A 253,031-nucleotide genomic window follows, 5' to 3' on the forward strand; every position below is an offset into this window, starting at 1 on the left:
TGTCTGCAACAAAACACAACAGATGTGTGGACACTGCTTTATGGTCTGCAACAAAACACAACAGATGTGTGGACACTGCTTTATGGTCTGCAACAAATCACAACAGATGTGTGGACACTGCTTTACGGGCTGCAACAAAACACAACAGATGTGTGGACACTGCTTGCTTTACGGTCTGCAACAAAACACAACAGATGTATGGACACTGCTTTATGGTCTGCAACAAATCACAACAGATGTGTGGACACTGCTTTACGGGCTGCAACAAAACACAACAGATGTGTGGACACTGCTTGCTTTACGGTCTGCAACAAAACACAACAGATGTGTGGACACTGCTTTATGGTCTGCAACAAAACACAACAGATGTGTGGACACTGCTTTATGGTCTGCAACAAAACACAACAGATGTGTGGACACTGCTTGCTTTACGGTCTGCAACAAAACACAACAGATGTGTGGACACTGCTTTATGGTCTGCAACAAAACACAACAGATGTGTGGACACTGCTTTATGGTCTGCAACAAAACAACAGATGTGTGGACACTGCTTTATGGTCTGCAACAAAACAACAGATGTGTGGACACTGCTTTACGGTCTGCAACAAAACACAACAGATGTGTGGACACTGCTTTATGGTCTGCAACAAAACAACAGATGTGTGGACACTGCTTGCTTTACGGTCTGCAACAAAACACAACAGATGTGTGGACACTGCTTTACGGTCTGCAACAAAACACAACAGATGTATGGACACTGCTTTACGGTCTGCAACAAAACACAACAGATGTGTGGACACTGCTTTATTGTCTGCAACAAAACACAACAGATGTGTGGACACTGCTTTACGGTCTGCAACAAAACACAACAGATGTGTGGACACTGCTTTATGGTCTGCAACAAATCACAACAGATGTGTGGACACTGCTTTACGGTCTGCAACTAAACACAACAGATGTGTGGACACTGCTTTACGGTCTGCAACTAAACACAACAGATGTGTGGACACTGCTTTATGGTCTGCAACTAAACACAACAGATGTGTGGACACTGCTTTATGGTCTGCAACAAAACACAACAGATGTGTGGACACTGCTTTATGGGCTGCAACAAATCACAACAGATGTGTGGACACTGCTTGCTTTATGGTCTGCAACAAAACACAACAGATGTATGGACACTGCTTTATGGTCTGCAACAAAACACAACAGATGTGTGGACACTGCTTTACGGGCTGCAACAAAACACAACAGATGTGTGGACACTGCTTTATGGTCTGCAACAAAACACAACAGATGTGTGGACACTGCTTTATGGTCTGCAACAAAACACAACAGATGTGTGGACACTGCTTTACGGTCTGCAACAAAACACAACAGATGTGTAGACACTGCTTTATGGTCTGCAACAAAACACAACAGATGTGTGGACACTGCTTTATGGTCTGCAACAAAACACAACAGATGTGTGGACACTGCTTTACGGTCTGCAACAAAACACAACAGATGTGTGGACACTGCTTTATTGTCTGCAACAAATCACAACAGATGTGTGGACACTGCTTGCTTTATGGTCTGCAACAAATCACAACAGATGTATGGACACTGCTTTATTGTCTGCAACAAAACACAACAGATGTGTGGACACTGCTTTACGGGCTGCAACAAAACACAACAGATGTGTGGACACTGCTTTACGGTCTGCAACAAAACACAACAGATGTATGGACACTGCTTTATGGTCTGCAACAAATCACAACAGATGTGTGGACACTGCTTGCTTTACGGGCTGCAACAAAACACAACAGATGTGTGGACACTGCTTTACGGTCTGCAACAAAACACAACAGATGTGTGGACACTGCTTTATGGTCTGCAACAAAACACAACAGATGTATGGACACTGCTTTATGGTCTGCAACAAAACACAACAGATGTGTGGACACTGCTTTACGGTCTGCAACTAAACACAACAGATGTGTGGACACTGCTTTATGGTCTGCAACAAATCACAACAGATGTGTGGACACTGCTTGCTTTACGGGCTGCAACAAAACACAACAGATGTGTGGACACTGCTTTACGGTCTGCAACAAAACACAACAGATGTGTGGACACTGCTTGCTTTACGGGCTGCAACAAAACACAACAGATGTGTGGACACTGCTTTACGGTCTGCAACAAAACACAACAGATGTGTGGACACTGCTTGCTTTACGGGCTGCAACTAAACACAACAGATGTGTGGACACTGCTTTACGGTCTGCAACTAAACACAACAGATGTGTGGACACTGCTTTATGGTCTGCAACAAAACACAACAGATGTATGGACACTGCTTGCTTTACGGGCTGCAACTAAACACAACAGATGTGTGGACACTGCTTTACGGTCTGCAACTAAACACAACAGATGTGTGGACACTGCTTTATGGTCTGCAACAAAACACAACAGATGTATTTTTTCATTCAAGTGCGTTCACTACATCACAATTAAGTCACTAAAGATGCAACATAAACATCCTGATACCGTACACACATTTCAACATCAAGATAAATTCAACTCAAATATGAATGACCTTCCCTGGTCCTTGCACACATGTATATTGTCCTTGACACGTCCCCTGTTTCCCACATCAGCCTGGCTGCAGGGACCTCTGTGACAAATTATGGATCACACGGCCACTTTATGACTGACTAGCCACTTTATGACTGACTAGCCACTTTATGACTGACTAGCCACTTTATCACTGACTAGCCACTTTATCACTGACTAGCCACTTCAACCCAGGTTGAAATAGGACAAAAGGTATAGTGCTGACTTATAAAAAAAACAAGAGAGAGCCATGGAATTCAATTTCAACTAGATAGGTCTGTGAAATAGAGATGAGCGGTATGTGAGAGGCAGATCCCTGACAACACTAACTAGCCTAGGTCTGTGAGACAGAGATGAGCGGTGTGTGAGAGGCAGATCCTTGACAACACTAACTAGCCTAGGTCTGTGAGATAGAGATGAGCGGTGTGTGAGAGGCAGATCATTGACAACACTAACTAGCCTAGGTCTGTGAGATACAGATGAGCGGTATGTGAGAGGCAGATCCCTGACAACACTAACTAGCCTAGGTTTGTGAGACAGAGATGAGCGGTGTGTGAGAGGCAGATCCCTGACAACACTAACTAGCCTAGGTCTGTGAGATAGAGATGAGCGGTGTGTGAGAGGCAGATCCCTGACAACACTAACTAGCCTAGGTCTGTGAGATACAGATGAGCGGTGTGTGAGAGGCAGATCCCTGACAACTCTAACTAGCCTAGGTCTGTGAGATACAGATGAGCGGTGTGTGAGAGGCAGATCCCTGACAACACTAACTAGTCTAGGTCTGTGAGACAGAGATGAGCGGTGTGTCCTGACAACACTAACTAGTCTAGGTCTGTGAGACAGAGATGAGCGGTGTGTGAGAGGCAGATCCCTGACAACACTAACTAGTCTAGGTCTGTGAGATAGAGATGAGCGGTGTGTGAGAGGCAGATCCCTGACAACACTAACTAGCCTAGGTCTGTGAGATACAGATGAGTGGTGTGTGAGAGGCAGATCCTTGACAATACTAACTAGTCTAGGTCTGTGAGATAGAGATGAGTGGTGTGTGAGAGGCAGATCCTTGACAACACTAACTAGTCTAGGTCTGTGAGATACAGATGAGTGGTGTGTGAGAGGCAGATCCCTGACAACACTAACTAGCCTAGGTCTGTGAGATACAGATGAGCGGTGTGTGAGAGGCAGATCCCTGACAACACTAACTAGCCTAGGTCTGTGAGATAGAGATGAGCGGTGTGTGAGAGGCAGATCCCTGACAACACTAACTAGCCTAGGTCTGTGAGATACAGATGAGTGGTGTGTGAGAGGCAGATCCCTGACAACACTAACTAGCCTAGGTCTGTGAGATAGAGATGAGCGATGTGTGAGAGGCAGATCCCTGACAACACTAACTAGCCTAGGTCTGTGAGATAGAGATGAGCGGTGTGTGAGAGGCATACTGACCCTGGAAGAAAAGTCCGGAGGGCAGATCCTTGACACAGGGAGCCACCGCCAGCCACACCATGGTGTCCGCCCCTTGTTCTGTCGTCCGCAGTCGGTCCTTCATCTTTGCGTGGAAGTCTGGGATTGATGACTGTACACCTGTCACACACAATGCAACAATATTCTCTGTGACGCAGAGAGAAAGGGAGAATGTACGTTCTGGCTCACCGATTCCGACAGACCCTAAATATTAACGCAAAATAGGCTTCTGGACTAAACTTTTACTAAAATGAAACATGCGACAAAATCAGAAAAATACTGCATAAATCCATACAAAAAAAATACAGTAAAGTAAGGTTGTTTTGAACCAATGCCGGGTCTGTCGGAATCAGTAACCCAGAACGTACATTCTCCCTTTCTCTTATACAACATTCTTAAGCTCAATACGCTCTCTCATTTACAAACTTTACTTCATATGTTCTTTCACTGTTAGAATTATATCTGATACATGCAATGTGACTGTCTAAACGAATAGTTAACTCTTTACAAGTGATTCTATTTTTACTTTTTCTTCCCGTCAGTGCTTCGTCTCGTATCGAAAACAAAAGCAGACGACAAATTTAGTCAGTTGGAGTTGTCTCCCGTACTCCTGTAGCATGCACTATTCAGTTTAGATCAGTGCGCTGCAGATCTCTGTGGCTGCACCAGACGGTTCGGGAATTCCCAACAAAAGAAAAGATCATACGGCACTGGCAACTTCAGTGTCAGCTGAACACGAGAGCGTTCGGTCTTTTAGAAGATTTGTATCTTGAAATGAAAATTAACGAATATCGCGCTGTCCGAAGGAATGGAGTACATATCGGACAATGACCACGCTCAGGCTAAAACGGATAGGACATCTGACCGACATGCGGCAATGTGAATCGGACATTTGGGGATTTTCATCGTTATATGTCCGATGTCCGACGCCTAACGACATCCCTGCCTACATTATTCTGATTGATCACAACCAAACCTACTATCATTGGACACATCCAAATGCAAGCGTCTGTTCTTGAAAATTTCCCACTGATCTAAAAATAAAACCAGTGCAATTTCCTCTGTCGCGCTTTGCCACAGAAACTCACGGTTTGGCCTGTATTTCTGATTTGTGCGCAAAAGCTTTCTTTCTTTTTTCTTTTTTTTAACATAACAATGTTTAATGTCACTGTATGTTTAAAAGACCATGGTCATATTTGTAAAAACAATGTTAAATTAGAAAATAAATAACATTTTGATTTATGATTTTTCCTACACCTGTGCTGAAAATAAGAACTAAAAATGTCGGTATATAAGTCGCTCAAATACAAGAAGGTATGAATGGCTCGGTTTGAGTTTGTTGCAGTTGACCCTGCACAATACGATCTATGATGTTTTTGGTAACAATTTTGCCGTGACGTATTTCACAACTTCCTGTGTTACACAAACTCAGTGATTACCAATTTTGCTTGTACCAGAAACAAGCCAGCTCCGAAATTCTCAAGAATTCTAGGATTCTAAAAATAGTACCGTTCACGCGTGAACGGTAGGTCTTGCTGGTAAACAGGCGGCTTGGGTCACTCTGTTCCAACGCTTCGCTTCACTACGCTTCAATATTTAGGCTGCCTTTTCAGGCGGCCACCGAGTGCACTTTATGCAAATGACTTGTGTAATATTGTTCCACCACGATTGGTTCTGGTGTATCACGTGGTTCATGAATATTAAAACTTGTTTATTTGATTCAAGCTTTTGACAAGTGTACTTGGTGACTGCTTTGAAACTCAACAAAGCCTACTCCCCTTTCACAAACACTTCCCCAACGCAAGCAACGCTGCAGTCAAAACAAAGCTGTCATAGCGGGTTTTCCCGATTGACAAAAATTCTTATTACACACTCAGACTATTTGGAGCCGCGTTTGTCCTCCAGTGCCCAATTGCATAAGAATATTCTGGTGATGAATAAACGCGCTTTGTGTCATTAGCATCTAAAGATTTCTTGTTTACAATAGTTGTGTTGATCTGATGAAGCGCGGAACTGATCTTAGGGTTGTCATGGTGAAACACTCGCTTCTGAAACAGTGCTTCCTTGTAGTTATCATGCGATATGCTCGACTTTACAACCTGTTTGCTTACACCCTTTGCTTTTTTAACCACCCCTTTCTCACTTGCAACACTGTACATCTTTGCACGCAATCCAACATACTCCTTAATTATCTTCCCATTCATTTCATCTTTCATCTTTCCAATAACCTTCTTGTTAACATTTGAGTGCAATGGTGATTCTTTAGGGTAGTCGCAAGTGTCATAAAAAGAATCTTTTCCTTTTACTGCAGGACTTTCAGCTTCTAGATCTTTGTAAATGTCATCCGCTGGAATGTCAAGTAAGAATGAATCTGTGTCTGTGTAAAGTACTCTCGATTTGGGATATCTTGGTTTCAAATAATCATACAAAAACTCAAGCATCAACAGTTTTGACAACTCTAGCACAGTAAAGCCTATGAATACTGGTTTGTCAAGCTTGACTTCAAGTTTTTTCATTAAGATACCATACAGCTGTTCATGAAAGTATTTAAAGTCTTGATACTGTGGTTTGGATGTCAGCTTGATGGCCTCATTTTCTCTTGTAACAAGTCTAACATCCTTTCTCTTGTGTGGGTTTTCCATTGTCTTACCAAAGCAACTGTTGTTCATCAGTTTAAAAAAGTCTTTCTCTGATGCATCAGCGGCTTTGGTTCTCAGTTCTGTGTTTTTCATGATGTAAGGTTTCATAAACTGTTCTTGATCAAATAAAATTATACGATGAACAGCCTTCAAAATTAATCCATGTCTAATGTAAAACTGTAACAGTCTGTAGTGACACACATACTTCTTTTTGTGAAACAGATTGGGCACCAGCTTTGGAGGTTCTCTTGGGTTTACTTTTAACCTCTCAGCCGCTAAAGGATAATCATTATGTAGATCATGAAGTGATAGTGGATAGTCTAAGTCAACTTCTAGTATCCATCCCTTTCGACTGTCTGGGCCTGCTTTTAATATTGCCAGCACAACACATTGTGAAAATGGTCCTGAATAGATCTTAAAGTTCCGAAGTGGAAGCGTCTGACACATTGCCCAACCATACAAATTGTTTGCATCTAGATACATGATGTAATTAGAAGGTTTCATAGGATCAAAGTCGTCCAAGTATTTGTTGTTGGCTTTGCAGTAATTGTGTGAAGCCATACTGATTCCTCCACGTAGTCCATTTTCAATCATCTGAAGTGTAGGTAGATCTGATAGCAAGTCAATCTTTACTCCTGTAAATCTAAGAAATGCATCCCAGCTCATGCCTGGTGCAGATATGTAATGTGAAGGATCTAGATTGTAGTGCTTCATACATGTTCTTCTGTAATTCTCAAATATATCTGCAAGTAAACAAACATCAGCCAACAAATATTGATCATGATAATCACCCATTGTATTACATCCTAATTTATTCCATGCAGTCTTAGCGTGTTCATAGTCTTCGTCACTTATACCTTTACCCTTCAGCCGTGAGAAGTAAGCATCCTTTGGTGGTAACTCATCTTCATCAAACCTCTCCCACGAATCCATGTATTCATATGGATAGACTCCCTTTCTAACTAAGTCACTGTCAAAGTACTTACATGTGATTGGGAAAGCAGTTAGTGATGAAGATAAAGACTCAAGTGTTCCCATCAGATGTTGAGCAGAATCGTAGAAGTATAAACTATTCAGAGTAAAGGCCATGTACTTTTCTGAAGACTGCGCAATGCATCTTGCTTTGTATTCATCAGTTACTGCCTGCATGATCAGATGTGAATCATAACCGCGCAAGTTATGGAAGAAGATTGGAAGCTTCCAAGTCTTAGGATCAAACTTTAATTGTAGATTACATTTGCTGTGTGCTGCTCCTCGGAACTGCCCACTTACATGATCATGATCTCTTACTATTGGATTGTCTGGGTTTGGTGTTAGACTTTGTTCGCATATCCAACACTGTGTGGTAGAGTTAAACTGTTCTTGGTCTTCAGGTTTCATAACAATGTCTGAAAGATTCAGTTGTTTGGAGCAGTCATTTCGCACTTGGTTCATTTGCTGTAAGAAGTTCTTTGCTGCATTAGGTCCTCTGTACAATTGCGGTTTAGAATGTTTACCATCTGAACTAACAACAATAAATGCATATGAACAGACTTGATGATTACTTAGAGTTACTGTTTTAGGTAGGTCTTTTGGTAAAGGTCCTTCATATGGCACAATGATAGATTCAAAGTCAGCATAAACAACATAAGGACTTTTCTGTAGTTTGCATACATTCTTAAAATACACTTTGCTGTCTGGCGGTGGTGTTGTTAACTTCACAACCGCATCATCAACGCTCTTACAATGTTGCTTGTGTATAAGTGCTGCATGAATTGATGGAATACGCAAGAGACATCGCCTACAAAAGTCTTGTTTACTATGGTGATTGCTTGTGCTCGCCATCAGTCTACTCATTGTACGAATCAAAGTGTAATGATATTTTACACCATCAGTCATTAGTAACATGTCAACATGGTTAGTATCACAATCACCAATCGTTGGTGAGTTCTTTGATATTCTGACTGGTTTCAGTTCATCTTCCTCATCCCACGTGTAAACATTTACGGTGATGGGTTTGTTTTGCTGTTCAAATTTGTCAATGCTTGTAATGCTGACAGGAAATTCAATACCAGTAAAGTTTAGTTTATTTCTGTATGCATGATAGTTAGACACTCTTTCTGCATTTTTCTTTACACTGTACAGTCTTGCCAGAACACACCACATAAAACATTTGTCATCATCATTCTTTATGTTCAGCACAGCACGTTTTTTGACAAGAGCAGGAGGTAAAGGTATGTAACTTCTACCTCTGATGGGGGCAAATTTACTTAGCTTCAATTCTATTTTTAGAATTTCACCTTCTGACCATCCGGATCCTTTCATCTTTGCATCCTCTGCAGCTTGCTCAAACCGTTTCATCATTTCATCTGCCCAGTTTCCATTCAATTCTGCCATAGAATTAAGTGCTAGTTGTCTGGTTGAAACATGAACTTCTAGCACCTCATCACTGACTGTTTTGTATTTTATTAAACTGACTATCTGCACTTTTACTGGAGGTTCAATCAACAAATTGTTTGGAATTTGTTCAATGGCGTCTTGCACACTGGACTGCACATTTTGAGGATCCGTTACTTGTAATTCAACGGTGTCAAATACTGTCGATAAAGATTCTAATACAGAGTCTTCCATCGCTGTGAGTTTGATTTTATAACTCAAAATAAAAATATAAATTAAAAAAAATGAAGTTGCTTAGAATTCTTTCTCAGAGCTTCCATTTTTGTTAACACTATAAAATCTGAAATAAAAAATCATTTAACATTTGTACCACGTGGAACTAATTGTAATTCCTCTTTTACAAAGGCTCTTTGCGGTGCTGGTTCTCTCAAGTAATATATAGGTGGATTTGTCTCTACTACTCTCTTGATTTCATGAATGTCAATACTCCAGATTGGATCCGTTGCACGCTTCCTGCTGTCACCCTCAGCTTCACCGGGTGCATATAAATATCTGACTTTCTGATTGAAAGGTAGTAATGCCACTGGTGTTGTTGACTTTGGAGCAACAGGTATTGTTTTCTGTTTGATTGCATCAACTGGTCTTAACCCTGTAGCTTTAAATACCTCCAGATTCATTGCTCTAAGTACTGATGGTAATCTTTTGACCCATTCAGTGTTACGCAATTTACTTTCTGTGTCCAAAAATTCCTGATGGTACTGATATGAAAACAGTTTTTCTGCCAACTGTTTGTTAAAGCTCTCAACAATAGCCTGTGACCTGTGGTTTCCTGGAATACCTCTCTTCACTGTAACATGATGTTTTAACAGAAGCTGGTTGACAGCTCCTTTAAACTCCTTACCATCATCGCACTGAATCATTCTGGGATACTTTAGTGGTCCACGTCTGTAAATTTCTTGCAGGGCAACAGCTGTAGCTATAGCACTTTTCTCTGTCAACGGTTCAGCATCTTTGTATCTTGTTGCAACATCAACTACAGTCAGTGCATACTTATATTTCTTCCTTCTGACTGTGTCATGCGGTAAATACAGCAGGTCTATTTGATGAGTGTCATTCGGTTTAATGTTAACAAAGTGTGGTCGTGTAATTTTTCTTGGTGCAGGTAAATAGATCTGCCAAACTGCCTGCTTTGACAACCATTTCTTTGCTATATCTTGAGAAACACCTGCTGCGTCACTGAGCTTGTCAATAGCAGTTCTTCCTTTCCAGTATCCTTTTGGGGAATAATATATTTTAGATAACAAAGCATCACTCATGGTTTTTTAAATGACAGAATATTAAGATTTGACAGCACGCGCAATAAAGTAAACAACAGCCATACCAATAACAATGAAAACAATCTCGCCCACCTTCTGCTCTTCTGAAGGCTGATAAAAGTCACCCAGTTTTGGAGGAGCACTTGTCTTCATTTTCTTTCCAGTTACAAGATAGTATTCTTGAATGGCTGCATCAACATTGGCAAAGGTTTTGTTTGCATGTCCTTGCTGCCTGAGTTTATCATTCATAAAGTCTAACTGCGCAATTCGTTTCTTCTCGTATTCATCCTGTGCTTTCGCCAGTTGTTCCATGGCTTTGTTGTGCCTTTCCCTCTCTTCACCATTTTGCAGTTTAGAAAACAAATAGTTGCTGCCAGAAAATGCAAGCGCATTTACAATCGCACCTCCCACCATCATAACCAAGCTAGCCATTTTATTGTCTTACATGTTTATATTTTCTGGAATAATTCCTTGCTTCACCAGGAAGTCTTTTGTTGCAAAGGAAGCTGTCACAACACCAATTAGTTTAGCACCGTCTTCGAAGTCTAACTTTCCCAAGTCGGCTGGTTTCATTCTGAGGAGACTTTTACCCAGCATTGTGTAACCTACACTCAAGCCTCCAATCACTGCAGCGTGATAAACTAGATTAACTATTGTCTTTTCAGAACTCATTTTTATGTTATCAAAATTAAAATATTAAAATTATTCCATATGAAATGAATCCACTGCAGGTACTACTGTGGGCTTTTTTATTGTTTGTACTGCTTTGTTTGTTGGTTTTGGTGTTTCTGATTTTGGTGTTTCTGATTTTGGTTTTTCTGACACTTTATATTTGCCTTGCCAAAGTTTGTAAAGCAAGTATCCACCTCCTCCAACAACAGCTGCTACAGCTACTTTTCTGTATGATAGAAATGAAGATTTTAATTCTTGATCAGTTTGTGTGACCTTAGTCACTTCAGGAATGTTTGGTGTCTGCTCAACTTCAGACATAATGTTCTGCTTTGCCTTTTGATTTAACTTTTTTTGTCTGTTCCATTCGGCTAGTTTTTTTCCTGCTTCTACTCTACCAGGTTTCTTTGTCACTGTGTTCACTTCTGGTATTTTCGTCTGCTCCACTGTCTGCTTCAACTGATCTGTCATCTTTTTTATTCTGAAAATTAATGTGTTTGAAAGTAATTAATCCAGCAACAAATGGTACTAATAAAGCACCAAATCGATAATACAGGCCACAGGCAAGAGATTCGAGGGACTTGGAAACAACAGGGTCATGAGTTAGATCATGTGTTAAGTCTTCCTCCGAGTCGAGAGGTGTAAAATGTCCAAAAATCTTTGTGTACAAACCTATAACAGTCTGTCCAATACTTCTAACCATCTTAGAACCAAGCACTGATTCATACCGTCCATGATACTTTTCTATATCTTCTGAGGAAAGATGTTGTACTTCTTCCACAGTTAACTGCTGCCCAAGGTAGTGTTTTGTTTTTCCACAAACAGCAAGTGAATACAATCTTTCTTTTTTATCAGGTATAGTCCTACTGTCACAGATTTCAATATCTGTAGCAGTCTGCATCAGCAATTCATCACAGTTCATTTTATTTTGATGCAGAATAAAATTAAAATCTAGTAATTAAACTTGAGTAAGAACTTAGGTAGGAACTTAACAAGAACTTAGGTAGGAACTTGAGTAAGAACTTAGGTAGGAACTTAACAAGAACTTGAGTAAGAACTTGACAAGAACTTAGTAAGAACTTGACAAGAACTTGACAAGAACTTGAGTAAGAACTTGACAAGAACTTGAGTAAGAACTTGACAAGAACTTAGCAAGGATTTCTACAAACATACATACTGAACTGGTTGATCAGTTTTTAAAACCAGTTTCGAGTGCTTAGAAGATTTCAGATTATTCTTTATTCTTTCTCTCTCCTGTTTGTTTTCAATGACATCATTTTCTCGAAGACACTCTTCAAAACTGTCACGGTCCTTTGAATAGAACAATGTTATTGTTTTGAGTTGCTCTCTAAAGTCTTTCAGAACTGCATTGTATTTTTGTGTTAATATCCAAACTGATATTAATGCATGTCGTCCACTGAATGCAAGCTTTGCTAGTGCACTTTTCTTTCTAACAATGTCACGTTCTGCTGCACAGTCATCAATAATAAACAGTGTTGGTGTGTTCTGAAAAAGATCGAAATAATGCTCCAAGCAAACATTTAGACGATCAGAAGGATTTACAATAAATATATTTTGATCAGACCATATGAATTTTCTCTCCTTGTATGTTCTGTTATGCTTTATGGTTGGACAGAATATGACTATGTGTTCAAAGTGATTTATGTAAACAGTTTGTAATAAATCCAAAACATATCTTGTTTTGCCGCAACCTGTTGCCCCACAAATCAAAGAACAGTGTGGATCTTTTGGAAGAAAATCTAGATACTTCATTTTAACACGTTCAATAAACAATATCCTGTAATCTGCTTTCAGAGATGTTTAACTGCGCATCTGACACAACAAACACGTAGATCTTAACTGATTTACTACTACTCCCTACTTCCTTTTCAATTTGTATTGTGATTCCTTCTGATCCGTTTTCAATTCGCCTTCCACTTCCATGCAGTTTGTTGTCGTCAGTTGTTCTGAGATCCAGCCATAACGCATATTTATTTGTCAAGAAATCTTCTACGCCAACACCGTGTAAATGTAGATCTTTAGCCACAAGATCAGATGTTGGGTCTTTCAATCTTCCTCCAGTAAAGTACTTTCTTGCTTCATCATAGTGTTGGTATGGCAGCATGCCAGATGCAAATATTTGGTTTGGCTGCCCTTCAATTGTGCAATATACTCTATTGATTAGTGGATTGTAAAACTTTTCTATTTGCCTTTCATATGAATCTTTTGGTTCCTCAAACAACATAAGTATTCCCTTCATTGACCTAGCTGGTGTATTCAAGTTAATGTTCCAGATTGGATCAGCCTGGCTTTTTGAAAGTGTACTGTGATTCAACACTCTTTCATAATAGATAGGCAGCTTAGAACTGTACTGATTTTCTATAAGTCTAGCCAGTTCAGGATGGTTTACAACATCAAACTCTAAAGAAATTCCAGACACCTTATACTTTGCTTCCGGGTCTTGTGAAAGCATAACACGATCATAACTATTGAAAGTCAGGTCGTATGACAGCCTGTCACGCAATGCTCCTTGATAGAAGGGAGGATGTGAATTTATGAGTTCAAAGTCAAGTGGAATACAAAATTTGTTTCCAAAAGCAACATTGACAGCGTTATCTTTTTTGTTATTGTCAGCTTTATCTCCTGCTCCTATTCTAACTTTTATCCCATTGTCTGACTGAATCCCTTGAAACACTCTGTTTTTCTTTTCATTGTCAGTTAACCAATTATCTGCATAAACTAAAAATACATCTGCATTATTCAATGACATCACTTCCCGCCCTTCCAGTTTGACAGTAATCTTCCTCACAATTGCTCTTCCTACATTATAAGCCAAAGTCCTATTTTCATCTGAGCCAGATTCTAATTCTAATTTGAATGATAGTCTTACAGTGCCTGGTACAATAACATCGTTCTTACCTAGATTAGGAAACCTAACAGTAAGTATTTCATTCTGATCAATAGTAGAAGGATTATTTGTAACTATAACTGTTTGCCTTATTCCTTTTACCCCGAGAGGTTCTTTCAGCCTTCTGTAAGGATCAAGAACAGAACCGAACGATTGTGCCATCTTTTTTTATTTTCAAAATAAAAAATAAGTTACAAATGGCAGAAGGTGGATTTGAAGATTTATTTGAGCCAGCGGACGACATGAGCGAAGCAATCCCTTTGGTTCCCTACCATCATTCACTGCATTATGAGGTGGCACGACATGAACTTCTGGAAGGTAAAGTTAGAGATTTCTACAAAAGTTTAGGAGAAGAACCTGATGTTTTAGATCCAAACCAGTTCAAAATGGAAGCAAATCATTTATATACAACTAGCGATAAAGGAGAAAAAGTCCAACTTACATATAAATCTAATCCTGCTAAGTTTCTATCAAAAGTTTCACTAAAACAAAAACTTACTGCTAATCGACTTAGGCAATTAGATATTGCGCCTAGCACACGGTCATCACCTTCCCATGTTGTTTCCTTACTTCAACAAGCAGAACTAGGACTACCAACTGCTACTCAAATAGAATCTGTTCCATTGCAAGATCTTAATAAACTTGCAGATGAGGCTGATCAACTTATACAAGAGATAGAGACTTCTTTTTCTGAGGAAACTTCACTGAAGACTCCACATGAACTATTACCTATGAGAGAAATAGAAGCCCTTAATCAATCACTACAAACCATCAGAGGTGAAATAGCAAATAATCTGTCAAAACTAGGTCAGCTGGATGAAGATATAAACAAAGAGAAACAAAAACTTGCTGATGCTGATGATTTGAACCTAGAACAAGAAGTAAAAAACAGAATTTCTAAGCGTTTAAAAGATTTGCAGGAGGAGAAAGCCATAAGGTTAGAAGTTCTAAGTAACAATAGAGAACAACTGAGAACACAGGTCAGCAGAATAAAAAATACAATTCAAAGAATCCTTTACGAAGACACAACTCTTGCTGAAAGAATTAGAACGCTTTTCAGAGAGCAGGGAATCACAATAGCTAGTATACTAACTGCGTTAGGATTTGCAATAAGCACATTAGTGTTAACACTCACAGGTGGCACTGTCACACCTCCACCTCCACCTCCACCTCCACCTTCACCTCCATCTGATCCGGGATGGGTAAAGAAACAACTCAAACACATTGCAGAACTATTAAAGAAACTAGCAGCAAAAGCTTTGGGTGCACTTCCAGGAATCATTGGTTCAATTGTTAGCTGGCTGTTATCTTTTGCAGGTAAAGTTGTTGGTTTCATGGCTGAACATCTCTGGACTCTAATAGTTTTAATTGCAGGTGTTCTGCTAACGAGAATAAAGCAAAAGTAAGCCTACACCCACTCCACCAATTACTAGAGCAGTCTTCTGCGATTCATGATCATCACTAATACTAACAGCTTGATCATCACTAGTGACAGAATGATCTTCACCTGCAGCGTGATCTTCACTTGTCACGCGTTGTTTCTGTTCATTGTGATATGGCTGTAACATCGTTCTGATTTCTGAATTCAGTTCTTCACCCTTTCCAAGCGGCTGGGTGTCACTAGCAATAATGATTTCATTGTTATAATTTGTTATTGTTCCAATCTGCAGCTGGAGATCAGAAGGTAACATGTAAAGGCCGTTACCAACAGCAAAGTCAACTTTTGATCTTGCATAACGGAGAGAGTCTTGATACCTTTTGATGCTGGAAGGCAGATCAACTGCAGAGTTTATGACATCTTCTAAATTTGATAACAACTGTTTCTGTGCACCAAACCCTGTGCTTGTTCTCATTATGTTTGATCGTGTCTGTGCCTGCGAGCCTAGCAAGCACCACGCATATGTTCGGATAGATTCATTGATCCTTTCAACACCTGATCCAGTGAAACCTTTGCCGGTGTCTAATATAAAAGTAGTCCATGCATTGTGGTGCTGTTGTTCTATTGATCCTAACTGTACCTGCACATTTGAAGAAAAAGATGTATGACCTGGCCAGTAATCAAAATTATACCTCCTGTGGACACCCCATAAATATAGTGTTCCCATGCCATGGTTTTTGTCTTGCTTTTGCCTAAAGTCGGTCTTAAAATCTATATTGAATTCATTGCAGAGACGCTCATACACTTTCATGTTTATCCTATTGTTGAATGGGTTCCAGCTCTTTTCATGCGGCATTGGTGCCTGAAGTTCAGACAAGATTCTCCTGCACTGATAGTAAACGTGAAATGTGTACACACACTTTGTCAGTAAGTTTGAATTATTCATGTGGTCTGCATAGGACACTCCACATCCTGTGGTTGCACAGAATATTGCAAAGTTTAACTGATTCTGATAGAACTGAATTGGGTGAGAGTTCCACATCTTTGGAACACTATCATTTTTGATTGGGGGATTTAGGTAAGAATGGAATGGGTCAGGCACTTTAACGCGAATGGATTCTGTTTCTGTTACAGCAAAGTCCAACTCATGGAAAGAAATAGTCTTTGGATTGTAATATGGTCCAGTTTTGTATTTAACGTCTTTGTTGAATTTATACTGAATCATTTTTGTTGTTGAATAAAAAATGTTTATCACACTAACAAATGTGAAGACTAGTGTGCCAGTTAAACTTGCAAACCCTATCAACAATCAAAATGGAAGAATGAAAGTTGCACTGCATGAAATTATGTACAAGGTTACTTGGTATAATATCAGTAAAAAAAAGGCTAACAACTGGGTTAGAATTAATGGTAAAACACATTCTGTAGAAGATGGTTACTATGACTTCTGCACTTTAGAGAAAGAATTGTTTGCTCCAGTAGGTATTACAGCGAGTTTAAATCATGCAAGTCTCATTGCTACTCTTACTATGCCCAAAACTAGAGAAGTAAACATTGAGTTTCCAACCAAACTCCTTGATATGCTTGGAATTACAAAAATATACAAGGGAACACGTCCCATTGACATGGATGTTAACAGTGTACTGTTTGTTCACATGAGAGAGCTTAACACATCCTATAATCTGTTTAATGATCAGCGTTCTGATCTGCTTAGGATTCTTCCACCGAGTGATGCCTCTTTTTGTAAAATGCACGTGCCAACATTTAAGACACTTCAGTTCAAGGACTTGGAGGAAGGGTGTCATGAATTCCTACACATTGATCTGAAAAATCAAAGTGGACAACCAGTTGATTGTTTGTTTAACATTACATTGGAAATAGTTCCATAAAATATTGAGTATTAAAATGTCGAGTGGACCTACAATAGCTTATCCTGTTGCATGTTCAACTATAGAGTTGAAAGATTTAGCAGACGCTATCGACTTTGAGAGCAATGCTGAAGTTGGTGCAGTGTATGCATTCGAGTTTACAGACACTGGTCATTACAAGAGAAAGGAAATCGACGATGAAAAGAAACCAAGATTCCTCAAACTAGGTCAAATCCGTGATGTTAATGTACCTGATCCAATTGTCGATGACACATTCTACATGTGGAAACATCAGAATAAAAAATGGGTACTTAGTCCTGTTATGAAAAAGATTGACTGGGAAATGAAGTTTGAACTTGTGAGTCCATACACTCTTGTTGGAAAAGACGACACATTCCGTAAGTCAATCAATGCTGGACCACTAATTGTTAGCCTTGTTCCTGCGATTAACAGCAGGGGAGAAGTTGCAGTTAAACCTTTCCATAAGAACAACTATCTCATTCACAGAAAACAAAGTGTTGAAAAGGACGCTGACACCATTGTCGATTTTATACCCAAGCTTCCAATAGGGCAGAATGCAACTATGATATTTGATATAGTTGTCAGGAAAAGGGAAGAAACCACAAACACTGTTCTAATGAGAGGAATAAATCTCAACTGGAGACCATTAAATGTTGAAGAAGTCAGAGTATTTATTGCTGTTCAAAAGGATTCTAACACAATAAAAAAACAGACGTCAAACCAAAATGTTGTTGTTAACGCAGATATAAATAATTTAACAGAAATAAGAAGTATTAATCTTACTTATCTTGATTTGATTGCTTTCTACTATACAGATAAGGTGTTAAGCAATGAACAGCTTCAAAGCTTAGCAGAAACACTGGCCAGTGAGAATTAAGATAAATATTTTATATTTTGCATTAAAAGATGACTAGCAGTGTGAAGCTTTATCCTAATATTGATGAAAGTGCAGCAGAAAGTCAACAATTCAGACTGGCACACATTAGTAATATACAAAAACAACTAGAAGATGAATTAGAAAAATATTCTCGCGCTAGACGTAAGTACTCAACAACTTACAACAGCCTTTCTAATGCCAGCACTGGTTCTACTATCCTTGCATCAGCTGCAGGTGTAACGGGAACAATTCTGTTAGCTACCGGAGTAGGGACTCCAGTTTCTCTAATCCTAGGTGGTGTCGCAGCAGCAGTTGGTGGTTTATCATTTATAGCATCAGCTATAATGAAAAAAATTGTGAAAAAGCTTGAAAAACACGAATCCATTTCCACTCTTGCATCATCAAAATTGTCTAGCCTAAAACTGTCTATCAGTAAAGCACTTGAAGATTCAAAAGTTTCTGACGAAGAATTCAAACAGATACAAACAGACTTTGATGACTACAAAAGTAAGAAAGCAAGTATTCAAACAAAAACACGAGCTGAATATAACAAGCCACTCGATATAGAAGATCTGAAAAAGCAGTTTTTAAAAAAGGGGATTCAAATAGGACGGGAAGAAAAAGTAAAAATAGAATCACTTGTAAAGAGTTAACTATTCGTTTAGACAGTCACATTGCATGTATCAGATATAATTCTAACAGTGAAAGAACATATGAAGTAAAGTTTGTAAATGAGAGAGCGTATTGAGCTTAAGAATGTTGTATAAGAGAAAGGGAGAATGTACGTTCTGGGTTACTGATTCCGACAGACCCGGCATTGGTTCAAAACAACCTTACTTTACTGTATTTTTTTTTGTATGGATTTATGCAGTATTTTTCTGATTTTGTCGCATGTTTCATTTTAGTAAAAGTTTAGTCCAGAAGCCTATTTTGCGTTAATATTTAGGGTCTGTCGGAATCGGTGAGCCAGAACGTACATTCTCCCTTTCTCTCTGACGCAGATCAGGCCAACTGAAAAACACACTCACAGACAATGACCAAGACCTACACACAACGCAACACACTCACAGACAATGACCAAGACCTACACACAACGCAACACACTCACAGACAATGACCAAGACCTACACACAATGCAACACACTCACAGACAATGACCAAGACCTACACACAATGCAACACACTCACAGACAATGACCAAGACCTACACACAACGCAACACACTCACAGACAATGACCAAGACCTACACACAATGCAACACACTCACAGACAATGACCAAGACCTACACACAACGCAACACACTCACAGACAATGACCAAGACCTACACACAACGCAACACACTCACAGACAATGACCAAGACCTACACACAACGCAACACACTCGCAGACAATGACCAAGACCTACACACAACGCAACACACTCACAGACAATGACCAAGACCTACACACAAAATCATGCACAATTACATGCACTATGAAGAAACTCGAAAATTTTTATCTAAATTTTGATTTGATTAATATACTTACCCGAATCACATGATTTGCATTGACCCACTTCGATGCTTAGGTTATGATAAAAGCTACCCCGTCTAGGTATAAGGGGAGCAACCCCAACTAAAAAAGTGACTGCACCAGCATGACTGGCACCCTGGGTTACGTCCCATGTAGCACACTACGTCATCAATGGTGCTGGTCACGTGATACCCCTTCAATCGACTAATAGAACATGAAAAAAAAAAATCGAGCGGGGCAGGAGGGAGGGAATTACTCATGTGATTCGGGTAAGTATATTAATCAAATCAAAATTTAGATAAAAATTTTCGATTATAATTACATATTCTTACGCCGAATCACATGATTTGCAGATAACTCCAACCAGGCGGTGGGTAAGATCAAAAAAGTTCAAACTCACCATCAATTTCTGGAAGAGCACTGGCCCGCTGCCACCAAGGCAGGCAGGGACCTTGATCCATCGTTACAGAGCGAAGCAATGTCTCTCAGACAAAAGCTGATGAATACATCGTCTGATCGCCAAAAAGCTGTATTCAAAACTTCGCTCATTCTGTGGGACCGCAAGACGGCCAAGGAAGAGGCCCAAGGCAGCAATGTCTCCCTATTAAACTGATAAAGACAAAAGCCGAGCACCAGAAAGCTGTGTGCAGGACATCATCCAACCTCCCAGACCGTAAAACGGCCGAGGAGGAGGCCCAGGCCCTGGAAAAAGAGCTCGGGCTGAACCTAGGGGAAAGATAGCCGATAGCTACGCCAAGGCGGAGGGGAAGAGAATCCCTCGCCAAAAAACTGGCCCACTGCCAAACATCAGGGAAAGAGCCGGTGAGAAAGAAAACATCTAGCTCACTCTAAAACCCTTGCCAGGAACTGGCCCACTGCCAAAAGACAGAACGAGGACCGAGAACCAACCTAAATGACAGTCGCAATGCCGCCCAGGCAAAAAATGCGAAAGACAGCATCAGAGAGCCCGTAAGCTGTGCTCAGCACTTCTTCCCATCTCCTGAACCATAAAAAACAGCCCAGAAAGGGGCTCAAGTCTTGAATAACCCGAGCCGAGTAGAGGGACAGACAAGCTGCCCCCCCCCCCCCCCTTACTATTGGAAGGAAATGCCAAAAACCCTGGAAACGACTAAGCGTAAGGTTGACCGATCATAAATGAAAAGCACCAACCTTCCCCAGGACCGTAAGACAATCATGCCAAAGAAAAAACCTTGGCATGGAGAGAGGCCCGAAAGGCCGGAGAGATAACGGTCAGCTCCAGAGAGGAGTGACCTGTTTCCTAGAAAGAGAGAGAGACGTCTGAGTACAAAAAACCAGAGTCAAACTCAAAGAAACAACTCAGAAGAGACGGTCACCAGAAGTCCACTACCAGTCCATGCAGAAGCACAGAGGGAGGTAAACAGAGGAAGAAGCGGCCTACGAAAAGTGTAAGCCGCCAGCAGAGCGGAGAACGCGGTGGCCAAAGCCTGATGTGACCGGTGACTCTAACCGAAAAGACTAAAGTCAGAGTGATCACAAAGCAGTCTGCTTGTAGGTAAATGAAAGAAAATCAAAAACCCAAAACAGAAACGAGACTGGAAAGGAAAAACAGAAAACTGTGAAGCTAACCAGCCTTAAGACTCCCTGAACGAGAGTTCTCAAGAAGAAGGGCCCGAAGTAAATTCCGCGGCCGACCGAGCCCAGAAAATTCCTGAGTCTGGCTGAAAAACCAAACACGTCTGATACCTCAGAACCGAGAATCAGACACGGAACACAACAGGCAAGAGTCCGTAAAGTGCAAGTGGTAGAAGGGTGACCGTAACAGGCAACCCACCCCACCGGAAGTCGACCCGACTCGCCTCATGGCAGGATGAGGGAGAAGAGGAAGACACAAATTCTAGAGACACGGAGACCGTAGTCGCCCATGCCAGGCAGGAGACTATTACACGAGCTAAGGCTGAGAGCCGGAACGCCCGTAGACCTGCCATCAAAGATGCTGGGCTGAAAGCCCGCACCAAGAAACCAGGAAATTAACTAGACCTCCACCGAAAGGGGAGGGTTAGCCAATAAAGCTGAGAAAAGTGATAGGCCACAAGAATGACCCCTCACCATGCATTGCTAAAACCAATGCAAACTCAGTAAAATCTGAATGTAACTTCCGAGGCCAACTCAAGAAACCTTAAGTTTGGACGAAACACCAGAACAAGTCCGATCGCTAGAGAAAGACAGAGTCTAAATCGGCGAAAGACCCACAAGGACCGAGTCCAAAAGAGCAAACAACAACCACCACCACCAACGGAAGAAATGGCTGTTGTACCAGCCGAGGCTAAAAAACCCGGATGCCCTAATGCCGGCTGTTGTTCCCAAAAAACACAGACTAAGACGTCTGTGAAAGGAAGAACCTCTCCGGATAAACCTGAGCGGAGGACTTAGCCTGAAAAAGCTGAGTCTGCTTAGGTAGAGCCCGTTTTGCTGCTTCAAAGCTTGAAGAGCAAAAGAAGAGACCTGAAGGTCCCTACAAATCTTTATCTCCTTGGAGGCCAGGAGGCCAGGGAGGCCTTGGAAGCCAGGAGACCTTAGAGGCCAGGAGGCCTTAGAGGCCCGGAGGCCAGGAGGCCTAAGAGGCCAGGAGGCCTTGGAAGCCAGGAGACCTTAGAGGCCAGGAGGCCTAAGAGGCCAGGAGGCCTTGGAGGCCAGGAGGCCTTGGAGGCCATGGAGGCCTTGGAGACCAGGAGGCCTTAGAGGCCAGGAGGCCTTGGAAGCCAGGAGACCTTAGAGGCCAGGAGGCCTAGGAGGCCAGGAGGCCTTGGAGGCCTTAGAGGCCAGGAGGCCTTGGGGGCCAGGAGGCCTAAGAGACCAGGAGGCTTCAGAGACCAGGAGGACTTGAAGGCCAGGAGGCCTTAGAGGCCAGGAGGCCGAAGAGAGACCCATCCACCAAGGGTGAAGAACTAAGGGTGTCTCATTGATTCCTCACAAACTAGGAATGGGCGAGGAACAAGTCCCGTCTGTACATGACCGAATGGGCATTGTGCAGAGAGGAAGGCCTTCTCCGTTCTAAATTCGCCCTAGCAAAGGTGGAGAAAGCATCCCCTGCGTCCTGCTCTTAACTGAGTGTAAAGGGCGCAAAGAACTCCGTAAAGGAGTGTCTCCGAGATGGAAGCAAGTTCCAAAAGCTGTCTGCCCACTTCCTCAGAGGGGAAGAGAGTCTGCTCAGAGAGCAGGGGACTCGAAACGTTCCCCAAAGAAGAAGTTCCGGCGTGACCGGCAAAGGTGCACGCAGAGGGGCAAAAGACGACAGCAAATTCCGGGACATCTTGGGCAAAGGCAACCTCCTCTGAGCCGCTAATGTCCCGAAGCTGGGAAGGCCGGAGCCTGAAGCCCCTTTCCTGCAGGTCAACGGCCAAACTTCACCCCTGACTAAGAGGAGGATGAGAGGCGTCGAAGACCAAAGGCACAGGAAGTGAGGAGAACGGCAGAACCCACTACCGAAGTGTGTGGTAGCTGCTAATCCGCCTGAGGCAGGGAGCCTGCAAGCCCAAAGGGCACTGCTGACGAAAAAACCAGACTCAAACCAGATGGGACCATAGCAGGTCCACTATCCAGTGAGCCCCCACTTCCGGCCGGAGCCAGAAGCGCAGAGGTCGCGCACGATCGCCGACATAAGGCAAGGTTCAAACCGAACGTGACCATAGTCTGTGCACTAACCAGTGAACCTACGCTTCCAGCCGGAACCAGACGCAAAGCTGTCGCGGACGACTGCTGAAGTAGGGCAAGCTCGAACCAGAAGTGACAGCAGCCTGTGCACTAACCGGTGAGCTCACACTTCCGTCCGCAGCCAGAAGCGCAGAGGTCGCGTACGACCACCGCCGTAAGGCAAGGTTCGAACTGAACGTGCCAGTAGCCTGTGCACTAACCAGTGAACCGATACTTCCAGCCGGAACTGGAAGCACAGCCGTCGCGTACGACTGCTGCCGTAGGGCAAGGCTCAAAACCGGACGTGACAGCAGTCTGTACACTAACCAGTGAACCTACGCTTCCGGCCGTAACCGGAAGCGGCGCTGTCGCGGACGACTGCTGAAGTAGGTAAAGGCTCGAACCAGAAGTGACAGCAACCTGAGCACTAACCAGTGAACCTACACTTCCGGCCGGAACCGGAAGCCCAGCTGACGCTGACGACTGCTGACGTAGGGTAAGGCCCGAACCGGACGTGACAGCAGCCTGTGCACTACCGGTGAACCTACACTTCCGGCCGGAACCGGAAGCGCAGCTGCCGCGGACGACTGCTGACGTAAGGCAAGGCTCAAACCGGACGTGAACGTAGTCCGAACACTAGCCAGTGAGCCTTTTACTTCCGGCCTGAGCCGGAAGCAGCTGTCGCGGACGACTGCTGACGTAAGATGTGGGACGCACCGGACGTGACAGCAGGCTGCGCACGAGCGGAAGAACCACTGCTTCCGGCCGGAGCCGGAAGCCCAGCTGTCGCGTACAACTGCTGGTGTAAGGCGGGGTTCGGTCCGGACGTGAACGCAAGTCGCTCACTAGACGGTGAACCCCTACTTCCTGCCAAAGCAGGAAGCCCAGCTGTCGGAACCGACTGCTGGAGTACGGAGAGGTTCTGACCCGACGTGAACGCAAGTCGCTCACTAGCAGGAGAACATCCGATTCCGGAAACCGGAAGTGCAGCTGCCGTAAACGGCTGCTGCAGACACCAACCTTGAAGTGGCCGGATCCCCGGAGGGACATGCACTGTTGCGCTACCGCAAGCGGAAGGCAACAAATGCCGGCCAGGAAGAGGAGAAGAAGATCCCCAAGGGACCGTCCAGAAACATCGCGGTGGACAGCAGCCAGGTCCGGAGAAGACCCAGAGTCTGAAGGAGAGAACGTCGCCTAACCCCCAGGCGGGGGGCAGAGCTAGCGACGAAGTCCGCCGCGGCAAACCTCGCGAACGAGGGAATCTATTTCTGGAAATAAGCAAAAGATAAGTGCAGACCCCAGAGCCCTAGACTCTGGAGCCGAAACAGACGTAAAACGACAGCCTTAGAGGCCAAAACGGACGGCTGAGAGCCAGACGGCCAATCGTCCGTAACATAAAAAACAGCACAGAACAAAGTAAAAAATTGCCTAAAAATGTGCCAACATGAACAACAACGGAGTTCTTCAAAATAAGAGGCTGCTGAGGGATAGAGCTTAGCAGGGCCCAAGCCCTAACCCTCGGCCTTAGCTCCCTCTAATTCTCATTAACGGCCATGTAAGCACCAAGAGAAAAATAATCAAACAACTGAAACTAGCAAAGTCCGAAAGGACGCCAACCTTTCAGAAGCCAGCAAAGAGGGCAGCTAAAACCAGTTTAGGAGCTACCAAAGGCAGCTAAACAACTAGCTATACGAAGAGTTAAGCGTCCGAGTACGGACGAAAAATCAACATAACAACAACATGCTAGCTAAAAATGGCGACCAAGGAGGAAGCCACAAGTCTGAAAATAATAAAGTCCGTACAGACACAAACATTTCAGAAGCAAGCAAGCAAATAGATAAGCACGTACGTAAAAGCTACCGACGGCAGCTACAAAGCAAGCTACGACAGCGTTAATAGACCGAACCCGGCTAAAACAACAGAAGCCAGACAACGTGCTAATGCAAATGGCGACCGTGAGGAAGCCAAACAACTGCTGAAAACTTCAGAGTCCAACGGACATGCGAAATTCACAGCAGAAACAATAAAACATTCAAGAAAAAATGAACGATCTCACCAGCTGCAAGCCAGCAAGAAGTAGACGGGGGCCGAGGCCGGTGGGTGCCGTAGACACAAAACCAGCCAGAGCAAAAGCAAACACAACCGTCACCCTTGAGTGATAGTAGTCGATTGAAGGGGTATCACGTGACCAGCACCATTGATGACGTAGTGTGCTACATGGGACGTAACCCAGGGTGCCAGTCATGCTGGTGCAGTCACTTTTTTAGTTGGGGTTGCTCCCCTTATACCTAGACGGGGTAGCTTTTATCATAACCTAAGCATCGAAGTGGGTCAATGCAAATCATGTGATTCGGCGTAAGAATATGTAATTATAAACAATCTTTCACATGTGCAAAGCATATAGGCAGACACACAAACATACATACATTTTTACATACTCATGTAGAGATAAACATACATATATTAACACACACATACACACACACACACACACACAGAGCGTACCCGGTGTATCGGCCCACCCAGGGTGCATGCAGGAGAAGTGAATGGTGGGAAACTTGTTGGCGTACTGCTCGGTCAGCACCACCTGCTGTCGCTTGGTCTGAGCGTACGCCATGGTGCCGTCAAACGTGCGTTGCTTCTCACTCTGCAGGTCCCTTAGGTCAAGTTTCTGTACCAGCATTCCCCCCGATGTCACGATGACCTGCACACCATGTCACGATGACCTACACACCATGTCACGATGACCTACACATCATGTCACACTCCTAGTCAGGTCCAGTTTCTGTACCAGCATTCTCCCCGATGTCACGATGACCTACACACCATGTCACGATGACCTACACACCATGTCATGATGACCTACACATCATGTCACACTCCTGGTCAGGTCCAGTTTCTGTACCAGCACTCTCCCTGATGTCACGATGACCTGCACACCATGTCACGATGACCTACACACCATGTCATGATGACCTACACACCATGTCACACTCCTGGTCAGGTCCAGTTTCTGTACCAGCATTCCACCTCAATGTCACAATGACCTACACACTATGTCACACTTAATATAAACAGGTGCTTTGGAGAAAAAAAAAGAAATAGAAAAAAAAGAAGGGACTGACTGATAAAAAGAAACTACCAAATGACAAGATAACTGTAATACACAATATCACTCACCACTCGGGGTTCTTCTTGCTGAGACAAGACAGGTATGAGAGCTGTCGTCAGGATGTGTGTACCTGCAAACACCACCACATACCTGTCAACACTGCTACTGTACACAGTGACAAGACAAGACAAGACAGGTACACACCACCACATACCTGTCAACACTGCTACTGTACACAGTGACAAGACAAGACAGGTACACACCGGCCATCACATACCTGCCAGCACTGCTACTGTACACAGTGACAAGACAAGACAAGACAAGACAGATACACACCATCACATACCTGCCAGCACTGCTACTGTACACAGTGACAAGACAAGACAAGACAGGTACACACCACCACATACCTGTCAGCACTGCTACTGTACACAGTGACAAGACAAGACAAGACAGGTACACACCACCACATACCTGTCAGCACTGCTACTGTACACAGTGACAAGACAAGACAAGACCAGTACAAGGGTTGGAGCGAGGCAGGAAAGGAGGGGTGGGGGGGGGGGGGGGTGGGGGGAGACACTGATGGATCCTATACAACAGTTACTCCTAACTATCAAATACCCTGTCAAGATTTAGGGGTGGGGGATTGATGTGGACAGTTCTTGACTCTATAATTATCTCCCTTGTATCAGTGGGCTACCCCCCCCCCCCCCCTTTCAGAATCTGACATTGCATTTCTTGTATCTGTCAGTAGAGGCCTCTGTTGATTCGACAGAGACAAATTAAATCTACTCAAGGCAATGTGCAACTGCCTTATTGGGGAAAATCTTCACAGAAATAATGAGATGATTGCTAGAAAGAACGAAAGTGAAGATACCCAGCCATGTTAGTTACCTCCAAAAGTCCTACCTTCAGAGTCAATCAGTATTCAGACATGTTAGTTACTTCCAAAAGTCCTACTCTCAAAGTCAGTCAGTATTCAGCCATGTTAGTTACTTCCAAAATTCCTACTCTCAGAGTCAATCAGATTATATAGTGACTTCCAAAATTCCTACTCTCAGAGTCAATCAGATTAGTGACTTCCTAACTTCCTACTCTCAGAGTCAATCAGTATTCAGACGTGAGAAAAGAAAATGGTCAAGAAGGAGGCAATACGGTTTGTCAAATCCAAAATGACACAGCGTTTGGAAGATGCTGTTTGAGAAACCCTTGAAGACACTAGATCTACACATTAGGGGTGTAACTTGCAGCGCCATGGTTAACTTAATGTGTCCATTTTCCATGTCCAGCATCAACACTTAGGAAGATTCACATGCCTGAACTGTATAACATGTACATGTATCTTGTCAAATAAAATAAAACATTTTGCAGAACAGAAAAGCCTTACGTATGCTGTCGCAAGAAAACGATTTTTGGAAAAGCTAAATCTAAACGATTTGTAGCGGAGATAACTCACCAAGAGATTTACTCATAGATTGTGAGGCAGGGAGACAACTCACCCAGACTGTTGGTGGCGAAGGTTACCTCCAGACCCTCAGGGGTCAACTGTCGCTCTTTCTCTGCCACCAGCACCCCCGCGTTGTTGATCTGTTGACACGGCAACACTTGTACTGTTCTCACACACCCTTAGCAACACTTGTACTGTTCTTCACACCCTTAGCAACACTTGTACTGTTCTTCACACGCTTAGCAACACTTGTACTGTTCTTCACACGCTTAGCAACACTTTTACTGGTTTTGTCCATTAGTGCTTACACACCTAGCAACATCTCTACTGCACAGTTTAAGTCAACGATAGGTGTTTAGTCCATTAGGGCTTACACACCTAGCAACATCTCTACTGCACAGCTTAAGTCAACGATAGGTGTTTAGTCCATTCCCAAGTAACACGCATTTTGAATTCCCACTGGTTTCCCAGTGGTGAATAAGTGGGAAGAGGATGGGAGAGTGGGCCCACTCCCATCCCACAGAACTCCCACAGTCAAAGCTATGGGAAAAAAGTGGTGTAGACCTGGGCCGTCCCTTTAGTCTCTGGGAAACAAGCTTGCACTTCGACAGAAATGGGATAAAAGTGGGAATTCCCTCTTCGTTCCCACACAGCGTGCGAGGAAAATGTTCCGACGCTGCGAGCGCGAGTCACGTCGCGAGTCTGCAAGTTGCCCCATCGAGATCGGTGACGTCACAGCACACGCTGTTTACACTAGACTCGTTTGAATCGTAGCAAACGTTGAAGAATACTATCATTCAAAATACACCGAAGTATTTTATGTGTGTGTAATTATTGCAGTTCTCTTAATAACAACTGTTGTCTCTAGAATGGTTTATTTACTCACGTGATGACTAAATATTTTCAAGGAGTTTTGTTTTCACTGCGGGACTATTATTCTGCCCTGTTCAGTTCCGCGTTGGGCCTGCCGATTGAGAGTGTTTGAAATTTGCTACAATTGCCGGCGAATATACTGTGCGCGAGTATTGCATGTGCATGGATCAAAGATTACATCTGAAGAACACCGAGTAATATAATGGCGGCTTCATATTCAACAAAGCGAAGACGATTAGTGGGATTACTGTCAAACTCGAAGGTTGATGAACGCATCAACACGGCTTTCCCACGTGGCTGCGCGCGCGCTCGTAATCCAGCGTCAAGTTGATTTGAGTGATTAAAAACTAGTGTGTGTGTGCTTGAATATGTATCTGTGTGTATCAGTTGTTCTTGGTTTTTCTTTTTTTTTTTATACATTGATGATTTTTAAATTCGCAGGACTCGGAGACGTTCGCAAGAACCCAGTCCTCTTCGGAAGTCAGAAGAAGAAAAATTAAGAAGTCCCACACGTTTCCGATATAAACCCCACTTGCTTCCCACCTGAATCCCACTCGCTTCCCACCTGAATCCCACTCGCTTCCCACCTGAATCCCACTCGCTTCCCACCTGAATCCCACTCGCTTCCCACCTGAATCCCACTCGCTTCCCACCTGAATCCCACTCGCTTCCCACCTGAATCCCACTCGTTTTCCACCCGTGAATCCCGCTCGTGCCCCACCCTGATCCCACTCGTGCCCCACCCGTTTCCCAGTCGTGTCCAACCTGTTTCCCACTGGTGTCCCATTTTCTTCCCACTGGGCTCCCACTGGAAGTCGTAATCAAATCCCACATGGCGCCCATGTGGGACTTCCCACAACGTCACCATGTGGGATCCCACTTGGGGCCATGGGATCCATGTGGGAAGGTTACTTGGGTTAGTGCTTACACACCTAGCAACATCTCTACTGCACAGCATAAGTCAACGATAGGTGTTTAGTCCATTAGTGCTTACACACCTAGCAACATCTCTACTGCACAGCATAAGTCAACGATAGGTGTTTAGTCCATTAGTGCTTACACACCTAGCAACATCTCTACTGCACAGCATAAGTCAACGATAGGTGTTTTGTCCATTAGTGCTTACACACCTAGCAACATCTCTACTGCACAGCTTAAGTCAACGATAGGTGTTTAGTGGAACTCCCTTGTTAAGACCCACCAATTTAACACTCCCTCCTTTTTAAGACACACCCATTTAACACTCCCTCCTTTTTAAGACCCACCAATTTAACACTCCCTCCTTTTTAAGACACACCAATTTAACACTCCCTCCAGAACATGGAGAGGTTTGCCCCTGTGCCATATAGAATTAAGAATGAAGAACACACCACAGCTTCTCATAATCCATGTGAAAGCCACCCACCAGAACATGGAGAGGTTTGCCCCTGTGCCATATAGAATTAAGAATGAAGAACATCGCTTCTCATAATCCATGTGAAAGCCACCCACCAGAACATGGAGAGCTTTGCCCCTGTGCCATATAGAATTAAGAATGAAGAACATCGCTTCTCATAATCCATGTGAAAGCCACCCACCAGAACATGGAGAGCTTTGCCCCTGTGCCATATAGAATTAAGAATGAAGAACATCGCTTCTCATAATCCATGTGAAAGCCACCCACCAGAACATGGAGAGGTTTGCCCCTGTGCCATATAGAATTAAGAATGAAGAACCCACCACAGTTTCTCATAATCCATATGAAAGCCATGGCACCCACCAGAACATGGAGAGGTTTGCCGCTGTCAGCAAAGGACCTAGCAAAGGCAAAGATGTCCCGCGGTCTCGACATGTCCAGTTCATGCAGATGAACATTCTGCAACAGAACACAGAAAATCTACTGATAAGAACCGTGAATTGACATTTTAACAAGAAGAGCAAACGCTCGATCGAGTCACTTTCGCAGTTCTGAATATTATATGAGGCATCAGATGGACAGGAAGAAATTGCTATTCACAACACAATGAGTCACGTTCACATAAAATTTGAGCCCGGTCACTTTTATAGTTTCCGAGAAAAGCCCAACGTTAAGTTGTGTGTTGCCGAACAGAAAAGGCTAGTTATCTCCCTTGTTTTTCTGATAACGTTCGTAAAAGGCTACAGATGTAAATACTTTGATGTAAAGAATAATCCTACAAAGTTTCAATCACATCCGATGAACTTTGTCAAAGATATAACGCCGGCCGGACGGCCGGCCGGCCGGCCGGCCGGACAGACTAACACTGACCGATTACATAGAGTCACTTTTTCTCAAGTGACTCAAAAACAATACGCTAGCTGCACCTCAGCGGGGCCCCCTATTCAGGCCCCCTATTCAGGCCCCCTAGCTCATTTAAGACTTCCTCCATTAATTAACACCCTGCATTCTCAGATTGTTTTGTCAAGTCTATTTTAAACCCACTTCCCTCTTATTCAAAAGACTTAATTTTGTCCGATTTTTTCATGTTACTGTACTACATATCCACCTACCTCTTCAAAATTGAAGATATAATTTTCTCAGCGGTTTTTTTCATAACGTCTCTTTGTTATTGCCCTTGCTCTTAAACTGTTAAAGACTTGATTTTCCACAAGGCCACCCTCCCTCAGAAGACTTATTTTGTTAAGATATTTGTTTGTCGTAGGTTCCACTGTACCTGGTTTCCTGACGCCTCAATGATTTCGGCCATGACGGCTTCCCCCCTCTGCCTGCTCCTACACACCACTGTACCTGGTTTCCTGACGCTTCAATGATTTCGGCCATGACGGCTTCCCCCCTCTGCCTGCTACACACCACTGTACCTGGTTTCCTGACGCCTCAATGATTTCGGCCATGACGGCTTCCCCCCTCTGCCTGCTACACACCACTGTACCTGGTTTCCTGACGCCTCAATGATTTCGGCCATGACGGCTTCCCCCCTCTGCCTGCTCCTACACACCACTGTACCTGGTTTCCTGACGCCTCAATGATTTCGGCCATGACGGCTTCCCCCCTCTGCCTGCTCCTACACACCACTGTACCTGGTTTCCTGACGCTTCAATGATTTCGGCCATGGCGGCTTCCCCCCTCTGCCTGCTACACACCACTGTACCTGGTTTCCTGACGCTTCAATGATTTCGGCCATGACGGCTTCCCCCCTCTGCCTGCTACACACCACTGTACCTGGTTTCCTGACGCTTCAATGATTTCGGCCATGACGGCTTCCCCCCTCTGCCTGCTCCTACACACCACTGTACCTGGTTTCCTGACGCTTCAATGATTTCGGCCATGACGGCTTCCCCCCTCTGCCTGCTCCTACACACCACTGTACCTGGTTTCCTGACGCTTCAATGATTTCGGCCATGGCGGCTTCCCCCCTCTGCCTGCTCCTACACACCACTGTACCTGGTTTCCTGACGCTTCAATGATTTCGGCCATGACGGCTTCCCCCCTCTGCCTGCTACACACCACTGTACCTGGTTTCCTGACGCTTCAATGATTTCGGCCATGACGGCTTCCCCCCTCTGCCTGCTACACACCACTGTACCTGGTTTCCTGACGCTTCAATGATTTCGGCCATGGCGGCTTCCCCCCTCTGCCTGCTACACACCACTGTACCTGGTTTCCTGACGCTTCAATGATTTCGGCCATGGCGGCTTCCCCCCTCTGCCTGCTACACACCACTGTACCTGGTTTCCTGACGCTTCAATGATTTCAGCCATGGCGGCTTCCCCCCTCTGCCTGGTCCTACACACCACTGTACCTGGTTTCCTGACGCTTCAATGATTTCGGCCATGACGGCTTCCCCCCTCTGCCTGCTACACACCACTGTACCTGGTTTCCTGACGCTTCAATGATTTCGGCCATGGCAGCTTCCCCCCTCTGCCTGCTCCTACACACCACTGTACCTGGTTTCCTGACGCTTCAATGATTTCGGCCATGGCAGCTTCCCCCCTCTGCCTGCTCCTACACACCATGTGCACCGTGCCGCCTTGCCTTGCAATGGCCAGGGCCGCTGACTTGCCGATGCCGCTGTTGGCCCCGGTGATCATAAAGCTGCGATGGCTGATGTCAGCCTGCAGGTCTTCCGCTCGGAACTGTCGACTGGCAGCCTCAAAGCCGCTCCTAGAACATAGCCATAGGTAACAATTCCACACATCACAACCCACTCGTTTGTTGTAACAGCAATAGCAGTATATAGACGTTTTCTATACAGGTAACAGTTCCAAACATCACAGGTGAGTGGTGGTGGTGGTGCTGGAGGTGGGGGGTGAGTGGCGGTGGTGGAGCTGGAGGTGGGGGATGAGTGGTGGTGGTGGAGGTGGGGGTGAGTGGTGGTGGTGGTGCTGGAGGTCGGGGGTGAGTGGTGGTGGTGGTGGGGGTGAGTGTTGGTGGTGGTGGGGGTGGGGGTAAGTGGTGGTGCTGGAGGTGGGTGTGATTGGTGGTGGTGCAGCTGGAGGTGGGGGTGAGTGGTGGTGGTGGTGCTGGAGGTGGGGTGAGTGGTGGAGGTGGTGCAGGAGGTGGGGGTGAGTGCTGGTGTGGGTGAGTGGAGGCGGTGGTGCTGGTGGTGGGGGTGAGTGGTGGTGCTGGAGGTGGGAGTGAGTGGTGGTGGTGGTGCTGGAGGTGATTGGTGGTGGTGGATCTGGAGGTGGGGGGTGAGTGGTGGTGCTGGAGGTGGGGGTGAGTGGTGGTGGTGGTGCTGGAGGTGTTGGTGGTGGTGGATCTGGAGGTGGGGGGTGAGTGGTGGTGGTGGAGCTGGAGGTGGGGGTGAGTGGTGGTGGTGGTGGTGGAGGTGGGGGGTGAGTGGTGGTGGTGGAGGTGAGTGGGTGGTGGTGGAGCTGGAGGTTGGGGGTGAGTGGTGGTGGTGGGGGTGAGTGGTGGTGGTGCTGGTGCTGGAGGTGGGGGGTGAGTGGTGGTGGGGGTGCTGGAGGTGGGGGGGTGGTGATGGTGGTGGAGCTGGAGGTGGGGTGTGAGTGGTGGTGGTGGAGCTGACGGTGGGGGTGAGTGGTGGTGGGGGTGGTGCTGGAGGTAAGGGTGGCGGGTGGTGGTGGAGCAGGAGGGTGAGTGGTGGTGGTGGTGCAGGAGATGGGGGGTGAGTGGTGGTGGTGGTTCTCGAGGTGGGGGTGAGTGGTGGTGGTGGAGCTGGAAGTGGGGGTGGTGATGCTGGAGGTGGGGCGTGAGTGGTGGTGGTGGTGCAGGAGATAGGGGTGAGTGGTGGTTGTGGAGCTTGAGGTGGGGGTGAGTGGTGGTGGTGGTGCTGGAGGTGGGGGGATGAGTGGTGGTGGTGGTGCTGGAGGTAGGGGTAAGTGGTGGTGGTGGAGCTGGAGGTGGGAGTGAGTGGTGGTGGTGGTGCTGGAGGTGGGGGTGAGGGGGTGGTGGCGGAGCTGGAGGTGGGGGTGAGTGGTGGTGGGGCTGCTGGAGGTGGGGGTGAGTGGTGGTGGTGGAGCTGGATGTGGGGGTGAGTGGTGGTGGTGGTGCTGGATGTGGGGGTGAGTGGTGGTGCTGGAGGTGGGGGTGAGTGGTGGTGCTGGAGGTGGGGGTGAGTGGTGGTGCTGGAGGTGGGGGGTGAGTGGTGGTGGTGGAGCCGGAGGTGAATGGTGGTGGTGTAGCTGGAGGTAGGGGGTGAGTGGTGGTGGTGGTGCTGGAGGTGTGGGTGAGTGATGGAGGTGGAGCTGGAGGTGGGGGTGAGTGGTGGTGGTGCTGCTGGAGGTGGGGGTGAGTGGTGGTGGTGGAGCTGGAGGTGGGGGTGAGTGGTGGTGGTGGTGCTGGATGTGGGGGTGAAGGGGTGGTGGTGGAGCTGGAGGTGGGGGTTGAGTGGTGGTGGTGGTGGTGGTGGAGCTGGAGGTGGGGGTGAGTGGTGGTGCTGGAGGTGGGGGGTGAGTGGTGGTGGTGGAGCTGGAGGTGAATGGTGGTGGTGTAGCTGGAGGTAGGGGGTGAGTGGTGGTGGTGGTGCTGGAGGTGTGGGTGAGTGATGGAGGTGGAGCTGGAGGTGGGGGTGAGTGGTGGTGGTGGTGCTGGAGGTGGGGGGTGAGTTGTGGTGGTGGAGCTGGAGGTGGCGGGTGAGGGATGGTGGTGGAGCTGGAGGTGGGGGGGTGAGTGGTGGTGGTGGTGTTGAAGGTGGGGGTGAGTGGTGGTGGTGGAGCTGAGTGGTGGTGGTGGAGCTGAGTGGAGGTGGTGGTGCTGGTGGTGAGTGGTGGTGCTGGAGGTGGGGGTGAGTGGTGGTGCTGGAGCTGGAGTTGGGGGTGAGGGGGTGGTGGTGGAGGTGGGGGTGAGTGGTGGTGGTGGAGCTGGAGGTGGGGGGGTGAGTGGTGGTGGTGGAGCTGGAAGTGGGGGGTGAGTGAGTGGTGGTGTAGCTGGAGGTGGGGGTGAGGGGGTGGTGGTGGAGGTGGGGGGTGAGTGGTGGTGGTGGAGCTGGATGTGGGGGGTGAGTGGTGGTGATGGCACCTACTTGGTGTACTCCTTGAGACCCTTGGCAAACCAAACCAGGTTCCTGAAGAGAGACATGGCTGTCACTAGCTTCACTGTCGGTCTCAACTCTCTGTCTTCACCTGAAATAAACATATCACTACAGTACAGTTACCTGTTATTTCACTGGTTGTCAAACCCACTCCGCCCACACACACACACATGCACACACACACACACACACACACACACACAACACACACACAGTCACACACTCACACGGCACACACACACACACACTTCACACTCACACACACTGTCACACACTCACACGGCACACACACACACACACACACACACACACACACACACACACTGTCACACACACACACACTGTCTCACACACACACACACTTCACACTCACACACACACACACACACACACACTACTTGTCACGTCACACGTCGTTCACAAGCACTGTTGCCTGAAAACCTGCTTACTGTGCGCAGAGTGCCCCTCCCCTCCCCTCCCCTCCCCCGGGTCCCCGATACTGTAACACACCTCTACTGAGTACTCCCCAGCACAACTATACACAACTCACCACTAATCACTTCTGTACACACCTTGACACAACAAACCCCTGCTGCTACCTGTATCTACACGGGTCAGTCCTCAGTGCCTGGGCTTTGTCGGTCACTCGCACACTGCTGCTACCTGTATCTACACGGGTCAGTCCTCAGTGCCTGGGCTTTGTCGGTCACTCGCACACTGCTGCTACCTGTATCTACACGGGTCAGTCCTCAGTGCCTGGGCTTTGTCGGTCACTCGCACACTGCTGCTACCTGTATCTACACGGGTCAGTCCTCAGTGCCTGGGCTTTGTCGGTCACTCGCACACTGCTGCTACCTGTATCTACACGGGTCAGTCCTCAGTGCCTGGGCTTTGTCGGTCACTCGCACACTGCTGCTACCTGTATCTACACGGGTCAGTCCTCAGTGCCTGGGCTTTGTCGGTCACTCGCACACTGCTGCTACCTGTATCTACACGGGTCAGTCCTCAGTGCCTGGGCTTTGTCGGTCACTCGCACACTGCTGCTACCTGTATCTACACGGGTCAGTCCTCAGTGCCTGGGCTTTGTCGGTCACTCGCACACTGCTGCTACCTGTATCTACACGGGTCAGTCCTCAGTGCCTGGGCTTTGTCGGTCACTCGCACACTGCTGCTACCTGTATCTACACGGGTCAGTCCTCAGTGCCTGGGCTTTGTCGGTCACTCGCACACTGCTGCTACCTGTATCTACACGGGTCAGTCCTCAGTGCCTGGGCTTTGTCGGTCACTCGCACACTGCTGCTACCTGTATCTACACGGGTCAGTCCTCAGTGCCTGGGCTTTGTCGGTCACTCGCACACTGCTGCTACCTGTATCTACACGGGTCAGTCCTCAGTGCCTGGGCTTTGTCGGTCACTCGCACACTGCTGCTACCTGTATCTACACGGGTCAGTCCTCAGTGCCTGGGCTTTGTCGGTCACTCGCACACTGCTGCTACCTGTATCTACACGGGTCAGTCCTCAGTGCCTGGGCTTTGTCGGTCACTCGCACACTGCTGCTACCTGTATCTACACGGGTCAGTCCTCAGTGCCTGGGCTTTGTCGGTCACTCGCACACTGCTGCTACCTGTATCTATACCGGTCAGTCCTCAGTGCCTGGGCTTTGTCGGTCACTCGCACACTGCTGCTACCTGTATCTACACGGGTCAGTCCTCAGTGCCTGGGCTTTGTCGGTCACTCGCACACTGCTGTGTCCACACCACGATGACCACTTCCCGAGCTGTCCGCGTCATGCACGCTTCTGTTCACTGGACACACCTCACGCTCTGCCCTTACATGAACATTATCCCTAAACGGCTGAGCCATTTGAAGTTAGCGATCCGAATGGGAATAAGAGAGGACGGTGAATGGCGGCTGCGACCGCGTCGGACATAAAGTGAAGTGCAGTGGAACCTCCCGTTTAAGACCTCTATCATTCTGAGAACATCAGGTCTTGACAAGGAGGGGTCTGGCTATTTGCAGTGGTTTTGCGAAACAGAAAGTCTGTAACTGAAATGAAACGTGACAAGGTCTTCACTGAAACGGCTACATGTCAATACTCGTCCCAATAGGGCCTACCATTACGGTCCCAGTACCATTACGTCCCAGTACCATTACGTCCCAGTACCATTGCGTCCCAATACCATTGGGTCCCAGTACCATTGCGTCCCAGTACCATTAGGTCCCAATACAATTACGTGCCAATGCGTCCCTGTACCATTAGGTCCCAATACTAGTAGTAAATTTAATTTCTGAGATGTTACTGTAGCAGTGTAGCGACACGTTTTGTAATAAAAGTGACAGTTTTAGCGTCCACATCCTGCGCGCCGGTGTCACAAGATTAACACATATATAACTCGAGGGGTGTCGGGCAGCCCCACTTTCTTCAGTTAGTGTCTAACGTCACTTTCAATTATTCAAATTTACATCGCGGCGGAGGGAAAAAGGGAGATGGAATAAAGCCACCCGTCAATTGTCTCTGGTTCACAAAAACATTAATCACAAAATTTACTCCAGAGGCTTGTACCAAAAAAGCGATCGTTTTACCTATGCAAATTTTAGAATCGGCTCTTCCGCGAGACCAATTCAATAGAAACGATGTGTACCGTAACTGTCGTTCCCAAGCTCACACTTGTGAAAGCCGAACACGATTTGTAATAAATTTAGTACAAAACTGACGCACTTTTATTACAAAACGTGTCGCTACATAGCAGTATTTCACAAATAAAAAGAAAATAAAAAGATGTGTACCGGTGATGTCGGACAAACTTGTGGACGGACATTGACCAAAAAAATGTATATGTCGTATCCATTCTGTACAATTTGCGCATTATGTACAATGAGCAGCATATCGTGCTCATTGTATACAATGAGCAACAAGTTTTGCTCATTGTATACAATGAGCAAAACTGTTGCCCATTGTATACAATGAGCAAGACCATAAAGTTGCACATTGTATACAATGTGCACCGAGTGAGCAAGATTGTTGAATGACGTTCAAGCTACACTGATATATGAATCATAATGAATGGTAAAGTGTTCAAATAACGATGTTTGTTATGTTTAAGCATTGTTTTAATTCTCATTTCGCTAAAACTAAACAGTGTATTAAGAATTTAATTATTGTAAATTAAAGGGGCAAAAAACAGCTAAAAACAACTTTGTTTAAAAAAATTCTTTGATGCATAGGAACCACTTTAGTGAAACCGCACATCGATAGCGCTGTTAGTTTGGCTGGAAATAACATTTAACTTTGTAGTGGAAGTAGAATGACGTCATATTTTTTATTTTAAAACGGCCGTAACTCGCTTCAAATTTGACCAATATGCTTTCGGCGTTTTGAACTGGCGTGCATGTGATAAGAAAAAGAATGGAACAAAAAATCCAAAACAATTTTTTTTTTCAAAAAAAAATTCAAAATCTTTTCTTTTTTTAAAATATATTTTTTGTTACATTTACCTAGAGTAAAGAGTAAAGAGTAAGCAATCTCTTTTTGGCCCAAAAACATGAAACGACAGCAACCTGTTGACTGCCCCTTTAATTAAACAATAAAAACAAATACAACAATTAATGTTGTTTCAACACACGCACACACACATAACATTCGTTCATAATAACGCTCACATTGTCATGTCATGCTAAAAGTAAGAGATAGAAACAACAACGTCAGCTAATGAGAGCGTCGTTTTCACCGCCTTTCACACTTTTTCTATTTGTGAGTAAAGGGTTCAAATAACGATCTTGCAAACTACGTGCGATTTTGACCAAATAGGACTGAACCGAACTCGTGTTTGAAATTATTTGGATTGTCTGACCACTTTCTTTCTTTCAGTATTTTAGTTTCGGTGTCAGTGTCAGTCTGCCCGGCGATAGAACGCGACCACCATGGATCAAAATCGAACTAAGTTTGATGCAGAAGTGCAACGTCAAAGTGTTGGCCACGTGAAGTGGTTCACACAGGAAGACCTTACCACCATGACGGAAAGAGTTCGACAACTGAAACTCGGAAGCCAAAAGAAGACGCCCAACGACTACAAACTCGTAAAGCGATAGTTACGACGTAATCGAAGTTGCACATTTCCAAAGACTGATTGTGGCGGGATCGAATCCTGCATGATATTTATTATTTACAATAATTAAATTCCTAATGCACTGTATAGTTTTAGCGAAATGAGAATTAAAACAATGCTTAAACATAACAAACATCGTTATTTGAACACTTTACTCACATATTCCATTCAACCATTCACTATGATTCATATATCAGTGTAGCTTGAACGCCATTCAACAATCTTGCTCACTCGGTGCACATTGTATACAATGTGCAACTTTATGGTCTTGCTCATTGTATACAATGGGCAACAGTTTTGCTCATTGTATATAATGAGCAAAACTTGTTGCTCATTGTATACAATGTGCAAGATATGCTGCTCATTGTACATAATGCGCAAATTGTACAGAATGGATACGACATATAGATAGGTTCCAGTTGACACAAGAAGCAAAAGCGATACTATGTTTTCTATTTGCGGCATGAAAATAAATTTATTTCACCACTTTAAAGCACTCAAAACGTATCCAATATCAAACTTACAATCAGACATCTTATAGGAATTGGCCAGTTATAATGACAAGTTTTTAGCTAAACATCTCAACTCAATAGATCAGTCTCGTCACATCAGATTTGACACAATTCGTTCTTAGTCTTCCTGGGTGCATAAGAATATAGACCTCCCGCGGGTTAGGGGGAGTCCCATCATTGGTTGGGACGAGAAAGAATTTGCCCGATGCTCCCCAGCATGTCGTGGGAGGCGACTAACGGATTCTGTTTCTCCGTTTGCCCTTGTTGCGGGTGTTTCTTGTGAAGAATATGGTCAATGTTTTTAAGGATTTTGGTCAAACAATGTGTAGGAAGTGTTGGGAGCTTTGGGCCCGTATGCATGAACTAGAAGTAAGAAACACTGGAAGTAGAGGCCTCTTTTCGAAGTGGGAACTCCCGAAGTCAACTTTCTAACTGTTCACAATGCATGAACTGACTTGCGAACGCCAAAGTAGTGACAGCGAGAGTATTAAGGTCAGATATTGTGTCTGAGATCATTTCCCAATGAGCTGCCTTTAAAAACGGAATGTCCTGCAATTGTAGTATGCGCTGGAGGTTTCTTTTGGGTGGGTAAGGACCCTTGAGATGCGATATCGTCGTATAATTATGTCAAGCGAGAGGCCCTTGACATTGGAAGTGGGAACTTCGAAAGCAAAGTTGCCAGCTACTCGGTATGCACGAGCTAAATTGAACGCCGAAGTAGTGGCTTCGAGAGTTCTGAGGTCAAGGTCGAGAAAATTGGGGGAATCCCAATTAGTGCGCATGCGTTTGTAAACGGTAGGCTTGGTGACCAGAAGAAACGAATCTCATCGCGAGTTCGTAAATGGGCAAACGTTGATCGCGCTGTAGCTTTTACTATAATTGTTGTTTTTAACTAGTTGAACGAAAGCTGTGATAATTGTCCTTAAATAGAATGACTGTCTATAATAATGATTTCGTTGACCAGAATGTTGGGGACAATAAAAAAAGGTTGTTTATGTGGTAGCGAAGTCGGTTAACTTAACACTCTTTTTGTAGTGTTTTTTTAATGATTGTGTATCAGTAAAACTGCTGGACAAAAATAGTTTGGTCAGAGCGAATGTTTGTGTTACTGGTAAATTTAAAAAGGCAGAACTCCTTTTTTTGGGAATCAAGATATAAGGTGTAGTGAAAAGAAGATAAGTTCAGCGAATTTCATATTATTTGAGAAAATGTGTGTCCGAATTTTTAAAACAGAAAAATTGTTGTACTTAGGTGTTTGTAAATTACGTTTGTCCTCGTTAATTTTGAAGAGGATGTATGTTTATATAAAGTTCAAAGTCAAGATTGGATTTTTGTAGCCTACGTGCGTGTGTGCATGTGCATTAGACATAATACATAGACATAGAACACTTTATTATCTCAATTACGATAAACTCGGGTGTGGTGAATCACAATAAACAGCATAAAACGTAAGAAAATGAATAAAATATCAAGGCGCAAATATAGTCAGCTCATCATAGTGTGGGGAGTGGGTACACACACACACACACACACACACACACACACACACACACACATACACACACACACACACACACACACTCGAACACACACATAACGTCGAACACACACACACACACACACACACACACACACACACACGGCACGCGCGAACACGCAAACAAACGTATGAAGGAACAGACGCACAATTATACCCGCACGCACGCACACACAGGCAGACAGGCACTCGCACAAATACATACACACACACACACACACACACACACACACACACACACACACACACACACACACACACAGATAAAGCAATGACAAAAAAAATAGCAGAAACTTACACTTCAACACTCGAACACACACACACGCACACAAACACAAACACACGCACGCACGCACACAAACACACACACACACACACACTCACACATGCACACAACGACGCCCATTTTCATAGAAACACAGTAACCACCTCGTATAAGCGGGAATGAAAGAGTGGTGGCCAATGACCCAGACCAAACAAAAGTCAAAGCTGGCAACTCAGGTTTGTATTCAGGGAAATTTGCACGAAATGCATGCAGAAGATACGACTTTTCCCTCTATTTTCTCTCTTTGGGAGCGTCAGCTCGGTTTGACATGAAAAACTGAAGAAAAGCCCTGCCTTTTTGCACTGAGAAACTGTGGAAGTAGCGTGTTTACTACTGGGTCTGGCTGTAGTACATTTACCCTCATTTACTTCCTCGTTAGCTTCCAAAGTAAACTCTTTTTTCGTCCCATGCATGCGAAAGTGAGGATGTACTTCCGATGTCACTCAAAACTTTAGAAGTAGTCGCAAAATACCCTGAGTTACTTCCTCGCTTTGCTTCGAGGTAAACCCTTTTTCCGGCCCATGCATACGAAAGTGAGGCAAGTACTTCCGATGTCACTCAAAACTTCGGGAGTTGTCGCGAACTTCGCCCATAAGCATATGAGCCCAGAAGGGTAATGTATTGTACTACGTTGCAGGCCCCTGGAGCAAATTTTTGATTGGTGCTTTTGTGAACAAGAAACAATTGACAAGTGGCTCTACCCCATCTCCCCCCTTTCCCCGTCGCGATATAGCCTTCGTGGTTGAAAACGACGTTAAACACCAAATAAAGAAAGATAAGAATATAGAACAATATACTTAACATTCATTATTATCACAAAATTTGTGATTGACATTAATCTTTTTCAACTTATTAAGGTCATTAAAACATTCATTATTGTTGCAACATTGTGATGGGCATTAATCCTTTTCAATTATTTAACGTAAAGAAAGCAATCGTTATCGTGACATGCTTGAAATTTTCTTCGCTTACATATGGTTTAAACAGTTTTATTCAGTTGCATAAATACAAAGCCGTAATTGAAAGTTGTAATTAAGGGAGCACAACAAGATAAACTTATAAATGTGCTCTTAGAAACAAACGAGTAATGTGGCGGACAATATTGTAAATGCAAGATATTTAAACAAATGAAAACAAGAACAACAACAACGATAACTATAGCAACAGTGGTACGGAAATCTCACACACACGACGCACGCACACACACACACACACACACACACACACACACACACACACACACACACACGCACGCACGCACGCACACACACACACACACACACACACACACACACACACACACACATAGAGACACAGAGGACAATCAGAGAGAGAGAGAGAGAGAGAGAGAGAGAGAGAGAGAGAGAGAGAGAGAGAGAGAAAGATTGCATCCACTATAAATCAATTCAATGCTCTAATAACAAAAATAATGACTAAACAAATGGTATTAATAAAAACGTTTGCTGTCTAATATAAATTTCTGAATCTGATTAAACAGCGCTGTGTTTTCAGCGAAGGACTTTTCACTATTACCGTACATAGCACACAAAACAGTAATATTATTATTATCTGGTAGAGTATCAATAGTGGTTGCTCTAACATTCGTGTACAATGGACAGTCAAATAAAAAGTGTTCACAATTTTCAACATGAAAAGCACACCTGCAGAAAACATCATTTGTCAAATGTCTTTTAAACATATCTGCATTTAAATCCCTTATCTCTAATCTTAATTTACAGTGAATGATTTCTGCTTTTCGAACTTTAGAGTAGACATACGGGGGAATTAGAGGGTCATCTCTGGACAAAAATCTTTTAAAACAACCAATTGAATTCGTTTATTTTATATGATCAGGTAATTCATTCCATAAAGATGTTGCAGAAGGAAAAAAGGAATGCTTATATAATTCAGTTCTACATCGAAACATTTGCCTATCATATGGTTTGCGTCGGTGGTACGGATTTACTGCTGAAATGAGAGATGGTAAGTAATCAAGTAAATACACTGGCGCGAGACCATTAACTAATTTAAAATAAACGATCAATTTATGTTTCCTGCGCCGTTCTTGCAGTGTTGTAAAACCTGACTCATTGTAAAGTTTTTGATGGCTTGTTCCACGAACAGCTCCAATAATAGTTCTAATAGCATCTAGGTGCATTTTTTCAAGTTCAACTGCCAACATTGCATTGCAATTATCCCATATTACATCTGCATAGTCAAAATGAGGAAGCATAAAAGCCTTATACATCATTTCTAGTGCCTTGCGACTGAGTCGATATTTATAGGAACGCAGACATGCAACTAAAATACGAGCTTTAACAACTATAGAGTGTACATGATGATTCCATTTACAGTCATTTTGCAGATACACGCCCAAATGTTTATGAACAGTGGTTTCAATTAATATCTCTTCGCCAAATTGTAGCGGCAATGTTTCCGGTTGTCTTCTAGTAGAGACAGTCAATAATTCAGTTTTGGACTGATTAAAATTAACTTTCCAATTTTTTGCCCATTGCATTATCTGTTGTGCATCCGAATTCAAAATTTCAGTGCTTACATATCTTATTGATCTTCACACTTTCTTCCCGTGATTTCAGTTGAAAGAAGAAACAATCCTTCTTCCTTTATATTGAAGACTGCTGTATTTAGCTTCAGAACGAAACACAACTTTTAGTAAGCATGTCATGCTCAATAGCAAGCAAGTGCAACATCTTTCAATATCCTTCAATTCCCTGAAAAAAATTCATTCAAAAGGGTGATCTGTTAACTTTAGGTATTGCGGAAAGAATGAAAATTGTCTGACCACCGAAATATCTCATAAATCAATGTATTTAACAGATTGTGTGTATGTCTATTTATTTATTTATTTATCTCTTCTCCATCCTTTATCACTGTTCACACCCACCCATCACTTGTCTCCCCTAGTCTGACCACGATGATCACGTACCCCATCCCCCCTTCCGCGGCCCCCCCCTTCCGCGGCCCACACCTCACTGTGCCCACCTCACCTCCCCATTCACACACCCCCACACACACATACACACACACACCCACACACACTGCCCACCGCAGCGTTCAAGCATTGCTCAAGTAACAATTGTGTTGGGACGTAATGGTACGGGGACGTATTGGGATTCATGTATGGGACGTATCGAGATGCAATTTTCTTGGGACCTATCGACACGCAATTTTGTTGGGACGCAATGGTACGGGACGCAATGGCACTGGGACCCAATGGGATTGGGACCCAATGGGATTGCTAAATGGGACGCAATGAGACGGCATTTTTTGGGGACGCAATGGAACTGGGACACAATGGTACTGGGACACAATGGTACTGGGACGTATTGGCATGATCCCGCACGACTGTCCACTGATAAGACGGCTGAAACGACCATTTCAATCAATCAATCAATCAATATGAGGCTTATATCGCGCGTATTCTGTGGGTACAGTTCTAAGCGCAGGGATTTTTTTATGCAATTTATATCGCGCACAAATTCAAGGCGCAGGGATTTATTTATGCCGTGTGAGATGGAATTTTTTCACACAATACATCACGCATTCACATCGGCCAGCAGATCGCAGCCATTTCGGCGCCCATCCTACTTTTCACGGCCTATTATTCCAAGTCACACGGGTATTTTGGTGGACATTTTTATCTATGCCTATACAATTTTGCCAGGAAAGACCCTTTTGTCAATCGTGGGATCTTTAACGTGCACATCCCAATGTAGTGTACACGAAGGGACCTCGGTTTTTCGTCTCATCCGAAAGACTAGCACTTGAACCCACCACCTAGGTTAGGAAAGGGGGGAGAAAATTGCTAACGCCCTGACCCAGGGTCGAACTCGCAACCTCTCGCTTCCGAGCGCAAGAGCGTTACCACTCGGCCACCCAGGAGTCGTTACCACTCGGCCACCCAGTCGTTACCACTCGGCCACCCAGTCGTTACCACTCGGCCACCCAGTTCAGTTTTCGTTGCCCGTTCCGGGGGTCCTGCAGCTATACAAAAAGATGTAAAAGTTTCAACTTTTCTTACCTCTGTTATGCTCGGCCGTGAGCTAACTGCGGCATTATAATACATGTTGAATGGCTTGTATCGGCTGGTCACCTGCAAGCAACAAATGGGCCAACCGACTGAAACAGCTCTTGCTGTAAAAAATGCAGTGAGTTCAGTTTCGTTCTGTTAGTTCGACAGCTTGACTAAATGTAGTAATTTCGCCTTACGCGACTTGTTTTTTAATCAAATTGATTGAAATTTTGGCCAAGCAATCTTCGACGAAGGCCGGACTTCGGTATTGCATTTCAGCTTGGTGGCTTAAAAATTAATTAATGACTTTGGTCATTAAAAATCTGAAAATTGTAAAATACAAATTTATTTATTAAAACGATCCAATTTTACGTTCATCTTATTCTGCATCATTTTCTGATTCCAAAAACATATAAATATGTTATATTTGGATTAAAAACAAGCTCTGAAAATTAAAAATATAAAAATTATGATCAAAATTAAATTTTCGAAATCAATTTAAAAACACTTTCATTTTATTCCTTGTCGGTTCCTGATTCCAAAAAAATATAAATGTGATATGTTTGGATTAAAAACACGCTCAGAGAGTTAAAACGAAGAGAGGTACAGAAACGCGTGCTATCCTTCTCAGCGCAACTACTACCCCGCTCTTCTTGTCAATTTCACTGCCTTTGCCACGAGCGGTGGACTGACGATGCTACGAGTATACGGTCTTGCTGAAAAATTGCAGTGCGTTCAGTTTCATTCTGTGAGTTCGACAGCTTGACTAAATGTTGTATTTTCGCCTTACGCGACTTGTTTACATTTAGTCGAGTTTTGACAAAATGTTTTAACATAGAGGGGGAATCGAGACGAGGGTCGTGGTGTATGTGTGTGTGTGTGTGTGTGTCTGTCTGTCTGTGCGTGTGTGTGTGTAGAGCGATTCAGACCAAACTACTGGACCGATCTTTATGAAATTTGATATGAAAGTTCCTGGGAATGATATCCCCAGATATTTTTTTTATTTTTTTCGATAAATACTTTTGATGACGTCATATCCGGCTTTTTGTAAAAGTTTAGGCGGCACTGTCACACCTTCATTTTGCAATCAAATTGATTGAAATTTTTGCAAAGCAATCTTCGACAAAGGCCGGACTTCGGTATTGCATTTCAGCTTGGTGGCTTAAAAATTAATTAATGACTTTGGTCATTAAAAATCTGAAAATTGTAATTAAAATTATGTTTTTATAAAACGATCCAAAATTACTTTTATTTTATTTTTCATCATGTTCTGATTCCAAAAACATGAAAATATGTTATATTCGGATTAAAAACAAGCTCTGAAAATTAAAAATATAAAAATTATGATTAAAATTAGATTTCCGAAATCGTTTTAAAAACTATTTCATCTTATTTCTTGTCGGTTCCTGATTCCAAAAACATATAGATATGATATGTTTGGATTAAAAACACGCTCAGAAAGTTAAAACGAAGAGAGGAACAGTTAAGCGTGCTATGAAGCACAGCGCAACCGCTACCGCGCCAAACAGGCTCGTCACTTTCACTGCCTTTTGCACTAGCGGCGGACTACATTCAGTTTCATTCTGTGAGTTCCACAGCTTGACTAAATGTAGTAATTTCGCCTTACGCGACTTGTTAACCTTTGGTTTTATAAAGTGGCTCTGAAATTTGTATCTCTTTAAAAAGTATTCTTTTTCAAAATAAACGCTTTCTTTTAAACAAAAAACAAACCCTACCCCAAAAACGCTTTTGAAGACAATATACACAGAAACGAAGAAACGAACCGGAATCTTTTAATAAACTTTTATCACCACTCTTACCCGCTCCGACATCCTCCCTCCCTCGCTCCTTCCCTCCCTCCCCCCCCCCCCCCCCCCCCGAACACATCACCTATTTTCATGTCCCTAATAGATACAAGAAACTAAGTCCATCTCACGATGAACACGAGCCGAAATCATATGCACTCGACTTATGAAATAGAAAGAAATCAAATACGACGAAGAGAAGAAAAAGTTTGAAAGTACCATTGAACTTCCATGTCGGCGTGTGGCTGAGCTTAAAATAGGAATGTTGTTGCAATCTGTTAGGCACTTTCCCTTTTGACAGGTAGTTTTTGCATGTACAGCAAAACACGACCTTTTTTACAAATCCTAACTGTCGGAAACTTCGCATGCTCTCTCAAGTTGTGAACGCCATGTGAAACATTGATTCTGAAACAAAAATCTATGGCATGAATGACAATGGAAAGACGGTCTCTCTCTGATTCCAAGTTCATAATGACAGTTATGAAGTGCTGAATTTAGAAAATCTGTAGATGAAGTAAAATCATTTGAATGTTGGCTTGTTGAAACTTCCTAACAAACAGCCACCTCGTCTATATCATTATCTGAAAGAATGCAAACTTCCTTTGAAACACCAACATTTGTATGGAAAACTTCTGTTTCTGTCATCTTTGATTTCATTTGACAACTTGGACTGATGGCATCTTCCAGAGATATATCCATTACTTTCAACTTGCGCCTCTTTGTATTCCTGTAAGCCTGCCACTTATTTATAAAAAGAAACGTTTGATACTTTTACCAAACAGTTAGTATAATGCCCGCTCTACCTGTATTCGTCTTTAAATTCTGCAAGACTGAAGCGAAAGAGGTCTGTCTCAGTTTTGTCGTCAGTTTGTTGTGTACATTTACACACGCACAACGAACAACACATGCACAGGCCCGGGGGAAGCTCTCCTTTCTTATGTCCGACCATAGACGTATACATGTAGTTTACATGTTTATTAGTCATCTATTTGATTGATTACGTGTATGATATGACGGAGAGTCGCATCGGTTTGATGCCGTGAACCCAACCGTGGCTGTGGCTGTCGTTTGAAGTAGCCTACTTCTTTATAAAGATTCATTTACATTCTACTTCTGACCAAGGCATGTTTGGTACCTACTGAATCCTTGTTGCGTGTAGTTTTACGTGGCACGTTGCCCAAAGTTGTATTCTTGAGGAGCATAAAATAAAACGTGTTACAAAGTTATCTCAAAACTCTGCAGTGACTGCTCGCGCAGCAGGTCAGCTAATTATAGCACGCAGCCTCCACAGACAGCTTTCGAGCCGAGACCATATGTCATATGACTCGCCGCTCCTGCGGCTCGTCAATTAGTATCTGTGAGGACCTAAAGGACCCCCATAGTATAGGTCTATGCAACTACTAAGAGAAAAAAAAGACTTGGAGGTTCCGTAACCTTGACCAGAGACATACATACATCTATGTCTCTGCCTTGACCTTGACCTACGTTACCGGCTTTTTCGAGTCTAGCAAAAGAAAAACAATGTTCTAACCACAGGACATATAGGCCTACTACGGAGTATTGGCAGGGCCGTCCGGTGACCACAGGACATATAGGCCTACTACGGAGTATTGGCAGGGCCGTCCGGTGACTCCTTGGCCTTGCTCTGTCGTCAGGTCAGTCAAATGCCGGCAGGCGTCTGTCACTGATATACGTTACCGTCATCTACGTTACCGTCATCTACGTAACCGTCATCTACGTTACTGTCATGAAGCTTTCTTCTTCTTCTTCTTCTTCTTCTTCTTCTTCTTCTTCTTCTTCTTCTTCTTCTTCTTCTTCTTCTTCTTCTTCTTCTTCTTCTTCGGCGTTCATGGGCAGAAACTCCCACGTTCACTCATGTTTTTGCACGAGTGAGGATTTACGCGTAAGGCCGTTATTACCACGCCATTCAAGCAGCTATAATTATAGGCCGCTTTCGGAGGAAGCATGCTGGGTATTTTTGTGTTCCTATTGCCCACCAACATGGATTACAGGATCTTTTCTGTGCGCACTTGGTCTTGTGCCTGCGCGTACACACGAACCCGCTACCTTCCGCATAATATATAGGAGGTCGATGTCTTAGCCACTAGGCCATTGCGCCCTACACACGAACCCGCTACCTTCCGCATCATATATAGGAGGTCGATGTCTTAGCCACTAGGCCATTGCGCCCTACACACGAACCCGCTACCTTCCGCATAATATATAGGAGGTCGATGTCTTAGCCACTTGGCCATTGCGCCCTACACACGAACCCGCTACCTTCCGCATCATATATAGGCCTATAGGAGGTCGACGTCTTAGCCACTTGGCCATTGCGCCCTACACACGAACCCGCTACCTTCCGCATCATATATAGGAGGTCGATGTCTTAGCCACTAGGCCATTGCGCCCTACGTCATGCCGCGTGAATATAATATATACTGACACAGTGTATAGTACGACTATACGTCATGCCGCGTGAATATAATATATACTGACACAGTGTATAGTACGACTATACGTCATGCCGCTTGAATATAATATATACTGACACAGTGTATAGTACGACTATACGTCATGCCGCTTGAATATATATACTGACACAGTGTATAGTACGACTATACGTCATGCTGCTTGAATATATATACTGACACAGTGTATAGTACGACTATACGTCATGCCGCTTGAATATAATATATACTGACACAGTGTATAGTACGACTATACGTCATGCCGCTTGAATATAATATATACTGACACAGTGTATAGTACGACTATACGTCATGCCGCTTGAATATAATATATACTGACACAGTGTATAGTACGACTATACGTCATGCCGCTTGAATATAATATATACTGACACAGTGTATAGTACGACTATACGTCATGCCGCTTGAATATATATACTGACACAGTGTATAGTACGACTATACGTCATGCCGCTTGAATATATATATACTGACACAGTGTATAGTACGACTATACGTCATGCCGCTTGAATATATATATACTGACACAGTGTATAGTACGACTATACGTCATGCCGCTTGAATATAATATATACTGACACAGTGTATAGTACGACTATACGTCATGCCGCTTGAATATATATACTGACACAGTGTATAGTACGACTATACGTCATGCCGCTTGAATATATATACTGACACAGTGTATAGTACGACTATACGTCATGCCGCTTGAATATAATATATACTGACACAGTGTATAGTACGACTATACGTCATGCCGCTTGAATATAATATATACTGACACAGTGTATAGTACGACTATACGTCATGCCGCTTGAATATATATACTGACACAGTGTATAGTACGACTATACGTCATGCCGCTTGAATATATATACTGACACGGTGTATAGTACGACTATACGTCATGCCGCTTGAATATATATACTGACACAGTGTATAGTACGACTATACGTCATGCTGCTTGAATATATATACTGACACAGTGTATAGTACGACTATACGTCATGCCGCTTGAATATATATACTGACACAGTGTATAGTACGACTATACGTCATGCCGCTTGAATATATATATACTGACACAGTGTATAGTACGACTATACGTCATGCCGCTTGAATATATATATACTGACACGGTGTATAGTACGACTATACGTCATGCCGCTTGAATATATATACTGACACAGTGTATAGTACGACTATACGTCATGCCGCTTGAATATAATATATACTGACACAGTGTATAGTACGACTATACGTCATGCCGCTTGAATATATATACTGACACAGTGTATAGTACGACTATACGTCATGCCGCTTGAATATAATATATACTGACACAGTGTATAGTACGACTATACGTCATGCCGCTTGAATATAATATATACTGACACAGTGTATAGTACGACTATACGTCATGCCGCTTGAATATATATACTGACACAGTGTATAGTACGACTATACGTCATGCCGCTTGAATATATATACTGACACAGTGTATAGTACGACTATACGTCATGCCGCTTGAATATATATACTGACACAGTGTATAGTACGACTATACGTCATGCCGCTTGAATATATATACTGACACAGTGTATAGTACGACTATACGTCATGCCGCTTGAATATATATACTGACACAGTGTATAGTACGACTATACGTCATGCCGCTTGAATATATATATACTGACACGATGTATAGTACGACTATACGTCATGCCGCTTGAATATATATACTGACACAGTGTATAGTACGACTATACGTCATGCCGCTTGAATATATATACTGACACAGTGTATAGTACGACTATACGTCATGCCGCTTGAATATAATATATACTGACACAGTGTATAGTACGACTATACGTCATGCCGCTTGAATATATATACTGACACAGTGTATAGTACGACTATACGTCATGCCGCTTGAATATAATATATACTGACACAGTGTATAGTACGACTATACGTCATGCCGCTTGAATATAATATATACTGACACAGTGTATAGTACGACTATACGTCATGCCGCTTGAATATATATACTGACACAGTGTATAGTACGACTATACGTCATGCCGCTTGAATATATATACTGACACGGTGTATAGTACGACTATACGTCATGCCGCTTGAATATATATATACTGACACAGTGTATAGTACGACTATACGTCATGCCGCTTGAATATATATACTGACACAGTGTATAGTACGACTATACGTCATGCCGCTTGAATATATATACTGACACAGTGTATAGTACGACTATACGTCATGCCGCTTGAATATATATACTGACACAGTGTATAGTACGACTATACGTCATGCCGCTTGAATATATATATACTGACACGATGTATAGTACGACTATACGTCATGCGGCTTGAATATGTATATTGACACAGTGTATAGTACGACTATACGTCATGCCGCTTGAATATATATATACTGACACAGTGTATGGTACGACTATACGTCATGCCGCTTGAATATATATATACTGACACGGTGTATAGTACGACTATACGTCATGCCGCTTGAATATATATATACTGACACAGTGTATAGTACGACTATACGTCATGCCGCTTGAATATATATACTGACACAGTGTATAGTACGACTATACGTCATGCCGCTTGAATATAATATATACTGACACAGTGTATAGTACGACTATACGTCATGCCGCTTGAATATAATATATACTGACACAGTGTATAGTACGACTATACGTCATGCCGCTTGAATATATATACTGACACAGTGTATAGTACGACTATACGTCATGCCGCTTGAATATATATACTGACACAGTGTATAGTACGACTATACGTCATGCCGCTTGAATATAATATATACTGACACAGTGTATAGTACGACTATACGTCATGCCGCTTGAATATAATATATACTGACACAGTGTATAGTACGACTATACGTCATGCCGCTTGAATATATATACTGACACAGTGTATAGTACGACTATACGTCATGCCGCTTGAATATATATACTGACACGGTGTATAGTACGACTATACGTCATGCCGCTTGAATATATATACTGACACAGTGTATAGTACGACTATACGTCATGCCGCTTGAATATATATACTGACACAGTGTATAGTACGACTATACGTCATGCCGCTTGAATATATATACTGACACAGTGTATAGTACGACTATACGTCATGCCGCTTGAATATATATACTGACACAGTGTATAGTACGACTATACGTCATGCCGCTTGAATATATATATACTGACACGGTGTATAGTACGACTATACGTCATGCCGCTTGAATATATATACTGACACAGTGTATAGTACGACTATACGTCATGCCGCTTGAATATATATATATATACTGACACGGTGTATAGTACGACTATACGTCATGCCGCTTGAATATATATACTGACACAGTGTATAGTACGACTATACGTCATGCCGCTTGAATATATATATACTGACACAGTGTATCATTAGTACGACTATACGTCATGCCGCTTGAATATATACTGACACAGTGTATAGTACGACTATACGACATTCTCTAAATCAGGACGGGAACCCATTATCCCGTGTTGGTGAATGATAAAGCTAGCCAAAATATGGAACCAAAAAGTTACAAAACAAATTGGGGGGGGGGGGGGGGGGCATGGAGTAGGCACTGGTCAAGCGGGCAGCCAGGTATTATTAAGGTGTCAAGTAGAATTTCCCTGCTACTGACCACACTCTGACCACAACAACGGGCAGCCACACAGAAAGGTCAACCCCCTGGCTGGCACCCTAGTCAAGGACCGTTGGCTCACGGACCCTCCCCCCCCCCCCCCCCCCCCCCCCCCCCGTATTTGTCACAGGGTGCAATGTTGCACGATAATACATATAGAGAAGTGTTAGATCAACTCGCGGTGTTGTTTTCCTCCTTCGCCATTCCAGGCCAGGGGACTCATTGGCACAGCTTTTCACTCGATAACTGTCAGCCGCTGGTCGACTTTCTCTCCACTGTTTATTGGGGTCAGTTCATTCCACGTTTGGTCAGCGTGTGAAAATCTTCGTGAAAAACTTGGCCTTTGCATGGGATAACAACATACCACAAGACACATAGCAGACAGACACAGAAACAAAGTGTAACAGACAGACACAGACACAAACTGTAACAGACAGACACAGAAACAAACTGTAACAGACAGACACAGAAACAAACTGTAACAGACAGACACAGAAACAAAGTGTAACAGACAGACACAGACACAAACTGTAACAGACAGACACAGAAACAAACTGTAACAGACAGACACAGACACAAACTGTAACAGACAGACACAGAAACAAACTGTAACAGACAGACACAGAAACAAGCTGTAACAGACAGACACAGACACAAACTGTAACAGCTAGACAGACACAGAAACAAACTGTAACAGACAGACACAGAAACAAACTGTAACAGACAGACACAGAAACAAACTGTAACAGACAGACACAGAAACTGTAACAGCTAGACAGACACAGACACAAACTGTAACAGACTGACACAGAAACAAGCTGTAACAGACAGACACAGAAACAAACTGTAACAGACAGACACAGAAACTGTAACAGCTAGACACAGAAACTGTAACAGCTAGACAGACACAGAAACAAACTGTAACAGACAGACACAGAAACTGTAACAGCTAGACAGACACAGAAACAAACTGTAACAGACTGACACAGAAACAAGCTGTAACAGACAGACACAGAAACAAACTGTAACAGACAGACACAGAAACAAGCTGTAACAGACAGACACAGACACAAACTGTAACAGACTGACACAAAAACTAACTGTAACAGACAGACACAGAAACAAACTGTAACAGACAGACACAGAAACTGTAACAGCTAGACAGACACAGAAACAAGCTGTAACAAACAGACACAGAAACAAACTGTAACAGACAGACACAGAAACAAGCTGTAACAGACAAACACAGAAACAAGCTGTAACAGACAGACACAGAAACAAACTGTAACAGACAGACACAGAAACAAGCTGTAACAGACAGACACAGAAACAAGCTGTAACAGACAGACACAGAAACAATCTGTAACAGACAGACACAGACACAAACTGTAACAGACAGACACAGAAACAAACTGTAACAGACAGACACAGAAACAAGCTGTAACAGACAGACACAGAAACAAGCTGTAACAGACAGACACAGAAACAAGCTGTAACAGACAGACACAGAAACAAACTGTAACAGACAGACACAGAAACAAGCTGTAACAGACAGACACAGAAACAAGCTGTAACAGACAGACACAGAAACAAGCTGTAACAGACAGACACAGAAACAAACTATAACAGACAGACACAGAAACAAGCTGTAACAGACAGACACAGAAACAAGCTGTAACAGACAGACACAGACACAAACTGTAACAGACAGACGCAGAAACAAGCTGTAACAGACAGACACAGACACAAACTGTAACAGACAGACACAGAAACAAGCTGTAACAGACAAACACAGACACAAACTGTAACAGACAAACACAGAAACAAGCTGTAACAGACAGACACAGAAACAAACTGTAACAGACAAACACAGACACAAACTGTAACAGACAGACACAGAAACAAACTGTAACAGACAGACACAGAAACAAGCTGTAACAGACAGACACAGAAACAAGCTGTAACAGACAGACACAGAAACAAGCTGTAACAGACAGACACAGAAACAAGCTGTAACAAACAGACACAGAAACAAACTGTAACAGACAGACACAGAAACAAACTGTAACAGCTAGACAGACACAGAAACAAACTGTAACAGACAGACACAGAAACAAGCTGTAACAGACAGACACAGAAGCAAGCTGTAACAGACAAACACAGAAACAAGCTGTAACAGACAAACACAGACACAAACTGTAACAGACAGACACAGACACAAACTGTAACAGACACACACAGACACAAACTGTTACAGACACACACAGAAACAAGCTGTAACAGACAGACACAGAAACAAGCTGTAACAGACAGACACAGAAACAAGCTGTAACAGACAGACACAGAAACAAACTGTAACAGACTGGCATAATCAGATCGGAGCGACCTTGTCCCCATTGCGGCTTGTCTAATTCGCAAGACCTCTTCGACATTTCTTTGATCGAAATTCGCCAGAGTAAAAACCGTTATTTTTAAAATGAGAAATATTAGTGCATCATGTAACCAGTCTGACTAACCAGGAATTTTCTTCTTCTCCTGCGTTCATGGGCTAAAACCCCCACTGTTTTACATGCATGACTGTTTTTACTCCGCGATTTAGGCAGCCATACGCCGACTTCGAGGCATACATACTTGGTATTTTCGTGTTTCTATAACCTACCAAACTCTGACATGGATCACAGGATCTTTTCCGTGCGTGCTTGGTCTTGTGCTCGCGTGTAGACACGAGGGGGGATAAGGCATAAGCAGGTCTGCACATAAGTTGACATGGGAGATCGGAAAGTCTTCACCCTTAACCGACCTGGCGCGACCGGTGTGAAAGGATGAAGTGTCCGCTTGTTTGAAAGTCCGACGGACTTCTATTCCTAGGAAAATGTGTCCCTTGACTTTGTGTCCTAGGAACATAAGTCCCTGGACTCTATTTCCTAGGAAAAAGTGTCCTATTTCCCAGGCTGGAAAGTCCGCACAGGAGCGTTGAGGTAGGACACATTTTCCGGACAGAGTCCGCTTTTAGGACTTATTTTCCGGACAGAGAGTTCGCTTTGTTAGTCTCCGGAATTGTTGCAAGTTTTCGTATTGTGTATAATTATGCTTATTACACACACATACACACACACATACACACACACACACACACACACACCCACACCCACACCCACACACACACACACACAGGCGCGCGCGCACACACATATGTATATCAAAGCGATATACATAGTATTCTGGTATTGCTTTCAGCACATTTATTCGTGAAACATTTTCAATAGTCTCCTGTCCGCCCAGCGACCTTCCCCTTGACCCTGCTTGTGACCTCCATGTTTTATGCCCCCCGCAAGGGGCACGGTACTCTCTAAGCACCCAAAACCTCAGAGAGATAACTGGCGGAAACTTTCCTATTGAGACGATGTAACCGCCCGTACGAGTTTTATTCCACCTGATGTTTGCAGGTGCCTTTCTGCCCCTTGGCGAAGATCGTGTAGGGACCAAGCCAGGTGTCCAACTCCTTGCCACCCTTGGCGAAGATCGTGTAGGGACCAAGCCAGGTGTCCAACTCCTTGCCACCCTTGGCGAAGATCGTGTAGGGACCAAGCCAGGTGTCCAACTCCTTGCCACCCTTGGCGAAGATCGTGTAGGGACCAAGCAGGTGTCCAACTCCTTGCCACCCTTGCGGTCACCTCTGACGGTTTTTTTCATCACCTTTTGGCCTATCTGGAGCATTTCCTGAAATCGTGTTCACGGTAGAATTAGACACACACACACACACACACACACACACACACACACACACACACACAGACACACACACAAACATCACTTTAAGTGTAACTGACAAAGCTACAAAACGACCGAAACAAATCAGGCGCAACACGTCACGAGAAAAATAGAATAGGCCTACATACCGTGTAGTTCCTTTGTGCTGCTCTCCTAATTGACCGTTTGATGTTCAGGGTGGCAAGGGTTGGGTATTTCTGATTTAGAAGGTAGTTTTCCACGTCTGAGAATCGCACGTTCTGTCCCCGCACCATCTTTCTTGTGTGTGACAGCAATTTTGTGACTCCCCACAATGTATACCATTGCTAACAATGCCAGGTGGTGACAATTGCATGAGTATTAGGCTGTACTCGTTTGGAAAGTGATAGAACGCTCTTATTGCTGACATGCCTCCTTCTCTCTTAGATACCCCTGTATTTCGTGTCGGAAAATGCTTAGGACAGCACCTGGAAACCGCACGACTTTAGACAATTCTGCAACATTTCAACAAAAGCAACAAGGGGAAGGGGGAGGGGGGGGGACGAGGGATATAAAGATTGACTGATTGTTCGACTGATTCCAGTATTGTGCTTACGAATAAATAGAATACACATTTGCACACACAACTATGTCTGCAACCACAACAACTTCAAAAAAATAATAAAAAGCGTTTCGATCGCAAGATTTGTACCTGGAAAGATAATGAACCTAACACAAGGAAATCGAGAAGCAAATTACACAGTTAAACGACCAGCCAAGACGGGAATCGAAACAAGACCTCCAAACTACGAAACCAACAACATAGCAACTGCGCCAACGAGGAAGCGATGTGAGCCCAAGATTTTTAAGTCTACTTATAGCTAACGCGGCCGAGTGCGGACAACCAGGACACCTACACCTAGGTATGTGTAACAGGAAAAGATGTCCCCCAGGACTCAAAGTTCGACCCCTAAATATAGGCTAGGACTTTCTGTCCTGGGAAAATTTGTCCGCTGAAAGTCTAGGAAAATGTGTCCGGGTGGGGACTATCGTTCCTCGGAACAGGAGCCCGTAGGGTTAGCGGACAACTTTTCCTTTTACACCGGGATTCGAACACGCAGCCTTCTGCATGCAAGGCCTGCGTCTTAATTATCTTCATAACCACATTGGGCCCGTCACGCTGATCTGAGCTGATTTTCTAAATGGTATATGGACCCTTTTCTATTTATCACGGTCAAAATAGAAATTTGAGCAAAAAATATCAGCGTGAATAATTCTAAGTAATGACATCTAAAAAAAAGATTAATAATACACTTTACCTTCAAAAAAGTAATGAAGAGCCAATTGTTGTCGCTTGGTGCTGCACAGAATGAGAGTGAGGGAGAGAGAGAGAGAGAGAGAGAGAGAGGGGAGAGAGAGAGAGAGAGAGAGAGAGATAGGGGGGAGAGAGAGGGGGGGGGGGGAGAGAGGGAGGGGCAGGTGCCCGTGGCGTTCAAGTCAATGACCGTGACGACATTCTCAAAGTTGGCAGGCTTTGTTTTCAAGGAAGTGCCAGCCCATGCGGCGATTGGTCAGAAAGTCTGACTATTTGATCTGAGGATTGACAGGACCGTGACAAACCAGAGAGCGTGCATGTGAATATGACTAAATCTGCTTGCTATTATTAAGACAAGAGAGCGTGCATGTGAATATGACTAAATCTGCTTGCTATTTTTAAGACAAGAGAGCGTGTGAATATGATGGAACCTGCTTGCCATTTTCAAGACAAGATCGAGACCGTGTGAATGTGACTGAAACTGCTTGCCGTTTTCAAGACAAGATCGAGAACGTGTGAATATGACTGAACCTGCTTGCCGTTTTCAAAACAAGACCGAGAGCGTGTGAATATGACTGAACCTGCTTGCCGTTTTCAAAACAAGACCGAGAGCGTGTGAATATGACTGAACCTGCTTGCCGTTTTCAAAACAAGACCGAGAGCGTGTGAATATGACTGAACCTGCTTGCCGTTTTCAAAACAAGATCGAGAGCGTGTGAATATGACTGAACCTGCTTGCCGTTTTCAAAACAAGATCGAGAACGTGTGAATATGACTGAACCTGCTTGCCGTTTTCAAAACAAGATCGAGAACGTGTGAATATGACTGAACCTGCTTGCCGTTTTCAAAACAAGATCGAGAGCGTGTGAATATGATTGAGACTACTTGCCGTTTTCAAAACAAAGCTTCTGTCGAATTTCGTAAGAACTGTGTAACACTGAGGCAGAAAGATGTATTGCTATGAACACCGATGTCTTGTCGCCCTCTTTGATAACTGTTGGAACACTGAGACAGAAAGATGTATTGCTGTGAATATTGTTGTCTTGTCGCCCTCTTTGTGCTGGCTTTGGAGAGAAAGGGTAAGTCGTTGTGCGAAAAAAAAGTCTGATTGTGTTATGATGAGAGAAAAAAAAAAAGAACAAAAGAAAGACAGAAGGAGAAGGTATTTCTCACTGTATAACGTTATTAACCGCGATGACAATGATGTAGGTTTGAGTGTGATACTGCTGTGACTCACACTTTGACGTACTCTCATTGTATGACGTCATTAATTGTGATGACAATCATGTAGATGTGCTGTGTGATACTGCTGAGACGTACATTGTAACGTACGTACCCCTCACTGTATGACGTAACTAACCGTGATGACAATAATGTAGGTGTGCTGGGTGATTCTGCTGTGACGTACGCTGTGACGTATCCCTCACTGGATGACGGGTCCGGCGGACAGGTTGACATCTTTGTGACGTCAGCGTATGACGCCGTTGTGGAGGTAAGTGTCACGAAGTGGTTTGCATGTGAATTTATTATGCGTGTTCTGCCCTTTTGCACTGTCTCTACCCTTCCACACCAAACACTTCAAAAACAGAACTTGGGAGGATGCAGGCTCATTATTTCCTCAACCAAAACAACATACTTCTTCACTTTAAATACATCAATACGAACAACTTTTCAACACACAGTTCGCACAATCTTCCAGCTTTCACTCAAGGCATGTAAATACATATTATAACAATACTTTCTCAAATATAGATTAACGCACACAAGAAGGTACCAACAGACACTCACGAGTTCGTATCACGGCTCACTGCATGTCGCCAGTTCACTTACTTGTCTCGCTGAATCGTAGGATAATGAATTCAGATGCCATCACACAGAGATGCTAACCCACACCTTTCGCTGAAGATGCCGACACACACCTTTCACTGAAGATGCCAACACACAGAGATGCTTACACACACCTTTCGCTGAAGATGCCGACACACACCTTTCACTGAAGATGCCAACACACCCCTTCCAGGTTTCTCCGAGAAACCCTTCCGCCCGTAGCGGAAACAACCGTCGTCAGCTACGACCGGTCTCGATGAAGACTCCACTCGTCTAGTCATCTGCGCAGAGGTGGTCCCTTGCTTCCACCGTCGTCTAGCGCTTCTCTCGTGTAAGGTCCCTCCCTTATACGCCATGGAAATCCCTCATGGAAACTCCTAAAGAATTTAACCAAGTCTTAATACAACATTCTCTAAAACCATCTCTTCTTCCAAACGTTCATGTACCACTCATACATTCTCGTTCATTCCACGTTCACATTCCGTACAGATTCAATATCCAAACTAACACTTAATCAATGAATAACACCCCCCATACAAAGCATGACCGTCTTAAACATAACATAAATGCGTGGCAATTATGTTCAAGAAATTCCCCATGAAAAACCGTGAAACAATTACATCCAGAATTCTCTCAACGCTTCACACTAAGATTGGGTGCACTTTATACACACTAACCTTTACGCTCCAGCTATGTATTCCAACGTCAATAATATACAACATAGTAAATCATTTACCTTAAGAGACCCGTCTCTTGAAAGAGTACTTGTTCCCAGAACAAGTCTGACACACGCTGAACAACCTTCCCGGTTGGAAATCTCACACGCTGTGACGTTATTTACCCCAGACCAGCTACATGTCTCAAACACAACTCACATTAAGCTAAGCCAGTTTTACGTGCAACACCCGAAACACGTGAATAACGCCAGTCCGGTCAGCTACCCTCGCCTGTACAACATTTAGGGAGGTTAAAAACACGACGTGGCTTCACCTCACAAATATGCTACTCACATCTTTGTGACAGTAAGCTTGAGTGCTTGTGGCCAGCCTCACTCCTCTCAACATAATTGAATCAGCGAATGTGTTAATGATGAATGTGAGCAGACTCTCTTTTGACTTTTCCTCATCAAACTTCAAGAAACGACGGGGAGTCCTCCGAATGGCACCTTGTACCTCACGGTGACAAGCTCTCACTAACATGCTGTGTACCTCACGGTGACAAGCTCTCACTAACATGCTGTGTACCTCACGGTGACAAGCTCTCACTAACATGCTGTGTACCTGACGGTGACAAGCTCTCACTAACATGCTGTGTACCTGACGGTGACAAGCTCTCACTAACATGCTGTGTACCTGACGGTGACAAGCTCTCACTAACATGCTGTGTACCTGACGGTGACAAGCTCTCACTAACATGCTGTGTACCTGACGGTGACAAGCTCTCACTAACATGCTGTGTACCTGACGGTGACAAGCTCTCACTAACATGCTGTGTACCTCACGGTGACAAGCTCTCACTAACATGCTGTGTACCTGACGGTGACAAGCTCTCACTAACATGCTGTGTACCTCACGGTGACAAGCTCTCACTAACATGCTGTGTACCTGACGGTGACAAGCTCTCACTAACATGCTGTGTACCTGACGGTGACAAGCTCTCACTAACATGCTGTGTACCTGACGGTGACAAGCTCTCACTAACATGCTGTGTACCTGACGGTGACAAGCTCTCACTAACATGCTGTGTACCTGACGGTGACAAGCTCTCACTAACATGCTGTGTACCTGACGGTGACAAGCTCTCACTAACATGCTGTGTACCTCACGGTGACAAGCTCTCACTAACATGCTGTGTACCTCACGGTGACAAGCTCTCACTAACATGCTGTGTACCTGACGGTGACAAGCTCTCACTAACATGCTGTGTACCTCACGGTGACAAGCTCTCACTAACATGCTGTGTACCTGACGGTGACAAGCTCTCACTAACATGCTGTGTACCTGACGGTGACAAGCTCTCACTAACATGCTGTGTACCTGACGGTGACAAGCTCTCACTAACATGCTGTGTACCTGACGGTGACAAGCTCTCACTAACATGCTGTGTACCTGACGGTGACAAGCTCTCACTAACATGCTGTGTACCTGACGGTGACAAGCTCTCACTAACATGCTGTGTACCTGACGGTGACAAGCTCTCACTAACATGCTGTGTACCTGACGGTGACAAGCTCTCACTAACATGCTGTGTACCTGACGGTGACAAGCTCTCACTAACATGCTGTGTACCTGACGGTGACAAGCTCTCACTAACATGCTGTGTACCTCACGGTGACAAGCTCTCACTAACATGCTGTGTACCTCACGGTGACAAGCTCTCACTAACATGCTGTGTACCTGACGGTGACAAGCTCTCACTAACATGCTGTGTTCTTGTGTTGTTGTTGGTTTTATTTGTCTTTGTTTTGTGTTACTGAAACTGCTGCTGCAAGGGTTTAGATGAACGAGAAAGATGTTAAGGTCTGGACTTTGTCACAGTGGGGTGTTGTTGTTGAAACTGCTGCTGCAAGGGTTTAGATGAACGAGAAAGATGTTAAGGTCTGGACTTTGTCACAGTGGGGTGTTGTTGTTGAAACTGCTGCTGCAAGGGTTTAGATGAACGAGAAAGATGTTAAGGTCTGGACTTTGTCACAGTGGGGTGTTGTTGTTGAAACTGCTGCTGCAAGGGTTTAGATAAACGAGAAATATGTTGAGGTCTGGACTTTGTCACAGTGGGGACAACGACACGTATTTTATTTCGCGATGAAAACTTCTGATACAGCGGGCAACAATTTTAATTGTTAATTGCCTTATAACCTTGCAACATTTTTTTTATTGTTTAAAGTTAAGTCAGCTCAGAATGTTGATAAGTCCATGGCGAGAAGTGTTGTTTGTTTCTTGATGTCACTTTGTAATGACATGGTGTCAAGCAGTTAACCACCAGGTAAACAGGTAACCAACCACCAGGTAAACACACACGGGTACCACCATTGACTTCTTTAGGTTGACGGTAACAGTGGGGCCGTGACGTCATATGGCCTGCATACGGTTACGGCGTTAGTACAAAGCTGCAGTGACGTCATCAATGTCACTGCTGATGATGTGTTCGTGAGCGTGACCACAAAGGGACACAACTCCGGTTTGAACATGGACGGATTCCGTCCCTTGCCGCTCAGCAGCCTGGGAAATGAGTACACGGTGTCTGCATGGAGCCCTTCGTCGGGCGGAGTCTCTTTCCTGGGTAACAACTGTTCATATTGCTCATTTCTTGGGTAACAACTGTTCATATTGCTCATTTCCTGGGTAACAACTGTTCATATTGCTCATTTCCTGGGTAACAACTGTTCATATTGCTCATATGCTGGGTAATAACTGTTCATATTGCTCATTTCCTGGGTAACAACTGTTCATATTGCTCATTTCCTGGGTAACAACTGTTCATATTGCTCATTTCCTGGGTAACAACTGTTCATATTGCTCATTTCTTGGGTAACAACTGTTCATATTGCTCATTTCCTGGGTAAGAACTGTTTATATATTGCTCATTTCCTGGGTAACAACTGTTCATATTGCTCATTTCCTGTGAGATTGTTCATATTGCTCATTTCCTGGGTAACAACTGTTCATATTGCTCATTTCTTGGGTAACAACTGTTCATATTGCTCATTTCTTGGGTAACAACTGTTCATATTGCTCATATGCTGGGTAATAACTGTTCATATTGCTCATTTCCTGTGTAACAACTGTTCATATTGCTCATTTCTTGGGTAACAACAGTTCATATTGCTCATTTCCTGGGTAACAACTGTTCATATTGCTCATTTCCTGGGTAACAACTGTTTATATATTGCTCATTTCTTGGGTAACAACTGTTCATATTGCTCATTTCTTGGGTAACAACTGTTCATATTGCTCATTTCCTGGGTAACAACTGTTTATATATTGCTCATTTCTTGGGTAACAACTGTACATATTGCTCATTTCCTGGGTAACAACTATTCATATTGCTCATTTCTTGGGTAATAACTGTTCATATTGCTCATTTCCTGGGTAATAACTGTTCATATTGCTCATTTCCTGGGTAACAACTGTTTATATATTGCTCATTTCTTGGGTAACAACTGTACATATTGCTCATTTCCTGGGTAACAACTGTTCATATTGCTCATTTCTTGGGTAATAACTGTTCATATTGCTCATTTCCTGGGTAACAACTGTTCATATTGCTCATTTCCTGGGTAACAACTGTTCATATTGCTCATTTCCTGGGTAACAACTGTTCATATTGCTCATTTGCTGGGTAACTTGAACTGTTCATATTGCTCATTTGCTGGGTAACAACTGTTCATATTGCTCATTTCCTTGGTTGGAGCTTTTTATACTACAGCTTGGCAAGGTAACACATTCGTAGTATTAGTCCTTTGCAAGGTAACACATTCGTAGTATTAGTCCTTTGCAAGCTAGGTAACACATTCGTAGTATTAGTCCTTTGCAAGCTAGGTAACACATTCGTAGTATTAGTCCTTTGCAAGCTAGGTAACACATTCGTAGTATTAGTCCTTTGCAAGCTAGGTAACACATTCGTAGTATTAGTCCTTTGCAAGCTAGGTAACACATTCGTAGTATTAGTCCTTTGCAAGGTAACACATTCGTAGTATTAGTCCTTTGCAAGCTAGGTAACACATTCGTAGTATTAGTCCTTTGCAAGGTAACACATTCGTAGTATTAGTCCTTTGCAAGCTAGGTACGTAACACATTCGTAGTATTAGTCCTTTGCAAGGTAACACATTCGTAGTATTAGTCCTTTGCAAGGTAACACATTCGTAGTATTAGTCCTTTGCAAGGTAACACATTCGTAGTATTAGTCCTTTGCAAGCTAGGTAACACATTCGTAGTATTAGTCCTTTGCAAGCTAGGTAACACATTCGTAGTATTAGTCCTTTGCAAGCTAGGTAACACATTCGTAGTATTAGTCCTTTGCAAGCTAGGTAACACATTCGTAGTATTAGTCCTTTGCAAGCTAGGTAACACATTCGTAGTATTAGTCCTTTGCAAGGTAACACATTCGTAGTGATTAGTCCTTTGCAAGCTAGGTAACACATTCGTAGTATTAGTCCTTTGCAAGCTAGGTAACACATTCGTAGTATTAGTCCTTTCCTTGTTTTCTGTCTGCTTTAAAGGAGGGCGGACATCCCGGTTTGGTCTTCCATGAAAGATTGATTTCATTCTTGTTCAAACAAAAAAGATAGAATAGCAAGCAGGGCGGACATCCCGGTTTGGTCTTCCATGAAAGATTGATTTCATTCTTGTTCAAACAAAAAAGATAAAATAGCAAGCAGGGCGGTGTGTGTTGCAGTGTTGAAAGCGACGGACACCGGGGCTAACATCACGCTGGACATTCCCCAAACCTTTCCACACCAGGTCACGTGGATGGGCGTCACCTATGGCAACGGGACACAGTTTGTCATCAGCGTGAGTGTTGTACACTTCGAGTTTACCTTTTAGCACCTCGATCTTTACGTGCAGTTTTGATGGTAAACACTCGTTCTTCATTCCTCGCGTCCCTGTATCTAATCTCTGTCTATTTCTACTTGTTGTAGCTTTATATCAATAGTGACCCAGTATCTGACCTCTGTCTATTTCTACTTGTTGTAGCTTTATATCAATAGTGACCCTGTATCTAATCTCTGTCTATTTCTACTTGTTGTAGCTTTATATCAATAGTGACCTTGTATCTGACCTCTGTCTATTTCTACTTGTTGTAGCTTTATATCAATAGTGACCCTGTATCTAATCTCTGTCTATTTCTACTTGTTGTAGCTTTATATCAATAGTGACCCTGTATCTAATCTCTGTCTATTTCTACTTGTTGTAGCTTTATATCAATAGTGACCTTGTATCTGACCTCTGTCTATTTCTACTTGTTGTAGCTTTATATCAATAGTGACCTTGTATCTGACCTCTGACCTCTGTCTTATTCTACAACTCGCAGCTTCAAGGCAACGAAGCCGTCCAGTTGAACTTCACCAATGTTGACCCCACCGGCCTTCACCTTTTGACCTCTGACGGTGCCGTGTTCGGCGTTCTGAGTGGTGCCATCGAGACAGCTGTCAATGGTTCGTTGCCTGGCAACCTGTATGACGTCATTCCTCCTCACCAGCTGATCGGGAATTTCTATGTGGGAGTGCCCCTTCCTGGAAAGGACGAACTGATCTGGCGTCTAGTGTGTAAGTTGTGATTATAATTCCAACTATAATGATCAATGTATAAATGTTATTTGTCTTTTTAACCACAATATGCCATTTGACACAGATCTCGACAGTCATGATTCACCTCCACCGTTTGGGCGGACTGTGAGAACAATGTCTGTCTCGACCTGTGTCAAATGTATTATGGTGGTCAAGCATAAAACTGAGTTATAAGGTAAGGAACCCAAGCATGAAATAGCGTACGTTGTTCTGCAGAACATTGTGTCATATAAAGCAGTCAAAACACTCGGATCAATTCAGTTCTACTTATCCCCCTGTAAACAGTTTATCATCTGATAAGGAAACTCCTTGAGTTCCTCTCTAAATGTGCTTGTTTGTGTGTGTGTGTGTGTGTGTGTGTGTGTGTGTGTGTGTGTGTGTGTGTGTGTGTGTGTGTGTGTGTGTACGTGTGTGTGTGTGTGTACGTGTGTGTGTGTGTGTTTGTGTCTGTCTGTGTGTGTGTGTGTGGCTGTGTGTGTGTATGTGTGTGTGTGTGTGTGTATGTGTGTGTGTGTGTGTGTGTGTGTGTGTGTGTGCAGCCACAGGGGTCTCTAACACGGTGATGTTCGTGCTGGGTCAAGGCGGGCCGGGGGATCTGTGGGTCACACTCAGCCAAGGAGAGCACGCTGATTACGTCACCAACGCCTCCAACGCAGTCCTCATCTACAGTCCCAAGCCTGCAGTCGTCTCCCTTGTCACACCCTCAGGTTAAGATTTGTTCCCGTGTAGCGCCGTCAGGTTAAGATTGTCTCCCTTGTCACGCCCTCAGGTTAAGATTGTCTCCCTTGTCACGCTCTCAGGTAAAACTTATCTCCCTTGTCACGCCCTCAGGTTCAGATTTTCTCCCTTGTCACGCCCTCAGGTTCAGATTGTCTCCCTTGTCACGCCCTCAGGTAAAGATTGTCTCCCTTGCCACGCCCTCAGGTTCAGATTGTCTCCCTTGTCACGCCCTCAGGTTATGATTGTCTCCCTTGTCACGCCCTTAGGTAAAGATTGTTTTCCTTGTCACGCCCTCAGGTAACGATTGTCTGCCTTGTGACGTCCTTAGATAACGATTGTCTCCCTTGTCACGCCCTCAGGTTCAGATTGTCTACCTTGTCACGCCCTCAGGTTCAGATTGTCTCCCTTGTCACGCCCTTAGGTAAAGATTGTTTTCCTTGTCACGCCCTCAGGTAACGATTGTCTGCCTAGTAGCACCCTCAGGTAAGGATTGTCTGCCTTGTGACGTCCTTAGATAACGATTGTCTCCTTTGTCACGCCCTCAGGTTAAGATTGTCTCCCTTGTCACGCCCTCAGGTAAAGATTGTCTCCCTTGTAACATCCTCAGGTAACGATTGTCTCCCTTGTCACGCCCTCAGGTAAAGATTGTCTCCCTTGTAGCACCCTCAGGTAAAGATTGTCTCCCTTGTGACGTCCTTAGGTAACGATTTTCTCCCTTGTCACGCTCTCAGGTTAAGATTGTCTCCCTTGTGACATCCTCAGGTAAAGGTCGTCTGTCTACATGTTGTCAGAGATTCTTGGTATGTCTAGCAGGCGACACCCACCCGCCCACAATGGCTGTCCTGTGTCCGATGGCCCTGTGGAACACCTACTACCTTATCAATCATCTCCACTCTTCCGGCAGCAGGCAGGAATACGTCACAATCACCGTAGCAACAGCATCATCCACCGGAGTTCGGATGACGTCAGCAGGGGGCGTGACCTCCCTGGTGACAGGATGGACGACGTTTGATTCCAGCATTTTCTCCATGGATCACGTGACGGTGCGGGTGACTGGTGTGACGTCATTGTGGCACGCGAGCGGGAAGCGGTTTCAGGTGCTGCAGTCGGCCTTCGCCAAGGACTGGGGCTACACCTTCTCTGCCGGCTGTGACCTTGGCTTTGGCTCACCGACCACCACCACCGCCGCCACCACCCTCTCTTCCTCCCCCTCTGTCAGCACCAGCCCTCCCACATCTACCTCCACCACTGCGCCTTCCTCCTCCTCCCCCTCCTCCACCGCCACAAGCACAACGCCCCAGTCTACACACACAACGACACCAACGTCCACTGTCACTATGACGTCTTCCACAACGACGAAGATTTCACCACCGACGTCATCTGCCTCCAGTGTGACAGTCAGCAACGTGAGCTCAGTGACGGCCCCCCATCATCCCTCCAACAGCCCCTCCCTGTCCTGGCTGCCCGCGTGGCTGGACGAGGAGAGCGAGTGGGTCGTGGCTGGCGCCGCTGCTGGTGGTGTTGTCGTGGTTGCCGTGGTAACGCTGGCTGTCTTGGTGACCATCAGGAAACACCAACGGACCGTGGCCGCCTCCGCACTGACCGCTCGCAGCTCGGGGACCGTCACCATGGTGACAAGGAAACACGTCACTGCGTCAGCCGCCCATTCCGTCCCCGTCACGACCGTAAAGCAGACGTCACTGGGCGGGGAGGGGGCGAAGTGGGGTGTTGTCTCAGCCTCAAACACACTGCGTTTACAGTTCAAACCCCGGTTGGTTAGGCGCTTTTCTCGTGGCTACATGGCTCATGGGGTGAACATGACCCCTGTCGAAACTGTCTGATTGTCGTTCAGTATATTATGGATATTGGTTGTCAGTGATGTCACGTGTCTCCAGTATATTATGGATATTGGTTGTTAGTGATGTCATGTGTCACCAGTATATTATGGATATTGGTTTTTAGTGATGTCACACGTCTTCAGTATATTATGGATATTGGTTTTTAGTGATGTCACGTGTCTTCAGTATATTATGGATATTATAAGATGTTTGATGGGTTGTTGACAGACCAGCTTTTTTGTCGGTCCGAGGGGGAGCATGCCTTCGGCCTTGGTCAATAAATATGAAACAAAAGTCGATATGCCCCCCGAGGACCGACAAAAAAGCTTGTCTGGCAACAAACCATCAAACATCGTTTTTGTCATCATTTTGGTGGTTCAACATTAAGTGAAAAATCAACACAGGGAGCCATGGTTTGAAACGCGAGTTCTGTTATTATAATGCATGTTCGGGGCCCCAGCACGTTGTTCAAAGCTGGCGTGCGAAAGCAACTTACTGTGTGTGATTTGAGTTTATAATGTTAGACAAGTATGTCAGGTTTGAGGATGCGAAGTTCTGTAGGTTCCGACTACAGAGTGGTGTGTGAAACCAACAGTAAGCGCCTTTGAAACGATAGTGCCCACATGTTGCATTCGAGCGATGGGATTGTCGTATTTCAAACGAGGTGATTTGCTTGCACAGTCAGCGTTGACCATCTCACAACAGATCTATCTGTTATGTGGATTATCGTGCGACGTTCGAGTCGGGGGCAAGGAATCGCAGGAAGCAAAGATGAGTCTTTTTCCATTGTCACCTTTCTTTCCGGTTGTTGGTGCATATAATATTGTGCGGACAAAATGATGCGACGGCGAGTGTTTTTTGCCTCCAAGATTTTGTGGTGTGGGTATTGTTTTGCTCGTTTCATACCCACACCAAAACCTGAAACACACCCCACCCCACCCTCCCCCTCCCTCACAATCAGTCCATGAACACAAACACTGACACACACAAATTAATGATCAAGTTACCCCCCCCCCCCCCAACCCTTCACTTGCACACCTGCAACGCAGACGATCATGTTATTGATTAAATATTCATATAGGTCAGTGTTGGGTTTTTTGTTCTTGTTTGTGTTATTGCAGAATCGGTTTTCTCTTATTGCTACACGTGTCTCTTCATTACATTTCACCATCGCCCTACCACCCTGCCCCTCTCGGTATTCCACGACTCGGTTTTCAGTGGTAAATATTAGTAATCGAATATTGAAGCTACGTTGAGTCAAAGGTCACAGAAGATTTGCATCGTGCAGCACTGCACGAATTGGGTCAAAGGACACAAACGATTTGCGTCGTGCCGCGAAGGAAAGATAATCGCGATCTTGTTTCTCATTGCCTCTCTGTTTTTCATTAGACTTGTCATTCTGCTTGCTTGGCTTTGTCAGATGTCTTCATTTCTTGTTGCAATGTTCTTTGCTTTTTTTATTATTATTTTTTTATTTGCGCTTAGTTTATCGATACAACGTCTTGTGCACGGGTCAAAATGTGTGTGTCAGGGGTCAATTGGTTTGACTTAAACTTGACGTTCTCTCCAAACAGAGATACACGCACTCCATGACTTTGTGAGAAGATAAAACATATATAATCGATAGGTTTCATTTGTTTGCGATAAAGCATAAATGAGGGCCCCAAAGGGGGGGTATCATCACGATCACGGGAAGGGAAATGTTCGCTTTCACGATCACAGTTACCTTGATTTTTGTTTTCACGATCACGAACACCAGTGGCAAATCACGGTCACGGTAAAAGTTGCATGTACAGAAAGCACGTGTCAAAGTAAACACAACCACACAGTAATTCGCTCCTCTGGATCTATTGTTTATTCAACACAAAGTGACAACTGTTGCACTTTTTTATAATTATTTTTTGAATTCTCTTTCATACACACATAGAAATACATATCATGATTTGTAATCAGTAACAAGAATGTTGTTTTCATTGGGTTTTTTCTCTCTCTCTCTCTCTCTCTCTCTCTCTCTCTCTCTCTCTCTCTCTCTCTCTCTCTCTCTCTCTCTCTCTCGTTCTCTCTCTCTCTCTCTCTCTCTCTCTCTCTCTCTCGCGCTCTCTCTCTCTCTCTCTCTACACTCATACACATTCAACCCCCACACCCTCACTCACACACATGAATATATACTTGCACAATTTCACATTTCCAGAGCTAAATCTTGTAAACCCATTTTTTCAAAAACTATTGGGTGGATTGAAATTAAAGTACATGTATGTGTGATGGGTTTTTTATTTTCAACTTTGCCGTACAATTTGAGGTACACCATCGCCTGGTTCCATGGCCTTGAATAAAAAAACAGGAATGCTACAGGCCAAAAACGGTTTTACCTGAAAGAAGCGCGCAGTACCAGTAGCGAAGCCACAAGCCTGAGCCTGCGAAGCAGGCGAGCCAACTAGGGGGGTCCGGGGGCATGCCCCCCCGGAAATTTTTTCAAAAAACGGTTAAAATTTGTGCAATCTGGTGCATTCTGGGCATCATTTTAGGGGTTGTAATAGTGTTGTGATCTTGTTAAAAATCCCATTTTAGCCTCCCCCCACCACCATTCAACACACCTCCAAACTGGTGAAAACAACACTACTGTGCGCTGGCTTCATTGAGACCGGCGCCCGGTCGCGTTGCGCGATATTCACACGGATCGTTTTTGCGGAAATTTTTCAACTTCACCGGAAAAAATTTGACTTTACCGGATTTTGAAAACGGCTTTATCGGATTTCCGGCAATTACCGGAAAAGTAGCATGCCTGACAAAATCCCCAACGAACATGACTTTGATCGTCTTTGACATGAGGATCAAGTGACCCAAACTGGCGCGTCTCCCCGCCATTGTTTCTGAATTTAACCCATTGTTGATATTAAAGTTTACAGGCGCTAAAATAAATCCAAGCTTAATGCAAAGAAGCGACAATTAGAATCTATGCCAAGCGTGTCCACGTTGCTGGGATGAAAAACACATTTCTAGTTTCGGTTTTGGCTAAACGCGATCTCGAGCCAGTCGAGGTCACACTGAGCGAGTGACAGCCGGACGTGGCAATGTCGACAATGTCAATGATCTCACTCAAACTCAAAGATCTTGAACAAATTTCAAGATCTTTGCCTACAATCAGAACAGTCATAGAGCAACATAGATCAACATACCTTGGTATTTCGTCTTCAGAAAGACCGACCCGTAGCCTGACCTTTCCACCAAGGAAGGCATTCTCGCCGCCTGCTTTGGTCTGGCTTGAATCCACAAAATATAACAGAAGTTCGATGACAGTACCGCTGCACGCCATTTTTGATCTTCGAATTCGAATTTCACTCAAAACTTTTGCACGAAGCCCTTCCATTGGATGAAGTTTGGTAGACTTTTGCAATTTGCCTTCTGATTGGATCTCTTTTTGTCAGTGTGTAATTGGTTCTTTTAAAGGGAAGCAATCGCTCTCAAAATCATATTTCTGAATGTGTTGTTGCTTCCCTTTCAATCGGGGTTGGCTCCTTTCCGAATAGACTAGAGGATCATAGAGTGTAATACAGCTGTGAAAAAATGTACGTTGAAAATAAAATGCTTTGCAATAATGCCCATCACGATCACGAAAACAAATGACGATCACGATCACGAGACTTGATTTTTTTGTCATCACGGATCACGGGCAAAGTCCCATCACGATCACAGAAATGGAAATTTCGGCAATCACGGTCACAGAAAGGTCAAAAAACGCCAATCACGATCACGGTTTTAAACCCTTTGGGGCCCTCATAAATGTATGACCTTTGATGAGGTAGTTTTGTTTTTTGTTTACATTTGCCGGTTTGCCAGTTCGTATTTGGAACTTGGCGAAGCAGTGTCGTCTGTTTAGGTCTGGGGAAACGCCAATGAAAAGAGCCGAAGAATCCTCGAGCGTTTCTATTGGGTTTGCTTTTGATTATCCATGTAATAGGGCTTCCTGCAACTATGGTAACCGGGGATTTATTCCCCGGGTGCTTGTGAATGAAAACTCGTGAAAATGATGACAATGGTTTTTAGTGATGTCACGTGTCTTCAGTATATCATGGATATTGGTTTTTGGCTCACGTAAGTGTAGCCTATGCGATGATAAATTGTGTCTGTCTGTCTGTGCGTGCGTGCGTGCGTGCGTGCGTGTGTGTGTGTGTGTGTGTGTGTGTGTGTGTGTGTGTGTGTGTGTGTGTGTGATAGAAACTTTAACATTTCCGAGTCTATGGATAAAGCTCGCATAAGAAGATTACGTCTCGGTCAAAAGTGTTTGACGTGTGTGATAGAAACTATTTGAAGACGTCACATTACTGACGTAAGAGGGTTAGACGTCACGCAAAGGAATTACTGAAAGTCTCGGTCATTGTTATTGTGAGCGGGCCGAGACTAGTTGGCAGATCCAGGGTCTCGCTTTCTTGCACAGTTTCACCTATGCTTACTGTGTGTGTGTGTGTGTGTGTGTGTGTGTGTGTATGTGTGACGGAGTGATTGAGTTTGTGTTACTGTTTGTCGATTTCTTACGTGAGCCTTGAAGGCTTCGCCTCTTGTTAGAGATGTCATGTGTCTCCAGTATATTATGGATATTGGTTTTTAGTGATGTCACGTGTCTTCAGTATATTATGGATATTGGTTTTTAGTGATGTCACGTGTCTTCAGTATATCATGGATATTGGTTTTTAGAGATGTCATGTGTCTCCAGTATATTATGGATATTGGTTTTTTAGTGATGTCACGTGTCTTCAGTATATTATGGATATTGGTTTTCAATGATGTCATGTGTTTCCAGTATATTATGGATATTGGTTGTTAGTGATGTCACGTGTCTCCAGTATATTATGGATATTGGTTTTTGATGATGTCATGTGTCTTTCTTTAACTCTGGCAACACGCTGTCATAGCCTCGCACTTTGGCTGCGTCTATATATATTGCTCTGAAATAAAACATCTAAAAAATCTGACATAGTGTAACCCAGCCATGTTGTTTAGTACTTGAGTTCCGGTACCAAAGAGTGACAACAAATGAAACTAATTAAGATATGTGTGGCATATTGTACTTTGTTGTTTGACACTTCAAGGTGACCTTGGCCGGAATGTAAGTGACACACACATTCACCCACTCACACATATATATACACACACACACTTTCATTGTATGCATACCATAGGCTCTAGCCCAAAATGAGTCCCATTTTATTTGGTTTAAACAATGTTTTATAATTGCTGTTTTACATGTTCATAAAATGTACATTATCATAAAGTGAATAAAGCAACAAGCCAACAGTGGTCCTGTTTTATTTGGGACACAGGGAAAATACAGCAACAAGCCAACAATGGTCCTGTTTTATTTGGGACACAGGGAAAATACAACAACAAGCCAACAGTGGTCCTGTTTTATTTGGGACACAGAAAAAATACAACAACAAGCCAACAGTGGTCCTGTTTTATTTAGGACACAGGGAAAATACAGCAACAAGCCAACAGTGGTCCTGTTTTATTTGGGACTCAGGGAAAATACAACAACAAGCCAACAGTGGTCCTGTTTTATTTGGGACACAGGGAAAATACAGCAACAAGCCAACAGTGGTCCTGTTTTATTTGAGACACAGAAAAAATACAACAACAAGCCAACAGTGGTCCTGTTTTATTTGGGACACAGGGAAAATACAGCAACAAGCCAACAGTGGTCCTGTTTTATTTGGGACACAGAAAAAATACAGCAACAAGCCAACACTACAGTGGTCCTGTTTTATTGGGGACACAGGGAAAATACAACAACAAGCCAACAGTGGTCCTGTTTTATTTGGGACACAGAAAAAATACAGCAACAAGCCAACAGTGGTCCTGTTTTATTTGGGACACAGGGAAAATACAGCAACAAGCCAACAGTGGTCCTGTTTTATTTGGGACACAGGGAAAATACAGCAACAAGCCAACAGTGGTCCTGTTTTATTTGGGACACAGAAAAAATACAACAACAAGCCAACAGTGGTCCTGTTTTATTTGGGACACAGGGAAAATACAGCAACAAGCCAACAGTGGTCCTGTTTTATTTGGGACACAGAAAAAATACAGCAACAAGCCAACAGTGGTCCTGTTTTATTTGGGACACAGAAAAAATACAGCAACAAGCCAACACTACAGTGGTCCTGTTTTATTGGGGACACAGGGAAAATACAACAACAAGCCAACAGTGGTCCTGTTTTATTTGGGACACAGGGAAAATACAACAACAAGCCAACAGTGGTCCTGTTTTATTTGGGACACAGGGAAAATACAACAACAAGCCAACAGTGGTCCTGTTTTATTTGGGACACAGGGAAAATACAACAACAAGCCAACAGTGGTCCTGTTTTATTTGGGACACAGAAAAAATACAACAACAAGCCAACAGTGGTCCTGTTTTATTGGGGACACTAAAGCAAGACCAAGGGGAGTAACATGTAAAGTGCAGGTATGAACAGACACCAAGCTACAGCATATATACTGACCCCTCATGGCTCACACACAGGCCTATGAACAGACACCAAGCCAGAGCAATTATATTAACTGACCGCCTCATGGCTCATATACAGGCCTATGAACAGACAGCAAGCTACAGCATATATACTGACCGCTTCATGGCTCATATACAGGCCTAGCTATGAACAGACACCAAGCTACAGCATACTGACCGCCTCATGACTCGTACACAGGCCTATGAACAGACACCAAGCTACAGCATATATACTGACCGCCTCATGGCTCATATACAGGCCTATGAACAGACACCAAGCTACAGCATATATACTGACCGCCTCATGGCTCATATACAGGCCTATGAACAGACACCAAGCTAGAGCATATACTGACCGCCTCATGGCTCATGTACAGGCCTTTGAACAGACAGCAAGCTACAGCATATATACTGACCGCCTCATATCTTCTGCTATGATCTGTGGAGACAGTATTACTGTCGGATCAGACCAATAGCAGATGATATTACACAGTCCGTCAATGTTAGATATATTGCTATTTCTCTGGACATTTTGTATTTACTGTAAAGAAATTACAAATGTATTTGTATCAGTTTGTGGCTGTTCCATATTCCTCCCTCTGATTATCATTTCTTTTTGTTCACTCTTTTCTTGTTATTTGCAGTATTTCCAAATGTTTTTCTTTCAAAAAGTAATTAGTCACTTGCTCAACTAAATTCTGGGATAATTAAATTTTCATATATATTTTGTTGTTTTTAAATGTAGGTGTCTTTGTTTTTGAAGTGAAGCAACAAAGAGGTCATGGATATCAAAACTGATATCGACGGAAATGTTGTCGATATCACTTTTGCAATGAGCTCAGTTTTGCCCGATTGACCAATGGAAATATACGTAACATATTAAATAGCAATATACAGGCCCACGAAGACAACAAATTACAGCAGACTAAATGTAGTATTACATAGAGTTATATGGATTCAACAGGCCTATGAACAGAAAAGCGCATAGTGCTTTTAGTTATGCGTTATAGAAATCTCCTTAATAAATAAAAGAAACTACAATAAAGTAAACGTCGTATTACAGAGAGTTCTATGGCTCATATTGGTCTGTGAACAGACAACAAATGACACCGGACTAAACGTCGTATTACAGAGAGTTCTATGGCTCGTACTGGTCTGTGAACAGACAACAAATGACACCGGACTAAACGTCGTATTACAGAGAGTTCTATGGCTCATACTGGTCTGTGAACAGACAACAAATGACACCCGACTAAACGTCGTATAACACTTGGTTACATTTCTTGGACACACCTTTGACTAGAATATTAAGAATAAATTACAATCAGCCATTAAAAATGATTAAGTGTAAAGAAAAATTACTACATTTAGTCAATTTGTCAAACTCACAGAATCAAATTGAACGCATTGCATTTTTTCACCAAGACAATACAGGTTTGTTGAAACCGCTGACACTTTTATGTGTGCAAAGCGTGCTGAAGGTGACAAGCCAGTATAGCGCAGTAGCGCTTGAGTTTCAGCACGCTTATCTGGTTCTGGTATGGTACGTCGCAGGAGCCAAGTTGACTATATATGCGACAGGACTGGTGGGCGCAGCGGCCTGAAAAGAGGAGGAGGGAGGAGGGAGGTTTCCTACGGCAGTAGAAAAGGCTTTTGCTGATGTGCAGCCTATCACCTCCTCGCTTAGATGGTTCCACTCCTGAGCTGTCTTTAGTTCAGTTCGGCAGTGTGGTATGGTTAGGCCTATCTGTCTTCTTTTTATATTTAGTCAAGTTTTGACTAAATATTTTAACATCGAGGGGGAATCGAAACGAGGGTCGTGGTGTATGTGTGTCTGTGCGTGTGTGTGTGTGTGTGTGTGTGTGTAGAGCGATTCAGACTAAACTACTGGACCGATCTTTATGAAATTTGACATGAGAGTTCCTGGGTATGAAATCCCCGAACGTTTTTTTTCATTTTTTTGATAAATGTCTTTGATGACGTCATATCCGGCTTTTCGTGAAAGTTGAGGCGGCACTGTCACGCCCTCATTTTTCAACCAAATTGGTTGAAAGTTTGGTCAAGTAATCTTCGACGAAGCCCGGACTTCGGTATTGCATTTCAGCTTGGTGGCTTAAAAATTAATTAATGACTTTGGTCATTAAAAATCTGAAAATTGTAAAAAAAAAATAAAAATTTATAAAACGATCCAAATTTACGTTTATTTTATTCTCCATCATTTGCTGATTCCAAAAACGTATAAATATGTTATATTCGGATTAAAAACAAGCTCTGAAAATTAAATATATAAAAATTATTATCAAAATTAAATTGTCGAAATCAATTTAAAAACACTTTCATCTTATTCCTTGTCGGTTCCTGATTCCAAAAACATATAGATATGATATGTTTGGATTAAAAACACGCTCAGAAAGTTAAAACAAAGAGAGGTACAGAAAAGCGTGCTATCCTTCTTAGCGCAACTACTACCCCGCTCTTCTTGTCAATTTCACTGCCTTTGCCATGAGCGGTGGACTGACGATGCTACGAGTATACGGTCTTGCTGAAAAATGGCATTGCGTTCAGTTTCATTCTGTGAGTTTGACAGCTACTTGACTAAATATTGTATTTTCGCCTTACGCGACTTGTTAACTTTTTGAGCTTGTTTTTAATCCTAACATAGCAGATCTATATTTGAGCTTGTTTTTAATCCTAACATAGCATATCTATATTTGAGCTTGTTTTTAATCCTAACATAGCATATCTATATTTGAGCTTGTTTTTAATCCTAACATAGCATATCTATATTTGAGCTTGTTTTTAATCCTAACATAGCATATCTATATTTGAGCTTGTTTTTAATCCTAACATAGCATATCTATATTTGAGCTTGTTTTTAATCCTAACATAGCATATCTATATTTGAGCTTGTTTTTAATCCTAACATAGCAAATCTATATTTGAGCTTGTTTTTAATCCTAACATAGCAAATCTATATTTGAGCTTGTTTTTAATCCTAACATAGCATATCTATATTTGAGCTTGTTTTTAATCCTAACATAGCATATCTATATTTGAGCTTGTTTTTAATCCTAACATAGCATATCTATATTTGAGCTTGTTTTTAATCCTAACATAGCATATCTATATTTGAGCTTGTTTTTAATCCTAACATAGCATATCTATATTTGAGCTTGTTTTTAATCCTAACATAGCATATCTATATTTGAGCTTGTTTTTAATCCTAACATAGCATATCTATATTTGAGCTTGTTTTTAATCCTAACATAGCAAATCTATATTTGAGCTTGTTTTTAATCCTAACATAGCATATCTATATTTGAGCTTGTTTTTAATCCTAACATAGCATATCTATATTTGAGCTTGTTTTTAATCCTAACATAGCATATCTATATTTGAGCTTGTTTTTAATCCTAACATAGCATATCTATATTTGAGCTTGTTTTTAATCCTAACATAGCATATCTATATTTGAGCTTGTTTTTAATCCTAACATAGCATATCTATATTTGAGCTTGTTTTTAATCCTAACATAGCAAATCTATATTTGAGCTTGTTTTTAATCCTAACATAGCATATCTATATTTGAGCTTGTTTTTAATCCTAACATAGCAAATCTATATTTGAGCTTGTTTTTAATCCTAACATAGCATATCTATATTTGAGCTTGTTTTTAATCCTAACATAGCATATCTATATTTGAGCTTGTTTTTAATCCTAACATAGCATATCTATATTTGAGCTTGTTTTTAATCCTAACATAGCATATCTATATTTGAGCTTGTTTTTAATCCTAACATAGCATATCTATATTTGAGCTTGTTTTTAATCCTAACATAGCATATCTATATTTGAGCTTGTTTTTAATCCTAACATAGCATATCTATATTTGAGCTTGTTTTTAATCCTAACATAGCATATCTATATTTGAGCTTGTTTTTAATCCTAACATAGCATATCTATATTTGAGCTTGTTTTTAATCCTAACATAGCATATCTATATTTGAGCTTGTTTTTAATCCTAACATAGCATATCTATATTTGAGCTTGTTTTTAATCCTAACATAGCATATCTATATTTGTTTGGATTCAAGAAATCATGAAGAAAAAGATGAAATCATTTTTGGATTGTTTACAAATAATGTAATTTTAATTAGAATTTTCTGAATTTTAATGACCAAACTCGATCATTAATCAAATTGTAAGCTTCCAAGCTGAAATGCAATCCCATAGTCCGGGATTCGTCGAAGATTGCATGGCCAAAATGTCAATCAATTTGAATGGAAAAAAGACGTCTCCACAGTGCAAAAAGCTGGATATGATGTTGTTTATCGAAAAAAGGAGAGAACTTTGATGCAAAGCTTCATAGATATCCATCCGGTACTTTTCCCGGAATTACTGTCCACACACACACACACACACACACACACACACACACACACACACACACATACATTCCACTACGCTTGTCTCGATTCCCAGTCTATGTTACAAAATTTAGTCAAAATCGACTAAATTTAATCAAAACATGGCAAATGGTTGTTGGTACTCTATTATTTCAGGCGTGAACAGTTTGTTTGTTTGTTCGTTCATGGGGTGAAACTCCCATGGCTTTTACGTGTATGACCGTTTTTACCCCGCCATTTAGGCAGCCATACGCCGCTTTCGGAGGAAGCATGCTGGGTATTTTCGTGTTTCTATAACCCACCGAACTCTGACATGGATTACAGGATCTTTTTCGTGCGCACTTGGTCTTGTGCTTGTGTGTACACACGGGGGTGTTTGGACACCGAGGAGAGTCTGCAAACAGTGAACAGTGAACAGTGAATATCGCAGTTGCAGAGTATGAGAGGATTACCCCCCCTGACTCACAGGCAATACAATATCAGAGGCTCTAGCTGTGGCCTATGCAAATGAACCTTACCCCCCCCCCCCCTACACACAACACATCATGCATTGTGATGCGTTATGTTCCAATCCACAAGAATCTCACTAAAGTGTTTGTGGGGCTCATTCAAACTGACAATCAACAACAGATGCATTGTGATGCGTTATGTTCCAATCCACAAGAATCTCACTAAAGTGTTTGTGGGGCTCATTCAAACTGACAATCAACAACAGATGCATTGTGATGCGTTATGTTCCAATCCACAAGAATCTCACTAAAGTGTTTGTGGGGTTCATTCAAACTGATAATCAACAACAGATGCATGCATTCAGGGAGTATCTGAAAGCTTAATACACTGAAAGTAGAAACTATTGCAAGTGAGATATAACGTTAACCGGTATACCATCTTGTAGGCACATTCTGTGTCTTTGGAATATAACAGCGAGAGTGAGGGTGGAGTTACGTGGGCAGCTCGGTGATGTCCTCGTAGGTGACGACACTGACCCGCTTGTCGGCCAGGTGCTGCCCCAGGTGGCGCAGTCGCATCAGGTAGTCCGAGTGGAACTGGCCGTCCGTGTAATCCATGAAGCGCCGGTAGTCGTCTTGCAAGGCCTACCACACACAGAAACACATGTCAGGCAAAGCCTAGATTAGCCAGGGGTCTAACCAATCCATGAAGCGCCGGTAGTCGTCTTGCAAGGCCTGCCACACACAGACACACATGTCAGGCAAAGTCTAGAATAGCTAGGGGTCTAACCAATCCATGAAGCGCCGGTAGTCGTCTTGCAAGGCCTGCCACACACAGACACACATGTCAGGCAAAGTCTAGAATAGCTAGGGGTCTAACCAATCCATGAAGCGCCGGTAGTCGTCTTGCAAGGCCTGCCACACACAGACACACATGTCAGGCAAAGCCTAGAATAGCTAGGGGTCTAACCAATCCATGAAGCGCCGGTAGTCGTCTTGCAAGGCCTGCCACACACAGACACACATGCCAGGCAAAGCCTAGAATAGCTAGGGGTCTAACCAATCCACTTGCTGTGGCATCGTCAAGAGTGCCCATTTTGAAAAAATACAATCAATCCACTTCCTGTGGCATTGTCAAATGCGCCCATTTTGAAAAAATAGAATTAGTCAGTTTTCTGTGGCATCGTCATATGCACCCATTTTGAAAAAAATAGAATGAGTCAATTTCCTGAACATATTAACCCTTAGACTGGTTGTCGCGACATATGTCGCGCTACTGTACGTATACTGTCACCTGGTTGTCATGTCACCTGGTTGTCACGACATATGTTGCGCTACTGGCTCAGTCTGTTTGGTCGGTTCCGATTACCTCCCATGGCTTTGAAAACCTGTATGACCGTTTTTTGTTATTTTTCTCTCTGTTATTGTTAATTCACCAGTGGCTATGTAACATGTGTTACAGAATTGCACCAGTGTAAGGGTTAAAATGATCAATATATGGATCAGTCCAAAAGGGATGCAGCACACATTACTGGTAAATGATGCCACTTGTCTTCAATCTTAAACAATTACTGGTAAATGATGCCACATGTCTTCAATCTTAAACAATTACTGGTAAATGATGCCACTTGTCTTCAATCTTAAACAATTACTGGTAAATGATGCCACTTGTCTTCAATCTTAAACAATTACTGGTAAATGATGCCACTTGTCTTCAATCTTAAACAATTACTGGTAAATGATGCCACTTGTCTTCAATCTTAAACAATTACTGGTAAATGATGCCACTTGTCTTCAATCTTAAACAATTACTGGTACATAATGCCACTTGTCTTCAATCTTAAACAATTACTGGTACATGATGCCACTTGTCTTCAATCTTAAACAATTACTGGTAAATGATGCCACTTGTCTTCAATCTTAAACAATTACTGGTAATGATGCCACTTGTCTTCAATCTTAAACAATTACCGGTAAATGATGCCACTTGTCTTCAATCTTAAACAATTACTGGTAATGATGCCACTTGTCTTCAATCTTAAACAATTAGTGGTAAATGATGCCACTTGTCTTCAATCTTAAACAATTACTGGTAAATGATGCCACTTGTCTTCAATCTTAAACAATTACTGGTAAATGATGCCACTTGTCTTCAATCTTAAACAATTACTGGTAAATGATGCCACTTGTCTTCAATCTTAAACAATTACTGGTAAATGATGCCACTTGTCTTCAATCTTAAACAATTACTGGTAAATGATGCCACTTGTCTTCAATCTTAAACAATTACTGGTAAATGATGCCACTTGTCTTCAATCTTAAACAATTACTGGTAAATGATGCCACTTGTCTTCAATCTTAAACAATTACTGGTAAATGATGCCACTTGTCTTCAATCTTAAACAATTAGTGGTAAATGATGCCACTTGTCTTCAATCTTAAACAATTACTGGTAATGATGCCACTTGTCTTCAATCTTAAACAATTACTGGTAAATGATGCCACTTGTCTTCAATCTTAAACAATTACTGGTACATGATGCCACTTGTCTTCAATCTTAAACAATTACTGGTACATGATGCCACTTGTCTTCAATCTTAAACAATTTCTGGTAAATGATGCCACTTGTCTTCAATCTTAAACAATTACTGGTAAATGATGCCACTTGTCTTCAATCTTAAACAATTACTGGTAAATGATGCCACTTGTCTTCAATCTTAAACAATTACTGGTAAATGATGCCACTTGTCTTCAATCTTAAACAATTACTGGTAAATGATGCCACTTGTCTTCAATCTTAAACAATTACTGGTAAATGATGCCACTTGTCTTCAATCTTAAACAATTACTGGTAAATGATGCCACATGTCTTCAATCTTAAACAATTACTGGTAAATGATGCCACATGTCTTCAATCTTAAACAATTACTGGTAAATGATGCCACTTGTCTTCAATCTTAAACAATTACTGGTAAATGATGCCACTTGTCTTCAATCCTAAACAATTACTGGTAAATGATGCCACTTGTCTTCAATCCTAAACAATTACTGGTAAATGATGCCACTTGTCTTCAATCTTAAACAATTACTGGTAAATGATGCCACTTGTCTTCAATCTTAAACAATTAGTGGTAAATGATGCCACTTGTCTTCAATCTTAAACAATTACTGGTAAATGATGCCACTTGTCTTCAATCTTAAACAATTACTGGTAAATGATGCCACTTGTCTTCAATCTTAAACAATTACTGGTAAATGATGCCACATGTCTTCAATCTTAAACAATTACTGGTAAATGATGCCACTAATTGTCTTCAATCTTAAACAATAACTGGTAAATGATGCCACATGTCTTCAATCTTAAACAATTACTGGTAAATGATTCCACTTGTCTTCAATCTTAAACAATTACTGGTAAATGATGCCACATGTCTTCAATCTTAAATAATTACTGGTAAATGATGCCACATGTCTTCAATCTAAAACATTTACTGGTAAATGATGCCACTTGTCTTCAATCTTAAACAATTACTGGTAAATGATGCCACATGTCTTCAATCTTAAACAATTACTGGTAAATGATGCCACATGTCTTCAATCTTAAACAATTACTGGTAAATGATGCCACTAATTGTCTTCAATCTTAAACAATTACAGGTAAATGATGCCACATGTCTTCAATCTAAAACATTTACTGGTAAATGATGCCACATGTCTTCAATCTAAAACATTTACTGGTAAATGATGCCACATGTCTTCAATCTTAAACAAATAAGGCAGAGTGCTTTTTTGAGATCTGAGAAGTAAAGGGGCATAAGCGCTCTAAATGCATACAACCTACTGATAATAGAGTACGTGAGAGTTATACGGAACCATTCTCCTGGCACCTAGCTGAGAGAATAACAAGCATTGAAATGAACAAGCGACTTTCATTTCTTCCCTTAGTTTGTCAGAATTAACATGTGTAACACTATCAAGCCAATATGCCAGCATTGCTAAAAGATAGTTACCCTGAAGTCAGCCTCCACCCTTTTCTTGTGTGCTAGCTCTTTGTCGTATTTCTGTTGCAGGATGTCATACCTGTACAGCAACAGACAGAGTTATCATCACTTGCAGGATGTCATACCTGTACAGCAACAGACAGAGTTATCATCACTTGCAGGATGTCATACCTGTACAGCAACAGACAGAGTTATCATTACTGCAGGATGTTATACCTGCACAGCAACAGACAGAGTTATCATCACTGAGACATAACCGGCTACACACTAAAGATAATAATAAGAGTACTTATAGGGCGCAAATCCTACAATAGTTCTAAGCACCTTACAATCAATCTTAAATATAATAATCTTAATATCAGCAACAATACACTTTTAAAAACAAACAAACTTTAAATAAATGGATACACAATCACGTACACAATACACAATTCAAATTAATCGATCGTTATCAACTACAATCACAGATCATAGCGACATATAATGATCGGACACCTTCGCACACACACGCACACACACACACACACGCGCGCGCACACACGCACAAACACACCCACGCACAAACACACCCATGCACACATGCACAAAGACACACACACACACACACACACACACACACACCCATGCACCGACGCACACACGCACAAACACACCGCCACAGGCACGTGCGGACACATACAAACGCTCACTAGTAATTGAGGTGAGACGGTCTATGTTAGCTATACCCACTTGTGATGGAGACAGTCTATCTCGGCCTTGTGCAGGGCGGCCACCCTCTCTGCTTCCCTCCTGGCCTCCTCGTGACACTCGGCCCGCGTCCTGGCGATCACATCCTGCTCCCGTCGCTTGAACCCTTCCTGCAGCCGTGTGAGAAACGCATGCTTCACTGTACAGACTATAGGTATACTGACATTGCCGACAGGAGACTATAGGTATAGAAACGCATGCTTGACTGTTGCACAGACATTGCTGACAGGAGACTATAGGTACAGAAACGCATGCTTGACTTTTGTTCAGACATTGCTGACCGGAGACTATAGGTATAGAAACGCATCCTTGACTTTTGTACAGACATCGCTGACAGGAGACTATTATGGGGTATAGAAACGCATGCTTGACTTTTGTTCAGACATTGCTGACCGGAGACTATAGGTATAGAAACGCATGCTTGACTTTTGTACAGACATCGCTGACAGGAGACTATAGGTATAGAAACGCATGCTTGACTTTTGTACAGACATTGCTGACAGGAGACTAAAGGTATACTGACATTGCCGACAGGAGACTATAGGTATACTGACATTGCCGACAGGAGACTATAGGTATTCTGACATTGCCGACAGGAGACTATAGTATACTGACATTGCCGACAGGAGACTATAGGTATACATGTACTGACATTGCCGACAGGAGACTATAGGTATACTGACATTGCCGACAGGAGACTATAGGTATACTGACATTGCCGACAGGAGACTATGGGTATACTGACATTTCCGACAGGAGACTATAGGTGAGAAACGCATGTTTCACTGATGTACAGCCATTGTCGACAGGAGACTATAGGTATACTGATAGCTACTGGAGTGTGTCTGACAACATCTTGTGCTGTGTGTGTCTACCCTGAACCAAGCACAATTACTGACACTGACATGTTTGCAAAAACCGAACTGAAGGGAATTACTCTTACGGCAGTTAAAAGTGGCATGTTTGCAAAGTGAACTAAGATAATTTCCCTTGCAGTGACACGTGTGCTAAGTCAACTAAGATAATTACCCTTGCAGTGACATGTGTGCTAAGTCAACTAAGATAATTACCCTTGCCGTGACATGTGTGCTAAGTCAACTAAGATAATTACCCTTGCAGTGACATGTGTGCTAAGTCAACTAAGATAATTACCCTTGCAGTGACACGTGTGCTAAGTCAACTAAGATAATTACCCTTGCAGTGACATGTGTGCTAAGTGAACTAAGATAATTACCCTTGCAGTGACACGTGTGCGAAGTGAACTAAGATAATTACCCTAGCAATGACATGTGTGCTAAGTGAACTAAGATAATTACCCTTGCAGTGATATGTGTGCTAAGTCAACTAAGGTAATTACCCTTGCAATGACATGTGTGCTAAATGAACTAAGATAATTACCCTTGCAGTGACATGTGTGCTAAGTCAACTAAGATAATTACCCTTGCAGTGTCATGTGTTCTAAGTGAACTAAGATAATTACCCTTGCAGTGTCATGTGTGCTAAGTGAACTAAGATAATTACTCTTGCAGTGTCATGTGCGCTAAGTGAACTAAGATAATTACTCTTGCAGTGTCATGTGTGCTAAGTGAACTAAGATAATTACCCTTGCAGTGACATGTGTGCTAAAACTGAACTAAGATAATTACTCTTGTTGCAATGACATGTGTGCTAAAAGTGAACTAAGAAAATGATACCCTTGCGGTGACATGTGTGCTAAGTTTACTAAGATAATCACCCTAGCAGCTTTGAGCGCCTGGGCCACTGCCTGTTCTCTCTCCACAGCAAAGTCGTTGCGCAGCTGTTCCCTAAGCTGCATGCACGCCACGTCCACCGCCTGTGCCTGCAGCCTCTGACACTCCTCCCACTGAGCCACCAGGGCCTCCTCCTTCTCCTTGTGCAGCTTCTTGGTCAGCTCCTTCATGCGCTCCTCCTCCGCCCGGTCACGCTGCTCCGACACTCGCCCCGCCAGCCGCTCAAAGTACTGCACGGAACAACATGATCTCTTTAAAACAAGCCGCTCAAAGTACTACACGGAAAAATTACATGATCTCTTTAAAACGTCTTTAGTGACTTTGATGAGACAGTTTGTCCAGATACTGCACAGAAAAAAGCCATAGCAGATACTCCCAGCATATCTACCCGACATTCTGTCAGTGTCTATAATTATGTCTGTCTGTCTGCCTCTGTGTCTGTGTCTGTTTAGCTAGCTGTCTGTTGTAGTCTATCTGTCTGTCAGTGTCCAACAGTTTTTCAGTGTATGTCTGTCTATTAGTGTCTGCTTGTCAGTGTTTGTCTGTCAGTAACTGTGAGGGTCTCGCTGTCCGTCTATTAGTGTCTGCTAGTCAGTGTTTGTCAGTAACTGTGAGGGTCTCGCTGTCCGTCTATTAGTGTCTGCTAGTCAGTGTTTGTCTGTCAGTAACTGTGAGGGTCTCGCTGTCCGTCTATTAGTGTCTGCTAGTCAGTGTTTGTCTGTCAGTAACTGTGAGGGTCTCGCTGTCCGTCTATTAGTGTCTGCTAGTCAGTGTTTGTCTGTCAGTAACTGTGAGGGTCTCGCTGTCCGTCTATTAGTGTCTGCTAGTCAGTGTTTGTCTGTCAGTAACTGTGAGGGTCTCGCTGTCCGTCTATTAGTGTCTGCTAGTCAGTGTTTGTCTGTCAGTAACTGTGAGGGTCTCGCTGTCCGTCTATTAGTGTCTGCTTGTCAGTGTTTGTCTGTCAGTAACTGTGAGGGTCTCGCTGTCCGTCTATTAGTGTCTGCTTGTCAGTGTTTGTCTGTCAGTAACTGTGAGGGTCTCACTGTCCGTCTATTAGTGTCTGCTTGTCAGTGTTTGTCTGTCAGTAACTGTGAGGGTCTCGCTGTCCGTCTATTAGTGTCTGCTAGTCAGTGTTTGTCTGTCAGTAACTGTGAGGGTCTCGCTGTCCGTCTATTAGTGTCTGCTAGTCAGTGTTTGTCTGTCAGTAACTGTGAGGGTCTCGCTGTCCGTCTATTAGTGTCTGCTTGTCAGTGTTTGTCTGTCAGTAACTGTGAGGGTCTCGCTGTCTGCCTATTAGTGTCTGCTAGTCAGTGTTTGTCTGTCAGTAACTGTGAGGGTCTCGCTGTCCGTCTATTAGTGTCTGCTAGTCAGTGTTTGTCTGTCAGTAACTGTGAGGGTCTCGCTGTCCGTCTATTAGTGTCTGCTAGTCAGTGTTTGTCTGTCAGTAACTGTGAGGGTCTCACTGTCCGTCTATTAGTGTCTGCTAGTCAGTGTTTGTCTGTCAGTAACTGTGAGGGTCTCGCTGTCTGCCTATTAGTGTCTGCTAGTCAGTGTTTGTCTGTCAGTAACTGTGAGGGTCTCGCTGTCCGTCTATTAGTGTCGGCTTGTCAGTGTTTGTCTGTCAGTAACTGTGAGGGTCTCGCTGTCCGTCTATTAGTGTCTGCTTGTCAGTGTTTGTCTGTCAGTAACTGTGAGGGTCTCGCTGTCCGTCTATTAGTGTCTGCTTGTCAGTGTTTGTCTGTCAGTAACTGTGAGGGTCTCGCTGTCCGTCTATTAGTGTCTGCTAGTCAGTGTTTGTCTGTCAGTAACTGTGAGGGTCTCGCTGTCCGTCTATTAGTGTCTGCTTGTCAGTGTTTGTCTGTCAGTAACTGTGAGGGTCTCGCTGTCCGTCTATTAGTGTCTGCTTGTCAGTGTTTGTCTGTCAGTTACTGTGAGGGTCTCGCTGTCCGTCTATTAGTGTCTGCTTGTCAGTGTTTGTCTGTCAGTAACTGTGAGGGTCTCGCTGTCCGTCTATTAGTGTCTGCTTGTCAGTGTTTGTCTGTCAGTAACTGTGAGGGTCTCGCTGTCTGCCTATTAGTGTCTGCTAGTCAGTGTTTGTCTGTCAGTAACTGTGAGGGTCTCGCTGTCCGTCTATTAGTGTCGGCTTGTCAGTGTTTGTCTGTCAGTAACTGTGAGGGTCTCGCTGTCCGTCTATTAGTGTCTGCTAGTCAGTGTTTGTCTGTCAGTAACTGTGAGGGTCTCGCTGTCCGTCTATTAGTGTCTGCTAGTCAGTGTTTGTCTGTCAGTAACTGTGAGGGTCTCGCTGTCCGTCTATTAGTGTCTGCTAGTCAGTGTTTGTCTGTCAGTAACTGTGAGGGTCTCGCTGTCCGTCTATTAGTGTCTGCTAGTCAGTGTTTGTCTGTCAGTAACTGTGAGGGTCTCGCTGTCCGTCTATTAGTGTCTGCTAGTCAGTGTTTGTCTGTCAGTAACTGTGAGGGTCTCGCTGTCCGTCTATTAGTGTCTGCTAGTCAGTGTTTGTCTGTCAGTAACTGTGAGGGTCTCGCTGTCCGTCTATTAGTGTCTGCTAGTCAGTGTTTGTCTGTCAGTAACTGTGAGGGTCTCGCTGTCCGTCTATTAGTGTCTGCTAGTCAGTGTTTGTCTGTCAGTAACTGTGAGGGTCTCGCTGTCCGTCTATTAGTGTCTGCTTGTCAGTGTTTGTCTGTCAGTAACTGTGAGGGTCTCGCTGTCCGTCTATTAGTGTCTGCTAGTCAGTGTTTGTCTGTCAGTAACTGTGAGGGTCTCGCTGTCCGTCTATTAGTGTCTGCTTGTCAGTGTTTGTCTGTCAGTAACTGTGAGGGTCTCGCTGTCCGTCTATTAGTGTCTGCTAGTCAGTGTTTGTCTGTCAGTAACTGTGAGGGTCTCGCTGTCCGTCTATTAGTGTCTGCTAGTCAGTGTTTGTCTGTCAGTAACTGTGAGGGTCTATCTGTCCGTCTATTAGTGTCTGCTTGTCAGTGTTTGTCTGTCAGTAACTGTGAGGGTCTCGCTGTCCGTCTATTAGTGTCTGCTTGTCAGTGTTTGTCTGTCAGTAACTGTGAGGGTCTCGCTGTCTGCCTATTAGTGACTGCCTGTCTGTTGGTGTTGATCTGTCTTTCTGTTAGACTCTGTCTGTTTGTGTATGTCAGTGTGTGTCTGTATGTCCGTGTCTATCTCTCTGTCAGTGTGTGTCTGTATGTCCGTGTCTATCTCTCTGTCAGTGTGTGTCTGTATGTCTGTGTCTATCTCTCTGTCAGTGTGTGTCTGTATGTCTGTGTCTATCTCTCTGTCAGTGTGTGTCTGTATGTCCGTGTCTATCTCTCTGTCAGTGTGTGTCTGTATGTCTGTGTCTATCTCTCTGTCAGTGTGTGTCTGTATGTCTGTGTCTATCTCTCTGTCAGTGTGTGTCTGTATGTCCGTGTCTATCTCTCTGTCAGTGTGTGTCTGTATGTCTGTGTCTATCTCTCTGTCAGTGTGTGTCTGTATGTCCGTGTCTATCTCTCTGTCAGTGTGTGTCTGTATGTCCCTGTCTATCTCTCTGTCAGTGTGTGTCTGTATGTCCCTGTCTATCTCTCTGTCTGTGTGTGTCTGTATGTCTGTGTCTATCTCTCTGTCAGTGTGTGTCTGTATGTCCGTGTCTATCTCTCTGTCTGTGTGTGTCTGTATGTCCGTGTCTATCTCTCTGTCAGTGTGTGTCTGTATGTCCCTGTCTATCTCTCTGTCAGTGTGTGTCTGTATGTCTGTGTCTATCTCTCTGTCAGTGTGTGTCTGTATGTCCGTGTCTATCTCTCTGTCAGTGTGTGTCTGTATGTCCGTGTCTATCTCTTTGTCAGTGACAGACTGTCTCCTCACCCATTTCTGTTTGTCGAGGGCCCGTTGTCTCTCCTCATCCTTGTCCTGACGCAGTCTCTTGAGCGCCGCACGTAACTCACGTGTTGCCCGTGCCTCAGCGGCCGTCACTGCATCGTCAATGGCCTTCTGCCGATCCTCCCGGTCGTCAGACTGCGTCAGGGATAATAACTGGTCCCCAAAATCTGCACATACCGCAAAATACTGTCAGGTATAATAACTGGTCCCCAAAATCTACACACCACAATAAAATACTGTCAGGTATAATAACTGGTCCCCAAAATCTACACACCACAATAAAATACTGTCAGTGAAAACAACTGGTCCCCCAAATCTGTACGCACAAAATGCTGTAAGCAATAGCAACTGGTCCCCCAAATCTACACATAACACAAAATGTAGTGTTAATGATAATAATTAACTGGTCCCATAAATCACCTCAGAAGATACTGTCGATGATAACAACTGGTCCCCCAAATCATACCAAAAAAATTCTGTTGTTGCTTACAACTGGTCTCAAGAGCTCAGACCACACGTACACACCATTGTAGGGATCTGTATAGTTGACACCTCCAACATTGTGTGTGTTACAGATATTCTTGGCACAAGACATGCAATTAGTGATCTCTTACCTCAGTACCTGACACTAAATATTACCTGTATGGTAATTAGAGCACAATATATGCTTGTTATGAATCAGACCAGTATATTGTGTGAGTATGGTTGTTATGAATCAGACCAGTATTATGTGTGGGTATGGTTGTTATGAATCAGACCAGCATATTGTGTGAGTATGGTTGTTATGAATCAGACCAGTATATTGTGTGAGTATGGTTGTTATGAATCAGACCAGTATTATGTGTGAGTATGGTTGTTATGAATCAGACCAGCATATATTGTGTGAGTATGGTTGCTATGAATCAGACCAGTATATAGTGTGAGTACGGTTGTTATGAATCAGACCAGTATAATGTGTGAGTATGGTTGTTATGAATCAGACCAATATATTGTGTGAGTATGGTTGTTATGAATCAGACCAGTGGAATATTGTGTGAGTATGGTTGTTATATATATGAATCAGACCAGTATATTGTGTGAGTATGGTTGTTATGAATCAGCTACCAGTTTATTGTGTGAGTATGGTTGTTGTGAATCACACCAGTATATTGTGTGAGTATGGTTGTTGTGAATCAGACCAGTATATTGTGTGAGTATGGTTGTTGTGAATCAGACCAGTATATTGTGCGAGTATGGTTGTTGTGAATCAGACCAGTATATTGTGTGAGTATGGTTGTTGTGAATCAGACCAGTATATTGTGTGAGTATGGTTGTTGTGAATCAGACCATGCAGTATATTGTGTGAGTATGGTTGTTGTGAATCAGACCAGTATATTGTGTGAGTATGGTTGTTGTGAATCAGCTACCAGCTATAGTATATTGTGTGAGTATGGTTGTTATGAATCAGCTACCAGTATATTGTGAGTATGGTTGTTGTGAATCACACCAGTATATTGTGTGAGTATGGTTGTTGTGAATCAGACCAGTATATTGTGTGAGTATGGTTGTTGTGAATCAGACCAGTATATTGTGTGAGTATGGTTGTTGTGAATCACACCAGTATATTGTGTGAGTATGGTTGTTGTGAATCAGACCAGTATATTGTGTGAGTACGGTTGTTATGAATCAGACCAGTATATTGTGTGAGTATGGTTGTTGTTAATCACACCAGTATATTGTGTGAGTATGGTTGTTGTGAATCACACCAGTATATTGTGTGAGTATGGTTGTTGTGAATCACACCAGTATATTGTGTGAGTATGGTTGTTATGAATCAGACTACATAGTATAATATTGTGTGAGTATGGTTGTTATGAATCACACCAGTATATTGTGAGTATGGTTGTTGTGAATCAGACCAGTATATTGTGTGAGTATGGTTGTTGTGAATCAGACCAGCTAGTATATTGTGTGAGTATGGTTGTTGTGAATCAGACCAGTATATTGTGTGAATATGGTTGTTGTGAATCACACCAGTATATTGTGTGAGTATGGTTGTTGTGAATCAGACCAGTATATTGTGTGAGTATGGTTGTTGTGAATCAGACCAGTATATTGTGTGAGTATGGTTGTTGTGAGGATCATAAACACTGTAATCAGCAGCTATAGCATTTCAAGACAGGGCAGAGCTCCCACTGCAGTTTCTCACAGAGAGCTTTATGAATAGCAGTAAGTCTGCTAAACAAATCTATGGTTGTCCTCAACATGTTGTCAAGGATGTACCCCCCCCCCCCAAAAAAAAAAGAAAAAAAAAAGACAGAAAACAAGATGGAATAAACAAGCAAACATGAACAATCAACAAGTCGCGTAAGGCGAAAATACAACATTTAGTCAAGTAGCTGTCGAACTCACAGAATGAAACTGAACGCAATGCAACGCAGCAAGACCGTATACTTGTAGCATCGTCAGTCCACCGCTCATGGCAAAGGCAGTGAAATTGACAAGAAGATCGGGGGAGTAGTTAATTGCGCTGAGAAGGATCGATAGCACGCTCTTCTGTACCTCTCTTCGTTTTAACTTTCTGAGCGTGTTTTTAATCCAAACATATCATATCTATATGTTTTTGGAATCAGGAACCGACAAGGAATAAGATGAAAGTGTTTTTAAATTGATTTCGAAAATTTAATTTTGATAATAATTTTTATATATTTAATTTTCAGAGCTTGTTTGTAATCCAAATATAACATATTTATATGTTTTTGGAATCAGCAAATGATGGAGAATAAGATGAATGTAAATTTGGATCGTTTTATAACAAAAAATATTTTTTTTTACAATTTTCAGATTTTTAATGACCAAAGTCATTAATTAAATTTTAAGCCACCAAGCTGAAATGCAATACCGAAGTTCGGGCTTCGTCGAAGATTACTTGACCAAAATTTCAACCAATTTGGTTGAAAAATGAGAGCGTGACAGTGCCGCCTCAACTTTCACAAAAAGTCGGATATGACGTCATCAAAGACATTTATCAAAAAAATGAAAAAAACGTATGGGGATTTCATACCCAGGAACTCTCATGTCAAATTTCATAAAGATCGGTCCAGTAGTTTAGTCTGAATCGCTCTACACACACACACAGACGGACACACACACACACACACACACACACACGCACATACACCACGACCCTCGTCTCGATTCCCCCCTCTACCTCTCTTCATTTTAACTTTCTGAGCGTGTTTTTAATCCAAACATATCATATCTATATATTTTTGGAATCAGGAACCGACAAGGAATAAGATGAAAGTGTTTTTAAATTGATTTCGAAAAAAAAATTTTGATAATAATTTTTATATATTTAATTTTCAGAGCTTGTTTTTAATCCGAATATAACATATTTATATGTTTTTGGAATCAGCAAATGATGGAGAATAAGATAAACGTAAATTTGGATCGTTTTATAAATTTTTATTTTTTTTTACAATTTTCAGATTTTTAATGACCAAAGTCATTAATTAATTTTCAAGCCACCAAGCTGAAATGCAATACCGAAGTCCGGGCTTCGTCGAAGATTACTTGACCAAAATTTCAACCAATTTGGTTGAAAAATGAGGGCGTGACCGTGCCGCCTCAACTTTCACGAAAAGCCGGATATGACGTCATCAAAGACATTTATCAAAAAAATGAAAAAAACGTTCGGGGATTTCATACCCAGGAACTCTCATGTCAAATTTCATAAAGATCGGTCCAGTAGTTTAGTCTGAATCGCTCTACACACACACACACACGCACACACGCACGCACACACGCACATACACCACGACCCTCGTTTCGATTCCCCCTCGATGTTAAAATATTTAGTCAAAACTTGACTAAATATAAACAAGAAGGGCAAAGCCCATACGACTCACATGCTTTACACATTTTTCCTACCAAACTACATGTGACCTTGACCCAAGGTCAAGGTCATCCAAGGTCATGCAACACAAAGCTGTTAATTCAAGACATAGTGGTTCACTACCTTATTTTGGTCACATTTCATAAGGGTCAAAGTGACCTTGACCTTGATCATATGTGACCAAATGTGTCTCATGATGAAAGCATAACATGTGCCCCACATAATTTTTGGCTCACGTAAGTGTAGCCTATGCGATCGTAACTTTGTCTGTCTGTGCGTGCGTGCGTATGTGCGTATGTGCGTATGTGCGTGCGTGCGTGCGTGTGTATGTCTGTGGTAGAAACTCTAACATTTGAAGACGTCACATTACATTGACGTCACATTATGACGTAAGAGGGTTAGACGTCACGCGAAGGAAGTACTGAAAGTCTCGGTCATTATTATTTTGAGCGGGCCGAGACTAGTGTACATGCAGACAGACAGATCTAGATCTAGTGTCTCGCTTTCTTGCACAGTTTCACCTATGCTCTTTCTCTGTGTGTGTGTGTGTGTGTGTGTGTGTGTGTGTGTGTGTGTGTGTGTGTGTATGTGTGACGGAGTGATTGAGTTTGTGTTACTGTTTGTCGATTTCTTATGTGAGCCTTGATGGCTTCGCCTCTTGTTAAGTTTGAAACAGTTATCTTCCATAGTTCAGGGTCAAGGTCACTTCAAAATATGTATACAATCCAACTTTGAAGAGCTCCTGTGACCTTGACCTTGAAGCAAGGTAAACCAAACTGGTATCAAAAGATGGGGCTTACTTTGCCCTATATATCATATATAGGTGAGGTATTCAATCTCAAAAACTTCAGAGAAAATGGGAAAAATGTGAAAAATAGCTGTTTTTTAGGCAACATTTATGGCCCCTGCGACCTTGACCTTGAAGCAAGGTCAAGATGCTATGTATGTTTTTGGGGCCTTGTCATCATACACCATCTTGCCAAATTTGGTACTGATAGACTGAATAGTGTCCAAGAAATATCCAACGTTAAAGTTTTCCGGACGGACGGACGGACGTCCGGACGGACGGACGGACGGACGGACGACTCGGGTGAGTACATAGACTCACTTTTGCTTCGCATGTGAGTCAAAAATGAATACCATTTAAAACAAATATAATTCATTTTGACTTCATTAAATAAGACAAATATCTGCTCTTAAAACTATCAGTGCTGGTAGTTTGACGCAGGAATGTCGGAAGAAAGTTCCAGATACTGCTACCTGAATAAACTAAACTGGACTTAAACAAGTCAATCCGAGGAATAGGAGTGTTCAATCTCATAAATTGGCGTGAATTCCTCATGGTAAATTTGGCACATAGAGTTTGAGGTACACATTCAGTGATAACTTAGAGAGAGAGAGAGAGAGAGAGAGAGAGAGAGAGAGAGAGAGAGAGAGAGAGAGAGAGAGAGAGAGAGAGAGAGAGAGAGAGAGAGAGAGAGAGAGAGAGAGAGAGAGAGAGAGAATTTGAATTGAATTGAATTGAAATTTATTTTACGAGGGTGACAGAATAAGCAATGTATACATGCTTCTTTTCATCCGGCCCTCGCCCATTGAGGGGTAACAAACAAGAAGAAATAAAAGATAAGTTTAACAATAGTACAAATGACATACAGTATTTACCATAATTAACATGTCAAGCAACCAATAAGACATTTTAAGATGCATTAGGATTCTTTAGCAATGCTTGAAAATTATATATAACAGGGAAATATGTGTTTGTATAAAAAAAATAAATAAATAAATAAATTTAAAAAAAAATCTTTCATGAATTATATATAATCATGTTTTTCAATATAATCAGAGAGTACAGTTATATTTTGCCAGCTGCTTGATAATAGTTTTTATAAGTTTTGTAAAAGAAACAGCATGTAATGTTCCTTGAATGATGTTTCATGAATTCGTAATTTAATTATATTTGGAATGGCGTTCCACATAATTGCTCCAGAATATGATAGACTCGACTTGTACAGGTCAATTCTTGGAGTTGGTGTAATTAATTTGTTACATTTTCTATAATGATTTATTTTGAAATTTGAGGCAATGAGTGTAGGGGCATTCCCTGACATAATTCTATGCATCATCACACCTTTGTTATATATGCAAATCTATCTTTGATTGGAAGAATTTGCAATCGTTTATAATCAGTCATGGAAAGAGATGTATTTTTTAAAATAATTAATTTAACAGCTCTTCTATGTAAACTGCCCAAGTGTTTCAAAGTATTTGCACTTGCAGAGTCCCACACTGTGGACGCATAGTCAATAGCTGACTGAATATGTGCCTGAAAAAACAGTTTTCTTGTGCGAAGGTCTAGAAAGTGTTTGATTTTTGATAACTGAAATATTTTTTTGGATGTGTTTTTACAAAGTGTATCTACATGTTTTGACCAAGACAGGTTATTGTCAATAGTTATTCCCAAGACTTTATGGCTATCAACTTCGGTAACATCTTGATTTCGTATTAGCAATGTCGGAAATTTAGATGTTAGATTTTGTCTTTTTTGCCTCGTGGTAAGTAGCATGCATTTAGTTTTATTTGGATTCAGTGACATATGGTTTAGTTCTGACCATTCAAGTAATCGTTCAATGTTTTCTTGGAGGATATTTGCTAGTTTATTAAGATCTTGGTGACTAGAATGAATTGTAGTATCATCTGCAAATAGTTCACACATGCATTTTACAAATAGAGGTAGGTCGTTTATATATATAGAAAATAGTAATGTACCAAGAATAGAACCTTGTGGTACTCCAAATCTTACTGTTTGCTTACAAGAGTATGATTGTTTCAGATAAGTACTTTGCTGTCTGTCTGACAGGAAAGATGTTAAAATGTTTATGGAATCTGTTGCAATTCCATAAATCTCAAGCTTTTTGATAAGGAGTTTATGGTCAATTAGGTCAAAAGCTTTAGCAAGAGAATTTAGAGAGAGAGAGAGAGAGAGAGAGAGAGAGAGAGAGAGAGAAGGGGGCCGGGGGAGAGAGAGAGAGAGAAGGGGGCCGGGGGAGAGAAATATGATGAAAGGAACCACCAAGCACTGCGAAAAACAAATATGTTGCATAACACAAAGGGGGAAGAAAATTAAAGGGGTTTGAGTGATCAACAGACAATTAACGGTCATGGAAAAAAGGTTCCTTTGCCTGACCAGTTAATTTGTGTGAGTAGACTACACAAAGATCTCTATATCATTTAATTCCCACTGGCAGCGACAAGAGTCTTCCCGATCCCCACTACTTGACACAATGAGAGGCCCACACAACCAGCCTCCAAACTCGTGCCCACGGCGCCTGTGTAGGCTGTGATGTATCATGATTGTACTGACCGATTATATAACGATGTGACAGGCGTTGCGTAGTGAGCGTTGTCTTTTGCAGCATGCGCTCGAGGGTTTCTAACGGATCGCGTGTCCGTTTGATCACTCTGGTCGACATTTTGTCACACCCCACTCCAACGTAGTTCAACAACCCTCAAGTGTCACCCTTGTCACGCAAACTGCCTTCACACTGAGCTATCGCGGGCCCCGCTCGTGTCGGAAGTTTACAGGTTGCCTAGTGGCCACAATGCGCATGTCGCACATGGAAGTTGCCGCCAATAATAATGGGAGCTGCCGCTTGGACATGGCTTTTTCTATTTAAGTTATTTCGTCAATATAGAAATCTAAAATACCGATGAAATTTGTTTTTATATTGAATTTTATTCGGGTTAATTTAAAAAATACTCGACACTCAATTACTTAAAAGATGTCTTGAAAGATGCATGAATCATTCATGGCAAAGTCTTCTGTATGTGCCACGTTTTTGAAGAAGATGTGATATCGGCCGTCACGAGACTCAGCGAGAGACTCAAGCACCAACATGGCGCATCTAGTAGACGAAGCTTTCCCGGTAGAAGGTATTTTACCCAAAAGAGAAACTGGGGCGACGGGTTTCTTGGCTAAATATCCTGAATATGATGGAAGAGGAGTGATCATAGCAATTCTAGACACAGGTGTGGACCCAGGAGCCCCAGGATTGCAGGTGAGACACTGATTGTTGACAGGGCCCAGTTTGCCAAGTCACTGTGTTTTTAGCGTCTGCTACAACTGAGGGACACTCGCTGCAATCTAACAAGACGCAGCCTACTAGGCTACTTGACTCAGTTTTGACGGTTTTATTCTCGGTAGGGTGGTGTTGATTTGTTCACCCAGAAAACTACTCACTGTATAGCACGATTATAGACGTAGGAAAACAAAAGAAGGCTAAAGCAACCTGAAATGCTCTGATCGCTCATTTGTTCCCCACTTGCTATCAAAGGCAACTGACGACACTGCTTCTCTCTCATCTGTCGAAATACAGTTATCTTGTGTGTCACGTTGGCTTCAGTTGTGGCTGCCTCGAGAAGAAAAAAAGTTTGAAACATCTGTACCACTGCATGATGCCGTCTTAAAACTAGCAGATCTTTTGAAACAAACATAGCTATAGGTCTGTGCATAATTCAGGCCTGTGCCATTGTGTTTGACGGTGTGTTGACATAACATTAACAAATCTTGTCTCTGGTCAGATCACACTACATGATCATTAGATTTAAAAGGCAAAATATCGATCAGACCAAGAAATAAACAAGTCGCGTAAGGCGAAATTACAACATTTAGTCAAGCTGTCGAACTAACAGAATGAAACTGAACTCACTGCATTTTTACAGCAAGAGCGTATACTCGTAGCATCGTCAGTCCACCTCTCGATGCACAGGCAGTGACATTGACAAGAAGAGCGGGGTAGTAGTTGCGCTGAGAAGGATAGCATGCTTTTCTGTACCTCTCTTTGTTTTAACTTTCTGAGCGTGTTTTCAATCCAAACATATCATATCTATATGTTTTTGGAATCAGGAACCGACATGGAATAAGATAAAAGTGTTTTTAAATTGATTTCAAAAATTAATTTTGATCATAATTTTTATATTTTTAATTTTCAGAGCTTGTTTTTAATCCAAATATAACATATTTATATGTTTTTGGAATCAGAAAATGATGGAGATTAAGATGAACGTAAATTTGGATCGTTTTATAAAAAAAATATTTTTTTTACAATTTTCAGATTTTTAATGACCAAAGTCATTAATTAATTTTTAAGCCACCAAGCTGAAATGCAATACCGAAGTCCGGGCTTCGTCGAAGATTACTTGACCAAACTTTCAACAAATTTGGTTGAAAAATGAGAGCGTGACAGTGCCGCCTCAACTTTCACGAAAAGCCGGATATGACGTCATAAAAGACATTTATCAAAAAAATGAAAAAAAACGTCTGGGGATTTCATACCCAGGAACTCTCATGTCAAATTTCATAAAGATCGGTCCAGTAGTTTAGTCTGAATCGCTCTACACACACACACACAGACACACACACACGCACGCACGCACATACACCACGACCCTCGTCTCGAATCCCCCTCTACGTTAAAAACTTGACTAAATGTAAAAATCATCTTCGTTCATGGGCTGAAACTCCCCCCTACATGTTACCCCGTCATTTAGGCAGCCATGCATACGCCACTTTTGAGGAATGCATGCTTAGTATTTTTACAGTTCTATAACCCACCAAACTCTGACATGGATTACAGGTTGGGTAAGCGGCAGTTACTCACTTACTGGTGGATTATCTGAGCTGCTTTGTTTTGGGGCCACGTGCATTCAGTAACAACCAGAATTATCTGGTCCTTATAGTGGTGAGGCTGGTGATTACCTGCTATTCAGACTTGCTGTATTGTTCAAAAATAATTTTGATTATAAGATTCATAATATTGTCAAAGATGATGATGGAAGGTATATTTTGATTGATATTGAGATTTTGAAAAAACGTCTGACCCTTGCAAATGTTTATGGCCCAAGTAATGCTGATTGTCCTGTTTTTTTGGATAAACTGTTTGAGAGAATTGTGCAGATGGATAATGAGTTAATTATTATCGGAGGTGATTGGAATGTTGTTATAAACCCCAATGTTGATACAAACTACCCGGCCAAATCTTATAAAGTCAATAGTAGGAGAAAAGTTGTTGATTTTATGGAGCAGTATGATCTCATTGACATATATAGAGCCTTACATGCTAATGTGAGACAGTATACATGGAGGCGGTTTCATAGTTCACAGCGAAGCAGACTTGATTACTTCCTTGTGTCAGAGCAGTTAGGTTTTGAGATTGTGAAAGCGGATATTACACCAGGTTACTATTCTGATCACTCAATTGTTGGTGTAAGTTTTAGAACTGATGTTGTTAAACGTGATAGACCCTTTTGGAAGTTTAATAATTCACTGTTGACAGACATGGAATTTGTAAATATAGTGAAGAAGGTTATTGTTGATGTAAAGATACAATATGCTTTACCTGTTTATAATGTGGACAATATTGACTTGATTGACGATGATGATTTACAGCTATTGATTGATGATCAGTTGTTTTTTGAGATGTTATTGATGGAAATAAGAGGTAGATGCATTTCATATTCCTCATATAAAAAAAAGGAAAGTAACAGAAAAGAAAAAGATCTTCTTTCTCAGATATACACTTTGGAAAGTAACTTGACAGAGTATAATATTCAACTTTTAGAGCAAACACGACAGGAGTTAAGTCAAATAAGGCAGAAAAAAGTGGATGGTATGATAATTAGATCCCGTGCGAAGTGGATTGGAGAAGGGGAAAAAAATACAAAATATTTTTGTAATTTGGAGAAAAGACAGTTTGTCCAGAAGTCCATGTGTTTTTTGCAGAAAGATGATGGTGAAGTTATTCATGATAATGCTTTAATTGTTAAGGAAGCAGAGACTTTTTATGAGGAGTTATATACTTCAAGAGAAGCCGAACTGGTAAATCAAGAGATTGATGAAAACCTGGCTCATCCTGTACTAACAGATGCTGAGAGTAAACAATTAGAAGGTAGACTTACTCAATGTGAGCTACTCAAAGCTGTGAAAAAACTAAACAACGACAAAAGCCCAGGATCAGATGGGTACACTGCGGAATTCTTCAAGGTTTTCTATTCTGACTTAGGAAAGTTTATGTTACGGTCTATAAATTGTGGATTTGAGAAAGGAGAAATGTCAGTGACTCAGAGACAGGGCGTTATAGTATGTATTCCAAAGGAAGGAAAAAATAAAACACTTTTGAAAAATTGGAGACCAATTACTCTGTTAAATACGGTCTATAAGATTGCATCAACGTGCATTGCAGAACGGTTTAAACGTGTTTTGCCAAACTTGATTCATGATGATCAAAAAGGCTTCTTGAAAGGAAGATATATTGGTGAAAATGTCAGATTAATATATGATACCCTGTTCTACTCAAATAAACATAATATACCTGGCCTACTTTTGATGGTCGACTTTGAAAAGGCTTTCGACAGTGTTGCCTGGTCATTTATTGAAAAATCTTTGAGCAAGTTTAACTTTGGAAATGACATGAAACGATGGATTTTTACTTTTTATTGCAAAATTAAGTCCTGTGTTTCAGTTAATGGTCGGTATTCAGCATGGTTTAATGTAGGTCGAGGCACCCGGCAAGGGGATCCGCTGTCACCTTATTTATTTTTGATTTGTGCTGAAATATTGTCTCTTATGGTACGCCAGAACAAAAAGATTGGTGGTATGAATATTCTTGGCGAAAATATTTTATTGTCACAATTCGCCGATGATACCAGTCTGTTTCTTGATGGTACAGAGCAATCTTTTTGCGAAAGTATAAAAGTGTTACAACATTTTGCATCACTGTCAGGTCTGAGAATGAACTATGATAAAACAATTGTAGTTTGGTTAGGACCTTTAAAGTTTTGCAAAAGAAGATTTTTGCCTGATATGAATTTTACCTGGAACCCGGATAATTTTAGAGCACTTGGCGTTATTTTTTCGGTGAATGTATCCGAGGTTGTTTTTCTTAACTATAGAAATAAGTTAAAGGAAATTCAAAAACTTCTGAATTCATGGACCAGAAGGAACCTGACACCCTTTGGTAAAATAACAGTCCTAAAAACCTTGGCTATTTCCAAATTGACACATTTGTTTACTAATTTACCTGATCCAGACGAACAGTTTATGATGGAGTTAAATAATATTTTTTTCAAATTTCTTTGGGATGGAAAAAGAGATAAAATTAAAAGAACTACGGTCACCCAACCCTATGAAGATGGAGGATTAAAGATGATTGACGTGAAAAGTTTTCTGTCATCTCTAAAAATTGTTTGGTTAAAAAGAGTTGATGGTCTTACTGGATTAATATCAAGACTATTGTTTAAAGCATGTCCATCTGTTACAACAATTAATATGAGAGGAGAGGAATTTGCAAATGTTTTGATGCAGAGAATGGAAAACCCATTTTGGACCAATGTTTTTAAACATTATAAGAAACTACATGGAAAATGTGACCCTATAACCTTTAACGATTTTGTATCAGAATGTTTACATTATAATGTTAATATTCGGAGAGATAAAAAGACAGTGTACATTCAAAATTGGATCGACAATGGAATAGCTCAGATTGGTCATATTTTGGGACAAAATGGATACTTATCCCATAATGCGTTTAAAATCAAATATCCAAATGTGCGAGGCGATTTTGTATTGTATCAAGGTGTAATCCAGGCTGTTAAGAAATATCAGAGAAAAATCGGCTTAGAATTTGATAAACATTTTATTATGACAGAGCCCATTGTGTGGAAATGTATTTGTAAAGGTAAGACACAACTTATTTACAAAAAACTGATTGAACATACTACGGTCCCAAAATGTATCGAAAAATGGTCTGAATCTTTAAACAGTTTGTTAGATAAGAAGGCTATTTTTCAACATGTTTTTAAAACAACAAATGACACTTGTCTGAGATGGTTCCAGTACCGATTATTGTACAGAATTTTGCCCACAGAAAGGTTTCTATTTTTGCGAAAAATTGTGGATACGTCATTGTGTACATTTTGTGGTAGAAATGAAGAAACCCTTTTACATATGTTTTGGGAGTGTGATAAAGTGCAGACTTTTTGGATAGAATTTGTAAATTGGCTAAAGGCGAACTGCACCCATTGCGACAATTTAAAACTGTCTAAAGAACTGGTTCTTCTTGGAGTGGCGAACAATGTAGTCACCGATAAAGCTTTTGATGTGTTATTAATCTGTGCCAAACACCATGTATATATTTCCAAAATGAACAAAAAGACCCCTCATTTTCAGACATTTAGTAGAAACTTTAAGCAAAGATTTGTTTGTGAAAAGTATAACGCAGTTGTGAATAATACAGTAGATAAATTCTACAAGGATTGGCGCCTGTATATGCACGTTTTGATGTAACCCTTAGGTTTTTTCGTTCTTAAAACCTTTTGATAATGCGACCACCAAACCGCTGAACATCCCCCCCTCCCCATTCCATCTTCCCACCCCATGTATGTTGTAATTGTCCAAGGGTGCTTTTCTGTTATATGATTCTGTCCTTTCGGTTAGGTGATGTCCTGTAATGTACAGCATATTCATGTAAAAAAAAAAAAATTTACAAAAAGAGAATAAAAAAAAAAATAATAAAAAAAAAAAAACTTGACTAAATGTAAAAATCATCTTCGTTCATGGGCTGAAACTCCCCCCTACATGTTACCCCGTCATTTAGGCAGCCATGCATACGCCACTTTTGAGGAATGCATGCTTAGTATTTTTACAGTTCTATAACCCACCAAACTCTGACATGGATTACAGGTTGGGTAAGCGGCAGTTACTCACTTACTGGTGGATTATCTGAGCTGCTTTGTTTTGGGGCCACGTGCATTCAGTAACAACCAGAATTATCTGGTCCTTATAGTGGTGCGGCTGGTGATTACCTGCTATTCAGACTTGGTCGGCTGATCTGAGTTAGACATCAGCTAATCGAGTGTGGAAGAAAACTCTTGTCACATGACCAAGTCTGAATAGCATTTATGTCTCACAGCTTCAACAGCTAGAGGAGAGAACAAACATGTTTTGCGTACTCACGCTTGACATAGCTAAACACAGGAGCAGCCATTGTGGAGAGATCTACTTTTTGATGGAAGTGACCGAACAACTGTGAATGACATCTCGGTATGTGTGAATGACGTCACAGTCATCGTCACAGTCTGTATCTTTTGAAGCATCGCATTCTTTATGACGTCTTTCAGTGTCTGCATGCGCGAAATGTTTGTTCTCTTCGGGATCTTTGTCATGTCTGTTCAGAACTCTGTCCTTCTAGATTCAGACCAACAGGCCTCGTGAGCGAGCCACTTTCCAAGGGCAGCTATAAATTCGTGTATGGAAACAGTACTGTCGTCTGGGATGCCGTTTTCAATATTCTCAGCGTTGAAGAATTTGTAAAGAGAAGAATTCAATGATAACAGCAGGAGAACTGAAAGTCGTGTGTGCATTTTTGGGCGTTTGCAGGGATGATTTCCAGATTTCCAGTTTGAATCCGTTCTTTCCATGCTCCAAAGCGTGCAACATACAATCTTGCACACGTTTGCTTTAGTAGCACTTGGCAAAGAAGGAAAGCGTGTGACATAACTGCATGTTGCAGGATGCTCCTTTATTTTTATGTAAGGTATTGTACAAAGTGTTACAGGTGGCTTTTATGTTGCTTGAAAACCGTCAGGTCAATTCTATGTTACTTGTTACAGGGATGTTGCTACAAATTCATACCTATAGGACAAATGTCCTGAGTTCTTCAGCATCAATAGGACATTTGACCGCTTTCAGAAAGTGTAATAGGACATTATGAATTTGCGCCAAACAGCTTATAACACATTCCATGGAATTGTTCCAAAGTCATGCGCCCACACACACACGCACACACACACACCCACGCGCGTGCGCTGTAGAACACACACATAATATAGTAAATACATCAACACAGTGTGCGTATAATGTTGTATTTGTTTAGTTTCAAAGAAACCACAAAAAAGAAACCAACATGAACAACTTCAGAGCTCGTACTTTGATTAAATGCTGCATGATTTGGATAAAAGTTGACAAACAAAATGATCGGTTTGATCTAATGCTGATCTTTTGCAGGCTTTAGTTTTTTTTTCAGCGGCATAATTCAGTGCTTCGTCTCGTATCGAAAACAAAAGCAGACTACAAATTTAGTCAGTTGGAGTTGTCTCCCGTACTCCTGTAGCATGCACTGATCTAAAAAGAATCCACTATTTTTAGATCAGTGCGCTGCACCGAGACGGTTATACCCAAACGGCGCATACCGCAAACGGTTCGGGAATTCCCGACAAAAGAAAAGATCCGCACGCGGCACTGACAACTTCAGTGTCAGCTGAACACTAGAGCGTTCGGTATTTTAGAAGATTTGTATCTTGAAATGAAAATTAACGAATATCGCGCTGTCCGAAGGAATGGAGTACATATCGGACAATGACCGCGCTCAGGCTAAAACGATAGGACATCTGACCGACATGCGGCAATGTGAATCGGACATTTGGGGATTTTCATCGTTATATGTCCGATGTCCGACGCCTAACGACATCCCTGTTGTTTGACAGTGTCAGTACTGTTACATTTTATGTATGTGAAGTTAAAGACTTTGTTAGTCTGATTGATTTAAATTTTAATTAATTCAGTGTTCTGCGTTGTAACCAAGGTGATTGACCTGGTGGACGTGACCTGAATAATGTCCTGCATGGTAACCTAGGTGACGAGTGACGGGCGGCCCAAGGTGGTTGACCTGGTGGACGTGACCGGGTCGGGTGATGTGGACACCTCCACTGTGGTCGAGGTCAAGGACGGGGAGATCGTCGGCCTGACCTCACGCACACTCAAGGTTTGTGTTTGTTATTGTGTAGTGTTATTGTTACCTGTTGGTACCTGTTGTTACCTGTTGTTTATAAAAATGTTGAGATACAATGGAACCTCTGGAAATCTGAGAAAATCAGATCTTATTATAAAAAGGAGTGAGTCTTAAAATTTTAGATTCAATAAAAAGGAGTGAGTCTTGAAATGGAAGTACATTTACAAAGGCTATGAGCATGAACAGAAAGTCTTTGATTACATAAGCAGCATATAAGTAATGATTATTATCGTTTGTCTCGTATTTTATATTTTAACGAATTACTGCCTTCCATCAAAAGTGTTTTACATTTACTTGAATTTACATGTTGCATGTCTTAGACTTGATGTTATCCTACATACGTGAGAGACACCCGTGAGATAATAATCGTTCAAACCACACGTGTGTATATCATGTAAATGAGGTCATGTCAAGCATGTCTGGCAGGGACCTGTTTTTCCACTGCTTATGATGCCAAAGTCACCGAGACAAATTTCATTATATTTATAGAAACACAAATTGCGCTCGCTAATTACCCTCGATGAATCTTTAGAACTATTACTAATACGTCACGCCAAACTTTCAGAGTGACGTTTCAATAGATTGCACGAGGCTTTAGAAGAGATCGAGGGTCCAAAACAAGCATCTTCAATTTAGCTGCCTCGAATGCCGGACATTTTCAGTAAAATACACGTTCGTACAGTATGTAGGATCAACAGAATACTACATGGCTTGCTGTGTCGTACCAGATTTACACTCGTTGCTTTTTCAAATAGTGATAACCGCTTTCGCTCGCAGTTCAATATTTAAAAAAACAACTCGTGTAAATCTGGTACGACACAGCAAGCCATGTAGTATTGTCTATTTCTCTTCCTATGCGCTTTCGTCCTAGTCTCTCCTTGTGGTTGTTTGTACTTTCTCCCCCCTCCCCCTCCCTTTTCTTTTTTCTCTTCTGTAGATTCTTCTGTTCCTATTTAGTTACCCTGATCCCCATTCTTTCAATTTGTTCTTCTGGTTTATTGTTGTTATGACTCTATGTCCACCATTACAAAAATGTGTGTAATTTAGTATTGTTCTGGTCACGTGATATAAGAATTTGCTTGAGTGCGTGTCCTAGCTGTGTGTTTTGAACTGTGCGTGTCCTAGCTGTGTGTTTTGAACTGTGCGTGTCCTAGCTGTGTGTTTTGAACTGTGCGTGTCCTAGCTGTGTGTTTTGAACTGTGCGTGTCCTAGCTGTGTGTTTTGAACTGTGCGTGTCCTAGCTGTGTGTTTTGAACTGTGCGTGTCCTAGCTGTGTGTTTTGAACTGTGCGTGTCCTAGCTGTGTGTTTTGAACTGTGCGTGTCCTAGCTGTGTGTTTTGAACTGTGCGTGTCCTAGCTGTGTGTTTTGAACTGTGCGTGTCCTAGCTGTGTGTTTTGAACTGTGCGTGTCCTAGCTGTGTGTTTTGAACTGTGCGTGTCCTAGCTGTGTGTTTTGAACTGTGCGTGTCCTAGCTGTGTGTTTTGAACTGTGCGTGTCCTAGCTGTGTGTTTTGAACTGTGCGTGTCCTAGCTGTGTGTTTTGAACTGTGCGTGTCCTAGCTGTGTGTTTTGAACTGTGCGTGTCCTAGCTGTGTGTTTTGAACTGTGCGTGTCCTAGCTGTGTGTTTTGAACTGTGCGTGTCCTAGCTGTGTGTTTTGAACTGTGCGTGTCCTAGCTGTGTGTTTTGAACTGTGCGTGTCCTAGCTGTGTGTTTTGAACTGTGCGTGTCCTAGCTGTGTGTTTTGAACTGTGCGTGTCCTAGCTGTGTGTTTTGAACTGTGCGTGTCCTAGCTGTGTGTTTTGAACTGTGCGTGTCCTAGCTGTGTGTTTTGAACTGTGCGTGTCCTAGCTGTGTGTTTTGAACTGTGCGTGTCCTAGCTGTGTGTTTTGAACTGTGCGTGTCCTAGCTGTGTGTTTTGAACTGTGCGTGTCCTAGCTGTGTGTTTTGAACTGTGCGTGTCCTAGCTGTGTGTTTTGAACTGTGCGTGTCCTAGCTGTGTGTTTTGAACTGTGCGTGTCCTAGCTGTGTGTTTTGAACTGTGCGTGTCCTAGCTGTGTGTTTTGAACTGTGCGTGTCCTAGCTGTGTGTTTTGAACTGTGCGTGTCCTAGCTGTGTGTTTTGAACTGTGCGTGTCCTAGCTGTGTGTTTTGAACTGTGCGTGTCCTAGCTGTGTGTTTTGAACTGTGCGTGTCCTAGCTGTGTGTTTTGAACTGTGCGTGTCCTAGCTGTGTGTTTTGAACTGTGCGTGTCCTAGCTGTGTGTTTTGAACTGTGCGTGTCCTAGCTGTGTGTTTTGAACTGTGCGTGTCCTAGCTGTGTGTTTTGAACTGTGCGTGTCCTAGCTGTGTGTTTTGAACTGTGCGTGTCCTAGCTGTGTGTTTTGAACTGTGCGTGTCCTAGCTGTGTGTTTTGAACTGTGCGTGTCCTAGCTGTGTGTTTTGAACTGTGCGTGTCCTAGCTGTGTGTTTTGAACTGTGCGTGTCCTAGCTGTGTGTTTTGAACTGTGCGTGTCCTAGCTGTGTGTTTTGAACTGTGCGTGTCCTAGCTGTGTGTTTTGAACTGTGCGTGTCCTAGCTGTGTGTTTTGAACTGTGCGTGTCCTAGCTGTGTGTTTTGAACTGTGCGTGTCCTAGCTGTGTGTTTTGAACTGTGCGTGTCCTAGCTGTGTGTTTTGAACTGTGCGTGTCCTAGCTGTGTGTTTTGAACTGTGCGTGTCCTAGCTGTGTGTTTTGAACTGTGCGTGTCCTAGCTGTGTGTTTTGAACTGTGCGTGTCCTAGCTGTGTGTTTTGAACTGTGCGTGTCCTAGCTGTGTGTTTTGAACTGTGCGTGTCCTAGCTGTGTGTTTTGAACTGTGCGTGTCCTAGCTGTGTGTTTTGAACTGTGCGTGTCCTAGCTGTGTGTTTTGAACTGTGCGTGTCCTAGCTGTGTGTTTTGAACTGTGCGTGTCCTAGCTGTGTGTTTTGAACTGTGCGTGTCCTAGCTGTGTGTTTTGAACTGTGCGTGTCCTAGCTGTGTGTTTTGAACTGTGCGTGTCCTAGCTGTGTGTTTTGAACTGTGCGTGTCCTAGCTGTGTGTTTTGAACTGTGCGTGTCCTAGCTGTGTGTTTTGAACTGTGCGTGTCCTAGCTGTGTGTTTTGAACTGTGCGTGTCCTAGCTGTGTGTTTTGAACTGTGCGTGTCCTAGCTGTGTGTTTTGAACTGTGCGTGTCCTAGCTGTGTGTTTTGAACTGTGCGTGTCCTAGCTGTGTGTTTTGAACTGTGCGTGTCCTAGCTGTGTGTTTTGAACTGTGCGTGTCCTAGCTGTGTGTTTTGAACTGTGCGTGTCCTAGCTGTGTGTTTTGAACTGTGCGTGTCCTAGCTGTGTGTTTTGAACTGTGCGTGTCCTAGCTGTGTGTTTTGAACTGTGCGTGTCCTAGCTGTGTGTTTTGAACTGTGCGTGTCCTAGCTGTGTGTTTTGAACTGTGCGTGTCCTAGCTGTGTGTTTTGAACTGTGCGTGTCCTAGCTGTGTGTTTTGAACAGTGCGTGTCCTAGCTGTGTGTTTTGAACAGTGCGTGTCCTAGCTGTGTGTTTTGAACTGTGCGTGTCCTAGCTGTGTGTTTTGAACAGTGCGTGTCCTAGCTGTGTGTTTTGAACTGTGCGTGTCCTAGCTGTGTGTTTTGAACTGTGCGTGTCCTAGCTGTGTGTTTTGAACTGTGCGTGTCCTAGCTGTGTGTTTTGAACTGTGCGTGTCCTAGCTGTGTGTTTTGAACTGTGCGTGTCCTAGCTGTGTGTTTTGAACTGTGCGTGTCCTAGCTGTGTGTTTTGAACTGTGCGTGTCCTAGCTGTGTGTTTTGAACTGTGCGTGTCCTAGCTGTGTGTTTTGAACTGTGCGTGTCCTAGCTGTGTGTTTTGAACTGTGCGTGGCCTAGCTGTGTGTTTTGAACTGTGCGTGTCCTAGCTGTGTGTTTTGAACTGTGCGTGTCCTAGCTGTGTGTTTTGAACTGTGCGTGTCCTAGCTGTGTGTTTTGAACTGTGCGTGTCCTAGCTGTGTGTTTTGAACTGTGCGTGTCCTAGCTGTGTGTTTTGAACTGTGCGTGTCCTAGCTGTGTGTTTTGAACTGTGCGTGTCCTAGCTGTGTGTTTTGAACTGTGCGTGTCCTAGCTGTGTGTTTTGAACTGTGCGTGTCCTAGCTGTGTGTTTTGAACTGTGCGTGTCCTAGCTGTGTGTTTTGAACTGTGCGTGTCCTAGCTGTGTGTTTTGAACTGTGCGTGTCCTAGCTGTGTGTTTTGAACTGTGCGTGTCCTAGCTGTGTGTTTTGAACTGTGCGTGTCCTAGCTGTGTGTTTTGAACTGTGCATGCGAAGAAATTCTGAATTAAATTTTGTTTAAGCCAACAGAAAGTCTGAGAAAGGAGCTAGGGCCTATAGAGAAAGGAGCTAGGGCCTATAGAGAAAGGAGCTAGGGCCTATAGAGAAAGGAGCTAGGGCCTATAGAGAAAGGAGCTAGGGCCTATAGAGAAAGGAGCTAGGGCCTATAGAGAAAGGAGCTAGGGCCTATAGAGAAAGGAGCTAGGGCCTATAGAGAAAGGAGCTAGGGCCTATAGAGAAAGGAGCTAGGGCCTATAGAGAAAGGAGCTAGGGCCTATAGAGAAAGGAGCTAGGGCCTATAGAGAAAGGAGCTAGGGCCTATAGAGAAAGGAGCTAGGGCCTATAGAGAAAGGAGCTAGGGCCTATAGAGAAAGGAGCTAGGGCCTATAGAGAAAGGAGCTAGGGCCTATAGAGAAAGGAGCTAGGGCCTATAGAGAAAGGAGCTAGGGCCTATAGAGAAAGGAGCTAGGGCCTATAGAGAAAGGAGCTAGGGCCTATAGAGAAAGGAGCTAGGGCCTATAGAGAAAGGAGCTAGGGCCTATAGAGAAAGGAGCTAGGGCCTATAGAGAAAGGAGCTAGGGCCTATAGAGAAAGGAGCTAGGGCCTATAGAGAAAGGAGCTAGGGCCTATAGAGAAAGGAGCTAGGGCCTATGAAGGGAGGAAGTCTTAAATTGGGGGGTTCCGCTGTATTAGCCAACAGAAAGTCTGAGAAAGGAGGGCCTATGAAGGGAGGAAGTCTTAAATTGGGGGGTTCCGCTGTATTAGCCAACAGAAAGTCTGAGAAAGGAGCTAGGGCCTTTGAAGGGAGGAAGTCTTAAATTGGGGGGTTCCGCTGTATTAGCCAACAGAAAGTCTGAGAAAGGAGCTAGGGCCTATGAAGGGAGGAGGTCTTAAATTGGGGGGTTCCGCTGTATTAGCCAACAGAAAGTCTGAGAAAGGAGCTAGGGCCTATGAAGGGAGGAGGTCTTAAATTGGGGGGTTCCGCTGTATTAGCCAACAAAAAGTCTGAGAAAGGAGCTAGGGCCTATGAAGGGAGGAGGTCTTAAATTGGGGGGTTCCCCTGTATTAGCCAACAGAAAGTCTGAGAAAGGAGCTAGGGCCTATGAAGGGAGGAAGTCTTAAATTGGGGGGTTCCGCTGTATTAGCCAACAGAAAGTCTGAGAAAGGAGCTAGGGCCTATGAAGGGAGGAAGTCTTAAATTGGGGGGTTCCGCTGTATTAGCCAACAGAAAGTCTGAGAAAGGAGCTAGGGCCTCTGAAGGGAGGAGGTCTTAAATTGGGGGGTTCCGCTGTATTAGCCAACAGAAAGTCTGAGAAAGGAGCTAGGGCCTATGAAGGGAGGAAGTCTTAAATTGGGGGGTTCCGCTGTATTAGCCAACAGAAAGTCTGAGAAAGGAGCTAGGGCCTATGAAGGGAGGAAGTCTTAAATTGGGGGGTTCCGCTGTATTAGCCAACAGAAAGTCTGAGAAAGGAGCTAGGGCCTATGAAGGGAGGAAGTCTTAAATTGGGGGGTTCCGCTGTATTAGCCAACAGAAAGTCTGAGAAAGGAGCTAGGGCCTATGAAGGGAGGAAGTCTTAAATTGGGGGGTTCCGCTGTATTAGCCAACAGAAAGTCTGAGAAAGGAGCTAGGGCCTATGAAGGGAGGAGGTCTTAAATTGGGGGGTTCCGCTGTATTAGCCTGTGGTTGAGGTTCAGGATGGGGAGATTGGTAGCCTATCATGCACACTCAGGGTCAGTGAACAGTGTGTGGTTGAGGTTAGGATGGGGAGATTGGTAGCCTATCCTGCACACTCAGGGTCAGTGAACAGTGTGTGGTTGAGGTTAGGATGGGGAGATTGGTAGCCTATCCTGCACACTCAGGGTCAGTGAACAGTGTGTGGTTGAGGTTTAGGATGGGGAGATTGGTAGCCTATCCTCATGCACACTCAGGGTCAGTGAACAGTGTGTGGCTGAGGTTCAGGATGGGGAGATTGGTAGCCTATCATGCACACTCAGGGTCAGTGAACAGTGTGTGGTTGAGGTTCAGGATGGGGAGATTGGTAGCCTATCATGCACACTCAGGGTCAGTGAACAGTGTGTGGTTGAGGTACAGGATGGGGAGATTGGTAGCCTATCCTGCACACTCAGGGTCAGTGAACAGTGTGTGGTTGAGGTTAGGATGGGGAGATTGGTAGCCTATCCTGCACACTCAGGGTCAGTGAACAGTGTGTGGTTGAGGTTCAGGATGGGGAGATTGGTAGCCTATCCTCATGCACACTCAGGGTCAGTGAACAGTGTGTGGCTGAGGTTCAGGATGGGGAGATTGGTAGCCTATCATGCACACTCAGGGTCAGTGAACAGTGTGTGGCTGAGGTTCAGGATGGGGAGATTGGTAGCCTATCCTGCACACTCAGGGTCAGTGAACAGTGTGTGGCTGAGGTTAGGATGGGGAGATTGGTAGCCTATCATGCACACTCAGGGTCAGTGAACAGTGTGTGGCTGAGGTACAGGATGGGGAGATTGGTAGCCTATCCTGCACACTCAGGGTCAGTGAACAGTGTGTGGCTGAGGTTAGGATGGGGAGATTGGTAGCCTATCCTCATGCACGCTCAGGGTCAGTGAACAGTGTGTGGTTTAGGTTCAGGATGGGGAGATTGGTAGCCTATCCTCATGCACACTCAGGGTCAGTGAACAGTGTGTGGCTGAGGTTCAGGATGGGGAGATTGGTAGCCTATCATGCACACTCAGGGTCAGTGAACAGTGTGTGGCTGAGGTTCAGGATGGGGAGATTGGTAGCCTATCCTGCACACTCAGGGTCAGTGAACAGTGTGTGGCTGAGGTTAGGATGGGGAGATTGGTAGCCTATCATGCACACTCAGGGTCAGTGAACAGTGTGTGGCTGAGGTACAGGATGGGGAGATTGGTAGCCTATCCTCATGCACACTCAGGGTCAGTGAACAGTGTGTGGTTTAGGTTAGGATGGGGAGATTGGTAGCCTATCCTCATGCACGCTCAGGGTCAGTGAACAGTGTGTGGTTGAGGTTCAGGATGGGGAGATTGGTAGCCTATCATGCACACTCAGGGTCAGTGAACAGTGTGTGGTTGAGGTTAGGATGGGGAGATTGGTAGCCTATCCTCATGCACGCTCAGGGTCAGTGAACAGTGTGTGGCTGAGGTTAGGATGGGGAGATTGGTAGCCTATCATGCACGCTCAGGGTCAGTGAACAGTGTGTGGTTGAGGTTAGGATGGGGAGATTGGTAGCCTATCATGCACACTCAGGGTCAGTGAACAGTGTGTGGCTGCACATGAGGTTCAGGATGGGGAGATTGGTAGCCTATCCTCATGCACGCTCAGGGTCAGTGAACAGTGTGTGGTTGAGGTTCAGGATGGGGAGATTGGTAGCCTATCCTCATGCACGCTCAGGGTCAGTGAACAGTGTGTGGTTGAGGTTCAGGATGGGGAGATTGGTAGCCTATCATGCACACTCAGGGTCAGTGAACAGTGTGTGGTTGAGGTTCAGGATGGGGAGATTGGTAGCCTATCATGCACACTCAGGGTCAGTGAACAGTGTGTGGTTGAGGTTAGGATGGGGAGATTGGTAGCCTATCCTCATGCACGCTCAGGGTCAGTGAACAGTGTGTGGCTGAGGTTCAGGATGGGGAGATTGGTAGCCTATCCTCATGCACGCTCAGGGTCAGTGAACAGTGTGTGGTTGAGGTACAGGATGGGGAGATTGGTAGCCTATCATGCACACTCAGGGTCAGTGAACAGTGTGTGGTTGAGGTACAGGATGGGGAGATTGGTAGCCTATCATGCACGCTCAGGGTCAGTGAACAGTGTGTGGCTGAGGTACAGGATGGGGAGATTGGTAGCCTATCATGCACACTCAGGGTCAGTGAACAGTGTGTGGCTGAGGTTCAGGATGGGGAGATTGGTAGCCTATCATGCACACTCAGGGTCAGTGAACAGTGTGTGGTTGAGGTTAGGATGGGGAGATTGGTAGCCTATCCTGCACACTCAGGGTCAGTGAACAGTGTGTGGTTGAGGTTCAGGATGGGGAGATTGGTAGCCTATCATGCACACTCAGGGTCAGTGAACAGTGTGTGGCTGAGGTTCAGGATGGGGAGATTGGTAGCCTATCATGCACACTCAGGGTCAGTGAACAGTGTGTGGTTGAGGTACAGGATGGGGAGATTGGTAGCCTATCATGCACGCTCAGGGTCAGTGAACAGTGTGTGGTTGAGGTTCAGGATGGGGAGATTGGTAGCCTATCATGCACACTCAGGCTCAGTGAACAGTGTGTGGTTGAGGTACAGGATGGGGAGATTGGTAGCCTATCATGCACACTCAGGGTCAGTGAACAGTGTGTGGTTTAGGTACAGGATGGGGAGATTGGTAGCCTATCCTCATGCACGCTCAGGGTCAGTGAACAGTGTGTGGTTGAGGTTAGGATGGGGAGATCGGTAGCCTATCATGCACACTCAGGGTCAGTGAACAGTGTGTGGTTGAGGTTAGGATGGGGAGATTGGTAGCCTATCCTCATGCACGCTCAGGGTCAGTGAACAGTGTGTGGCTGAGGTTAGGATGGGGAGATTGGTAGCCTATCCTCATGCACGCTCAGGGTCAGTGAACAGTGTGTGGCTGAGGTTAGGATGGGGAGATTGGTAGCCTAGTATCATGCACACTCAGGGTCAGTGAACAGTGTGTGGTTGAGGTTCAGGATGGGGATATTGGTAGCCTATCCTCATGCACGCTCAGGGTCAGTGAACAGTGTGTGGTTGATTTTAGGATGGGGAGATTGGTAGCCTATCATGCACACTCAGGGTCAGTGAACAGTGTGTGGCTGAGGTTAGGATGGGGAGATTGGTAGCCTATCCTGCACACTCAGGGTCAGTGAACAGTGTGTGGCTGAGGTTAGGATGGGGAGATTGGTAGCCTATCCTCATGCACGCTCAGGGTCAGTGAACAGTGTGTGGCTGAGGTTCAGGATGGGGAGATTGGTAGCCTATCATGCACACTCAGGGTCAGTGAACAGTGTGTGGCTGAGGTTCAGGATGGGGAGATTGGTAGCCTATCCTGCACACTCAGGGTCAGTGAACAGTGTGTGGCTGAGGTTAGGATGGGGAGATTGGTAGCCTATCATGCACACTCAGGGTCAGTGAACAGTGTGTGGCTGAGGTACAGGATGGGGAGATTGGTAGCCTATCCTGCACACTCAGGGTCAGTGAACAGTGTGTGGCTGAGGTTAGGATGGGGAGATTGGTAGCCTATCCTCATGCACGCTCAGGGTCAGTGAACAGTGTGTGGTTTAGGTACAGGATGGGGAGATTGGTAGCCTATCCTCATGCACACTCAGGGTCAGTGAACAGTGTGTGGCTGAGGTTCAGGATGGGGAGATTGGTAGCCTATCATGCACACTCAGGGTCAGTGAACAGTGTGTGGCTGAGGTTCAGGATGGGGAGATTGGTAGCCTATCCTGCACACTCAGGGTCAGTGAACAGTGTGTGGCTGAGGTTAGGATGGGGAGATTGGTAGCCTATCATGCACACTCAGGGTCAGTGAACAGTGTGTGGCTGAGGTACAGGATGGGGAGATTGGTAGCCTATCCTCATGCACACTCAGGGTCAGTGAACAGTGTGTGGTTGAGGTTAGGATGGGGAGATTGGTAGCCTATCCTCATGCACGCTCAGGGTCAGTGAACAGTGTGTGGTTGAGGTTCAGGATGGGGAGATTGGTAGCCTATCATGCACACTCAGGGTCAGTGAACAGTGTGTGGTTGAGGTTAGGATGGGGAGATTGGTAGCCTATCCTCATGCACGCTCAGGGTCAGTGAACAGTGTGTGGCTGAGGTTAGGATGGGGAGATTGGTAGCCTATCATGCACGCTCAGGGTCAGTGAACAGTGTGTGGTTGAGGTTAGGATGGGGAGATTGGTAGCCTATCATGCACACTCAGGGTCAATGAACAGTGTGTGGCTGCACATGAGGTTCAGGATGGGGAGATTGGTAGCCTATCCTCATGCACGCTCAGGGTCAGTGAACAGTGTGTGGTTGAGGTTCAGGATGGGGAGATTGGTAGCCTATCCTCATGCACGCTCAGGGTCAGTGAACAGTGTGTGGTTGAGGTTCAGGATGGGGAGATTGGTAGCCTATCATGCACACTCAGGGTCAGTGAACAGTGTGTGGTTGAGGTTCAGGATGGGGAGATTGGTAGCCTATCATGCACACTCAGGGTCAGTGAACAGTGTGTGGTTGAGGTTAGGATGGGGAGATTGGTAGCCTATCCTCATGCACGCTCAGGGTCAGTGAACAGTGTGTGGCTGAGGTTCAGGATGGGGAGATTGGTAGCCTATCCTCATGCACGCTCAGGGTCAGTGAACAGTGTGTGGTTGAGGTACAGGATGGGGAGATTGGTAGCCTATCATGCACACTCAGGGTCAGTGAACAGTGTGTGGTTGAGGTACAGGATGGGGAGATTGGTAGCCTATCATGCACGCTCAGGGTCAGTGAACAGTGTGTGGCTGAGGTACAGGATGGGGAGATTGGTAGCCTATCATGCACACTCAGGGTCAGTGAACAGTGTGTGGCTGAGGTTCAGGATGGGGAGATTGGTAGCCTATCATGCACACTCAGGGTCAGTGAACAGTGTGTGGTTGAGGTTAGGATGGGGAGATTGGTAGCCTATCCTGCACACTCAGGGTCAGTGAACAGTGTGTGGTTGAGGTTCAGGATGGGGAGATTGGTAGCCTATCATGCACACTCAGGGTCAGTGAACAGTGTGTGGCTGAGGTTCAGGATGGGGAGATTGGTAGCCTATCATGCACACTCAGGGTCAGTGAACAGTGTGTGGTTGAGGTACAGGATGGGGAGATTGGTAGCCTATCATGCACGCTCAGGGTCAGTGAACAGTGTGTGGTTGAGGTTCAGGATGGGGAGATTGGTAGCCTATCATGCACACTCAGGCTCAGTGAACAGTGTGTGGTTGAGGTACAGGATGGGGAGATTGGTAGCCTATCATGCACACTCAGGGTCAGTGAACAGTGTGTGGTTGAGGTACAGGATGGGGAGATTGGTAGCCTATCCTCATGCACGCTCAGGGTCAGTGAACAGTGTGTGGTTGAGGTTAGGATGGGGAGATTGGTAGCCTATCCTGCACACTCAGGGTCAGTGAACAGTGTGTGGCTGAGGTTAGGATGGGGAGATTGGTAGCCTATCCTCATGCACACTCAGGGTCAGTGAACAGTGTGTGGCTGAGGTTAGGATGGGGAGATTGGTAGCCTATCCTCATGCACGCTCAGGGTCAGTGAACAGTGTGTGGCTGAGGTTAGGATGGGGAGATTGGTAGCCTAGTATCATGCACACTCAGGGTCAGTGAACAGTGTGTGGTTGAGGTTCAGGATGGGGAGATTGGTAGCCTATCCTCATGCACGCTCAGGGTCAGTGAACAGTGTGTGGTTGATTTTAGGATGGGGAGATTGGTAGCCTATCATGCACACTCAGGGTCAGTGAACAGTGTGTGGTTGAGGTTAGGATGGGGAGATTGGTAGCCTATCATGCACACTCAGGGTCAGTGAACAGTGTGTGGCTGAGGTTAGGATGGGGAGATTGGTAGCCTATCATGCACACTCAGGGTCAGTGAACAGTGTGTGGTTGAGGTTAGGATGGGGAGATTGGTAGCCTATCATGCACACTCAGGGTCAGTGAACAGTGTGTGGTTGAGGTACAGGATGGGGAGATTGGTAGCCTATCATGCACGCTCAGGGTCAGTGAACAGTGTGTGGCTGAGTTTAGGATGGGGAGATTGGTAGCCTATCCTCATGCACGCTCAGGGTCAGTGAACAGTGTGTGGTTGAGGTTAGGATGGGGAGGTTGGTAGCCTATCCTCATGCACGCTCAGGGTCAGTGAACAGTGTGTGGTTGAGGTTAGGATGGGGAGATTGGTAGCCTATCCTCATGCACGCTCAGGGTCAGTGAACAGTGTGTGGCTGAGGTTAGGATGGGGAGATTGGTACTACTATCCTCATGCACGCTCAGGGTCAGTGAAAAGTGCGTGGTGATACATCATAATAAGGGGTTGCGAGCGCAAGGTCTGTGATTGGTATAGATGTGATATTGTTAGCCTGTTCTCAGACAAACTTAAGGAAAGTGAGCATAATGGGAAGAATTCAGAAATTGTAACCTAGCTGTCAGTGTCATGCTAATTGAGGATTGGTGAATGTCATGGGAAGGATGGAGAAATTGTTAGTTTATCGTTTTTGAAAATGTATGTGCATGTTATTACATGGAGTTGAGAGACTTTAAGTGAGGAAAGCAACGCATGGAACTGAGGTCAGAGTGACTAGAACTGAGGTCAGAGTGATCATGTTGCAGGTCCCAGCCAGCTGGAGCAACCCGAGTGGCAAGTTTCACATTGGCCTGAAGGCGGCCTTTGACCTTTACCCCAAGGGGCTGATGGACCGCATCAAGAAGGAGCGTCGTGAGCACCTTTGGGACCCCACACATCGCGTCGCGCTCGCCGATGCCACTCGCAAGCTGGAAGAGTACGAGGCAAAGAACTCGAACTCGACGTCCACATTGGTAAGCGCAGGACCCATGATGTCTGGACTGTAAGGTGATTGGTTATAAAGGGTGTATGCCCCACTTTCAAGGTAAAAAGGAGAAAAATCCACACAATAGATGCTTCGTTATATATATGGGTGTATTTGTACTGGTAACTTGCATTCTCCCAGTAAGGTCATATATTGTACTACGTTGCAAGCCCCTGGAGCAATTTTTTGATTAGTGCTTTTGTGAACAAGAAACAATTAACAAGTGGTTCTATCCCATCCCCCCCCCCCTTTCCCCGTCGCGATATAACCTTGAACGGTTGAAAACGACGTTAAACACCAAATAAAGAAAGAATATGGGTGTATGCCCCACTTTCAAGGTAAAAAGGAGAAAAATCCACACAATAGGTGCTTCCAGTGTGTTGGTTGCACATGAAAGGCGGGGATATAGCTCAGTTGGTAGCGCGCTGGATTTGTATTCAGTTGGCCGCTGTCAGCGCGAGTTCGATCCCAGGTTCGGCGGAAATTTATTTCACAGAGTCAACTTTGTGTGCAGACTCTCTTCGGTGTCCGAACCACCCCCCGTGTATACTACATTGGGTGTGCACGTTAAAGATCCCACGATTGACAAAAGGGTCTTTCCTGGCAAAATTGCTTAGGCACAGTTAATAATTGTCTACCATACCCGTGTGACTTGGAATAAGGCCGTGAAAGGTAAATATGCGCCGACATGGCTGCAATCTACTGGCCGTATAAAATTTCATCTCACACGGCATCACTGCAGAGCGCCTAGAACTGTACCCACGGAATATGCGCGATATAAGCCTCATTGATTGAAAGGAAGAATGCACTGTGGACATATTTTTGCTCCCCATGCTCGGTGAGATCAAAGGCAGGTACATTGTAATAGGTGGTTGGCCTTATGACGTTGGGTCAATGACCCATACTTTAGGTGGTTGGCCTTATGACGTTGGGTCAATGACTTTTCAGCTAAAGGCAGGTACATTGTGATAGGTGGTTGGCCTCATGACGTTGGGTCAATGACTTTTCAGCTAAAGGCAGGTACATTGTGATTGGTGGTTGGCCTCATGACGTTGGGTAAATGACTTTTCAGCTAAAGGCAGGTACATTGTGATTGGTGGTTGGCCTCATGACGTTGGGTCAATGACTTTTCAGCTAAAGGCAGGTACATTGTGATAGGTGGTTGGCCTCATGACGTTGGGTCAATGACTTTTCAGCTAAAGGCAGGTACATTGTGATAGGTGGTTGGCCTCATGACGTTGGGTCAATGACTTTTCAGCTAAAGGCAGGTACATTGTGATAGGTGGTTGGCCTCATGACGTTGGGTCAATGACTTTTCAGCTGAAGGCAGGTACATTGTGATAGGTGGTTGGCGTTATGACGTTGGGTCAATGACTTTTCAGCTGAAGGCAGGTACATTGTGATAGGTGGTTGGCCTTATGACGTTGGGTCAATGACCCATACTTTTCAGCTGAAGGCAGGTACATTGTGATAGGTGGTTGGCCTCATGACGTTGGGTCAATGACCCATACTTTTCAGCTGAAGGCAGGTACATTGTGATAGGTGGTTGGCCTTATGACGTTGGGTCAATGACCCATACTTTTCAGCTGAAGGCAGGTACATTGTGATAGGTGGTTGGCCTTATGACGTTGGGTCAATGACCCATACTTTTCAGCTAAAGCCAGGTACATTGTAATAGGTGGTTGGCCTCATGACGTTGGGTCAATGACTTTTCAGCTAAAGGCAGGTACATTGTAATAGGTGGTTGGCCTCATGACGTTGGGTCAATGACTTTTCAGCTAAAGGCAGGTACATTGTAATAGGTGGTTGGCCTCATGACGTTGGGTCAATGACTTTTCAGCTAAAGCCAGCTGCCTGCCTTGCTTTACACACTGACTTTCTTTAGCCAGGTCAATGACCAAGTTTTAACTATGAGACCGACTCCTTTGATATCTGAGAAGAAACTCTGCAGGGTTGATAGTAGCAGACACATGCATAAAACAAGAGAGAGAGAGTGTTATGTTTCTTTGCATAGCAATGTAAGTTCTTCTTCTTCTTCTGCATTCGATGTTAGCATTGTAAGTATATATGTACTCTTGTTTAGTGGTACACAAGGCGATACCAGTCAGTGGTACACAAGGCGATACCAGTCAGTGGTACACAAGGCGATACCAGTCAGTGGGGCACAAGGCGATACCAGTCAGTGGTACACAAGGCGATACCAGTCAGTGGTACACAAGGCGATACCAGTCAGTGGTACACAAGGCGATACCAGTCAGTGGTACACAAGGCGATACCAGTCAGTGGTACACAAGGCGATACCAGTCAGTGGGGCACAAGGCGATACCAGTCAGTGGTACACAAGGCGATACCAGTCAGTGGGGCACAAGGCGATACCAGTCAGTGGTACACAAGGCGATACCAGTCAGTGGTACACAAGGCGATACCAGTCAGTGGGGCACAAGGCGATACCAGTCAGTGGTACACAAGGCGATACCAGTCAGTGGTACACAAGGCGATACCAGTCAGTGGGGCACAAGGCGATACCAGTCAGTGGGGCACAAGGCGATACCAGTCAGTGGTACACAAGGCGATACCAGTCAGTGGGGCACAAGGCGATACCAGTCAGTGGTACACAAGGCGATACCAGTCAGTGGTACACAAGGCGATACCAGTCAGTGGTACACAAGGCGATACCAGTCAGTGGGGCACAAGGGTTCAAGTGGAGGAAAACAGTTGCACCTTATAGTCCTGAAAGTACGGTAGCCATACGTCTTGTCAGCGATAAAACTCCGTGTCTAGACTGGAAGAGTTCGAGGCAAAGAACGCTGCTTCTTCCTTGGTGAGCTAACTCACAGCTGACTGTTTACAGCTACAGTCTTGGTGGTGATAGTATGTAGAACTACACACTGGATGGGTGTGACTGTTTACAGCTACAGTCTTGCTGGTGTGTGTAGAAATACACACTGGATGGGTGTGACTGTTTACAGCTACAGTCTTGGTGGTGTGTGTAGAAATACACACTGGATGGGTGTGACTGTTTACAGCTACAGTCTTGGTGGTGTGTGTAGAAATACACACTGGATGGGTGTGACTGTTTACAGCTACAGTCTTGGTGGTGTGTGTAGAAATACACACTGGATGGGTGTGACTGTTTACAGCTACAGTCTTGGTGGATGGGTTTGACTTTAGTGAGTTTCAGCTTTAAGTGACGGTATCTACCCCTGTGTGAGTTTCAGCTTTAAGTGACGGTATCTACCCCTGTGTGAGTTTCAGCTTTAAGTGACGGTATCTACCCCTGTGTGAGTTTCAGCTTTAAGTGACGGTATCTACCCCTGTGTGAGTTTCAGCTTTAAGTGACGGTATCTACCCCAGTGTGAGTTTCAGCTTTAAGTGACGGTATCTACCCCAGTGTGCATGCGTGTGCATGACAAAGAAAAGTTGTTTTGCTCGATTCTGTTGCTGCTGGCTATCCCAAGAGATAGCAATCAGAATTTCTCTGAGAATTCCCTAAGGTGTTAAGTGGAAGCTCCAGACGCAGGTAGAGCTGTGATGATGATGATGATGATGATGATGATGATGATGATGATGATGATGATGATGATGTAAAATGATGATGATGATGATGATGTAAAATGATGATGATGTGTGTGTTGCAGGAAGAGCGACTGTTGAAGGAGGAGCTCCAGACACAGGTGGAGCTGCTGACCAGCCTGGACAAGAAGTACAGCGACTGTGGGCCTGTCTATGACTGTGTGGTCTTCCACGATGGTGACACATGGAGGTAAGACTGTTATCACACTGTGGGCCTGTCTATGACTGTGTGGTCTTCCACGATGGTGACACGTGGCGGTAAGACTGTTATCACACTGTGGGCCTGTCAATGACTGTGTGGTCTTCCACGATGGTGACACGTGGCGGTAAGACTGTTATCACACTGTGGGCCTGTCTATGACTGTGTGGTCTTCCACGATGGTGACACGTGGCGGTAAGACTGTTATCACACTGTGGGCCTGTCTATGACTGTGTGGTCTTCCACGATGGTGACACATGGAGGTAAGACTGTTATCACACTGTGGGCCTGTCTATGACTGTGTGGTCTTCCACGATGGTGACACATGGCGGTAAGACTGTTATCACACTGTGGGCCTGTCTATGACTGTGTGGTCTTCCACGATGGTGACACATGGCGGTAAGACTGTTATCACACTGTGGGCCTGTCAATGACTGTGTGGTCTTCCACGATGGTGACACATGGAGGTAAGACTGTTATCACACTGTGGGCCTGTCTATGACTGTGTGGTCTTCCACGATGGTGACACATGGCGGTAAGACTGTTATCACACTGCGGGCCTGTCTATGACTGTGTGGTCTTCCACGATGGTGACACATGGCGGTAAGACTGTTATCACACTGTGGGCCTGTCTATGACTGTGTGGTCTTCCACGATGGTGACACATGGCGGTAAGACTGTTATCACACTGTGGGCCTGTCTATGACTGTGTGGTCTTCCACGATGGTGACACGTGGCGGTAAGACTGTTATCACACTGTGGGCCTGTCTATGACTGTGTGGTCTTCCACGATGGTGACACATGGAGGTAAGACTGTTTGTTCCCATGTCAGTGTACCAAGTGACTGTTTGTTCCCATGTCAGTGTACCAAGTGACTGTTTGTTCCCATGTCAGTATACCAAGTGACTGTTTGTTCCCATGTCAGTATACCAAGTGACTATTGGGGCCCTGGTGAACGTTGTAGTGGTCAGACCAAGATAGATCCTTCTTGCTTATCAGACTTTAGCGTCGAATTGAAATTGGTCAAACAAGAGTGTTGACTGTTATCTTGCCTTATGGTGAAGGGGGATGCGGGGCTGCATCTGGCATCTGATTTCAGTTGTTGAATTTTGACTGTTGACAGGGCGTGTGTTGACACCAGTGAGCGAGGCGACCTGGAGAGCTGTAAGCTGCTGGCTGACTTTTTCCTGGAACAGCAGTTTTCTCGCCTCAGTGACGCAGGTATGTTGTGATGTAAAGGTGTGTGACAGTAATACAGGTGTGTTATGTTGACCTGCCTCAGTGATGCAGGTATGTTGTGATGTAAAGGTGTGTGACAGTAATACAGGTGTGTTATGTTGACCTGCCTCAGTGATGCAGGTGTGTTGTGATGTAAAGGTGTGTGACAGTAATACAGGTGTGTTATGTTGACCTGCCTCAGTGACGCAGGTGTGTTGTGATGTAAAGGTGTGTGACAGTAATACAGGTGTGTTATGTTGACCTGCCTCAGTGACGCAGGTGTGTTGTGATGTAAAGGTGTGTGACAGTAATACAGGTGTGTTATGTTGACCTGCCTCAGTGACGCAGGTGTGTTGTGATGTAAAGGTGTGTGACAGTAATACAGGTGTGTTATGTTGACCTGCCTCAGTGATGCAGGTGTGTTGTGATGTAAAGGTGTGTGACAGTAATACAGGTGTGTTATGTTGACCTGCCTCAGTGACGCAGGTGTGTTGTGATGTAAAGGTGTGTGACAGTAATACAGGTGTGTTATGTTGACCTGCCTCAGTGACGCAGGTGTGTTGTGATGTAAAGGTGTGTGACAGTAATACAGGTGTGTTATGTTGACCTGCCTCAGTGATGCAGGTGTGTTGTGATGTAAAGGTGTGTGACAGTAATACAGGTGTGTTATGTTGACCTGCCTCAGTGACGCAGGTGTGTTGTGATGTAAAGGTGTGTGACAGTAATACAGGTGTGTTATGTTGACCTGCCTCAGTGACGCAGGTGTGTTGTGATGTAAAGGTGTGTGACAGTAATACAGGTGTGTTATGTTGACCTGCCTCAGTGACGCAGGTGTGTTGTGATGTAAAGGTGTGTGACAGTAATACAGGTGTGTTATGTTGACCTGCCTCAGTGATGCAGGTGTGTTGTGATGTAAAGGTGTGTGACAGTAATACAGGTGTGTTATGTTGACCTGCCTCAGTGACGCAGGTGTGTTGTGATGTAAAGGTGTGTGACAGTAATACAGGTGTGTTATGTTGACCTGCCTCAGTGACGCAGGTGTGTTGTGATGTAAAGGTGTGTGACAGTAATACAGGTGTGTTATGTTGACCTGCCTCAGTGACGCAGGTGTGTTGTGATGTAAAGGTGTGTGACAGTAATACAGGTGTGTTATGTTGACCTGCCTCAGTGATGCAGGTGTGTTGTGATGTAAAGGTGTGTGACAGTAATACAGGTGTGTTATGTTGACCTGCCTCAGTGACGCAGGTATGTTGTGATGTAAAGGTGTGTGACAGTAATACAGGTGTGTTGTGATGTAAAGGTAATCAGCAAACTCTCCTTTCCCTATACAATGTCTGTTGTATGCAATGTTGAAATGAAGTTACCAATCTGAAACATTTGTTGACTCTCTTGAAACAATCCTTGTTCTCTCATTATCTAAAGATTTTATGCAGTCGCCATTCTCGAAAACGCTATCCGCAGTAGAAGTCAGCATTTTTAACAACGAATAGAATGTTCATATGAAAGCATGCTACATGACGTCATAGGAAACCTGGCAAATTGAAGAAATAAGAAGCATTCGGTTATCTTGGTCTTGTCCGTGATAAACAGATCTGTGGGTTTTTCAATGTTCAGTGATTTGTATGGGCACATGCAGTGTTGCTTGTGAATGTGGATTTTACACATGTAGTGATGAGCTGTGTAAAGCTAGGTTGTGTTGTCTTTGTTGCAGACATGATGAATTACACATGTAGTGATGAGCTGTGTAAAGCTAGGTTGTGTTGTCTTTGTTGCAGACAGGATGAATTACACATGTAGTGATGAGCTGTGTAACACTAGGTTGTGTTGTGTTTGTTGCAGACATGATGAATTACACATGTAGTGATGAGCTGTGTAACACTAGGTTGTGTTGTGTTTGTTGCAGACAGGATGAATTACACATGTAGTGATGAGCTGTGTAACACTAGGTTGTGTTGTGTTTGTTGCAGACAGGATGAATTACACATGTAGTGATGAGCTGTGTAACACTAGGTTGTGTTGTGTTTGTTGCAGACATGATGAATTACACATGTAGTGATGAGCTGTGTAAAGCTAGGTTGTGTTGTGTTTGTTGCAGACAGGATGAATTACACATGTAGTGATGAGCTGTGTAAAACTAGGTTGTGTTGTGTTTGTTGCAGACAGGATGAATTACACATGTAGTGATGAGCTGTGTAAAACTAGGTTGTGTTGTGTTTGTTGCAGACAGGGTGAATTACACATGTAGTGATGAGCTGTGTAACACTAGGTTGTGTTGTGTTTGTTGCAGACATGATGAATTACACATGTAGTGATGAGCTGTGTAACACTAGGTTGTGTTGTGTTTGTTGCAGACATGATGAATTACACATGTAGTGATGAGCTGTGTAAAGCTAGGTTGTGTTGTGTTTGTTGCAGACAGGATGAATTACACATGTAGTGATGAGCTGTGTAACACTAGGTTGTGTTGTGTTTGTTGCAGACATGATGAATTACACATGTAGTGATGAGCTGTGTAAAACTAGGTTGTGTTGTCTTTGTTGCAGACAGGATGAATTACACATGTAGTGATGAGCCGTGTAACACTAGGTTGTGTTGTGTTTGTTGCAGACATGATGAATTACACATGTAGTGATGAGCTGTGTAAAACTAGGTTGTGTTGTGTTTGTTGCAGACATGATGAATTACACATGTAGTGATGAGCTGTGTAACACAAGGTTGTGTTGTGTTTGTTGCAGACATGATGAATTACACATGTAGTGATGAGCTGTGTAAAACTAGGTTGTGTTGTGTTTGTTGCAGACATGATGAATTACACATGTAGTGATGAGCTGTGTAACACAAGGTTGTGTTGTGTTTGTTGCAGACATGATGAATTACACATGTAGTGATGAGCTGTGTAAAACTAGGTTGTGTTGTGTTTGTTGCAGACATGATGAATTACACATGTAGTGATGAGCTGTGTAAAACTAGGTTGTGTTGTCTTTGTTGCAGACAGGATGAATTACACATGTAGTGATGAGCTGTGTAAAACTAGGTTGTGTTGTCTTTGTTGCAGACAGGATGAATTACACATGTAGTGATGAGCTGTGTAAAACTAGGTTGTGTTGTGTTTGTTGCAGACATGATGAATTACACATGTAGTGATGAGCTGTGTAAAACTAGGTTGTGTTGTGTTTGTTGCAGACAGGGTGAATTACACATGTAGTGATGAGCTGTGTAACACTAGGTTGTGTTGTGTTTGTTGCAGACATGATGAATTACACATGTAGTGATGAGCTGTGTAACACTAGGTTGTGTTGTCTTTGTTGCAGACAGGATGAATTACACATTATTATTATTATTATTATTGTGATCATTTTTATGCGCCTAATCTAGATATAGCCCTAGGCCCACATGTAGTGATGAGCTGTGTAACACCAGATTGTGTTGTCTTTGTTGCAGACATGATTTGTTTGTTTGTTTGTTTGTTTGTTTGCTTTACGCCCAGCCGACCACGAAGGGCCGTATCAGGGCGGTGCTGCTTTGACATATAACGTGCGCCACACACAAGACAGAAGTCGCAGCACAGGCTTCATGTCTCACCCAGTCACATTATTCTGACACCGGACCAACCAGTCCTAGCACTAACCCCATAATGCCAGACGCCAGGCGGAGCAGCCACTAGATTGCCAATTTTAAAGTCTTAGGTATGACCCGGCCGGGGTTCGAACCCACGACCTCCCGATCACGGGGCGGACACCTTACCACTAGGCCAACCGTGCCGGTTGCAGACATGATGAATTAAACATGTAGTGATGAGCTGTGTAACACCAGATTGTGTTGTCTTTGTTGCAGACATGATGAATTACTCAGTCAACATCCACAATGACGGCAATGTCTTGGAGATTGTCACAAACGCTGGTAAGTGTCTCTTGTCTTGGAGATTGTCACAAACGCTGGTAAGTGTCTCTTGTCTTAGAGATTGTCACAAGCGCTGGTAAGTGGCTCTTGTCTTCCTCGTTGGCATGACTTAGCTTGGGTTGGAGCTCTCTTGTCAGGCATTTGTTTCATTCTTCTCCTCCTTCTTTCATGGGCTAAACTCCAACATTGACTCATGCTTTTGCACAAGTGGGTTTCTACGTGTATGATCGTTTTGACCCCGCAATTCAGGCAGCCATTTGCTGCTTTCTGGGGAAGTGTTCTTGGTATTTTTGTGTTTCTGAAACCCACCAAACTCTGACTTGGATTACAGGACCTTTTTCATGCGCACGTGGTCTTGGTCTTGGGGATAAGGCACTAGCAGGTCTGCACACAAGTTGACCGCGGTCAGGATTTGAACTCGCAACCTTCCGATGAGGAGGCTGATGTCTTATCCACCAGGCCACTGCTCCTGTCATTTGTTTCATTCAAAAGTGGTGTCAGAATGTGTGTTCAATCAGTAAGCTTTCCTGAAAGGTCCCATTAGATATGTGTGTGTCAGAATGTGTGTTCAATCAGTAAGCTTTCCTGAAAGGTCCCATTAGATATGTGTGTGTCAGAATGTGTGTTCAATCAGTAAGCTTTCCTGAAAGGTCCCATTAGATATGTGTGTGTCAGAATGTGTGTTCAATCAGTAAGCTTTCCTGAAAGGTCCCATTAGATATGTGTGTGTCAGAATGTGTGTTCAATCAGTAAGCTTTCCTGAAAGGTCCCATTAGATATGTGTGTGTCAGAATGTGTGTTCAATCAGTAAGCTTTCCTGAAAGGTCCCATTAGATATGTGTGTGTCAGAATGTGTGTTCAATCAGTAAGCTTTCCTGAAAGGTCCCATTAGATATGTGTGTGTCAGAATGTGTGTTCAATCAGTAAGCTTTCCTGAAAGGTCCCATTAGATATGTGTGTGTCAGAATGTGTGTTCAATCAGTAAGCTTTTCTGAAAGGTCCCATTAGATGTGTGTGTGTCAATGGTCTTATGGCTCTGTGTAGCAGTGAAACATGTGAACAGTTCAGTATTTTGTCGCTACATGTGAACAGTTCAGTATTTTGTCGCTACATGTGAACAGTTCAGTATCTTGTCGCTACATGTGAACAGTTCAGTATTTTGTCGCTACATGTGAACAGTTCAGTATTTTGTCGCTACATGTGAACAGTTCAGTATCTTGTCGCTACATGTGAACAGTTCAGTATTTTGTCGCTACATGTGAACAGTTCAGTATTTTGTCGCTACATGTGAACAGTTCAGTATCTTGTTGCTACATGTGAACAATTCAGTATCGTGTCGCTACATGTGAACAATTCAGTATCTTGTCGCTACATGTGAATAGTTCAGTATCTTGTCGCTACATGTGAACAGTTCAGTATCTTGTCGCTACATGTGAACAATTCAGTATCTTGTCGCTACATGTGAACAATTCAGTATCTTGTCGCTACATGTGAAAAGTTCAGAATGTTGTCGCTACATGTGAACAGTTCAGTATCTTGTCGCTACATGTGAACAGTTCAGTATCTTGTCGCTACATGTGAACAGTTCAGTATCGTGTCGCTACATGTGAACAATTCAGTATCTTGTCGCTACATGTGAACAATTCAGTATCTTGTCGCTACATGTGAATAGTTCAGAATGTTGTCGCTACATGTGAACAGTTCAGTATGCTGTCGCTACATGTGAATAGTTCAGAATGTTGTCGCTACATGTGAACAGTTCAGTGTGCTGTTTGCAGGTTCCCATGGGACCCACGTGGCGTGTATCAGTGCCGGCAACTTCCCTGAGCAGCCGGAGAGGAACGGCGTTGCCCCGGGCGCCCAGATCATCGGCATCAAGATCGGTGACACTCGCTTGGGCTCCATGGAAACCGGCTCTGCCCTGGTTAGAGCGGTGAGTTGTGCTGCTGTGTGTGTGTGTTTGGGGGGGTCATGACTTGCGCAGTCTATGGAATCAGGCTCTGCCCTGGTTAGAGCGGTGAGTTATGCTGCTGTTTGTGTGTGTTTGGGGGGGTCATGACTTGCGCAGTCTATGGAATCAGGCTCTGCCCTGGTTAGAGCAGTGAGTTATGCTACTGTGTGTGTGTGTTTGGGGTGGGGGGGGGGGGGGGGTCATGACTTGCCCAGTCTATGGAATCAGGCTCGGAGCTGTTCAGAGCTATGGTGTTGTGTTTTGTTGAGTTTTGTTGTGATAAAGTTTATTGCTGTGTTGTGATTGTGGTGATAGATTTGCAGTTTTGTTGTGATACAGTTTATTGCTGTGTTGTGATAGTGGTGATAGATTTGGAGTTTTGTTGTGATAAAGTTTATTGCTGTGTTGTGATAGTGGTGATAGATTTGCAGTTTTGTTGTGATAAAGTTTATTGCTGTGTTGTGATAGTGGTGATAGATTTGGAGTTTTGTTGTGATAAAGTTTATTGCTGTGTTGTGATAGTGGTGATAGATTTGGAGTTTTGTTGTGATACAGTTTATTGCTGTGTTGTGATTGTGGTGATAGATTTGGAGTTTTGTTGTGATAAAGGTTATTGCTGTGTTGTGATAGTGGTGATAGATTTGGAGTTTTGTTGTGATAAAGTTTATTGCTGTGTTGTGATAGTGGTGATGGATTTGGAGTTTTGTTGTGATAAAGGTTATTGCTGTGTTGTGATAGTGGTGATAGATTTGCAGTTTTGTTGTGATAAAGTGTTGTGCTGTGTTGTGATAGTGGTGATAGATATGGAGTTTTGTTGTGATAAAGTGTTGTGTTGTGTTGTGTTGTGATAGTGGTGATAGATTTGGAGTTTTGTTGCAGATGATCAAGGTGATCGAGCGCAAGTGTGACCTGATTAACTACAGTTATGGCGAGGCGGCTCACTGGCCAAACTCTGGGTGAGAGCCGATTGCAACAGGGTGGTAGAACTGTGTATACACTTGGCTGTATATTGAAGACGATGAAATGTCCTTCCAGATCTTTACTGACCCCAGTTTACCTGTAACTCCAACTGATATGATAAATAACACTTTTGTGAAGTTCTCACAGAACTGCTCAAAGTCCTCCTGGTTTTTGGACCCTCTAAATGTATCATCAGGGTCTTAACAACTCCAGTAAAAAAAATTGAAAAAGAACTGGAAGTTGGTTAGTTGGGGACATTTCAATGTCTGTTACAGGAGAGTGTGTGATATATTGTATTGTCATCATTTTCACGAGTTTTCATTCACAAGCACCTGGGAAATAAATCTCATGTTCCCCGGGGAATAAATCCCCGGTTACCATAGTTGCAGGAAGCCCTATTACATGGATAATCAAAAGCAAACCCAATAGAAACGCTCGAGGATTCTTCGGCTCTTTTCATTGGCGTTTCCCCAGACCTAAACAGACGACAAGACACTGCTTTGCAAAGTTCCAAAAACCAACTGGCAAACTGGCAAAAGTAAGCAAAAAAACAAAACTACTTCAATAAATTCGTCACAAACAAATGAAACCTACCGATATGTTATGTCTTCTTACAAAGTCACGGAGTGCGTGTATCTGTGTTTCGATACACAGACGTTCGGAGAAACACGAACGTCAAGTTCAAGTAAAACGACACCTGACACACACATTTTGACCCGTGCACAAGACGTTGTATCGATAAACGAAGCACAAGTAAGAAACAATAATAAAAGCAAAGAAAATAACAACACGATATGCAAACATCTAACAAAGCCGAGCAAGCAGAATGACAGGTCTAATGAAAAACAAAGAGGTACCGAGTCGGAAACAAGATATCGATTCTTTCCTTCGCTGCACGATGCAAATCTTCTGTGACCTTCTGTGACCTTTGACCAAACGTAGCTTCCACATTCGATCACCGTGCTCAGCTTAATATTTACAACAGAAAGCCGAGGGGGTGGAATACCGAGATGAACCTACAGAAATGTGCATCCTCAAACCTGACATATTCATCCCAACTCATTTAATGAACTCAAAAACACAGAAAGTTGCTTTCACACGCCATCTTTGATTGCCATTGGTTATCAAACCGGGACCCGTGTGGTTATCAGCACGGGACCCGTGTTTCAAAGCATGGCTCCCTGGGTTGATTGTGCACTTGTTTTCTCACTACCAAAATGATGACAAAAACGATGTTTGATGGTTTGTTGACAGACCAGCTTTTTTGTCGGTCCTCGGGGGGCATATCGACTTTAAGACGATATGCTCCCCCTCGGACAGACAAAAAAGCTGGTCTGTCAACAACCCATGAAACATCTTATAATGTCTGTTGCAGGAGAGTGTTTGATATATTGCAATGTCTGTTGCAGGAGAGTGTGTGATATTCTGAGTGAGGTGGTCAACAAGCATGGTGTCATCTTTGTGTCGAGTGCCGGCAACAACGGACCTGCCCTCTCCACAGTGGGGACACCAGGGGGCACCACCAGTGCTGTTATAGGTCAGTAGGTAACTGCCCAACACATGTCAGGTTTATTGTAGGTCAGTCAATATGTGAATTAGAACAGTGGTTATTTATGTCCCCCCTAACAACCTAATACTAATATGCAATGTCTGTTACAGGAGAGTGTGGGATGTATTGCAATGTCTAATATAATATTTTTGACAAATGTCTTTGATGACATCATATTCGGCTTTTTGTGAAAGTTGAGGCGGCACTGTCACGCCCTAATTTTTCAATAAAATTGATTGCAACTTTGGTCATGCAATCTTTGAGTCAATATAACACTTACCTCGACAGTACTATTCTTGCACATTATCTATTATAGGCCGAAAAAATTGGACAAAACGCTGCGTGGGTACAATTATCTCCCATAACCATGCGCCACCGTGGATCCCAAGCACTGTCTGAGTGCTTCCCCCTTACAGGATGTAGGTGGCGCGTCCTCTTTCTTTTTTCGCGCGTGACAGTAGGCTGTGTTTCTGCTGCGCTCCCGGATTATTTTGGATTCTAGAGTCTTCTTTTCTGTGTGGATTACCACCTGTTGGATTTTTGTGTGTTATTCCACTTCTGGCTTGAGGCTACGTTGTTTTTCTTCCAACTTGTGCCTCCGTTGTTGTGTGGCGGACTCGGCGTGCCTACCGTCCTACTTCGTGGTGACCGGTCGTCTGCTTCTCGTTTCGCCTCATTCACTTGAGTATTGACCTAATTTTCTTTGAATTTTGTTAATTCTCGATTTTTTAAGGGTACGTACAGGGCGAGGTAGGATGTCTCGTCTTGTTTTGGGCTCTGGTTCTACGGAACCAGAGTCTGCCGGGGGCAACCCTTCTCCGGGCGCACAGCGTCATGTTTTGCGCACGGACAGGGGGACCTTTCGGCGCTCCGACTCTCCCTCCCCAAACGCTTTGCGTTTGCGGCGAGGGAGGGCGGAGAAAGCCTGTTTGAGCAAGCTCAATGCGAGCTTGCTCAAACAGGCTGGGCTTGAACCTGGGACTTCGGGCGGGGCTGCGCCGTCGAAGGTTCGGGGAAGGTCGAGGGGAAAGAAAAAGCGTCTTTCTCCTTCTCCTTCCGTGGAACACGCTTCCCCCCCTTCGACGCCGTTGTCCGGCCCTCAGTCTCAGGCTTCAGCTCCTCCCGGTTTCAAGCCTGGGGGGAAGGTTTCCTTCTCCTCCCTGGCTCGAATCCGGGGGCGGGTCGATTCCCAACCCTCTTTGGGGGTTGGTGAATCTGATCTAGGGGCTACGGGAGAGACTCAGGTTTCGACTTCTTTCTTTTCCGGTGCCTCTCCTGTGCCCTCCTCGGTTTCCACCGCTGTGGAAGCCAGGAGGGACACGGGTCCTCCTCTGAACTCCCTCGCTGGGTCGTCTACTGCTGTTTCGACAGTGGTCTCGGACTCATGGGGGGGGAGATCGGAGGAGATGACGGGGTCTATGAATTCCCTCCCCGCTGGGGTTGGGATGCGAATTGACCCCGTTCAGGGCGGTCCTGTGGGGGCAGGGGTTTCAGGCATCGTGCCTACGACCACTGCTACTACGGTTCCCTCTGACGTCCGTGTGACTGGTGGCTGTCCCTCTATGAAACGCTCCGGCCGACTAGTTACTGGACGTGGAGGTGTTCGACAGAACGTGGTACTTCTGTCGAATGGTCAGGGCGACGGGAACATTGTTTCTGTTGCTCAAACCGACACCTCCGACCGGACCGTCTTGACCCCACGCCATTCCTTAGCGTCTGGTGTTCGGGTGACGGATGGTCCGGACCAAGGGTCCGGAACGGTCCAGGCTTACGGGTCGGGATCGAACCGGACCCACGGGTCCCGACTGGACTTGACCTCCGGGTTTGGTCCGGACGGGACCCATGGTACGGGACCGTACCGGACCTTAGGGTCCGGTGCGGGACAGTACCTCTGGCCCTTGCCGGACCCCCGGACCTACGGGTCCGGATGGTACGGTACGGGACCAGTGGTCCGGTCGGGACCGGACCACCCGACCACCTCTGTTGGTCCGGGTGGTCTGGCACCGAACCGGAACACACCGGACCACCGGACCTACGGGTCCGGATGGTACGGTACGGGACCAGTGGTCCGGTCGGGACCGGACCACCCGACCACCTCTGTTGGTCCGGGTGGTCTGGCACCGAACCGGAACACACCGGACCACCGGACCTACGGGTCCGGATGGTACGGTGTTTCCACGTCCGGACCGAACCACCCGAACACTTTTGTGGGTACGGATGGTTCTGTGCCGAACGGGACCTCCGGATGGTACGGGACCGGACCGGACCACCGGACCGGACCGGAACACCGGAACACCGGACCACTCGACCGGACCGGACCGGACCACCGGAACACCGGACCACCCGACCGGACCGGATCGGCACCCCCGACCGGACCGGACCATTTCTTTTCTGATCAGACCCGATGGGTCCCTGTTCAGTCTATAAATGGCGGGGGTTCGTTGGCTGGACTGACCCAACAGTCGCAGGGTTTTTGTTGTTCTCTCCCTTCGGCTGCTGGAGACGTTTCGTCTTTGGGGCAGGGGTCTTCGCGGCCTCTTGCTTCAGTGGGCGTTTCGTCACAGTCTACTTCATCACTTTCGGCTCCTCCCCCTCAAGCTTCCTACACTCCTGCTGTTGAGGAGTTGTCGGGAAGTGAAGAGGAGAGTGAGTCAGAGGACGATGGGGAGGAGGATCAGGGTCGCCCTGAGGTTAACACTGATCCTCTACCCTTGCCGGTTTCTGATGGAACTTCCGAAGCTATGCTTCGTACTTTCCAACAGTACATGACAGACATCACGCGGCGTCTTGACGCCACGGATGCCTCTCTTAAGCGTCTGTCGTCTAGTGTTCCCAACCCTTCGGTTGACACACAGGACGTGGAGTCTGAGGACGAGAGGCAGGAGGCTCTCCCTCGCACAGCTAGAAGGACGTTTGAACAGTTTCAGGACGTCCTTCCCTCCGACGCCCTCTCGTCCTTGGAGTCCGCTTCGGCCCGGGCGCGGGAGGCACACGCCGCGTCTGCCGGCGGCTCGTTTTATGAACGATCCGGCCGCCAGCAATTCGCGTTCCACCCTAGTCTTAGTGCCACGGTGGAAGCGGCAGCACATCGCCTGAGGAGTACAGATTCACGTGCGAACGCGACCTATGTTCCTCGGGAGGACGCGGATTCAGTGCCGTGCTTTCCTTCGGGAGGCGCACCTCCACTGTTTCCTCGTGTCCAATCTGTTTCGTCCCTCCCTTTTCCCTTTGACTCTCGAACTCTCCCTTTCCAGACTTCGAGTGTTCAGGGTGGGGCTGACGGTGATGTGTTCGTTGGGGAGGTGCCTTCGGTCAAGAAGGTGGAACTGAGCTCTGCTTCGTTCCACAATCTTGAGGCCACCGTTTCTTCCATTGTCGAGGCCCAATCACAGGCCTTGACATGGATGAGCACGCTGTCCACACTGTTGGACCCTCCCGATCGGGCAGAGTCCGATTCCACTCGGGTCCTTGACACGGTTCGAGTGGATCGGGCTTTGCATGCCGTGCGATCGTGCGTGACGACTGCGGCAGAATTGGCCATCGGAACACGGGTCCACTTGTTGGCCCTGTTCCGTGATCATTTTCTGGCTACTTCTTTAGTGCCTCCGGATATGAGGAAGAGTCTGAGGAACACGTTTCCTCAGCCTTCTTCCCTTTTTCATCCGGGCACTGTCCGTTCTGTGGTGGAGTCCACACGCCAGAGGAACACTGATTCTCTGATGGTTGGCCTCGCTGCTTCGGCGACGTCGGCGGGGAGTAAGAGAAGTGCTACAGTCACCTCCAGCTCCCAGCCTCAGAAGAAGAAGAAGAAGAAGCCAGTTTCACTGCCTCCTTCTTCCTCCTCTCAGGCGCCTGTCGCGTTCCCCCCTGCGGCCCCGGCTTCTCGTGCTCCCAAGCGTAAGAAGAAGGGTGCTCAGACAGGTAAGGGTAAGCAGCACCACCAGGGGGGTGGTCGCAAGCCTGCGCCTGCCCGCCAGCAGAATTTTCAGTGAGTCCCGGCCCTACGTTGACGCCCCCTCAAGTTGCCCCTCTTTCGTCCGTCGGTTCCCTTTTTCGGGCCCGCGACATGTGGGGCAGACTGGTCTCCAACCAGTTTATCTTGAGGGTGGTGGGGTCGGGGTTTTCTCTACCGCTGTCGTCACAACCTCCATTGTCCGCTCTACCTTTGACGTTCCCCCCTCCTCGAGACCCTGCCAGATGGCAGGCTCTTCAAGACGAGGTGAACTCGTTGGTCGAGAAGAAGGCTGTCTACCCCCTTTCTCAGCCTTCTCCGGGGTTCTACTCCCGCCTGTTCACCGTCCCCAAAAAGGACGGCAGGTTCAGGCCGGTGTTGGACCTCTCCACCTTGAACTTGTACCTTCGCAGGTGCAAGTTCAAGATGGAAACCCCTTCGTCGGTCCGGTTGGCCATCCGGCCAAACGATTGGGCCACGTCTGTGGACCTCCAGGATGCTTACTTCCACATCCTGGTGGCCCCGGGGTACCGACATCTGCTCCGGTTTGTTTGGGAGGGCACAGTGTTCGAGTTTCGGGCCCTCCCATTCGGCCTGTCCTTGGCCCCGCTGATTTTTACAAAGGTGGTCAAGGAGCTGGCGGCGTTGGTCAGAGCTCAGGGTGTGCGTCTGCGTCAATATTTGGACGATTGGCTCACCCTGGCCCAGTCTCGCGATCAATGCCTCCAACACACCCGGCAGGTCCTGGAACGGACCCATGCTTTGGGGTTCCAGATACAGTGGCACAAGTCAGACCTCGTGCCAGCCCAGCAGTTTTGCTACTTGGGGATGGCGTTCGACACAGTGCTTTACACTGTGTCTCCCTCCCCGGACAGAATCCTCTCCCTGAGGCGAAAGATCCTCTCCATTCAGGCTTGCCGCGCTGTTCCTCACAGGCGGCTGGCGGAACTGTTGGGTTCCATGGAGTCTGTCGCTCTGCTGCTGCCCCTTGCAAGGCTACACAAACGTCCCCTGCAACGGGCAGTAGCAGATCGGACTTCCAGGCCTCTCGATTACACCGAGTTGGTCCAGATCGGGCCTTGGTTTCACGAGGCTGTAGTCCAATGGCTGGACCCGATCTGGCTCAACTCTGCGGTGCCTATCCAACCGAGACGGCCGTCTCTCTTCCTGTACACCGACGCTTCTACGCGGGGTTGGGGGGCCCACCTGGACCTGCACGAGGCCCAGGGGGTCTGGACCCAGGAGGAGTCCCTCCTACACATCAACTTTCTAGAGTTGGAGGCGGTTCGTCGGGCTCTGCTGGAGTTTCGCCTCCTGATTCGGGATCAGGATGTGTTGGTCCACGGGGACAACACCACATGCCTAGCTTACCTTCGCCACCAGGGGGGCACCAATTCTCGGTCCCTCTCCCTGTTAGCGGAGGAGATTCTGCTCTGGTGCCAGACCAATCAGGTCCGGATGTCAGTCCAATTCGTTCCGGGGAAACTGAACGCCCTGGCCGACATTCTCAGTCGGGGCGATCAGGTTCTCCCCACAGAATGGACCATCGCTCACAACGTTCTACGGCGTCTGTGGGCAAGGTGGGACCGTCCTCTGATCGATCTGTTCGCAACTCGATTCAGCGCTCGGCTTCCCAGGTACGTCAGCCCCTTTCGAGACACGAATGCGTTCCACGTGGACGCATTCACTCTCTCGTGGAGGCTCCTCGATGCTTACGCCTATCCCCCGACATCTCTGATTCCGAGGGTACTGGCAAAGTATCTGCAGGAACGGCCAAGACTGATTTTGGTCGCGCCTTACTGGCCAACAGCTCCGTGGTTTCCAGATCTTCGCGGTCTCACCCACGTAGACCCTCTACCTCTGAATCTGGACGGGGGAAGTCTGCTCCAGCCTCGATCAGGCCTCCCTCATCCACGTCCAGAGAGTCTGTGCTTGACCGCATGGCTCTTGTGCGCTCCAAACTGCTTGCACTAGGATTGCACAAGAGTTCAGTAGAGTTTTCCTTGAACGCTAAGAGGCGATCAACTAATCAGCTCTATGACTTACGCTGGAGAGCTTGGGCCTCCTTCGCCTTGTCCAAGGGGATAAAGCCGCTTTATCCCTCAACACAGGACTTGGCCAACTTCCTGGTGGAAGTGTATCAAAAGAAGAGTCTTTCTTCTAAGACTCTTCTTGGATACAAATCTGCCATCACTTCCACGATTGCGGCTGCTACTGGTCGCAGACCTGAACACTTGATCAGTTCCTCCCTCATTGCTAATGTCCTTTCGGGTATTAGCAATGCAGCGGTGTCTAAACCTCGGGTTTCATTTCCCAAGTGGGATGTCTTCCTGGTTCTCAAACTCCTGCGTAGCAAGGAGTTTGAACCCCTGGCAGGCATTAGTATCAAGTTCCTGACTTTTAAGACTGTGTTCCTCATCGCTTTAGCCACTTGCCGTAGACTCAGTGGTATTCAAGCTTTGAGTGGCCTGGAATTTGACATTGAGTTCACCACACATCAGGTGACGTTGGCTTTCCTACCAGACTTTCGAGCCAAGAATCAGAATGCCTCGGAGTTGTCCAAACCAGTAGTCATTCAAGCCTTGGCTCCCACTCTTGAACATGATGACCCTGATCGCTTCCTCTGCCCAGTACGTGCCCTTAGAGTGTACCTGGATAGAACACGTAGCTTTCGGTCTTCTAAGCGGTCACTGTTTGTCTCGCTTAATCCGAAGTACCAATCGGATATTTCTAGACAAACTTTAGCTCGTTGGCTGACCTTGCTTATCAAACAGGCTTATGTTCATGCTCAAGTGGATGTGGTCCCTGACATCAGGGCACACGAGATTCGGGCTATCGGCTCCTCGTTGGCGCACGTGCGGGGTGCCTCGCTCCAAAGCATAATGGCGGTCGCGTTCTGGAAGACTCCAGCCACGTTTATTAACCACTATATGCGAGACTTTTCCAGTCTCAGGCTTGACCAGTCGTATGGCATTGCCAAAGCAGTGGTTGCCAGCATGGTCACGTCAGTCTAAGGTATTTTTCTTGGGTATATTTTCTTTTACAGTAGTACTGTTCGAAAATTGCCTGGGTATCTTAATCCTTGGATTTAAGTGATTTTGATTAAGGAGTTTAATACTCTACATATCACCCTCACACCACTCTGGTATTCTGTGCAAGAATAGTACTGTCGAGGTAAGTGTTATATTGACTGTAAGGCTTCTTTTTAAGCCTACTGTCTATATGATACTTACCGAGACAGTACTATTAGAGTTTCCCTCCCGCCTCCCCTCTTGATATGTTATGGGCTTTTTGAGGGTCTGCAGCTCATAAAGAAAGAGGACGCGCCACCTACATCCTGTAAGGGGGAAGCACTCAGACAGTGCTTGGGATCCACGGTGGCGCATGGTTATGGGAGATAATTGTACCCACGCAGCGTTTTGTCCAATTTTTTCGGCCTATAATAGATAATGTGCAAGAATAGTACTGTCTCGGTAAGTATCATATAGACAGTAGGCTTAAAAAGAAGCCTTACACTCAGTCCAGACTTTGGTATTGCATTTCAGCCCGGAAGCTTACAGATTAGTCAATTAGTTCGCTAATTAAAGTTGTCATTAAATACGAATTTGTACTTGTAGATACAAAAAGGATTTCATTGTATTCATCATTTTGTCCTGAATTTAAAAATATATAGATATGTTAAGTTTACTTTAAAAACGTACTCAGAATTTAAGAAAGAGGTTCAGTATGTTCTATGTTTACATGCTTTGCTTTCAGAGCATGACCCATCTCAGTCTTGGGGTGTGGTTAGCCGAGACTATCTGAATGTAGTCTTGGCGATGACTGGTTTTTGGTGTTGATCTTTTAGTTTAATGCCGACAGGTTGACTCAATGTTTTTATATCGCTGCACATGACTTGTATATCATTCTTACTAGTAGCACACCTTTGAAATGTGTCTTTTTTTAATCACCTGTGTAATCAGGAGAGTGTTAGAAGTGAGCAGTGTTGGGCCGGACAGCTGTGTCTGGCTCTTTGTAGACCCAAAACTCATCGTTAAGGTGGTGATGGCAAGACCACAGCTAACAGTGCATGTTGTTTACAGGTGTGGGGGCCTACGTCACACCTGAGATGATGGCTGTTGATGGACTGAGGTCCATTTCCGTATCCAGGTTTTAGACTTGTGTTTTGCATATACACATGGGAGGCTACGCTGAGCTAGCTCCTCCTCTATTATGAGTTGTTTCCCTTGTCGTCTTCGAGAGTACAGATGTCGGAACTAGAAGCCTCGAGTCTGTCCTTTGTTTGTCTGTACAAGTCAAGTTAACATGGTGGCAGCGTAAATAACACCTGAAGTGTAAAGACAAGAGCAACCCACGAACTACGAGAAGATGGCCGAAGCGGTGAGTCCTTTTCGACAGCCCCCCTCTCTTGATCTGTCCGACGATAATCTGGCAGAATCATTTCGCACGTGGCGGCGGCAGATGGATTTTTACATGAGAGCTTCCGGTGCGTCGGAAAAGCCGAAAAAGACACAGACTGCCATTATTCTACACTGCGCTGGTCCCCAGGTTCAAGAAGTGTTTGAACATTTTGTATTTGATGAAAATGACGACAAGGAGGACCCCATCAAAGTGTTAGGCAAGCTACATGAGTTCTGTAGCCCTCAAACGAGTGAGGTCATTGAAACCCACCGATTTTGGAATGTCTCATACAGAGCACCTTTCGATGCGTTCCTCACAGACCTGCGCACCAGGGCAAAATTGTGCAATTTCGGTGCAATGAGAGACAGGATGATAAGGGACAAGATTGTGTTCTCAGTCACCGGCAAAGTGCAAGAGCTACTTCTTCGAGAAAGACAGCTAGATCTACAGAAAGCTGTTGACATTTGTCGGGTATTTGAACTGACAGCAAAGCAAACAAAAGAGATGTCGGAAGCCTCTGCACATGTGGACAAAGTGACGAAGGACAAAGACAATCTTCCAAACGAATCAAACACTGACTCACAGAGAAAAAGAGGGGGGGATGACAGAGATAGCAGAGCGTTTGTGCAGGACTGCAATTTTTGTGGTCGATCACATGAGAGGAAGAAAACAAGTTGCCCAGCATGGCGAAAAGTCTGCAGCAAGTGTTCAAGGCGAAACCATTTCAGTATAAAATGCCGCAGCGTCAACGCCATTGAAGCAAACGGGTCTACAGAGAACGAAGAAAGAGACCAGCAGTATCTGGCTGCTGTAACATCAAAGAACAAACAGAGAGTGACAGCCTTGATGCGTATCAACGACTGCGAAGTTCGTTTCCAGCTGGACAGCGCAGCAGATGTGAACACTATTTGTGCAAGATATGTGAAAAAGACGCAAGTATCACCAGTGAAACACAGTCTTACAATGTGGAACGGTACTGTTGTGCAGCCTTTGGGTGAGGCTGTGTTGGACATTGTGAATCCCAAGACAGGTGTCTCAGCCAGTGTGCGTTTCACTGTGGTGGAGAACAGTTTCAGCTGTTTGTTAGGTGTGTCGACCATACAGGAACTGGGACTGATAACAGTCAACCGTGGTGCATTCATTGCCAGTGTTACAGCAGACACGTTAGGTGACCTGGGAGAAGCATCACTGCGAGTCGACCCACAAGCAAAACCAAAAGTCCTGCCATGCCGCCGAATTCCATTGGCATTGCAAGAAGAAGTTCACCAGCAAATAAACAAGCTTGTCGAACGAGGGGTGCTGCTGCGCGTCGAGGAACCTACTGCCTGGGTCAGTCAAATGGCAGTTACTCGTAAAGACAGCGATGGCTCTCTTCGTATCTGCATTGACCCCCAGCCCTTGAACGCTGCGCTCATGAGAGAGCACTTCAAACTCCCAACGCTTGACGATGTCCTGCCCAGCCTGCAGAACGCAAAAGTGTTCACAAGACTTGATGTGAAGGAGGCATTTTGGCATGTGCGTCTGGACGAGCCGTCGAGTCTGTTGACGACCATGATCACACCTTTTGGCAGGTACCAATGGTCCAGACTGCCGTTTGGCCTCTCGGTGAGCAGCGAGATTTTCCAAAAGCGACTCACTGAGGCTTTGGATGGACTCGATGGAGTTGTCTGCGTAGCCGATGACATCGTCGTCGTGGGTCGTGGCGACGACAAGAGTGAAGCTGTAGAGGACCATGACAAGAATCTTAACGATCTGCAAAAGAGGTGTGGTGAGAGACGCATCAAGCTGAATGACAAGAAGGCTGACGTCCGGAAAGACGAAATCACGTTCATGGGTCACCGTATTTCGTCAACAGGTATCCAACCAGATCCAGCGAAGGTATCTGCAATCCTCAACATGCCACCCCCAACCGACGTGCATGGAGTCCGGAGGCTGTGTGGTATGGTTCAGTACCTGTCACGATTCATGCCCGACCTGGCCAGTGACCTGGGACCAATAAGAGCACTGACAAAGAAAGACTGTCAGTGGGCGTGGACGCAAGAATGTGACCAAGCGTTCGAGACCGTGAAGAAAAAAATGACAAACACACCGGTGTTGGCATTTTTTGATCCAGAAAAGGAACTCGTGATTCAAGTTGACAGCAGTAAAGATGGCCTTGGGGCAGCAATTCTGCAAGACGGCAGGCCCCTGGAGTACGCTTCAAGAGCTCTGAGTCCGGCTGAGAAGAACTGGGCCCAGATTGAAAAGGAGACACTCTCTTTAGTGTTTGGCTTGGAGCGGTTTGACCAGTATACCTTCGGTCGCAAAGTTCGTGTCCAGAATGACCACAAACCGCTAGCAGCCATCCTCAGAAAGCCGCTGAGTCAAGCTTCGCGGAGGATACAAGCTCTCATGATGAGACTCCATCGATACGACATTGCTTTCAACTACATACCTGGAAGTCAGCTCTTTATTGCTGATACACTGAGCAGGGCGTACCTTCCTGACCCTGAAACGGATGTGCGAGTTTTTGCCATCAACTCGCTAATGGACATGCCTGACAGAACAAGGGAAGAGGTGAGAGAAGCGACGCAGAATGACCCAGATCTTCAGACACTGCTACATGTCATCAGAAACGGATGGCCTGAGAGGAAAGAAGATGTTCCTGAGCCAATCAGACTGTATTTTGACATCCGTGACACCCTCGGAGAACAGCATGGTATTCTTCTGAAAGGAGAGAGAGTCCTGATTCCCAGAGCCATGAGAGGAGAAATGAAGAGGAGATTACACGCAGCTCATTTGGGATATGACAGCATGCTGAGGCGGGCCCGGGAACTACTGTATTGGCCAGCCATGGCCAAGGACATCAAAGACGTGGCAGATCACTGTGAACCATGCCAGCAGATGAAGCCAGAGAACCAAAAAGAGACGCTGACACAGCACAGTGACGGGAATGCACCATGGATGAAGATCGGGATAGACCTCTTTGATCTCGATGGACGTCAATATCTGGTGACAGTGGACTATTTCACTTCTTTCATCGAAGTGGATCAGCTGAAAGGTACCACTGCGAGTGATGTGATCGTGAAACTGAGAGTTTTGTTTGCACGTTACGGTATTCCAGCTGAACTGATATCTGACGGTGGTCCCCAGTTTACTGCTGCAGAATTTCAGTCTTTTGCTTGTCGTTGGGGCATTACTCATACAATGTCGTCGCCTCTATACCCTAAAGCAAACGGCAAAGCAGAAGCGGCAGTGAAGACGATCAAACACATGATGATGAAATGCCTTCAGGACAATACAAACGTCTACGATGCGCTTTTGGAGCTGCGCAACACCCCACAGCAGGACACGGAGCTGAGTCCTACTCAATTGATGTTTGGGCGGCTGACAAGGTCGAGACTGCCGGCAGCTACGAACAAGCCAGTAAGCAAGACGCAGACACGGAAGGCGAGGCAGAAGCGACAGAGAAGGCGTCAGTCAGTAAAGCAGAGCTACGATAGAGCCGCCAAGGATTTGACCCTGCTATCAAATGGACAACCAGTCTACTACAAGCATCGTGAAGGACAAAGATGGCAGAAAGGGACGGTGCAACGTGAGCATTCGAATCGATCTTACATTGTTGAGGGTCGAAATGGGGCAATTTACAGACGAAACAGAGCACACATTCGCCCTACGAAGATTAAGCCAGAGCCTATACCTGAAGTGCAACAGAATGATGAAGGACACCAAGTGGTAGCTGTCCCTGACAACACAGAAACAGCACTACAACCTACCCAGGATCTGAGACCTGTCGACGTTCCTGCAGAAGCGTCAACCATACCAGTGCGTCCTCAGCGAGCCCGCAAGAAACCATCCTGGATGATTGACTATGACACAACATAAAGAGAACAATTCTGTGTTGCAAGTGCACAAGACAGAGATATTGAGAACAATTGAAAACAAAGGAGTGACATAAACACTGGGACAAATCAGAGTGATGTGATCTGTGTGCAGGAAGAAAACTGTTAGATGGAAGTTTTTAATTTTGTTCATGATTATTTAATCTTCTGTTTTCCTTTTGTTTTGTTTTGGTTTTTGTTGATCCGTTCGTTGTAGTTTTTATCTCACAATCAGTAAATATTAAAGGAAAAGTCCAAGGTTCAGGGTCACTTTTGATATGTTGACCCTCTTAATTCATCAACCACAAATGCGTGTGTAAAAATGAACACAGAAATCCAAAAAGTATACTTTGACTCGTTTTTGGTTGTTCTGAATCGTTCCATCGCGCGCGCAGTCTTGGCTCATGACCTTGTGCACATACGTGTGCTACGTCACGAGCCTTGAACAACAAACATGGCCGGCTCAAGCAGTGAGGAAGACAAGTGGAATACGGACCGGTTTTCAGCCAGCCTGAGGTTTTAGCGTGCCCGTTTGAGCCTCTTCGTCGTCAAAATGCTGGCGAGGCCACAAGGAACTGCTTGAAACAGAGCCAGCATAAGCGGCAATACGAAATGGTATGTGATTCTCTTTGTTGTGATGTTGACACACTAGTCCGTAGTCGCTACCTCATGCATGCTAGATTGAAGTCAGGTGTGTTTTTCACAGATCAGTTGATGTGCTTTCACAGATCTGTAAGCATGTAAAGATTATGGATTTATGCTATTATTTCAGGCATCTGGTGATGTTTATTTTCCTATCTTTAATCAAGTATTTCGTCCTTGAACTGCCCAGTTTAGAATAAATGCTTCCACAGTGATGTTCACACGCGACTATCCTTATTTTCTCTTGGAATTCTGAGTAATTCTTCAGTCACACAACGAAACATGTAGACAGCAAGTTACCATTGCGCAAAGCCTGTTTCTTGCGGACAAAACTGCAATTATCCTGGTATTTTTATTTGCGACAGTAAGACACTACATGACATCGACATCACTAAACAGTGAAACTTTTTTGAAATGGCGGTGGGCTGCTTTCATGTGCTAATACTAATAGTGATCTTGTCATTTTTCTTGCGAACGGTCAAAGGGAAGTAATAAATGAATTTAGATTTTTAAACGAGCACACGTGATTTCCGATCTCAAACTAGATCTGAAATCATAAGATTGTTTCTGAGCAGTGGCAAAACGCTGATGGCGTGATATCGCAAGCCGTTTTGGAAGCAAATAAGCACTGTCAGACATATTATGCTGAAACACGATTACAGCAGTTCAAACTTTTTGATCATTAATTTTTAGGAGTACGCAATATCGGACAGTCACACTACAAAAAGAGAATGCGTTAGTGCATAGATCGGTATTCTCAAACGTCACGAACAGACAGTACGTTGCTAATATATATTGTACTGTGTTAACAAAACCTCACAGTCCCATTAAAAATGTGTGGTGTGTGCCGAAAAGCAACCATATATGAGATTCAGTCAGTGGGACCCTGAATCTACCTGGGGTTAAATCGGGTTATTGACTCTCATTGCATGAATGTTTAAACTGAATATGTGTACTACTGTTCGTGTTGTTTTTGTGACCCACTGCAATTTCTGTGTATACCTTAGAATCTCAAGGTAATTTTTGAACGGAGCATACAGATGATACATTTTGCCATGATCACAGAGTGACACGTGTATTTTGCTTATCAGGTGTCAGTGCAGAAACTCCAAGAGGGAACGAAATTCAAATATCTGGAAAACCTGAATGAGGAGATAGACAGCCTAACAGCACATCCTCCTATGTTTGCTCGGACATCTACTACCTTCAAACTGCATACTATGCGTACACACAGGAATATGGACGACTCAACATTGATCAAAATGGGTAAGTAACACAACACAAACAGATGATTTCCATTATGATAGATTTATTTATCTGAAAGTAAAATTGACAACAGAGTGTACAATTTGTTTTCAAATACAAACATATCACATTGGGTTAAAAAAAAACACACACCATCATATATCATTAAAACTATTCTTTATTTCTAAACACATACATATCAGCATAGTTTATTCATGTAAGCATCCTCATTTCGGTTCCCAGTCTATCTGAAATCAAGGTAAGATATGCCATAAAAAATAGCGATCACACAGTGCTTCAGCATGAATTTGAAAACCTGCTCTACGTCACATAGACACAGTGTGTCTTATGATTCTATCCACCCTCTCCAAACAAACACGTACACGTTTTCTCTGGTACGAATGTCTTAAAAGCTCAAACTAAGCTGCTGTTTTATTCTGTCTTGCTTTGCAGAAAATACAGGCACGTCGCTTACCCATAACAGGCAGCTGGTGCGCTAGTGAGTGGGGTTTCTCGGCAGAAGCATCAGAGTACCATTACCAACCTGTGCAGTCAAAACAATCAGAAATACTTTCACAAACGGATGAAGAGTGGGGTTCAAAATCCCTGAGCTACAGAAGGCTGAAATATACTTTTACAAATCGTGTGACTGTGTTGAACTAGTATCTTTGATTGAACAGATTCCTGCATGGTTTGAAGATGATAATGGGTTGTCACGTGGTCCGGTACATGGTTCACATGCTGCAACATTTTGTTCCAGACTTTTTCCACTGTTGGCAACTTGGTGTACTCCAGCATCAGGTAGTCGGTCCATGAGCCGGTCAGCATAGCCTGTGTCCAGTATTGTCCGTTTGCCTGTTGCCTGAAACATGGTTTTTTGGAAGTAACTAACGATCTCTGCACACATTTTAACATGTGAATAAGAACAGAAAAAAGTTTGTCAAAAGTATACATAGTTTAATTTGCATTTACTTCAAGGCCAGACTTTCTTCTCGTTCATTATTTCTTCATAAAGATTCTGGAAATTAACAAAATGTTTCCCCCTATCAAGGCCTCCTAACTTTTTTTTTAAATGCAAGTCGGTTTGTTGTCATCTGTGCATTACTACCTCTTGCCACCCGTGCGGTCATTGCCACCAGGTATCTCAACAATCAAACCGTCTATACAGGCTTAAAGGCACGTCCTTTTTCAAAACAGGATTGCTCACTACACAGATCTGCGAAGACTTTTACATAGAAACAAAAATCTGTTGACTTGAACCAGGAATCAACATCCCGACTGGTTTTTGGAGCTGCATTTTTTAGGGAATGTTTTACACGTGTGGCGTTTAAGAAATTAATTCATAAATTCTACATTCGCAAAGAGAGTACCCATACAGAGTGTTGAGTTCTGGTATTTTTCAAAACGGAAAGATGACCATATCCCATGTAAAACTAAGCCCTGTCAGATTTGAGATTTTTAACCCAATCGTTTACACGGAAAAGGCTGTCGAAGATCTGATATAGTGAGCAAAGACCTGCATTTTTTTTAAACGTGTTCAGATTCCTTGAAATGGTTAAACATTTTGTTTATTTCAAGTAGTCTTTATGAAGAAAAATTAACAATGAGGAAGGCAAATGGGTTGAAATGCAAATTAGATTTCTTTTGACGAACTTTTTATGTTCTTCTTCGCGTGTTACATTATGCGTACGTAGATCGCAAGATATTTTCGAAAAAAATCATACTCAAAAATTCACAATATTTATGAAGCCAATAAATTTGACTCAAGAACAAAGCTTATGTGTTTGAGGTGATGTGCATGGGTATGAATGTTGAATGAGTCCGTCAAAGATACCCTCCATGTCGCCTTACAGTGGAACCTACCATTAAAATTATACCACCTTAAATTACCTTGCTCTTTCAAATGTACTGCTTAAACTTCTCGAACATGCAACTCTTGCTGTCTACCATAAAGACCATCAGGTCAACAACACACTCGTGAATGTTTTGTTTTGGTCTATAATTAAACATTTCAGAAAATACCCCTTTTTTATTTTATTTTATTTTATTCGGAAGCATACTAACTTTATTTGAAACTACTTCGACAGATATAGTTTTGCAGGTTGACGGGAGGTGAATTACGAAAGAAATTAAATCCATATGTCGCTCAGCACAGAAAGCATAAACGATTAACATGAGTAGAAATGAACTTGTACTTGTTTTTATAATGTATTATTTGGATGGTATCTGTCAAAGACACTTTCTCGTTTTTTGCAAACCTAGAATAAGGCACTAATTTTCAAAACAAAACAAAAATCTTACGATGAATGGCACGTTGGTTTTCTCATGTGGTGATTCTGGACGGTAGGATTGGTCAACAGTTGCGTTGTGATCACGGAGAACCGGGAAATCTGGAATGGTCACGGTGTCAGTGTCTAGTGACCTGTTCTGACCAGTGGCCGTGAGTGATGATGAAAGGTCTGGAAGTAAACGAAGAGAGAAAATGAGTGTGAGTATAAATCAATTCGAAAGTATGCTTCTGATCTATACAGTACACCGAACATTTAGACACCCTCTGGAAGTCGTCTGGATGTGTATCCATGTTGTAGCAATTAGATTGGTTTTGCGTCTCTCAGTCAATGCAGACAGATTAATTCCCTGCACAATTCGTAATCTTCTTGTCTCTAGCATGCAGGTGTCTGTTTACCTTACCGGTTGCACATCCACCAAAAGTTTAGATCTGGTAAAAATAGCATTAAACCGTGATTCCAGCAAACGCTGCCAATTTCATGAATTGATATCAGGGGATAGTTTGCGACTGAATAGAATAGATGACGTGACACACGCATTGTCTTACGTGTCCACAACCCTGACTACTTTTTACTCTTATTCTTAGCTCAGCTCAGACCGTTCTGTAACTCTGTAGATCTAGCCTGTGGCGCATCTGTACTCCAGCGAATATCAGCTGGACCCAGACACACTGTTCTGCACCAATTCGTATTCGCTGCGCAGCAAAACAATGTTTACGTGTATGCATGAAAATAAAAGCATGTACTCTGACCTTCAACGCATTCCTTCTTGTGAGATAATCCGCTGTTCGTATGTCGCCTCGGAGTTTCGATGGCTCGTCGACTTGTACCAGCCTCGCGTATTACTGCCCTCTCCGGACTTTTATGAAGGGAAGACACTGCCAGTGGTCAAAACATTTGTTTCAGGGATGAAACGCCAGCTTTTGTGCAGCAGAAAAATGGCGAAATCTGTGTCCAGAAAGTGCCCGACACTTTGAAATCTGCACGCTTGTGCTGCACACATCTCTTCCATTTCCACAAGAGACTCAGAGTTTTATGAGGGAAAGTGTGCTATGAAATGCCTGGGGACATTGACGAGTTGTTGCAGTTTGCGGCTGCTCTCCACCGAGGCATTCTTTTCGGGCATACAGTGGCGACTTTTCTGTGTGAAAATCAAGCTGGTACTAGTGGTAGAATCAACACAATAACTTGTGACGTCACAGTGCACCGACGTCACAGTGCACCGAAAACCACGTGACCACTACTTGACCCCAGGCGACTTGTCTTGGTTAGCCCCGCAACACTAAATCTTCAACTACAACAACAACAATTTTTTTTTTTTTTTTTAAATATTTTTCCAGAGATGTTTGTAACATTTGGCATTCAATTTTCAAGTTTTTGGGGATACTTAAAAACCTTGGACTTTTCCTTTAATGATTTACTTTGCAAAATCAACATACTGTATTGACCATGAGAAAGGGGGATAGTGAGGTGAATTTGCATAAGTATGCAAACAGTTCTAATTTTACTTTGAGCATTGCGTTTTGCCAGACGTTTGTTTACGTATTGTTATTTACAAGTTTGAATCTTGCTTCGTTGTTAAAAGTACAGTAGGTTTTCAGCAAGTGCATACTGATTGAGTTTTTAACTTTCATTGTTTTATTCTTCATTGTATTTTGTTTCGTTACCAAAGTAACTTGTTGAAAGTGAAGGAGATGTTGATGGACTGAGGTCCATTTCCGTATCCAGGTTTTAGACTTGTGTTTTGCATATACACATGGGAGGCTACGCTGAGCTAGCTCCTCCTCTATTATGAGTTGTTTCCCTTGTCGTCTTCGAGAGTACAGATGTCGGAACTAGAAGCCTCGAGTCTGTCCTTTGTTTGTCTGTACAAGTCAAGTTAACAATACTCACTAACAGTGCGTGTTGTTTACAGGTGTGGGGGCCTATGTCACACCTGAAATGATGGCAGAATACTCACTAACAGTGCGTGTTGTTTACAGGTGTGGGGGCCTATGTGACACCTGAGATGATGGCAGCAGAATACTCACTGAGGGAGAAGCTGCCCTCCATGCACTACACGTGGTCGTCACGGGGACCGGGGTAGGACACACACACACACATACACACACACACACACACACACACACACACACACACACACACACACACACACACACACACACACACACACACACACACACACACACACACACACACACACACACACACACACACACACACACTCTAAGTCGTCACGGGGACCGGGGTAAAACACACACACACACATGCACTACACATGGTCGTCATGGGGACAGGGGTAAAACACACACACACACAAACACACACATGCACTACACGTGGTCGTCACGGCGACCGGGGTAAAACACACACACACACATGCACTACACGTGGTCGTCACGGGGACCGGGGTAAAACACATACATAGACACACACACGCACTACACGTGGTCGTCACGGGGACTGGGGTAAAACACATACATAGACACACACACGCACTACACGTGGTCGTCACGGGGACCGGGGTAAAACACATACATAGACACACACACGCACTACACGTGGTCGTCACGGGGACCGGGGTAAAACACATACATAGACACACACACGCACTACACGTGGTCGTCACGGGTGTCACAATCCGATGGGAGGATTTTCACGTGTCCGGCTCTTTCAAGATTGAATCTCGAATTTTGTTAATGTTGTCTAGGGTATGATGATTTGGCGGCTGTTCGCTTTTATAGTTAGTGATATGCGTGGTTCCTTTTAACTTAATTGAACGATAGACAGACTCAAATGTATCGACAGAAAGAATAACACTGGAAGCAACTGGACGAACACAACTACAATGAGTGAAAAACGGCTTTAATTTTGGTTACTCATCTTCATGCATCGACGTGCTCGGCGCTACAGGTCAAGGATCAGGTGTTAGAGGTTTGATCTTGCCGAATGAGCGGCTGTAAAGCTCTCGGAGTGTTTATACATGACGTCGGTGATGAAGATGATGTCTTTAAAGTTTAATGTCTTGACGATGAGTTCAACGGTGATGATGATGTCCTTGATGTCTTGATGATGTGACGAACGATGTTGAGGATGCCCTTGATGTCTTCGACGATGAAGTGAATGACGATGATGATGCCCTGGATGTCTCGGCGATGGGGTGAACGGTGATATCAGTTCTTTATCACGGTTCCATCTCTCTCAGTTGGCGTCCGATTCACCTCCAGTTTGCATCTACACGAGCATCTAACCAGCATCTAAACCTGTCGATCAAAGTGAAAACAACATGTTATCATCAGCTTTATGAGCCTAACATCTATCTAATCATTCTGACCGTTACTTACAACCAGTGGAATTTTGGATTTCGTCCAACTGCTTCGCCTTTGAAACACACAAAACAGATGAACGTAGGGATGAAAATGTGCCGCTCTACTTCTGAAATGAAGAACGATATTTTTACTTCCCTTTTTCCTACTTTAGCAGTTTCTTACCTGCATAATTCAGGTTTGTGATAAAAACATAACTCCCGAAACAAAAGCTTGAGTGTTCTCCAAAATGGAACGAGAATCAACTGATCTTGGTGAATGGACTCAAAGTAAAACTCTACGCTACGAATATAGGCCTTCGCACGTGTCTCAAAACAATTCAATAAAACAATTCTTCCATACATATTTTAACGCGAAGTACAAAAGACAAACATGTCAAGTCTTTATTGATAGAAATCATCCTATGAATTCGTAAATCTAATAATCTTTCATACGGTGTAGGCGTAGATATCTGTCATAACCATTTCCAACCTCGTGTTTTCCTCTGTGTCATTCTTCCTTTTTGACGTCACGCTTTTGACGTCATCTCTCTTTACGGCGTTCCGTCTCGCAAGGAAATGACTTAAGGGTGTCACCCATGGAAATAAAATCCAATGTTACTATAATGCGTAACACAGGGGACCGGGGTAAAACACATACATAGACACACACACGCACTACACGTGGTCGTCACGGGGACCGGGGTAAAACACATACATAGACACACACACGCACTACACGTGGTCGTCACGGGGACCGGGGTAAAACACATACACAGACACACACACGCACTACACGTGGTCGTCACGGGGACCGGGGTAAAACACATTCACAGACACACAAGCACTACACGTGGTCGTCACGGGGACCGGGGTAAAACACATTCACAGACACACACACGCACTACACGTGGTCGTCACGGGGACCGGGGTAAAACACATTCACAGACACACACACGCACTACACGTGGTCGTCACGGGGACCGGGGTAAAACACATTCACAGACACACACACGCACTACACGTGGTCGTCACGGGGACCGGGGTAAAACACATTCGCAGACACACGCACACACACATATGTATGCAGGCTCAGACAGAAACACACACAAAGTTATTATTAGCGGTGTCAAACCTTTTCTACTGTCTGCTTTGTATTCATGATACAAGGGTTCTGAACAACACACAGAGAAACGTGCAGGGTGTGTGTGTTGCTAGGTAGCAGCTATTCATGATACAAGGGTTCTGAACAATACACAGAGAAACGTGAATGGTGTGTGTGTTGCTAGGTAGCAGCTATTCATGATACAAGGGTTCTGAACAACACACAGAGAAACGTGCAGGGTGTGTGTGTTGCTAGGTAGCAGCTATTCATGATACAAGGGTTCTGAACAACACACAGAGAAACGTGAATGGTGTGTGTGTTGCTAGGTAGCAGCTATTCATGATACAAGGGTTCTGAACAATACACAGAGAAACGTGCAGGGTGTGTGTGTTGCTAGGTAGCAGCTATTCATGATACAAGGGTTCTGAACAATACACAGAGAAACGTGCAGGGTGTGTGTGTTGCTAGGTAGCAGCTATTCATGATACAAGGGACAAGGGTTCTGAACAATACACAGAGAAACGTGCAGGGTGTGTGTGTTGCTAGGTAGCAGCTATTCATGATACAAGGGACAAGGGTTCTGAACAATACACAGAGAAACGTGAAGGGTGTGTGTGTTGCTAGGTAGCAGCTATTCATGATACAAGGGACAAGGGTTCTGAACAATACACAGAGAAACGTGAAGGGTGTGTGTGTTGCTAGGTAGCAGCTATTCATGATACAAGGGTTCTGAACAATACACAGAGAAACGTGCAGGGTGTGTGTGTTTTATTGTGTTGCTCTGCATCAGCTGCACATGATGGTATACACACAGAGAAACCTGAGCAGTGTACAATGATGTGTGTTGTGTGTAGCAGTGTACAATGATGTGTGTTGTGTGTAGCAGTGTACAATGATGTGTGTTGTGTGTAGCAGTGTACAATGATGTGTGTTGTGTGTAGCAGTGTACAATGATGTGTGTTGTGTGTAGCAGTGTACAATGATGTGTGTTGTGTGTAGCAGTGTACAATGATGTGTGTTGTGTGTAGCAGTGTACAATGATGTGTGTTGTGTGTAGCAGTGTACAATGATGTGTGTTGTGTGTAGCAGTGTACAATGATGTGTGTTGTGTGTAGCAGTGTACAATGATGTGTGTTGTGTGTAGCAGTGTACAATGATGTGTGTTGTGTGTAGCAGTGTACAATGATGTGTGTTGTGTGTAGCAGTGTACAATGATGTGTGTTGTGTGTAGCAGTGTACAATGATGTGTGTTGTGTGTAGCAGTGTACAATGATGTGTGTTGTGTGTAGCAGTGTACAATGATGTGTGTTGTGTGTAGCAGTGTACAATGATGTGTGTTGTGTGTACAGGCCTGACGGTGCCCTAGGGGTGTGTATCAGTGCACCAGGTGGTGCCATTGCCTCGGTGCCCAACTGGACGCTACGCGGGTCACAGCTGATGAACGGAACCAGCATGAGCTCTCCCAACGCCTGTGGGGGTATCGGTCAGTGTCCACTCTAACTGCTTGTTTTATCTTTGGGGGTATCGGTCAGTATCCACTCTAACTGCTTGTTTTATCTTGGGGGTATCGGTCAGTATCCACTCTAACAGCTTGTTTTATCTTTGGGGGTATTGGTCAGTATCCACTCTAACCGCTTATTTTATCTTTGGGGGTATCGGTCAGTATCCACTCTAACAGCTTGTTTTATCTTTGGGGGTATCGGTCAGTATCCACTCTAACAGCTTGTTTTATCTTTGGGGGTATCGGTCAGTATCCACTCTAACAGCTTGTTTTATCTTTGGGGGTATCGGTCAGTATCCACTCTAACAGCTTGTTTTATCTTGGGGGGTATCGGTCAGTATCCACTCTAACAGCTTGTTTTATCTTTGGGGGTATCGGTCAGTATCCACTCTAACAGCTTGTTTTATCTTTGGGGGTATCGGTCAGTATCCACTCTAACAGCTTGTTTTATCTTTGGAGGTATCGGTCAGTATCCACTCTAACAGCTTGTTTTATCTTTGGAGGTATCGGTCAGTATCCACTCTAACAGCTTGTTTTATCTTTGGGGGTATCGGTCAGTATCCACTCTAACAGCTTGTTTTATCTTTGGAGGTACAGCAGTTCCCTCTCATGAACGGACACCCTTTGGGCCATAGCAAAACTGTCCGTACATTGCAGGTGTCCAGTCACGCGAGGGGTGACCACACCACCCCCTCCCCCATACACTCACACAGAGACACACAAACAACAGGATTGAGTCTATGCTAATCAGTTCTTGTGGCTACTAAACAATAACAATAAACTCCTAATACTTCTTTAAACGTTCTGTAAAAAATGATTTGTATAAAAAGTGTTCAAAAGAAGAGATAAAATAAATCCTCAAGGCAGTGAACACACTAGCTCACCATGCACTGACATACGAAAGCAGCCACACAAACACAACACAGAGGAGCGTGTGCAGATGCTTTGCATGCAAGAGTAAGCTTGGAAACCAGTTTGAATAAATAGCAGCAGATAGAGCTGCATGTCATAATCATGTAATTTATTTTCTTCTTGTCTGGCTTTATTGACTGCATGCTGATCATGTGGCATGGCAGTGACTTTTCACTCTTCAGTCGGAAATACACTGTACATAACACAGCTCCCACTCTCCCTCACTAATGCCTACCCCAAGCCGTGACAACTGATGCTTGGAAATTGTGTGGAAGAGTACACCTCTCTATTTCTCTCCAATGCTCTTCCTGCTGACATGCAGTGACACCGGACACCCCACAGAGTTTAGCCAGCTACCCGTCCTCCCCCCCCCCCTCCCTCTCTCTCACTCCCTCCAGCCATGCACTGTTTGAGGCTGTGGCCAGAGAGGCCAGCTGCACTGTTCACTCAGAGCAAAACCAGTTGACTGTGTGTAACTTTTGACAAAGCAAGACAACTGAAGGGTTCACAGATTAGGCAACCGACTCACTGGTCAAGGCTGAGGGGAAACAAGTGTATCTTGTCAATGAAAGAGGTTACACACAGACACACGATGCTGAGAACTGTGGCCGGTTTTTCACTCTCTTTCGCTCAGGACCTTCATTGACTGTGGTTTCTGTTGTTTACGTCCAACAGACAAGAATAAAGAGCACAGTGCAGTTTCATGTTGGCAGCTTCGCATGTACTCCACTCCTGACCAAAACTACCCCCCCCCCCCCCCCCCCTCCTGATGGGTACACGTGCACTCAAGTTATCAGTGACTGTCATCACGCCATTGCGGCTGTGATCTTTGTACCAAGAGCCGGACTGCTCTGTCATCGATTTTGTTGTGGTGAAAATTTGACGATGGTCTTGTCCGTACATTGGAGGTAAGACCTGCTGTTGTGACCAAAAATGAGTGTCCGCGTCCACGTTTTGCAGGTGTCCGTTTAAGAGGGGGGGCGGGGGGGAGCAAATATAGAAGGAAAACAATCCTTGCCGAGCAAATGTGTCCGTACATGTCAGGTGTCCGCTCACGCCGGGGGCCGTACATTGCAGGGACTGCTGTACCGGTCAGTATCCACTCTAACAGCTTATTTTATCTTTAGGGGTATCGGTCAGTATTCACTCTAACAGCTTGTTTTATCTTTGGGGGTATCGGTCAGTATCCACTCTAACAGCTTGTTTTATCTTTGGGGCTATCGGTCAGTATCCAGTCTAACAGCTTGTTTTATCTTTGGGGGTATCGGTCAGTATCCACTCTAACAGCTTGTTTTATCTTTGGGGCTATCGGTCAGTATTCACTCTAACAGCTTGTTTTATCTTTGGGGCTATCGGTCAGTATTCACTCTAACAGCTTGTTTTATCTTTGGGGCTATCGGTCAGTATCCACTCTAACAGCTTGTTTTATCTTTGGGGGTATCGGTCAGTATCCACTCTAACAGCTTGTTTTATCTTTGGGGCTATCGGTCAGTATCCACTCTAACAGGTTGTTTTATCTTTGGGGCTATCGGTCAGTATCCACTCTAACAGCTTGTTTTATCTTTGGGGCTATCGGTCAGTATCCACTCTAACAGCTTGTTATATCTTTGGGGCTATCGGTCAGTATCCACTCTAACAGCTTGTTTTATCTTTGGGGGTATCGGTCAGTATCCACTCTAACAGCTTGTTTTATCTTTGGGGCTATCGGTCAGTATCCAGTTTGTCTTGCATGCTTCCCAACCTCCCAACCTCCCATCACGCCCCTCTCCTGATACCTGTGGTGGGATTGGTCAGTATCCAGTTCTTCGTCTTTTTCTACCTTTGTATTTTTAGATTTTTGTTAAGCTTACCATTCGGCAGTGAGATTGACTGTGTGGGAACTGACGGCGACCAGCTTGCGTTAAATACGACCTTTACTCCCACCGTGTCTGTCTGTCTGTCTGTCTGTCTGTGTCTGTCTGTCTGTCTGTCTGTCTGTCTGTCTGTCTGTCTGTCTGTCTGGTAGCTGTGGTTGTTGTGGGGTTTGAAGGAAGCTGTCGGCTGTTGTCTTGTGAACAACTGTTTCAGTGTTTTAGCATGCCATGAAGGCTACAGAACACGGCTGTCGGCTGTTGTCTTGTTAACAACTGTTTTAGTGTGTTAGCATGCCATGAAGGCTACAGAACACGGCTGTCGGCTGTTGTCTTGTTAACAACTGTTTTAGTGTGTTAGCATGCCATGAAGGCTACAGAACACGGCTGTCGGCTGTTGTCTTGTTAACAACTGTTTCAGTGTGTTAGCATGCCAAGAAGGCAAGAGAACACAGCTGTCGGCTGTTGTCTTGTTAACAACTGTTTCAGTGTGTTAGCATGCAAAACCATGGAGCGCATTGTCAACCAGCGCCTGCAGCTGTACCTGGAATCAGAAAGCATCATCGTCCCAGAACAAGCCGGCTTCCGACAGCACAGAAGTACGGAGGACCAGACAACACACCTTAGCCAGGTCATAGAGGATGCTTACCAGGCCCAGAAGGTCACTCTGGCCACTTTCATTGACCTGCAGAAGGCCTTCGACAAGGTCTGGAAAGATGGACTCCGTGTGAAGCTCCTACGTTCCGGCGTCAAAGGCAACATGTACCAGTGGACCAAGTCGTACCTGCACAACCGAAAGGCCAGAGTGCTGGTGGACGGTCACTGTGGCCGAAAGGTGCTACTACGCCAAGGAGTTCCACAGGGAGGAGTACTCTCCCCCACGCTATTCATACTCTTCATTAACGACCTGGTACCAGAGTTGCCCAAAGGAGTCCAAGCGGCACTGTATGCTGATGATCTTGTTCTCTGGTGCTCGGAAGAGTATGCAACCACAGCAACCTACAGGATGCAACTTGCCCTAGGAAAGGTTGCAGCGTGGGCGGAAGACTGGTGTGTGACCATCAACAGGGAGAAGACCACTGCCACTCTCTTCACACTCTCTGCCAAAGCGACACCTGGCAAACTGACCTTGGGGGACACACCCCTGAAATTTGAAGACCAGCAAACATACCTGGGGGTCACCTATGACAAGCGTATGACCTGGAAACAACACATCATGAATGCAGAGGGAAAGGCCAGGAGAAAACTAAACATCATGCGGAAGCTGGCAGGATCACACTGGGGTGCAAACGAGAAGATCCTGAAAACAGTCTACCAGGGGACTGTACGACCGCACCTCGAGTACGGATCAAGCTCTTGGGCAACAGCAGCCAAGACACACCATCAGGCCCTAGACAAAGTACAGAACCAAGCGCTGAGAATCATCACGGGCGCAATGAAATCAACACCCATACAGAAGATGGAACAGGTGACTGGCATTCCTCCACTGAGCAAAAGGCGAGACTGCAAAACAATGGTACAAGCCACCAAGTACCAGTGCACTCATGACCATCCAATGAGTGACAGACTCAAGAAGATGTCCTTAGGCAGGCTGAAAAGATCAAGCTTCGCTCTTGAGGCAAGGGCTTTGCAGAAGAAACATCTGACAGAGATGCCAGAGCTAGTGGAGCCACCATCTTTCTCCCTTGATGCCCCACCCTGGGAAGACAGACAAGGAAACCTGGACATACAGACCCGTGTTCCCTACCTCACAACAAAGGACGAGCAGAGCAATGCGACGAAAAAAGCCCTGACTCTTGCCATGCTTGAAGAAAGGTACCCCCAAGAAGCATGGATACGGGTGTATACTGATGGGTCAGCCACAGAGGCCGTCAAAAATGGAGGATCGGGGGTGTATGTCCAGTACCCCAGTGGAGAGAGGCAAGCAGAGGCTATACCAACAGGCCTCCACTGTACAAACTACAGAGCTGAGGTACAAGCACTGATCCATGCAGCATACACCATCAACGACAGAGTCAACCATGACAACCAGGTGGTCTTCCTGACTGACGCTCTGTCAGTACTACAAGCAATGACCAGTAGCAAACTGCCTCAGCTGGAACACGCTCTACACAACATCAAGAGCCTGAGGACAGTACTGCAATGGATCCCCTCCCACTGTGGTGTACAGGGAAACGAAGAGGCGGACAGGATGGCAAAGCTGGGTGCAGAAGATGAGCAAGAGAACAACCCTGTGAGCCTGACAGAGATGAAGACCATTATTAAGTCTCTGCACAGGACGCCCCAGCCACAGGACAGCTACCACCTGCTATCCAGACCACAGCAGGTGGTCATCTTCCGCCTGAGAACGGGACACAACAGACTTAACCAGCATCTCCACGGGAAGCTGCATGTTGTGCCCTCCCCCATGTGTTCTTGTGGAGAAGCAGAGCAGGACACGGCCCACATCCTACGAGACTGCAGGAACCACCAGGTGCTGAGAGAGGAAGTCTGGCCATTGCCAGAGTCCCTGCACAACAAGCTGTACGGGCCAGTGGCTGCGCTGCAGAAGACCACTAATTATATCTCAAGATCTGGACTCCAAGTGTGATCGGCGATCGAAAAGAAGAAGAAGAAGAAGAAGTGTGTTAGCATGCCAAGAAGGCAAGAGAACACAGCTGTCGGCTGTTGTCTTGTTAACAACTGTTTCAGTGTGTTAGCATGCCAAGAAGGCAAGAGAACACAGCTGTCGGCTGTTGTCTTGTTAACAACTGTTTCAGTGTGTTAGCATGCCAAGAAGGCAAGAGAACACAGCTGTCGGCTGTTGTCTTGTTAACAACTGTTTCAGTGTGTTAGCATGCCAAGAAGGCAAGAGAACACAGCTGTCGGCTGTTGTCTTGTTAACAACTGTTTCAGTGTGTTAGCATGCCAAGAAGGCAAGAGAACACAGCTGTCGGCTGTTGTCTTGTTAACAACTGTTTCAGTGTGTTAGCATGCCAAGAAGGCAAGAGAACACAGCTGTCGGCTGTTGTCTTGTGAACAACTGTTTCAGTGTGTTAGCATGCCAAGAAGGCAAGAGAACACAGCTGTCGGCTGTTGTCTTGTTAACAACTGTTTCAGTGTGTTAGCATGCCAAGAAGGCAAGAGAACACAGCTGTCGGCTGTTGTCTTGTTAACAACTGTTTGAGTGTGTTAGCATGCCAAGAAGGCAAGAGAACACAGCTGTCGGCTGTTGTCTTGTTAACAACTGTTTGAGTGTGTTAGCATGCCAAGAAGGCAAGAGAACACAGCTGTCGGCTGTTGTCTTGTTAACAACTGTTTCAGTGTGTTAGCATGCCAAGAAGGCAAGAGAACACAGCTGTCGGCTGTTGTCTTGTTAACAACTGTTTCAGTGTGTTAGCATGCCAAGAAGGCAAGAGAACACAGCTGTCGGCTGTTGTCTTGTTAACAACTGTTTCAGTGTGTTAGCATGCCAAGAAGGCAAGAGAACACAGCTGTCGGCTGTTGTCTTGTTAACAACTGTTTCAGTGTGTTAGCATGCCAAGAAGGCAAGAGAACACAGCTGTCGGCTGTTGTCTTGTTAACAACTGTTTCAGTGTGTTAGCATGCCAAGAAGGCAAGAGAACACAGCTGTCGGCTGTTGTCTTGTTAACAACTGTTTCAGTGTGTTAGCATGCCAAGAAGGCGAGAGAACACAGCTGTCGGCTGTTGTGTTGTTAACAACTGTTTCAGTGTGTTAGCATGCCAAGAAGGCGAGAGAACACAGCTGTCGGCTGTTGTGTTGTTAACAACTGTTTCAGTGTGTTAGCATGCCAAGAAGGCTAGAGAACACAGCTGTCAGCTGTTGTCTTGTTAACAACTGTTTCAGTGTGTTAGCATGCCAAGAAGGCTAGAGAACACAGCTGTCGGCTGTTGTCTTGTTAACAACTGTTTCAGTGTGTTAGCATGCCAAGAAGGCTAGAGAACACAGCTGTCAGCTGTTGTCTTGTTAACAACTGTTTCAGTGTGTTAGCATGCCAAGAAGGCTAGAGAACACAGCTGTCGGCTGTTGTCTTGTGAACAACTGTTTCAGTGTGTTAGCATGCCAAGAAGGCAAGAGAACACAGCTGTCGGCTGTTGTCTTGTTAACAACTGTTTCAGTGTGTTAGCATGCCAAGAAGGCAAGAGAACACAGCAGATGCTTTTTGCATTTTGTTTTCTTTTGTGTTTGTCCTGAAGAAGCTGCCATAAGCGACAATTTGATGTTGTGTTGTGTTTGTCCTGAAGAAGCTGCCATAAGCGACAATTTGATGTTGTGTTGTGTTTGTCCTGAAGAAGCTGCCATAAGCGACAATTTGATGTTGTGTTGTGTTTGTCCTGAAGAAGCTGCCATAAGCGACAATTTGATGTTGTGTTGTGTTTGTCCTGAAGAAGCTGCCATAAGCGACAATTTGATGTTGTGTTGTGTTTGTCCTGAAGAAGCTGCCATAAGCGACAATTTGATGTTGTGTTGTGTTTGTCCTGAAGAAGCTGCCATAAGCGACAATTTGATGTTGTGTTGTGTTTGTCCTGAAGAAGCTGCCATAAGCGACAATTTGATGTTGTGTTGTGTTTGTCCTGAAGAAGCTGCCATAAGCGACAATTTGATGTTGTGTTGTGTTTGTCCTGAAGAAGCTGCCATAAGCGACAATTTGATGTTGTGTTGTGTTTGTCCTGAAGAAGCTGCCATAAGCGACAATTTGATGTTGTGTTGTGTTTGTCCTGAAGAAGCTGCCATAAGCGACAATTTGATGTTGTGTTGTGTTTGTCCTGAAGAAGCTGCCATAAGCGACAATTTGATATTGTGTTGTGCTGTCCTGGCATTAGTGAGTACAGAATTCTTTTCACTTTTTCAGCGTTAGTGCTGTCAGGCCTCAAGTTTCAGAGTGTGTGCTACACTATGACTGTGTGTCTGTGTGTTTCTGTCTACTAGCGTTAGTGCTGTCAGGGCTGAAGGCTCAGAGTGTGGCTTACACTATAACTGTGTGTCTGTGTTTCTGTCTGCTAGCGTTAGTGCTGTCAGGCCTGAAGGCTCAGAGTGTGGGTTACACTCCGTTCAGCGTGCGGAGAGGACTGGAGAACTCGGCTCAGGTCAACGACACCATGGACAGGTTCGCCCTCGGACACGGCATTCTGCAGGTGAGCTTGGTGTTGATTGGCTCATGTGTACCCAGTGTGGATGTTGTTCATTGGTTGGGTACTTTAAGGACTTTGATGTCCATCACTGGTGTAACCTCTCCGCTGCCAGGAAATATTTCTATAAAAAGTATTTTCTATATTAACCTGAATTGACGGCTTGCAATGTGCCCTTGATGTAGACATGAATCCCCCACACACACAACACATTGTTTGTTGTTGGATACATGTGGTTAAAGTGTAGCTACTGAATAAATTACATATCTTATCCCAACTCACATATTGCAATTTACTTCACTTAAAGTGCTAGAACGCCGAACTACGCTTCACCCTGGTAAGGGGAGAAGTAACCCTAAAAATAGAACGGCCTTGACGGTCACATGACAACGCCAGGTCAAGGCTACCTCCCTACATGCACTGCGCATGCATGCTCTCGCCGCCATCTTGTCTTCATTCTACTTATCAGCGCTGGCGTCTGAGGACGTGTTTTGGATTACGCTTGGGCTATTGTTAGCCCACTGCTTCTTGGGCTATTGTTAGCCCACTGCTTCTTGGGCTATTGTTAGCCCACTGCTTCTTGGGCTATTGTTAGCCCACTGCTTCTTGGGCGATTGTTAGCCCGTCTGCTTCTTGGGCTATTGTTAGCCCACTGCTTCTTGGGCTATTGTTAGCCCACTGCTTCTTGGGCGATTGTTAGCCCGTCTGCTTCTTGGGCTATTGTTAGCCCACTGCTTCTTGGGCTATTGTTAGCCCACTGCTTCTTGGGCTATTGTTAGCCCACTGCTTCTTGGGCTATTGTTAGCCCACTGCTTCTTGGCAGTACTCACCCTGGTTTCACGCCTGTATCGTAGCTTTCTGGCTGAGATTAGGTGAGATTTTTGCAATTTTTTCTTGTATTATTTGCTTTCGTTTGCCACGAGTTAGTCTTTGTTTACTTTCGTCTGCAAGACTAATGCCAGTATGGCGTACAGTGGGAAGAAGAAACCCAGCTCTAGACAGGTAGCAAATACAGAGTCTCTGTCTAAGAAAGCGGCTAAGAAGCCAAAGGGTTCTAAACCTACAGTTACTGTTTGCGAGCCAGTTTCTCAGAATACATTCACGGTAGAAATTGAGGACCCTAAGAGTCCGGTAATGCCGGCGCTGAAACAAGAATGTAAGGCAGCGCCGCTTGAGGCAAGCAAAACAGAGAAGGAAGATTTGTCAGCAATGTTTGCAGCATTTAGCGATCAAATGAGATGCATGTTTTCGTCAGAATTGCGATCGGCGAGCGCACATTTGCTCTCCCTCCAGGCAGGAGCGGAAGAAGCTTGCTCAAGGTCGAGGGTTAAGGCAGCTCCGCCAGCCACTGTTACGTCGGCCGATGTTCACGGCGAACAACCTTCCGGTGAAGACGGAAATAGATCCTCTCACCATGCATCCACTTCCGGATTCAACAGCTACAATAAAGGTACTGTGACTGTCCCACAGGGAGATACGCACGGGCGTTCCCTACTTCCGCCCGGCGCCGGGCAGGAAGCCGTGATAAGACAGGAGGCTTGCTGGCAACGCGACCTGCAGGGGCCTGTACTTAGATCGGGAGACACGCAAGTGCCGGTTTGCTCTACGGAAGCAGCATCGGTACAGCGGTCCACACTTCCGCCACGGGTGCAGGAAGCTGTTATAAGACAGGAGGCTTGCTGGCAACGCGACCTGCAGGGGCCTGTACTTAAAACGGGAGACACGCAAGTGCCGGTTTGCTATACGGAAGCAACATCGGTACAGCGGTCCACACTTCCGCCACGGGTGCAGGAAGCTGTTATAAGACAGGAGGCTTGCTGGCAACGCGACCTGCAGGGGCCTGTACTTAAAACGGGAGACACGCAAGTGCCGGTTTGCTCTACGGAAGCAGCATCGGTACAGCGGTCCACACTTCCGCCACGGGTGCAGGAAGCTGTTATAAGACAGGAGGCTTGCTGGCAACGCGACCTGCAGGGGCCTGTACTTATAACGGGACACACGCAAGTGCCGGTTTGCTCTACGGGAGCATCATCGGCACAGCGGTCCACACTTCCGCCCAGGGGGCAGGAAGTATTCTCCAGAGAGGATGCAAGCAGAGGACATGCCTCTCTCGCTCCCTCACTTCCGGTTGACACTGCCTATGACAATACTGGTCAATATGGCGGTGAATTTTCGGAAGGCACTTTTGTGCTAGAAGGAGAATCGGAATATGGGGCTTCCGCTATGGACGAAGATCTTAATTTCCGGCTACCAGACAAGCTTTCCCATGTGGTAGCATTGGCAGCACAGGTAGCTTCAAGATATTTTGAGTAAGGAGTGGTTTCAGCAGCAAGTTTTACTGCACCACCACCTTCTGCTGTCAGAGATTTTCGCTCAACACAGGGAGAAACACAAACTTTTAAGTTTCGTGAATCTCCCTCAGTGGCATATGAAATGTCTAAGATTCTGGCTAAGAATTCCCGTCCGGGATATGTGCCTGTTGGCACAGCCGTGACTGGCCTCCGCACAGCCAGCCTCTTACGTCGGGCAAGCTGCTAGCCAGAAGTTCGGGTTGAACTCTATGCCACGTAATCTCATAGACACATTTTCTCTACCACGAGCGCCACTTCCGGTAACACCGGAGTTAGCGACACTCAGAGAAGATGGTTACAATAAGGACAGATCTGTTCCTTATACAGAGTAAGCCCTTGTAGCATTGGAAGAAACAGGGAGATACAACTTGGAGTTAGCGTCTCTTTCAGAAACACTTTTCAGGTCTCTCTCCCGTTCTATCGCCACGTCCCTAGAACCGTTTGAGTTTCGGGAGGACGCGAGCGAAAAGGACGTGACGACGCTACTCGCTACATTGGCCAAAGTGTCAGCCGAACAAATGCGTCTTTCTGCGCATCTATATGCACATGCAGTGCACACGCGCAGGTCAGCGTTTCTCTCGGGTTCCAGGATCCAAGACAAAGCCAGGCTTGAGGCTCTCAAGTTATCCCCGTTCACGGAGGGTGCCTTGCTGGGACAGCCGTCGCTCGACGCGCTCCACAAGCAAACCCGGGACGATCGGGATTTAGCTATAGCCAAGATAGCGCAACACAGCTTTCCTAAGCCTCAGAGCAAGAGCTACGGACCGCCTAAACCTTCCGCCTCTTCGGCGAATAGGGGCAGGTTAGCACAAGCCAGCTCTTCTTCACGAGGACGGGGAAGAGGCGCGCCTTGCCCTAAGAAGAATCCGTCTTTCGGCAATTCAAGGGGGTCGGGACGCAAAACACACCCCCAATGATGCGTCCCCGAGCCACTAGCCCATGCAACCACCACGCCTTTGGTGGCAGGCAGCCCGTCACGGGCCCTTATACATTGGTTACTAAAGGTAAACAGTCAGTGGATAGTGGGTATAGTGCGTTCGGGGTTCAGGCTACTCTGGAAGGAGGGGAAGGTTCCCTTAACCAGAGCGCCACAGCTGTTCAAGTTTCCCGTCAAAACGGAAGCAAAGACAGCGATACAAGCAGAAATCTTGTCTCTGATACAGAAGGAGGCGATAGACGAAGTGACGGATCACACCCTGGCGCCCAGTTTTAGACTTGTCCCCTCTGAACAGATATCTGAGACAAATCAAGTTCACAATGGAGACGCCCGCGTCAGTCAGAGACGCATTCAGACCAGGAGACTGGGTGACGTCAATCTAGGACTCTACGTCAGACAGCTTATGGCTAGCTTCAGACGTACAAGCCTCTTTGTTTAAGGATAAACGGCTTCACAGTCGCACATCAGCGACTATTGCCGGACAACATGAAGCACTCTCAAACTTTCCAAATGTTCACATTGACACCATCATGTGGCGACCCTTATGTTCACATTAAGTGTTAAGAACAGAACTAAGGACACCATCATGTGGCGACCCTTATGTTCACATTAAGTGTTAAGAACAGAACTAAGGACACCATCATGTGGCGACCCTTATGTTCACATTAAGTGTTAAGAACAGAACTAAGGACACCATCATGTGGCGACCCTTATGTTCACATTAAGTGTTACGAACAGAACTAAGGACACCATCATGTGGCGACCCTTATGTTCACATTAAGTGTTACGAACAGAACTAAGGACACCATCATGTGGCGACCCTTATGTTCACATTAAGTGTTACGAACAGAACTAAGGACACCATCATGTGGCGACCCTTATGTTCACATTAAGTGTTACGAACAGAACTAAGGACACCATCATGTGGCGACCCTTATGTTCACATTAAGTGTTACGAACAGAACTAAGGACACCATCATGTGGCGACCCTTATGTTCACATTAAGTGTTACGAACAGAACTAAGGACACCATCATGTGGCGACCCTTATGTTCACATTAAGTGTTACGAACAGAACTAAGGACACCATCATGTGGCGACCCTTATGTTCACATTAAGTGTTACGAACAGAACTAAGGACACCATCATGTGGCGACCCTTATGTTCACATTAAGTGTTAAGAACAGAACTAAGGACACCATCATGTGGCGACCCTTATGTTCACATTAAGTGTTAAGAACAGAACTAAGGACACCATCATGTGGCGACCCTTATGTTCACATTAAGTGTTAAGAACAGAACTAAGGACACCATCATGTGGCGACCCTTATGTTCACATTAAGTGTTAAGAACAGAACTAAGGACACCATCATGTGGCGACCCTTATGTTCACATTAAGTGTTAAGAACAAAACTAAGGACACCATCATGTGGCGACCCAAATGTTCACATTAAGTGTTAAGAACAAAACTAAGGACACCATCATGTGGCGACCCAAATGTTCACATTAAATGTTACGAACAGAACTAAGGACACCATCATGTGGCGACCCTTATGTTCGGCACGAAGGCTTTTTCGCATTTGGGGATCTTTTTCCCAGACGCAAAAGATAGTGAACGCGTTTGTTTGGCAATAACAGTTAGAAACACACACCTTCTGGTTCAGTGATTCAACTTCAGCTTTACACCCCTCAGGGGCCTTTTCTACCGCGAGTTAACAAACTACACTCTTACTGTAGTCTTCCCAGCGGTGGCCCCTGGATTTTGCGCAACTTGACTTTGCGCCAGGAGTCCTCTCCTACATCGCAAATAGTACTCTTTTCCTCTAGATCAAGCCAACGAAGGCTGAATCACGAAACTCCAGTTTCAGGGATTAAGCTTCGGATACATACTCGGATCCCTCTGCATGGTTTCTAGTGACATTATAGTCTGAGTCACTTCCGCACATAGGCAGAAGAAGGTATAGCTTACCTTTACCCTCGGGGATATCAAACTTCAGGTTACCAGCACTTGAAGTACCAGTTAATGGAACCTTGGCTATACAGCGGCCTCCTCTAACAGAGTCCACTTCTATTCCAAAGCCAGTTCTCTTCCCTTGAAGATATTTTCCCAAGGTTTCAGAACTAGCTCCACGTAATGCCTCGGGAAAAATGAAAACTCGTAAGACGCTCACTCACCCCTCCCTTGGGACGGGAATTGATAGGAGCATGGTCTGAGAGCGGATCACTTTACCGATACCCAGACGTGTCTTCCCCAATTGCGGGCTGGATTAACACAGAACTAACAGGCAATTAGGTTTACAATACTCCCGACTTTTCACCCCTGCTTTTGCAACAGGGAAAGTATACCCGCTGCTCTGCAGCCATGGCATAGACTTTCTCGTTTACAGCCAAAGGCAACAACACGGTCTTGTCCGACCACAGAGGTTAACCAGCATCGGGCCTGGTTACTACCAGGATGGGTGACCGTTTGGAACACGGGCCCGGCAGCTGCGGCCTTCCGGCTTCAGCTATTGTACTGTCGTTTACTCAAACACAACATCAGCAGTACTTCGCTCCCTAGAGGGTTACACTGCCGGTTTCACCGGAGTTCGCCTCCCTTTCTTTCAAGCCACCGCTTAGGAACTTGGGTACATAGTTCTCACTGATACCACTCCCGTAGCCATTGAGGACAACGGTTGTTTTCTCTGGAGCTTGATTTACTCTCTGAACTTCATCCTTTTCTTTGAAAAAATCAGTGACATTCTGTCACACTCTCGCAAACAAGGCCTTCCTCTTCACTTATAAGTCTTATGAGACAAGATGGAAAGGAAAAAGGGGGGGGGGGAGGGGCATGTTCGTAACTTGGACAGTTCTCCGTTGGGCTCCTTCCAGACTGTGCGAGGTAGAACATGGACCTACTCATAGGCCTTATCTGAATTAGGCAATGTTTCTACCTAATCTTATCAGCGTGTCTTACTTAGCTCGCAGTATAAGATTACAGGTCTCCCTTAACCCAATGCCCCCTGACAAAAAAATGGCAGGCAGCCTTCTTAATCCTGAGCAAAGGGAAACTACTCCGCACAACATGCACACATACAAAACAAAACAGTTCATATAAAATCATAGAGTACTCACATTTATAAAGAAGATGGCAGAATAACTCGAGAATACACTATAGTTTCATATGCAAGTATGTTCTGTCCACTTCCAATGTAATAAATGTTCTTCAAAAACGTCCAACGTGTCAGCCTTCAGTCCTCATTTACACCAATATATGTTGAAAACTCCCAGAAAAATCCTCCCGAAAGTCCTGTTGTCGAATAACAACACCCAGATCGATGTCAAGACTCATCCTCTTTCACCTCTTCAAGTAGAAAACCATCGAAAGGCGTGTCAGAATCGTCATCTGAGTTCCCCATGATCGAACACCATACTTCCAAACCTTCGTTCAACGCCATTTTGTCAGAAAAAAAAATCTCAAACTTTGAAAATTCACAGCTAACACAATATCGCATCGATTCAAACTCTGCAAACGCTAGAATGAAGCAGCCGGAAGGAAGTGCATTAATCACATCCGGTCGCAAGGCCTTATGGGTAAGGCTCAAAGCGAAAGTGAAAGTAGGTGACCAAGTGTTTAGCGGGCCATGCCGGGCGTTTCAGGGATTTCATAGGGCACTTCCGGCGGGCCATGCCGGGCGGTTCAGGGAGCATTGGGTTAACAGAGAGACCATAGGCTAGATAGCGTTCATAACCAAAGGGTCACAGCAGGACAAGTCTGAGTGTTTTGGTACTGGAGTTTCTATGCTCCACAGATTTCGAACCGCTACAGTCCGCTCGTCTTCATAAATCCGACGCGTGAAACGCTCTCCACTTTGCTTCTAGCTACGTACGGCACACGGAGGTAGCGTGATTCACACACTCTCCGGCTTACCGGGAGACGTAGTATTCAATAGAGACGCTCTATCTCACTCCGTTTCCGGCCAGACTTCTTAGCCAAGAATCAGAAGTCAGGACAACCATCTTCGATGGTCTAAGTTATTCCTCTTTATAGGATTCTCGCCACAGGCGACCCAGTCTTATGAAGCTGACCAGTTAGATCACTATGCTCCTTCCTGTCTCATACAAGGAGTTAAGATCACAAACAAAAGCTACTCTTATCATCTTTGAACACAAAGAGAGATAAGGACATATCTAAGTTGGTGCTAAAATCAGGAAGATTATCTGAAGTTCTAGACTCCGCCTACTGGAGATCGGAGGATGTCTTTATCAACCACCATCTGCGTGACATTTCCAGTGCGCGGCAGGATGGTTTCAATGCTCTACCAGCAATGGTAGCAGCAGGGCATTTGTTGCCTAGCTCATAGGTGAGCTTCCAACCACCTTAATTAGCAATCTGCTATATGTGAGTTGGGATAAGATATGTAATTTAATCGAACATTTCAATAATAAATTTTCATTTGATTAATATACTTACCCAACTCACATCGTGAAGTCCCTCCCGCCTACCCCGCTTTAGATTCCCTAAAAATAAGAGGGCGCATCAAGCAAATGAATACAAGATGGCGGCAAGAGCATGCATGCGCAGTGCATGTAGGGAGGTAGCCTTGACCTGGCGTTGTCATGCGACCGTCAAGGCCGTTCTATTTTTAGGGTTACTTCCCCCCTTACCAGGGTGAAGCGTAGTTCAGCGTTCTAGCACTAAACTGAAGTAAATTGCTATATGTGAGTTGGGTAAGTATATTAATCAAATGAAAATTTATTATTAAAATTTTCGATTTATATTAAATACAGCATGTGCTCCTAGAACACTCATGCTTGTTTCAGTACAAAGGCTGAGTCACAACTATGGAATGTCATGTCTCTCACAGGTGGAGAAGGCTTTTGACCACATATCCCAGCATGCACAGTACAAAGGCTGAGTCACAACTATGGGATGTCATGTCTCTCACAGGTGGAGAAGGCTTTTGACCACATATCCCAGTATGCACAGTATAAAGGCTGAGTCACAACCATGGGATGTCATGTCTCTCACAGGTGGAGAAGGCTTTCGACCACATATCCCAGTATGCACAGTACAAAGGCTGATCGAGTCACAACTATGGGATGTCATGTCTCTAACAGGTGGAGAAGGCTTTTGACCACATATCCCAGCATGCACAGTATAAAGGCTGAGTCACAACTTTGGGATGTCATGTCTGTCACAGGTGGAGAAGGCTTTTGACCACATATCCCAGTATGCACAGTATAAAGGCTGAGTCACAACTATGGAATGTCATGTCTCTAACAGGTGGAGAAGGCTTTTGACCACATATCCCAGTATGCACAGTATAAAGGCTGAGTCACAACCATGGGATGTCATGTCTCTCACAGGTGGAGAAGGCTTTCGACCACATATCCCAGTATGCACAGTACAAAGGCTGATCGAGTCACAACTATGGGATGTCATGTCTCTAACAGGTGGAGAAGGCTTTTGACCACATATCCCAGCATGCACAGTATAAAGGCTGAGTCACAACTTTGGGATGTCATGTCTGTCACAGGTGGAGAAGGCTTTTGACCACATATCCCAGTATGCACAGTATAAAGGCTGAGTCACAACTATGGAATGTCATGTCTCTCACAGGTGGAGAAGGCTTTTGACCACATATCCCAGTATGCACAGTACAAAGGCTGAGTCACAACTATGGAATGTCATGTCTCTCACAGGTGGAGAAGGCTTTTGACCACATATCCCAGTATGCACAGTACAAAGGCTGATCGAGTCACAACTATGGGATGTCATGTCTCTAACAGGTGGAGAAGGCTTTTGACCACATATCCCAGTATGCACAGTACAAAGGCTGAGTCACAACTATGGGATGTCATGTCTCTCACAGGTGGAGAAGGCTTTTGACCACATATCCCAGTATGCACAGTACAAAGGCTGAGTCACAACTATGGGATGTCATGTCTCTCACAGGTGGAGAAGGCTTTTGACCACATATCCCAGGATGCACAGTACAAAGGCTGAGTCACAACTATGGGATGTCATGTCTCTCACAGGTGGAGAAGGCTTTCGACCACATATCCCAGCATGCACAGTACAAAGGCTGAGTCACAACTATGGGATGTCATGTCTCTCACAGGTGGAGAAGGCTTTCGACCACATATCCCAGCATGCACAGTACAAAGGCTGAGTCACAACTATGGGATGTCATGTCTCTAACAGGTGGAGAAGGCTTTCGACCACATATCCCAGCATGCACAGTGCCAGGAGCGCAACATCGCCTTCAACGTGACGTGCACGGGAAACAAGCGAGGGATCTACATCCGTGAGCCGCGCCACCTGGAGAAAGCCAAAGACACCGCTGTGTCCGTGGAGCCCGTCTTCCAGGAACACACAGGTACTGTTTACACCTGTCTTTAAGTTGTTGAGGTTGTTAGAACATGTCTGTAGAGCCCATCTTTCAGGAACACACAGGTACTGTTTGCTCTACGAATGTTGTGTTTACATGTGTGGAAAAGGCCTGCTCATGTTTATCAAGGGCTCGGTTTCACGGCCATATTATGATCACTCTTGTAGTGTAACAGGGAAGTACAGTGTGTTACAGTGTTACTAGAGGTGTAGACATGACAGTGTTACAAGAGGTGTAGACGTGACAGTGTTACAAGAGGTGTAGAAGGTACAGTGTTAAAAGAGGTGTACATGTTACAGTGGTACAAGAGGTTACAGTGTTACAAGAGGTGTACATGTTACAGTGTTACAAGAGGTTACAGTGTTACAAGATGTTACAGTGTTATAAGAGGTGTACATGTTACAGTGTTACAAGAGGTGTACATGTTACAGTGTTACAAGAGGTTACAGTGTTACAAGAGGTTACAGTGTTATAAGAGGTGTACATGTTACAGTGTTACAAGACGTGTACACGTTACAGTGTTACAAGAGGTGTACATGTTACAGTGTTACAAGATGTGTACATGTTACAGTGTTGCAAGAGGTGTACCTGTTACAGTGTTACAAGATGTGTACATGTTACAGTGTTACAAGATGTGTACATGTTACAGTGTTACAAGAGGTGTACACGTTACAGGGCAGGAAGAGAATATAGCCTTCTTGGCACTGTTCAGCTTGTGTGACAACAGGTGTACAGTGTGTTACATGTGTTACAGGGCAGGAAGAGAAGATTGCCTTCTTGGCACTGTACAGCTTGGTGTGTGACAACAGGTGTACGGTGTGTTGCATGTGTTACAGGGCAGGAAGAGAAGATTGCCTCCTCAGTGCAGTACAGCTTGGTGTGTGACAACAGGTGTACAGTGTGTTACATGTGTTACAGGGCAGGAAGAGAAGATTGCCTTCTCGGCGCAGTACAGCTTGGTGTGTGACAAGACCTGGGTGAAATGTCCGTCCCACTTCGAGCTGATGAATGTCACGCGATCTTTCTCCGTCCACGTTGACCCCAGAGGTCTGCCGGAGGGCGTGCATTATACAGAGGTCAGTTATTTCATTATACAGAGGTCAGTTATTGTATCATACCGAGGTCAGTTATTGTATCATACCGAGGTCAGTTATTGTATTATACAGAGGTCAGTTATTGTATTATACAGAGGTCAGTTATTGTATTATACTGAGGTCAGTTATTGTATTATACCAAGGTCAGTTATTTCATTATACCGAGGTCAGTTATTGTATTATACCAAGGTCAGTTATTGTATTATACCGAGGTCAGTTATTGTATCATACCGAGGTCAGTTATTGTATCATACCGAGGTCAGTTATTGTATTATACCGAGGTCAGTTATTGTATCATACCGAGGTCAGTTATTTTATTATACAGAGGTCAGTTATTGTATTATACAGATGTTAGTTATTGTATTATACCAAGGTCAATTATTGTATCATACCGAGGTCAGTTATTGTATCATACCAAGTCAGTTATTGTATTATACCGAGATCAGTTATTGTATAATACCGAGGTAAGTTATTTCATTATACCGAGGTCAGTTATTGTATTATACAGAGGTCAGTTATTGTATTATACTGAGGTCAGTTATTTCATTATACAGAGGTCAGTTATATCATTATACAGAGGTCAGTTATTGTATTATACCGAGGTCAGTTATTTCATTATACAGAGGTCAGATATTGTATTATACCAAGGTCAGTTATTTCATTATACAGAGGTCAGTTATTTCGTTATACAGAGGTCAGTTATTGTATTATACCGAGGTCAGTTATTTCATTAGACAGAGGTCAGATATTGTATTATACCAAGGTCAGCTATTTCATTATACAGAGGTCAGTTATTTCATTATACAGAGGTCAGTTATTGTATTATACCGAGGTCAGTTATTTCATTATACTGAAGCGTGTCATTTTGTGTGGACAGGTGTGTGTGTATGTGATGTTCACTGAAGCGTGTCATTTTGTGTGGACAGGTGTGCGCCTATGACGTGCAGTGTATCAGCAAAGGTCCGGTGTTCCGAGTGCCGGTGACAGTGGTTGTACCTATCACGTGAGTCACCTGACCGAGTTTAAAGGCACACTTACCATCTCAGACCTGTCAGACAGTAAGACCCCCCTTTCACTTGGTCACATACCATCTCAGACCTGTCAGACAGTAAGACCCCCCTTTCACTTGGTCACATACCATCTCAGACCTGTCAGACAGTAAGACCCTCCTTTCACTTGGTCACATACCATCTCAGACCTGTCAGACAGTAAGACCCCCCTTTCACTTGGTCACATACCATCTCAGACCTGTCAGACAGTAAGACCCCCCTTTCACTTGGTCACATACCATATCAGACCTGTCAGACAGTAAGACCCCCCTTTCACTTGGTCACATACCATCTCAGACCTGTCAGACAGTAAGACCCCCCTTTCACTTGGTCACATACCATATCAGACCTGTCAGACAGTAAGACCCCCCTTTCACTTGGTCACATACCATATCAGACCTGTCAGACAGTAAGACCCCCCTTTCACTTGGTCACATACCATATCAGACCTGTCAGACAGTAAGACCCCCCTTTCACTTGGTCACATACCATCTCAGACCTGTCAGACAGTAAGACCCCCCTTTCACTTGGTCACATACCATATCAGACCTGTCAGACAGTAAGACCCCCCTTTCACTTGGTCACATACCATCTCAGACCTGTCAGACAGTAAGACCCCCCTTTCACTTGGTCACATACCATCTCAGACCTGTCAGACAGTAAGACCCCCCTTTCACTTGGTCACATACCATATCAGACCTGTCAGACAGTAAGACCCCCCTTTCACTTGGTCACATACCATCTCAGACCTGTCAGACAGTAAGACCCCCCTTTCACTTGGTCACATACCATATCAGACCTGTCAGACAGTAAGACCCCCCTTTCACTTGGTCACATACCATCTCAGACCTGTCAGACAGTAAGACCCCCCTTTCACTTGGTCACATACCATATCAGACCTGTCAGACAGTAAGACCCCCCCTTTCACTTGGTCACATACCATATCAGACCTGTCAGACAGTAAGACCCCCCTTTCACTTGGTCACATACCATCTCAGACCTGTCAGACAGTAAGACCCCCCTTTCACTTGGTCACATACCATCTCAGACCTGTCAGACAGTAAGACCCCCCTTTCACTTGGTCACATACCATCTCAGACCTGTCAGACAGTAAGACCCCCCTTTCACTTGGTCACATACCATCTCAGACCTGTCAGACAGTAAGACCCCCCTTTCACTTGGTCACATACCATCTCAGACCTGTCAGACAGTAAGACCCTCCTTTCACTTGGTCACATACCATATCAGACCTGTCAGACAGTAAGACCCCCCTTTCACTTGGTCACATACCATCTCAGACCTGTCAGACAGTAAGACCCCCCTTTCACTTGGTCACATACCATCTCAGACCTGTCAGACAGTAAGACCCCCCTTTCACTTGGTCACATACCATCTCAGACCTGTCAGACAGTAAGACCCTCCTTTCACTTGGTCACATACCATATCAGACCTGTCAGACAGTAAGACCCCCCTTTCACTTGGTCACATACCATCTCAGACCTGTCAGACAGTAAGACCCCCCTTTCACTTGGTCACATACCATATCAGACCTGTCAGACAGTAAGACCCCCCTTTCACTTGGTCACATACCATCTCAGACCTGTCAGACAGTAAGACCCCCCTTTCACTTGGTCACATACCATATCAGACCTGGCAGACAGTAAGACCCCCCTTTCACTTGGTCACATACCATCTCAGACCTGTCAGACAGTAAGACCCCCCTTTCACTTGGTCACATACCATCTCAGACCTGTCAGACAGTAAGACCCCCCTTTCACTTGGTCACATACCATCTCAGACCTGTCAGACAGTAAGACCCCCCTTTCACTTGGTCACATACCATCTCAGACCTGTCAGACAGTAAGACCCCCCTTTCACTTGGTCACATACCATCTCAGACCTGTCAGACAGTAAGACCCTCCTTTCACTTGGTCACATACCATCTCAGACCTGTCAGACAGTAAGACCCCCCTTTCACTTGGTCACATACCATATCAGACCTGTCAGACAGTAAGACCCCCCTTTCACTTGGTCACATACCATATCAGACCTGTCAGACAGTAAGACCCCCCTTTCACTTGGTCACATACCATATCAGACCTGTCAGACAGTAAGACCCCCCTTTCACTTGGTCACATACCATATCAGACCTGTCAGACAGTAAGACCCCCCTTTCACTTGGTCACATACCATCTCAGACCTGTCAGACAGTAAGACCCTCCTTTCACTTGGTCACATACCATATCAGACCTGTCAGACAGTAAGACCCCCCTTTCACTTGGTCACATACCATCTCAGACCTGTCAGACAGTAAGACCCCCCTTTCACTTGGTCACATACCATATCAGACCTGTCAGACAGTAAGACCCCCCTTTCACTTGGTCACATACCATCTCAGACCTGTCAGACAGTAAGACCCTCCTTTCACTTGGTCACATACCATATCAGACCTGTCAGACAGTAAGACCCCCCTTTCACTTGGTCACATACCATCTCAGACCTGTCAGACAGTAAGACCCCCCTTTCACTTGGTCACATACCATATCAGACCTGTCAGACAGTAAGACCCTCCTTTCACTTGGTCACATACCATATCAGACCTGTCAGACAGTAAGACCCCCCTTTCACTTGGTCACATACCATCTCAGACCTGTCAGACAGTAAGACCCCCCTTTCACTTGGTCACATACCATCTCAGACCTGTCAGACAGTAAGACCCCCCTTTCACTTGGTCACATACCATCTCAGACCTGTCAGACAGTAAGACCCCCCTTTCACTTGGTCACATACCATATCAGACCTGTCAGACAGTAAGACCCCCCTTTCACTTGGTCACATACCATCTCAGACCTGTCAGACAGTAAGACCCCCCTTTCACTTGGTCACATACCATCTCAGACCTGTCAGACAGTAAGACCCCCCTTTCACTTGGTCACATACCATATCAGACCTGTCAGACAGTAAGACCCCCCTTTCACTTGGTCACATACCATGTCAGACAGTAAGACCCCCCTTTCACTCGGTCTCGAATAGCAGCTAGCATCTGCTGAAGAGACATTAAACCCCAAAAACCAACCAACCAACCCCCCTTTCACTTGGTCACATACCATCTCAGACCTGTCAGACAGTAAGACCCCCCTTTCACTTGGTCACATACCATATCAGACCTGTCAGACAGTAAGACCCCCCTTTCACTTGGTCACATACCATCTCAGACCTGTCAGACAGTAAGACCCCCCTTTCACTTGGTCACATACCATATCAGACCTGTCAGACAGTAAGACCCCCCTTTCACTTGGTCACATACCATATCAGACCTGTCAGACAGTAAGACCCCCCTTTCACTTGGTCACATACCATCTCAGACCTGTCAGACAGTAAGACCCCCCTTTCACTTGGTCACATACCATCTCAGACCTGTCAGACAGTAAGACCCCCCTTTCACTTGGTCACATACCATCTCAGACCTGTCAGACAGTAAGACCCCCCTTTCACTTGGTCACATACCATCTCAGACCTGTCAGACAGTAAGACCCCCCTTTCACTTGGTCACATACCATCTCAGACCTGTCAGACAGTAAGACCCTCCTTTCACTTGGTCACATACCATATCAGACCTGTCAGACAGTAAGACCCCCCTTTCACTTGGTCACATACCATCTCAGACCTGTCAGACAGTAAGACCCCCCTTTCACTTGGTCACATACCATCTCAGACCTGTCAGACAGTAAGACCCCCCTTTCACTTGGTCACATACCATATCAGACCTGTCAGACAGTAAGACCCTCCTTTCACTTGGTCACATACCATATCAGACCTGTCAGACAGTAAGACCCCCCTTTCACTTGGTCACATACCATCTCAGACCTGTCAGACAGTAAGACCCCCCTTTCACTTGGTCACATACCATATCAGACCTGTCAGACAGTAAGACCCCCCTTTCACTTGGTCACATACCATCTCAGACCTGTCAGACAGTAAGACCCCCCTTTCACTTGGTCACATACCATATCAGACCTGTCAGACAGTAAGACCCCCCTTTCACTTGGTCACATACCATATCAGACCTGTCAGACAGTAAGACCCCCCTTTCACTTGGTCACATACCATCTCAGACCTGTCAGACAGTAAGACCCCCCTTTCACTTGGTCACATACCATCTCAGACCTGTCAGACAGTAAGACCCCCCTTTCACTTGGTCACATACCATCTCAGACCTGTCAGACAGTAAGACCCCCCTTTCACTTGGTCACATACCATCTCAGACCTGTCAGACAGTAAGACCCCCCTTTCACTTGGTCACATACCATATCAGACCTGTCAGACAGTAAGACCCCCCTTTCACTTGGTCACATACCATCTCAGACCTGTCAGACAGTAAGACCCCCCTTTCACTTGGTCACATACCATCTCAGACCTGTCAGACAGTAAGACCCCCCTTTCACTTGGTCACATACCATCTCAGACCTGTCAGACAGTAAGACCCTCCTTTCACTTGGTCACATACCATATCAGACCTGTCAGACAGTAAGACCCCCCTTTCACTTGGTCACATACCATATCAGACCTGTCAGACAGTAAGACCCCCCTTTCACTTGGTCACATACCATATCAGACCTGTCAGACAGTAAGACCCCCCTTTCACTTGGTCACATACCATATCAGACCTGTCAGACAGTAAGACCCCCCTTTCACTTGGTCACATACCATATCAGACCTGTCAGACAGTAAGACCCCCCTTTCACTTGGTCACATACCATCTCAGACCTGTCAGACAGTAAGACCCTCCTTTCACTTGGTCACATACCATATCAGACCTGTCAGACAGTAAGACCCCCCTTTCACTTGGTCACATACCATCTCAGACCTGTCAGACAGTAAGACCCCCCTTTCACTTGGTCACATACCATATCAGACCTGTCAGACAGTAAGACCCCCCTTTCACTTGGTCACATACCATCTCAGACCTGTCAGACAGTAAGACCCCCCTTTCACTTGGTCACATACCATATCAGACCTGTCAGACAGTAAGACCCCCCTTTCACTTGGTCACATACCATATCAGACCTGTCGGACAGTAAGACCCCCCTTTCACTTGGTCACATACCATCTCAGACCTGTCAGACAGTAAGACCCCCCTTTCACTTGGTCATATACCATCTCAGACCTGTCAGACAGTAAGACCCCCCTTTCACTTGGTCACATACCATCTCAGACCTGTCAGACAGTAAGACCCCCCTTTCACTTGGTCACATACCATATCAGACCTGTCAGACAGTAAGACCCCCCTTTCACTTGGTCACATACCATCTCAGACCTGTCAGACAGTAAGACCCCCCTTTCACTTGGTCACATACCATATCAGACCTGTCAGACAGTAAGACCCCCCTTTCACTTGGTCACATACCATATCAGACCTGTCAGACAGTAAAACCCCCCTTTCACTTGGTCACATACCATATCAGACCTGTCAGACAGTAAGACCCCCCTTTCACTTGGTCACATACCATCTCAGACCTGTCAGACAGTAAGACCCCCCTTTCACTTGGTCACATACCATATCAGACCTGTCAGACAGTAAGACCCCCCTTTCACTTGGTCACATACCATCTCAGACCTGTCAGACAGTAAGACCCTCCTTTCACTTGGTCACATACCATCAATCAACACACTTACTGCTTGCTGTGGTCAGTGTCTTTGAATTTGACCAAATGGATTCATCAACACACTTACTGCTTGCTGTGGTCAGTGTCTTTGAATTTGACCAAATGGATTCATCAACACACTTACTGCTTGTTGTGGTCAGTGTCTTTGAATTTGACCAAATGGATTCATCAACACACTTACTGCTTGCTGTGGTCAGTGTCTTTGAATTTGACCAAATGGATTCATCAACACACTTACTGCTTGCTGTGGTCAGTGTCTTTGAATTTGACCAAATGGATTCATCAACACACTTACTGCTTGCTGTGGTCAGTGTCTTTGAATTTGACCAAATGGATTCATCAACACACTTACTGCTTGCTGTGGTCAGTGTCTTTGAATTTTACCAAATGGATTCATCAACAAATGCCCACGATGCATAGAGAGCAGCCAAACAGATAGACACAAACAAACAATGTATGTGACCAAGCGTCGCGATATAACCTTGAACGATTGAAAACGACGTTAAACACCAAATAAAGAAAGATCTGACCAAGCGGGATGATGGCCTTTCACCCAGACATATAGAGACAAACAAACAATGTATGTGACCAAGTGGGATGATGGCCTTTCATCCAGACATATAGAGACAAACAAACAATGTATGTGACCAAGTGGGATGATGGCCTTTCACCCAGACAGGTATAGACAAACAAACAATGTATGTGACCAAGTGGGATGATGGCCTTTCATCCAGACAGATATAGACAAACAAACAATGTATGTGACCAAGTGGGATGATGGCCTTTCATCCAGACATATAGAGACAAACAAACAATGTATGTGACCAAGTGGGATGATGGCCTTTCACCCAGACATATAGAGACAAACAAACAATGTATGTGACCAAGTGGGATGATGGCCTTTCACCCAGACATATAGAGACAAACAAACAATGTATGTGACCAAGTGGGATGATGGCCTTTCACCCAGACATATAGAGACAAACAAACAATGTATGTGACCAAGTGGGATGATGGCCTTTCATCCAGACAGGTATAGACAAACAAACAATGTATGTGACCAAGTGGGATGATGGCCTTTCACCCAGACATATAGAGACAAACAAACAATGTATGTGACCAAGTGGGATGATGGCCTTTCACCCAGACATATAGAGACAAACAAACAATGTATGTGACCAAGTGGGATGATGGCCTTTCACCCAGACATATAGAGACAAACAAACAATGTATGTGACCAAGTGGGATGATGGCCTTTCACTCAGACATATATAGACAAACAAACAATGTATGTGACCAAGTGGGATGATGGCCTTTCACCCAGACATATAGAGACAAACAAACAATGTATGTGACCAAGTGGGATGATGGCCTTTCACCCAGACATATAGAGACAAACAAACAATGTATGTGACCAAGTGGGATGATGGCCTTTCACCCAGACAGGTATAGACAAACAAACAATGTATGTGACCAAGTGGGATGATGGCCTTTCACCCAGACAGATAGAGACAAACAAACAATGTATGTGACCAAGTGGGATGATGGCCTTTCACCCAGACATATAGAGACAAACAAACAATGTATGTGACCAAGTGGGATGATGGCCTTTCACCCAGACATATAGAGACAAACAAACAATGTATGTGACCAAGTGGGATGATGGCCTTTCACCCAGACAGATAGAGACAAACAAACAATGTATGTGACCAAGTGGGATGATGGCCTTTCACCCAGACATATAGAGACAAACAAACAATGTATGTGACCAAGTGGGATGATGGCCTTTCACCCAGACATATATAGACAAACAAACAATGTATGTGACCAAGTGGGATGATGGCCTTTCACCCAGACATATAGAGACAAACAAACAATGTATGTGACCAAGTGGGATGATGGCCTTTCACCCAGACAGGTATAGACAAACAAACAATGTATGTGACCAAGTGGGATGATGGCCTTTCACCCAGACATATAGAGACAAACAAACAATGTATGTGACCAAGTGGGATGATGGCCTTTCACCCAGACAGGTATAGACAAACAAACAATGTATGTGACCAAGTGGGATGATGGCCTTTCACCCAGACATATAGAGACAAACAAACAATGTATGTGACCAAGTGGGATGATGGCCTTTCACCCAGACATATAGAGACAAACAAACAATGTATGTGACCAAGTGGGATGATGGCCTTTCACCCAGACAGGTATAGACAAACAAACAATGTATGTGACCAAGTGGGATGATGGCCTTTCACCCAGACATATATAGACAAACAAGCAATGTATGTGACCAAGTGGGATGATGGCCTTTCACCCAGACATATATAGACAAACAAACAATGTATGTGACCAAGTGGGATGATGGCCTTTCATCCAGACAGGTATAGACAAACAAACAATGTATGTGACCAAGTGGGATGATGGCCTTTCACCCAGACATATAGAGACAAACAAACAATGTATGTGACCAAGTGGGATGATGGCCTTTCACCCAGACATATAGAGACAAGCAAACAATGTATGTGACCAAGTGGGATGATGGCCTTTCACCCAGACATATAGAGACAAACAAACAATGTATGTGACCAAGTGGGATGATGGCCTTTCACCCATACATATATAGACAAACAAACAATGTATGTGACCAAGTGGGATGATGGCCTTTCACCCAGACATATAGAGACAAACAAACAATGTATGTGACCAAGTGGGATGATGGCCTTTCACCCAGACATATAGAGACAAACAAACAATGTATGTGACCAAGTGGGATGATGGCCTTTCACCCAGACATATAGAGACAAACAAGCAATGTATGTGACCAAGTGGGATGATGGCCTTTCATCCAGACAGATAGAGACAAACAAACAATGTATGTGACCAAGTGGGATGATGGCCTTTCACCCAGACAGACAAACAAACAATGTATGTGACCAAGTGGGATGATGGCCTTTCACCCAGACATATAGAGACAAACAAACAATGTATGTGACCAAGTGGGATGATGGCCTTTCACCCAGACAGACAAACAAACAATGTATGTGACCAAGTGGGATGATGGCCTTTCACCCAGACATATAGAGACAAACAAACAATGTATGTGACCAAGTGGGATGATGGCCTTTCACCCAGACATATAGAGACAAACAAGCAATGTATGTGACCAAGTGGGATGATGGCCTTTCACCCAGACATATAGAGACAAACAAGCAATGTATGTGACCAAGTGGGATGATGGCCTTTCACCCAGACAGATATAGACAAACAAACAATGTATGTGACCAAGTGGGATGATGGCCTTTCACCCAGACATATAGAGACAAACAAACAATGTATGTGACCAAGTGGGATGATGGCCTTTCACCCAGACATATAGAGACAAACAAACAATGTATGTGACCAAGTGGGATGATGGCCTTTCATCCAGACAGATAGAGACAAACAAACAATGTATGTGACCAAGTGGGATGATGGCCTTTCACCCAGACATATAGAGACAAACAAACAATGTATGTGACCAAGTGGGATGATGGCCTTTCATCCAGACAGATAGAGACAAACAAACAATGTATGTGACCAAGTGGGATGATGGCCTTTCATCCAGACAGGTATAGACAAACAAACAATGTATGTGACCAAGTGGGATGATGGCCTTTCACCCAGACATATATAGACAAACAAACAATGTATGTGACCAAGTGGGATGATGGCCTTTCACCCAGACATATAGAGACAAACAAACAATGTATGTGACCAAGTGGGATGATGGCCTTTCACCCAGACATATAGAGACAAACAAACAATGTATGTGACCAAGTGGGATGATGGCCTTTCACCCAGACATATAGAGACAAACAAACAATGTATGTGACCAAGTGGGATGATGGCCTTTCACCCAGACATATAGAGACAAACAAACAATGTATGTGACCAAGTGGGATGATGGCCTTTCACCCAGACAGACAAACAAACAATGTATGTGACCAAGTGGGATGATGGCCTTTCATCCAGACAGGTATAGACAAACAAACAATGTATGTGACCAAGTGGGATGATGGCCTTTCACCCAGACATATAGAGACAAACAAACAATGTATGTGACCAAGTGGGATGATGGCCTTTCACCCAGACAGACAAACAAACAATGTATGTGACCAAGTGGGATGATGGCCTTTCATCCAGACAGGTATAGACAAACAAACAATGTATGTGACCAAGTGGGATGATGGCCTTTCACCCAGACATATAGAGACAAACAAGCAATGTATGTGACCAAGTGGGATGATGGCCTTTCACCCAGACATATAGAGACAAACAAACAATGTATGTGACCAAGTGGGATGATGGCCTTTCATCCAGACAGATAGAGACAAACAAACAATGTATGTGACCAAGTGGGATGATGGCCTTTCACCCAGACAGGTTAAGACAAACAAACAATGTATGTGACCAAGTGGGATGATGGCCTTTCATCCAGACAGATAGAGACAAACAAACAATGTATGTGACCAAGTGGGATGATGGCCTTTCACCCAGACAGACAAACAAACAATGTATGTGACCAAGTGGGATGATGGCCTTTCACCCATACATATATAGAGACAAACAAACAATGTATGTGACCAAGTGGGATGATGGCCTTTCACCCAGACATATAGAGACAAACAAACAATGTATGTGACCAAGTGGGATGATGGCCTTTCATCCAGACAGATAGAGACAAACAAACAATGTATGTGACCAAGTGGGATGATGGCCTTTCACCCAGACATATAGAGACAAACAAACAATGTATGTGACCAAGTGGGATGATGGCCTTTCACCCAGACAGATAGAGACAAACAAACAATGTATGTGACCAAGTGGGATGATGGCCTTTCATCCAGACAGGTATAGACAAACAAACAATGTATGTGACCAAGTGGGATGATGGCCTTTCACCCAGACAGGTATAGACAAACAAACAATGTATGTGACCAAGTGGGATGATGGCCTTTCATCCAGACATATAGAGACAAACAAACAATGTATGTGACCAAGTGGGATGATGGCCTTTCACCCAGACAGGTATAGACAAACAAACAATGTATGTGACCAAGTGGGATGATGGCCTTTCACCCAGACAGATAGAGACAAACAAACAATGTATGTGACCAAGTGGGATGATGGCCTTTCACCCAGACATATAGAGACAAACAAACAATGTATGTGACCAAGTGGGATGATGGCCTTTCACCCAGACATATAGAGACAAACAAACAATGTATGTGACCAAGTGGGATGATGGCCTTTCACCCAGACAGATATAGACAAACAAACAATGTATGTGACCAAGTGGGATGATGGCCTTTCATCCAGACAGGTATAGACAAACAAACAATGTATGTGACCAAGTGGGATGATGGCCTTTCACCCAGACAGGTATAGACAAACAAACAATGTATGTGACCAAGTGGGATGATGGCCTTTCATCCAGACAGATAGAGACAAACAAACAATGTATGTGACCAAGTGGGATGATGGCCTTTCACCCAGACAGGTATAGACAAACAAACAATGTATGTGACCAAGTGGGATGATGGCCTTTCACCCAGACATATAGAGACAAACAAACAATGTATGTGACCAAGTGGGATGATGGCCTTTCACCCAGACATATAGAGACAAACAAACAATGTATGTGACCAAGTGGGATGATGGCCTTTCACCCAGACATATAGAGACAAACAAACAATGTATGTGACCAAGTGGGATGATGGCCTTTCACCCAGACATATATAGACAAACAAACAATGTATGTGACCAAGTGGGATGATGGCCTTTCACCCATACAGATTTGAGATACTGAGTTGAAATGTTTACACATGTACCTTTTAGGTAATTGATGCTCTTAGAGTTTCATAGTTCTCACCATGTCTGTATAGTGTATGTATTAGTTACTGTGATACCAAATTGTCTTACCCATGTATGTATGATGCTATGCGCCAGAGATGTATGAATGCTATTTATTTCTGTTTTTATCACACAGCAAGCTGCTTTCCTCGTGTATTTTTTATGTTCATTCATGTATTGTACACTTGGCAATAAATTATCTATCTATCTACCTTTTAGGTAATTGTTGTACCTTTTAGGTAATTGTTGTACCTTTTAGGTAATTGTTGTACCTTTCAGGTAATTGTTGTACCTTTTAGGTAATTGATGTACCTTTTAGGTAATTGTTGTACCTTTCAGGTAATTGATGTACCTTTTAGGTAATTGTTGTACCTTTTAGGTAATTGTTGTACCTTTTAGGTAATTGTTGTACCTTTTAGGTAATTGTTGTACCTTTCAGGTAATTGATGTACCTTTTAGGTAATTGTTGTACCAGTCAAGGAAGTTTGCTTTGTGGTTGTAACTCATTTTTTAGAGTGTGTCATGTTTGTGAATGTTGTGAGTGTATCATTTCTCTGTCATGTTTGTGAATGTTGTGAGTGTATCATTTCTCTGTCATGTTTGTGAATGTTGAGAGTGTATAATTTCTCTGTCGTGTTTGTCAATGTTGTGAGTATCATTTCTCTGTCATGTTTGTCAATGTTGTGAGTTTATCATTTCTCTGCCATGTTTGTTATACATGAGAGTGTATCATTTCTCTGCCATGTTTGTCAATGTTGAGAGTGTATCATTTCTCTGTCATGTTTGTCAATGTTGAGAGTGTATCATTTCTCTGTCATGTTTGTCAATGTTGTGAGTGTATCATTTCTCTGTCATGTTTGTTATACATGAGAGTGTATAATTTCTCTGCCATGTTTGTCAATGTTGTGAGTGTATCATTTCTCTGTCATGTTTGTCAATGTTGTGAGTTTATCATTTCTCTGCCATGTTTGTTATACATGAGAGTGTATCATTTCTCTGCCATGTTTGTCAATGTTGAGAGTGTATCATTTCTCTGTCATGTTTGTCAATGTTGAGAGTGTATCATTTCTCTGTCATGTTTGTCAATGTTGTGAGTGTATCATTTCTCTGTCATGTTTGTTATACATGAGAGTGTATAATTTCTCTGCCATGTTTGTTATACATGAGAGTGTATCATTTCTCTGCCATGTTTGTCAATGTTGAGAGTGTATCATTTCTTTGTTATGTTTGTTATAACTGAGAGTGTATCATATTTTCTTTCATGTTTGTGAATGTTGATAGTGTATGATATATGATAATAAGTGTGTTTGTGAGTTTTTAGTGCATGATAATTTTTGGTGGATGAGCAAACTGTACGTGCGTGTGTCTGTTTCAGGGTGAAAGATGAGGAAACGCTCTCGGTGAAGTTCGACAAGATGGCGTTCACACCGGGACACATACGACGTCATTTCATCGCCGTCCCTAAACAGGCTTCCTATGCAGGTAACGGTGGAGAGGGGTTTCCATGATGGCTCACTTGTGAAGTGAACACTGTTCATTGTGCTGTATTGTGAAGTGGACACTGTTCATTGTGGTGTATTGTGAAGTAAACACTGTTCATTGTGGTGTATTGTGAAGTGAACGCTGTTCATTGTGAAGTGAACACTGTTCATTGTGGTGTATTGTGAAGTGAACGCTGTTCATTGTGAAGTGAACACTGTTCATTGTGCTGTATTGTGAAGTGAACGCTGTTCATTGTGCTGTATTGTGAAGTGAACACTGTTCATTGTGGTGTATTGTGAAGTGAACACTGTTCATTGTGGTGTATTGTGAAGTGAACGCTGTTCATTGTGCTGTATTGTGAAGTGAACACTGTTTATTGTGCTCTATTGTGAAGTGAACACTGTTCATTGTGCTGTATTGTGAAGTGAACGCTGTTCATTGTGCTGTATTGTGAAGTGAACACTGTTCATTGTGGTGTATTGTGAAGTGAACACTGTTCATTGTGGTGTATTATGAAGTGAACGCTGTTCATTGTGGTGTACCGGTTGTAAGAAAAGGCGTCGCCTTAAACCTCTATCCTTGAAAAATAAAGTTCCATCATCATCATCTCTCTCTCTCTCTTTCTATCTCTCCGTGTCTCTGTCTCTATCTTTCTCTCTCTGTCCGTCTGTCTGTCTCTCCCTCCCTTTCTCTCTCTCTTTCTCGCTCTCTCTATCGCCCCCCTCTCCCTCTCTCCCGGCCCCCCTCTTTCTTGCCCCCTCTCGCCCTTCCGCACACACGCGCGCGTCAACACACACACACACACACACACACACACACACACACACACACACACACACACATATATATGTTTACAAACACACATGCACACGCGCGCACATACACACACACATGAACACACACAAACACACCTGAAAACACACACACACACACACACACACACACACACAACACACACACACACACACACACACACACACACAGGCATGCATGCACGCACGCACACACACACACACACACACACACACACTCAATAAAGCTTAGGCACACCGACACACACACACACTCAAAAAAGCTTACGCACACCAACACACACACACACACACACACACACATGCGCGCACGCACAGACGCACACATGCACACACACACACACAATCACAAGTTAAGTGCGTGCGCTCGTACAAATGTATATGGGGGGTGGGGGGGGGGGGGGGGGGGAGAAAGAAAGAATGAGAAAGAGACAGAGACGTAGACAGAGAGACAGGCACAGATGGACAGAGAGAGCGAGACAGAGAGAGAGACTGCGATAGAGAGAAAGGGAGAGAGAGTCAAACAGCAAGCTCAGTACAGTGCAATAGTTTCTGGCGTGCCACCTCTCAGGTACGTTACAGAATGCTCGGCACAAACCCCCCGTTGCCTGGACCATTCTCGGCGAGCGATCGCCTTTGTTACGCTTCAGTGACCCCAGACAATGGTACTCGTGCCGAGCGCATGCTAACGTTCGCGAGCGTTAGCGAGCGATACGACAAAACTATGCGTTGCCTTGAAATAGTTTGCAACCGTTCTGTTACGGTCTGCCTAAGCAACGCGCCTGCGAGAAGAGCTGTATTGTGAAGTGAACGCTGTTGGTTGTGTTGTTTCAGTTGTCCAGGTGAAGTCGGACGACTGCGAGAAGAGCTGTCGTGTTCTGATCCACGCCCTACAGCTGTTGCCGCAGTCGCAGTACAAGAGCTGCGAGTTTGAGAAGTTCGTCACCATTAGCGATCGCGGTGACACCACGCAGGCCTTCCCTGTCATCGTGAGTTATCCCCCTTAATGTTTGTATTGGTCACACAATGACTCTTTCTGTATGACAGTAGAGAATACACAATCAATCAATCAATCAATCAATATGAAGCTTATATAGCGCGTATTCCGTGGGTACAGTTCTAAGCGCTTGTCGAAGAGTTGTCAACACAGGACTAACAAAGAAACTAACATCTACAGACGGACACGAACCCTATCACACACTAACAAACCCTGATAAAGAACTGTTTAACAACAATGTACACATCAACAGCTAGGTCCAAACAAAATAATATCAAACACAAAGAAAACACCTCTCACAGAGCACAGCACAAGAATGTCTTTTGGGGCACAACACATCACGTCGAACATGAAAGTCGCAGCCAGCTACGGGAAGAACTGAGTCTTCAACCTACTCTTGAACGCGTCAAGAGAGGGGCTCTGGCTCCCGCAGTGGGGCACTGCGGTTATGAAATTAAAGGCCCCTCCTGTTTTTGGAACCGCAGGAGCTTTCTAGTTTGCTGTTAGGTAGATTTTTGGTTCCTCTTTCCTGTCGTGCTCTCTTTTTCTTCATGAATTCTTTTCTTTTTTCTGCCTTCTTGCTCATTCACCTATATTTTTTCCAAAAATCTCTTCTCTTGCCGCTTGTCTCGCGATTCATGTATAGTTTAATCTGTTAGTGTTCTGATGTAAGTCCAGCAGTAGATAGGTTAAGCCTATTTTAACATACTGGAAACTGGTAATCTTCCAGTAGGTATTAATTTAGTTTTACTAAAGCCTGCTGGGACACAAGTAATGGGTTAGTGCATTTGTAAACAGGAATCGCTTGACAAGTGGCCCCCTTCATCCCCCCCTTCCTCGTCCTGATATGGCTCTGCGTAGTCGGCTGGACGTTAAACAACAAATAAACAAACAAACAAAGGGGCTCTGGCGAAGCTCAAGCGGCAGGGAGTTCCAGACGGAGGGGCCCGCGGAGGGAAATGCATGCTGACCAGCAGATGCGAGTTTCGAGCGAGGGATGTGAAGGCGGAGTGGGTCAGCAGCAGAACGAAGGGGACGGTCGGAGGGCTGGGTGTACAGGTCCAGGGAGGATTGAAGGTACTCGGGAGCAGAGTCGTTGAGACACTTGTAGACCAGAGTGGACAGTTTGTAGGAGATTCGGGTGTTGCCAGTGCAAGGAGCGAACTAGGGGGGTGATGTGGTCTCGCTTCGTCTTTCTCAACGTCAGCCTGGCAGCAGCGTTCTGGACTCGTTGTAGGCCATGAATGGATGAGGCGGGGAGGCCAGCCAGAAGGGAGTTGCAGTAGTCCAGACGACTGAAGATGAGGGAGACAACCAGCTTGACACAGGCGTCGTGGGTGAGGTAGCGACGGATGGAGGCGATGCGTCGTATGTGGAAAAAGCAGGTCTTGATGATGAAGGAGATGTGTGTCTGCATGGAGAGAGTGTAGTCGAGAAAGACGCCAAGGCTCTTGACAGCAGGGGGGAATGGAACAGTCGCGTCATCCAGCTGGAGGTCGGTCACAGTGAGGGAAGCAATCTTCTGTCGTGTTCCAACGAGAAGGGCCTCCGTCTTCTCACTGTTCAGCTTCAACTTCAACACAACAGCTTGATGCATCATTCACACAATGACTCTTTCTGTATAACAGTAGAGAATACACAACTGTGTGTAGAGCTTGATGCATCATTCACACAATGACTCTTTCTGTATAACAGTAGAGAATACACAACTGTGTGTAGAGCATGATGCATCATTCACACAATGACTCTTTCTGTATAACAGTAGAGAATACACAACTGTGTGTAGAGCTTGATGCATCATTCACATAATGACTCTTTCTGTATAACAGTAGAGAATACACAACTGTGTGTAGAGCATGATGCATCATTCACATAATTACTCTTTCTGTATGACAGTAGAGAATACACAACTGTGTGTAGAGCATGATGCATCATTCACACAATGACTTTCTTGACTGTGTTTCAGGCCAACGTGACCCTTGAACTCTGCATGGCAAAGTGGTGGGCCAACCTAGGGGAGACCAGTCTCAGCTACTCCATCACCTTTTACAGCGCACAGTTATCTCAGGGCCAGCCACTCATGGTCAGTTGACAGCCCTTTGCAGCTAGAGTTGTGTCCCCTGTGTGATGTTACTGTTATCTCAGGGCCAGTCACTCATGGTCAGTTGACAGGCCTTTGCAGCTAGAGTTGTGTCCCCTGTGTGATGTTACTGTTATCTCAGGGCCAGTCACTCATGGTCAGTTGACAGGCCTTTGCAGCTAGAGTTGTGTTCCCTGTGTGATGTAGTGTTATGTCATTGCCAGTCACTCATGGTCAGTTGACAGGCCTTTGCAGCTAGAGTTGTGTCCCCTGTGTGAGGTTACTGTTATCTCAGGGCCAGTCACTCATGGTCAGTTGACAGCCCTTTGCAGCTAGAGTTGTGTCCCCTGTGTGATGTAGTGTTACATGTTTGCCACTCTTCCGGCAAGGTGCCTGAATTCCGGTTTTTGAAAATGTCCACAGCCGGAAATTCCGGGTTTTCAATTTTGTTGCGAAAAAAAAAAAATTCAGAGACAAAAAATCGCAGTTCGTTTCGCTTGGTTGAATTTTGACTCGAGATTCCGATCCGAGTTTTGAATCTCTTTTGGCGGGAGGAGAGAATCCGGGCATTGCTAAAGCCGCCATTATTTTCGGTGGATGCGATTTGTCAATGCTAGGAAGTTTGTGAAAACCGTTGCAAAAATCAGTGAGGATGACGATCCATCTAAGCTTGAGAAACTGGAGGCGGGTATAAAAAACAAATGGAAGTGGGAATGGCTAGCAGAGAAGAATGACACAAACACAGAGCATCGAACTTCGCTGAAGAAGATACATTTTTTCATACATTTTTCCTGGACTTCTGAAACTGTATTGTTCAAGATCTACACTTTTTCTGTCAGTGTCATTTTGGAGGACTATCACCAACTACATAGGGCTTAGTTTTAGGACTTCAACCACTGAAACATTTAGCTAAATTTGTTCTGTTTACCAACTTCATAACTGTGTTACAGTTTATTATTCTTGGAAATAAAATGTCATGGTGTGTGGTGACAAGGTTAGGTAGTTGAAGTTCACATTGGATTCATGCAACAAGTTTCATCCCAGAACTGAAAACTTTTTGATTGGAAGCACAATTTCCCTGGACTTCAGGTAGGACTTTTTGTGTAGTGTAAACTGAACTGTTCATGAGCTTTTGTCTGTTGATTAATTAAGTCTTTGTTGTGCTGTTATCAATTGCTTTAAAGGAGGATATTATTTTTGCTGTTTTGTGTAAATAGTTTGCAGGAGAGGCCAAATAATCGCTTTCAGATTTTCAAAATGTTCAACATACGGGGGGCGCTGCCCCTGCACCCCACATACTTTCAGGTTTTTTTACTCACATGCGAAGCAAAAGTGAGTCTATGTACTCACCCGAGTCGTCCGTCCGTCCGGAAAACTTTAACGTTGGATATTTCTTGGACACTATTCAGTCTATCAGTACCAAATTTGGCAAGATGGTGTATGATGACAAGACCCAAAAAAACATACATAGCATCTTGACCTTGCTTCGAGGTCAAGGTCGCAGGGGCCATAAATGTTGCCTAAAAAACAGCTATTTTTCACATTTTTCACATTTTCTCTGAAGTTTTTGAGATTCAATACCTCACCTATATATGATATATAGGGCAAAGTAAGCCCCATCTTTTGATACCAGTTTGGTTTACCTTGCTTCAAGGTCAAGGTCACAGGAGCTCTTCAAAGTTGGATTGTATACATATTTTGAAGTGACCTTGACCCTGAACTATGGAAGATAACTGTTTCAAACTTAAAAATTATGTGGGGCACATGTTATGCTTTCATCATGAGACACATTTGGTCACATATGATCAAGGTCAAGGTCACTTTGACCCTTATGAAATGTGACCAAAATAAGGTAGTGAACCACTAAAAGTGACCATATCTCATGGTAGAAAGAGCCAATAAGCACCATTGTACTTCCTATGTCTTGTGTTGCATGACCTTGGATGACCTTGACCCAAGTATTTTGGTAGGAAAAATGTGTAAAGCAGTTCTTAGTGTATGATGTCATTGCTAGGTTTAGTTATTTGACCTTGACCCTGAAGGTCAAGGTCATGTAAAGGTCAAGGTCAAGCATGTGAGTCGTATGGGCTTTGCCCTTGTTATTTTTTGGGAGTGGCAACCATGGTGTTATCTCATTGCCAGTCACTCATGGTCAGTTGACAGGCCTTTGTAGCTAGAGTTGTGTCCCCTGTGTGATGTAGTGTTACTGTTATGTCAGGGCCAGTCACTCATGGTGAGTTGACAGGCCTTTGTAGCTAGAGTTGTGTCCCCTGTGGGATGTAGTGTTATCTCATTGCCAGTCACTTATGGTGAGTTGACAGGCCTTTGCAGTTAGATTTGTGTCTCCTGTGTGATGTAGTGTTACTGTTATCTCAGGGCCAGTCACTCATGGTCAGTTGACAGGCCTTTGCAGTTAGAGTTGTGTCCCCTGTGGGATGTAGTGTTATTTCATTGCCAGTCACTCATGGTCAGTTGACAGGCCTTTGCAGCTAGAGTTGTGTCCCCTGTGGGATGTAGTGTTATCTCATTGCCAGTCACTCATGGTGAGTTGACAGGCCTTTGCAACTTGAGTTGTGTCCTCTGTGTGATGTATTGTTACTGTTATCTCAGGGCCAGTCACTCATGGTCAGTTGACAGGCCTTTGCAGCTAGAGTTGTGTCCCCTGTGTGATGTAGTGTTACTGTTATCTCAGGGCCAGTCACTCATGGTCAGTTGACAGACCTTTGCAGCTAGAGTTGTGTCCCCTGTGTGATGTTACTGTTATCTCAGGGCCAGTCACTCATAGTGAGTTGACAGGCCTGTGCAGCTAGAGTTGTGTCCCCTGTGTGATGTTACTGTTATCTCAGGGCCAGTCACTCATAGTGAGTTGACAGGCCTTTGCAGCTAGAGTTGTGTCCCCTGTGGGATGTAGTGTTACCACAGCCAAGTACAGTGCCATCTCAGGGTGCTGCTTTCTCTCTGCTTTTGATTGGTTAGTTGGCTGGTTGGTTTTGATTGGTTAGTTGGCTGGTTGGTTTTGATTGGTTAGTTGGGCAGTTGGTTTTGATTGGTTAGTTGGCTGGTTGGTTTTGATTGGTTAGTTAGCTGGTTGGTTTTGATTGGTTAGTTAGCTGGTTGGTTTTGATTGGTTAGTTAGCTGGTTGGTTTTGATTGGTTAGTTGGCTGGTTTGTTTTGATTGGTTAGTTGGCTGGTTGGTTTTGATTGGTTAGTTGGCTGGTTGGTTTTGATTGGTTAGTTGGCTGGTTGGTTTTGATTGGTTAGTTAGCTGGTTGGTTTAAATTGGTTAGTTGACTGTTTGGTTTTGATTGGTTATTTGGTTGGTTGGTTTTGATTGGTTAGTTGGCTGGTTGGTTTTGATTGGTTAGTTAGCTGGTTGGTTTTGATTGGTTAGTTGGCTGGTTGGTTTTGATTGGTTAGTTGGCTGGTTTGTTTTGATTGGTTAGTTGGTTGGTAGGTTGATTGTTTGTGTGTGTTAGATGTTGTTGGGGGGCTTCTGTTTAGGAAAGGAGCCTTGATGAAGTGCAATGTAAGGCCAAGCAACACAATACAAAGCAAGCCTAGCCAACACAACACAACACAACACAACACAACACAACACAACACAATACTGTGAAACATAGGCCAACACAACACAATACAGTGTAACGTATGGCAACACAACACAACACAGTGTAACGTATGGCAACACAACACAACACAGTGTAACGTATGGCAACACAACACAATACAGTGTAACGTATGGCAACACAACACAACACAACGTGGCTGAAAGTGGTGATGTTGTTGCAGCAAGCATCTCAGGGAATCGTGCGCTTCGACATGATCAGCCCGCTCAAGACAGAGGACATTTCTCCCTCCGTCACATTTAAACACGCCGTGCAGCCAATCAGGTAACAACTCCCCTCTCTGTCTCTGTCTCTGTCTCTGTCTCTGTCTCTCCCTCCATCACACTTAAACACGCCGTGCAGCCAATCAGGTAACACCTATGTTTGTGTCTCGGTCTCCCTGAAACCTTCTCTCTTTGTCTCTGTCTCCATGTCTCTGTCTCCATGTCTTTGTCTCTCCCTCCATCACATTCAAACACACCATGCTGGCCACTCCCCTCTCTTACTCTCTGTCATTATGATGACTGCTGTGTCTGTGTAGTTGTCTCTCCCTCCATCACAGTCAAGGTGACACATTTCTTCTCTCATTCTCTGTCTTTATGATGACTGCCGTGTTTCTGTGTTCACAAAGTGTTCCGTATTTATACAAACAGACCAGTGAGTCACAAGATCGATGCGCTATTGTCATGGTTACCATTTGTTTCTATGTGGACAGACCGGTGAGTCACAAGATACAGGCACTGTTGTCATGGTTACCATGTGTTTCTACGTGGACAGACCGGTGAGTGACAAGATACAGGCACTGTTGTCATGGTTACCATGTGTTTCTATGTGGACAGACCAGTGATCCACAAGATACAGGCACTGTTGTCATGGTTACCATGTGTTTCTATGTGGACAGACTGGTGAGCCACAAGATACAGGCACTGTTGTCATGGTTACCATGTGTTTCTATGTGGACAGACCATTGATCCACAAGATCCAGGCACTGTTGTCATGGTTACCATGTGTTTCTATGTGGACAGACCGGTGAGTCACAAGATCCAGGCACTGTTGTCATGGTTACCATGTGTTTTTATGTGGACAGACCGGTGAGTCACAAGATCCAGGCACTGTTGTCATGGTTACCATGTGTTTCTATGTGGACAGACCGGTGAGTCACAAGATCCAGGCACTGTTGTCATGGTTACCATGTGTTTCTATGTGGACAGACCGGTGAGTCAGAAGATACAGGCACTGTTGTCATGGTTACCATGTGTTTCTATGTGGACAGACCGGTGAGTCAGAAGATACAGGCACTGTTGTCATGGTTACCATGTGTTTCTATGTGGGCAGACCGGTGAGTCACAAGATACAGGCACTGTTGTCATGGTTACCATGTGTTTCTATGTGGGCAGACCGGTGAGTCACAAGATACAGGCACTGTTGTCATGGTTACCATGTGTTTCTATGTGGACAGACCGGTGAGTCACAAGATCCAGGCACTGTTGTCATGGTTACCATGTGTTTCTATGTGGACAGACCGGTGAGTCAGAAGATACAGGCACTGTTGTCATGGTTACCATGTGTTTCTATGTGGACAGACCGGTGAGTCACAAGATACAGGCACTGTTGTCATGGTTACCATGTGTTTCTATGTGGGCAGACCGGTGAGTCACAAGATACAGGCACTGTTGTCATGGTTACCATGTGTTTCTATGTGGACAGACCGGTGAGTCACAAGATACAGGCACTGTTGTCATGGTTACCATGTGTTTCTATGTGGACAGACCAGTGAGTCACAAGATACAGGCACTGTCGGACACAAGGGACATGCTGCCTGAAGGACGACAGATCTACGCCCTGGAGCTCACCTACAACTGTCATGTGGTGGGTGTCGTATTGTGACTGTTAAACTCAGAATAGAGAACACACAGTTATTACACCCCCGGTATAGGGGTGTGTATAGGTTTCGCTCGATGTGTTTGTTTGTTTGTGTTTGCATATAGATCTCAAGAATGAACGGACCGATCGTCACCAAACTTGGTGAACAGGTTCTATACATTCCTGAGACAGTCCTTACAAAAATTGGGACCAGTCAAACACACGGTTAGGGAGTTATTGGTGGATTAAGATTCTACAAGGACTTATAGAGGCACATGTGTTTGTTTGTTTGTGTTCGCATATAGATCTCAAGAATGAACGGACCGATCGTCACCAAACTTGGTGAACAGGTTCTATACATTCCTGAGACGGTCCTTACAAAAATTGGGACCAGTCAAACACACGGTTAGGGAGTTATTGGTGGATTAAGATTCTACAAGGACTTATACAGGCACATATTAATGGTCAAAGGGAAATAACCATTCTCACTCAGTCACTGCCACCAACTGAGAAGGTTATTTCCCTTTGACGGGGGTGTTTTTCCTACCTCGTAGGAATTTCTTGTGTTATTTAGTTGAGCCAGTAAAAACAAGTCTTGTGTCATGACACTCTAGAAACATCTCTGTGCAGTTAATACTTAAATTACCACACACAAAATACTAATTCTCAATATTTTGTAGAAAAGCTGTTTTTTATTACATTGTATTGTATTGTATTGTATTGTATTGCATTGTGACAGACCAAGGCAGAAGAAGTGATGGTGGACTGTATTGTATTGTATTGTATTGTATTGTATTGTATTGTATTGTGTTGCACTGTGACAGACCAAGGCAGAAGAAGTGATGGTGGACTGTATTGTATTGTATTGTATTGTATTGTGTTGCACTGTGACAGACCAAGGCAGAAGAAGTGATGGTGGACTGTATTGTATTGTATTGCACTGTGACAGACCAAGGCAGAAGGAGTGATGGTGGACTGTATTGTATTGTATTGTATTGTATTGTATTGTATTGTATTGCATTGTGACAGACCAAGGCAGAAGAAGTGATGGTGGATTGTATTGTATTGTATTGTATTGTATTGTATTGTATTGTATTGCAGTGTGACAGACCAAGGCAGAAGAAGCGATGGTGGACCGTATTGTACAGACCTGTGCACATCTACGGTTTCTCCGTAATTTTTTCGATTTTTATATGCAGAATACGGTGCTACGGATTTGTAATTAAAATTCCGAAATTCCAATGTTTTACTAAAAAAAAAAAAATGTACTTTTTTTCTGTTTAAGATGTTTTGACCAATTAGTTTGCCATTTCGCTGAAAAGACGTTTTCCGATTTACTGGAAGCGTGCGTGTTCTCAGCATTGAGTCTTTGTTCTTAGACCTAGTTCGTCCAGCGTCTGCGTGGCAACTTGTGATTGAAGTGAAACATGGAAAAGAAAAAAACAAGTCGCGTAAGGCGAAATTACTACATTTAGTCAAGCTGTGGAACTCACAGAATGAAACTGAACGTAGTCCGCCGCTAGTGCAAAAGGCAGTGAAAGTGACGAGCCTGTTTGGCGCGGTAGCGGTTGCGCTGTGCTTCATAGCACGCTTCACTGTACCTCTCTTCGTTTTAACTTTCTGAGGGTGTTTTTAATCCAAACATATCATATCTATATGTTTTTGGAATCAGGAACCGACAAGGAATAAGATAAAAGTGTTTTTAAATTGATTTGAAAAATTTAATTTTGATCATAATTTTTAATTTTTTTTATTTTCAGAGCTTGTTTATAATCTAAATATAACATATTTATATGTTTTTGGAATCAGAAAATGATGAAGAATAAGATGAACGTAAATTTGGATTGTTTTATAAAAAAAATTTTTTTTTACAATTTTCAAGATTTTTAATGACCAAAGTCATCAATTAATTTTTAAGCCACCAAGCTGAAATGCAATACCGAAGTCCGGCCTTCGTCAAAGATTGCTTGGCCAAAATTTCAATCAATTTGATTGAAAAATGAGGGTGTGACAGTGCTGCCTCAACTTTTACAACTTTTATGGAAAAAATTAAAAAAAACGTCCGGGGATATCATACCCAGGAACTCTCATGTTAAGTTTCATAAAGATCGGTCCAGTAGTTTACTCTGAATCGCTCTACACACACACACGCGCGCACACACACACACATACACACATACACCATGACCCTCGTCTCGATTCCCCCTCTATGTAAAAGGAGTGCGAGATTCAGATAATGAAGAGACACCGGCACGCTTGGCCTAGTGGTAAGGCGTCCGCCCCGTGATCGGGAGGTCGTGGGTTCGAACCCCGGCCGGGTCATACCTAAGACTTTAAAATTGGCAATCTAGTGGCTGCTCCGCCTGGCGTCTGGCATTATGGGGTTAGTGCTGGGACTGGTTGGTCCGGTGTCAGAATAATGTGACAGGGTGAGACATGAAGCCTGTGCTGCGACTTCTGTCTTGTGTGTGGCGCACGTTATATGTCAAAGCAGCACCGCCCTGATATGGCCCTTCGTGGTCAGCTGGGCGTTAAGCAAACATACAAAGATAATGAAGAGGAAACACCAGCTCTGTCACCAAAGAAGAAGAAAACGGCACAACAGTGCTGGAAGTCCAGTTCTTCTCAAGACAACCTGGAGATCGTAAAATCCAGCAACGGAGACCAATATGCTTTTTGTAAGGCGTGCGAATCACACATCAGCATGGCCCATGGTGGTGCCAATGATGTTTTTCACCATGTGTCTGGTTCGAAGCTTTGTGAGCAGAATTATGTCTTGAACTGTCGTTACAGCTTACTACTGAAACATTTTAAAAACTACTGAAATTTGGTTTGTTTACTACTGATGAGCGTTTTGAGTGTGCACGGGTCTGATTGTATTGTATTGTATTGTATTTTATTGTATTGTATTGTATTGTATTGTATTGTATTGTATTGCATTGTGACAGACCAAGGCAGAAGAAGTGATGCTGGACTGTATTGTATTGTATTGTATTGTATTGTATTGTGACAGACCAAGGCAGAAGAAGTGATGGTCGACTGCTCCCTGCTGTCCAACCTGCTGTACGAGAGTGAGTTTGAGAGTCAGCTGTGGATGATGTTCGACTCCAACAAACAGCTGCTGACGTCTGGTGACGCCTACCCCCACCAGGTAAAGAAGCAACGACGTGTAAGTCTGCCCCCGCTTTTCTCTTTGTCTCTGTCAACCAACCCTTGTTTGACACCTCAAAAGCTTTTCTCTTTGTCTCTGTCAACCAACCCTTGTTTGACACCTCAAAAGCTTTTCTCTTTGTCTCTGTCAACCAACCCTTGTTTGACACCTCAAAAGCTTTTCTCTTTGTCTCTGTCAACCAACCCTTGTTTGACACCTCAAAAGCTTTTCTCTTTGTCTCTGTCAACCAACCCTTGTTTGACACCTCAAAAGGTAGCGCCGTACTGTATGGCAGCTTGCTTTCCCCACTGAGACAGCAGCCCCAATTTTCATAAGGGTTACCTCCCAACATGTTATGATACTGATCATGGCAGCCTGCTTTCCCCACTGAGACAGCAGCCCCAATTTTCATAAGGGTTACCTCCCAACATGTTATGATACCGATATTGAAATGATGCCCAAGTCTTTGGGGCATTACAGTGTAAAACTCAAGTCTGATTGGCAGTTAAAAAAAACAATCCAGTGTGTTTTCAGTACATTGAGTAACACAAGTAAAGCTTGAAATGACGCCTGAGGGTGTTATGCAGTACTATAGACAAGCCCGTGTGTGTTCAGTACAATGATTAACACAAGTAAAGCTTGAAATGACGCCTGAGAGTGTTGTGCAGTACTATAGACAAGCCCGTGTGTGTTGTCAGTACAATGATTAACACAAGTAAAGCTTGAAATGACGCCTGAGAGTGTTGTGCAGTACTATAGACAAGCCCGTGTGTGTTCAGTACAATGATTAACACAAGTAAAGCTTGAAATGACGCCTGAGAGTGTTGTGCAGTACTATAGACAAGCCCGTGTGTGTTCAGTACAATGAGTAACACAAGTAAAGCTTGAAATGACGCCTGAGAGTGTTGTGCAGTACACGGCCAAGCTGGAGAAGGGAGACTACACCATCGTGATGCAGGTCCGTCACGAGAAGAGAGACGCGCTGGAGAGACTGCGTGACGTGGGGTTGCTGCTGTACCGCAAGCTGCCCACCTCGCTCACCCTTGACCTCTACTCCTCCTGGGCCAGCGCCCTCTCCGCCGCCAAGAAGATGGCCGCCACACTCACACTGGAGAAAGGGGCCGTCACTCCCATGTTTGTCACTCCGCTACCTGATGACAAGTAGGTCACTCCCATGTTCATCACTCTGCTATCTGATGACAAGTAGGTCACTCCCTCCCATGTTCATCACTCCGCTATCTGATGACAAGTAGGTCACTCCCATGTTCATCACTCCGCTATATGATGACAAGTAGGTCATTCCCATGTTCATCACTCCGCTATCTGATGACAAGTAGGTCACTCCCATGTTCATCACTCCGCTACCCGATGACAAGTAGGTCACTCCCATGTTCATCACTCAGCTACCCGATGACAAGTAGGTCACTCCCATGTTCATCACTCCGCTATCTGATGACAAGTAGGTCACTCCCATGTTCATCACTCCGCTATCTAATGACAAGTAGGTAACTCCCATGTTCATCACTCCGCTATCTAATGACAAGTAGGTCACTCCCTCCCATGTTCAGCACTCCGCTATCTGATGACAAGTAGGTCACTCCCATGTTCATCACTCCGCTATCTGATGACAAGTAGGTCACTCCCATGTTCAGCACTCCACTATCTGATGACAAGTAGGTCACTCCCATGTTCATCACCCCGCTATATGATGACAAGTAGGTCACTCCCATGTTCAGCACTCCACTATCTGATGACAAGTAGGTCACTCCCATGTTCATCACTCCGCTATCTGATGACAAGTAGGTCACTCCCATGTTCATCACTCCGCTATCTAATGACAAGTAGGTCACTCCCATGTTCATCACTCCGCTATATGATGACAAGTAGGTCACTCCCATGTTCATCACTCCGCTATCTAATGACAAGTAGGTCACTCCCATGTTCATCACTCCGCTATCTGATGACAAGTAGGTCACTCCCATGTTCAGCACTCCACTATCTGATGACAAGTAGGTCACTCCCATGTTCAGCACTCTGCTATCTGATGACAAGTAGGTCACTCCCATGTTCATCACTCCACTATCTGATGACAAGTAGGTCACTCCCATGTTCATCACTCCACTATCTGATGACAAGTAGGTCACTCCCATGTTCAGCACTCCGCTATCTGATGACAAGTAGGTCACTCCCATGTTCATCACTCCGCTATCTGATGACAAGTAGGTCACTCCCATGTTCATCACTCCGCTATCTGATGACAAGTAGGTCACTCCCATGTTCAGCACTCCACTATCTGATGACAAGTAGGTCACTCCCATGTTCATCACTCCGCTATATGATGACAAGTAGGTCACTCCCATGTTCAGCACTCCGCTATCTGATGACAAGTAGGTCACTCCCATGTTCAGCACTCCACTATCTGATGACAAGTAGGTCACTCCCTCCCATGTTCATCACTCCGCTATCTGATGACAAGTAGGTCACTCCCATGTTCATCACTCCGCTATCTGATGACAAGTAGGTCACTCCCATGTTCATCACTCCACTATCTGATGACAAGTAGGTCACTCCCATGTTCAGCACTCCACTATCTGATGACAAGTAGGTCACTCCCATGTTCATCACTCCGCTATCTGATGACAAGTAGGTCACTCCCTTCCATGTTCATCACTCTGCTATATGATGACAAGTAGGTCACTCCCATGTTCATCACTCCGCTATCTGATGACAAGTAGGTCACTCCCATGTTCATCACTCCGCTATCTAATGACAAGTAGGTCACTCCCATGTTCATCACTCCGCTATCTGATGACAAGTAGGTCACTCCCATGTTCATCACTCCACTATATGATGACAAGTAGGTCACTCCCATGTTCATCACTCCACTATCTGATGACAAGTAGGTCACTCCCATGTTCATCACTCCGCTATCTGATGACAAGTAGGTCACTCCCATGTTCATCACTCCGCTATCTGATGACAAGTAGGTCACTCCCATGTTCATCACTCCGCTATCTGATGACAAGTAGGTCACTCCCATGTTCATCACTCCGCTATCTGATGACAAGTAGGTCACTCCAATGTTCATCACTCCCCAACCCGATGACAAGTAATCACAGCGCTTCCTGTGTGTTTGTGTGTGTGTGTGTGTGTGTGTGTGTGTGTGTGTGTGTGTGTGTGTGTGTGTGTGTGTGTGTGTGTGTGTGTGTGTGAACACTATAACAAGCTCTCTCTGTGTGCAGGGTTCCCAAGGGTGCTGGTGCAGGCTGGTTCCTGTCGGGCACACTGTCTCTGGCAAAGGAAGACCCTGCCAAGAAAGCGGTATGTTGTCATGTGCTAGTTTTACATGAGGTAAATATGTCACTAAATGTATTCCGGTAAACTTGGAGTCAAGAGGGGCGTGAGATAGAGAGAGAGAGAAAGAGAGACAGAGAGAGAGAGAGACAGAGAGAGACAGAAACAGACACAGAGAGACGGACAGAGACAGACAGACAGAAAGAGAGCGAGTCTGACTGACTGACTAATCTTTAATACACAGGATAGAGGTTTTAGGCACAGCCTGGTCTTACAACCTGTCCTTCATACATCTAGACCACAAACATTATCATACACATGTGACCTTTTAGAGCTCGGTGACCTTCACCTATGTGCTATCGGAGAACCCGCAGCGGTCCAACTCGAGCAAGAACGGGGCGAAGGGCAAGAAGGATGAGAAGGTCAAGGACAAAGAGAAGACCAAGGATGAGGAGTACAGTGAGGCTGTCAGGGACCTCAAGATATCATGGATCTCAAAGTGAGTGTCACGTCATGTCATGTCACTGTCATGTCACTGATAGTTCATGGAGACTAGGCTGTCAGGGACCTCAAGATATCATGGATCTCTAAGTGAGTGTCACGTCATGTCATGTCACTGTCATGTCACTGATAGTTCATGGAGACTAGGCTGTCAGGGACCTCAAGATATCATGGATTTTTAAGAAAGTGTCATGTCATGTCACTGTCATGTCACTGTCATGTCACTGATAGTTCATGGAGACTAGGCCGTCAGGGACCTCAAGATATCATGGATCCCTTAGTGAGTGTCACGTCATGTCATGTCACTGTCGTGTCACTGTTGTGTCACTGTCATGTCACTGATAGTTCATGGAGACTAGGCCGTCAGGGACCTCAAGATATCATGGATCTCTAAGTGAGTGTCATGTTATGTCACTGTCATGTCATGTCATGTCACTGTCATGTCACTGATAGTTCATGGAGACTAGGCCGTCACGGACCTTAAGATATGGATCTCTAAGTGAGTGCATGGGTGAAAGTAGCCCGTCAATTGACTGAAATCCGTCAATCTTAAAGTAAGTCTGACGGAAATTCCGTCAATCCGCAATTTTTATTAAAAAAAAATAAAAAACATTTTTTTTTATTTTTTTTTTAAATTTTTAAGCGGAACGCGTTTTCGAACTGCTATGCGGTAAACCCCGTAGGTGAGGTTTCTTCGCTTTCGGATTCGCTCTGCATCACGATAAAAAAAAAGTTCTCGCGTTTTGGCAGGCATTACGAAGTGGTGACACGATTTCTGCGACAAAGATACCGGTTTTAACGGAAAACGCATGGACAGATCTTATTGATGCTGGTCTAGCCAACAAATGGCGATGGGACTGGTTGGAGTTCATGAAACTAAAACTGTGTGTGATAAGTTTGGTGCTTGAAACTCAAGTGCTTTTCCTTGAGAACTTTGCACTATAAGAGATGCTACTGCTTAGTTGCTACTTTGTGCAGTGCTACATCATGCTGTTTGCATGTGTGACATTCTGTTTCATCATTTATTTCAATGCCTGTCTGGCAATGTTTGCTTCTTATAATTAAATGTTTCGAACTTTTATTTCAGTTGTTCAGTTGTTCAGTTTCTATTTCATTTAGTAATTGGCTGTTGTCAATGTTAATTGTTATCAATTGTGTCGTTGTGTTGGAAGATGCAAGTGTGAAAAGATACAAAAGAAAAATGATTACTTCTGTGAATTGTTTTGATTTTGTTTACCCTTTTTACCATATCATTAGAATCTGAAGGTATTTTTTTGACCTGCATGATAGTGACAAAAAGTGTATTTTTTTGCCAGGAAAGGCCACAAAATCACAATGTATAATGCAAAAATTCGTTTTCGGCCGGGGGGCATTGCCCCCCTGGACCCCCTAACGGGGCCCTGCCCCGTACCCCGCCAGCCCCTAACCCTAACCCTGGACCCCTGCCTCAAAAAATTTTCAGTCAATTTGATTTTCATAGGTTTCACCCATGTGAGTGTCATGTCATGTTCTCTAACACAGCTAGCTTGTGACTAAATGTTTTAACGTAGAGGGGGGAATCGAGACGAGGGTTACGTGGTGTATGTGTGTGTGTGTGTGTGTAGAGCGATTTAGAGAAAACTACTAGACCGATCTTCATGAAATTTTACATGGGAGTTCCTGGGTATGATATCCCCAGACGTTTTTTTCATTTTTATATTTAGTCAAGTTTTGACTAAATATTTTAACATCGAGGGGGAATCGAAACGAGGGTCGTGGTGTATGTGCGTGTGTCTGTGTGTGTGTGTGTGTGTGTGTGTGTGTGTGTGTGTGTAGAGCGATTCAGACTAAACTACTGGACCGATCTTTATGAAATTTGACATGAGAGTTCCTGGGTATGATATCCTCAGACGTTTTTTTCATTTTTTTGATAAATGTCTTTGATGACGTCATATCCGGCTTTTCGTGAAAGTTGAGGCGGCACTGTCACGCCCTCATTTTTCAACCAAATTGGTTCAAATTTTGGTCAAGTAATCTTTGACGAAGCCCGGACTTCAGTATTGCATTTCAGCTTGGTGGCTTAAAAATTAATTAATGACTTTGGTCATTAAAAATCTGAAAATTGTAAAAAAAAATAAAAATTTATAAAACGATCCAAATTTACGTTTATCTTATTCTCCATCATTTGCTGATTCCAAAAACATATACATATGTTATATTTGGATTAAAAACAAGCTCTGAAAATTAAATATATAAATATTATTATCAAAATTAAATTGTCAAAATCAATTTAAAAACACTTTCATCTTATTCCTTGTCGGTTCCTGATTCCAAAAACATATAGATATGATATGTTTGGATTAAAAACACGCTCAGAAAGTTAAAACAAAGAGAGGTACAGAAAAGCGTGCTATCCTTCTTAGCGCAACTATTACCCCGCTCTTCTTGTCAATTTCACTGCCTTTGCCATGAGCGGTGGACTGACGATGCTACGAGTATACGGTCTTGCTGAAAAATGGCATTGCGTTCAGTTTCATTCTGTGAGTTCGACAGCTACTTGACTAAATATTGTATTTTCGCCTTACGCGACTTGTTTTTATAAATGTCTTTGATGACGTCATATCCGAGGCGGCACTGTCACGCTCTCATTTTTAAACCAAATTGGTTGAAATTTTGGTCAAGTAATTTTTGACGACGCCCGGACTTTGGTATTGCATTTCATCTTGGAGGCTTACAAATTAATTAATGAGTTTTCTCATTAAAGTTGTCATTAAAATCGATTTTTCGCAAACAGATTTAAAATTGATTGCATCGTATTCTTCATCACATTCTGAATCTAAAAATATATACATATGTCATGTTTACTCTTAAGATGTGATCACAATTAACGAAAATAGATTAATTAGTGTCACGATTAAAATTTAAGAAATCGATCCAAAAATGATTTCATCTTATTCTTTATCGTTTCCTGATTCCAAAAACATATAGATATGATAGGTTGTATTCAAAACAAGCTCAGAAAGTTAACACGAATACAGAAAAGCGCGCTTTCCTGCTTAGCACAATACGCTACCGCGCTATTCTGGCGTGTGCATATCACTGCGTTTTGCACGTGGGAGGTGAGCGATTTCCTTCTCACGGGGATTGACGAAGCTGTACTGTCTTGGTGAAAAAAATACAGTGCGTTCAGTTTCATTCTGTGAGTTCGACAGCTTGACTAAATGTAGTAAATTCGCCTTACGCGACTTGTATTCATTTGTGGAAGCTGCAGTGGAGGGAGCTGAGTAGGGGAGTGACGCGGTCTTTCTTGGTCTTTTAAAGTATGACCCTAGCGTCACTATTCTGTACTATTCTCTTTGTAGGCGGTAAAACTCATCGAAGGGGAGACCAGCAAGCAGTGAATTACACTCGTCGTATAAGCGAAAGGACAAGGTGTACACTGCCTTGCAGTACGTGTCAGGAAAGGTCTTTGAGAGGAGATCTTGCAAAGTTGAAAGAAAGCACATTTACAGACATGGTTGATGTGTTGTTACATAGTCAGGGTAGAGTCAATGGCTGATGTGTTACATAGTCAGGGTAGAGTCAATGGCTGATGTGTTACATAGTCAGGGTAGAGTCAATGGCTGATGTGTTACATAGTCAGGGTAGAGTCAATGGCTGATGTGTTACATAATCAGGGTAGTCAATGGTTGATGTGTTGTTACATAGTCAGGGTAGAGTCAATGGCTGATGTGTTGTTACATAGTCAGGGTAGAGTCAATGGTTGATGTGTTGTTACATAGTCAGGGTAGAGTCAATGGCTGATGTGTTGTTACATAGTCAGGGTAGTCAATGGCTGATGTGTTGTTACATAGTCAGGGTAGAGTCAATGGTTGATGTGTTGTTACATAGTCAGGGTAGAGTCAATGGCTGATGTGTTACATAATCAGGGTAGAGTCAATGGCTGATGTGTTACATAATCAGGGTAGAGTCAATGGCTGATGTGTTACATAGTCAGGGTAGTCAATGGTTGATGTGTTGTTACATAGTCAGGGTAGAGTCAATGGCTGATGTGTTGTTACATAGTCAGGGTAGAGTCAATGGCTGATGTGTTACATAATCAGGGTAGAGTCAATGGCTGATGTGTTACATAGTCAGGGTAGTCAATGGCTGATGTGTTACATAGTCAGGGTAGTCAATGGCTGATGTGTTACATAGTCAGGGTAGAGTCAATGGCTGATGTGTTACATAGTCAGGGTAGAGTCAATGGCTGATGTGTTACATAGTCAGGGTAGTCAATGGTCGATGTGTTACATAGTCAGGGTAGTCAATGGTTGATGTGTTACATAGTCAGGGTAGTCAATGGCTGATGTGTTACATAGTCAGGGTAGAGTCAATGGCTGATGTGTTACATAGTCAGGGTAGTCAATGGCTGATGTGTTGTTACATAGTCAGGGTAGTCAATGGTTGATGTGTTGTTACATAGTCAGGGTAGAGTCAATGGCTGATGTGTTGTTACATAGTCAGGGTAGAGTCAATGGTTGATGTGTTACATAGTCAGGGTAGAGTCAATGGCTGATGTGTTGTTACATAGTCAGGGTAGAGTCAATGGTTGATGTGTTGTTAGATAGTCAGGGTAGAGTCAATGGCTGATGTGTTACATAGTCAGGGTAGAGTCAATGGCTGATGTGTTGTTACATAGTCAGGGTAGAGTCAATGGCTGATGTGTTACATTGTCAGGGTAGAGTCAATGGCTGATGTGTTACATAGTCAGGGTAGAGTCAATGGCTGATGTGTTACATAGTCAGGGTAGTCAATGGTTGATGTGTTACATAATCAGGGTAGTCAATGGCTGATGTGTTACATAATCAGGGTAGAGTCAATGGCTGATGTGTTACATAGTCAGGGTAGAGTCAATGGCTGATGTGTTACATTGTCAGGGTAGTCAATGGTTGATGTGTTACATAGTCAGGGTAGTCAATGGCTGATGTGTTACATAGTCAGGGTAGAGTCAATGGCTGATGTGTTACATAGTCAGGGTAGAGTCAATGGCTGATGTGTTGTTACATAGTCAGGGTAGTCAATGGTTGATGTGTTGTTACATAGTCAGGGTAGAGTCAATGGCTGATGTGTTGTTACATAGTCAGGGTAGAGTCAATGGTTGATGTGTTACATAGTCAGGGTAGAGTCAATGGCTGATGTGTTGTTACATAGTCAGGTTAGAGTCAATGGTTGATGTGTTGTTACATAGTCAGGGTAGAGTCAATGGCTGATGTGTTGTTACATAGTCAGAGTAGAGTCAATGGCTGATGTGTTGTTACATAGTCAGGGTAGAGTCAATGGTTGATGTGTTGTTACATAGTCAGGGTAGAGTCAATGGCTGATGTGTTACATAATCAGGGTAGAGTCAATGGCTGATGTGTTACATAGTCAGGGTAGAGTCAATGGCTGATGTGTTGTTACATAGTCAGGGTAGTCAATGGTTGATGTGTTGTTACATAGTCAGGGTAGAGTCAATGACTGATGTGTTGTTACATAGTCAGGGTAGAGTCAATGGCTGATGTGTTGTTACATAGTCAGGGTAGAGTCAATGGCTGATGTGTTACATAGTCAGGGTAGAGTCAATGGCTGATGTGTTACATAGTCAGGGTAGAGTCAATGGCTGATGTGTTACATAGTCAGGGTAGAGTCAATGGCTGATGTGTTACATAGTCAGGGTAGAGTCAATGGCTGATGTGTTACATAGTCAGGGTAGAGTCAATGGTTAATGTGTTACATAGTCAGGGTAGAGTCAATGGTTGATGTGTTACATAGTCAGGGTAGAGTCAAAGGTTGATGTGTTACATAGTCAGGGTAGTCAATGGTTGATGTGTTGTTACATAGTCAGAGTAGTCAATGGTTGATGTGTTGTTACATAGTCAGGGTAGAGTCAATGGTTGATGTGTTACATAGTCAGGGTAGTCAATGGTTGATGTGTTGTTACATAGTCAGGGTAGAGTCAATGGCTGATGTGTTGTTACATAGTCAGGGTAGAGTCAATGGCTGATGTGTTACATAGTCAGGGTAGTCAATGGCTGATGTGTTACATAGTCAGGGTAGAGTCAATGGCTGATGTGTTGTTACATAGTCAGGGTAGTCAATGGTTGATGTGTTGTTACATAGTCAAGGTAGTCAATGGCTGATGTGTTACATAGTCAGGGTAGTCAATGGCTGATGTGTTACATGGTCAGGGTAGAGTCAGTGGCTGATGTGTTGTTACATAGTCAGGGTAGAGTCAATGGCTGATGTGTTGTTACATAGTCAGGGTAGAGTCAATGGCTGATGTGTTGTTACATAGTCAGGGTAGAGTCAATGGCTGATGTGTTACATAATCAGGGTAGAGTCAATGGCTGATGTGTTACATAGTCAGGGTAGAGTCAATGGCTGATGTGTTACATAGTCAGGGTAGTCAATGGTTGATGTGTTGTTACATAGTCAGGGTAGAGTCAATGGCTGATGTGTTGTTACATAGTCAGGGTAGAGTCAATGGCTGATGTGTTACATAGTCAGGGTAGTCAATGGTCGATGTGTTGTTACATAGTCAGGGTAGAGTCAATGGCTGATGTGTTGTTACATAGTCAGGGTAGAGTCAATGGCTGATGTGTTGTTACATCGTCAGGGTAGAGTCAATGGCTGATGTGTTACATAGTCAGGGTAGTCAATGGCTGATGTGTTACATGGTCAGGGTAGAGTCAGTGGCTGATGTGTTGTTACATAGTCAGGGTAGAGTCAATGGCTGATGTGTTGTTACATAGTCAGGGTAGAGTCAATGGCTGATGTGTTGTTACATAGTCAGGGTAGAGTCAATGGCTGATGTGTTACATAATCAGGGTAGAGTCAATGGCTGATGTGTTACATAGTCAGGGTAGAGTCAATGGCTGATGTGTTACATAGTCAGGGTAGTCAATGGTTGATGTGTTGTTACATAGTCAGGGTAGAGTCAATGGTTGATGTGTTGTTACATAGTCAGGGTAGAGTCAATGGCTGATGTGTTACATAGTCAGGGTAGTCAATGGTCGATGTGTTGTTACATAGTCAGGGTAGAGTCAATGGCTGATGTGTTGTTACATAGTCAGAGTAGAGTCAATGGCTGATGTGTTGTTACATCGTCAGGGTAGAGTCAATGGCTGATGTGTTACATAGTCAGGGTAGAGTCAATGGCTGATGTGTTACATAGTCAGGGTAGTCAATGGTTGATGTGTTACATAGTCAGGGTAGAGTCAATGGCTGATGTGTTACATAGTCAGGGTAGAGTCAATGACTGATGTGTTACATAGTCAGGGTAGTCAATGGCTGATGTGTTACATAGTCAGGGTAGAGTCAATGGTGGATGTGTTACATAGTCAGGGTAGTCAAAGGCTGATGTGTTACATAGTCAGGGTAGAGTCAATGGCTGATGTGTTGTTACATAGTCAGGGTAGAGTCAATGGCTGATGTGTTACAGTCAGGGTAGAGTCAATGGCTGATGTGTTACATAATCAGGGTAGTCAATTGCTGATGTGTTACATAATCAGGGTAGTCAATGGCTGATGTGTTACATAGTCAGGGTAGAGTCAATGGCTGATGTGTTACATTGTCAGGGTAGAGTCAATGGCTGATGTGTTACATAGTCAGGGAAGAGTCAATGGCGGATGTGTTACATAGTCAGGGTAGTCAATGGCTGATGTGTTACATAATCAGGGTAGTCAATGGCTGATGTGTTACATAGTCAGGGTAGAGTCAACGGCTGATGTGTTACATAGTCAGGGTAGTCAATGGCTGATGTGTTACAGTCAGGGTAGAGTCAATGGCTGATGTGTTACATAATCAGGGTAGTCAATTGCTGATGTGTTACATAATCAGGGTAGTCAATGGCTGATGTGTTACATAGTCAGGGTAGAGTCAATGGCTGATGTGTTACATTGTCAGGGTAGAGTCAATGGCTGATGTGTTACATAGTCAGGGAAGAGTCAATGGCGGATGTGTTACATAGTCAGGGTAGTCAATGGCTGATGTGTTACATAATCAGGGTAGTCAATGGCTGATGTGTTACATAGTCGGGGTAGAGTCAACGGCTGATATGTTACATAGTCAGGGTAGTCAATGGCTGATGTGTTACATAGTCAGGGTAGTCAATGGCTGATGTGTTACATAGTCAGGGTAGAGTCAATGGCTGATGTGTTACATAGTCAGGGTAGAGTCAATGGCTGATGTGTTACATAGTCAGGGTAGAGTCAATGGCTGATGTGTTACATAGTCAGGGTAGAGTCACTGTCCTTAACAATAACAGGAGTCAATGAAATGCGAATGACAAATAACCTTCACCCTGTGTGAATGACAAATAACCTTCACCGTGTGTGAATGACAAATAACCTTCACCTTGTGTGAATGACAAATAACCTTCACTGTGTGTGAATGACAAATAACCTTCACCGTGTGTGAATGACAAATAACCTTCACCGTGTGTGAATGACAAATAACCTTCACCGTGTGTGAATGACAAATAACCTTCACCGTGTGCGAATGACAAATAACCTTCACTGTGTGTGAATGACAAATAACCTTCACCATGTGCGAATGACAAATAACCTTCACCTTGTGTGCAGACTGCCGGTGGAGAGTGCGGTGTATGATGAAGTGAAACAGGAACACGCAGACCACATCCCCCTGTTGCTGGCCCGTCTACAGGTACTGGACACTGACAAGGTGAGTCACAGTGTGTCATGGTGTGTCATGGTGTGTCAGTGTACGATGAAGTGAAACGGGAACACGCAGACCACATCCCCCTGTTGCTGGCCCATCTACCAGTACTGGACACTGACAAGGTGAGTCACAGTGTGTCATGGTGTGTCAGTGTACGATGAAGTGAAACGGGAACACGCAGACCACATCCCCTTGTTGCTGGCCCGTCTACAAGTACTGGACACTGACTAGGTGACTCACAGGGAGTCATGGTATGTCACGGTGTGTCAGCTGTGTCATGAACCGGCACGGTTGGCCTAGTGGTAAGGCGTCCGCCCCGTGATTGGGAGATCGTGGGTTCGAACCCCGGCCGGGTCATACCTAAGACTTTAAAATTGGCAATCTAGTGGCTGCTCCGCCTGGCGTCTGGCATTATGGGGTTAGTGGTAGGACTGGTTGGTCCTGTGTCAGAATAATGTGACAGGGTGAGACAGGAAGCCTGTGCTGCGACTTCTGTCTTGTGTGTGGCGCACGTTATATGTCAAAGCAGCACCGCCCTGATATGGCCCTTCGTGGTCGGCTGGGCGTTAAGCAAACAAACAAACAAAAAAAGCTGTGTCATGGTGTGTCACGGTGAGTCATGGTGTGTCATGGTGTGTCTTGGTGTGTCACGGTGAGTCATGGTGTGTCATGGTGTGTCACGGTGTGTCTTGGTGTGTCATGGTGTGTCACGGTGTGTCATGGTGTGTCTTGGTGTGTCAGCTGTGTCGTGGTGTGTCACGGTGAGTCACGGTGTGTCATGGTGTGTCACGGTGTGTCATGGTGTGTCACGGTGAGTCATGGTGTGTCACGGTGTGTCTTGGTGTGTCACGGTGTGTCATGGTGTGTCACGGTGTGTCTTGGTGTGTCAGCTGTGTCATGGTGAGTCATGGTGTGTCTTGGTGTGCCAGCTGTGTCATGGTGAGTCACGGTGTGTCATGGTGAGTCACGGTGTGTCTTGGTGTGTCAGCTGTGTCATGGTGAGTCACGGTGTGTCATGGTGTGTCACGGTGAGTCATGGTGTGTCAGCTGTGTCTTGGTGTGTCAGCTGTGTCACAGTGTGTCATGGTGTGTCACGGTGTGTCTTGGTGTGTCAGCTGTGTCATGGTGTGTCAGCTGTGTCATGGTGAGTCACGGTGTGTCATGGTGTGTCACGGTGAGTCATGGTGTGTCACGGTGTGTTTTGTGTCATGGTGTGTCACGGTGTGTCTTGGTGTGTCATGGTGTGTCTTGGTGTGTCAGCTGTGTCGTGGTGTGTCACGGTGTGTCGTGGTGTGTCACGGTGAGTCACGGTGTGTCTTGGTGTGTCAGCTGTGTCATGGTGAGTCACGGTGTGTCAGCTGTGTCATGGTGAGTCATGGTGTGTCTTGGTGTGTCAGCTGTGTCATGGTGAGTCATGGTGTGTCACGGTGTGTCTTGGTGTGTCAGCTGTGTCATGGTGAGTCACGGTGTGTCATGGTGAGTCATGGTGAGTCACGGTGTGTCTTGGTGTGTCAGCTGTGTCATGGTGAGTCACAGCGTGTCATGGTGTGTCACGGTGAGTCATGGTGTGTCACGGTGTGTCTTGGTGTGTCACGGTGTGTCATGGTGTGTCACGGTGTGTCTTGGTGTGTCAGCTGTGTCAGCTGTGTCATGGTGTGTCAGCTGTGTCATGGTGAGTCACGGTGTGTCATGGTATGTCACGGTGAGTCATGGTGTGTCACGGTGTGTCTTGGTGTGTCATGGTGAGTCATGGTGTGTCACGGTGTGTCTTGGTGAGTCATGGTGTGTCAGCTGTGTCATGGTGAGTCATGGTGTGTCAGCTGTGTCATGGTGAGTCATGGTGTGTCAGCTGTGTCTTGGTGAGTCATGGTGTGTCAGCTGTGTCATGGTGAGTCATGGTGTGTCACGGTGTGTCTTGGTGTGTCAGCTGTGTCATGGTGAGTCATGGTGAGTCATGGTGAGTCATGGTGAGTCACAGTGTGTCACAGTTTCTCACGGTGTCTTATTGTGCAGTCCAGACAGAAGTGTCAGAGGTCCTGACTGTAACTGTCAGAACTTAAAGAAGCATGATGTGTATTGTGAGATCCTGACTGTAACTGTCAGAACTTAAAGAAGCATGATGTGTATTGTGAGATTCTGACTGTAACTGTCAGAACTTAAAGAAGCATGATGTGTATTGTACAGACGAGACAGAAGTGTCTGCCAGAGATCCTGACCTTGACTCAGCAGGTGGTGTCCAAGGTCGATGTCAACGAGCTGCTGGTTTACTTCGGCATCAAGTCCGACCAACGGTCTGACGCTGCTACCATCAAAAGGTAAAGATCATCACCGCACCGTTAGTTACACGAACCCTTGATGTAATGACACTTTAAGATGTTCAGTTGTTAGTTGTCGGAGGGGAACAGGTTCTGGTTCATCTTTATTGATTAACTGACGCCAATGTTGCTTAAGATGTAACAGAAGGAGATTGCACAGGTCAATTGCAAATTTACCATGAGTCGTCCCTGAATGTTTACAACCGTTGTCTTTTGAAACCGCGATAGTTCCACGTATGAAACAAACAGCCTAATTGGCCTTTACTTTGACAATCCACGTTTCACCTGAAGCTCAAACCCACTGAGTCTAACTTCTTGAATTTGTCACATGTAAACATTGTTTTTGTTGTTAACCATGTTATAATGAAGGAAAACTGGTGATAGAGATAACAAACAGGGGTGTGTCTGGCAGTCACATGTATGTCACACGCTTTCCTTCTTTGCCGCTACTAAAGCAAACAGGGGTGTGTCTGGCAGTCACATGTATGTCACACGCTTTCCTTCTTTGCCGCTACTAAAGCAAACAGGGGTGTGTCTGGCAGTCACATGTATGTCACACGCTTTCCTTCTTTGCCGCTACTAAAGCAAACAGGGGTGTGTCTGGCAGTCACATGTATGTCACACGCTTTCCTTCTTTGCCGCTACTAAAGCAAACAGGGGTGTGTCTGGCAGTCACATGTATGTCACACGCTTTCCTTCTTTGCCGCTACTAAAGCAAACAGGGGTGTGTCTGGCAGTCACATGTATGTCACACGCTTTCCTTCTTTGCCGCTACTAAAGCAAACAGGGGTGTGTCTGGCAGTCACATGTATGTCACACGCTTTCCTTCTTTGCCGCTACTAAAGCAAACAGGGGTGTGTCTGGCAGTCACATGTATGTCACACGCTTTCCTTCTTTGCCGCTACTAAAGCAAACAGGGGTGTGTCTGGCAGTCACATGTATGTCACACGCTTTCCTTCTTTGCCGCTACTAAAGCAAACAGGGGTGTGTCTGGCAGTCACATGTATGTCACACGCTTTCCTTCTTTGCCGCTACTAAAGCAAACAGGGGTGTGTCTGGCAGTCACATGTATGTCACACGCTTTCCTTCTTTGCCGCTACTAAAGCAAACGTGTGCAAGATGTAGAGGTTACATGCCGAGTCTCACTGATTATCAAAAATAATGGTCGAAGCTTTTTCATGACCGCGAACTGAGACTGTCATGAAGTGGAATATGCGAATAAAGAAGTTATTTTCTATGACTACGTGCTCTGCCCTATCTAGTTAAACTGACTCTTTCACTCTTCGCACTACACACTTTACACACAGAATCTGGGAGGATACAGACTTATTATTTTCTATCACTACGTGCTCTGCCCTATCTAGTTAAACTGACTCTTTCACTCTTCGCACTACACACTTCACACACAGAATTTGGGAGGATACAGACTTATTATTTTCTCAGAAATAATACAATTCTTCACATCAATACAGAAATACTAATCACCACTCACGAACGCACAGTTCACACTGAAATAATTTTTTCTGTGTTCGAAAGCTACAGCCAATGCTTATTATATCCCCTTAGGTACAGTTTTATAACATTATTGGCACATGTAAACAATATGAATTAATTAATGAACGCTACGAATATGGCAGCCTTTAAGAGACCCGTCTCAAGAAGGAGTTGTTGTTCCCAGAACAAGACGACAAGCGCAAACCAACCTCCTTGGTTGCTTAGTTTGATTCGCTGTGACTCTCTCAGTCTCAAACCAGCTATATCTTTCAAACTCGTAAACACAATTCTGTTAAACAAGGGCTATTTCCTCGTGAATCACACGACACCCGTGCTATCGCTTCTAACCTGTCTACGCATCAACAATCCAATCTTTAGGGAGGTTAAAATCACGACGTGTTTACAAAGCCCAACTTATCTCCAAATACCTTACTCACATCTTTGTGACAGAGACCATTATTTTTAATTTTTACTGAGACAAGGTATGTAACCTCCTTATTCCTCCTTTTTTTGAGTTATTCAAAGAAAATAGGAGTTTTTGTGCGAAATTTTGATCGAATCCTATTCTGACTCAACCAGTCAACCTGCGCAGGCGATTGATTAATGCGCGGTTGTATAGTTCCGTGCAAATCATTCCATTGTGTTATAAACACTTTTTGTCAGTTTCCCTGTTTTGGACTAAAATCAAGTACACAGATATGCTGTTATTCTGCTGTGGCGGTAAAGGCAGATATTGTGTGTTCTGTTCATGTTTTGATATCGCTTAGGATATGTTCTTTCGCCGAATGGGACTAGCAGACGAACTTTTGCACCCGTGTTCAAGCGTTAAAAACTGTATGAAGTTCAGTTTTCTGGGGCAAAATAGTGTATGGAACTGCTCTATGTTGTTTAAATTGATGAGATGTGTGCATTTGGTTGCGTGTGATCTGTTTATAAAATGAAATATTGTTGAAAACTGACCGTCGGATTGCAGTCACTTGTCGAAGAAACTGAGTGAAAAGAAATTTGAAAGCGGAACTACTCTTGTCGCTAGACAAAGTATGAGAGTCACTTGCCTTGGGAATTTGCTTGTGTTGAATGTTTGTGCACGGCAGATCTAGATTCAGAAAACAATCGAACTCATGGATTTTAGCTTGAGTACACAAAACGTGTTTGTTCTCTCCTCTGTTGAAGCTGTGAGACATAAATGCTATTCAGACTTGGTCGTGTGACAGAGTTTTCTTCCACACTCGATTAGTTGATGTCTAACTCAGCCTGACTGCTTCGTTAGACAATCAACGCAATCTTGTGTGGAAGAAAACTCTGTCACACGACCAAGTCTGAATAGCAGGTAATATCTCACATTAATGTTGTATGATACACAGAACAGTACCCAATATTGACGGACTGTGTGATGATATCTTCTGCAATGGTCTGTTGAGACAGTGATATCAAAATCGAGACAGGAGGTCGAGATTTTGATATCACTGTCGAAACAGACCAATAGCAGAAGATATCAGCACACAGTCAGTCAATGTTAGATATATTGCTAATTCTCTGGACATTTTGTATTTACTGTAAAGAAATTACAAAAGTATTTGTCTCAGTTTTGGCTGTTCCATATCCCTCCCTCTGATTATTATTTCTTTTTGTTCACTCTTTTCTTGTACTTTTCAGTATTTAAAAATGTCTTTTCTTTCAAAAAGTCTTTAGTCACTTGCTCAACAAAATTCTGGGATCATTACATTTTCATATATATTTGTTTGTTTTTAAATTTAGGTGTTTTTGTTTTGGAAGTGGGGAAGCAATAAAGAGGTCGTCGATATCAGTTGTAGTTGATATCACTTTTACAATGAGCTCAGTTTTGCCCAATTGACCAATGGAAATCCACGTAACATATGAAATAGCAATATTGATCTTTATTTCTATCAGTCATGTGTGGTGTGGCATGATACACAGTGATATGGGGTGTGATACACATGTTTTGGTCCGACAACGTCAAGGAATGGACACAGCTGAGCTTCATTGACCTACTGGCGACAGCCCCCGATAGAAATGCCTGGAGAAGGGTCTCTGCCTCCTTAGCCCTCATGTCCCCCCCCCCCCCCCTCTTCCCCCCCCCCCCCCCCCCCCCACCTCCCCGTACCACTGTCCCAGACAAAGGATTGATAATGATGATGACACATGTTTGTCATCATTTTCACAAGATTTCATTCATAAACAGTGATGTGTCTTGTGTGATAAACAGTGGTGTGTTGTGTGTCACAGTGTGATGTGTTGTGTGTCACAGTGATGTGTTGTGTGTCACAGTGGTGTGTTGTGTGTCACAGTGATGTGTTGTGTGTCACAGTGTGATGTGTTGTGTGTCACAGTGTGATGTGTTGTGTGTCACAGTGATGTCTTGTGTGTCACAGTGATGTGTTGTGTGTCACAGTGATGTGTTGTGTGTCACAGTGTGATGTGTTATGTGTCACAGTGATGTGTTGTGTGTCACAGTGATGTGTTGTGTGTCACAGTGTGATGTGTTGTGTGTCACAATGTGATGTGTTGTGTGTCACAGTGATGTCTTGTGTGTCACAGTGATGTGTTGTGTGTCACAGTGATGTGTTGTGTGTCACAGTGTGATGTGTTATGTGTCACAGTGATGTGTTGTGTGTCACAGTGATGTGTTGTGTGTCACAGTGTGATGTGTTATGTGTCACAGTGATGTGTTGTGTGTCACAGTGATGTGTTGTGTGTCACAGTGTGATGTGTTGTGTGTCACAGTGTGATGTGTTGTGTGTCACAGTGATGTGTTGTGTGTCACAGTGATGTGTTGTGTGTCACAGTGATGTGTTGTGTGTCACAGTGTGATGTGTTATGTGTCACAGTGATGTGTTGTGTGTCACAGTGTGATGTGTTGTGTGTCACAGTGGTGTGTTGTGTGTGACAGTGTGATGTGTTGTGTGTCACGGTGATGTGTTGTGTGTCACAGTGTGATGTGTTATGTGTCACAGTGATGTGTTGTGTGTGACAGTGTGATGTGTTGTGTGTCACAGTGGTGTGTTGTGTGTGACAGTGTGATGTGTTGTGTGTCACAGTGTGGTGTGTTGTGTGTCACAGTGGTGTGTTGTGTGTGACAGTGTGATGTGTTGTGTGTCACAGTGGTGTGTGATACACTGTGGTGTGTTGTGTGTCACAGTGATGTGTTGTGTGTCACAGTGAGATGGACAAGCAGCGTGGCTGGCTGGTGGAGGCGCTGGTCAAGCAAGGGTGTGCACAGGCCGAGGTGCTGAATACAGAAGTGTTAGAGACGCCGGCGTCTGGAGAGAGCGTCACGTGCAGTCGCCCAGAGATCACCATGAACGACCTTGACAACACTCTGATCGAGCTGCAGAAGTTTGCCGACCTGACGGACGCTAAGGTCAGTACAACACGACAGATTGACCGCTCAAAAGAATTAAAACCAAAAAAGGATTGTTTATTGAAACATTCCATTGAGGACAGAACCCAAGTTTGACAAGAATGTTGACCTCCTTGTTATTTTTGATTTATATAAATGATATTGAGTCTGTTATCAAATTGTTTGCTGATGATACTAGTTTGTCACTTGCATTAAATGACCCGATACGACGTTCCGAAATTCCTAATTCAGACCTTGATAAAAATTAGTAGTTGGGCAGCACGTTGGAAAGTTACATTTAATGAAACCAAAACTAAACTGCTGAATATAAAACGTGATTTAAACCAAAATGACCCTCTATTTTTAAATGGAAATCTCCTGGAAGACATACCAGAACACAAGCATCTTGGCATTTTTTGGCAAAACGATTGTAAATGGGACGCTGTGATGTTTACTGTTCATGTTGTTTTATGTGTCATTCACTCACGCTCACTGCACACTCAGGAGAAGATGTTTACTGTTCATGTTGTTTTATGTGTCATTCACTCACGCTCACTGCACACTCAGGAGAAGATGTTTACTGTTCATGTTGTTTTATGTGTCATTCACTCACGCTCACTGCACACTCAGGAGAAGATGTTTACTGTTCGTGTTGTTTTATGTGTCATTCACTCACGCTCACTGCAGACTCAGGAGAAGATGTTTACTGTTCATGTTGTTTTATGTGTCATTCACTCACGCTCACTGCAGACTCAGGAGAAGATGTTTACTGTTCGTGTTGTTTTATGTGTCATTCACTCACGCTCACTGCAGACTCAGGAGAAGATGTTTACTGTTCATGTTGTTTTATGTGTCATTCACTCACGCTCACTGCAGACTCAGGAGAAGATGTTTACTGTTCATGTTGTTTTATGTGTCATTCACTCACGCTCACTGCAGACTCAGGAGAAGATGTTTACTGTTCGTGTTGTTTTATGTGTCATTCACTCACGCTCACTGCAGACTCAGGAGAAGATGTTTACTGTTCGTGTTGTTTTATGTGTCATTCACTCACGCTCACTGCACACTCAGGAGAAGATGTTTACTGTTCATGTTGTTTTATGTGTCATTCACTCACGCTCACTGCACACTCAGGAGAAGTAGTTCAGTTTCAACATTGTATTGAGGTATCCATCTTGCAGGAAGTACAGCCATAAGGAAAGGGACGATACTCTCAGTAAGCACAATATAACAGTATCCGCTATAGCTCAGAGGTACTGGATTCCTGGTGTTTCACAGGTACCATGGATATCATTACAGGCGCTCAAATTAGAAATATTGTGAAAAAGACCACTTTGTTGATTAACTGTTTAAGATATTATAAGTTATGCAGAAATAGTTTGGAAATAATGTATAAATCTTTTATTCTGCCACATTTTGATTACGCTGATGTGTTATGGGACAATTGTACCGAAGAATTGTCAAAAACACTTGAAAAATTACATCTTGAAGCATTACGTGTTATAATTGGCGGTGTGCGGGGAACAAGCCATGATAAGATTTACAAAGAAAGTGGTTTTTGTAGTTTAAAGGAACGCCGAAAACGACATAAATTAATTTTATTTCACAAAATGGTTCATGGTAAATGTCCACAATATTTAATTAACCTCTTGCCACCACTAGTCTCTTCACTAAATCCCTACCACAGAAGACGACCATTCGAAAGATTCGTACCAGCACATAGGACAGACATATTCCGAACATCCTTCATTCCATTCTCCACAGTTTTATGGAATAATTTGCCTGATGTGATTAAAACAACAAATTTATTAAGCGAGTTTAAGCATTATTTACAAAGTCCTGATCATAGTGTACCAGCTTATTTTTATTTTGGAAAACGACAGACAGAAGTTCAACACTGCAGAATGCGTTTAAATATTAGTAACCTTAATTCCGACTTGTGTAAACGCCATCTAAAAGATAACACAGCACAGTGTGTTTGCGGTGATCCAAATGAAACGGCCGAACATTATTTATTAAACTGCACTTTGTATGCAGTCATGATCCAAATGAAACGGCCGAACATTATTTATTAAACTGCACTTTGTATGCAGTCATGATCCAAATGAAACGGCCGAACATTATTTATTAAACTGCACTTTGTATGCAGTCATGATCCAAATGAAACGGCCGAACATTATTTATTAAACTGCACTTTGTATGCAGTCATGCTCGTCAGATACAGCTGTTGAGCGCTTAGTACTTGATGGTTTACTGGGGTTAGCACTTTTATAGCTAGAAAGTGTTGTGTTGTGTTGTGATGTGTAGTATTGTACTGTGTTGTGTTGCGATGTGTAGTATTGTACTGTGTTGTGTTATGATGTGTAGTATTGTACTGGGTTGTGTTGTGATGTGTAGTATTGTACTGTGTTGTGTTGTGATGTGTAGTATTGTACTGTGTTGTGATGTGTAGTGATGTGTAGTATTGTACTGTGTTGTGTTGCGATGTGTAGTATTGTACTGTGTTGTGTTATGATGTGTAGTATTGTACTGGGTTGTGTTGTGATGTGTAGTATTGTACTGTGTTGTGATGTGTAGTATTGTACTGTGTTGTGATGTGTAGTATTGTAATGTGTTGTGTTGTGATGTGTAGTGTTGTACTGTGTTGTGTAGTATTGTTCTGTGTTGTGTTGTGATGTGTAGTATTGTACTGTGTTGTGTTGTATTGTTCTGTGTTGTGTTGTGATGTGTAGTTTTGTACTGTGTTGTGTTGTGTAGCACCCCCCGCGGGTTAGGGGGAAGAATTTACCTGATGCTCCCCAGCATGTCGTAAGAGGCGACTAACAGATTCTGTTTCTCTTTTTACATTTAGTCAAGTTATGACTAAATGTTTTAACATCGAGGGGGGAATCGAGACGAGGGTCGTGGTGTGTGTGTGTGTGTGTGTGTGTGTGTGTGTGTGTGTGTGCGTGCGTGCGTGCGTGCGTGTAGAGCAATTCAGACTAAACTACTGGACCGATTTTTATGAAATTTGACATGAGAGTTTCTGGGTATGATATCCTCAGACGTTTTTTTTCATTTTTTTGATAAATGTCTTTGATGACGTCATATCCGGCTTTTCGTGAAAGTTGAGGCGGCACTGTCACGCCCTCATTTTTCAACCAAATTGGTTGAAATTTTGGTCAAGTATTGTTCGACGAAGCCCGGACTTCGGTATTGCATTTCAGCGTGGTGGCTTAAAAATTAATTAATGACTTTGGTCATTAAAAATCTGAAAATTGTAAAAAAAATATTTTTTTTATAAAACGATCCAAATTTACGTTCATCTTGTTCTCCATCCTTTGCTGATTCCAAAAACATATAAATATGTTATATTTGGATTAACAACAAGCTCTGAAAATTAAATATATAAAAATTATTATCAAATATTTTTTTTTGAAATCAATTTAAAAACACTTTCATCTTATTCCTTGTCGGCTCCTGATTCCAAAAAACATATAGATATGATATGTTTGGATTGAAAACACGCTCAGAAAGTTAAAACGAAGAGAGGTACAGAAAAGCGTGCTATCGTTCTCAGCGCAACTACTACCCCGCTCTTCTTGTCAATTTCACTGCCTTTGCCGTGAGCGGTGGACTGACGATGTTACGAGTATACGGTCTTGCTGCGTTGCATTGCGTTTAGTTTCATTCTGTGAGTTCGACAGCTACTTGACTAAATGTTGTATTTTCGCCTTACGCGACTTGTTACCCTTGTTAAGTGTTTCTTGTATAGAATATAGTCCATTTTTGTAAAGATTTTAGTCAAGCAGTATGTAAGAAATGTTAAGTCCTTTGTACTGGAAACTTGCATTCTCCCAGTAAGGTAATACATTGTACTACGTTGCAAGCCCCTGGAGCAAATTTTTGATTAGTGCTTTTGTGAACAAGAAACAATTGACAAGTGGCTCTATCCCATCTCCCCCCTTTTCCCATCGCGATATAACCTTCATGGTTGAAAACGACGTTAAACACCAAATAAAGAAAAGAAAGTGTTGTGTAGTATTGTACTGTGTTGTGTTGTGTAGTAGTGTGTTGTGTTGTGTTGTGTTGTGATGTGTAGTATTGGACTGTGTTGTGTTGTGTAGTAGTGTGTTCTGTTGTGTTGTGATGTGTAGTATTGGACTGTGTTGTGTTGTGTAGTAGTGTGTTGTGTTGTGTTGTGATGTGTAGTATTGGACTGTGTTGTGTTGTGTAGTAGTGTGTTCTGTTGTGTTGTGATGTGTAGTATTGGACTGTGTTGTGTTGTGTAGTAGTGTGTTGCGTTGTGTTGTGATGTGTAGTATTGGACTGTGTTGTGTTGTGTAGTAGTGTGTTCTGTTGTGTTGTGATGTGTAGTATTGGACTGTGTTGTGTTGTGTAGTAGTGTGTTGCGTTGTGTTGTGATGTGTAGTATTGGACTGTGTTGTGTTGTGTAGTAGTGTGTTGTGTTGTGATGTGTAGTATTGGACTGTGTTGTGTTGTGTAGTAGTGTGTTCTGTTGTGTTGTGATGTGTAGTATTGGACTGTGTTGTGTTGTGTAGTAGTGTGTTCTGTTGTGTTGTGATGTGTAGTATTGGACTGTGTTGTGTTGTGTAGTAGTGTGTTCTGTTGTGTTGTGATGTGTAGTATTGGACTGTGTTGTGTTGTGTAGTAGTGTGTTCTGTTGTGTTGTGATGTGTAGTATTGGACTGTGTTGTGTTGTGTAGTAGTGTGTTCTGTTGTGTTGTGATGTGTAGTATTGGACTGTGTTGTGTTGTGTAGTAGTGTGTTCTGTTGTGTTGTGATGTGTAGTATTGGACTGTGTTGTGTTGTGTAGTAATAATAATAATAATAATAATAACGGGCATTTATAAAGCGCCTTATCAAAAGTTCAAAGCGCGGGACAACAATACATGTATACAAAAATCATACAATCACTGTCAGATTCAAACAACACATCATGCACATCTCACATCCCCAGACTCTATACTAAGGAACTATCCGTAGTGTTGTTGGAACAAGTGAGTTTTCAAATTGGACTTAAAAGATGAAATGGATGGAGAGTGACGTAATTGAAAGGGGAGTGAATTCCATAACTGAGGTCCATAATACGAAAACGTGCGGAAGCCATGAGCCTTGCGTTTAAAGCGACCTTGACAGAGAAGTCGAGCATCATCAGAAGAACGAAGGGTGCGAGAGGGAGTGTAGAGAGAGACCAGTTCAGAAAGATAGGCAGGTGCCGATTCAGAGATGATATTGTAGCAGAAGCAGGCAGCTTTATACCTAATACGTTCAGATACAGGAAGCCAGTGAAGTTCTTTCATGAGAGGAGTGCAGGGTTGTCGATGCTGTGCTCTGAAAATGAGACGTGCAGCAGAGTGTTGTACTTTTTGCAAGGGTTGGAGAGTGGAGTCAGAGCAGCCTATGAGAAGGGAGTTGCAGTAATCTAATCTGGACAGAATGCAGGATGTAACGAGAGTTTTAGTGGCATCAACAGTGAGAAATTTTCTTATGGAACCTATTCTTCTGATCTCAAAGTAACATGTCTGACAGACTTTTTTGATGTGTTGTTTCATTGAGAGGTGGGAGTCCATGATGAACCCAAGATTCCTAGCACTATCAGAGAGAGAAATGTCACTAGAACCTACTGTGATGGAGGCTGGAAGGGAAGTGGTCGAACAGGAAGCTCCAGAGAAAAGAAGAAATTCAGTCTTGTCATCATTTAACTTGAGCATATTGTTTGTCATCCATGATTTAATATCTGAAGTGCAGTTTTGGAGAGTGTGCGTCACCGCTTGGATTTCTGTAGGCTTGCATGCTTGTTGGAGTTGTGTGTCGTCTGCAAAGAGGTAGTGATTGTTCTGTTGTGTTGTGATGTGTAGTATTGGACTGTGTTGTGTTGTGTAGTAGTGTGTTCTGTTGTGTTGTGATGTGTAGTATTGGACTGTGTTGTGTTGTGTAGTATGAAGGTCAAGGTCTATTGTGTCCCCCAGGTGCTGCCATTCAGCGTCAAGTACTCGATGGCTCGCAAGCACTACGCTCGGGCCGCCAAGTTCCTGCTGAAACAGGGCGAGGAGAAGGCCAACAAGGCTGCTGATGCTACACTGGCTGAGGTGTGTGTGTGTGTGTGTGTGTGTGTGTGTGTGTGTGTGTGTGTGTGTGTGTGTGTGTGTGTGTGTGTGTACGTTTGTGTGTATGTTTGTGTGTTTGTGTGTGTGTGTGTGTGTGTGTATTGTTTGTGTGTTTGTGTGTGTGTATGTCTGTGTGTGTGTGCATGCGTACGTGCATGAAGTCTTTGTGGTAATGATGCATGTTTGTCTCATCTTTCTATGTGTGTCTAGGTTTTGACAGTTGATGTTTTTCTTCCCGCCAGGCGTACAACAAGCTGGGATGGCATCACTGCGCCCGATATCAGGAAAACTGGCTGCCCGTCAAATACCCCCCTTCCTACCGACTGTTCTGAAGCTTCCGGTCACATACCTCCTTGTTGTGATCCTCTGGGCATGAATCCCCTGCCTTTCGCACAACATAGCTGAGCCTGTGGAAACTCTAGTAACCATAGTGATGTGGGTGTAGGTTATTGTGTGAGGAAGGGTCCTATTGTAATGTTGCATACAGTATCAGGGGAAACAACTCCAGTGACATGGTATTGTTGGGTTCGGAATATGGTGGCAAAGAACAGTCCGAGTTGTGTAGGATACAAGTTTTGTTGGAACGGCAAGTTTTAGGGTTAGGTTAACCCTAAGTGTCACACTTGTTATAGGCAGTACCCTTATTATAGGCAGTACCCTTATTTTAGGCAGTACCTATCTAATAGCACTAGTACTAGGCAGTATCCTTATTTTAGGCAGTACCCTTATTTTAGGTAGTACCTTTATAAAAAGCAGTACCCTTATTATCGACAGTACCCTTATTATCGGCAGTACCCTTATTTTAGGCAGTACCCTTATTTTAGGCAGCACCTTAAAATTATAATAAGCAGTACCCTTTGTTATCGGCAGGACGGTTGATGCCAGGGTTATTGTTAAGGTTAAGAGAGACTGTTAATGTGACAGATCTGGGTTAGGGTTAGTATAGTGTTTTGACAGTGTGTCTAGGGTTAGGGTTAGGATAGCGTTTTAACAGTGTGACAAAGGTTAGGATTAGCGGTAGCGTTAAGAGAGAGAGAGTTTGACTGTTAGTGTTAGTGTGTGACTGCGCAGTGCAAGAGATTGTGAGTGACATCATTCAGTGTTAATGTGAGTGACATTCAGTGTTAATGTGAGTGACATCATTCAGTGTTAATGTGAGTGACATTCAGTGTTAATGTGGGTGACATCATTCAGTGTTAATGTGAGTGACATTCAGTGTTAATGTGAGTGACATCATTCAGTGTTAATGTGAGTGACATTCAGTGTTAATGTGAGTGACATTCAGTGTTAATGTGAGTGACATCATTCAGTGTTAATGTGAGTGACATCATTCAGTGTTAATGTGAGTGACATTCAGTGTTAATGTGAATGACATCATTCAGTGTTAATGCGAGTGACATTCAGTGTAAATGTGTGTGACATCATTCAATGTTAATGTGAGTGACATCATTCAGTGTTAATGTGAGTGACATCATTCAGTGTTAATGTGGGTGACGTCACTCAGTGTTAATGTGCGTGACATCAATCAGTGCTTTAGACTAAGTGTATCATTGTCAATGAAAAATATTCTCTAAAAATACGATGGTTTACATTATTTAACCCTTTTTACATTTAGTCAAGTTATGACTAAATGTTTTAACGTAGAGGGGGGAATCGAGACGAGGGTCGTGGTGTATGTGCGTGTGTGTCTGTGTGTGTCTGTGTGTGTCTGTGTGTGTGTGTAGAGCGATGCAGACTAAACTACTGGACCGATCTTTATGACATTTGACATGAGAGTTCCTGGGTATGATATCCCCAGACGTTTTTTTCATTTTTTTGATAAATGTCTTTGATGACGTCATATCCGGCTTTTCGTGAAAGTTGAGGCGGCACTGTCACGCTCTCATTTTTCAACCAAATTGGTTGAAATTTTGGTCAAGTAATGTTTGACGAAGCCCGGACTTCGGTATTGCATTTCAGCTTGGTGGCTTAAAAATTAATTAATGACTTTGGTCATTAAAAATCTGAAAATTGTAAAAAAAATATTTTTTTTATAAAACGATCAAAATTTACATTCATCTTATTCTCCATCATTTGCTGATTCCAAAAACATATAAATATGTTATATTTGGATTAAAAACAAGCTCTAAAAATTAAATATATAAAAATTATTATCAAAATTAAATTGTCGAAATCAATTTAAAAACACTTTCATCTTATTCCTTGTCGGTTCTTGATTCCAAAAACATATAGATATGATATGTTTGAATTAAAAACACGCTCAGAAAGTTAAAACGAAGAGAGGTACAGAAAAGCGTGCTATCCTTCTCAGCGCAACTACTACCCCGCTCTTCTTGTCAATTTCACTGCCTTTGCCGTGAGCGGTGGACTGACGATGCTACGAGTATACGGTCTTGCTGCGTTACATTGCGTTCAGTTTCATTCTGTGAGTTCGACAGCTACTTGACTAAATGTTGTATTTTCGCCTTACGCGACTTGTTTTCTTTTTATCCATAGCAGGTACAAATATAAACACTATTTCCTGCTGAAAATAATCAGTTTGGGCCTTGTGCTGAAAATAATCAGTTTGGGCCTTGTGCTGAAAATAATCAGTTTGGGCCTTCTGATGAAAATAATCAGTATAATCAGTTTGGGCCTTCTGATGAAAATAATTAGTTTGGGCCTTCTGATGAAAATAATCAGTATAATTAGTTTGGGCCTTCTGCTGAAAATAATCAGTTTGGGCCTTCTGCTGAAAATAATCAGTTTGGGCCTTCTGCTGAAAATAATCAGTTTGGGCCTTCTGCTGAAAATAATCAGTGTTGGCCTTCTGCTGAAAATAATCAGTGTTGGCCTTCTGATGAAAATAATCAGTTTGGGCCGTCTGATTAAAAGCTGTCTTAAATGAGTTAGGCCAGAATTTGCTGACGACGTTGATTGATCATGACATTTTACGTGTTATGTGTGCTTCATATTTTGAGAGAGTTTGCTGGTAAGAGTGTTTTCTACTGCAATGCTGTCATGGGTAATCGTACAATTCTCCACTTTGAGAAACGTTTGTATTTTTTGTTTGGTTCTTGTGCTTGTATACTATTTATTTCTGTTTTTTGTGTGTGTTTGTGTTGTATAGTAGTTGTAGCAAGTGTTTGACTTTGCATTGAAATAGTTTGTTTGCATCCCCATATTGCCAGTTTTTCGCTGGGTCCTGTTTTTTCTGTATGGCATTGATATGTCAGCTTACATCACTCAAGTACGATTGGGTTTTTTGCTATGTTTTATGGAGCAAGACTGTTTGCAGTTGGTCTCTTTCAATGTGATGTTTAGTGTGAGATTTGATGTGATGTTTTGTGTGTGAGTTTTAATGCGATTTTGATGTGAGATTTGTGTGTAGCTGGTGAGGTGACTGTTTGCCGACAGTTGGATGGAGAATGATTAAATCTGTGTATGTGTGTGTGTGTGACACGCACTGATGACACATGTGTTCTCTTGTCTGTTTGTGACTCACCTGAGTAATTGGTGAGTATTAGGATTCATATGTGTCCGTCTGTATGGCTGGCCAGCCAGCCAGACGTCCGTCCGTGGACAAAAAACTTCACGTTGAGGTTATCTCGGATGTTTTTCAAGCAAGACTTCTGAAACTTTGCACACTTATAGGGTTTGATTATCTCACGAAATGACCCCAGTTTGGTTGACCCTCGTCAAGTTTTGGGGTCACAGCGGGGTCATGTTTGTTTTATAAAAAATTAACGTTGAGGTTAATTCGTAGGGTGTGATAATATGTCAACATGACCCTAGTTTGGTTTACCCCCAGTACATTTTGGGGTCACAACTGTGTCATGTTCGTAAAAATTTGACGTTTATATCTTCCTAGTTATTTTGGGAGCAAAAGCCTCCAAAATTCACACAATTGTAAGTGTTGATAATTAACAGACATGACCAAAATTTGGCTTGTTTTCATCACATTTCAGAGTCACAGTATAAAAAAAAAAGAATTGTGAAGATTTTCACCCTTGAAATATCCACTGAACTATCAAGAAAATAAGTGTTGATGTCATTGTTTGATTTGGTCAGCTTAGTGTCTTGGCTAGACTATTGGTGATGACATGTTATGATGTCATAGTGTCAGAAATGAGGTCATGCAATTGTCTGAGTATACATATTTTGTCTGGGCTAGCCAAAACTCAAATTGGTCAAAAAAGGAGTAATTATTATGATTCATTTTACATTTAGTCAAGTTTTGACTAAATGTTTTAACGTAGAGGGGGAATCGAAACGAGGGTCGTGGTGTATGTGCGGGCGTGCGTGCGTGTGTGTGTGTGTGTGTGTCTGTGTGTGTGTAGAGCGATTCAGACTAAACTACTGGACCGATCTTTATGAAATTTGACATGAGAGTTCCTGGGTATGATATCCTCAGACGTTTTTTTCATTTTTTTGATAAATGTCTTATGACGTCATATCCGGCTTTTCGTGAAAGTTGAGGCGGCACTGTCACGCTCTCATTTTTCAACCAAATTGGTTGAAATTTTGGTCAAGTAATCTTCGACGAAGCCCGGACTTCGGTATTGCATTTCAGCTTGGTGGCTTAAAAAGTAATTAATGACTTTGGTCATTAAAAATCTGAAAATTGTAAAAAAAAATAAAAATTTATAAAACGATCCAAATTTACGTTCATCTTATTCTCCATCATTTTCTGATTCCAAAAACATATAAATATGTTATATTTGGATTAAAAACAAGCTCTGAAAATTAAATATATAAAAATTATTATCAAAATTAAATTGTCGAAATCAATTTAAAAACACTTTCATCTTATTCCTTGTCGGTTCCTGATTCCAAAAACATATTGATATGATATGTTTGGATTAAAAACACGCTCAGAAAGTTAAAAGAAAGAGAGGTACAGAAAAGTGTGCTATCATTCTTAGCGCAACGAATACCCCGCTCTTCTTGTCAATTTCACTGCCTTTGCCATGAGCAGTGGACTGACGATGCTACGAGTATACGGTCTTGCTGAAAAATGGCATTGCGTTCAGTTTCATTCTGTGAGTTCGACAGCTACTTGACTAAATGTTCAGACATGGGACTGGTCCGAATTTTATCGGAATTCCGATATTTTCCTTAGCTCACAGACCATTCTTGAGATCGATGCAAATTCGTTGAGAAAAAAGGGGGGGGGGTGGTGGTGGTATGAACCGTTCAGCTGAAGCTGTCTGCGTCTGAAGTCAGTGCATTCGCACCCCAGCACTCGCGTGAACCCATCGCAGTATCATGGGTCGCGTTTGATTGGCTGTCGATATCCGACGATTATCGCCTAGGCCTAATTATTCACCGATGGCGGTTTGCGGGTTGTTTTGATTGGCTGCCGATCTCCAAACGCCGAAGGTGAAAAAGGTAGCATCATGGCGTCTGGATTCCGTATTGTTTTGTTGGCTGTGGAAGCTCTTACGATCGACGACCAAAGTGTGAAAAACAAGTGGAAAGCCAACTGGCTGTCAGAAGAAATGACTGTCATAATCAACAAGAAAGAAAGGCGCTAGCTCATTGGCGACAGTATCGCCAAGATATCTATTCCCGGTCAGGCCGTGTGCACGTGGTGCGACAACGGCCACTGCGTGGTGAAATACGGACTTGGTGGAAAAAATGTGTTGGTTCTGAAAGTTTTCAAGTAAGTTTTGTGTGTGTGTGATTGTTATAAATTACACTTTTGTTTAAAATGCTAAAAAACATATTATTCTTGTCATTTTTATAGCTTTTTAAAAAGGCATGATCTAATTTTTTGCTATCAGGAGAGGCCCCAAAATGGCCTTTATAATTTTAACATTAATTTTCCGTCAGGCCTAGGGGGCTGCCCCCCTGAACCCCCTAACGGGGCGTTGCCCCTGGACCCCACCAGGGGCCTATGCGGCCTCTGGACCCCGGCTTACTTTCCTACTTTTGGAACATTTGTTGGTCTCATGTCTGAATGTTGTATTTTCGCCTTACGCGACTTGTTTCTTTTTACATTTAGTCAAGTTATGACTAAATGTTTTAACATAGAGGGGGGAATCGAGACGAGGGTCGTGGTGTATGTGTGTGTGTGTGTGTGTGTGTGTGTGTGTGTGTGCGTGCGTGCGTGTAGAGCGATTCAGACCAAACTACTGGACCGATCTTTATGAAATTTGACATGAGAGTTCCTGGGTATGATATCCCCATACGTTTTTTTCATTTTTTTGATAAATGTCTTTGATGACGTCATATCCGGCTTTTCGTGAAAGTTGAGGCGGCACTGTCACGCCCTCATTTTTTAACCAAATTGGTTGAAATTTTGGTCAAGTAATGTTCGACGAAGCCCGGACTTCAGTATTGCATTTCAGCTTGGTGGCTTAAAATTTAATTAATGACTTTGGTCATTAAAAATCTGAAAATTGTAAAAAAAAAGAAATTTTTATGAAACTATCCAAATTTACGTTCAACTTATTCTCCGTCATTTGCTGATTCCAAAAACATATAAATATGTTATATTTGGATTAAAAACAAGCTCTGAAAATTAAATATATAAAAATTATTATCAAAATTAAATTTTCGAAATCAATTTAAAAATACTTTCATCTTATTCCTTGTCGGTTCCTGATTCCAAAAACATATAGATATGATATGTTTGGATTGAAAACACGCTCAGAAAGTTAAAACGAAGAGAGGTACAGAAAAGCGTGCTATCCTTCTCAGCGTAACTACTACCCCGCTCTTCTTGTCAATTTCACTGCCTTTGCCATGAGCGGTGGACTGACGATGCTACGAGTATACGGTCTTGCTGCGTTGCATTGCGTTCAGTTTCATTCTGTGAGTTCGACAGCTACTTGACTAAATGTTGTATTTTCGCCTTACGCGACTTGTTTTTCTCTTTTTTCAAAATTTGGTGGATGTTGAGTATGTCAGGCTGGAAGGAGGCTGGGGGTTGTGCAAGTTTGAATCTGTAAAATATTCTTAGGATTGAATAACCTAATGGGATGAAACAGGTCACATATAAGGAGTTCTCTTGAACCTAATTTTATGCAGCTGGAACAGTTTTTTTTGTTTTTTTTTGGGGGGGGGGGGGGGGGGGTTGAGGGGGAGACAGGGTCATAGGTAGGGGAATCCTCCTTTTGAGTCCTACAAAACCCAGGGAAAATCAGGTCTTATAATGGGGGTAAACTTACAGAGGTTATGAACAGAATATGTTGGAAAACAGGGTCATGAAAATGTGGTAAAAGGGAGGGAGTGTTGAATGGGGTGAGGTGGCTTGATCAAGGAGCGGCGGGGTTACCAAGGGAGGGAGTGTTGAATGGGGTGAGGTGGCTTGATCAAGGAGCGGCGGGGTTACCAAGGGAGGGAGTGTTGAATGGGGTGAGGTGGCTTGATCAAGGAGCGGTGGGGTTACCAAGGGAGGGAGTGTTGAATGGGGTGAGGTGGCTTGATCAAGGAGCGGCGGGGTTACCAAGGGAGGGAGTGTTGAATGGGGTGAGGTGGCTTGATCAAGGAGCGGCGGGGTTACCAAGGGAGGGAGTGTTGATTGGGGTGAGGTGGCTTGATCAAGGAGCGGTGGGGTTACCAAGGGAGGGAGTGTTGAATGGGGTGAGGTGGCTTGATCAAGGAGCGGCGGGGTTACCAAGGGAGGGAGTGTTGATTGGGGTGAGGTGGCTTGATCAAGGAGCGGCGGGGTTACCATGGGAGGGAGTGTTGAATGGGGTGAGGTGGCTTGATCAAGGAGCGGCGGGGTTACCATGGGAGGGAGTGTTGAATGGGGTGAGGTGGCTTGATCAAGGAGCGGTGGGGTTACCAAGGGAGGGAGTGTTGAATGGGGTGAGGTGGCTTGATCAAGGAGCGGCGGGGTTACCATGGGAGGGAGTGTTGAATGGGGTGAGGTGGCTTGATCAAGGAGCGGTGGGGTTACCAAGGGAGGGAGTGTTGAATGGGGTGAGGTGGCTTGATCAAGGAGCGGCGGGGTTACCATGGGAGGGAGTGTTGAATGGGGTGAGGTGGCTTGATCAAGGAGCGGCGGGGTTACCAAGGGAGGGAGTGTTGAATGGGGTGAGGTGGCTTGATCAAGGAGCGGCGGGGTTACCAAGGGAGGGAGTGTTGAATGGGGTGAGGTGGCTTGATCAAGGAGCGGCGGGGTTACCAAGGGAGGGAGTGTTGAATGGGGTGAGGTGGCTTGATCAAGGAGCGGCGGGGTTACCAAGGGAGGGAGTGTTGAATGGGGTGAGGTGGCTTGATCAAGGAGCGGTGGGGTTACCAAGGGAGGGAGTGTTGAATGGGGTGAGGTGGCTTGATCAAGGAGCGGCGGGGTTACCAAGGGAGGGAGTGTTGAATGGGGTGAGGTGGCTTGATCAAGGAGCGGCGGGGTTACCAAGGGAGGGAGTGTTGAATGGGGTGAGGTGGCTTGATCAAGGAGCGGTGGGGTTACCAAGGGAGGGAGTGTTGAATGGGGTGAGGTGGCTTGATCAAGGAGCGGCGGGGTTACGAAGGCCAGTCGTGTGTCAGCATTTGCTTATCTTGTTGGTTCATCTTACTAATCAAGATTGACTTATTCTTAACACACACACACACACACACACACACACATACATGCATGCACACACACAATCAATCGCACTCTTATGAACACACATGCATGCACACACACAAACACACACACGCATACACTAAAGCATGCATGTACCCCATGCTATAATAGGAGTCGCACAGAGGCAACTTTTGTCAGTCACACACACACATCAAATTAACTTGTGTTGTCTCAAGCATAAGTTACAGTGGTAGTACAATAAACTACAAACACAACACATCATAAGTTACAGTGGTAGTACAATAAACTACAAACACAACACATCATAAGTTACAGTGGTAGTACAATAAACTACAAACACAACACATCATAGCATGTAAATGTATGTAGCAAGGTTTTAACAGATTAATGAATAAACATGCATGTAAGTAACCCCCCCCCCCCCCTCCTCACACACACACACACACAGGCATCCTAAAAAGCCTTTAGCAGAGCTGCGACACACCGTACACCCTAACTAAATAATATAAGGAGTCTCGTTTTACTGTTATTCTGCCCCTCCCAACACACTCAAACACATACATACACACACATACTCACACACACATTGACACACGCATGTACGCCCACACACATGCGCACGCACACACTCATACACAAACACACACACACACACACACACTAGACCATTCAAAAGTATTAAACTAAAAGAAGAAGAACAAGTAATGTCTTGTCGTTTTGTTGGAATTGTTACACGCACGCACACGCACGCACGCACACACACACACACACACACACACAAACACACACACACACACACACACACACACGCATGCATACAGTGTGTATTGAATGACCAGTCTTTCTTATGCTCAAAAATGTGTTTCTTGGATCTGAGCAATAATTGGGTATGACGTCACAGGTCCTTCACCAGGGCCGGACTAGGTAAGTACTAAGGGGGGGGGGGGGGGGGGGGGTGTTTACAGATGGGGGTCCAGGGGGCAAAGCCCCTTCGTGGGGGTCTGAGGGGTTTCGCCCCCTTGAAGCTGAACGTTTTTTGATGTTTCTGGAGGGAAAGGAAGCCTCTCCTTGAACGAAAAAGGTAAATTCGACAGAAAATTTGCCTGGAAAAAAAATGCGTTTGGGAGGTACATGCTTAAGCCAGGGGGGGGGGGGGTTACGAAGGGCCATATCAGGGCGGTGCTGCTTTGACATATAACGTGCACCACACACAAGACAGAAGTCGCAGCACAGGCTTCATGTCTCACCCAGTCACATTATTCTGACACCGGACCAACCAGTCCTAGCATTAACCCCATAAAGCCAGACGCCAGGCTGAGCAGCCACTAGATTGCCAAATTTAAAGTCTTAGGTATGACCCGGCCGGGGTTCGAACCCACGACCTCCCGATCACGGGGCGGACGCCTTACCACTAGGCCAACCGTGCCGGTTTCTCTCAGTAAAGCTGTCGCCGCCTATCTATGACTATGACCATGACAACAATGGATGTTGGTGCTCTTACAGCTGTGGTCTATCCATGACCATGACAACAGCTGATCAGTGTAGATGCTCTTAAAGCTGTCGTCTATTGATGACTATGACCATGACAACAATGGATGTTGGTGCTCTTACAGCTGTGGTCTATCTATGACCATGACAACAGCTGATCAGTGTAGATGCTCTTAAAGCTGTCGTCTATGTATGATTAAGACCATGACAACAATGGATGTAAGTGCTCTTAAAGCTGTCGTCTATCTATGACCATGACAACAACTGATGTAGATGCTCTTAAAGCTGTCGTCTATCTATGACTATGACCATGACAACAATGGATGTAAGTGCTCTTAAAGCTGTCGTCTATCTATGACCATGACAACAACTGATGTAGATGCTCTTAAAGCTGTCGTGTATCTATGACTATGACCATGACAACAACTGATCTAGATGCTCTTAAAGCTGTCGTCTATATATGACTCGACTATGACCATGACAACAACTGATGTAGATGCTCTTAAAGCTGTCGTCTATCTATGACTAAGACCATGACAACAATGGATGTTGGTGCTCTCAAAGCTGTCGTCCATATATGACTATTCGGGGCTCAGCTCGGCCTTGGTCAATAAAGATGAATTATTGAAAAGACGATATGGTCCCCTCAGCCGAACAAAAAAGCTGTACTGCCATTTAGCCAGCAAACATCTTATTAACAGCTATTGTGTTTTGAGCTTAGCAATAGGGTCCGATATTTATACTCGAACAAGTAAAATGCGACTTTGCACGCACGCACACGCACGCACTCACACACATCGGCATTATACTTGTCTCGTCTAAATATCGGACCTTATAGCTACACTGAAAACACAATAGCGTTTATATTGCTATTCTGACATTATATTCTGTTTCAAAATCATGTTTGTGTCGCCAACAACTACAATAATGGTCCATGTCGTTGATTGGAGACGACAGTTTAGTGCGCATATCCCTTTGGGCATGTATCCACGGAAATCACCGAACTTTTTTTTGTTTTGTTTTTGGCTTAAAGGACCAGACCATGCTGTTTTAAAGGTTATTAGAACCACCAACCGATGACTGAAGGTTAGAGAAATGCCGACCACGAAGGGCCATATCAGGGCGGTGCTGCTTTTGACATATAACGTGCGCCACACACAAGACAGATGTCGCAGCACAGGCTTCATGTCTCACCCTGTCACATTATTCTGACACCGGACCAACCAATCCTAGCACGAACCCCATAACTTGATGCCAGACGCCAGTTGGAGCAGCCACTTGATTGCCAATTTTAAAGTCTTAGGTATGACCCGGCCGGGGTTCGAACCCACGACCTCCCGATCACGGGGCGGACGCCTTACCACGAGGCCAACCGTGTCACCGAACATTGAAAAACCCACGGACATGTATTACGGAGAAGACTCGAGATAACGGGATGATTGGTATTACGTCAATATGCTAGGATTCATATGACGTATATCATGCTTGCTTACGTATGTTCTATGTTCAAAAGTCTGAGGGATTGGGGATTCGCGTGATGAAGACTGCGGTAAATCTGTAGATGATAAGAGAACAAGGATTGTCTCAGAAGAAACGTCTAAATGTTTCAGACCGTCGGTAACTTCATTTCAACATTGCACTATACAATGGACGTTCTATGTGACAGGAGAGTTTGGTGATTTTGTGTTAAGCATAGAAAAGATCGTCTGCTAGAATCAGAGATAGGTTGCTTCAGATTGCAGCTTGTTGAAATTTGCAAGGTTTGTTGCCTGTTAAAGAACTGGATTTTACACGTAATGTATGTCATGTACAGTAAGCAACAAAAAACACTAACACAAAGCAAATGGCATCGTCTGTCGACTAGTCACAGAAACAAACCTGGCGAGGTATGCGTGTACTTTATACACGTGGAAGAAACCAGAACCATGCGTCTTTGTTATCGCCGCAAAAAAATTAATTACTAACTTCCGTAGTGTTATGCTTTGATGATCGGAAAATGGATGTGTGAGACCATCCAATCACAGCCCCCGAATTCCCCCACGTGTCTATCAGAATAGCTATAAGCTATATATTGGCATCTCTCTCCCTCTCTCTGTTCTTCTCTCTGTCTACTTTTCTCTGTCTGTCTGTCTGTCTGTCTGTCTGTGTCTCACTCCAAACTTGTAATAATTATGTGTATATGTACGTTGTTTGATTGTGTGTGTGTGTGTGTGTGTGTGTGTGTGTGTGTGTTTGTGTGTGTGCGTGCGTGCGTGCGTGCGTGCGTTCGACGTTCCTGTGTGGGTGTGTGTGTTTGTTGGGAGCTAATTGGACGTTTGTCAGTGCTCAACTGTCATCGCTTCGCCGCTGGTGTGTCTGGTTTCCGTGCTTGACTGAATGGTTAATGACCCTTCAGCGTTCTTGTGTGTTGTTGCGATCAATGTCTTACATGACGTCATATTTTTCGTACAGTTGAGAGCGCACTGTGGTGAATTCATTTTTCCAAGCAAATTGATTGAAACTTTTGTCAAATATTCTTTGACTAAATCCTGTCTAAGGTTTTGCCTTTTGGTGTGGAATCTTACAGATGTATAAGTTAGTTTGTTCTTCAAATGTGTCATTATAATCAAAGTTTTACGTACAGGTTAAAAACAGCGCATTGTATTACTTATTAATTCCTGAATCCACAAATATATGGATACATTATGTCATGCGGCTTCCTGAATCCACCAATATATAGATACATTATGTCATGCGGCTTCCTGAATCCACCAATATATAGATACATTATGTCATGCGGCTTCCTGAATCCACCAATATATAGATACATTATGTCATGCGGCTTCCTGAATCCACCAATATATAGATACATTATGTCATGCGGCTTCCTGAATCCACCAATATATAGATACATTATGTCATGCGGCTTCCCGAATCCACCAATATATAGATACATTATGTCATGCGGCTTCCTGAATCCACCAATATATAGATACATTATGTCATGCGGCTTCCTGAATCCACCAATATATAGATACATTATGTCATGCGGCTTCCCGAATCCACCAATATATAGATACATTATGTCATGCGGCTTCCTGAATCCACCAATATATAGATACATTATGTCATGCGGCTTCCGTTGAAAACGTGCTCATAATAAATGAAAATCGGTTCATGCAAATTAGCTAACTACGTTGCATACTTTACCGAGACGAGTTCGATTGGTCTGAGGGTTTTGGGCTAGTCAAGCCTTTCACATGGAGGGTTAGGGTTAATTAAATGTTTTGATATTGTTCAACGCGACTTGTTAGTTTTGAAATCACTGCCAAGACTCAATTACGTCTTATGTCAGATGTTAATTATTTGTGAAATCACGGTGTTGGTGTGTACCCAGACTGTGTGTGTTATTTGTGAAATCACGGTGTTGGTGTGTACCCAGACTGTGTGTTGGTGTGTACCCAGACTGTGTGTTGGTGTGTACCCAGACTGGGTGTGTTATTTGTGAAATAACTGTGTTGGTGTGTACCCAGACTGTGTGTTGGTGTGTACCCAGACTGTGTGTGTTATTTGTGAAATCACGGTGTTGGTGTGTACCCAGACTGTGTGTGTTATTTGTGAAATCACGATGTTGGTGTGTACCCAGACTGGGTGTGTTATTTGTGAAATCACGGTGTTGGTGTGTACCCAGACTCTGTGTGTTATTTGTGAAATCACGGTGTTGGTGTGTACCCAGACTGTGTGTGTTATTTGTGAAATCACGATGTTGGTGTGTACCCAGACTGGGTGTGTTATTTGTGAAATCACGGTGTTGGTGTGTACCCAGACTGTGTGTGTTATTTGTGAAATCACGATGTTGGTGTGTACCCAGAGTGTGTTTGTTATTTGTGAAATCACGGTGTTGGTGTGTACCCAGACTGTGTGTGTTATTTGTGAAATCACGGTGTTGGTGTGTACCCAGACTGTGTGTGTTATTTGTGAAATCACTGTGTGGGTGTGTACCCAGACTGTGTGTGTTATTTGTGAAATCACGGTGTTGGTGTGTACCCAGACTGTGTGTGTTATTTGTGAAATCACTGTGTTGGTGTGTACCCAGACTGTGTGTGTTATTTGTGAAATCACTGTGTGGGTGTGTACCCAGACTGTGTGTGTTATTTGTGAAATCACGATGTTGGTGTGTACCCAGACTGTGTGTGTTATTTGTGAAATCACGGTGTTGGTGTGTACCCAGAATGTGTGTTATTTGTGAAATCACTGTGTTGGTGTGTACCCAGACTGTGTGTGTTATTTGTGAAATCACGGTGTTGGTGTGTACCCAGACTCTGTGTGTTATTTGTAAAATCACGGTGTTGGTGTGTACCCAGACTGTGTGTGTTATTTGTGAAATCACGGTGTTGGTGTGTACCCAGAATGTGTGTTATTTGTGAAATCACGGTGTTGGTGTGTACCCAGACTCTGTGTGTTATTTGTGAAATCACGGTGTTGGTGTGTACCCAGAATGTGTCTTATTTGTGAAATCACGATGTTGGTGTGTACCCAGACTCTGTGTGTTATTTGTGAAATCACGGTGTTGGTGTGTACTCAGACTCTGTGTGTTATTTGTGAAATCACGGTGTTGGTGTGTACTCAGACTCTGTGTGTTATTTGTGAAATCACGATGTTGGTGTGTACCCAGACTGGGTGTGTTATTTGTGAAATCACGGTGTTGGTGTGTACCCAGACTGTGTGTGTTATTTGTGAAATCACGATGTTGGTGTGTACCCAGAGTGTGTTTGTTATTTGTGAAATCACGGTGTTGGTGTGTACCCAGACTGTGTGTGTTATTTGTGAAATCACGGTGTTGGTGTGTACCCAGACTGTGTGTGTTATTTGTGAAATCACTGTGTGGGTGTGTACCCAGACTGTGTGTGTTATTTGTGAAATCACTGTGTTGGTGTGTACCCAGACTGTGTGTGTTATTTGTGAAATCACGGTGTTGGTGTGTACCCAGACTGTGTGTGTTATTTGTGAAATCACTGTGTTGGTGTGTACCCAGACTCTGTGTGTTATTTGTGAAATCACGGTGTTGGTGTGTACCCAGACTCTGTGTGTTATTTGTAAAATCACGGTGTTGGTGTGTACCCAGACTGTGTGTGTTATTTGTGAAATCACGGTGTTGGTGTGTACCCAGAATGTGTGTTATTTGTGAAATCACGGTGTTGGTGTGTACCCAGACTCTGTGTGTTATTTGTGAAATCACGGTGTTGGTGTGTACCCAGAATGTGTCTTATTTGTGAAATCACGATGTTGGTGTGTACCCAGACTCTGTGTGTTATTTGTGAAATCACGGTGTTGGTGTGTACTCAGACTCTGTGTGTTATTTGTGAAATCACGGTGTTGGTGTGTACTCAGACTCTGTGTGTTATTTGTGAAATCACGATGTTGGTGTGTACCCAGACTGTGTGTGTTATTTGTGAAATCACGGTGTTGGTGTGTACTCAGACTCTGTGTGTTATTTGTGAAATCACTGTGTTGGTGTGTACCCAGACTCTGTGTGTTATTTGGGAAATCACGGTGTTGGTGTGTACCCAGACTGTGTGTGTTATTTGTGAAATCACGGTGTTGGTGTGTACCCAGAATGTGTGTTATTTGTGAAATCACGGTGTTGGTGTGTACTCAGACTCTGTGTGTTATTTGTGAAATCACGGTGTTGGTGTGTACCCAGACTGTGTGTGTTATTTGTGAAATCACGGTGTTGGTGTGTACTCAGACTCTGTGTGTTATTTGCGAAATCACGGTGTTGGTGTGTACCCAGACTGTGTGTGTTATTTGTGAAATCACGGTGTTGGTGTGTACTCAGACTGTGTGTGTTATTTGCGAAATCACGGTGTTGGTGTGTACCCAGACTCTGTGTGTTATTTGTGAAATCACGGTGTGGGTGTGTACCCAGACTGTGTGTGTTATTTGTGAAATCACGGTGTGGGTGTGTACCCAGACTGTGTGTGTTATTTGTGAAATCACGGTGTTGGTGTGTACCCAGACTGTGTGTGTTATTTGTGAAATCACGGTGTTGGTGTGTACCCAGACTGTGTGTGTTATTTGCGAAATCACGGTGTGGGTGTGTACCCAGACTGTGTGTGTTATTTGTTAAATCACGGTGTTGGTGTGTACCCAGACTGTGTGTGTTATTTGCGAAATCACGGTGTTGGTGTGTACCCAGACTGTGTGTGTTATTTGCGAAATCACGGTGTGGGTGTGTACCCAGACTGTGTGTGTTATTTGTGAAATCACGGTGTGGGTGTGTACCCAGACTGTGTGTGTTATTTGTGAAATCACGGTGTGGGTGTGTACCCAGACTGTGTGTGTTATTTGTGAAATCACGGTGTTGGTGTGTACCCAGACTGTGTGTGTTATTTGTGAAATCACGGTGTTGGTGTGTACCCAGACTGTGTGTGTTATTTGTTAAATCACGGTGTTGGTGTGTACCCAGACTGGGTGTGTTATTTGTTAAATCACGGTGTTGGTGTGTACCCAGACTGTGTGTGTTATTTGTGAAATCACGATGTTGGTGTGTACCCAGAATGTGTGTGTTATTTGTGAAATCACTGTGTTGGTGTGTACCCAGAATGTGTGTGTTATTTGTGAAATCACGGTGTTGGTGTGTACCCAGAATGTGTGTGTTATTTGTGAAATCACGGTGTTGGTGTGTACCCAGACTGTGTGTGTTATTTGTGAAATCACGGTTTGGGTGTGTACCCAGAATGTGTGTGTTATTTGCGAAATCACGGTGTTGGTGTGTACCCAGACTGTGTGTGTTATTTGCGAAATCACGATGTGGGTGTGTACCCAGACTGTGTGTGTTATTTGTGAAATCACGGTGTTGGTGTGTACCCAGACTGTGTGTGTTATTTGTGAAATCACGGTGTGGGTGTGTACCCAGACTGTGTGTGTTATTTGTGAAATCACGGTGTTGGTGTGTACCCAGACTCTGTGTGTTATTTGTGAAATCACAATGTTGGTGTGTACCCAGACTGTGTGTGTTATTTGTGAAATCACGGTGTGGGTGTGTACCCAGACTGTGTGTGTTATTTGTTAAATCACGGTGTTGGTGTGTACCCAGACTGTGTGTGTTATTTGTGAAATCACGGTGTTGGTGTGTACCCAGACTCTGTGTGTTATTTGTGAAATCACGGTGTTGGTGTGTACCCAGACTGGGTGTGTTATTTGTTAAATCACGGTGTTGGTGTGTACCCAGACTGTGTGTGTTATTTGTGAAATCACGATGTTGGTGTGTACCCAGAATGTGTGTGTTATTTGTGAAATCACGGTGTTGGTGTGTACCCAGACTGTGTGTGTTATTTGTGAAATCACGGTGTTGGTGTGTACCCAGACTGGGTGTTATTTGTGAAATCACGGTGTTGGTGTGTACCCAGACTGGGTGTGTTATTTGTTAAATCACGGTGTTGGTGTGTACCCAGACTGTGTGTGTTATTTGTGAAATCACGGTGTTGGTGTGTACCCAGACTGGGTGTGTTATTTGTGAAATCACGATGTTGGTGTGTACCCAGAATGTGTGTTATTTGTGAAATCACGGTGTTGGTGTGTACCCAGACTGTGTGTGTTATTTGTTAAATCACGATGTTGGTGTGTACCCAGACTGGGTGTGTTATTTGTGAAATCACGGTGTTGGTGTGTACCCAGACTGTGTGTGTTATTTGTGAAATCACGGTGTTGGTGTGTACCCAGACTGTGTGTGTTATTTGTGAAATCACGGTGTTGGTGTGTACCCAGACTGTGTGTGTTATTTGTGAAATCACGGTGTTGGTGTGTACCCAGACTGTGTGTGTTATTTGTTAAATCACGGTGTTGGTGTGTACCCAGACTGGGTGTGTTATTTGTTAAATCACGGTGTTGGTGTGTACCCAGACTGTGTGTGTTATTTGTGAAATCACGGTGTTGGTGTGTACCCAGACTGTGTGTGTTATTTGTGAAATCACGGTGTTGGTGTGTACCCAGACTGTGTGTGTTATTTGTGAAATCACGGTGTTGGTGTGTACCCAGACTGTGTGTGTTATTTGTGAAATCACGGTGTTGGTGTGTTCCCAGACTGGGTGTGTTATTTGTTAAATCACGGTGTTGGTGTGTACCCAGACTGTGTGTGTTATTTGTGAAATCACGGTGTTGGTGTGTACCCAGACTGTGTGTGTTATTTGTGAAATCACGATGTTGGTGTGTACCCAGACTGGGTGTGTTATTTGTGAAATCACGGTGTTGGTGTGTACCCAGACTGTGTGTTATTTGTGAAATCACGGTGTTGGTGTGTACCCAGACTGGGTGTGTTATTTGTGAAATCACGGTGTTGGTGTGTACCCAGAATGTGTGTGTTATTTGTTAAATCACGGTGTTGGTGTGTACCCAGAATGTGTGTGTTATTTGTGAAATCACGGTGTTGGTGTGTACCCAGAATGTGTGTTATTTGTGAAATCACGGTGTTGGTGTGTACCCAGACTGTGTGTGTTATTTGTGAAATCACGGTGTTGGTGTGTACCCAGACTGTGTGTTATTTGTGAAATCACGGTGTTGGTGTGTACCCAGACTGTGTGTGTTATTTGTGAAATCACGGTGTGGGTGTGTACCCAGACTGTGTGTGTTATTTGTGAAATCACGGTGTTGGTGTGTACCCAGACTCTGTGTGTTATTTGTGAAATCACAATGTTGGTGTGTACCCAGACTGTGTGTGTTATTCGTGAAATCACGGTGTGGGTGTGTACCCAGACTGTGTGTGTTATTTGTGAAATCACTGTGTTGGTGTGTACCCAGACTGTGTGTGTTATTTGTGAAAACACGGTGTTGGTGTGTACCCAGAATGTGTGTGTTATTTGTGAAATCACGGTGTGGGTGTGTACCCAGACTGTGTGTGTTATTTGTGAAATCACGGTGTTGGTGTGTACCCAGAATGTGTGTGTTATTTGTAAAATCACGGTGTTGGTGTGTACCCAGACTGTGTGTGTTATTTGTGAAATCACGATGTTGGTGTGTACCCAGACTGTGTGTGTTATTTGTGAAATCACGGTGTTGGTGTGTACCCAGACTGTGTGTGTTATTTGTGAAATCACGGTGTGGGTGTGTACCCAGACTGTGTGTGTTATTTGTGAAATCACGGTGTTGGTGTGTACCCAGACTGTGTGTGTTATTTGTTAAATCACGGTGTTGGTGTGTACCCAGACTGTGTGTGTTATTTGTGAAATCACGATGTTGGTGTGTACCCAGACTGTGTGTGTTATTTGTGAAATCACGGTGTTGGTGTGTACCCAGACTGTGTGTGTTATTTGTGAAATCACGATGTTGGTGTGTACCCAGAATGTGTGTGTTATTTGTTAAATCACGGTGTTGGTGTGTACCCAGAATGTGTGTGTTATTTGTGAAATCACGGTGTTGGTGTGTACCCAGAATGTGTGTTATTTGTGAAATCACGGTGTTGGTGTGTACCCAGACTGTGTGTGTTATTTGTGAAATCACGGTGTTGGTGTGTACCCAGACTGTGTGTGTTATTTGTGAAATCACGGTGTTGGTGTGTACCCAGAATGTGTGTTATTTGTGAAATCACGGTGTTGGTGTGTACCCAGAATGTGTGTGTTATTTGTGAAATCACGATGTTGGTGTGTACCCAGAATGTGTGTTATTTGTGAAATCACGGTGTTGGTGTGTACCCTGAATGTGTGTTATTTGTGAAATCACGGTGTTGGTGTGTACCCAGAATGTGTGTTATTTGTGAAATCACGGTGTTGGTGTGTACCCAGAATGTGTGTTATTTGTGAAATCACGGTGTTTGTGTGTACCCAGAATGTGTGTTATTTGTGAAATCACGGTGTTGGTGTGTACCCAGACTGTGTGTGTTATTTGTGAAATCACGATGTTGGTGTGTACCCAGAATGTGTGTTATTTGTGAAATCACGGTGTTGGTGTGTACCCAGACTGTGTGTGTTATTTGTGAAATCACGGTGTTGGTGTGTACTCAGACTGTGTGTGTTTTATTTGTGAAATCACGGTGTGTGTGTGTTATTTGTGAAATCACGGTGTTGGTGTGTACCCAGAATGTGTGTTATTTGTGAAATCACGGTGTTGGTGTGTACCCAGAATGTGTGTTATTTGTGAAATCACGATGTTGGTGTGTACCCAGACTGGGTGTGTTATTTGTGAAATCACGGTGTTGGTGTGTACCCAGACTCTGTGTGTTATTTGTAAAATCACGGTGTTGGTGTGTACCCAGACTGTGTGTGTTATTTGTGAAATCACGGTGTTGGTGTGTACCCAGAATGTGTGTTATTTGTGAAATCACGGTGTTGGTGTGTACCCAGACTCTGTGTGTTATTTGTGAAATCACGGTGTTGGTGTGTACCCAGAATGTGTCTTATTTGTGAAATCACGATGTTGGTGTGTACCCAGACTCTGTGTGTTATTTGTGAAATCACGGTGTTGGTGTGTACTCAGACTCTGTGTGTTATTTGTGAAATCACGGTGTTGGTGTGTACTCAGACTCTGTGTGTTATTTGTGAAATCACGATGTTGGTGTGTACCCAGACTGGGTGTGTTATTTGTGAAATCACGGTGTTGGTGTGTACCCAGACTGTGTGTGTTATTTGTGAAATCACGATGTTGGTGTGTACCCAGAGTGTGTTTGTTATTTGTGAAATCACGGTGTTGGTGTGTACCCAGACTGTGTGTGTTATTTGTGAAATCACGGTGTTGGTGTGTACCCAGACTGTGTGTGTTATTTGTGAAATCACTGTGTGGGTGTGTACCCAGACTGTGTGTGTTATTTGTGAAATCACTGTGTTGGTGTGTACCCAGACTGTGTGTGTTATTTGTGAAATCACGGTGTTGGTGTGTACCCAGACTGTGTGTGTTATTTGTGAAATCACTGTGTTGGTGTGTACCCAGACTGTGTGTGTTATTTGTGAAATCACGGTGTTGGTGTGTACCCAGACTCTGTGTGTTATTTGTAAAATCACGGTGTTGGTGTGTACCCAGACTGTGTGTGTTATTTGTGAAATCACGGTGTTGGTGTGTACCCAGAATGTGTGTTATTTGTGAAATCACGATGTTGGTGTGTACCCAGACTGGGTGTGTTATTTGTGAAATCACGGTGTTGGTGTGTACCCAGAATGTGTCTTATTTGTGAAATCACGATGTTGGTGTGTACCCAGACTCTGTGTGTTATTTGTGAAATCACGGTGTTGGTGTGTACTCAGACTCTGTGTGTTATTTGTGAAATCACGGTGTTGGTGTGTACTCAGACTCTGTGTGTTATTTGTGAAATCACGATGTTGGTGTGTACCCAGACTGTGTGTGTTATTTGTGAAATCACGGTGTTGGTGTGTACTCAGACTCTGTGTGTTATTTGTGAAATCACTGTGTTGGTGTGTACCCAGACTCTGTGTGTTATTTGGGAAATCACGGTGTTGGTGTGTACCCAGACTGTGTGTGTTATTTGTGAAATCACGGTGTTGGTGTGTACCCAGAATGTGTGTTATTTGTGAAATCACGGTGTTGGTGTGTACCCAGACTGTGTGTGTTATTTGTGAAATCACGGTGTTGGTGTGTACCCAGACTGTGTGTGTTATTTGTGAAATCACGGTGTTGGTGTGTACTCAGACTCTGTGTGTTATTTGCGAAATCACGGTGTTGGTGTGTACCCAGACTGTGTGTGTTATTTGTGAAATCACGGTGTTGGTGTGTACTCAGACTGTGTGTGTTATTTGCGAAATCACGGTGTTGGTGTGTACCCAGACTCTGTGTGTTATTTGTGAAATCACGGTGTGGGTGTGTACCCAGACTGTGTGTGTTATTTGTGAAATCACGGTGTGGGTGTGTACCCAGACTGTGTGTGTTATTTGTGAAATCACGGTGTTGGTGTGTACCCAGACTGTGTGTGTTATTTGTGAAATCACGGTGTTGGTGTGTACCCAGACTGTGTGTGTTATTTGCGAAATCACGGTGTGGGTGTGTACCCAGACTGTGTGTGTTATTTGTGAAATCACGGTGTTGGTGTGTACCCAGACTGTGTGTGTTATTTGCGAAATCACGGTGTTGGTGTGTACCCAGACTGTGTGTGTTATTTGCGAAATCACGGTGTGGGTGTGTACCCAGACTGTGTGTGTTATTTGTGAAATCACGGTGTGGGTGTGTACCCAGACTGTGTGTGTTATTTGTGAAATCACGGTGTGGGTGTGTACCCAGACTGGGTGTGTTATTTGTGAAATCACGGTGTTGGTGTGTACCCAGACTGTGTGTGTTATTTGTGAAATCACGGTGTTGGTGTGTACCCAGACTGTGTGTGTTATTTGTTAAATCACGGTGTTGGTGTGTACCCAGACTGGGTGTGTTATTTGTTAAATCACGGTGTTGGTGTGTACCCAGACTGTGTGTGTTATTTGTGAAATCACGATGTTGGTGTGTACCCAGAATGTGTGTGTTATTTGTGAAATCACTGTGTTGGTGTGTACCCAGAATGTGTGTGTTATTTGTGAAATCACGGTGTTGGTGTGTACCCAGAATGTGTGTGTTATTTGTGAAATCACGGTGTTGGTGTGTACCCAGACTGTGTGTGTTATTTGTGAAATCACGGTTTGGGTGTGTACCCAGAATGTGTGTGTTATTTGCGAAATCACGGTGTTGGTGTGTACCCAGACTGTGTGTGTTATTTGCGAAATCACGATGTGGGTGTGTACCCAGACTGTGTGTGTTATTTGTGAAATCACGGTGTTGGTGTGTACCCAGACTGTGTGTGTTATTTGTGAAATCACGGTGTGGGTGTGTACCCAGACTGTGTGTGTTATTTGTGAAATCACGGTGTTGGTGTGTACCCAGACTCTGTGTGTTATTTGTGAAATCACAATGTTGGTGTGTACCCAGACTGTGTGTGTTATTTGTGAAATCACGGTGTGGGTGTGTACCCAGACTGTGTGTGTTATTTGTTAAATCACGGTGTTGGTGTGTACCCAGACTGTGTGTGTTATTTGTGAAATCACGGTGTTGGTGTGTACCCAGACTCTGTGTGTTATTTGTGAAATCACGGTGTTGGTGTGTACCCAGACTGGGTGTGTTATTTGTTAAATCACGGTGTTGGTGTGTACCCAGACTGTGTGTGTTATTTGTGAAATCACGATGTTGGTGTGTACCCAGAATGTGTGTGTTATTTGTGAAATCACGGTGTTGGTGTGTACCCAGACTGTGTGTGTTATTTGTGAAATCACGGTGTTGGTGTGTACCCAGAAAGTGTGTTATTTGTGAAATCACGGTGTTGGTGTGTACCCAGACTGGGTGTGTTATTTGTTAAATCACGGTGTTGGTGTGTACCCAGACTGTGTGTGTTATTTGTGAAATCACAATGTTGGTGTGTACCCAGACTGGGTGTGTTATTTGTGAAATCACGATGTTGGTGTGTACCCAGAATGTGTGTTATTTGTGAAATCACGGTGTTGGTGTGTACCCAGACTGTGTGTGTTATTTGTTAAATCACGATGTTGGTGTGTACCCAGACTGGGTGTGTTATTTGTTAAATCACGGTGTTGGTGTGTACCCAGACTGTGTGTGTTATTTGTGAAATCACGGTGTTGGTGTGTACCCAGACTGTGTGTGTTATTTGTGAAATCACGGTGTTGGTGTGTACCCAGACTGTGTGTGTTATTTGTGAAATCACGGTGTTGGTGTGTACCCAGACTGTGTGTGTTATTTGTTAAATCACGGTGTTGGTGTGTACCCAGACTGGGTGTGTTATTTGTTAAATCACGGTGTTGGTGTGTACCCAGACTGTGTGTGTTATTTGTGAAATCACGGTGTTGGTGTGTACCCAGACTGTGTGTGTTATTTGTGAAATCACGGTGTTGGTGTGTACCCAGACTGTGTGTGTTATTTGTGAAATCACGGTGTTGGTGTGTACCCAGACTGTGTGTGTTATTTGTGAAATCACGGTGTTGGTGTGTTCCCAGACTGGGTGTGTTATTTGTTAAATCACGGTGTTGGTGTGTACCCAGACTGTGTGTGTTATTTGTGAAATCACGGTGTTGGTGTGTACCCAGACTGTGTGTGTTATTTGTGAAATCACGATGTTGGTGTGTACCCAGACTGGGTGTGTTATTTGTGAAATCACGGTGTTGGTGTGTACCCAGACTGTGTGTTATTTGTGAAATCACGGTGTTGGTGTGTACCCAGACTGGGTGTGTTATTTGTGAAATCACGGTGTTGGTGTGTACCCAGAATGTGTGTGTTATTTGTTAAATCACGGTGTTGGTGTGTACCCAGAATGTGTGTGTTATTTGTGAAATCACGGTGTTGGTGTGTACCCAGAATGTGTGTTATTTGTGAAATCACGGTGTTGGTGTGTACCCAGACTGTGTGTGTTATTTGTGAAATCACGGTGTTGGTGTGTACCCAGACTGTGTGTTATTTGTGAAATCACGGTGTTGGTGTGTACCCAGACTGTGTGTGTTATTTGTGAAATCACGGTGTGGGTGTGTACCCAGACTGTGTGTGTTATTTGTGAAATCACGGTGTTGGTGTGTACCCAGACTCTGTGTGTTATTTGTGAAATCACAATGTTGGTGTGTACCCAGACTGTGTGTGTTATTTGTGAAATCACGGTGTGGGTGTGTACCCAGACTGTGTGTGTTATTTGTGAAATCACGGTGTTGGTGTGTACCCAGACTGTGTGTGTTATTTGTGAAATCACGGTGTTGGTGTGTACCCAGACTGTGTGTGTTATTTGTGAAATCACGGTGTGGGTGTGTACCCAGACTGTGTGTGTTATTTGTGAAATCACGGTGTTGGTGTGTACCCAGACTGTGTGTGTTATTTGTAAAATCACGGTGTTGGTGTGTACCCAGACTGTGTGTGTTATTTGTGAAATCACGATGTTGGTGTGTACCCAGACTGTGTGTGTTATTTGTGAAATCACGGTGTTGGTGTGTACCCAGACTGTGTGTGTTATTCGTGAAATCACGGTGTGGGTGTGTACCCAGACTGTGTGTGTTATTTGTGAAATCACGGTGTTGGTGTGTACCCAGACTGTGTGTGTTATTTGTTAAATCACGGTGTTGGTGTGTACCCAGACTGTGTGTGTTATTTGTGAAATCACGATGTTGGTGTGTACCCAGACTGTGTGTGTTATTTGTGAAATCACGGTGTTGGTGTGTACCCAGACTGTGTGTGTTATTTGTGAAATCACGATGTTGGTGTGTACCCAGAATGTGTGTGTTATTTGTTAAATCACGGTGTTGGTGTGTACCCAGAATGTGTGTGTTATTTGTGAAATCACGGTGTTGGTGTGTACCCAGAATGTGTGTTATTTGTGAAATCACGGTGTTGGTGTGTACCCAGACTGTGTGTGTTATTTGTGAAATCACGGTGTTGGTGTGTACCCAGACTGTGTGTGTTATTTGTGAAATCACGGTGTTGGTGTGTACCCAGAATGTGTGTTATTTGTGAAATCACGGTGTTGGTGTGTACCCAGAATGTGTGTGTTATTTGTGAAATCACGATGTTGGTGTGTACCCAGAATGTGTGTTATTTGTGAAATCACGGTGTTGGTGTGTACCCTGAATGTGTGTTATTTGTGAAATCACGGTGTTGGTGTGTACCCAGAATGTGTGTTATTTGTGAAATCACGGTGTTGGTGTGTACCCAGAATGTGTGTTATTTGTGAAATCACGGTGTTTGTGTGTACCCAGAATGTGTGTTATTTGTGAAATCACGGTGTTGGTGTGTACCCAGACTGTGTGTGTTATTTGTGAAATCACGATGTTGGTGTGTACCCAGAATGTGTGTTATTTGTGAAATCACGGTGTTGGTGTGTACCCAGACTGTGTGTGTTATTTGTGAAATCACGGTGTTGGTGTGTACTCAGACTGTGTGTGTTTTATTTGTGAAATCACGGTGTGTGTGTGTTATTTGTGAAATCACGGTGTTGGTGTGTACCCAGACTGTGTGTGTTATTTGTGAAATCACGGTGTGGGTGTGTACCCAGACTGTGTGTGTTATTTGTGAAATCACGGTGTTGGTGTGTACCCAGACTGTGTGTGTTATTTGTTAAATCACGGTGTTGGTGTGTACCCAGACTGTGTGTGTTATTTGTGAAATCACGATGTTGGTGTGTACCCAGACTGTGTGTGTTATTTGTGAAATCACGGTGTTGGTGTGTACCCAGACTGTGTGTGTTATTTGTGAAATCACGATGTTGGTGTGTACCCAGAATGTGTGTGTTATTTGTTAAATCACGGTGTTGGTGTGTACCCAGAATGTGTGTGTTATTTGTGAAATCACGGTGTTGGTGTGTACCCAGAATGTGTGTTATTTGTGAAATCACGGTGTTGGTGTGTACCCAGACTGTGTGTGTTATTTGTGAAATCACTGTGTTGGTGTGTACCCAGACTGTGTGTGTTATTTGTGAAATCACGGTGTTGGTGTGTACCCAGAATGTGTGTTATTTGTGAAATCACGGTGTTGGTGTGTACCCAGAATGTGTGTGTTATTTGTGAAATCACGATGTTGGTGTGTACCCAGAATGTGTGTTATTTGTGAAATCACG

General features: G+C 44.1%; 5 protein-coding genes across 12 annotated transcripts in view; 3 read left to right on the top strand and 2 right to left on the bottom strand.

Annotated features, from left to right (window-relative positions):
* Positions 1-37,018, bottom strand: part of LOC138945826 (dehydrogenase/reductase SDR family member 12-like) — a 39,916-nt gene extending 2,898 nt beyond the window's left edge. The window contains exons 1-8 of one of the 7 annotated variants that reach the window (XM_070317334.1): positions 36,867-37,018; positions 35,171-35,270; positions 32,631-32,847; positions 30,487-30,582; positions 27,907-27,994; positions 26,473-26,534; positions 25,798-25,996; positions 4,036-4,173 (exon numbers count right to left, since the gene is read on the bottom strand). In XM_070317334.1, coding sequence (XP_070173435.1) covers positions 4,036-4,173; positions 25,798-25,996; positions 26,473-26,534; positions 27,907-27,994; positions 30,487-30,582; positions 32,631-32,847; positions 35,171-35,226 — 856 coding nt within the window. In that variant the 5' untranslated portion in view covers positions 35,227-35,270; positions 36,867-37,018. The other 6 variants (XM_070317333.1, XM_070317332.1, XM_070317337.1 and 3 more) reach the window with 6 other exon arrangements.
* A 28,890-nt stretch (positions 37,019-65,908) lies between these two features.
* LOC138945922 (uncharacterized) lies at positions 65,909-67,607 on the top strand. The gene is made up of 3 exons (XM_070317439.1): positions 65,909-66,119; positions 66,640-66,874; positions 67,435-67,607. Exons 1-3 carry the CDS (start codon positions 66,078-66,080, stop codon positions 67,605-67,607), a joined length of 450 nt encoding a protein of 149 aa, XP_070173540.1. The 5' UTR covers positions 65,909-66,077.
* Positions 67,608-68,115: 508 nt separating this feature from the next.
* Positions 68,116-69,563, top strand: LOC138945827 (uncharacterized). Its single transcript, XM_070317339.1, has one exon. The coding sequence runs from the start codon at positions 68,449-68,451 to the stop codon at positions 69,454-69,456; it is 1,008 nt and encodes a 335-aa protein (XP_070173440.1). The 5' UTR covers positions 68,116-68,448; the 3' UTR covers positions 69,457-69,563.
* Positions 69,564-80,914: 11,351 nt separating this feature from the next.
* Positions 80,915-98,630, bottom strand: LOC138945830 (uncharacterized). 2 transcript variants are annotated; one of them, XM_070317340.1, is made up of 6 exons: positions 98,430-98,630; positions 91,177-91,358; positions 87,297-87,542; positions 85,544-85,671; positions 84,824-84,893; positions 80,915-81,458 (listed from the first exon to the last, which is right to left on the bottom strand). In XM_070317340.1, exons 1-6 carry the CDS (start codon positions 98,536-98,538, stop codon positions 81,306-81,308), a joined length of 888 nt encoding a protein of 295 aa, XP_070173441.1. In that variant the 5' UTR covers positions 98,539-98,630; the 3' UTR covers positions 80,915-81,305. The 2 variants fall into 2 exon arrangements, with proteins under 2 accessions (XP_070173441.1, XP_070173442.1); XM_070317341.1 differs by lacking the exon at positions 80,915-81,458 and adding an exon at positions 81,756-81,818.
* A 325-nt stretch (positions 98,631-98,955) lies between these two features.
* Positions 98,956-229,931, top strand: LOC138945831 (tripeptidyl-peptidase 2-like). Its single transcript, XM_070317343.1, has 29 exons — positions 98,956-99,123; positions 106,756-106,884; positions 119,606-119,812; positions 123,462-123,586; positions 124,719-124,816; positions 128,648-128,713; positions 130,492-130,646; positions 131,544-131,620; positions 133,034-133,161; positions 151,544-151,643; positions 155,320-155,453; positions 163,239-163,369; positions 172,838-173,012; positions 173,943-174,100; positions 175,045-175,121; positions 188,110-188,216; positions 189,863-190,017; positions 191,992-192,108; positions 195,896-195,996; positions 197,481-197,580; positions 200,588-200,725; positions 201,639-201,886; positions 203,968-204,046; positions 204,352-204,518; positions 213,103-213,202; positions 215,384-215,514; positions 220,189-220,390; positions 226,342-226,461; positions 226,722-229,931. Exons 1-29 carry the CDS (start codon positions 98,962-98,964, stop codon positions 226,809-226,811), a joined length of 3,777 nt encoding a protein of 1,258 aa, XP_070173444.1. The 5' UTR covers positions 98,956-98,961; the 3' UTR covers positions 226,812-229,931.
* The last annotated feature ends 23,100 nt before the right edge of the window (positions 229,932-253,031 follow it).

This window comes from Littorina saxatilis, linkage group LG13, assembly GCF_037325665.1.
Source record: "Littorina saxatilis isolate snail1 linkage group LG13, US_GU_Lsax_2.0, whole genome shotgun sequence".
NCBI classification, from domain to species: Eukaryota; Metazoa; Mollusca; class Gastropoda; order Littorinimorpha; family Littorinidae; genus Littorina; species Littorina saxatilis.

Coding starts and splice junctions, on each gene's coding strand:
- LOC138945922 (XM_070317439.1), top strand. CDS start 66,078: ATGGGCGTCACCTATGGCAACGGGACACAGTTTGTCATCAGC. Junction 66,120..66,639: donor GGACACAGTTTGTCATCAGC/GTGAGTGTTGTA, acceptor TACAACTCGCAG/CTTCAAGGCAACGAAGCCGT. Junction 66,875..67,434: donor ACTGATCTGGCGTCTAGTGT/GTAAGTTGTGAT, acceptor GTGTGTGTGCAG/CCACAGGGGTCTCTAACACG.
- LOC138945827 (XM_070317339.1), top strand. CDS start 68,449: ATGGCTGTCCTGTGTCCGATGGCCCTGTGGAACACCTACTACCTTATC.
- LOC138945830 (XM_070317340.1), bottom strand. CDS start 98,538: ATGTCGACCAGAGTGATCAAACGGACACGCGATCCGTTAGAAACCCTC. Junction 87,543..91,176: donor CCCTCGACAAACAGAAATGG/GTGAGGAGACAG, acceptor TGTTCCGTGCAG/TACTTTGAGCGGCTGGCGGG. Junction 81,459..84,823: donor GGGTGGAGGCTGACTTCAGG/GTAACTATCTTT, acceptor TGTGTGTGGTAG/GCCTTGCAAGACGACTACCG.
- LOC138945831 (XM_070317343.1), top strand. CDS start 98,962: ATGGCGCATCTAGTAGACGAAGCTTTCCCGGTAGAAGGTATTTTACCC. Junction 131,621..133,033: donor GCTCACTGGCCAAACTCTGG/GTGAGAGCCGAT, acceptor TGTCTGTTGCAG/GAGAGTGTGTGATATTCTGA. Junction 175,122..188,109: donor ACAGTGGTTGTACCTATCAC/GTGAGTCACCTG, acceptor TGTCTGTTTCAG/GGTGAAAGATGAGGAAACGC.